At 56.1% G+C, this 280,853-nt stretch overlaps 2 protein-coding genes and 6 long non-coding RNA genes across 19 annotated transcripts; 5 read left to right on the top strand and 3 right to left on the bottom strand.

The window, feature by feature from the left end:
- Nucleotides 1–4,506: 4,506 nt before the first annotated feature.
- On the bottom strand, nucleotides 4,507–150,327 carry SEPTIN9 (septin 9). Of its 11 annotated transcripts, XM_038546489.1 has the most exons (12): nucleotides 150,190–150,327; nucleotides 135,166–135,222; nucleotides 70,217–70,858; nucleotides 15,391–15,582; nucleotides 14,328–14,456; nucleotides 13,937–14,018; nucleotides 13,510–13,647; nucleotides 12,704–12,821; nucleotides 11,734–11,829; nucleotides 11,498–11,594; nucleotides 7,723–7,774; nucleotides 4,507–6,685 (listed from the first exon to the last, which is right to left on the bottom strand). In XM_038546489.1, exons 1-12 carry the CDS (start codon nucleotides 150,206–150,208, stop codon nucleotides 6,550–6,552), a joined length of 1,758 nt encoding a protein of 585 aa, XP_038402417.1. In that variant the 5' UTR covers nucleotides 150,209–150,327; the 3' UTR covers nucleotides 4,507–6,549. The 11 variants fall into 11 exon arrangements, with proteins under 11 accessions (XP_038402417.1, XP_038402419.1, XP_038402420.1 ...); XM_038546491.1 differs by lacking the exons at nucleotides 135,166–135,222; nucleotides 150,190–150,327 and adding an exon at nucleotides 129,546–129,585; XM_038546492.1 differs by lacking the exons at nucleotides 135,166–135,222; nucleotides 150,190–150,327 and adding an exon at nucleotides 125,386–126,180.
- LOC119873215 lies at nucleotides 13,606–17,430 on the top strand. The gene is made up of 3 exons (XR_005364164.1): nucleotides 13,606–13,753; nucleotides 16,180–16,244; nucleotides 16,914–17,430. It is a non-coding gene; the product is annotated as an uncharacterized LOC119873215 (long non-coding RNA).
- LOC119873218 lies at nucleotides 31,732–33,589 on the top strand. The gene is made up of 2 exons (XR_005364167.1): nucleotides 31,732–32,359; nucleotides 32,983–33,589. It is a non-coding gene; the product is annotated as an uncharacterized LOC119873218 (long non-coding RNA).
- Nucleotides 35,803–39,097, top strand: LOC119873217. The gene is made up of 2 exons (XR_005364166.1): nucleotides 35,803–35,990; nucleotides 37,489–39,097. It is a non-coding gene; the product is annotated as an uncharacterized LOC119873217 (long non-coding RNA).
- On the top strand, nucleotides 138,098–141,119 carry LOC119873216. Its single transcript, XR_005364165.1, has 3 exons — nucleotides 138,098–138,525; nucleotides 140,431–140,694; nucleotides 140,821–141,119. It is a non-coding gene; the product is annotated as an uncharacterized LOC119873216 (long non-coding RNA).
- A 27,327-nt stretch (nucleotides 150,328–177,654) lies between the features above and the next one.
- On the bottom strand, nucleotides 177,655–182,439 carry LOC119873403. The gene is made up of 2 exons (XR_005363969.1): nucleotides 180,764–182,439; nucleotides 177,655–180,663 (listed from the first exon to the last, which is right to left on the bottom strand). It is a non-coding gene; the product is annotated as an uncharacterized LOC119873403 (long non-coding RNA).
- Nucleotides 182,440–191,644: 9,205 nt separating this feature from the next.
- On the bottom strand, nucleotides 191,645–248,564 carry SEC14L1 (SEC14 like lipid binding 1). 2 transcript variants are annotated; one of them, XM_038546501.1, is made up of 18 exons: nucleotides 248,461–248,564; nucleotides 247,405–247,509; nucleotides 245,950–246,042; nucleotides 212,191–212,340; nucleotides 211,940–212,071; nucleotides 210,062–210,190; nucleotides 208,765–208,999; nucleotides 207,401–207,510; nucleotides 204,996–205,185; nucleotides 203,178–203,266; nucleotides 201,843–201,913; nucleotides 200,755–200,926; nucleotides 200,288–200,422; nucleotides 198,364–198,498; nucleotides 195,815–196,066; nucleotides 194,519–194,697; nucleotides 194,137–194,238; nucleotides 191,645–192,181 (listed from the first exon to the last, which is right to left on the bottom strand). In XM_038546501.1, the coding sequence occupies exons 3-18, from the start codon at nucleotides 246,010–246,012 to the stop codon at nucleotides 192,166–192,168; spliced, it is 2,160 nt and encodes a 719-aa protein (XP_038402429.1). In that variant the 5' UTR covers nucleotides 246,013–246,042; nucleotides 247,405–247,509; nucleotides 248,461–248,564; the 3' UTR covers nucleotides 191,645–192,165. The 2 variants fall into 2 exon arrangements, with proteins under 2 accessions (XP_038402429.1, XP_038402430.1); XM_038546502.1 differs by lacking the exon at nucleotides 247,405–247,509 and having other exon boundaries at nucleotides 248,461–248,533.
- A 25,231-nt stretch (nucleotides 248,565–273,795) lies between these two features.
- LOC111097287 lies at nucleotides 273,796–279,401 on the top strand. The gene is made up of 3 exons (XR_005364169.1): nucleotides 273,796–273,968; nucleotides 274,064–274,099; nucleotides 278,640–279,401. It is a non-coding gene; the product is annotated as an uncharacterized LOC111097287 (long non-coding RNA).
- The last annotated feature ends 1,452 nt before the right edge of the window (nucleotides 279,402–280,853 follow it).

The raw sequence follows: 280,853 nt of genomic DNA on the forward strand, positions 1-280,853 counted from the left end.
GGGGGAGGGGTGAGAGGGAAGAGGGTTGAGGGGGAAGAGGGAGGGGAGAGGGAGGAGAGGGGAGAGGGAGAAGGAGGAGGGGGAAAAGGGAGGGGAGGTGGGAGAGGGAGGAAGGAGGGGAGAGGGAGTGGGCGGGGGAGGGGAGGGGGCAGGAGAGGAGAGGGAGGAGGGGGAGGAGGGCGTTGAGGGAAGGTGCAGCAGCTCCCTGGCAGGGACTCTCTCCGAGGAATTAGTCTATGAATCAGGCGACACGCAAGGTCCTTGTGGTTACCCGCACTCCCTCTTCGTCCTCATTACCGCCGCCGCCGCCCTCCCTGACGGAAGGAAGATGCCCTCCCGGCCAGGGCACTCCTCGGGCCCCACTCTCCCCGGGCCCCACTCCTCTATGGGGACCGCGGTCTGCCCGCAGGTCAGCGGCTGAGCGGCGGCCCCAGGACCCTGCCCGGCACGTGGAAGGCTGGCGGGGTGCTCGCGTGGAGGACTTGGGGCGTCGGGTGTTCCCGGAGCCACCCTGCTGTCCTCTGGGAGCGCCGGGCAGGGGCGCGGCGGGAGGGCTGGGGCTCACACAGGCGGGAGGAAGGAGGGTGGCCAGGCCAGCTTTGTAGGGGTGCAGGGAGGGGCTTGGCTTGGCTGGAATCAGCCCCCTGTCCTCCCCAACGCTTCCAGCCTCCCAGCCTCGGAGTCCCTTCCAGCTCTGCGCCCCCCCCCCCCCACTCAGGCCTTTGCACAAAGGGAGCCCGTCTGACACCGACCCCATCATGGGTGGGTCCCCCATCACACCACCTTCCCGGCCTGGAACTTCAATATGTGCTTTCCGAGGGGGCACCTGCTGGGGTCCTCCTGGGGCCCCACTCGAGAGCCGCCCGCTGCCCACTGGAGTCTGGGTGGGGAAGGGGCTCAGAAGTGAGCGTTTCAGGAACAGAGTCGACCCGGGTTCTGTGCCGTGGCCCCGAGCTCCGCAGGCCGTAGCGGATGGTGGCTCGCAGGACTTCCCCAGGACGCTCTGCCCACCTGCCTGCAGCGACGACGAGCGCCCCGGTGGAGCCGGGCAGAGCGGGGAGGCCGAGGGAACAGCAGTCCTGGGGCCCCTCCTGCGTCTGGGTCTACACAGACCCTTCCAGCGGGGCTTCGAACGGTTTCCAGCAGCTCCGGCAACCAGGCGCCTCTCTCATCTGAGGACAGGGATGGCCTGTGCACCTCCAGCCCCCGGGGCGCGGCCCACTTGTAAAAACGTAGCTATTCTCACTTATTAAGGTCGATGTACAGGATGCTCTAATGTACCGCTATTAAAATCCTGTTTTCAAAACAAACAAACAAAAAAACACAAAACAAAACATACCGAAGTGGGGAAATCCTCACGGGTAAGTGAAAGCACAGGTTACAAAAGGAACCTGCTCCCTCTGAGCTCAGTTTTAGAAAAACAAATAACAAAGTTTGCAGAAGCATTTAAAAGCACCTCTCCAAATAAATAGATAGATAGATGATAGATAGATAAATAAATAAATAAATAAATAAAATAAAAGCACCTCTCCCCTCTGGTGCGTGGGCCGGTGGTTCCCGCGTTCACTGTTACAGTGGTTGTTTCTCTGCTTTTCTCTACTTTTCAAACTTTCTACAGAAAACAGGTATTGCTCATATTATCGGAGGAAAACCAGAACATCTGACTTTCTGGAAAGGCCAGCGCCCTGGGGGTGGGGGCAGGGCTGGGTGTGCAGCCAGCTGGGGTCAGGGGTCAGCAGCTGGACCGCAGCCCCCAGGGGGGAGGAGGGGGTGGGGGAGTTGGGGGGGACAGGCTCTCAGGCTCAGCTCCTCATCGCGACATTTCTCTCCATCAGCGCCGGACCCATGTGCTGGCGTCAGGCCAGCGTCCCTGACACAGCTGGTTCTGGTTGCCCGGGTCCTTCCTGATTGTGCCTTGGGCGGCACACACATCTGGAAAGCGTTCTAGGCGCCAAGGCAGGAAATGCATCTGGTCTGCGCAGTGAGTCCCAATTTCCAGCATCCGGGACACCCGAGCTGGGCCCAACCTACTTGGAAGCCTGTCTCCCCTCTCCTCCCTCAGGGGGAGCGATGGGGGAGCAGGGAGCTGGAGGGGAGGGGAAGGGGAAGGCCGGGGACAGAGGGCTCCTGCCTGGCCGAGGCAGCCTCACCTGAGCTCCGAGTCAGCAGCGCCACCTGCTTGGGCTCAGTGGGGGCGGGGGACCCCGCAGGGTGGAACCTGGCACAGGATGCCTCCGAACCGTCAGCATTGTGGGAAGGTACAGCAGTTCCCTGGCGGTGAGCACATGGGGGTCTGGCCCAGGAGTCTGCATGGCTCTCACCCTCCCTCCTGCACCTCCTGCCCCCCTACATCCTCTCCCCAGCACCCCTAACACCCATTCAAGTGGGATACAAGCACGCTCAGGAAGCATTATGGTAATTATGCCTCCCCTCCCCTCCCCTCCCCCCAGCCAGAGTTGGCGCTGGGGAAAAGGACGGTGGGCTTTGTATTTCCTTGTGGTGTTTTTGTTTTGTTTTGTTTTTCTGGCATTTCCGCATTCCACATTGTCTACTGTGTTCACGTTACTTTCGTTACTTTCGTAGTCAGAAAGTAATGCTTAAAGACGAGAGGAGGCACGGCCATGAATACAGATCCAAAAGGAGACCCCTTAGCTGATTTCCATCTGGTTTCTCCCCCAGGTGGAGGCCACCTGCCATGGATCCTCGCTGGATGCCAACGCGCACACACAAGCAGGGTCTGGAAACCCCGTCCCCCCCCCCCCCAAAAAAAAGCCCCTGTTGATTGAATCACTTTTCTGGCTTGTTCACAGCCCAGAGCAGGGAAGGAGTGAGCACTGGACACCTGGTCACCACAGCCCCCTCGGGACATCCCACCCCCACACAGGTGCTCAGAGTCCTAATGACGCTATGGCTGGTCCCTGGGGCCTCCCGAGCACCCCCAGGATGTCTGGCAAGCTCAGCCCAGATCGTGCAGCTCCTTAAGGAGCCCCGTGGGCCAAAGGAGACCAAGACCAGGACCGTGGGTGGTGGGAGAAGGGTCGGGGTGGTATGGGGTCTACAGAGGGTGAGCAACTTGTCCAGCTCACCCAGGACCTTCCTGGTTTTAGCACTAAAAGTGGCACATCCCTGGAAACCCCACATGTGCAGGCAAACTGGGACAGTTGGTCACCTGGATCAACAATAGGGGAAGAGTCCCTGTCACTGCAGGGAGTCTCGGGCTGCCCTGGGATGGGAAAGGCAGGTGGGCTGGGCGGAGAGCCGGCCTGGTCCAGTGGGGCTGGCGAGTGAGGGACCAGCAGCACAGGGCCAGGCAGCCGGCGAGGCACGGGAAGTGAGCCCCCGGGAGGAAGGGGCCAGATTCCTGAGCTGAGGTCAAGGCCTGGAGAGGGTCCGGCCCAGAGAGAGCAGCTGCCGGACAGGGATGTCCAGCAGGGGTGAAAATGGGGACCGTTTTAGTCTGGAGGCGGAACAGGGCTTCGGGGTCAAGGAACTGCCCCCCTCCCAGGTGGACCCTGTCCTCCTGTGCTCCCGGCAGATGTCAGCTGTGGGTGACACACCCCAGAAGCCTGGAAGCCGAGGCTCTACGTGGCCACTGTCCATCTCCATTGATTCATTCGGGCAGGAAACCCAGTTACCTCCTGCAAAAGGAGTCAACCTGCCCCACAGAGAGGGCAGGGGGTGGGCGGGGGGAGCCGAGGGGCTGCGGTAATCCTGACGCCACCCAGCCTGTCGGCGGCAGAGCAAACCTTGAACCCACATCATCTGAGTCCCAGTGCGGGGACTTCTGCTTTCCACCTCGGCCACCCCTGCCGCCACCTCGTCCCTGAGGCCCAGAGATGGAGGGGGAAGGGGACACCTGGGCTGGAACAGCACCCACCTTCCCCCGAATTCATGTCCTTGCAGAACCTCAGAACGTGGCCTTATTTGCAAACAGCGTCTTTCCAGATACAAGGTAAGGACGGGATGAAGCCACCCTGGATTAAGGTGGGCCCCAAACCCAATGGGAGTGCCAGGCAAGAAATCGGGCAAGAAATCGGTTTCTTGTCTGCAAGGACAAAAGCACAGAGCAGGAGGCCAGAGCCAGGCATAGCCTGCCGACACCCCAATCTTGGGCTCTCGGCCTCCAGAACAGTCACAGAATAGGGCACCTGGTCGGCTCAGGGCGTGATCCCGGGGTCCTGGGGTCAAGTCCAGCACCGGGCTCCCCGCAGGGAACCTGCTTCTCCCTCTGCCTCTCTTAAATAAATAAAATTTTAAAAAAGAAAAAAAAAAGCACTGGGAGAGTATTTTTGTCGTTTTAGGCAGCCCCAGAGATCCCCTGGACACCCAGAGGCACCCTGGGGGTCGCGGTGGTTTCAAGCCAAAGGGCTTGGGTCCAGAACGCTCGAGCTCACGCCCCCTGCCCACGGCACCCTCCGGAACCTGTCTCCTCCCCGTTCTCTAGGCACAAACTCGCCAGTGTGGAAATACTGTCAAATACTGACCAGTTCATAGGGTCCAATCTGATAGGGCGGATTTTAAGAAGAAAAACTTTATTTCCAACAATATAGGAACAGAAGCAGCTGGCAGCGCCTCCCCGTGGGAAACCCTCCCAAGCCTCCTTCAGTGAATAAATTAGGAAAGCTCTGCCCTTGGCTTTCCAGAGAAACGAGTGCTTCTGGATTCCCCGAAACCGGCGTCCCCGCCACCATTAAACAGCCCCCCACACCCAGCAAGCACCCCGGTGCCGGCTTCCTCTGCAAGGAAGGCCGCGCCTCCGGGGCCAGGAAGAGGAACACATCCCCCCTTCCAGGTTTGCTTTCGGACATTTATTTCAGGAAATACATTTTCAACTTTGTTATTTATACAAAAAGACGAATTTCTCAGGAGGCACATAGCAAAAGGCCACTGCGGAACAGATCCCAGTGAAAGTCACAATTTTTTCAAGGTCTGGCTACAGAGAAGGAAAGCGAGTCCACCCGGCCGGGGAGGCCGCCCCTCGCCCCCCGCCCCGCCGCTGGAGGTGGAGGTGTCCTTCGCAATCTTGGTTTTGGCAAAAACACGGCAAGTCGGCAAGTCAACGGTTTCACTGAGGGGTCCTTCCTGTCTTGGGTGGGGAGAGAACACGTGATGCACGCATATCGTAGGTGTGCGTACACACACACCTCTGCACAGGCCTCTCTGCACCCCCTTCCTCCACTGCTGTTCTCACGGGTTGCAGTGAGCCGGCCCGGGGGGTGCAGACAGACGTGCACCTCACCTGGGTCTCATCTCACCTGCCCTCTGCTGTGCGAGGGTCCCTGCTGGTCTCTCGGGGGAGACAGAGGGTGAAGGAGCAGGACCAGGAGCGACTGGCACAGCCCTGCTTGGAAAATCCCGTCTGCAGCCTGACGATGGGCCAAGTGCACCTGACTCCTGACCTTTCCTTCTCTGCGGGGTGGGGGTGTCTTTACGATGGGCTCTGGGGCACAGGAGCCCAGGCACATTTAGGGCCATGAAAAGCTCCTGGGGTCATGGTGTCAGCAAGGCCTGGCCCGGGAGGGCTGCATGTGTACCTGGGGTGGCCGCCTGGGCATAATTTAACCAGAGCATCTTGGGCCAAAGAGGTGTCTAAACAGACAGACGGACACACACACTCTCTCCCAGTTCCCAGTTCTGTGGGGCGATGCAGGGCAGACACCGGGGCCACTAGGGCCGCTCTGACAGGCCCAGGCTCGGCCCACAGCCCCCTCCTTCCGGCAGTCACCTCCTCCTCATCTCCTCCACCAGATTCACTTGCTTGGACCTTCCCCAGAATCATGGGGGTGGGCTGGAGTGGGGTGCATCCTTTTCCTTCCCTTGAAGGCTCAATCAAATCCTGGGGGGAGGGGGGACGACGGAGAGATGGAGGCACACCTCTCTCTGTCTGACTTGTCCCCAGTTCCAGCGGAGGGGACGGCGGGGGAAAGGACGCTGGCTCGTGGACGGCTGAGATAAAGGCACTTTCTGCTCCAGGACGGGCTCGTGGGGGCTCGTGGGGGCTCGTGGGGGGGTGGGGGGCGGGCAGCAGGCAGCCAGTGGGCCTTGCTGGGTCTAAGCAATCGGCAACTTGCATCTCATGGAATCAACTCTTCTCCCGATGGGTGGGGCAAGGGCGGGGGCTCTCTGAGTTCCGGGTCTGAGTTAGGGCCCTTAGGGCCTGGGGCCGTGCAGGGAGGGGGCGGGAGGGGGCTCCGGGTCTCCCCCCACACCACCCTGTCCTGATCGGAGGCTGTGGCGACCGGGAGCTGCGCCTGGGGATGGGGACTGACGCGGAATGGGGGGGCCCCTCCTGCCCCCCCCAGACCTCGGGGACAGCCAGAGGGGCGCGGCCTCTCCGAAGCCCAGGCCGGTCCAGGCCCCGGAGTCAGCGGCTAATAACACGCATACTCAGGAGGGCACACGGCGTGTCGTTACTCGGCAGCGTGTCAGGGGGCGGAGGACGATGACGAACGGAGGAAATGATATAAAATAAGACGGGGCACGTGGGCAGGCCTGGGGGTGGTGCTGGAGAGGACTGGGGGGCAGGGTCCCGGGGGCAGGGCGGGTGGGTTACATCTCCTGGGCTTCGGGCCCCTTCTCGTCGACGCCGTTGGACACGGCGCTGCTGCCTTCGTGCAGGCGCTTCACCCGGTAGGCCTCGAAGTGGATGGTGCTGGTAATGTCCTTAATGTTTTGCATGTGTGTCCTGGAAGGAGGGCCACGATACAGGGAGGTCACAAGATGGGGCCGACCCCAGTCCCCACCCCCTGGCTTTCAGGGGGCCCCCCCAGGAGGGGCCAGTAGGTGGGCCAGGGCCCAGGCCTGGCGGGGTTGTGGGTGCCGTCTCCGAGGCACAAGAACACAAACGTCCCACTGCTTGTGCCCCCGTCCCCCCGTGTCAAGTCTAAGGGCAGGGGCTGGGTGCGAACTCAGAGGGGACAACACTGGAATGTCCTTGCTGCCACCTAGAAGCCCCAGGCCATTGGCCAGGTGGGGGGGGCGGGGCAAGGACCAGTGGTCCTGGGGCCAGGGCCTGAGCTGGAGTGCTGGTCGACCCCACTGGTCCTATGCTCGGGTTTTCCCTCCCCTGCAGCCCAGGCCCTCAGGACAGACTGGAAAGTGGCGGGGCGGGGGGGGGGGGGACGGTGTCTTCTGCTGCCAGGCTTTCCAGCATGGTGGGGTCACCCCCCGAAGCCACAGCCCATCCCCCCAACTTAGAGGCCCCAAGAGATAGCCTTGTCCCTCCCCTTGACTTCATTCCTAGATTCCTAGAATGCATCCACCTGCTGAGAAGCGGGGAGCCCCTGGTGCCACAGCGGGAGCCCCCCACCCCCACCCCCACCCCCGCTCTATAGGCTTAGGGGTGGCCGCCCAGGGGACACCAAGGAGCCTCAGCTAGGTCAAAGCAGTGCGGTCAGAGGACACTGGGATGGGAGTGGGGGACGCCGCCCCCATGCCTGGCACCAAAGGCCCCTGAGGCCCTGAATCTAATGGACCCAGGCTGCAGAGAGGAGAACCTGGCCCCCTTCCCACCCAGGTGACATCATCTAGAGGAAGAATTTCTACTTTCTGCTTCATTTCCATGGCAGTGTTTTAGGCCAACGGACTTCGGAGGTCCTCCTGGGGGGGGGGGGGTCAGGCCAGCTGCTGTCCAGGCCTGCTCCCCCACTGCCTACACTCCTCATTCAGGGGCCTCTCGGGGCCTTCAGGGGGCCAAGCCGACAGCCCACAGCCCTGACTCACCTGATAAGGAGGTCCCGAAGGTAGGCAAACTCACAGTGGGTGGTGTTCTCAACTGAGAAGAGACAGAGGAGCTTTAATGTCACCCAAAGGCCCTCCCCAGCCCTGCCGCTCCCCTCCCTGAGAGGTTCTGGTGCCAAGAGGAGCCTGGGCAGGTGGGCATGGGAGTCACCACCCCACAGGGGAGTACTGGGCCCCTCACGGGCACCCGGCTCTGCGGATACGACCTTGGCAGGCCCGACGGGGCTCCTGCTCTCCAGAGGGTTCTGGTTGAGTGGTGACAGGACACAGGAACCCTCCACCCAGCAGCGGGCTACGGGCAGGAGGGCCGGTGTTAGGGGCTCCTGGGGGGGCTCAGTGGGCGAAGCATCTGCCTTCAGCTCAGGTCATGATCCTGGGGTCCTGGGATCGAGCCCCACATCGGGCTCCCTGCTCAGCGGGGAGCCTGCTTCTCCCTCTGCCTGTGTCTCTGCCGCTCCCCCTGCTTGTGCTCTCTCTCTCTCTCTCTCTCCTCAGTAAATATATAACACCTTGGCCAGAGCAGTGGGGCCACGGCTCCTCACTGGGAACCAGGGAGGCTTCTGGGAAGAGCAGGATGTCCCAGGGGATCCCTGAAGCCGGGACAGGGTCAGGAGTCGAAGGTGGCGTCCTAAAGACCCTGTGCCCCAGCGGGCGCTCTCCCACACGCGTTAGCATTCACATCGCGCTCTGGCTGCAGGGGACAGTTCTGGGGACGTGGGAAGACGGGGCAGGGAGGGGGCCCTCAGGTCCCCCATGAGGATCCGAGCGGCACCCCCGTGGTGGCTGGGGGCACAGCTGGTGACAGTCTCATTGCTGGCCTCATCACTAAGCCGCACCACCGGGGTGTGTGATTGTCGCGCACCCGCAGGCCGCTAACCGTCTACGCCGCAGGAGGCGGGCACAGAGCACGCACGGAGAGGCGTCAGGTGCGGGGCGCCTGCACGTTTAATCCAATCTCCTCACACCCCACAAGCCAGCACCACGGCCCCTCCTCTGCGGTCTCAGGAACTGGGGCTCAGAGGGCAGGGAATGAGTCTGTCTCCCCGCCGCCCTGTAAGCTGCCAGGCAGGGCTGCGGAGAAAAAGCCCCAGTGCCTCTGCCTTGCCGAGCCCTTGAGTTCTAGATCTTATTCCATTTGCTGCTTGCCTGGCTTCCGCCCTCCATGCGCCTCTGACACCCCCACCCGCACGGGGCTGTGCCTGCACTAGAACCTTCCACCGACCGGCTCCCACATGGCGTTGCTACAAGCAGGGAGAGCGGGCGGGAAGAGCAGAGCCCCAAGCTGGGAATGTGAGCATGAGTGTGGCTGCTTCCCCTGGCCTCAGCTTGAGTCCTCCTGGCCTCTCTGACCCTCGGTTTCCTCCTCTGTAAAGTGGGGGCTCAAAGGTCACCCACATCTCAGGGACTCGAGAGCATTGGATGAGCCGACTGTGTGCGGTATCACACCCCACCCAGCTCCCGAAGACACCCGGCCGTTTCCCAGGATGAGCGGAACATCTCAGGATGGTGCACCCCAAGTGGCAGGGAAGATCAAGGAAACAGGACCAGGAACGGGAAGGGACGGGGAGGGGCGGGGTGGGGTGGGCAAGAACGAGGCAACAGCTCCTGCTGCCAGGGGCGAGCACAGAGCATCCCTCAGGTCCGCTATCAGCACACACGGTCCCGGAGATAAAGAGCCAGCCCTGTTCTGGGGAAGCTGAGCTACGCTGACGTAGCTCCTCCAGGGCCCTCCAGGGTCCTCATACAGGCTGCGGGAGTGGGAGACCCACCACCTCGCCACTGTCCTTACAGGTGCCACCGCACACGAGTCACAGGATCTAGGGCCCAACACAGCAGGCCGGAGCAGGCCGCCAGGGGGCAGCAGACGCGTGTCCATCCCTGGGCTGCCCCCAAGCCTCTGTGGCCTCTGGCCTTTTTTTTTTTTTTTTTTAAGATTTTATTTATTTATTGGAGAGAGATCAAGCAGGACAGGGAGCGAGCACCACGAGCACAGGGAGCGGCAGAGGGAGAAGCAGCCTCCCTCTGAGCAGGAAGCCCAATGAGGGGCTTGATCCCAGGACCCTGGAATCATGACCTGAGCTGAAGGCAGAGGCTTCACCCACTGAGCCCCCCAGGCGCCCCCCACGGGCCCTTCCTATCCCACACTTCACCCTCCAGAGCGCGTGTCCGTGAACCAGTTCCTAAACAGCAACATTTCAAGACGAGGCGGAGCCAAGGCAGTTGTCGACAAGCCCAGGGAAAGGCTGGTTGTGAGCCGAGCAGCGCCCCCAGAGACCCCCCAGGGGTCACAACCCTTGGAGGAGGGGAGATCTGCAGCAGGCGGAGCCAGCAAACACCCAGGGAGAGGTGGGTTCGTAAAACACCATCCTGCACCCGATCGGCACCCGTGGGCACCCGAGGCAGGTCCGCGGGCCTCTCCAGGCCTCGCCCAGGCTTCAGCAGAGCAGGGCTGGGCCCTGGGGCTCCGCAGCGCAGCCTCCTGCAGGAGGGGCAGGCAGGCAGCAGGATAATGCCTGTGAAGCGGGCACGGATGGAGCCCCCTGACCAGCGGTTTTCACGGCCCTCACTTTCTCAGCGTGTTTGTTTGCCCTAAAAGCTCCAGAAGTCCTTGGGACGTTCTGCATTTTACTAAAATCTTGGCCCATGGTACCCATTTTAAGGATGGTGAGCATGGAGGCCCTGGGGGATTAAGGGACTTGCCCAGTTCCACAGAGGGGTGAGGGTGGCGGCGGGGGGGCAGCGCCTTCTGGACCTTCTCTATATTGGGCCCTCGGCCGGGGATCGGCCCCGGGATCGGCCCCAGGATCGAAGAACAAAGCAGCCCATTTCAATCTGTCCTTCCTCCCTCCTCTGTCCCAAAGAGGGAGGATGAAACAGAGCGGGTGGTGAAGAAACACCCGGGGTGGGGCCCACCTAGGGCGCCAGCACCTGACGGGGGTGAACTGTGCTGCCCACACCACGCCCAACACCCAGCTCCTCGCTACTCGTGACCCAGAACTTATTTGGAAAGTGTTTTTGAAAATGTGATTGAGGTAAAGACCATAACAGGGGGTCATCCTGGATCTTAGGGGGACGCTAAGCCAACGACAAATGTCCTTCTGAGAAGACAGACACAGAAAGCTGAAGGTGGAGCGGAGACGGGGGGCAGGGTGGGGGGGTGCAGGCAGGGAAGCCAAGGGACATTGAGGATGGCTGGCAGCCCCCAGGAGACAGGCCTGGTGGGACATGTCCCCCCTCCGGGCCTCCGCAAGGAACCACCCTGCTGACGCCTTGACGTCGGGCCTCTAGAACCAGGAGAATCATTTTCGGTTTCAAGCCACCGGGTCTGCGCTAACTTGTTCGAGCAGCCCCCAGGGCACTAAGATGTGGGGGTCCTGGGAACTGCTGCAGGGGGCGGACGTCTGGTTCTCAGGGCTGGACGGAGCCACAGGGCCCAGCCCTGTCCTAGGCCCAGGGAGGTGAAGCAAGGTGTCCAGGGTCACACCGCGTGGCTATGAAACACCAGCACCAGAACTTGGCAGGACCCCGCCTAGCTCCTTTCTCTCTGGCTATTTCCCTGCCCCCTGGGGGATTGGGGTAGAGCTCCAACAGCTAAGGGCTGTGGGCCCCGGGGAAGCCACCTGTCCCCCTCCCTGTGGCCGAGAGGGGCCACGTGACCCATGAGCACCCAGCTGGGGCTCTGGTGCATAGGCTTCAGGTCAGCAGAAGCAGCTTTAGCTTTCTGATCTGCCGGGGGCCTCAGCGGCTTGGTGATTACCTTCTATGGTGCCCCATTTGGTTTTCCTTCCGAGGATCCTCTTCCCATTCACTTGGTACTCATGGTCACTGCCCACCACGGCGAACGGGATCATCTCCTGGGAGGGGACAGGGGCTCTGGTCAGGTGTGTGTGCAAAGGCCGGTGTGCCCCTGGGCCCCTGGGAGGAGCCGCCCCGCCGTGCCCTCTAGCAGGAATCGAGGGGCCCCTGGGCACCGCATCCGGCCCACCCACTCACTCGGAACTTCTCGTTCACCAGCCGGTCCTCCGAGTCCTCGTCAAACTCCTTCTGAGGGTACACATCGATGCCATTGGACAGCAGGTCCGCGGTGATCTGGGGATCCAGAGGGGGGAGGTGTGGGCACCGTCCACACAGCCAGCTGGACCGCTGCCCCCGCCCCGGATCCGCCCCCACTGTGACCTCCAGAAAGTGAGGGGGCCCAGCTTGGGGTGAAGGGCGGGCTCTGCGGGGCTGGTGACCCTGATACTCCAGTTCTGGAGCCTCCTGGGCGGAGGAGGGGCAGCTGGCCCAAGTCCTACGCGGCTCCCCGTCCTGCCTATCCAGCCACATCGCACCCCAAAGATGGCAGCTTGGGGTTGTCGAGTCACCCTCGAGCTCTACCCGGAAGCCCTCTGTCCTGGCGGGCCCCGGATGCTGCACAGGCCCTCTGCAGCCCAGCACGCACCTGCCCGTGTCAGGACTGTCACTACCCTTTGTGGCACCAGCTCCTGCAGACACAGGGACACTCCCGTGCACAGCCATCATCTCTGCCCTAAGCACAGACCCACCGCCGTGCGCAGGCTCCTCCGCCAGCCAACACGGCCATGGCAAGGGCAGTCCCCTCTCAGCATGCTGGGAGAAGCCCCACACCTGAGGCCATGGGCTGAGGCCCGGTGCGGGGGGCATGCGGTGGGGGGGCATGCAGAGCTTCGGGGATTAGACAGAAGGGCCTCCTGGTTCACGCCCACTGAGTAGAGGGTCTATAGGGCCAGGTGTGGTTCTGACATGTGGCCTGCGAGGAGGCAGCAGCCCCGGGCGCGCCCGCCTGCGTGGACGGCAGCCTGACGTAGGGAAGGGAGATGCGGCCCCCTGTCCCCACGGTGGAGACCACCCCCTTTGCGCTTTCTCTTCCATCTAAGAAAAGCCCGGCATGCCGTGTCTGACGGCCTCGCTCCGTCGAGGGCCGTATGGAGGCGGGGAGCCCTACCCGCTGCTTGAAGTAGACCCTCTCCTCCAGGGTCAGCGTGTCGGCCTTGGCGATGACGGGAACGATGTTCACTACTTTGCTTAGGCGCTTCATGAACTCGATGTCCAGGGGCCTGAGGCTGGAAGGGAACGGCGTGGATGAGTAGGGGCGGCGGGGACGGGGACAGAACGAGAGGCGCCGGCTGGAGCTGAGACAGGGCCCTCAGGGTGCCCGTGCGGGCTCCCGGGGCGGGGACGTGCCAGCCCGGCCAAGGCCGTGACTCGAGTGCCACCCAAGCCCTGATAAGGGACAGGAAAGAGGCAGAGGGCATTCCCTAGACACGAGCCGGGCCGGGCCGGGCAGGCTGGGGACAGGCCCGCTCTGAGCACCGTCCTGGCTGGGGTGTCCTCTCAGAGACGGCAGCTGGGGCTGCTCTTGCTCCGAAGGCTGCGGGGCTTCCCTTGGGAGGGACAGGCAGGAGGAAGCACCCGGCCAAGCTTCTGGAACAGGCTGCTGTCCACGGTGCCCCCAGACCCAGGCCCACTGGCTCCAGCGTGCCGCAGTCTGACGTCGGTTAAGGCCCTGGCCCTCAACGGCCCCCCGCCACCCGGAAACGCGCCCTGAGCGGGTGTGGGGCAGCATCGCGGGGGCCCTCGAGGGGCCGGCACCCTCCTCCCACCCTGGGGCAGAGCTGTGCCCGCTCTTCCCCCCGCCCTGGCGAGAGCAGCAGTCACAGACACAGCCCGGGGTCCTGAACCAGGCTGCACAGAGCCGCCCTGACCACGCGGGACCGGGGACCCGGGGAGGTGACCCCGCGCAGGACTCACGAGTGGCCGGTGGCGGGGATGAAGTACAGGCAGCAGTGCACGCGCGTGTCCGGGATGCGCTTCTTCCGATTGATGTTGACCTCTTCCTGCAGGTACTTCTCGTACTGGTCGTTGATGAACTTCATGATGGGCTGCCAGCTGCGCGGAGAGGCCCCGTCAGGCCGCACCAGGCGACGGCTCCCGCCCCGTCCCCTCCCGCAGGCCGCCAGTCCCCTGATTCCCCACCCGGTACCCAGTCTTCCAGGTACAAGGGCCGGGGGTGTTGGGCTTTCTGAGCAGAGGCCGCAGCCTTCCCTGAGCTCCCAAACCAGCCTCCCATGGTGACCTTTGACCCCAGGGGGAGGGCGAGGGCAAGATTCCCAGGGTAACTGCGTTGGTCGGGGATTTGGGGGCCTCTGAGGCCAGGAGCAGCCCAATGGGCTCTTACCAGTTCTCGTTGTTGATATGGTCCCCGAACCCCGGGGTGTCGATGACGGTCAGCTTCATGCGGACGCCTTTCTCCTCAATATCTGCACAGAATCACAGCACCCACCAGGCTCAGGGGGAGACTCCGGACCCTTACAGCCCCACCCCGAGGCCCCGGGGTCACATGGGTGACCAGCGATGACCCCCCTCCCCAGGTGACGCCAGGGAGACGACCGCAGCCAGCAGCGAAGCCCAGCAGGGGCTGGTGACGGTCATCTTGGGCAGCTGCTGCCCATGGGTTTTGGTGGCAAACTCAGTCATCTGGGGCGGGGGGGGCTCCTTCTGACCAGGGCCTGCAGGGGTCCTGGAGAGCATCCCCGACTCGGCACCCCCAGCCCCACCCCAGCGCTCACCGTGCGTGATGGACTTGATCTCAATGGTCTTGGGGATGCGCTCCTCCGAGGTGGGCTGTACCGACTTCCGGCTGATTTTGGATTTGAAGAGGGTGTTGATCAAGGTGGACTTCCCCAGGCCGCTCTGCCCTGCGGAGAGGATGGGAGCCAGTCAGCGGGCCCTGCGATTCAGCAGCACCTCGGCACTGCCCCCCAGCACCCCTCCCGTGGGGGCCCCGGGGCAGGGGGAGCTCCGGAGGCAGGAAGGGCTGGGATGCCCAGGCAGTGGCCCAGCTCTCGTGGTGCCCTGTAGCAGGGCAGGACCCAGAGGGCCCAAGAGGAGCCGAGATGCAGAGCAGCCCGGAGGAGGCCATGTGGGGGGGCCGGGGCCCCGTGCAGCTCTCCTCTCCAGAGCTCGACATACCAGGAGGCTCTGCAAACCTGCCACGGTCTAACCACGGCCGGGCCACCTCGTTTCTGGGGGTCATCTGGGTGGGAAGTGCAGGCACGTTCAGCATAAAGCCTGCAGCTGGGCAACCCCTGGGCTTGGTGAAAAGCCCCTAGTCGGTTCCTTCTGGGGCAGGACAGTGGCCCCTGGACGGTGGGCAGCTGGGGCCTCACTGACAGGGACGGGACACCCACTGGCTGGTCCCCTAACCGCAGACCCTGCCACTGAGAGGCTGACTGGCCAGGGAGCCCCCAGGACATCAGACCATCTCCTGCGTGCCTCCCAGGTGCCTGGGCCCCAGAAGCGCTCCTGGCCTTGCCGTGTGCCCCAACCTCACTCACCGAGTCCCCTCCCACAACTGGAGGACAGAGGGTGGAGGGCACGGGGGTGGGGGGGAGCTGGACTAGGCTGTGACTGGAAGGCCCCTCCTGCTCACGAGGGTCATGGGCATAGAGCCCAGCGTGGGGATAGGGGGACCCAGCTGCCTGGCTCCGGGGGCCCGCCCTGACCTGCCACCTCGGGATTCAGACAGGGCGATCCGCCCCGCAGACTGCATGCAGCCACCCTGGTTTTCAGAAGAGGAGACTGAGCCCCAAAGCCCCCGGTGCAGGGTCCCGGCGTGGGGCGCAGACTCACCGACCACCATGATGTTGAACTCGAAGCCCTGCTTCATGGCCTTCCTGCGCATCTGCTCCAGGATGGAGTCGATCCCCACGTAGCCGAAGTCCGCGGGGGCCTTCTCGTTCCGGGGCGCGGGCGCCTGCTTCAGCCCAGCATCTCTGGGGGTGTCGGCCATGTCGCCAATGCAGCCGGGAGCTGCCTCAGGGGCTGTGGGGGGACAGTAGGGGTGTCGGGGGTCAGACACAGGCATCTGCAAAGCACCTACACCACTCCCACTTCTCAAACAGGGAAACTGAGGCTCCGCTGTCCAAGAGACCCCTGTGGAACACCCTAGACCTAAAGGCCGCCCTGCACGGTGCCCTTCCCTCGGCTCCAATACAGCGCTGACCCCAGCCCTCCTCTTCCCAGCCTCCACCCTGCCCCAGGGCACCCAGGTGGGCCCTCTCCGCCTCCAGCACCTGGCTGCAATAGGCCCCAGCACCTGCTGCAGCCTGGGGGCCTCGAGACCCTTGGGGCCAAACAGCTGAGTGTCTGGGGCCAGCCTGTGAACCAGGACAAAGGAGAGGACAGCCTTCTTGGGATTGAAAGGAGGACCCGAGTCCTCACCATCCTGCCCCTCCTGGGCAAGGCGTGTTCAATCCCCGAGCAATGCTCCTCCAGGGGGGCCCAGCTGTTCCCCGGGCGAGGAGGGCAGGCGGAGAGGGCCCCGGGGCAGCTCCCTGCCCCCCACCCTGGACTGGGCCCAGTGGGCTCTCCTCTCAGCCCAGCACCTGTGTTCCCCACAACCACAGCTTTTGCTTTCAGGTCTGTGGACGGGCAGATGGGACGGAGCTGCTTCTAGAAGCAACTCAAGCTTCTGCAGCTTGCAGGTCAGAACCTTCCTCCCCTGGCCGCCCTTGGGAGTCTGCACGTCCAGGTCAGAGGCCTAAGGGAGGGACGACCAGGAGGCACCCAGTGGGGACGTGAGAGGTGCTCACCGCAATGCGGGTCCCCCCGAGGGCCTGGCAGGAGCACCCCGTCCCGGTGCGCCCCTAGACACACCACACACGCCTGGCCGCACCTTTCCTCGGGCAGCCTCTCAGTTCCCCTGGCAGCCTCCCTTGCCCTGGTGCATCCAGGCCCTTCCCACCCCTCGACCACTCAGGAGGAATGTCAGCTCCACCCCACTTCCCGGGGGCGCTCACGGGCCTGTCCGGTGCACACCAAGCTCACGGGAAGAAAGCACACGGTGCACCTCGACGTCTCCCGGGTCCCCGCAGGGTGGGGCTGGTTGGCTCCCTGGGCATCAGCCCTGGAACCCCCATTTTCCTACTCCCGGGTGTGTGCTGGGCAGGGGAGGGGGGGGAACAGGGTCGTGTCCTCCCGGCCCCGCCCCGAGGAAGCAGCAGGCACGGGCTGCCCGGCCAGAAGGCCACCGCGGGGGCCTCAGACACACTGTGCCTCCACTTCCTGGGGAAGTGACCAGATGCTCCTGCAACCACCAAACCCCAGTGGGCCCGGCCGGCTCGCACCTCGGCAGCCACACCTCTGTCTTCTAGGTGTCAGAGGGCGTGGACAGCGGGGGCAGGCACCCTTCCCACCCACGACAAGGAGGGACCATCTGCTGACCAGTTCCAGAATCGGAGCGTGGGCGGCTTATCCACACAAAGTCACTCAACTTCTCCATTTTCTCAGCCCCACAAAGCGTGGGTAATTCCTACTTCACCGGATGGGGGATGGAGCAAATAACAGAGCACATGTGAAAGCGCCGGGGACCCCCGCTGCCCCCCGCCCAGGCCAGCGATGACAGCCTCGGGCCTCCTCCCAGCAGCGCCCAGAAGGCATCTGCCTCTGCTCCCTCTTCAGAAACACTGTCCCCGAGCTCGAGCTCCAGCATCTTTAAATAAACAAAGACAAGCGCTGCATCTGGCCTTGAACATGTGGCTGTGGGGCTGCTTCCTGGAGGCAGCCGTGGGGCCTCCTCTTGCAGGCCAGCAGTTCAGCCCAGCCCCACGTGACCCCAAATTGCTTCCATCTGCCTGTGGGTCTGGGAGCCATTCTGTCCGGGCCTGGGCGCCCCCCTCCCCTCTCTCCCCCTCCCTCCCCCCTGCACCCCCTCCGCTCCAGCTCCCTCCTCCCCTCCGGCCTCTGCTCCAGCTGGCCCCCTCCGTGGGCGCCAACATCCACTGCAGAAACTCAAACCACAAAGCAAACATCCTGCCCCCCAGGGCCCTGCTCAAGAAATAATAATAATAAAGCGACAAGCCCCATCCTTCCCTCGGCGCAGGTGAGGGTCCATCCTGCCAGCCTCTCCTCTCCGGGGGCAGCCACCCCAGTTTGTCCTGCCCTGCCGGGAGGTGGCAGGCTGTGGGGTCTGCCTCCAGGGCCTCCACGTGGAAAAAGCAGAGGCCCCATCAGACAAACCGGCCCAGGGACACTTTCTCTGAACACTTGCTTCCCACGGAGAGTCACCAGGGACCTGCTCCTGCCGGCCCGGAGCGACAACAGGGGCCGTCTCCTCCGTCTCTCCACCACCCTCCGAGAGGCCCCCATTCTGTGCCCCCGCGCGGTCGGACGCTGTAGCCACTGTGACTGTCTCCTTAATCGTGGTAAGAGATACACAAAACCTGACATTTGCCACCAACCATTTTAAGTGTCCGGTGCGGTGGCGTTAAATACGTTCACCTTGTCGTACAGTCGATCTCCAGAAGCTTTCCACCTCGCGGAACTGCGATTCTCTCCCCGTGACACCCGAACCGCCCTCCTTCTCCCCCCCCCCCGGGGGGGTCCCATCCTACTGTCTGTGCAACTGGCTGCTCCAGGGACCCCTCAATAAAGGGGAATCTTAACAGCGCTCGCCCACTGGGGGCTGGCTTACTGCATGTGACATAATGTCCTCAAGGTCTGCACATGTCGCAGCAGGTGTCAGGACACCCTTCGTTCTCGAGGCTGAGCACAAGTGCCCGGCGTGGCTAGAGCACGTCCTGCGTATCTGTTCATCCCTCCACGGACGCCTGAGCTGCTCTCGCACACGGCTCCGCATACAGGTGTGCAAGTAGCCAGGGACCCTGCTTCTCGCCTCGTTTGGGGACATCCCCACAGGTGGGATCGCCAGGTCGCACGGCATCAGCATCTTTGATTTTTTTGAGCAACTGCCAGCTGTTTTCACGTGGGGGCCACTGAGCCCTTGAAATGCAGCCCAGCCGAGCGAGGAACTAGATTTATTTATTTGATCTGATTTTAATTAGTTTATATTTAAAAAGTGACACATGGCAAATGACAAAAATGCTGGACAGCACACAGTTCTAGGTCAACCTACTCCTTTCACAAATGGGGAAACTGAGGTCCTCGGAGCGTTTTTTTTCTCTTCGTGAGACGCCATCAAAAGAGGTCAGGCCTATGACCTGCGACCTTCACTCCATCTGTTCGACCCTGAAGCTTCCCCTGCACCGCCCCGGGTCTCCAGACCTGCGCAGGGAGGGGACACAATCAATACTCATGGAGTGACGCGGGTCTTGGGAGTGTCCCCTTGGTGTGGGGTGGGTGGAGGGCTGTGCTGCCCCAGGCTGGCCCGCAGCCCCTCCACCACGATGGTCAGACCTGCATCCAGGCCACGTCCCCCAGTGACCTCTCCCTGCGGCTGGGGCCTCATTCTCTTTCCATGGCGCTGGCACCTGAAGGTTTTGTTTCACACCCCAACTTCTTGAGATGCTATTAATAGGAAAGGGATGTTCTTCACGTAAAAAAAAGGTTTTGCATTCACCTCCCAGATACTTCTGTCTGCACCCTCATCAGCTTAAGAGAACAAGAGGGAGCCCCATTTTTTAAAAAGATTTATTTATTTGAGAGAGAGAGAGAGAATGAGTGCATGAGCGGGAGGGGCAGAGGGAGAGAGAGAATCCCAAGCAGACTCCACGCTGGGTGTGGAGCCCAATGCGGGGCCTGATCCCACGACCCCGAGATCATGGCCTGAGCAGAAGCCAAGAGTCGGATGCCCAACCAACTACACCACCCAGCAGCCCCGAGCTGGTTTTTAAAAAAGATCCTGTTTTTAAGTAACCTCTACACTCAACTGGGGCTTGAACTCACAACGGTTGAGTCACATGCTCTACGGACCGAGCCAGCCAGGAGCCCCAGCGGAGGCCCATTTCTGAAAGAGGAAAACTCAGGTTCAGATCACAGAGGTTAAGTAACATCCTTGTGGTCACACAGCACTGCCTGCCTTCTCTCCCTGCTCCCGCCTGGCTCTCGGGCAGGGCAATGCGGCGTGAGGGCAAGCTGCAGGCCCTTGCTTCCCCACCTCAGAGGAGGGGACCCCGGGTGTGCCCTGGGCGCGGGGGCCCCGGTGTGGCCTCCCTCCCTGCCCAGCAGCCGCAGGCCAGCAGCTCTCCCCTCAAGGCTCTCAGGCCCAGGGTGACGTCACTGCCCCCCAGGCCACCGACCTCCCCGTGGAAGGCAGGCCCGGGACCACCCAGGCTGGGGTGACCCTACACACGGGCTCATACCTTCCTCCAGCCTAATTCTTTCCTTTGTTGTGGTAAACATACACACACAGAAAGTTTCGACCATTTAAACCGTGTTTCAGCGTCTGCTCCCGCGGCATGCACACGACGGCGTGCAGCCATTGCCACTGTCCACCTCCAGACTGTTTCCATCACCCCAGACAGAAACTGCCCCCACGAAAGTCCAACCTGTCCTCCCGCTCCCCCAGGGGCCTCTCTGGCCCACCTGCTGACTCAGTGAACTTGACCCGTCTACAGACCTCAGCAGCACGGTCGCAGCACGGTCGCAGCACAGTCCCGTGTCTGGCTTCTTTCACTGAGCCCAACATCCTCACGGCCCCTGCATGTTGCAGCAGGTGCCACGACGTCCTTCCTCTTCACGTCTGCGTAACATTCCACTGTGTATCCATTCACCCGTCAGTGGGTGAATTCTTCTGGGGATCCAGCCTAACTATGAATAGAACCCAGGTGACCCCCAGCAAGACACAGCAACAGACATGGTCATCCTACCGTGAAAACGAGGCGGCATGGCAGGTGCCAGGGGCCTTGGGTTCTGGCCCTGGCTCCATGTGGCCCTTTGCAAGCCCCCACTCCCCGCCCTGCTACACTGGCACTGCTCATGGGGGCAGAAGATGGGCCACCTGCTTCCTGACCACCGCCCCCTCCTCTGCAAGCCCCTTGAACCTGCGGACACTGTGGCCTGCTCAGTGGTATCCCCAATTCCTGAGCCCAGACGGCAGCACTCGAGAAATATCTAAAATCCAGCAATGGATGAAGGGATAAACATCACAATGGGAGTATCAGCCATAAAATGCAGTGACGACCCGGCACCTGCTACCATGTGGACAAACCTTGCAAACGTCACGCTCAGTGTTTTAATAAGCTGGTCGCAGAAAGTCACCCGTGTACGATCCCACTGATGCAAAACATTCAGAATCAGCAAATCCACAGAGACACCAAGTAGATGAGTGATGCCAGGGGCTGGGGGAGAGAGAGTGCTTGCTCCATGCGTAAGGGGTTTCCTTTTGGGGTGATGAAAATGTTCTGGAAGCAGACAGAGGGGACGCTCAAACAACTCGGGATAAATGCCACCGAACTGCATGCTCTAAATGGGTCAATTGTCTGGTGTGGGAACTGTCATCTCAATAAAGCTGTCATAATTAAGAAAGAAAAGCAGAGGCTGCCAGTGGCGCCGGACTGAAAAGAACCCAACTGTGCCCATGAGTGCCCACCAGCCGGCTCTACAGCTCAGAGGACAGCTGGGCCCCAGATGCTACGCTCAGGCCTGAGGTCTGGAGCCCCGCAGCTGCCAGGTGCCCCCCCCCCCCGTGGGACCCACTTACTGCTCCCACCCCCTCCTCCAGCAGGCACACCTGCTGGGCGGGACTTTTCTCAGGAGGTGGGTGGCAGGGTCCAAAAGCAGGAAGGAAGTGCGGGCAGGGCTCTGCCCAGCCCCTACCGGGGACCTCCCTCTCCCAAGTGCCCGCAGCCCAGTGGGGGCTGTGATTCCCAGCCGGAGCCAGCCACATCTGGGCACCTCTGCCCAGACCCAGGGCCTGCGAAGGATGGTGGGATCACACACCCGGGGAGCTCGCAGGGCCTGGGGCTGTGGGTTGCCCATCTGGCTGTGAGGCCGACCCTGGAAAGAAGCCCGTTCTTGGGGTGGGGGATGCCTCCAGTGCCACTCACAGTCCACCCCAGCTCAGGGCAGCTGCAGAGAGAGCTCACCACGGAAGGCTTGCAAGGGCTGACCCAGAAACCGACACCCAGAGGACCCCCCCAGCCTGCCGCCTCCCTGTTTGTCCTGATGCCTTGTTCTGCATCCCGGCAGTGTCCCAAGTTCCATCCTCCCCAAACATCAGCCTCGTCTGCCAAACACAGAAGCAGCTCTGTCGGGGCCATGGCAGCCACGTGGTACCACGTGGGGCAGTCAGGTGGCTCCAGCGTCACAGCCAGGCCCCAGACGAAGTTCTTGGGGGTAAAGCCAATGCCGTTGGCCGAGCTTACCCAGATCGTCTCCCACGGCGGGGGCGCCAAAGCACGCAAACCCTAGTACAGTTGGAGGCCCCACGGCAGAGGCCTGGCACACCTGCTGCCCCACCAAAGCTCCCAGACGGACCCATCTGAGCAGACGTCAAAGTGCCCATTCTCATCCTTTAGGACCCTCCACCTCTTGGAGGTCACCCCAGGTTGAGCTGACAAATTCACAGAGGCCTCAGAGAGGACTCCTCACTTCTGGTGTAAGTGGTAGGGGAGGGAGATGCTCTTGTAGCCAACCTGGGATTGGGGAATGCAGGTGAAGGACCAGACACACACACACAAGCACACACAGGCTACAGAACTGCCCTGGAACAAGATGTGCAAGAAACGGCACAAACAATAATCCTGGAAGAAGATCCCAGGGTCCTGGGGGACCAGGACCACAATACAGATTCATTTCAGCGAATACTCCTCGGCCAGGGGGCCTCCCTCCCTGAGCTGCAGCAGGCAGGACCAGTGAGAACCAGCAATGGGCATCAGCAGCCGTGGGCGCGGAGGGTGCGGGCCTCGCTCCCCGCAGGGCTTGGGAAACGGGACCTCTTCCCATTTACTCCGTTCCTTGCTCCTAGTCCCCACCCCGACCCACCCCGTTCACCTACCCAGGCCTCTGCACACTCCCCAGAAATGTCCCAGGGGAACTTCCTGCTCCCTTCTAAAGACGGAAACACTGAATATAAACGACCAAATTTTGCAAATTTGTGCAGGCGGGGATCAGAGGGACTGGATTTCAAAAAGCACACAAGCCTCATCTAATTCGATAAGTAATTCCAAATCACATTACACTTCACACTTTGTCCGAGGCAGGAAGCGTCTAGTCAGAGTCTGGTCAGGAACTGGGGATGCCAGAAATCTGAGACTTTGCCCTCTGTCCTGAAACTCCGCCTGGAAATGGAGCACAAAGGCTCGCGCCTCTCCGCAGAAAGGAGGGATTTGCACATGCAAAGGGCTGCATTTTCTCCAGCTAAGAGCTCCTCCTTCCGTTTTCCCCCTAGTAGGAGGAGGAGGAGGTGGGGGGGGAGGAGGAACAACAACCAGGCCCGAGGTTGCAGCAAGAGAAGACCTGGTGGGGGTGTGCCCGAATCAAGATCTCCCAGGACCCCCGTGCCCTCCGCAGACCCGGGAGGGGACAGAGCAGGGACAGTGCCATGCCCGTCCGGCTCAGGCTCATTCATTCTTTCAGGGGCCGGAGGCGCCCCTGAGGCGGGGAGGCGGGGTCCCCCACTCCTACTGCCTGCCAAGGCTCCTGGGCTCGGCTCCCGCCAAACGCGTGAAAGCAAGCTTCTCCTCCATTGTGCAGGGAGGAATCTCAAGAAGCTCTTGGTTTCAATTGGCCCGAGTCGGCAAGAGTCAGATTTGGACAGCAGCCACCTCTCACCAGGCCACCCCACCCCCTTCGGGAAGAGGCCCTCTTCTGTTCTCTCTTTGCGGCCCGGCCTCCTCCTCCTCCTCCTCCTCCTCCTCCTCCTCCTCCTCCTCCTCCAGTGCCTCTGGGCCAGCCGGGCTCCATCAGGCTTCGCCCAGAGCAAGCTCCGACCTGCAGGCCGCCTATGTTCTCTTCCTAAAAAGCAGCCTGCAGCACGGACCCACAGCCGGAGCCCAGGGATGAGCCCTCCGACTTCCTGTGTCAAGGATTTATTATTTAATTTTCCACCCACCCCGCTGTCCTCGCAGGATCAGGGACCGTGCCTCCCCTTGCACCCCGCCCCGGAGCATCCTCCCACCCCAGAGAATCTTCGGGCATGAAGAGCCCCCAACCCCAAAGCAAACCCAGAATCCAGCCCCGGGCCGCCCGCCCACCAAGTCCGAAGGGGCGCCGGCTGACCGCAGAGATTCCGTTAGTTCTTGGCAAATATTTGCCAAGTTAAAAAGAGAAAGAAAAGATCCTCCCCCGTGGATGGGTGGAAACTGGCCATTTGTCACCGGGTGGAATTTCCTCTTATCAGGGACGTCCCCCTAAGGAGGGGGCTGAGGCCTCTCCTCCACCCCCACCCCCTCTCCTATCAGCAGGACTGTCAGCAGATCCTCACCAGAGCTGGGGGCGCTGGGGTTCCGCCTCCCCCCACTGATGAAATCATCTGAGAAAACAAAAAGTAGACAGGCCTCCCGGGGTGCAACAGCCCAGCCCCCCCACCCAGGGGCTATGTAGAGGAAGATATCAAACATTCACCCCCCTCCCCGGCCAAAGTTATGAAACGATTTGCGTCTGTGCAGTCCTGGTCAGGCCCAGGGTGGGGTGGGGTGGGGTGGGGTGGGGTGGGGTGGTGGGGGGTGCTACCTAAGGCGACCTTGTGCCCAGAGCACTTGAGGCAGGCGGAGCACAGCCTGGGAGGGGGCCGAGCAGGGAGCGGCACATTCTTGGGCTAGGAGAGAAGCCTGGCCCGATGACCCCGGAGCAGTGAGCTGGCCATCTCGTGCCACCAGCCGAGGGTCTGAGGTCTAGGAAGCAAGTGCGGGGTCAGCCGCTCCGGACCGCCTCGACTCAGGTCACCCATCCATTTGCGGCTCCAGCTCTGGGCTGCAGGGAGAGAGCCGGAGTCATCTGCTCTCCTGCCTCTGGGTCCTCCCTGCTCAGGAGGGAAGTGGAGCTGGAAGCAGTGGGCTCAGGGCCCAGGGGGTGGCAGGGACCCTCCTACGGCTCCCGCAGCCCACCCGGACTGTGCCCACCTGCCAGCGGGGCTACTTAGATCCTCCGTGTCCCCACGTAAGACCCCACTGCTCATCCGGTGAATAAACCACAGAAAGACCCCATGAAACCCAAGGGCACATCCTAGGGCGCACCAGGCCCACCACCTACGGCTGCAGCTCTCTGAAGGGACTGCGGGACGGACTGCCTGCCCATCCGCGGGGTCTCAGACACACAGCCACCCCCGTACCCCAGGCCCGCCCCAAGAAAAAGCCATAACTGGGACAGCAGCCCAGTCAGCCCTCGGGACAGACACGTCCATCACCCCCCGAAACCCTGCCTGGCAGGGGGTGGGCGGGGTGCAGACACCTGAGCCCAGCGCTGGGTCACACGGCAGAGGAAGGAGAGGCGAGGTCCATCTTCCCATCTGGGCTGTGGCGTGATGCACCCTGGGGCTTGGGGTTTTGAGGAGACACAGCGGCCAGGCCTCTGCAGGGCAAAGTACTTAGGGGTCACCCCTCACCCCAAGTTGCAGCGCATGCGCCCGGACCACCCCAGCCTTTCCCTTCCTGAAATCTCTCGGCTTCCGCGCCAGCCCCTCCTCCACACGCAGAATCAGCCCTGGTCCCTGGCTGGACACTGTCCCCAGGCGACTCTGCCCATCTTCCGTGCATTAAATGCCAGCCTCTGTCCTTCACACACCGGAGCCGACTGACCGTTCCCTTACGTCCATCATGGCTCGGCAGAGATGCCCGGAGCCCCACGTCGGCCAGGCCCCGAGCCCAGCACGGGGATCTGCGGCCTCGGCCCCAGCGCAGCCTGGCTGTCTCACACTGAACACGCCCCGAGCCAAACTCCGACTCTCCAGCCTGCCCCGCACGTCCCCCTTGGAGTAAGTGGCCCCTCCGTGCGTGTGGTCATTACAGCTACAAACCTGGGGGGCCGGTCTTCGACCTTCCCCTTCCATCTCCCAGACCCACCACCCACCCCAAGTTCCTACCACTTCTAACCCAACATTCCTGCAAGCGGGTCTCCTTGCTCCCCACCCCATGGTCGTCCCGCCCCCCTTCCCCGCCACAGTCCAAGCCATCACTGTCAACTGCCTTCACCCTCACCCACCCCACCACCGCACTCGCTGTGTGACCCTGAGCAAGTCCCTTAACCTCTCTGTGCCTCCATTTTCCTACGTGTATGATGGAAAAGTAATATTTGCCTCCCAAGAGCACTAGGAGAATCGATCATTTACGAAACACACAGAATCACGCGGGGCACACTCCACGCTCTATAGTGGTTAGCAAGACTCAGGCCCGGGCCCAGCTCTCCAGCCTGGGTGCACGGACGGTCTCCCTGGCTCCCATCAGCTCTGCAAAAGGCTCCTCAGAACCGCCTCCCCCGCCCCTGCTCCTGGAGAAACCCTCCTTGTTTCCCCAGGTTGCTGAATGAAGGAATGAATGAATAGGGAGCTCGCTGCCCTGCTGCCCTTCCTCCTGCCCTCGGCTCTTCTCAGAACGTCGTGGGGGGCCGGCCACGCTCCCCGCCCTGGCCCCCAAAGTGCTGGCCTGCATCCTTTCCCACGGGCTTCCCCGCGGCCTGCAATGTGTGGCAGCCCATGACCAAGACGTTAACCATTTCCAGCTTCCATCGTCCTCTGGAGCCACAAAGCACCAAACAGGAAGGAGGGATGGAAGGATGGACTTCCGGGGACAGCTCCTGCCCGGTCAGGAAACTTTGCTCAGGAAATGGTGGGGGGTGAGGAGGAAGGGGGCCCGTCTAGGAGGAGAGGAGGGGGGACACGGGGAGGCCCGGTGGCCTGTGGTAGGGCCCAGTCTCGAGCCCCATCCTCACCCCAGGGGCAGGCGGCAGGCTCCCTAGGGGCACAGCAGATGCAGAGCCTGGGCAGGCGGCCGGTGGGCAGGACTCAGGAGCAGAACACCGGAGGCCACCCCGGCACTGCCCCAAGCCGCTCCCCACGCTGCAGCTGGCCCAGCCAGCGCTACAGTGACAAGTGGATCCCCTGTGTGGAGGGACCAGGCCATCGGTCATTGAGCTGCCCCAGAAGGAAGACGTGCCCCCAGCACTGGGGCCCACCAGTTAGTTTCACAGCACGAGGGTGACTTTTCCTGCGGCCGCTTAATCCGCGGCCCAGCTGTTCATGTGACACATGTCCAGCCCACACTTAAGAGTGGCTGGGACTGGCAAAGAGGACTTAATTACGGAGACACGGGCCGCCGGAGCAGCGCGGACCGCCAGCCCTGGGCCGTGCACGGACACTTCACAGTCTACATCGCGCTCGAATTTGCTTTATGGCACAGGGTCCTGGCTTCCGGTCCCTCCTTAGGGTCCACGTTTCCTGCAGTAATTTGCTGCGACTCTTGAAATGGGACCAAGAGGATGACAGTACGGGGTTCTTACACAAGTTTGGCGGGAATGAAGTTGAGCCAGGAAGCGTGACTGTCTGCGGGGTCCCACTCTCATGGGACCCTGCCCATCAGCCTGCCAGCACCCCCCACACCCTCACACCCCGGGGTACCTGCCAGTGGATCAGAAGTGTCGTCGGAGTCCTCCACCCGATGGAGGCCACTGGTGCAGAAGCAGGAGGCCCCAGGGGTAGGAGCCTGTCTCCTCCCAGGTCCCTCAGCCAGAGGCTCCGGCTCGGCTCCGGGAAGGAGCCAATTCATATGGTAATTTCTGCCTGCGAACTGGCCACAGGCAGAGGCTCCTCCAGCTGCGGCCAGAGGGGGAGGAGGGGAGCCTGGCCCCCCAGCCCGACCACCCCTGACCGCGTCCCAGCCCCACCAACAACAGGCCCTTCCCTCCCTGAACTTGGGCTGCAGTGGGGGCGGTGCTGGGGGGGGGGGGCGCCCCAGTGCAGGCGGGGCAAAGGGCCTTCGCCGTTTGCACTCACGTGGTGGTTTCCGATGACAATGGACACACATTTGTTTGAGCCTAACGTTTCTGTGTGACACGCTCTGTAGTCCCTCCGCCCGCACACCCTCCCGGGATCCCAGGGGCAGCCCTCGGCACGTCCACCCTCCCAGGAAGGACGAGTGTCCCTGGGGCCGCGGCTGGTGGGGGCAGGGGGAGTGCGTTCCCTAGGGAAGAAAAAGCAAGGCCGCTCCCACACCCCAGTCCATTCCCCCAGCTTCCTAGAAGGGGAAGGGGGGGCCCACAACGAAACCCAGCCACTCCCTCCACCCACTTCCTCTCTCACTGCAGCAGGAGCTGGGGCTGCAGCTCCCCTATCGCCCCAGGAGGACATGCAAACCTTCTGCCCAGCTCAGGCCAAGCGGAGGAAGGGGACCCGGATGGCCACTCCGTGCCCCCACGCCTACCCCCGATCCACCCATGGGCTCCTTCACCCACAGAGCTGGCCCTGGGCTCAAGAGGAAACAAAAGGACCCCTGGCGAAATGCCCGGACAGATTCAGGACCTGTCATGGGGGAAAGCGCAAGAAACGCACAAAGGATGGCACACAGGGCTCCCCCACCCCCACCCCGGGGGGCAGGCCAACCTCCTCCCACACCACAGGAGCTTCCCGAGAGAAATGATAACACACGTCCTCACCAAGACGTGGGCACATATGTTCAGGGCCGCGTGGCTCCCTCACAACAGCGAGAACGCGGGCACATCCCTGATGCCCATCTACTGGTGAACAGGGAAACGCGCCATGGCCAGCCCGCGGGGTTCTATTCGGCCACGGAAAGGAATGAAGCGTGGGCACCTGCCATGATGCAAACCTTGAAGCCATCGTGTTGCGTGAAAAGAGCCAGACAGAAAAGGCCACCTGTTAGGCTCCCACTGGTGTAAAATGTCCAGGACAGGTGAACCCACAGAGACAGGACGAAGATTAGTGGTGCCGGGGGCTGTGGGCAGCGAGCTGCAGATGGGTACAGAGTCTCTTTGCAAGTGATGAGAATGTTCTGGAATCAGCGATGACCGCGTAACTTTGTGAATGCATTTGAAACACCGCGGAGTTTTCTCTTCCATGTGTCAGAAGAGCGAACTTGGCGGCGTGAGTGATCATCTCAACAAAGCTATTAACGACGATGGCACCGGTGACCAGTGCTCCCCAATAACCAAGGCGGGCACTGTGTCGGTGGCCAGCCCCCAGCCCTGTGACTTCTTGCTCGCCCTCCCTGCTCCTCGTGCCACCAGTGCTCATAAGATCTCACCATTAATCAAAGAAAAAAGGGCCCTCGGTGCCACGGGCTGGAACCCATAAGTCAGAGTGAACTAGGAGCAGGCCCCGTTAATAGAGGGAAGCCCCAAGCCTCAACCCAAAAGGAGGGGAGGCTGGGAAGAAACATGCAGCCAATCAGCAACCACAGAGGATGAACTGGCTCGTCCCAGGCCTCCGGGCAGGCAGGAGGGACCAGGGAAAACCCACTCAAGCATCCCCTCCCGATGTGGGGACCCTGGCGACCCCTTCCAGGCACCAGAACCAGCTGTGAGCAGCAGCAGGACCCAGCACTACGCCCCCACCCCACACACACACTGGGCAGGTGCTCAGCCTTCTGCGCAGGCCCCATCCACCTGACGAAGTGACTGCAGGAGGCTGCAGCTGCTGAGGGGCGGCCCCCGGATTTCCTGAGCCATCTCTGCAGGATCCACCCCGAATCTGCTAGAGGCCCGAGGCTTCTCCCTCCCCACAACCCCGACTCTAAGGATGCTGCTAGAAGAGGCTCCACGAAGACAAGTCACAGAGAGACTTCACTGAAGCCCCACGTTTACGGGGCGGCACAGGCCCCAGAGGGAGAGGGGTCTCCGGTGGCTCAAGGTTTAATTATAACTTCATCAGCACCGAGTCTCTCCCAGGGCCCTGTGGTGTTAATTAGCTTTTTAGTCCCCAACCGCCCTTGGAGAGCCCCACGGGGAGGAGCCAGCCCAGAGCAGCACACGCACAGGGGCGTCCCCTCACCCCCGGGACCCTCAAAGAACCAGCCTCCCATCCCTGACTCACAACCCGGCAAATTGCTGCTGAGCCGGAGGCAGAAAGTGAGGTGCAGACAGAGGCCACTGGCTCACCCTCCCACGGCCCACGATGGGCTGGGCCCCGGCTGCACGCCAGAAGCCGGCAGCACGATGCTCTCTGCAGACCAGGCCTGGGTCTCAGGCCCAGACGTATCTGTGCACCTTACTGCTGAGTGGTGTCCAAGGCGCACGGCTGGGTGAACGTAGGAGGAAGTAGCAAAGACAGAGGTGGCTGCTGGCACACAGGCAAGGTCCCAGGAGCCTCGGGGAGACAGACCAGGCGCTCCGGTTCCACTGCGAGCCCTGGAGGAGGCTGGGGAGGCCGCCAAGACCTTTGGAAGGATGGCAAAGGTCAGCCGAGGAATCTGTGCCAGGCGAGCAGGAAGCAGGAAGCAGGCAGCTGCGGAGGGTGCTGTGCGGAGGGCTCGGCGACGCAGGCGGTCTGCGGAGCAGCTCGGAGGACTGGCCTACCCTGGAGGCCACCGGCTGTCCCAGGACAGGCGGGCACCGCACCCTGGGGGCCCTCCTGCTTGCTGACCTCGGAGCCGCTCTCCTCTGTGTCTCGGGTGAAATCCCAGACAGCCCGGGGACAGCACCTCCACGCTCCGGGAGCATCTCATCTTGGAGCTGGCATGTACCTACCACCTAACTGGATTGGAAACTTCTGGAAGGCTCACCTCATGTGTTCCCCTATGCCACTCGGCCCAGGGCTGCCATGTGGGGTGGAACTCATGATAGCAGTTGCCCCGGGGTGCCATACACGCAGCACGTCCCAGACCCCTCTTCTGTCTCACGTCCGTCCTACGCCAACCCTGCAAACTGGTAACTGGACCCCGGGCTGTGGCTCAGAAGGGGGGAGTCCCGTGTGGAAGGCCACAGGGTCATCGAGGTGCACAGGGGGCCCCTGGGCAGGTCACTGGCCCCACCTGTGAAACTGCCTCCAGGAACAGCTATCACTGAATTTGGGGAGCGGATAGCCAGGAGCCTCAGCAAAGGCTGACCCGGTCCTCAGGGGGCCGGCCTGCGCCCCAGCCACGTTAGTGGAGGCGGAGCTGGCACGTGGGCCCCAGGCTGCATCAGAGACAGGGGTCTTCGGGCCACCTGCCCCCATCCTCCTCTCCCCTCGTCTGCAGGAACTCCGGTCGGAGCCAAATCGGGCCCCTCACTGTTCCCCAACTTCCCGGCTTCCACCCGGCTTGTCCCCCACCACCCTTGCTGGAGAGCAGGCCTCACCCAGGGGGCTGTGTTCCCTTGGATACGAAGGGCCCCTGCTTCCGGCCTCCCAGGGTCCTTAGCCCGGGTGGGGGGGCCCAGCTCCCCTGCCCCATGGGGGGCCGTGTGACCTGCTTCCCCAGCCTGCGCCCTGGCCTCCAAGGTGAGGAACACAGGAGGGCATGAGCCCTAATAGCTGCCATGAGCCATAACATCCCCAGCGCACACCTGGGCGATGCCGGCACAGCCGTCCCCCAGGCACCATTTGGCCACCCAGGCCCTTCCACAGGGAAGGTGGCCTGACGCAGCCCTTCCTCCCCGTCCTTGCAGGAGCGCCCGGGGGAGGCACGTGTATCTCTGCTGTGGGGTGAGGTGGCCCAAGGGATCAGCTTAAAGCTCATTCCCATCTGTAATAAATAAACTTATTTCTACTAGGTGACCTGACTTTTGGTCTCAGAAGAGACTTTCTCACCCACCTACAACACTTTGGGGATGACCTCACTGTATTGCCTGTTTCCATGGAGGGAACCAGGCAGCCTCCTAAACGCCCAAGATGAAGACGGAGGGCTCCGGGCCCCAGGCCCAGAGATGACCCTGGTCATCATGACGGTGCCCGTCGTAGGGCCCGGCCCCAGCAGACCGACAGCCAAGCCTCCCGGCGACGGGAGTCAGCGCCTCAGTAGCAGTAGCAGAGCACGTGGTTTGCAAAGTGACCACAGCCTCCCTCCGCTCCAGGGACGCTCTGTGCAGGGCAGGGCTGGTGCAGCTGAGCGAGGCCGAGAGGTAGAGAATTCCTGGCAGGACACGTGGCCTCGCCACACATGTGACACTCCCTCCACCGCTGTCTGCGCTGGACTGCCCACCTGTGCCCCCCGCCCCCCACTACCTCCACCAACGGCGGTTCTCCCTCTGACTCGTGGGGCCACTGTCCCCGTCATCAGCCTTTGGAGCCCACAAGCGACACCCAACAATGGGTGGCAACACGGATCCTTTCCTTAGGCCTCTCCTTCCCGGAAAGCAGGGCACAGAGGGGGGCCAGGGTCACCTGGTCGGTCCAGTCCCCTGCCCCGAGGAGAATGTATTCAGATCCGGGAAACGCTCCAAGAAGAGCGTGTATAAAGACAGCAGGCCCAATGGCTGTTCTCGCAAGGCCCCCTCGAGCCAGCTGTCCAGAAACCAGAGGACTTGGACAGAAGATGAAAAGCTGCAGTCACATCGTGCTGACCGAGTACATTCATTCAAATATTAACTGAGCAAGCTCCTGGGAGGTCCAGCACCCGGAGCCCGAGATCGATAAACCACAATCTCTGCCCCAGTCTCCACGGTCTGACCAAAGACAGACAGGAACAAATGTCCCCACCTGATGGGGGTGGGGGGGGCGGTGTCCTCCGGGCAGGAGGGTGAATTCACAGTCCTGCTCCGGGCTGGGAAAACCTTATCTGCGGTCAGAGGCCTGCCTGTGACAGGCACCCAGAACCAGGCCTGGGGACACCAGCAAGGACACCGTTCCGATGACTGTCCAGAGGACGGGGCGCTTGGTGCCTGGCACTCGCAGGGCAGGGCAGAGGCTGGCAGGCCTCTGGGGGCACAGGTCCGGCAAGGGGAGGCCCTCGCCAGGCACAATGGAACAGAGGGAGGAGCACCATAGTGGCGCCAGGTGAGCCCCCTCCCCAAGGCCAAATGGGGGGTCAGTGTTGGTGACTCACCCCCAAACCAGAGCTGGGGTTCCACGTGCAGCCGCAGGTGCTCAGGGGCTGTGCCCCACCCCCAGCTCCAGAGTGGAGGCAGGAAACCTGGGGGTACATCTGCCACGGTCCAGCTACTGAATTCAAACCAAAATTGTTTATAATTCGAGGGCCGCCTGGGCGGCTCAGTGGTTGAGCATCTGCCTTCGGCTCAGGGTGTGACCCCAGGGTTCTGGGATCGAGTCCTGCATCGGGCTCCCTGCATGGAGCCTGCTTCTCCCTCTGCCTGTGTCTCTGCCTCTCTCTCTGTGTGTCTCTCATGAATAGATAAATAAATAAAATCGGGATCCCTGGGTGGCGCAGTGGTTTGGCGCCTGCCTTTAGCCCAGGGCGCGACCCTGGAGACCCGGGATCGAATCCCACGTCAGGCTCCCGGTGCATGGAGCCTGCTTCTCCCTCTGCCTGTGTCTCTGCCTCTCTCTCTCTGTGACTATCATAAATAAATAAAAATTAAAATAAATAAATAAATAAATAAATAAATAAATAAAATCTTTAAAACGAACAAAAAAAATGAAACATTTATAATTCAATTTAGGTTGGAACAGCCCGGAAGAGGGGAGTGAGCTGACAGGCTGGCCTTCACCTTGCAGAGCCTTCCTTCGCACGAAGCTGCCGCCCCCAAACCCAGGCCCTCCTCCCGGAAACCGGCTCCCACGGGCTGAGCACTAACTGCTCTTACGGTGGGAACGGCCAGCCCAGAGGGCAAGTGGCAGCTCAGGGCCCTGCACAAAGTCAGAATCAGAACTCAGAATTCCCGGTCCTGGCAGCCCGTGCTTCCCAGGGGTGGCACAAAGAGAGAGGAGAGGGGTGTCTGGACCCCATTCACCCACCCACAGCCCAGGGACGAGCCAAAGGTGGGCAAGATGTTGCCACCTGCCCCTCCAGCGACCCTGGAAATGGAACAAGGCTCCCGATGAGCCCGCTGACAGGCTAGAGGGCCTGTAATCGGACATCAGACGTGAGCCTCCCCTGGCTTCCCAGCCTGCTCCTCTCGCCTGCACAGCCCACTGCGCGGCCTGCCACCCCCGGGAGCGGTCCTGGGGAGGCCTCCTAAGGCTCCACTGAGCTCCCGAGAACAGGTCCCTACCTGTCCAAGGAACCAGGTTGGCGCTCAATAAACAAATCAAAGCTTGCCGCTGGAAGGCAGAAGTCTGGGCATGGAGTCTTGGCCAAGGGCTGTGATTTGTGCTGGAAGCACCTTCCCCAAGAGCCCAGCTGCGGATACGGGGCTCTCCGGAGATCATCGGCCCTGGAATAAACTCATCCTTCCTGTGCACTTGGCCGTGGAGAGCAGGAGGGAGCCCAGAACCTCTGGGTGGCACGGGGGAGCCGGCCCAAGACTTAAATGTGCAGGGGGCATGGGATGAGGGAAGCTCAGCCAGTCAACCAATGGCTCCCTAAGAACAGCCTTGAGATCTTGGACGACACAGGAAGCCAGGCAGGGCTGGCTGGGGGTGCTGGGGGCGCTCTCTCAAGGATGGGGTCTTCTTCCCCTGCAGGGAGGGCCCCTGGGGACCGTGCCCCGCGTCCTATCTGACAACAGCAGCTCAGGCAGTGACACAACAGGAAGGGGGGGAGGGTATGTGGCCGGGAAGTGGGGAGGGGTGGGGAGGTACGTGGGCCTAGAGAGTCTAGTCACCCAAACGGGGATGGGGCTCCTGGGGTGAAAGTCCCTGTGAATGAACCCTGTGCTGTAGGTTTGGGGCACGGACCAGGCTCCCAGGGAATGACCCCTCCCCCACCCTGGGCCCCAACCTGGGCTGTCCTTGGCTTCCGGGGGACAGGGGACGGGGTGGAGGGCCGAGGGGGGTCTTGAAACTGCCCCCTTCCCATCAAAAACAGTCTACTGGGTCCCCCGCACAGTGTCGGCCCTCCCCGCGCCCCAACTCACCTGGCCGCGGTCCCCGACGCGGTGCCGGGCACCCGGAGCAGGCTGGCGGAAATACACACACGGGCCTGCAGACACAATAGCGCTGCAAGTGCCACAACACGGAAGCGATTGGGGTGGCAGGGGGAGGCCTGTGAGCGGTCAGCGACAACGCGGGTCCCCAGACACCGCTGTTAAAAGGGGTCCATCACAGAAGAGAGGTCTCCGCCTGCGGTCTCACCCTGGCCCCGAGGAGACCCAAAGGGAGAGGAAGAGGCCTCAGGCAGACAGACACTGGGCCTCCAGCCCCAAATGCTTAAACTCATTCTCCTTTCTATTTCCTGAAGGGGGGCCCCCCGTGGGTTGCCACGAGGAGCCACCAAAGAGAAATGACATTTATGTAGACACCCGCGGAGGCGAACCAACGATGAATCTAGTGGGAAACCCACATGTAATTCCAAGGAATTCTAAGGGAATGCAAGGGAGCCTAAGGGAACGGGGGATCCAAACCAAATTCCTACTGGGGTGCCGTCCCTACAGCCAGAAACCCGCTGACTGGAAGACACATTTCTTTTTTTCCTCCCAGAACGGAATTTCAAACTTCTCTTGGTGAGCAGAGATGCACCCCCAAAGCTCTGACAAAAGCCCGGCAGATTTCCCGGCAGAGAGGACGGGGATGGAACCCGGAGGCCGAGCGATCCCCAGGGGACGTGTGGGATGAAGTTTCAGGAGCAGATGGCATCGGCTCTCCGGCACCTCGGCCCTCCCTCCGGTGGGCGGCGGGCGGCGGGCCGGGCCCGGGGCGGCCGTGGGGCTGGGGGCTGGGGGTCTTCCCAGCGTCTCAGCTGGAAGGGCCTGGCGACGGCGGGTCCCCGCGGAGCAGCCTGGCCCAGCACAGCACACGCACCCCGGCCCCCGCCCGCTCCCGCTCCTGGACCGGCCGCCCGTCCCACGCCTCCCCGGAGCCCGGAGCCCGGAGCCCGGAGCCCGGAGCCGAGCCCAGCGCGTCGGACCCCGCATTTGGAGCGGCTGCTGCAGCTCGCGCCGCCCGGCCCCCAGCCGCCCGCCCCAACGGCTGACAGTCTGTGCCGAATGACTTTAAGAGGCGGCGGCGGCCAATCCGATCCCCAGCCCCCCAGCTCCGCCAGCCCCCCCCAGCCCGGGCCTCGCTAGAAGTCAGGGCAGCCCCTTGCGAACGGGAATCGGGCTCCTGAGAAAGCCCCGCCGCCGGGAGGGCCTGGGCACTCAGCGGGCGGGCCAAGTATTTACAGCCGTAGCGGTGGCCGCACAAAGCCCCGCACAAAGCCCCGGTCCTCTGCCCCGCGGCCCAAAATCTGGGCCCCGCGTGGAGACCGCGCTCCCGCCGCCCCTCGCTCGCTCCCGGGGACCCGGAGCCGGTCCCGCCGGCGGGGGGCGCGGGGTGGGCCCCGGGGAAGTGCCGCTCCCGCCCCGCCGCCGGGCCTCCGGGGGGCCGCCGGGCACCTGAGGGCCCCCCGCCGCCGGTGCGCGGCTGCGAGGAACAAAGGGAGCGGAGGACTCACCCAGCAGCGGAGTCGGGCTGCGCTGGCCGCCGGAGAGCGCGGCCCGCCCACCGGGTCACATGGCTCCGAGCCGAGCAGAGGATCAAAGGGGCTTTGTGGCCGCGGAACAAGGAGCCTCCCAGAGCGCGGGCAGAGGTAGGAGGGACGGGCTGGGAGCCGAGGCTCGGGGGCAGGGCGAGGGGAGCGGAGTTGGGGGGACGGGTGGGGGCGCGGCTGCAGGCCTGAAACCAAGCCGGGGCGGGGGGCGCATTCTGTGCAAGCAAACCGAGGAGCCGAGCACCCAGCCGCCGCCAGAGTCACCCCCAAAAGGAAAGTGACACGGTGCCCGCCCGGGAAGGAGGCTCACCTGGACGTCCAGCCCCGCTGCCCGGGCCAGAGCCACCAGTCCCCTCCTCCCAGGCTGTCCTCCCGCCGGGTGAGGCCGGCCGGAGCGCGGGGCGGTGCTGGGAATCTGACACTGCCCAGGGGCGCCCTCTCTCCCCGTTTGCCAGGTGAACCCCAGATGGGTCCTGACCCCCGGCCGGCTCAGAGGACACGCCCAGGCTAACGGGCAGGCCTCTCCCGGCTCACAGACCCCCCCGAAAAGCAGTCCTAAGCGGTCTTGGGGTGCGGAGCACAGCCAGCCCCGTTGGCCATCGACTGCCTAAGGGTTCTAGGGTGAAAACACCCGCAGGGGAGAAGCCACGGAAGGGGAACTGGGGCAGGGCCGGCTCACCCAGTGCTCACTCTTCTTCCTGGAGCCTGAGAACTCGGCTTCGGGGCTGCGGCTTCTACAGCCCTAAGGGCCTGGGCAGTGAGTCACCCTCCCTGCAGACCCCAGTCATATGCCGAGACCCTGAGGAGGGTGGGCTAGGTGGTCCCCAGAGGGAGGAGCTTGGGAGCCACCCTGTTTGGGGCTGGGCCTGGACGCTGGGATCCCTGGGATCCGCCAGCCAGATCCATCCTGTGCCCCGACCCCTGACCCCGAGTGAGTCCCGCCCAAGCACAGGCGTGGCCAGGGCAGCCCCAGGCCTACTCCCCACCAGGAGAGGGCTCCCACAGGTTTTGGGAATTTGCAGGGGCAAGGAGTGAGGAAGTTCAAGTGCAAAGGAGCCCTGAGTGACCCCTGAGCAGGTTGTCCTAGGGAGGTCCATCCTCCCGTCCCCTGGAGGGCCAACTCTGGCCCAGTGCCCGTTCCCAAGGCATGCTCTCCTTTCCCCCTCCACATGGCCGGTGGGTGAGGCCCCCAAGCACCCACCCCACGGGCCACACGGGCAGGCTGACCGCGTCCAGCTGGTCCACCCTCCAGTCCCTCAGAAGCAAGCTCGCCCTAGCAGCAGCCACTGGCTGCCCACCCCGGCTGGCCAACGTCCTCCCCGGGGCTTCCCAAGTCTTCGGGTTTGCCCTAAAGGCTTCAGGGGCTGCTGCCTGGGGTTCCTGCTCCCCCATCAGACCAGAGATGTGGGCCCCAGAGGCAGACACCAGACTCCAGGCCCCCTTCACTCAACATAGCTTAGGTTCACCACTCAACCCTGTGGGACAGGACCCGTGAAATGGGCACGATCAATTCTAGGTGCAATAACTAAGGTGAGACATGATGTCCAGGACGAGGAAAAGCAGCTGCTCAAAATCTATACTTCTTTTTCCCCGGAAGGTGGTTTCCTAGGACAGGGAATAAGGCAGGCCCGGCCCCAAGAACCATTGCCAGATGCCCGCCAGGAGGGACTCCGGTCACACCGGGTGTCACGGTTCACCTGGAGCCTTGCAGATGACACCTCCACTCCACACCTGTCCTGTGGGCAAGGGCCTGCCTTCCCCGCACTCCCCTTGGAACCTCCTTCCCCGCCGCTCACCTGGCTGTGTCCCCCAGGGCCCATCACCCCTTCCTGGGTGCCAGGTGGGCAAACCGCCAGCTCGCCAAGGCCACTCCTTGCCCTGCCTCCTCCTCTCCCTCCTCCCCCCTGCAGAGCCCTGGCCCAGGAGGTGGCCTGGGTGCTTTCTACACGTTCCCTCACTCATGGCCCACGGGATGGAGGGGGGTCTCCAGAGCACAGGAGAGGGAATCCCTGCACCTGACAAGACCCTGCAGCCCAGAGGTGCTTTTCCAACCCAGAAGCCCCGCCCTCCGGACCCGCTCAGGGTCTCTGGGCTCAGCACACACAGCAGAGAGAACAGCCTGAGGCCTGCCCAGCCGCCCACCGCATCTCCTGGCAGAAACAGAAGGCAAGGCACGCGTACACACACCACATCTGTCACTGGCTGCTGTGGCCAGTGGCTACTGTACTGGGTGGCAACTCTCTCAATAGTCTCGGTTCTACCCTGGAGTTAAGCCAGATCCTTGGAGAGCTGTTTAGACCGTATTATTTTCGCCCTACACTTCATTTTCAGCAGTGGAAATGCAACTTCACTTGGGGGTGCTACAGGATACAGCTTGATGGAACCCACAGCAGGTGATCACAGCGTCCCCCTCCTGGGGATATTTCTCCCATATTCTACTATCAGAAAGAGCAGAACTTCTCCCAAGAAGTTACTTCACTAGATTTGTGCTAAGCACCAGTCAGAAGACGTTCCAAAGACGTCCATTAGGGCTACCACCCATTTCTGGGGCTCTCGGTCCCCTATGTGGTGCACCGCTGCTCAGGCCAGGGTGAACTTCCTGGCTCGAAGGCAGCCAGCCCCAGGCTGACCTGCAACCTGACCTGAGGCCTGGCTCACACAAGTGATGAGCTGGGCCACTCAGAGGGTCCAAGAGCTTGAGGTCATGTAGACTTCAGGGCTGGGAGCTATCCGGGGCCATCTGCAAAGGGAAAGAGGAGAGAATGGGAGGGGGGGCGGGGAGCAGAGGAGGAGACTCCAGGAGAGAGAAAGGGAGTGGAGAGGGGGGCCCCACTGGGCTCCTGCAAACCCTGCCCCTTCTGAGCCGGGCCTTCCACACTCCGACTTCCTCGCACGTTATGTCCTTCCAATAACCGACCCGTCCTGTTTACTGACTTCAAAGTCACACACAGCCACACTGATTAGGGAAAAATCTATAGAAACAGAAAGCGGATTGGTGGTTGCGAAGACAGGGGTGGAAGGGTCAAGGGGGGAGGGTGTGGGAACTGACCACTTAATAGACACGGGGCTTCCTTTTGAGGGGACGAGAATGTTCTGGAGCTTGATCTTGGTGATGCTGCACAACGCAATGAATGTGCTCAGTGTTATTAAGGGCAAATTTCATGTTCTGGTATCTGATACCATAAAACATATATTTAAAGGAAAAAGAGTTTAATGCATCCTTTTTTTCTTCTCGAGCCGGTTTATCGTGTTGTTTTCTACCTGGAGACCACAAGGGCCCCAAGACAAAGTGTAGGTGCAGGGGGGAGACTGAGCTGTGTCCCCTGCTTGGAGCTGAGGCAGGTCACCCGATACGGCAGGAGGGATGTGGAGACCACAGAAGCTAGAGAAGACTCAAGAAAGGATTCCCCACGGGGGCCTCTGGGAGGAGCCAGCCCTGCCCACGCCTCGCCGTAGCCTGGTGGCCCTGACCCCTGATCTGGGGCCTCCAGAAGTGCAGGACAGTGGGGTGCTGTTGCGCAGGGCCACGGTAACCTGTGGCCCCAGGACACTGACACAGCCCCCCAGTCCTGACCTGACCCGCGGTACGTACAGCAGGAGCTTCCTCCCACGAATGCGGAAACCCACGCTCAGACCTGAAACTTGCTCTGGCCAAGGCAGTCCAGAAGCAGGAACAGGATCCTCCCCGCCAGGCCCCTTTGAGGGGGTGTCCAGGTCAGATTTTCCCAGGCTGTCACTTTCGGGATACTGTGAGCTCCACCTGTGCCCACAAAGCCAAGGGAGCCCCTTGGCTGGACACCAGGCTGCCGTGGAGTGGAGGGGAGTGGGGTCCACTGCCTACCTGGGGGACGCCCCAACAGAATGGTCGTCAGGGAGCTGGCTGTCCCGGCTTCCACCTCCAAATAGGCCAACTGAGGGAAATGCAGTGTCTGGGGCTGTCACCTGTGTGCAGTGGGGGGGCACCCACGTGATGGCTACGACCCACCCACCCTCTTGCCCACAGCGGCAGCACAACAAGGAAGGGAAGTGGTCACAGAGCACCCCTCCCTGTCTCAGGCACATGTACACACATGCACAGTTGTGCATGCACTCCCCAGTGCCCTAGTCCCCCCCACACTTTCTCCAGCCAAGCCCAAAGCCTGGGTGTAAACACAACACTCAGCCCTCCCACAGCCTCTTCTCCAGCCCACCCTGGGCCAACCCCCATGGGATGCAGCAGATACTTGCCGTCAGAGGCCCAGAGAAAACACCCTTCCCTCTGCCCCGCAGGCTGGGGGCTGGGCTGCCCGGGAGGGGCTGCTGGCAGCAGGTGCAGCCACATACCCCTGGGTGGAGAGGGGAGCCTGCCCCGGCCCTGCTGTCCCCAGGGGGCCTCCCGAGGGCCCCAGAGTAGGGGCTCAGGCGAGCCTGGGGGGGAGGGCACCTACAAAGCCTCTCCTGCCCCCGAGTGGTGGCTGTGCCACCTAAACGAGTCCCCTCTGGGGCCCAGCCTCATCCTCTGCCGCTGCCACTGCCACCTCTTCACAGTGGTCAGCACCGTGGCTGCCACCACCCCCCCACCTACCCTCTGCTGTCTGCTTCCACCCACCTCAAGAAAGCCATCCTCTTGAGAGAACGCACCCCGCCAACATGCAGGTGCACCGCCAACATGCAGGTGCACCCATCGACCTGGGCCAGCCCACGCCGCGGATTAACAGCCCCTCCTCCTGGAAAGGCGCCGCTTGGAGCACCATCCTCTCCTGCCACCCCCCCAGGCAGGGGTTCACGGGGCCCGTCCCCAAGAGGCCCTCCCAGCTCGGCTGCGACTTAGGGCACACTGTTTTCTCCAGGCCCTGCAGTTGCCCAAACCCCTCCTAGAATCCCCTCCCCTGGTAAAAGTCACTGCCTCCAAGGAGCCCTCCCGGCGAGCACCCTGCCCTGGAGCACCTGCCAGGCGGCTCACTCACCCCAGAGCGGAGCGTGGAGGCAGGAAGGCCCCCCCTTCCTCCTTCCTAAGAAGTGTGCGCCTCCCCACCGTCACACGTCGCCTCTTCCCTCCGGGGCACCTTGATACACATTTCTTTCCCCGCTTGCAAAGCTACCGTGTCAACAGTGTCTTAGAAATTACGTGATGATATCTTAACTTCAGAAAACTGTGCTCCTGCCCGGCAGCCAGCTCCGTTCTTGGGTGGGGGGGCACTCGGGGGGATCAGAGGAGCCCCGGGCGCGCTGCCAACCGCACCCACCCCGCCCCCCGCACCCCCTCGGCCGCCCACGTGTCCCGGCTGACACAAAGCCAGGATCCTAGACACCCAGCAACAGAACGAGCCCCGACCCTGCATCGATTTCAAAGACAAAACCAAGGTGTCAACAGCACGTTCTCTCGGGGTGTCAGCAGGGAGGACTGCCAGGTGGGGGCGCTCCAGGTTGGCTTTAGGTGCAGCACGCGGCCTCCTCGCCCTCCCATCGCCCTCCCTTCGCCCTCCCTTCGCCCTCCCTTCGCCCTCCTTTCACCCTCCCTTCCACCGAAACGAGGGCCCGAAACCAGCTGCTAAGATGGTGGGATCCTGAGTCAGACAACACACAGCTTAGTAGTTAGTAGGGGGGCCGAGGCTCTGACACCCCAGGGTGCTTAGATTCTGGAATCAGGTTCTCAATCCTCACAATGCATCCTATTCTAAAGGGGAGCTTCCAAGAAATACAGAGGCCTGCGCCCCGCCCCTGCCATTCTGATTTCACGAATCCAGGGTTTGGTATTTCTTTGAAAACTTCTCAGGGGGTTCCAGCGTGCAGGCCGGGTTGAAAAGCAACGCATGGGACTAATAGATACCATCTGGGACCTGGTGAGATCTGGGATCTCTGAGATCCTGGGACATGGTGAGGTCCTGGAACCTCTGGGATCCTGGGACCTAGCGAGATCCTGGGATCTCCAGTGAGAGCATTCTGAACCCAATGTACCTAAGAGGCGTGCACGGGACGAGTGGGGTACTCGGGTCAACAGCTCCTTCAACTGTCCAAAGAACCGTGTGTCCTCCAGAGGTTCCATCCTGCCTCAGGACCAAAGGAACCCCGCACAGAATCAACCCTCAGCTCAGAGAACTTGGTTTAAACCCAGAAGGTCCGCGCAGCTCTTTCTGCCCGAATAGCAGCAAGGGGCCCGGGCTGGAGGGGCCCTGGCCATTCACTGGGCAAGGCTCGGGCTTTTGATCAAGTGTCTCCACGCTGCCGGCTGCCTGGCTGGGACTTGGAAAAGACGAAGAAGAAAGGAGATCTAGGAACGGGTCCAGAGTACATCCCAGTGGCATAAAAGGGACTTTGAGAAGACAATTGAGCTCCTGAAATCTCTTATCTGTCTAAAGGCAGAACTTCCCAAAAGAAGTCCGTTGTCATCAATCCCCTCCTCTGGGCAACCAAGGAAGACGGACTATCACAGAAGATGAGAAGTCTTCACACCACACCTAAACATTCACAAAACTATCTACCTCCCATCTACTCTCCTAAGGGGCCATTTATCTTTCCAAAAAGTCATTTGTTTTCCAGGAAGGGCTCCTCTCCCCGCCCTTTCCCCTACTAGGAGAACATATAAGCTTCAAATCCTAACTGCCCCTTTGAGTCACATTTTTCTGTGAAGTCCCATGTGTGTATGTGATTAAAGCTCTTTTCTCTTGCTAATATGGCTCCTGGCAGCTTAATTCTGGGGGGGGGGGAGGGGAGGCCCCTTGCAGTTTAATTTGCAGATCCCCAAGAACTGGACCTAAGAGGATAGACAAAAGTTTTTTTCCTCGACAGCACCTACCAAAACCAAACCAAACCCTTGCCTCACTGCAGATCCACACTTTCCCCACCCCCCACCAGCAATTTAGACCTCTGTTTCTCAAATTCTGTTAAAGCAGGACAATTTGTCCTGCAGGGCACTCCCATCCTAAAAGGTTTCCACAAATAAATGTATGAACTGCTACCCTCCACTCTCCCTCTTTTGATGTTTACAAGTATTTACCAGCATAATACATATATACAACAAATATCCTATAGAATATAAAAATATTCTATGATGCAAGTTGGTTTTTTTTTTTAAGTTTATTTTAAACTATTTCCTAAACTTGTTGGACCGTGGAACCAACCACTCTGCCTCTATAACACCTACGAATGGTCCCAGGTAGAAGGCCGTCTGGAAACACTGGTTTGGACTTAGCCCGTCAGCAGCTCTCTGTTCTTTTTTTTTTGTTTTGTTTTGTAATTTTTATTTATTTATGATAGTCACACAGAGAGAGAGAGAGAGAGGCAGAGACACAGGCAGAGGGAGAAGCAGGCTTCATGCTGGGAGCCCGACGTGGGATTCGATCCGGGGTCTCCAGGATCGCGCCCTGGGCCAAAGGCAAGCGCCAAACCGCTGCGCCACCCAGGGATCCCAGCAGCTCTCTGTTCTTGTTCCAGGCCAGACCTCATCACAGATCGGTCCAGACCATCTGGACACAGGTTGGGGGGGGAGCAGAGACCATGAGCCCCACAGGTAGGATGGCTTACCCAAGGCAGCTAGAGAGCTTGGAATACTATGTTTAAACCCAAATTCCTAAGTTATCAGAGAACACAAGAATGTGTCGTGGTGGCATTGTTTATAAGGGCAAAACCTGAAAACAACCCAATGCCCATCAAGGAGGGAACAGAGGGGATGCTCGAGTGGTTCAGTCGGTGAAGCATCTGCCTTCAGCTTGGGTCATGATCTCAGGGTCTTGGGATGGGGAGTCTGTTTCTTCCTCTCCCTCTGTGCTCTCTCTCAAATAAACAAAATCTTTATTTATTTATTTTTTTTTAAAGGGGAGAACAGAAAGCTCTGGTACATCTACCCACCAATGATCATGCAGCAGTGAAAACGCACGGACCAGAACTACAGACACGACGGTAGATGACCTCGATTCCCAAACATAAAAAGCTGCAAAAAGGGTGCTTATACCTTATATGCCCCAGTTATGCAAGGTGCAAAACAATGCTATGTCTGAGAAACACAGCTACACAGCAAAAGTTCTAAGGCATACGTGGGAAGGAGGAACCTGAGTGCAGGATGCGGGCACATCTGGAGGGAGGAAGGAAACGGGCCTGGTTATTGCCTGCCGCTCAGGCTGGACAGGGGCACGCAGGTGTCCGCTGCCTGGGATGGTGCACGTTGGTTAAAAACTAAAGAAATCTCTGGAGGCCCCAGGAATAACAAGGCATAGCCTCCCTGAGCCGCAGCTTACTCCCCTGTAAACCGAGGGCCGCAAACCCACCTGCTATTTGGCTGCTTGCAAGGAGGCTGCTCAAACTTCCTGCCCTCCCTTATGGGGTTCTGGGTAGGATGATAACGAGCTAACAGCCTCGAAGGGCTTTGAAAACCACACCAAGCTTCTAACCCGGAGCAGGGAGCCCGCGACTCCAGGCCTGTTTCCATGACCTGGCATAAAACACCCCAGCCAAAGGAACCTTGTTTTTTCCTCCAGGGCAGAGGCCTTGGTCTCTGCCAGCTGCTCAGGATATCTGACAGGACATTTTTCTTTTTTTTTTTTTTTAAAGATTTTATTTATTTATTCATGAGAGACACACAGAGAGAGAGGCAGAGACACTGGCAGAGGGAGAAGCAGGATCCCTGCAAGGAGCCCAATGCAGGACTCGATCCCAGAACCCCGGGATCACAACCTGAGCTGAAGGCAGATGCTCAACCGCTGAGCCACCCAGAGACCCCTGACATGAGGTTTCTGTCAGCCCAGACCCGCTCGTAGTGAGGAGCTCCTGACCCCCCCGCCCCCATCCCTTTAGCATAGGACACAGACTGGTGCAGGTGCAACCACTGCTCACGTCAAGGAAGAAGCCCAAGCCAGCCCTGCTCTTTCCTCTCTGCCCCCAGAACCAGGAGCTCCGGAAATTCGGAGGCTGTGAAGCTGCTGGCACATCATCTCCGGCTGTTTATTCACAGAGGGGTCGCTGACCCTCCCGGGTTCCCGACACAAACCGGAGCACCACTAGTGCCAGACCCTCTCTGCCTGGGGGTAGGGGGCGCTGGCGATCCCACTGAGGAGCTTGTGGGCTCAACAGCCACCCCACTTTGCTTTCCATCCTCCACCACCCACAGCTCGGGGACTTCGGGCAAATTTCTAAACCTTTTGGAAGCAGCTTTCCTACCCACCAAGAGGGGAAAGGGGTCCTTCCTCCTGCCGGAACTGGGGAAGAAGGAAAGAGGTGCTACGTGCACAGACCGGCGTGGGGCCTGCACTCAAGCAGGGGCTCCAGCACGATGCCCACCCATCTTCCACCGACACTGACGTGGGCACGGGGCCAGGAACAGTCAGGAGGAAGCAGAGGAAGCAAGCATCTGCCAGCCTCAAGACTCACGATGCTCGGAGCTGGAAGTGAAAGCAGGAAGGAGCAGAAACTGTTGGACAGGGAAGTGTGATCACCGTGAGCATCCGTGCTTTGCAACCCTAACAGTGCACCTGCAGGGCCTTCTGGGGAATGTCTCTCTTAAACATGTATTTAAAAAAGGAAAATGAACGGGGACGCCTGGTTGACTCAGTGGCTGAGCATCTGCCTTTGGCTCAGGGTGTGATCCCGGGGTCCTGGGATCCAGTCCCGCATTGAGGCTTCTCCCTCTGCCTGTGTCTCTGCCTCTCTCTGTGTGTGTCCCATGAATAAATAAATAAAATCTCTTAAAAAAAATAAGTAATAAAATAAAAAAGGAATAAATATGCAATACTCAATGAAAGAAGTCAAGATAAAATAAATAAATAAAATATATAAAAGCATCCTGTATAAGGACAATTAGGGAAGTTCAAAAGCGGGCAAAATTCTGTGTGGAGACGGCGCACTTCTGTCTCCCGACTACAGCAGTGGGCACGTGAGTCCGTGTCCAGGACAAAAGCTCACAGAACCACACACACAAGCAACTGAGCGCCCAGGAAAGCGGGTGAAAGCCGAACGAGGTCCACAGCTGAGTTCATACTGCAGCACCGTCGTTTCCTGGCTTTGCTAACGAACCGAGCCCTGTAACACGTCAGGGGGGAGGCTGCTGGGGGAAAGGCCACAGGAACTCTCTACGGGGACTTGTGCAATGTCTTAGGAGTCTAAGACTATTTCAAAATAAGGCTTTTAAACACATCAAAAATGGGAAAGGCCAGGAGTATCGATCACAAGGCACAAGTTAGAAACGGGGACTGGACGCCTTTCTCCCTTCGTCTCTTTGTGCAGAGTGTCTGGACGGTGTCCCGAGCGCAGGCTCTGTTCCAGGCGTGGTGGGGACCCTGCAGGCTCAGGTCTCGGGGTCAGGGAGAAAGACGCAGAGATAAAACGCGGCGTTAGGCAGAAGCCAGGTGGAGGCACCTGAGACGAGTCCGCCGAAGCTCTTCTCAAAGAATCCTCACAGAGGCCCGACACCCCGAGAAAGCAGGTGTTCCAGGCAGGGGCACCTGCACACAAGCCCTGGGGAAGCAGCTCTGACGTCAGGAGAGGCTGAGGAGCAAAAGCAAGGTGGCCGGAAGCCCTCACTTGTCCTAACGTGTCATTCCCAGCTGTTTTTTCCAGACCCCAGGATAGGGCCATCATGGCAATTTGCTCACCGGGTCCCCAACTCAGCTCAGGAAGTAACGGTTTCATGGCCACAAGGAAGAGCCTAATTCTCGCAAGCTGCTGGCCATGGGGTGCCGATGGGGAAAGACAGAGGTTGCAAACCCACTCGCCAAGGTCTCCAGGAGCCCCTTGGGCAGCAGCAGTCTGCAGAGGGGGCCCCCATGCCCATGCAGGGCACCTGACCCCTCCCCACCCTCAGCCAGGCCCCAGCCCTCAGGCCAGGGCAGCCTCTGGTGCCGAGGCAAGCCGTCCATGCAGGCCTTGGGTCACCTCCTCCCTCAGCTTCCCTGGCGCATCCAGTTTGCTCCATGAGGTCCGCTAACCATCCACCGCTGGGGAAAGTGCTTGAAGAGATGAGCTGAAAATCTGGCCTGAACTTCCTGCGTGCCCTTGAACCTGGCACGGAAGCTCCCTGGGCCTGCCTCCCTTTCCTCACTTGCAAATCACGCAGATGAACCCTAGAGTCTCTTGCAGCTACAGAATTCTCAGGGGAAAAAAAAAAAAAAGGATCCCTGGGTGGCTCGGGGTGAGCACCTGCCTTGGGCCCAGGGCGTGATCCCGGAGTCCCAGAATCGAGTCCCGAATCGGGGTCCCTGCATGGAGCCTGCTTCTCCCTCTGCCTGTGTCTCCGCCTCTCTCTTGCTCTGGCCTGAATAAATAAATAAAATCTTAAAAAAAGAAAAAAGAAAAAAAAAGCCACAAAAATGAGGCGGGTGTGGGGTTCACACCCTAGCCTTCACTTGTGAAAAAGGGAATCGTTTTCTCGACTGGTTTCTTGCCTGCCCTGCCTGGGGGAGCCTTCCTGCGGACTCTGGATCGGGGACAGCGCGTCATCCAAGGAGGACCTGGGGCATATGGAGAATTCCCCCGGAATTTTTCCAGAAGATTACTGCTTCCGGACTGTATGTATCAGCTTCCTGTTGCTGCTGTAACAAACTGCCACAACCTGAACGACGTACAGCACAAACCTGTCACCTTACGGTTCTGGGGTCAGAATCCCACATGCGCCTCTCCGGGCCTCTCCCTTCCTCCTCCTTAAACTGAGGGAGTGGGGCCACGGGATTCCACGAATCGCACCCACAAGGGACGGCTCTGGAACCCTCTCGAAGGCCGGACGGGCAGCTCACCCCTGCAGGGGCGTCAGCAGATCTCAGCTGCTTCCAGGACCAGGGCGGCTGCCGGGAAGCGGCTTTTGCCCACGCCCGCCCCGGGCCTCCGTGAGAGAGGCCAGGGCAGCAAAACAGGAGGCCGTAGGTGGCAGGGGCCAAAGAGGCCAGGCCATTCTCTCCAGCAGAGGCCGGGGCAGCGGAGGAAAGCCGGGCACGTGACTCCAGCCTGCAGTTCTCAGGGGAAGGGCGAGCCCAGGCCCAGGGAAGCAGGCCCCCCCCCCAGGCCCCCCCACCGCCAGCCCAGCTCAGCTGTGGGGGGATGGGCAGGGGCCCTTGCCTGACAGCCCCCCCCATGGCTCCAGCCCAGCCTCCCCGCCCCCATCCCATCTCGGGGGAGAAAGTGAGGCTCCTTGCATTGCCAAATTCCAGTAATGAATCCCACATTCATTCCATCCTCTTTGCTTATTGGAAGCTCTCTCTCCACCTTCTGGGCTCGCTCTGAACAGCTGGCCTGCAGAAGTCGCTGGAATTCAATATGCAGGGTGGCTTCGTGGTGCCTGCACAGAGAAGCCCGGCTCACTGCATCCCCCACCCACCCCTTCCTCTGCGGAGGCCGCGTTCCTGCCCTTTCCCTGGGAAAAGAAGGAGCAGCCAGGATCCCTCGTTAACTCTTTCAGGCCCGCCAGCTTCCTGCGGGCAGGCCGCCCCTCGAGGTGGTGGGGCATGCGCCTTGGCTCCCTCCCACCACGCCGGGGACCGGACAGGGACCACAGAGGACAGCAGCGACCGGCCGGCCATATAGGAGCCCACGGTCACGGCTGAGAGACGAGAACACCGCCTGGGTCTGTCCAGCAGCCAGGCTCCTGGGCTCTCGGCCCTGCTGGAGGGAAGGTGTGCAGATTCCGCAGGAAGACTGGGGCGGGGGGGGGGGGCATGCTAAGAGGTTCAGGCCTTGCCCACCACGCAGGGGCAGGGCTCCGACCCCGAGGTGTTCAGTCACCCACGGCGACGCTCCAGCAAACTCCTGCTGCGCATCACACACCAACACACCTGTACGGAAGGCAACCCGCCAACCCACTGCCGGCCAGGTGAGCGGCGACGGGGACGTGAGGCCCAAAGCCACCCCCACTGCCCTAACGGAGCCAATGACGAACAACCGTGGTCATGAGTGCAAAGGGTGTCTGTGTCCCTCAGAAGCCCCATCCTGTACGGACATCCTTCTGGGCTGCAGTGACCGGGGGCACCTCCAGCCCCACCCCAGGGACGGGCACCAAGGGAAGGCCACAGAACAGGGCCTGAGACACACGATTCCAGCTCTGCCACGAAGCTGTGTGACCCTGGCCAGGCCATTGCCTCTCTCGTGGCCTCAGGGTCTCCACTACAACCAGAGAACGGAGTCGGTCGGTGGTTAGGGACAGGGGCTCTGGGGTCAGGCTTTCTGAACCCAAACCTTGTCTCTGTCACATGCACCAGCTGTGTGGCCTCGGGCAAGTTACATAACCTCTCTCCGTGCCTTGAGTTCCTCACCTGTGAAATGGGAATTAACAGAACTGACTTCACGCTGTGGTCGACCACATTACAGGAGATACACCAGGTAAACCCCCCCAAGGCCACGCAGAGCCCACGGGAAGCCCTAGTTACCATGAATGGACGGCAATGCCACTGTCACGATCTCGGGGGGCCCAGTCCGGCCTTGGCAGCTCGGGGCCCCAGGTGACAGAAGGTGCTACCCCTCCAGTGACAGGAGCTGAGATGCCGGAGCCCAGGGCCTGAGCAGGTCTGGCCACCCCACAGTGGGGCCCGCGTTCCAGGGAACCTTCCCTAGAGAGGCCCGGAGAGGCGGAAGGGGCCCTGCCTGTCCCAGCGAGGGCTGGGGATGTGACCTGTGAACCCTAAGCACAAAAGTGAGAAGCTCAGACGCACAGAACGGCTTCGATGTGGCTGCTCCACGGCACCTCCACCTCCACCTCCATGCACCGGCAACAACGTCTGGTTTTTGAAGGCCAGGGGACGAGGGGACCCCCCCAGGGGGCGGGGAGGCCCCACACAAGCTCTGCTCTCCTCCACTGAGCAGCGAGCAGGCAGGAGGACTTAATCAGTACCATACGCCGCCGAGCGGAGCGGAGCCGCAGGGAGGGGGCAGGAGAGGAAACCAACGCGGAACACGCTGCGCGGGTGGGGGGACCAGGAAGGATCAGGGTGCGCTCCCAGCCAAACCTGCAGAGGTGCGGCCAGGCCTCCCCCCTCCCCCGTCCCCCCAGCGTGTGTGTCCACAGCCCGTCCCAGGGACACCTGGATCCGGCCCCGAGGTCAGGCTCCAGCTGAGCCCACCCTCTCCGGCCCCCAGAAAGCCAGCCCGGTTTGCCTCAGGCCGCAGCTGCTGTTTTTCCAGCAAGGACAGGGCTGGGGCTGGAGTGGGGGGGCCGCCGCAGTGTCCGCAGCCCCCCAGGGTTGGCAGAACCAGGTCCCGCCTCGATGGCTCACCCCGACAGCCTCTTCCCTGCCCCCTCTGCTGAAGGAGGGTCTCCCATCCAACCCCACCTTTCCCGGCCCACCCTCATCTGGGTCAGGTGCTCACCCTCCTCTCTACTCAGCCCCGAAACACCTCGTGCAGTGGGGCAGGAGCCGCCAGGACTCAGCCATGGGGCCGAGGGGCAGAGCTGTGGGATGAAGGGGAAACGTGGGAACACGCAGAGGGGCTCGAGGACCAGTCCCCAGCTGGGAGCAGGGCTCACAGGACAGGGCTCCCCCTCCTCCGAATGCCGCAGCATCTGCGGCCACGGGGGACCCGCCGAGAGCAAAGCCACACCCAAGGGCGGCCGATGCGAGCATCCCGCGGAGCATCCCTGAGCCGCCCGGGTCTCCAGACTCCCCGCTCTGTGCGAAGCATGCTCTCGGGCCACTGAGAGCTGGGGTTGCTGTTGCACGGCCCCTACTAGTGGGGGGCAGCCCACGAGGCAGGGCAGGGAGGCCCCTCCACACCAGAGCAGGGACCATCCAAACCTTGGGGAATCAGATCCCCACAAAGGGCCACCTCTCCCCGCCGCCCCCTCTCAGAGCCAGGACACAAGCTTCCGGGAGAGGGGGGACCCAGGGCGGGCCACCTCCCCCGAGAACAGGCAGCGGCTCCCAGGCAGGCCCTCCTCGATGGCTCCCATTCCATCTACGGTCGTCAGTGTCCCGATTTCCAAGAATATTCTCAGAACGGCAACAAGACGAGCTGAGTAAGAGCTTATGGATTGCAGGCACCGTTCCCAGGGCTTCACACGCATCCCCCTCAGGTCCTCACGGCGCCCCGACCGGAGCCTGCCCGTGGCTCTCCTCCCCCCTCCGGCAGATGAGGACACGGGGCACAGAGGGGCTCGGCAACCTGCCCCGGGCCACACAGCGAGGGGGCACAGGAGCCGGCCCCCGTGTCCTGCTAGTCGTGCAGGGACCCGCGGAGGAGCAGGCGGCAGGGCAGGTCCCCGAGACCCTCATGTTCTCCTCAGAAACCCCAGCTTCTACCCCCCACGCCCCAGATGGTGAAGGAACGAATGCATGAGAGCCGAGAGCGCACAACGGCGGTGGGCAGCGGGGACGAGGACCGAACACAGCCAGACACCACCGACCGTGATGGCAGGGCTGCTCTGGGCCTCCGCTCGGATGGACGCATCTGCTCCTCACTGAGGCCTCCTGAGGGTGTTTCTCTAAGCCCATTTCACAGAGGGGCACACCGAGTCCTGCAGCCAAGGTCGTGCTGCCAGGGAGGTCGCGCGGGCCAGCGCTGTGGCCGCAGTCTTGCCCACGCCACTCATAGACAACCCCACAGAACACAAAGAGGAAGCATCCATGGAGGAGGGGGGGCCAGGCCTGGTCCGCCGCCCCCAGCCAGGGGCCAGGGGCCACCCTCTGCTGGGAGCTCCCAGCCCGCTTCCAAGTCCCGCTGACCCCACGATGGTCCTCTGACTTGCCGTGCCCTCCCGGAGCCAGGGGGCCTGGCCTTTTACGAGGCCGGATGCGGGACAGGATGAGGAAAATCCCTGGGGAGGGAACACCCTCGTATGTGACAAAAAGAAGCATCAGATCCAGATCCTGTTTGTCCTTTTTTTTTTTTAAAGCCCTTCGTGTTTAGCATACGCATGGAGAAACAGCTTGGAAAAAACGCCAACAGTGATTTCTGCAGGATGCAATTATCAGCGATCGTATTCTCTGCAGTTTTCTAATCTGGTTTTCTTTGCTGTGAGTCGGCATAATTTTCAAATCACAAAAAATAAGGCTTGGTTTCAATCAGGAAGACAGATGCTTCTTAGCTTCTCAGCAGCCCCGTGACGGCACGCGGGCATCGCCAGCCAAGCAGAGAGAACGTTCCAGAGCTGTCAGCCAGGCCCTGGGCCGGGTCTTCCCGGGATGGCTGGGAGGGGCCGGGTCCCCTCGCCCCCGCGCAGAGCCGGGTCCAGGACCCACTGGTGGAAAGTGCGGTGGGCGCTGCACAGGCCCTGCCATGAGGTCACTTCCTGCCGGGCTGCAGGGAGGATGTGGGTTCAACTGGAGTTTGTATCAACACAGCTCGGCTTCACCCCCGGCCTGGTGGGGACCCCCTGCCCCGGCCAGCATGACAACCCCAGGAAAGATGTGAGCAGGGAGGGAAGCCACTGCGGGCGTGACCCGGAGAGACTTTCCAGGGAGAGATTTAGAGAAACTGCTGCGTCCACTCCTCTCCAAGGACTCGAGACCTCCGCTGCCACCTACTGCCCGCTGCGGCTCAGGGAGGAAGACAGGGTGGGGAGGGCACCCAGGGAGGCTGGGGGTACAGCCAGGCAGGGAGTGGGGCTGCGGGCACAGGGCCCCGGAGGGTAGCCTCTCCCCACAGGCAGCTCCCGTCTCCGCAAACATCACTGTCCCCGTTCCTCTGCAACGAAACCAGGCCGCCCAGGGGGCTGGACGCCCATTCCCAGGGGAGCAAGCGGCCCTGCCTGCACAGGACACCCCGCAGAGCCAGCAGCAGGTCCGCTCCCCGCAGGAGGCGGCGGGCCCCCCCAACAGAACCCAGGAACACCCGCCGGCCAGCCCGTTCCTGGGACCGAGTGTGAGGGGATGGGGTGGAGGGTCTCAGCCCACAGGAGGAGAGCCCCCCTCCCCTGTGCGTGCCCCTCCTGCTCCAGGCACCACCTCTGATGGGCTAGGACTCCGAAAGGCACAGCTGCAGTCTGAGGGGCGAGCCTGGGGAAGCAAGCGACGAGGCATGCTGGGAGGAGGGCATCACATTCACACCTGCTTTGGGCCCTGGCCAGGTGCCGGGGCATCTGGGGCTCACTTGGACCGCCCCCCAGGGGAGCGTTTGCTCCATAGCCAGGCCCACCCACGACTCGGGAGGCAAACCCCAACGCAGAGTGGGTGCCCAAAGCCTGCGCGGCCCTGAGCATGCCCCACCCCTCTCCGCACCCAGGTCCCACCAGGCGCCAGCACAAAGTAGGTGCCTGAGTGAGTGACTCCCCCCCACGCAAAGGCCCTGGGATCAGAGGTCTAGCTGAGTCCCCGGTACCTGCTGTGTGACTACAGATCAATGACTCGGCCTCTCTGTGCCTCTTGGGTTGCTGAGAAGGCTACAGGACATGCACGGAGAGCTCCGAGTGCAGTGGCTGGCATGCAGAGGGGCTGGATATCGGGCAGCCAGCCGTGGGGTAGTGAGGACCGCGGTGACAATGAAGAGATCAAATCAAAATGGCAAACGAGCCCAGGGACGGGCGCTGGTCAGACAAACTCACATGGGTCAGGACTCGCTCCGGTGACAACCGAGGCAGGGCCTGGGGACTGTCAAGGTGCCCTGTCCACCCAGCGCCCCTGGCTTCCCTGTGCTCTCACTGACTGGCCCGTGGGGTATGATGGCCCCAGTGGGGCTCCCGCCTCCACTCAGCCTTCCTGGGACACCTACGTGCTTGCGGGGCTTAGGGTTGCCTATCCTGACCCAGTTCCAGCCGTCTGGCCAGACAGGCGCCCCCATCGACGCTGAGCTGCACCCACAGGTGCCATTCGCACCTAGGGCCTCCGCTCAGGCCGGGAGCTTGGCCTCCCCGGGGACCCCAGCACACAGCAATCTCCGACTCCCCCTCGGCCCCAGCCAGTGGCACAGTCTTCGCTGCTCGTGGCTGTCCGCTGAGGCCTGACAATGCCCCTCTGCCTTCTACCCTCATCTCTGCGCCAGACAAACCCGTCACTCTGCAGGGCCCAGCACACATCAATCACTTCCTCCAGGAAGTCTTCCACAACTGCTCCAGCTGGATGGATGCTCCAGGACGCTCTCCTGGGCTGCCCTCTACAGCTCAGTGCTCAACAGGCATTAACTGAACCGGGTGACATGCTGTTCTGGGACACAAGCCGTTTCTCTTGCCGTCGTGGAGCTTGCACTCCGCGTGAACAATAGGTGATAGGATGCACATGTCACCTATTCACGTTTGCTTGCAGAAAGCCACCCACTGAGAGCGCCCATGAGAGAGCCGCATTAGCTGGCGTGACAGGGGAGGTACCTCTCTGATGAGGGTGGCACTTAGGGACCCAAATGAGGCAGCCAGGAAAAGATGGCTCAGGAAGGAACAGGCAAGGTGAAGGCTCTCAGTGGGGACAACCCTTTGTGTGCTGGGGCAGCCAGGGGGCGGACGCCAATGATGGGGGGTGGGGGTGAGTGTCCCCAGGACAAGAGGTGCCCACAGGGAGGTTTGAGATGCAAAGCGACCTGAACTGTTCAGAAAAATCACTCAGGACCGCCAGCATCGTGGTGTCAAGCTTCACGCCCGTTACACGTAGGAAGGCGTAGGAGCCTCGTAGGCCGCGTTGGGGTGGACAGACTGCAGGGCCGGCGTGGGGCGGACACGCACTCCCAGCCGGGGCCCTGCCCGGGATCTGTCTCGGAGACGGCTGTGTGCGGCAGATGATGCCCGAATTCTCAGGCCCAGGCACACCTCAGTGGGCGAGCAGGACGCTGTTTCCTGCCCGGGAGGCCTGGGGCGGGGGCTCAGGAGGAGACGGCGGGTTGTGCTGGAAGCGCTGGGCTGGGAGCTGTGCCCTCCCACCCCCAAGCCGCTGCGCATCCGAATTCACTGCTCTGTGTCACCGGTGTGAACACAGACCTTCACTTCTCCCGGAGGCCGACACCCGGGCCATGGCACATCCCCGGCACGTCACACCTCCTCCGACGACAGACCAGGGCCCTCGTGCGGGGAGGCCCGGATCCGTCCAGGGTCATGTGGCCAGTGGCCAGCAGAGCTGGGTTAACCCCGCAACTTCTAGCTCCGAGCCTCACAGACCACAAGCGCTCGGACGCCTACCGGATGGGTGCGGGTCGGCGGGCGGCCGGATGGACAGGTGGACGGGTGGGTAACTAAGAGGGCCTGTGCAGAGCTGGGTGACACTGAGTGACCCCAGCTGGGAGTCCAGCCCGCCCCCGTGCAGAGTGGGCACTCGGCCAAAGTGAGCTCTCACTCTGTTCCCGGAGATGCGGCCCCCTCCCTGCAGGCTGTTCCTGGCACCCTGCCCTCCCCGCGGAGCAGCGCTGACCCGCGCACCACGTGACCCAGCCCGAGAAGCCGGTCCCAGATGTGGGAGGTCGTGAGGCCGGGGGCCGAGTGTGCGGGAGAACCAGCTGCACAGGAAGCTCCTCCGGAAGCCTCCAGGCTTCGCAGGCCGGACTCCCAGGGCCTGCTGCTGTGGGGCCCGCTCCTGCCTGGCGCAGGCGGCCCCGTCCTGGACCGGAGGGCTCCAGAGGGCCAGGGGGGAGATGTGGCCTTGTCCGCAGGGCGGCTGCCCACCGGGAGTGAGACTGTGGCTGCGGCCCCTTCCTGTCCCAGCCCTAGTTGAGCCGTGGGGTCACTGCCCCGGGGCTGCCCATACATGGAAGGGACCTCGGCACAGCTGGGTCCCAACCAGAAGCTGTCTGAGGGGCAGAGACACCGGGCACCTCGTTACAAACCCGCTGGGGCTCTGGACTCAAACAGCCCCCCATTCAAATTCAAAGCCAGGACCTGGGACGCCTGGGTGGCTTCGTGGTTGGGCGCATCTGCCTTGGGCCCAGGGCGTGATCCTGGAGTCCCGGGATCCAGTCCCATATCCAGTTCCCTGCATGGGGCCTGCTTCTCCCTCTGCCTGTGTCTCTGCCTCTCTCTCTTTTTCTATGTCTCTCATGAATAAATAAATAAAATCTTTACAACAAAACAAAATAAAACAAAAAACCAAAAAAACTAGGACCTGCCACTTCCAGCCTGAGTAAGTTTTTCACCCTCTCTGCGCTTGGCACCTTCTCTGCAACAGGTAACGCTAAGTGTTTGCTAAGATTGCTGTGCAGATACATCCCCCAGAGCAGCTGAAACCCGGAGTCTAGCACTTGGAACAGTCACCATGATTAATGGGATCTTAATAAAGCCTAGGAGAATGACAGCCTCTCCGCTGTGTCCCTAAAATGGAAACAACTCTGCTTGCTGAGCAGCAAAGAGCCAGCCAAGGGCAGGCTCCCAGGTCTGGCTTCCAGCCACCGTCCCCCTGCAGAACATCCCCCGCTCCCACCCCTGCCCCCACCCCCGCCGGGTCTCAGGCAGGCCCCACCCTCCAGAGAAGCTCAGGGCTGGCACCTGCTTCCAAAGCACATGTCGGGACTTTCCAGATCTTTCCTCCCCTCTCTCTGACCTTCCCCTACTCAGTTCCCCCCCACACTTTCTTACTCACTCTCTCCTTTCAGTCCTGTTCAAAAACAAATGATCCAGGCCAAGTGTGTCAGCTGGCTCCCTGGAAAAGTTTCTCTGCAGCAGGAACATGTGGCTGCTCACTGCAGGGGGAGTGGCGCTGGGCAGGATTACTCACCGCACGATCTCTCGGGGCGCTGGGTCACTGGGCAATGACTCAGGCCAGCCTCGCCCCCCCCCCTCAACTCCCCAATCGGGAGGTAGCCGGGGGCTGCATCTCTACAGTCTCCTGGGCAGAGACTTTGCCCATACACGTACACAAACACTGCATCAAGTCTGCCACTCGCCGGGGTCCCCACGGTGGGCTCCCGAGCACGGTGTGGAGGACTCGCTCAGAGGAGCTACAGCTCCTCACATACGCCCGCGGCCTGGGCCAGAGGCAGGCACGATCTCAGAGCCCTCGGCTGTCACCTGGGGCCCTGGAGCCGAGTCCTGACCCAGACCCCAGAGGCACGGAGGAAGAACTGGACAGTGCGAGGGACGCCTGGGTGGCTCAGCGGTTGAGCATCTGCCTTCAGCTCAGGGATCGAGTCCCGCATCGGGCTCCCCACAGGGAGCCTGCTTCTCTCTCTGCCTCTCTCTGTGTCTCTCATGAATAAATAAATAAATCTTAAAAAAAAAAAAAGCTGGACAGTGCAGGGAGTCGGTTCACAGTGGGGTTCAGTAAGCTCCCCTCCCCAGGGGCCCTGGTTCCAAAGGGCTGAGTGTGGGCCCAGAAAGCTGCATTTCAGATTCAGAACTATCTAGAGCCTGAAAGGGAATACTCAGGCCCAGGAGGTGAGGGGACAGCATTCGGACAACCATCAGCTTTCTGCCACCAAGACTCCTCATGCGCATCACCTTCCCATGATCATGTGGGGCCAGCAGCCTGCTCCCCGGCACGAGCCCTCAGCACCCCCAGGGGAAGGAAGGGCCCTGAGGGGTGAGGACAGACGGTTTTCCATGGGTCCTTGGCACCCTCAGCCCCCTGCTCTCACCCTAGACTCCCTCTACCTCGCGTCCCCAAGTAGAACTCTGGGGGCCTGCTCCCGAGGCCCAGAGACGGGAATGGGCAACCCAAGGATGGAAGCTCCCCTCCCCAACCCCATCCCCGGAGCCATGCTGACAGCCTGGCCTCCCAGGAAGCCATGTGGCCACGCGAGGGTCCTGGCCACCCTGCCCGGTCCCGAGGAGCAGAGATGTGCATGAGGAGCTGGCCTCCCCACCTGACACTGTCTCTGATGTCCCGAGGGGCTGAGCCACGTGTGCAGGGAACACCTGTCAAGAGCTGGGCCTGGTGCCCGCATGCTGGAAGCACTCTGGGGACTCAGCGGGGCCTCTGAAATAACTATGGAAGCCACCAATCCCCGAAGAGGGGGACCCATCACTCCCAACCTTCACCCTGGCAGCATGTGTTTGTGAGCCTGTGTGTGTGTGTGTGTGTGTGTGTGTGTGAGAGAGAGAGAGAGAGAGAAGAAAGCTCCGCCCTCGCCCATCTCCGCACTTTGCGCAGCCCAATCAGGACAGCGGAGAACTACTCCAAGCTCCAGGAAAATCGGTAACCCAGGCGAGCCTGTGGAAGCCATCTCTGCACAGGACGGCGTGCCCTGGGACCTGCAGGGAGCAAAGCTGGCAGGCAGGAGGCTGGCGTGCCTGCCCACTGTTCCGTTCCAGGCCAGCCGGGGCCAGCGGGCTTTTAATGCAGCCGCTCCCCAACCAAGAAGGCACACCCCCACCTGAGCCCAGCCCAAACCTCTCCCTGAGCTCTGCAGCAGCACTGGCTGGGCTTGGAAGGGGGGCGGGGAGGATGGGCAGGGGCAGGGCCGCGGTGGGGCTGCTGCGCAGGGGGCGGGGTGGGGCCGCACTGAGCTTGGGGGGCCCAGCCAGAGCGGTGGTGAGCAGCCACGCGGGGCTCCCTGCAGCTGTGATCCAAGGCAGAGAAACGGGACTCCCAATCTGTTCCCACTCAAGCCCCTGACAAGCAGTATCTTATTTCAAAACCCAGGGCAGCTAAGGGGCTGTAGGCAGAGGGGGAATACCAGAGTCTCTCCTTCCTAAATGGGGTTTTCTTTCATCATCTCCTGGCGCCTTGCGAAAGAAAGAAGCAAAAGGAGGGTCCGGCTTGGGCTCCCTGCATCTTGGCCAAAGCTTGGGGCAGGGACCCAGCTTCACGCACTGGCAGGGGCCCCAAGCAGCTCCACCCCCGCCGCCGCGGCCGTCCCCTGCCAGGCCAGCGCCAGCGGGGCAGCCAGGCCCTCCCCAGGACTCAAGTCCAGACTGTCAGCAGCTGCCGGGCCTTCGGCACGCAGCTGGAGTCTCTCTCGGACTTGACTTCCTAACCTAGAAAATGGGATGCTGAGGGTGACTGGCCAGAAGCTAGCCTCAAGGTGCGCAAATTGTTAGGTCCCTATGGATGCCTCCCCGCTGAGATAAGGGTTTCTGGAATTGCTGTGACAGGGATCTAGACCTGGAAGGACCAGGAAAGTCTTCCAATCCCCGAATCTATCCAGTCCCATCCGGAAAGGGAGGTGCTTATGCCAAATGAAGTGCCTCCAGGGAGGGGAAGAGGGAAGGAAAATCCGGGGAGGAGGGGCAGGGATGTGCAGGAGGCGAGGGAAGGGGAGGACCCTTCCAGGACCCCACGTGTGACCATGTGACAGGAAGACTGCGCGGAGTGCCCCCAGCCCCTAAAGGCTCCTCTGGATACTGAAGCTGCACATTCCCAGACCTTCTGGGCCCAAACAGAATCACCCACACCGGAGCCAAGTGTCTCGCAGGCTCGCAGGCACTGGGGTTGGGGCAGACACCAAGGCCAGGGCGGCTGGGGGCCCCCACCACCCACAGAGAGCAGGGCCAATACCTGCCAAGAACAGGCACGCGTAATAAGCAAGGATCTGGGCAGAGGCAAACTTGCTGCTGAATTAATCCCAGGGAATTCGGCTTCTAACTCGCTGAGCTGGGCTGCCTCCCCAGAACAGAACGTGCACTCACAGAGCAGCCCTGGTAAACCACAGGCAGCGCTGGGGTCTGGGTTCGAGGTGTGCCCCGTGCATGCACCCGCAACCAGACTGCTTAGTCCTCCCCGGGGACAAAGGAGTGGCCAAGGCCCCGTGGGCGGCCACAGGAAGAAGGGAGGGCCAGGTGCCAGGCTAGTCCCTTTCCCCCGGGGGGGGGAGGGGGGGCAGACGGGGATCTGCCCTCCTCATCCACCCCAGCCTCCCTAACCACACCCCACCCCAGCCCAGAAACCCACCGCACCTCATCCTGCCACACCCAGCCGGAACTCACCTGGTGCGGGTGTCGGGCCGGGGGCCTGAAGTCCAGGCCGTGGTGGAGGGTCGGTGGCTTTGGGGCCTTGTTTTAGGAAATGCCTCCACCCTCGGTAACCTGAGCCTGCACCCTCACAGGGGCCTGCTGCCTCCCTGTGCCGCCCTTCCTATCAGGCACCAGATCCGCATTAGTCAGCAGGCAGGCGGGCAGGGAGCCACAGACCTAAGGAAGGCCCAACGTTAGACCAGAATTAAGGCGGGGGTGGGGATCACCATGACGATGAAAACAGCCCCCTCTCCTCTCTCTTGGGCTGGGCTACCATGGTGCAGAGAAGCAGATGCTGTCCCCCGGGAGTTGGGGGGGCCGGGATCACACCATGACTCAGGCATGCTCTGGGGTCACCAGCCACTAGCAGTACTGTGGGTGTCACCTCCCTCTGGCTCAGCTGATAACAGCTCCCCCATCCCCGTGCACAAGACAGAGCCGACACCCCAAATTCTCCTGGACCAGGAGGCTATGCGTGTAAGTATGACCCACCTTAAGGGGAGGAACAGAGAGAAAAACTGCTGCAGCCCAAGCCCTTCTGTTCAAACAGCAGCCTCCTCACGCCCCTCTGGGAGCCCCATGGGGTCTCCTGTTTCTGCCTGAGCAGAAGGGAGGCAGGGCCTGAAGCCCCAGTGCGGACCCAGGATGTGGTTCTGGAGACTGTGAATGAGGACAGCGGCTTCCAGGCTGGACCCCAGGGCTCAGGGAATAGGGGACCGAGGGGCTCAGAAGTAGGGACTGGACAGCCTGGCCTGCCCACCTCCTAGCAGTGGTCTCCAGGGGAAACTGTTAGCTCTTGGGGGGGTCGCCTCGGACCACACACGCCCCAGCAGCCGGATGGGTGGTCCAGCAGGCACACGGGGCCCAAGGGCCCACACGATGGCAGGACTGTGCTTCTGCTAAAGCCCGGCTGAGCCAGGGCTGCCTGGAAAGCGAATGTGCTGTTTTCCCAGCTCAAGATACTCCCGAAGGAGGTGCTTCTGGCAGAGCAACTGGAGACTTCGCTGGGGCAGTGAGGCAAGCAGAGCCAAGGCCAGCGGGCAAAGGAAGCCAGGTCGGGAGGCCCTAGTGGGCAGCAGCCTCCCACCGTCAGCAGGAGAGGGGCCAGCCCCGGCTCTGCCCCTGCAACAGAACTCCCAGAGGAGGCACAGCTACTCCATCAGCTCCGCTGGCTACCCCTGGGGCGGGCCACCCTCTCCAGAAACTCGGCCTGGCCCAGAAGCCGACCAAAAGGCCTCTGCAGTGTCATGGGGGCAGCCCGACCTGTGAGTCGGGGGCTCCAACACTGTGATCTCACCGGCGCAGCACACGTTATCTTCCTCAACTTTCACAGCCAACGCTGGAAGTCCTGGGCAGCAGGTGCTCTCACTGGGAAGTCTGGGCTCCTGGGACCCAGGGATCGGAGATTTGAGACTGAGGATGAGATATTTGGGAGAAGGGAATAAAGCCTGGGGGCATACCTAAGAGAGCCCCCAGATGAAAATGAATATAGACACACATTTTAATGCAGTACATTCACAACAGACAAAGGGGGGAAACAGCCCAAGTGGCCATCAGCTGATGAGTGGACGGACACACTGCTCTAGCCACACGGTGGAGCGGCACTCGGCTGTCAAAAGTGATGATGCGCTGATGGGCACCGCGCCATGGATCTCACAGAGTGAAAAAGCCAGTCAGCGAAGACCACCTACCACAGCGCCTATTTCTCTTCTGTTGTTGTTGGTTTTTTTTTGTTTTTTTTTGTTTTTTTTTTTTTTTTAAGGAGACGCTGTGTTGGGCGTGGAGCCCAATGCAGGACTTGAAATCAGGACCCTACAATCAAGACCTGAGCTGAGATTGAGAGGTGGATGCTTGGGGCACCTGGGTGGCTCAGTGGTTAAGCGTCTGCCTTTGGCTCACGGCATGACCCTGCGGTCCTGGGATCGAGTCCCACATTGGGGAGCCTGCTTCTCCCTCTGCCTGTGTCTCTGCCTCTCTCTCTGTCTCTTTCATGAATAAATAACATCTTTTTAAAAAAGTCAGATGCTTAACTGAGCCACCCAGGTGCCCCTGGTCCTATTTCTAAGCAAGGTTCAGAATAAGCAGATCTAGACAGGAAGGCCTGTCACCGCTTAGGGCTGAAGGAAGCGGTGGGGGGAAGAGTAGGTGACTGCTAAAGGGTACGGGGAGTGTGTCTGAGGGGATGGAAATAATCTAAAACTGGATGCAGTGATGCCTGCCCCACTCATGGGAGCTGTGTCCTTCCGAGGAGCGTGCTGCGAGGTATGGAAAGTGTATCTCAATATCTCAATAAAGCTGCTTTGGAAGGAATAAGCAAAGCTCCTCCCACCCAAAAAGAGAAAAGGACAGAGACCACCAGAGTGTAGCAGGTAAGGATCACTTCCAGGAAATGTTGCATGTGGATGCACCCCACACACGCGTGCATCGATCTACACATACATGTGTCCTGGTTTGTGGTACAAAATATGTTTCTTACCAGAAGCTGCAGCCCAGCAAAGCTTGAAAGGCGCTCTCTGGGCAACATCAAATCCACAATTCCTGGAACGTGGGCCCTTCACCTGCCTGGACCACTCTGCCCATCTCCACCCCTGTTCCCGAGACCCAAGGTCTCCCCCATCACCGCCACCAAGAGGGATCCACCAGCAGAGAAGGGGGCTCTCTCCTTGGGGTGCTATGACCCTCTGGACTGGTCTCTCTCCAAACGCTCATCACGCTGCCCTGCTCGCATGTCAGAAGGAGCATCCCCAGGACAGCGGCCACATCCACTGCATCTGTGGACATGGTCCAGGATAGTGGCCGAGGTGCCCGGAGCAACGGTGCCACACTACCACCTCTCTAAGGGATTTTAAATGGCTTAAAGGATGATCTTCTAGGGAAAGAAGGTATAAAATACGAGAAAAACAACAAAGAATTCAAACAAACTAATGGAAAAGACCTGGTTACGGTTTTTGAAGTACGAGGGTCCCTATGAAAGGATCAGGCTCCGATGGTTTCACGAGTGAATTCTCTAAAAGTTGTTATGTGGAGACGACTGTGTTGCTGTTTAAAATGTTCCAGGACACAGAGGAAGAAAGAAACACATCCAAATTATTTTTGTGAAGCTGGCGGGACACTGACACCAAAACTGACAAAAATAGCGCGCAGGAGCGCACCCCACCCACGGCAGAGCCAGCTCACGTGCACATATCCGTGCAAAACCGTATGTCCCTACCTCGCTGTTTACACCCCAATAAATTCCAATAGATTAATGACGGCAATATGTTAAAAAAAAAAAAAAAGCGAACCATAAAAGTGCTAGAAGAAAACCTGGAGGCATGGTTTCTATAATCTTGGAATGCAGGAGGCTTCCAAGCAGGGTGTGGATCCCAACAGAAGACGGGGAAAAAAAAAAAAAAAAAAAAGAATGCACTTGACAACCTACAGGTTAAAAACCTCTGTTTGGAAGAACATGCTATAAATAGAATCGAGAGTCAACAACTGGGGAAAAGCACTTGTAGCAGCTACAACAAAGGTGTGGATAAGAAAATGTCACGGCCACCAGGATGGGCAGCCCACCCCGTGCACACGAGGGCAGGGAGGAGCCTCTCACAGACAACCCAGGGCCCTCGGCCTGGAATAAGGAGAAGACACTCCCCTTCACACCTGAAATAAAGCCCCAGCCCGACAGCGACAGCGTTGCAGCCCCGCAGGTCGCAGGCCGGGGCGAGGGCACAGGGCCACTGTGCTGCTAGCGCTGAAATCGGGTGTGACCGCTCGGAGGCCAGTCTGACAACGCGGATCAACGTTTTATTTTATTTTAAATATTTTATTTATTTATTTGAGGTGGAGCAAGAGGGAGGGCGGGGGGGTGGGGAGAGAGAACCAGCAGGGAGAGGGGACAGAGAGAGAAGAAGCAGGCTCCCCCCACCCCTGCGCCTGAAGCCTGACAACCAGGGCTTGATCCCAGGACCCAGGGATCATGACCCGAGCGGAAGGCAGACACTTTCACCGACCGAACCCCGCAGGTGCCTCCAGGGTGGATCAACATTTTAAATGCACACGTCCCATGGTGCAGAAATCCCACTCCTGAAGTCGGGGCAGCCCCCTCCCAAACACACACACACACACACACACACACACACACACACACACGGATGTAAATGCGAGCACGTTCACGGACGCCTCCAGCATCACGGTGAAAGGGGGGGCAGGGACGGTAGGACCAGAGGGACCCGCTGGGTGCAAAGGCAGCATCAGAGAAGGAATAAAAAGCTAGCTGCAGGAGTCCGGTTTCACTTGTGTTCTCACAAAGTCTCTAAGATATTTACACACAGACTTCTCTCCACATGGGCCCAAGGACGGTGCCCACGTGCCAGTCCCAGAAGGACACACGATGTGCCCCGCAGGTAACACGGGCTACCCCGGGAAGGACGGGATGGGGGGTTGGTCAGAAAGACAGACTTCCTTTTCAAAGTCCCCATGATCATTATTTCTTCTTCTTTTTTTTTTTTTTTTTTTTAAGATTTTGTTTATTCACGAGAGACACAGAGAGAGGCCGAGACACAGGCAGAGGGAGAAGCAGGCCCCCTGCGGGGAGCCCGGTGCAGAACTCGATCCCAGGACCCTGGGATCACGCCCCGAGCCGAAGGCAGACGCTCAACCACTGAGCCCCCCCAGGAGCCCCTATTTCTTCTCTTCGAACACCGGCCACACCGCTCTGGAAGGAGACAGGGTAAGTGGGGGTGCGGAGCGGACACGCCCGCGGAAGGAGGGCAGCAGGCGATGGGCAGCCACGCCCGTCCGCTAAGTAGGTTTTACCTTTGGTTTTCGTCCACCTGCTTGTTTCCCCAAAGCCTTCCGGATGCGGGGCTCCACACTGGCCATCGTCGCCCTGCACCGCTTCCACCCTAACGATGCCGTGTGGGAGGAATCGTGCCACCGCACTGAGGGGGAAGCGGACGCCAGAGCAGAAGTGGCACAGCGTGCAGCGGGCAGCAGCGGGGGCCCAGGCGGCCCGGGGAGGACGCCCATGCCCATCAGCCCTGCCCCCACACACTGGGCAAGGCCCCCCAGGTGACCCCCGTCACCTAACCTGCTATGCTTCGACGTTGAAACCTCTGGGGGTCATTCTGGAAGGAGGGAGTTGGCGGCGGAGGGCATGGGGAGGAGAGGCCGAGCGTGGGAGCTCCACGCCCCTCCACCCTTAAAAAAAAAAAAAAAAAAAACACATCCACTTTTATCCCCGTCCACTGCTCCGGGAACGGGAGGCTCAGTCCCGGGCACAAGCTGCCTTTGCTCATCAGCCACATCTCAGAGCTCCGGTGCCCCTGGGGTTCCGGACAGGGGGCACCCGTGACGGCCACAGAAAGCCCCAGGTCAGAGCCCAGGGAGACATGGGGACAGGAAGGCCTGTCCTGCCCAGAGAAGAGCCTCCGTGGCTCCCAAGATCCGAGCTCTCAGACACGCCACCGCAGGTCCACATCGGGCCTCATCAGGCCGGTGTGAACCTAGTGACGTCCTGCAGGCCAACTGTCGGAACCTGGAGTCTGGCCAGGGCTGCCCACACTTCAGGGCACCAGGTGGGGGCCTGGGCGTGCTCCCCCAGCGCTGACGTGTCCTGTCCACGCCGCACAGGGCCGGGCTGTCTGGCTCGGGCACATTCCCCACACAGCGGCCCCATTGTGCCGACCCCGGCTCCCGGCAGCTGTCCCGGGCCCCACAGGCTGTGGATGCAGACCCGGCTCCTCTGCTGGCAGCTGCGCAGGCTTCCCGGAACAAGCGCCCGGGAGGCCTCACCCAGCGCCATGTGTCTGGGAGCCCGGGTTCCATCCTGGGGCCAGGCTGGGTGGCCAGGGCCACAGCCCCCGAAGCAGGGAAGGGCTGAGGCCGCCTCCTCCAGCGCCTGCCTCCCTGCCCTGCCCTCCCCGCAGCTGTGCCTGGCCCCGCGGAAGGCATTCCGCAGCTGCTGGGGTTGCATTCCCTGGACTGGGCCCTCGTTCCTCCTCAGCCCTGGGCTGGGCCGGGCAGACAGCCGGGCGGGCTGGCGAGGGGAGGCGGCTGCTTTTGCCTGGGCCCCGGAGCCCAGCTCTGTCCTTGCTGCCCCTATCTGCCTCACCTTGGACACACACCTGCCCTGGCCGCTGTCCACCTGCCCCCCCCGTGCACGGGGACTTCCTGCACAGACACAGGTGGTTCTTACCAGGGGGAAGGACTGGAGGAGACCCAATCCCCAAAAGTAAGCGGGTGCCTGGATGCTCCCCTGGGGCCGGGTCAGGAACATGCTGGAGGCATGGCCCAGTCCTGCCACAACAGAAACACTGAGGGGCACCTGGGGGGCTCATCGGTTAAACGGCTGGCTCTTGATTTAGGCTCAGGTCATGATCTCAGGGTCCTGGGATCCAGCCCCAAGTCGGGCCCCCCGCTCAGCCAGGAGCCTGTTTTTCCCTCTGCCTCTGCCCCCTACCTACCACGTGCACGTGCACACACACTCTCTCTCAAATAAATAAACTTTAAGAAGAAAGAAAGAAAGAAAAGAAAGAAAAGGAAGAAAGGAAGAAAGGAAAAAATGAAGAAAGGAAGAAAGAAACATTTAGCCCCCCCGCACAGAAGGAAATTCTGCAGGTGAAGGGCCAGGGCCTGGTGAGGTGCGAGCCCACTGCTCTGCTTGCTTCAGCACACTTATCATGCTCCTGCTGTATGCCGGGTGCTGGGATGGGACTTCCCCAGGGAGTTTACTGCCCAGCATCAGGCCCAGAGTGGACCCCAATTAGTGGGGCATCTTGCAAACACAGGAGGAGTCTAGGGAGGCTCTGCAGAGCCTGGGCCTCCCCCCGAATCGCACAGTGGTCCCCCTCACCCCACCTCCCTGCCCCAGGTTGGCACATTCCCGCCCACTTCCCTGGCTGACCCATCCCCCCCTTCACGCTCAGTACACACCTGTCCTTCCCTGAAGCCTCCTCGGCCCAACCTCCTTCTCCTCCCGTGTCCCCGCTGGGGGTCCCAGGAGCCCTGTGCTTCTAGCCCCCACTGTCCCCTGCAGAGCTGAGACTAACTTCATTCTGTCCCAGCCCCTAATGCAGACTCAGTGCAGCAGGCACCCGGGTCCTCCTGCAAGGCAGGCAGGCGTGCAAAGACCAGGTGTGCAAAGACACTGCGCCCAGCACCAGAAGCTTAGGGACCCACCGTCACCTTCCTCCAAGCTCCACCCACAGCCAAGAACATCTCTAGATGTTTCTAGTGAGAGGGACACCCTCCTGAGACACGCGGTGAGTCTGCCCCACCCCAGGCTCACATCCATCATCACCAGCCATGCCTGGCACCACCGTGGAATGTGTTTTGAGTGCACCGCCTTGGGACAGGGGCCCCAACCACTCCCTCAGTGGACAGATCAAGAAACTGAGACTGGGGGTGGGGGGCGGCAAAGTGACGGCTCAGAACGAGCTGGCCCATGGGATGGGACCGGGACCCAGACAAGAACTCAGCGGGAGCCGGTCCAGGGTGCTTCGGTCCCCACCCTGCCCCGTCAGCCCCAGCCTCCCCCGTGGCTTCTAGTTAGCATCCGGAGACGTCAAAGCAGCAGACCCAGGAGTGAGCAGCCAATGCCCGCCTTATAAGGCAGCCTCGGGGAAACTTGGCCGGTGTCAGCCATGGGCCAGAGGCGGGTGGTTCCCGGGCGGAGGCAGAGCCAGGCGCTCCCCACACGGGCATGGTTGTGGTCCTGCCCCACCCGGAGCCACCCATGCAGGGGCCGGGGAAAGCAGGGACGTGGGACAGGGGACAGGCCGCACTCACCCAGAGCCTGAAGAGAGAAGCAGCGATGACCAAAGGGTGACAGGGAGGGTCAGGGGTCAGGGCCCGGGGCCGGCAGCCTCAGAAACAAAGAACCCAATGCACCAGAGCAGAGCAGGTCACAACCTGTGGGTTCTGGCTTGACCAGGAAAGCATCTGCTTGGTCCCCACAAGGTCCCATGGGGCCCTCGGGGTCCCTGTGTCTGCCCCCAGGGGCCACAAAAAACCATCTCACTCCTCCAACATCGTTTCACTGAGCACCTATTGCATCCATGTCACTCAGTTAAAAAATAAATAAAAAAAAGAAACTTGAAAAAAACTAGCACCAGCCTCACCCTCAACCTAGAACCCAGTAGGGCGCATGGAGGGAATTCTGAAAAGTACAGGATGAATGCTGAACATGGATAGCGCTGGGTTACAGGTCAACTTTAGGTTCTAACTTCTACGTTTTCTGAATTCGAAAGCAACGGTATGTTGAGGAACTATTTTTACGTGAGGAGTCTAGCAGAGAAAAGTTTCATGCAACACAGGTAATTAATATTCCAAGCCAAACACGAGATATCATACATCAAAAAAAAAAAAAAAAAAAAAAAAGGCAAAAAGGCACAGAAGTCAAAGGAAGTAAGGCCATTTCCGGCTAGCGGGAGGGCTTCATGGAAGAGTGCTGTTTGGGCTTTGAAGAATGCATAGGAGTTCAAAAAAGAGGAAGAAGGTCAGGGGCCAGGAGTCAGGAGGTCAGGGCAGGAGGGGGGAAGGGTGGATGGGAAGCAAGGCTGAGGGACAGCCGGTCTGTGTCCGCATGGACTGGGCAGGCAGTGACCAGAGGAGCGGACGGAGCCCCGGAGCAGGGGACCTCACCGCCAGAAGCTGCTACAGCAGATTCCAGGACTGCAGCCTCACAGGGACGGCCCTGCCCCGCACTGGGCTTGCTTTAGGGACTTTAAGACTGGACATCCATGGCCAAGCGGGTCAGGGCCAATCTCCCACCCACAGGGGGCTCTGCTTCCTCCTCTTCCTCCTCCTCCTCCTCCCCCACCCCCTCACCCAAGGCCCAAGGACCATCTGCGCCCCCACCTCCTCCAGCCCCCACCCCCGAGCATCCCTCCTAACTGCATCTGTCCAGCCCAAAGGCCCTCAACCTGTGAGCACTGGTCCCGGAGAGCCCCCTCCCCAGCCAGCCGATGAGACACGGGGGGTCGGGGCACAGGCATGTACTCATGTGATGGGTACACAGCCCCCCACCCCTCAGAGTATGCTCCACGGCAGGAGGCCACTGGGCGCAGGAGCTGGGCCCATCTGCCCTCTGAGGGGCCCCGGGGTCTGGGCAGCTGACCGCAGAGCTCTCGTGCCGGGCTTGGAGATTTAAACTCTTTTCTACGGCGAGATTCTGCGGTTCCCTCTGAGTTCCAGGCTCCCGGGCACCTCGGGGCTGCTGCCTGGGCTCCCCTTCCCCGCCTGCTTAAATTCTACTTCCTCCAAGGCCGGCTCAAGACCCCCCACGGCCCCCTCGGCTGCTCCTGAGCAAAGCCAGGACTGGGCCCAGCGGCCCCGGCTCCCAGCACAGCCTAGAAGCTAAGCGGGGCTAAGCGGGGCCTGAGCCACGTCTACATGCTGGAGGAAGACATCCTCGCAACCCCGAGGCCGTGCCCTGCCTGCCCTGATGACCCAGGGCGGGTCCACCCTGAGCAGACACCCTCCTGCCTGTCGCCCAGAGCCAGGACCCCGTCCTCACGCATCCTGCACCAGCTGCCATCACGATCTGGACGTGGATGGGCTCTGGGATGACCGCATCCCCAACCACATCCCGCTTGACTCAGCCGGGCATGAACACCTCCCCCACAGGAGGGACACCTCACCCATGGGAGGGACATCTCACCCACGGGCAGGACATCTCACCCACAGGCAGGACATCTCACCCACGGGCGGGACATCTCACCCACAGGAGGGAGCCCTATCTGGTGGCAAGGACCCTGGACCAACAGAAGCCCACTCCCCGTGCACGGGGCCCGCCGTCCTTCCAACTCGGCGGTGTCTGAGTGGGTGGGCGTGGCTCTGCAGAGTTTAGGGAGTTTAGGGAGATGGGGGAGTGGGCTGAGGCCCAGCATGGCCACAAACGGGCGTCTTGGCCCCCACCCCCATCTGCCACCTGCTCAGTCAAACCAAGGGAGCTGCTCCCACTGAATTGAGAGGAGCACTGGTCCCATCCAGCGCCCCACCCCGTCTGGAGCCCAAGGACCCCTTCCCAGCGGCCCCGAGAACCTGGGCACACAGAGAGGAGGCGTTCTCGTTTCCCTTGCCTCTGGCCACGACCCTCCATCTCCGAGGAGCTAGAGGAGGATCCCCCAGGACAGAACCTTAGGAGGGCCACGAGGCCCCCCACCTGAGGCTCCTGCCCCGGCCGGGTACTTATGGGGCAGCCCGCAATCCCTCTTGAGCAGAAGCCTGCCCGCCCCCACCCCGCCCCCATGGCCTGGTGACCAGAGGCACGTGGGAGCCTGTCCTTGGACCCCAAACCCATCATACCCCCGTGTCCCACATGAGCCTGCCCCCTCTTCATTTATCAGACTTGCAGACACTGCCTTTCAGGGCAGACAGCGCACGCTCTACACCACGGCACATTCTGACCCACAGAGGGGTCCCTCGAAACCCAAAGATTCTGTCCAAAGCCCGACGCAAGCATCCTGGTCCATCCCCAATGCAGAGTCCCCCCACCACCAGCCTTGGGCCCCCTGCCCCGGTGTATTCTTGGCCGCCACGGAATCCTGCCCCCATCCACCTGCTACACGCCCCCCCCCCACGTTGGGACTCCAGGGCAGAGCCAGCTCCCCATCCCCAAGCACCGTAGCTCGGCCGACCCGCTCCTGCTACTCACCCTCCTGGCTCTTGGGTGGGGCCTCGGCCACGGTGGGCTGGGGCTTGGGCTCCAGCCTGCTCTGCAGCTGAGACATCGGGGTGTGTTCTGAATTCTCCAGGGTCTGGGGTGGGATGGGGGAGGCGGGCACCTCGGCCGGCTTGGGCACCTGGATCTCGACCCTCTTGGGGGCTACGTCCGCAGTGGGGGCTGCGGGCACCTCGGGGATCTTGGAGGCGGGCGTCTCCATCCTCCGGTGGGCCGACTCCTGGGGCTTGACTATGGTGATCTCCGTCCTCCGGGGGGCGGGCTCCGGCGTCTTGTGGCCCAGCGCCTCGGCCCGCTTGAGGCCGAAGCGGGACGGCCCGGCGGCGCTGGCGTTCTCCACCTGCTTGGACGAGATGTCGATGGAGATCTCCGTGCGCCGGGACACGGGCTCGGCCTTGGGGCCCGAGAGCTCGACCCTCCGCAGGGCAGCCTTGGGGGATCGCTGGCTGAGGGAGTCTACATGGCGGGCTGCGGGCTCAGAGTTCTTCACGCCCAGGTCCTGGAACTTCTGGGTGGAGCTGGCCACAGTGGCCCGGAGCAGGGGGGTCTGGATCCTCCGGGGCGGGGTGGAGTTGGGCGTCTCAGCCTCCTCGACCTCAAAAGATCTTTTCAAGGCTGGAAAACAGAGAGAGGGGGACGTGAGGAGTGGATGGTCCGGGAACTCGCTTACACCAAGGGAGCTGGCGGGGGTGCTGCGGCGGGGGGCCCAAAGGACTCAGGCTCCCTCCACCTCGGGGGAACAAAGGGGACAGCCCCACCGTCCCAGGGGCCGTGGGCACCAGCAATCTCGTGCACTGGGACACAGAGCGAAAAGGCTGGAGCTCGGAGGACACAGCAGCCTCTCTGTCCTCCAGGGCCACGGCGTGGACGTGCCAGCCACGTTTTCTATAAAGATGTCCTGGCTCAAGGGGAGCTTTGGCTTCTTTCCCGTCGTGGCCTTCCTTCGTCCCTCCTCACCTCCACCCCACGCAGACACGGCCAGACACAAGCCACACCACCAGCAGCAGCAACGGGGGCGGGAGGGGGGCGTCCCCAGTAACAACCGTCACCTGCCAGAATCACGACGGCAATGACGTCACCCTAACAACACAGCACGAACGGCCGGCGGCACAACATCAAAGACAGGCACCGGGTTCACTGCATCCGTTTACTCTTCCCGTGACCCTACCCTGTGAATACTGTGGTTAACCCCTGGTACGGATAGGGAAACTGAGGCCCTGGTGCTTAAGCCATGTGCCCAATGACGTGGAGACAGAGTGGCCAGAAGATGCCATCTGTCCAGATGCAGGGCCCAGCGTTCTGACCACGTGGCTGCCCTGTTGCAGGTGGGATGACAGAGTCCTGGCGCGTCCACACCCTCCAAGCCTCTCGGGTCCTCGCCCCGGCTGCCTCCGTGCTCTGCGACCTGCCCCAGCCCGACCTGGGCCCCCGTGTGACGCCGGGCATCTGACTCCCACCCCAGCCGCCCACTACCTCTGCCGGGAACTGCTCCCTCCAAGGCCAGGGGACAGTGCCTGGGAAGCTGCCGGCCATCCCCACGGTCCCTGCAGCCGGGCTCCCAACAAGAACCAACTGCTCCCGTTATAAAGACCAGAGCATGCAGGGCCCTCATGGCAGGAACACTCACCAGCTCCTTCCCGGCCGGCCCACAGGGTCTCTCCCACCCAGCGCCCCACCTCGCCTGACCAGCCCCCATCACCGCCACCCACGAGCCCAGGATTTCCTGGGACCTCGTCAGGTCGTCCCCAACCCCAGCAACAGCAACGTGGGCCTGTTCTCAGCGCCACTGCCCCCAACCCCGAGTCTTCCATCCTCCAAATTCCAGCACGGCCTTGTCTGATCCCCGTGGACAGGGCTTCCTCCCAGGGCCTGCTGGGCGGCTGGGCCGCTGCGTGGCTGGGTGGCTGGGTGGGGGTGGCCAGGGGAGCCTGTGCTCCTACGTCCTGGGAGACAGGAAGCAGAGGAGGCCCCGGCCCCGACATCTGGCTGCGGGAACGACCAGTTCCCCAAACGTGGCACCCAGGCGGGACCTCTCTCAGCCCCGGGCACACGGCCTGCTCGGTGCACAGACGGCACGACATCCTGAGTTGCAAAGCTCAGCCCTGCCAGAGGCCCTGCGGGACAGAAACGTCCCTGGTCAGAGGGAAGCGGCCTGCCTCAGGGGCCCACCTGCTGCCCCGCAGGCCTGTGAGCCCATTGTGGCCAGAGCGACGCACTTGTCGGGAGAGCCTGGGAATCTGCGTTCTCTGTGTGCTAACTCCTGATCCGCACGCGCTGGCACTGAGGAAACCACCCCTCTCAGAACAGGTGTGGTCAAACCAAATCACATCCACGGGCTGCAGGTGGCCCGTGGGCCCGGCCTGTGACCTCTGCTTGATATCGCGGCCAAGAGCAGTGGGGTTCCGTGCCGAGCAGCAGGGATGTGCCAAAGTGGGGATGCCAGCACCCCTCCCGGGGCCCTCTCCCCTCAGGTGACCACAGAGTACAGACCACTTGTTCCAGGGCAGCCTGAGGTGACAAAGGACAGGGCAGGGGTGTATCCAGAAACCGTGACCTCATGTGGGTCCCGGGGGGGCCTCTGGTCTACCCCCAGCCCCCAGAGCACCGTCCAAACCGCCCCCCGCACGGTGGCTCCGTCTGTCTGGGGGCTCTCTAGAGGAGGGGTCTGCACCCCACCCACCTCCAGGTGAACTCGTGCAGCCGCATCAGAGAACAGACATCAGGTGGGTGGGATGTTTCCCGGGTTTCACCCTGAATGAGATGACCTCCTCCCTGGGGGTCCAGGGAGGTCTGTGACCCCCTCTGGAGGGTCCCCTCTCTGGGAAGCCCACTTGGAGGGGCCCTCAACCACTGACTTACAAGTGAAGACCCTGAACCGAAGCAAAGACCCCGCTGACTCGGGCACGGAAGGTCCTGGGGGGCGATGCATTCGAACCCGGCCCACACGCAGATCACTGCCCAGCCGGGTGGGCTGCTGCCCCCGCAGGTCACTGCCATGGCCATCTCTGCAGACGCACACGCCCGGCCCCACCCACCATCCTCTTCTCTCTCGCTGCTTTGTGCTTCTTCGAGCCACACGTCACCCCCTGGCCCCCCATTAACCTGTGTGCTCATCGTCTGGCTACATGATCGACCTAGGTGTTCACCCCCAGACATCCGCCCATCCCATCCCATTCCTAGTCCTAGGCTCCGAGAGAACCAGAGCCATCCCCACCCCCAGGGCAGTGACTGGCAGCAGAATGTACAAGCTGTTAGGGTTACTCTTGACAATCTATGCCAACCCCCCCAAAGCAGCAGACCCCCGCGCCGCCACCTCCTCTGATTTCAAGTACACCCCAGAGCCAGGCTCGCTGTTGCCTCCTGCCCTGGCTCCACGCAGTTCACATCTGTCCCTCCCGTGTCATCCAGGCCATGTCGTGGCTACGGGGCAGGGACGGGGTGTGTTTTGGGTCCCTGGAAACATCCTCTCCTTCTTAACTCCACGAGTCACCTCTCCGTCCCTTCATGGGCCTCAGGGGCTGCTTCTACACGACCGGAAGGGGGGACCAGGTTACAGGTGTGTAGCTGTGGGCACAGGGCCCAGGGAAGCCCCAGACAAGCTCCACTTCTAAGGTTCCATAGTGAGTTGAGCCGTGTACCCCAAAAAGGTATGTCCTGGGTCACAACTCTCAGAACCTATGAGGAGGACCTTACCTGGGAAAATAAGGTAAGGATTCGAGATGACATCATCCTGAATCTAGGATGGGCTCTAACTCCTATAGATGTCCTTACACAAGAGAGAAGGGGGGGATTTGAGGCCCAGACACAGAGACGCCCTGTGAGACCAGCAGAGACCGGGGAGGTGCAGCCCCAAACCACCAGAAGCCGGGAGGAGCAGAAAGGAAAGAGCCTGACCCTGCCGACACCTTGACCTTGGACTTCAGGCCTCCAGAACCGTGAGACTACATTTCTGTGGTTTGAGCCTCGTGGTCTGTGGTCATGTCTTAGGGTGGCCCCATGACGTTACCGTGGGACGGCTGGAAGGGTGAGACCCCTGCGCTCCAAGACAGTCCGGGCTCACCCAAGGGCGCTGCCACCCTGCCCAGCACCCCAGCCCCTCTCCAGGGGCCCAGGAGAAAAAGCCACCTCCCTTTCCCTCTCCTGGGATCACGCAAGACCCCAGACAGTAGGAGACGTCGTGGGGAGTGACGCTGCTCTGGATCTACACGCGGGCTATTTGGTGATGAAACAAGATCACTGTGTAACGCAGGCCTGCAAGGGACGCCCCGTACGAAGCTGCCTCCCCACGGAGGGTGTCGTGACATGAGCAGCACCCAGCTGGGAAAAATTAGCAGACTGTCATGAAGCCTCCCCCATCGGAGTCCTAAAAACAGCCCGGGCCCTAGGCGCACACGTCCAGCCACTGTCCTTGGGAACACCCTCCACCAGCTCCGAGGGGGCTTGGGGGTGGCCTACCACGGCGGCAGGGGCCTCTCTCCTTCCCCACCTCCCTTTCCCTGCAAGGTGTAGAGACAGCTGAAGGGTGTCCACGGGCAGCCACAGGGGCCAGCAAGAGTGCTCAGGAGCTGGCCATTTGGCATTTCTGAGACCCTGTGTGACCGTAGGGCAGAAAAGTGGCCTTCACTGGACCAGTGGGGAGCAGTGGGCCGCGCACTGGGCCGCCTCCCCTTTGTCCGCCAGATGTCACTGCCGTCAGGGGCCACGACAGATGTCCCCAGCTGGATGTGACAAGCCAGACTGCCTCTGAGCAGTGGAAGGGTATGGGGCCAGCGACTGGGGTGGGGGGAAATACTGCCACCTCCATAGGGCAGGAGGTGCCCCGCTCTGCGTACACCGTGTCCAAAACAAGATCGCCCCCCCTTCCTTCTCCTTTGCATTCACCCCCCCTGCAAAGCCAGGCTCAAACCTCACTTGCTCCCCAAGGCCCTCCTCGCCCCCCACCCCCTACCCCAGCCCAGCGGGCTCCAGGAGCCCAAAAACAGTTGCGTGCACCCTGGCCTGCCACTGGGAATGTACCCCAAGGAAATAAATAGAAGCGCAGAGGATTTACGGATGGGGACATCTGCATCCGCGTTCAAAGAGCAAATGCTGGAAACAACTGGGGTTCACATCGATTTCCTAAACCCATGTGCCCAAGTCCTGAGCAGTCATCAAAACCACGGTTCTGAAAATGAGAAATGTTGAGAATATGATATAAAAATAGCAAGATGCAAGCTGTGTGCAAGGGCGTGACCGCATCTCACACGCACATGTGCGGCGCACACGCGCACCCGCGGGGGGGCGCGGGCTCTGGGTGTTCGGGTGGGTGCTTCGCTCCCTGGGACGCTCCTGCCTTTTGCCAACGTCCTGCGCCCAGCGCGGCTGGCTGACGACTTCCAGGGCATAAACCCGTCAGCAGGGTTTTCAGAAAGAGCCCTGGCTGCGGCGGCGGGGGAGGCCCGGCCCAGGCGTCCAGATGCGCGTCCGGGCCCACGGGGGGCGAGGCAGCCGCGGCAGGGTCTGGGCCTGGTTAGGGAGGAATGCGCGGCGCACAAGGGGCCATTGTGAAGGGCCTGCCCCGACCACAGGCTGCGGCCCACCTCTCCCCGCTTCCGGCGCGCGGCGCTGGCCCCGGCTGGGAGGGGGCACCCAGGCGGCCACTGGGCGGCCACTAAGCCCGGCTCCGGGGGGGACAAATGTCACGCAAAGAACGTTAGAGCCCAACGTCAAAGCGAACCCCTGCACAACTCGCGTGGGAGGGGCCGCCCAGGACGCTGCCGACCGTGGGGACCGATCTGGGCTCGGGCCCCAGGAGCGCCGGCCCCGGCCCAACGGGGAGCCCCGTCCAGGTTCCATCCCCGAACAGCGAGGCCAGCCAGCAGCGGGGCCCAGGGCACCGGGCAGAGGGTACCGCCCTGCTCCCCATCCCGAGCCTGCAGGCTGGGATGCCAGGCCCCAGGAAGACGCCACCCCGAACGTAAGTGCTCGGCCGTGAGGATGCACAGAGTGAGCCTGGGAGCCCCCGGTTCTCCTCCCGAGCGGGCCCGGCCCTGGCACAGCCCCGGCTCCGGGTCAAGGGCTCCGGCGGGGCAGTGGGGGGGACAGCACGGTCTCACCACAGCAGACAGGAGCTGGGGGCTGCGGCGGAGGCCTCGAGAAGCCCCCACCGAGTAGGGCAGGGAAGGCAGAGCAGACGGGACAAGGCCCAGTCATTTAAGCAACAAATCCTCCCAAGGAAAAGAACCCGGGATCACAAAACCAGGTCCCGTCCCCCTAAAGGATGAGCCACCTAGGGAAAGAGGGGCAGGGCAGGGTCCCAGGCAAGTCTGGGCAAGAGGGTGCAGGGTGAAGGGCCTGGGTGCCCAGGGGTGGAGTGGGGGGCGGTGCTCACACAGACCGTGCTCCTCACATCCGCCCCCCAGGTAGGAGCTCCAACAGGGGGTGACACGACCCCGTCATCACAGAGTCTCTGCTTCCTCGGCTGTCCTACTATGGCACTGCCAGGATGACACGGTGGTTGGTGCCCACGCCCCAATTAGGTGGTTCACCAGCGCACCTGCGGGTGGGTGTGCACCCAGGGGTGTGTGTGCTCACCCCACAGGAGGCCAAGGTTGCACGGGCCTTACCAATGTCCCTGATACCCGCAGCCAGCATCTGCCCCTCAGCCGGAGGGCCTGTCCTGGTGGCCACCTGGTGCCACTCAGCGCTGAAGGCAGGAGGCAGTTAACAGTGCTCCCCAGGCCAGCAGGCTTTAGGCAGTAAATGGAATAACTCTGGGGTGCAGGGTCCCCCAGGACCCCCAGTCGGGCTGAGCCCCAGCATAACATGGTGGGTGCTGCACCCTCCAGGCCATGCCCTGCCCTCCTCTGCAGGGGGGTGGGGCGGGGAGGGTGTCCCTGGGATCACATCCACTTGGATCCCAGTCTCAGGAGCAGCCTCTAGGGGCTTGCTCAGTGGTGGGGAGACGGCTGAGGGGGCAGGTGGGGAAGGGCGCTGCTTAGGAAGTAAAAGAGCCCAAAAGGAAAAGCTTACAAACAGGCGCTGGCTGAGCGGGGCCAGCCCTGGGAAGCCAACAGGCCCTGGATTTCATACAGAGAAGCACGCGTGGTCAACAGCCAGGACACAACACGCAAGAGGCAAAGTCCAAACAAAGGAAGAGCAATGGAGAGCTCGGCACCTGCAGGCCCAAACCCTCCGCCCGGCCCCCTCCCTCTCCCTCTGCCTCCCCAGGCGAGGCCTGGCCGGGCTGCGGGGCCACGCGAAGCCTGAGAGCCACGTCCAATGCCAGCCCTGCGCTGCCCGGCTCTGGCTCACGTCTGGGGGCCAGTGGGCGGCGAAGGGCTAGTGGCTGCCCCAGGCTCACGGGCACGCGTGGCCAGCTGAAGGCGGCCTGGGGAGCACAGGGATCACGCGCTCGGCCCCTCTCCCTGGCCCCGGGGCCACCAGCGGGCCTGCATTTCCACACCAGGCACGGTTTTCCCAAGGATCCGGCCTGGGGCCCCTGGACAAGGAGGAAGCGGCTGACCCCCAGGAACCCTGGGGCGGGGTGGGGGGGTGAAAAGGGAGGGACAGCCAACAGTATCACTGAGAGCTGGGGACCCAGGGGAGGCCACGCAGCTCCAGGCAAAGACTGTGAGGTACCCCCATGTTCTCTTGGCCGCCTGGATTTATTTTGATGTCTGTCTTTTGCTTTGGGTGTTAGGAGGCACTGTCCTCTCTCCCCCCTGGTGCCCTAGGCCTGGGGGACACGGGCACTCGGGGGTCCTTCCTGTTCCGCGCAGCCTCCGCCCATGAGGCCTGGCCCCTGCTCTGCAATGGCAACGTGAGAAAGAGCAGGCTGGGTTTCCCCAATGGGGCCAAGAGCAACAGACGAGCCCCCTCCCTCCCTTCCCAGGGTCCCCCATCGCTGCTCACTGCAGGGCCCCCCACACACAGCCTAGGTGGCCCCACAGCCTTTCCCAGGCCATGATCTTTTCAGCCACAAGAAGAATACAAAAGCCAGAAGGGGAGTGTCAATGACCCCCCAACATACACACAGACCCCCTCGGCTCCAAGCAGGGAGCCCAATGGCAGCTAGGCCCCCAGACTCCAGCCCCCAAACCCCAGACCTTCTCTTAATCCCCAAATTCACTGCGTTAAGTTCTCCGTGGAAAAAGCTCTCGGCAATGTGGCAAGCAAGCCAGCACGCAGGTGGAACCAGCCCTCCCAGCCTCGCTACACAGCCCTATCCACCCAGGAAGGGACCAGGGTCCTATCGGATTCCTTTACAACGGCTTCCAGCTTCCGCTGTGCCGTCTACAGAAGACGCTGGTCGAACGGTGGCCCCCAAAATGCTACGTCTGGGTCCTCTAATTCCCCAAACCGCTGAAAGCTACCTTCCTTGAGAAAAGGGTCTTTGCAGCAGTACTGTAGGATCTCGAGCTGAGATCATCCCGTATAAGGGTGGGCCCCACATCCAGCGGCAGGCGTCCTTGGAAGGCAACAGGAAAGGAGAAGACACACAGAGCTGGAGGCCCTGTGACGGTGGTGGGGACGGGGCGGGGACGGGAGGGACGGGTCGACAAGCCAGGGGTGGTCCCCGAGGCTGGAACACATAGAAGCCTGCAACAGACCCTCCGTGCGGGCACCCAGCGGGAACCGACGCCTGCCCACGGCCTGGCCTGGGACTGTGGCCTCCAGAAGGGGACACACTAAACGTCTGCTGTGCTAAGCCGTCCAACAGCCCCAGGAAATGAACAGCCCAAGAGAACACGGAAGACAGGAGAGGGGAGGTCTCGCAACCACCGCGGCCACCTTCTGTGGATGCTGAAGCCACTTCCCGCCATGACTCACCAGCTCTGAGAAGGGGAACACAGGTACCCCGGGATCGGTCTGGCCTGGTGGGACGGAGCCTCTGCCCCATGGCTCCCAGGGGGCAGCCCCCTCCTGCCACTTGCTCTCTCTCTCCCCAGCCCCACAGCTCCCCCACGTCCACCTGGACCAGGGCCCACGCCTCCCGCCCACCTAGGATGTCCCAGCTCATGCCTGTCGTCTAAGACAGGGCACCCTGCTTGCTCCCAACATCATCCCACTTGGGGCAGAAAGTTCTCCGGCCGGCCTACCTTCAGAGGGCTCATCACTGGGGTTTAATTACTGGGGTTTATCTCTCCCGGACTAAAGATGAGCCTTGGGGTGAAAGCCGTCCAGCCCGGGAGACCCCAGTAGGCAGCAGGGGACACTGGCGGAGGGCCTCCTGCTGTAAGAAGTCCTCCTACAGAGAGCAGAACCACAACACATGGGCACGGGCCTCTTCTCCTGGCTGTTGCCATCTGCCCGGTCCCCCTGGGTCTGGAGACACCAGGGTCATTCCAGGAGGGCTTAAAAGTCCCCTAAGACGCTGGACCACCCTTTTTTTCCTTGACTAAATTAAAGCTACGGGAGCACGTGCACACGTAGCACAACGTGATGCAGAGGGAAGGGTGTCGTCCTCCCCACCCGGAGAGAGCAGAGTGGGGGCACCTGGCCTTACTGTGGCGGTGGCGGTGGCTGCGACCAGCAGAGATGGGGATGAGATAGGGCAAGAATGTCCTGCCCCAGGCTGGGGACGCCAGGCTGCCTGTGGAGCTCTCCCTGGACAGTGGGGAGGAGGAGGGGAGGGACAGGAGAAGGGCCAAGGCGCGGCCCAGCCTGGAGGGAGAGGAGGGGACACATGACCTCTTGGCCTCCTCGGGTCAAAGGTTTTCAGATAAATGGCAGCCAGGGAGGGCAGAGGGGAGCCCCCGGGAGGGGACTGACATCAAAACCTGAAACCACAGGCCATAGCTTCAAGGGCCTCCGAGGTCACAGAGCCCAGAGCCCTTTGGCCTGTAACCGCCTCCCGGGCACCCCAGACACCCTGAGGGGGTCTCCAGGAGGCCCCGTCCCAGAAGAAGGAGAGTTGAGCTGCTGGTTCCAGGTCGGAGCACCACCACCCTGCCCCACCAGAGGGTCCCCAACCACCTCCTCAGCCTTCTCCTCCGGCACCCTTTTACCTGCACCCTCCAACCACCCACCGCTCCCCCAAACACACCTTCCCCAAATCCACAGGCCCGTAAGTGCTGCTCCTCGGGATGCTGCCCCAGCCCTGTCCCTGACCTCGGAGCAAGTAGATAGGTGGTGAAGACCATTCCGCACCAGGCCCTCCTGCACACCGGCCCTCCTGCACACGGCCCTCCTGCACACCGGCCCTCCTGCACACCGGCCCTCCTGCACACCGGCCCTCCTGCACCAGGCCCTCCTGCACACCGGCCCTCCTGCACCAGGCCCTCCTGCACACTGACCCTCCTGCACACGGCCCTCCTGCACACTGACCCTCCTGCACACGGCCCTCCTGCACACGGCCCTCCTGCACACTGACCCTCCTGCACCAGGCCTTCCTGCACACGGCCCTCCTGCACACGGCCCTCCTGTACACCGGCCCTCCTGCACCAGGCCTTCCTGCACACGGCCCTCCTGCACACGGCCCTCCTGCACACCGGCCCTCCTGCACCAGGCCCTCCTGCACACTGGCCCTCCTGCACCAGGCCCTCCTGCACACTGACCCTCCTGCACACGGCCCTCCTGCACACGGCCCTCCTGCACACGGCCCTCCTGCACCAGGCCCTCCTGCACACTGACCCTCCTGCACACGGCCCTCCTGTACACCGGCCCTCCTGCACCAGGCCTTCCTACACACGGCCCTCCTGCACACGGCCCTCCTGCACCAGGCCCTCCTGCACACGGCCCTCCTGCACACCGGCCCTCCTGCACACCGGCCCTCCTGCACCAGGCCCTCCTGCACACTGACCCTCCTGCACACGGCCCTCCTGCACACGGCCCTCCTGCACACGGCCCTCCTGCACCAGGCCCTCCTGCACACTGACCCTCCTGCACACGGCCCTCCTGTACACCGGCCCTCCTGCACCAGGCCTTCCTGCACACGGCCCTCCTGCACACTGGCCCTCCTGCACACGGCCCTCCTGCACACTGACCCTCCTGCACACGGCCCTCCTGTACACCGGCCCTCCTGCACCAGGCCTTCCTGCACACGGCCCTCCTGCACACTGGCCCTCCTGCACCAGGCCCTCCTGCACACTGACCCTCCTGCACACAGCCCTCCTGCACACAGACCTCCTGCACACCGACCCTCCTGCACACCGGCCCTCCTGCACACGGCCCTCCTGCACCAGGCCCTCCTGCACACCGGCCTCCTGCACACGGCCCTCCTGCACACTGACCCTCCTGCACACGGCCCTCCTGCACACTGACCCTCCTGCACACTGACCCTCCTCCACACGGCCCTCCTGTACACCGGCCCTCCTGCACACTGGCCCTCCTGTACACCGGCCCTCCTGCACCAGGCCTTCCTGCACACGGCCCTCCTGCACACTGGCCCTCCTGTACACCGGCCCTCCTGCACACCGGCCCTCCTGTACACCGGCCCTCCTGTACACCGGCCCTCCTGCACCAGGCCCTCCTGCACACCGGCCCTCCTGTACACCGGCCCTCCTGCACCAGGCCCTCCTGCACACGGCCCTCCTACACACCGGCCGTCCTGTACACCGGCCCTCCTGCACCAGGCCCTCCTGCACACGGCCCTCCTGCACACAGACCTCCTGCACACTGACCCTCCTGCACACGGCCCTCCTGCACACTGACCCTCCTGCACACCGGCCTCCTGCACACGGCCCTCCTGCACACGGCCCTCCTGCACACTGACCCTCCTGCACACCGGCCCTCCTGCACCAGGCCCTCTTGCACACGGGCTTTCCTGCACACCAGCCCTCCTGCACCAGGCCCTCCTGTACCAGGCCCTCCTGCATACCAGTCCCTCCTGCACACCGGCCTTCCCACATACCAGCCCCCCTGCACCAGGCCCTCCTGCACACAGGCCGAGCTGCCAGGCCATGGTCAGGGGAGGGGGCCAGTCGCCTCGGGGGGCTACTCCTCCGTTCTCTGCTCCTAGCCCAGCAACCTCGAAGCCGGGTACTGGCTGTTCCTGATCCGCCAGAGGAACCCCCCCTCTCCTTCCTCACCTCACTGACCACTGGGAGAGATGATAAAAGCACTTAAAAAAAAATGAAGGAAAAAAAAGGCCTAATACCGGGGGGGCCACTGGGCCCAGGTGGTGCCCTCCATTAATCACGCCGCCTGCCGAGGACGCCAGAGGAACAGATGGCTCTGCCTGTGTCGTGGCCTAGGGGCGGGCAGCAAGCGGGCGCTGCCCAAGCCAACGGGAACTGTGGCCTAATTACAGGGGATGGTGACCCCAGGGAGCAGGGGTCAGGCGCCGGTCAGAGCGGCACCCAGGCCTCCCGAGGAGTGGTGGGGGTGGGGAGTCTCGGTGACCACAAAGCCCTGCATGCACCCACGTGGACTTGCGGGCTCAGGCTCTACCGACCTAGGGGGGGAGTGGACTTGGGCTTTATCCTCAAGGATACGAGGGGTGTGGCAGGGGAGAGGGGCCCAGAAAACTAAGAGGAGGAGGTGAGTTTGTTGTGTGGAAGAGACAAGATCTGGACACCGGGAGGATTCTGGAAGGGGCTCCCAGGGGGCAGCAGCACCTGCACGGGAGGCCGCCTGGCTGTTCCACAGAGCCCGGGGCGAGGCTGAGTGAGGCGGCCTCCGGGGCCCTGCTCGGGGCCTTCCTGGGCTCCCACCAGGGACGGCCAACCATCTAGAACTTGAGGAGATCCCTGGAAACGTCCAGCAGATGGGCCGAGGGCAGCGGCTCAGAGGATTGCAGACGGGACACAACCACACTCCTGGTGCCCAGATGCGGGGGCCGAGGCCCGGGCAGGCCAACCTCCCTCCAAGCCTGGTCTCCCATCCCAAGCCTGGGACACTCTGCTGCCCTCGGATGGGCCGCCAGAGCGAGTGGACCCCAAAAGACGTGTTGGTGTCCTAGCCCCGAGACCCGTGGATGGGACCTGATTTGGAAATAAGGTCCTTGCAGACATGATTAAAAATCTCAAGATCTGATCATCCTGGATTTAGGGTGGATCCTCACCTTAATACTGAGTGACCTCCAAGAGACAGGAAAGACACGGGCACGCAGAGGAGGGGGCCGCGAGGCTGAGGCAGGTGATGCGTCCACAAGCCAGGAATGCCAAGGACCTGGGGCAGCCCCAGAGCCAGGACAGGGGTCTGGGACACACTGTCCCTCGGGGCCTCCAGAAGGAACCAGCCTGGCCGACACCCAGATTTGGGACTTTGGGCTTCCTGACCCGGGCTTTCCGCCCCCCACCGGCTGGGCAAACTCACCTCCTCAGGCTGCCTCCCGGCCTACTCAGACTCCTCTCTCACCAAAAGCCCCTGCCCCACCCCTGCCCCAAGGCCCCGCAGGCTGACCGCGGCTCACACTTGTCCCGTGCATGCCTCACCTTCCAGGCAGTGGTGAACTTACTCTTTTCACCTTCTGTGTTCACCCACCATGCAGGGCCCAGGCTGCCCGCTGCTGCTCCTGATTCCCGCCTCTGCAGGAGCCACCACCCCGCAGGGTCCGCCCACCCCGCCTGGGCACCCCCACCAGGGGCAGGAGACAAAGCTGCCTGCGGGAATCAGACATTTCTCAACCAAACATGGAGAATTAGGGGCGCCTGGGTGGGCTCAGTGGTTGAGCATCTGCCTTTGGCTCAGGGCATGATCCCTGGGTGGGGTCCTGGGATCGAGTCCCGCATCGGGCTCCCCGCAGGGAGCCTGCTTCTCCTTCTGCCTGTGTCTGCTTTTCATGAATAAATAAATAAAATCTTAAAAAACAAAAATAGAAATGGAGAATTTTAGCTCAGTTGTCAATATAACTGCTCAGTACGAGAGGATCAGGGCAGCTCGGCTGCGTCCAGAGCTGGGGAGGCTTCCCGGGCCACAGAGATGACCCCTCTGGTAGGCCAGAAAGAAGGGCAGGGCCCTAAAGCCCCGTCCAGCCCTGGCACCCGACGACCCCGGAGCCGCGGTGCAGTCTGCCGGCAGCTCTGGCGACGCTTGCTGCTCCCGAACCAACCAGCAATTCCCAACGCTCAGCAGAGCCGGAGGGGCCTGGCCAGGGACGGCCCAGGACGGCCACCCCACCTGGTGAGGTCGAGGACCACAGCTCTGGCCACACTCCTCTGTGGCCCAAAACACAGCTGGCGGCAGCGCCTGGGAGGGGGACTCCTGGAGCGCTCGCCTTTGGGCCAAGCTGCCTTCTTCACTCAACCCAGCGGCCCAACCTGGAGCCGGAGAGGCCCACGGGGACCCATCTCTTTAACCGGGGTGCGCGGCGGGGTGGAATGAGTGATTCCTCTCTGACAATCAACTTCCGAAGATAACATCTATTGCTCTTTTACCCTGGCTGCAAAAGCGACTTACAGACAACGCAGAGAATCGGCTAGACCCAAAGAAAATAGGAAAAAAAAAAAACAAAAAACCTCTAAGCCCATGACCCACTATCAAGATCACCATCCCGATCTTTCTGACGTGCATGCGTGTGTTTCCTCAGCAGCCTCGTGCAGTGACGCGCTCTGAGCATCACACGGGTCCGATCTCTGCACATTCTGGCACCGGTTCTCTGAATTCCTTTGCAGTTCTAAGCTGCTGGCTCCCGGTCGTTCTCAGCTCTGACCGCTGGTCAGAATCATTTCTGGAGTCTGTTACAAACAGATTGCTGGTCCCACCTCTTGGAGGTTCCGATTCAGGAGGGCTGGGTGGGCCCGGCACCCCAAGGTGTGTCAGAGGGGAAGGTGGGGAGGCCCCTCCAAGCCTCCTCTCCACTGCCACCCCTTGCCGAGGATCCTACAAGAAGGAAATCCTAAGCACCGGCCATCACAGGGGCCGCCCTGGTCACAGACCTCAGAGATACCAGCTCAGCAGCCCCACTGCCCCCACCTGCCCCAAAAGTCACCCAAGGTCAGCAGCGGCCAGCCTTAGCTCCTGGATCCGTCATGACCCAAAGGACACACTGGGCCCTGCTGGGGGCAGATGCACATGTGACAAGGGGGCGTGTCAGTCACGAGGCCTCCAAACCTGCCCCAGGCCCACGCCGTGTCGACCTTTGAGACAGAGAAGGTCCAGGCAGCCCGGGGTCCACACAACAAAACATGGCATAAGTCACCTGCTACAGGAAACACAGGACAGAGCTGAAGGCCAGCGCCCCGGGCCCCTGCCCACCTCCTGCCTCCCCTGAAGGTGCCCACTCCTCCCCAGGACGGGGATCACAGTCCTCCCTGCAGACTGTCACCCTCCTGGGGACGGAAGCAAAGCTCGGTAGTGTCTGTCCTTGATGTACCCTGAGCGCTTGTCGGGTCCCACTACCAAATTCACACGTTGAATCCCATCCTCAGTGTGACAGGATGCGGGGTGGGGCCTTTGCAGGTGCTGGGGACATGGGAGTAGAGCCCTCGGGACCAGACCAGGGTCCCCATAGAAGCACCCCTCTGCCCCGTGAAGACCCAGGGAGAAGACGGCCGTCTGGGAGCCAGGACCGGGCAGCAGCGTGATCGGGGACTGCGAGGGATGAATGCATCAGTTAAAGCCCGGCTCTTGGGTTTTCGTGACAGCGGCCACGCAGGGGGGCCTCCACCAGGGCCAAGGACACCACCTGGCCAGTCCTACAGGCTCAAAAAGTACCACTGCCTTGAATTTCTAATCGCCGATGTTGCTTGGTGCTTCCGACACGCCGGGCGCCGCTCTGCAGTCCATTCAGTCCCCGCAGGCACCCCAAGACACAGCGACTTTCTTCCCTCCCCATTTCACGGATGGGAAGGCGAGGCACCGAGAGGCCCAGCATCAGAGCCGGGTGCGGGTGCAGCCAGGTCCCGGCCAGCATGCTAACCCCAGCCCCACCCCAGAGTCACACCCCAAAGTGGGGAGCTACCCCCCCAACAGCACTGCGCTAAGCCCTGAGCCCGCGCCACCTGCCACCCTGCAAGGTGGGCGCCGTCATTCCCAGCTCACAGGGAGTGGCCACAGAGCTGGAGGGCAGCGAGGCTGGGACTGGGGGGGCAGCCCCCCTAGACCGCAGGCCCTGGACGCCCGCTGTCCCCACCCACCGCCTGAGTAGCTTGAGATGGCAGGCTCAGCCCGTGTCGGGAGGCACCAGGAGGGCCAGAGGGCAGGACTCAGGAGGAGGGAGGGATGCGCAGGTACAGGGGGCTGGGTCTGCCTTCCATGTGGCCCCGGGCCAGGCTTGAGGCCAGGCCTGACCTGGAGCCTCGGCGGCCGTCCACCTTGCTGGCCTCCGGGAGGACTGAAAGGCTGAGCATCTGACGTGGCAGCCCCAGCGCCCGGCACATAGTAGGTGCTCAGGAAAGGAGATGGTGATGGACACTAGCAAGAGCCAGTGCGGTCAGAGGAAGTGCCTGTGAGCAAAGGGGCAACAGCTGGAAAGGCCGGGACTTGGGTCGGAAACAAAGAATGCAGGAGGAGGGGGGAGGGAGGGCGGGAGGGAGGCAGGGAGGCCAGAGCCTGACAGCTGGCTCCAGGGCAGCTGTTTGCAGGAGCCTGGCTTCATCACTTAAATATTAGGAGAGATGTAAATATTCGAGTGCGAGTGCACAGGGCAGGGGGAAGATTTCGTCCCTCTCAGTGCCCCCATCCCCCCAGCTGCCCCAAGACCCGGCGACCCCCAGGGCCCCAAGTTGGGGTGGGGACAGCAACTCAGGAGGGAGAGGGCGTTACCCCTCCTCCCTCCTCTCCCAGCCTGGGCCTACCAAGGTGTGAATGGATGACAGCCTTCCCCGTCTCAGCCCCAAGGGGCCCCAGGCCTGCCAAGGCTTTCTTTTGTAGCTTAGCAAAAAAGCCAAGCAGCCCTTCCTGAGGTTTTGTGGTGAAGGCCCAGGACGCAAAGCTGACCCCTCCCACCTGCAACATGCTCCCCGCACCCCCCCACCCCACCCCACCCCGCCCCGCGAGAAGTTAACACCTGGATCATTCATCACCCAAGTCCCTCCCAGCTCACCCAGCCTCCTGACCAGGAGCAGGGACAGAGCCTGGGTCCCCCTGGCAAGCACAGCCCCAAGGGCACCTCCACCAGGTGCAGGCACCCCTGCCAGGCACGGGCACCGCACGATCTCCCAAAGAAACTACAAGCTGGGAGAAATCACGAGAGAAGCCAGCCTGCCTGGTAAACTCCCACCCAGGACTCTGGGTAGGTACTCCTGCCTCCAGGAAGCCCTCCTGAACCTACCCCTCTCTTGGGCTCATGCCTGCCCGCCCGCCCCCCCAGAAGCTACAGCAGAGCTGGCACAGAGCTGGCACCCACAGATAGCTGTTGAATAAGGGGAATGAGCCCATTGCTTCCCTCACCCCAGGATCCTCCTCCTGGCCCGCCAGAGAACAGAGGGATCCCAGCACTTCATCTTGCGCCGAACGAAAACCCAAAACCCAGGCACTTTCCAGAGCGCGCCTTCCCCTGACTTTTTACGGGGGACAGGAGCCAGGGGACAGCAGAGAAGACCGCCCCTCCAGGCCTGGTTCGGAGCCAGGAAAACTTGTATGCTTTTACTGTAGATAAAATCGGTCTCCGGGGGACACGGGGCAGGGGCCTGGCCTACCACTCACGGGGAGACTGCCCACCCACATGGAAAGGAGGACCAAATATCCCCGCTCCGAGCCGGCTGCCGGCGCCCGAGGAGGGGGCCAGCCCGGATACGGAGCGAGATCCAGCCTGGGACGGTACAGAAATCCTCCGGACTGTGGCCACGACAGTTAGAACCAGCAGTGTCTCCACCTTCCAGGTCAGTGTCTGGGGGAGGGGAGATGCCAAGGTGGCCCACACTGGGGACATCTCTCTCCTCCCACCAGAAGGAAAGATGCTGCTGCCCGTGGCCCCGGTGGCTCCCTGCCTCAATTCCTGGGGACCCGCATAGGGAGGTGCCCAGGACCCCCAGGCCCAGCCCCAGGGGACAGCCAGAAGCCCATCAGCACAGACAGCCAGTCACCGGTCAGTGCTCCTCGAACGGTCAGGGAATCATCCAGAAAGACCTGACAAGGGCTGCAGAAGAGCTCAGAGTTTCAGCTCCTCCTTGGAAGACCAAGGAAGCAGGGCAGAGAAGGGAAGCAGCCCTGGAATTCCCCCACTTGATCCAAATGAGCCCCAGGCCACATGACCCCCCCACCTCCCCACAGCCCCTCACTTGTACCCAGGGAATAACCATGGAACCCCCCAGCTAGAGAGATGGACCCTCAGAGACTGGACGAAGGGTGGAATGGACAGGAGGTGGAGGGGGCACCTCTACGCTCCCCCCCCCATCTCCCCCCTGGCTTTCCCAGGAAGCTACTTCAAGTGTTGGAAGGCAAAGGGTCCCGGCCTTGGGGACAAGGACAACACAGGAAGCTCGGAGCCATGGGTGGGGAGGACACACTTATGCATGGGCCCTGGATTTTCTGGATTTTGCAACTCAGCCCAGTGGAGGGAGAAGGCCCCAGTGGCAGAGGCTCCCCTTCCCAGGAGGAGCTGTTAAAGACTCGAGAACACAGGAAAGAGGGCAAACCCCAAGCAAGAAAGAGGTGGGCCGGAGCTTCATTCTGGGCTCCCCACCTGGGCACCCCCGGCTCTTCACCGAGCCCCGGGCTGGGCGTTGGGACTCCACGGACATCGGCGCTGTCCTCTTGATCCCCTGCCTGAATTTCTGGGCACTGGCAGCACTTTTAAAAATGACAACAAACGTGGGAGCTTCTAGAATGTCTCTTGGTCCAGGCTGAACAGAGCCTCCAGGCTCTGCCCCCACCAAATTAAACAGCCGAGCCCAGAATTGCCCCAGGCGCCAGGGGCATCTCAGGCCGGCCGCTGGGTCTGTTTGGCTGGAGATTACAAATCCTCAGGCTTCTGGGACCATGTTCCAGAGAGTTCCGGACCGTTCGGTCTCATAAGCAAAACTCAGAGAGCCTCCAAATTTGGGAAAAACCGAGAGGGCCTTGGAAAGAAAGCCACTGTTTGACCATTTTTCCTCAGTGGCTTTGTCAAAAGAAAGTGCAAGAACTCATTTCCCGGCCGAGTTTCTGGGATGTATCCAAAAAAATGAAATCTCCTGGGGCTTCCACCCTCTGATGAACCTCTCACCGGGGCCCCTGGCCACCCATGCCCCTCCACCCTCCCCCACCCCACCCTCCGATGCACACCACCAGGTCTTTGAGGGCGTACACCATGTAAGCAGTTGCTCCAGCCACAAAACAGTGAGCAAAGACGCACGACGTGGCCTTGGGGGGCTCTGAGCCCGGCGGGAAGCACCTGGTCTGGCCAGGCAGGGCAGGTGGGACTCCTTCCTGGGTCTGGGGCCAACATGCAACCCTTGAGTCTGGCCCCCAGGTCCTCGCTGCCAAACCAGGGTACGCCCCCCTCACTGTACCCCGACAAAACTCTTCTGAGCAGCAAACTGGCCCGAGCCCAGGGCTGCTTGGCCAGTAAACCAAGGAGGGTGGCAGCTATAGTGCCGGCCGGGCTGATCTCTGAGCGTGACCTCCCCTGACCTCTGGGCACGCAGGGAGAAAGAGGAGGAGGGAGCCCTGTTCTGCTCAGCCGGCGCCAGGGTAGCAGGGCCACAGCACCAAGGGGCAGGCTGAGAGGTCCCCGGCTCCTGCAGGGCAGGTGCAGCACCTGCACACCTCCGCTTCCTCGGGGGCCACCGCGTCATGAGTGGGCTCCTCCAGTCCGGCCAAGTGACCTCATCGCCACACGGCTCCCACCTCCTGCCACAAAGCAAGAGCTGCAGGGAGGCCTACCCACTACTGGAGGCCCTGCGTCTGGCTGAAGAGCGGGAGGCATCGCTCCAGAGGCCCACGGGCATTAATTAGGGACAGGTCTGCACCCATCGCCAAGCAACAGGCCTTGTCCCTCTGGGAGGAAAGGGGCTCCTGCATCCAGCAGTCGAGGGAGCCCCCGTCCCAGAGGCTCCTGGGCTCCCAGATGAGCTGGCTTGTCAGGCCAGCTGGCGAGGTCCCCTCGCCCCTCCCCCAGCACCCGCACTCCCCCTACCCCCACCCCGGCCTGCTCTCCTGGGCCAGAGCCTCCAGGACCATCTGGGAGGGTCCTCCCAGGAGCCAGCCGAGGGTCTGGGTGGCCACAACCTGTCCTGTCCGCAGTAGGGCACAGCTGGGGGACCTGAGCGCCCGAGGCCCTGGGCCAGACTGTGTTTCAACAAACATTAAGGACTTTTGGGATTCTTTCACCGCGTGCAAATACGGTTACGGCAACCAGGGCCGAGGAAAGCAGGCCGGCAGCTGGCACTTGGAAGGGCTTTGTTACACAAAGACCAGAGTTGTAACGGCCTCGGCGGTAACAGATCTGTCCAACACTCCGGGCCTCCACCAGCCCGAGCGATGGGGGAAGGAGTCGCCCCTCCTGCCGCCCCGTCCCAGGCCCATCTGCGTGGCGGAGGGAGGGGGGGGGGATCAAAAAAATCTAAAAACAATCACAGGAGCAAAACGCAAACCCTCTTCTTGCCCTCACATGGGGGTTCCCCACAGAGCCCTGAGTTCACCCTCAAAGGGAAGGCAAAGGCCAGTGTGGGACATTCGTGCCCATGAAGGACACAAAGCCAACAGACACATCCACAGTAGAGTATGGGCTGAATCCCCACGTCACCTCGACAACGCGACAGAGCCAAAACGAGAAGGGTGCCGCTCCCCAGGGCCGGGGGCAGATGTGCCGGGATGTGTGGCATCAGGTGACCCACACACCCCACACACACCCACCTGCAGGGGCGTGCTGCTCTGGCTGGACACCCACCCTGCACCCCACCCCCTTCCCCCCCCACCCTAGGGGGCACACTACCCGGGCCGGACACTACCACCAGCTCCAAACCTCCCCAAGACCAGTGCCCAAAGATTGACAATCACCCGCAACAATGCCCTGGCTCAGAACCTGCCGGGCTTTGGGGGTGGCCCCTGGGGCTTCTGTTCTCCAGCAATGAGCACGCGCCTGGTGACAGGCCGAGTCCGCCGGCCCCAGACTGTGGGGGCGCAAAAGCTGCTGAGGGGCTGGCGGTCTCCTCCCCGACCCCTTCCATCCTACCTCACAGAAACCCCGAGACACCGGTGGGCAGCCCCACGGACACGGACCAGCGCTCCTGCAGCGCTGCTCTGGCCTCCCCAGGACAGTCGGAACTCCAGGAGGGGACGCCTGGCCTGGCCCTCTGATCCGCTCCGACTGGCCCCTCCTTGGGCCCCATTCTCCAATGGACCAGCTCATTCCAGCCTCCCCCGCTTCTGCTGGCTCCCGGGGACCTGAAGGCTCCCCTCCCTTCCTCCCTCCCGCAACAGAATTCCGCCTTTCGCCCAAGGTCGGCCTCCTCCACGCGACCTTTCTGTGCCGGGGCCGTGCCACACTGTATCGGGCGCTGTTGCCCCGGTCCCGCACTGTCCTCCTCCTCTCCGGGCTCCTTCCCCAAGTCCGGCTCTCCCAGGCTCAGCCCCCAGCAAGCAACCCCACCCCAAGCTCCTGGGGTCCTTTGGGCCACTCCGGGCCCTGGAGCTGGCCAGCTGGCCATTTAGGGCCCTTACACACGCTTCCACTCAGAAGCCCCGAGGGCTCTAACGCCCGACCCCTCTGCCTTCAGTGCACACAGCAGGGTGATGGATGCAGACAGGGAACCAGGGGCTCCCCAAGAGTGAGACATCTCCCCCTGCAGTCACAGGGCTGCCAACTGTTGCACCAGGATGGTCTCAATGAGGCCATTGTCTCCGACCAAATGGGAGGGTCAAGCTGCCGCCTGGAGGCAGCGCAGAGGCTGCCAGCGTCTCCAGATGGGGTGCACCTCGGGGTCAGGCTGGAGTTATACACCGGGACCCCGAGGCAGAGACGCTAACAGCCTGCATGGCCCCGATCTAACAGCTGTAAAACCACAACACCCCCTCCCTCCCCGCCTCCCCGTCCTGCCTCGGGGCTACTGTGGAGTCCCGCTGCTCTTCCCCACAGACCCTGCTGCCAACGCCAGGCTTTCCGCTTTCCGGCCTGGCCCGGACTGCAAGCCAACCTAACTCCACAGGCGACACAGCGCGCCACCTGAAGGGGGCAGCCGTCTCTAGATCGGCTGGTTCCCGCACTTGGACATTTAGGACATAAAAGGCCCTTGAGGACGGCTGCAGGAGAGCCTGGCTCTGGGCATCAGAAGGCCAAAGAGGATGAAGCAGACACGGGGAGACCCCAGGAGGAGCACGCTACCCAAGATGTCCAAACAGCAGGGGATAAGCCATCACCGCCCTGCGGCCCCAGAACTCCCCTCGTCCAGGGCTCAGTGCCAGAATCGTGAAAGTGCTCCCTCTACGGAGCCAACAGCAGGCCGGTCCCTCTGCGTGGGCAGGCCCGCCACCGGACCCCAGCCCTCTGGGCTCTTCACACTCCTCCCTGCTCAAACCACTCCAGGCCCGGCCCCAAATCGCAGCCGCAGCATCTCCGCTTGGGATCCGGCCAGACTCTGGTCCCCAGAAGTGTCCCCACAGCTGCGGCTGACCCCCAGGTGGACCATGTGCACTGCAGAGCTCTCTGCCCGGGCGGGGAGAGGACCTCCTGGGGCCGCGGGGCACCAGGACCTCTCCAGCTCCTTGCAGCGCAGCCTCCCCCAGGCCGGGCCCACCAGAGGGCTCTGCCCAAGGCGGCCTGGAAGCCCCTGGAGGGGCGGGGGCTGGGGCCCAGCAGAGGCAGGCCCGCCCCCCACGATTCCGGCCCCAGAAGTGCTGCAGACTATTGTGTGCGCTTCCCTCCCGGCCGCTTTATTTACTCCCCAGGACGCAGGACGCAGAGCCACAGGCGGTCACGAGGACTCACGGAGGCGCGCACACGCGAACACACACACACACACACACTCACACACACTCGGCCGGGAAGCCCGGCGGCTCGGAGGAAGGAGCCCCCCCAAGTCCCCGCAGGCTCCTAAACCCCAAGGGGGGAGGGGCCGAGCGCGCTCCCTCCCGGCCCGCAGGCCCCCTCCGCCGCCGCCCGACTCCAGGGGGTGGCTGGGGCCCCGGGGCGACCCCGCTCGGCGGCCCCCGCCCCCGCCCCCACCCCCACCCCGGCCGGAACTCGGCTGCGTCCGGCCCCGAGACTGGGGCGCGCGCAGGGCCGCGGGGCCGAGGGCCAAGGGGCGGACAGCGCCGCAGCCACGGAGCCCGCGCCCGGCGCTTCCCCGGTGCCCCGCGAGCCCTCGGGGCCGTCGCCGCGCAGATGCGACCGAAGGGAGGACGCCGGGGGCAGCGCCGCCCCGAGCCCCGAAGCCCCCAACCGCGTCCTCCCGGCCCGAGGGCGCCCCCTCCGCGGCCCCGGGGCGCGCCCGGCACCCACCTTCGAAGTCGGAGATGATCCCGTCCAGCTGCGCGTTGACCGCGGGGTCGGACATGGTGGCCGCGGAGGGCGGCGGCGAGGAGGCCGGGCCCTGCGCCCCGCGCCCCGGACCCCGCGCCCCGGACCCCGCGCCCGGACCCCGCGCCCCGCCCCCGCCGAGCAGAGCTGGCCTCGGCCGCCGCGCCTCGGCCCGGGCTGCGCTGAATGAATGGGGGAGGCGGGCGGGCGCCGGCCTGGGCTCCGGGCTCCGGGCTCCGGCCCCCGCCCCGCCCCGCCCCGCCGCCCGGGGATCGGGTTCGCGCACCGCCCGGCCTCCCGCTCGCACTGGCTGCTCCGCCCGCCCGTCAAGGCCGGCCCGGGGCGGGGGCGGGGCGGGGCGGGGCGGGGGCCGGCGCGGGCGGCCGCGGGGACAGGCCGAGTCCTGGGCGCCCCGGGACGGCGACCGAAGGCCGGCCCCTCCCCCGGCGCCCCGCGGCGGCCAGATGTGGGCGGATGTGGGCCGGGCGGGGAGGGGCGGGGCGGCGCGGGGAGAGGCCTCCCCTTCCCTGCGGCGCGGGCTCCTCCCGCGGGAGGCCCGACTTACGCAGCCAAACAAAGTTCTTCGCCGCCGCCGCCGCCGCCGCCGCCGCCGCCTTCCCGCGCCCGCGCCCGCGCCCGCGCCCGCAAGGGTTAAGCGCCCGCCCGGCCCGGCGCGCTGGCGGCCGCGGGGACCCCGCCCGTGCACCCGGAGCCGCGGGGCGAGGGGCGCGCAGGACTCGCGGGGCCCCGGCTGGGGGGCGCCCCCTCCAGGGACTCCCCACCCCCACCGCCCACCCCAGCCCAGTGGCCGAGAAGGTGCCAACCTGGAGCGGGCGCGTGGGGGTCGGGAAGGAGCAGCCCGGGGCGTGCGCCCCCCCAGCTTCCACCATGACGGGGGCTGCTCCGTGGCCGCCCGCATGAACGCGGGTCCTCGCCCTGGAAAGGCGAAGATGCTGCCTAGCATCCGAAGGAAGGAGCTCCGGGGTGGGGAGGGGGCTCCTGTCTGCGCCCCACCTCAGGCCTGGTCCTGCCCTCCTGGACAGCAACTTCTACACTGGCCCTTCCATTCGCAAACACGGATTAAAGTGGGTCACCTACAAGGGAGGCAGGCTGGGGACCAACAGGACCAGTTGGGACTTGAGAAGCAAAAGGATGGAGCCCCCCACCCCCTACCCTAGGAAGGGCCCTCCAGGGCTGGCACCTACAGCCGAGAGGGCCTCCCTCCCTCTCCTGGCTAGGCAGGTAGGCTCTCCGGCCTACTCTCTGCCCCCTCATTACCCGACACCCAGAACCTCTGCCCCAAGCCCGCCGGTGTGAGAATCTCCGGCACGAAATATACCCTCCCTGCTGGCGGCAGGTCCTCTCAGGAGTGGCCTGTGAGCCCCCGAGAGCTGGTCCCGGGTCTCAGGTCAGTCCCCACCACTTCCAGCCCAGCCCCCACAACCGGTCTGGAAAGATCCCAGATGTGCTGCGGACGGATGCCGAGGCCCGACTGCCATCCCACTCATTCCCCACCTCTTTCTGGGAATGCACTGGGCTTGGTGGGCTCTATCAAGGAGACGAGATCGCGTCCTCTTTCTTTTTAAGAGAAGTGGTCACTCCCTCCCTCATGCTTTGGATATTTTGAACTATTTTCAACCGAGTGAGTTTGTGGACATGGAACTGCAAAACCACAGACATTTCAGATGCGCACACACCCTCATCTGCCCGGGAGCCCGGGGTTTCAAAAACGGAGTCACCACTGGCATGAATAGTGCCCCACTGGCTTTCACAGCAGCCCTGGCATTCGGTGTTTGAAAGCCAGCACCTGGGCCTCCGGCCTGACACCCCAACCCTCTGGGCCACCTGTCCACCCAGCATTTGGGAGGTTGGTGGTCCACCACCCCTAAAAAGCAGCCTAACTGCACAGGCCCCTGGGAGGATGCTGGGCCACAGCATTATTGTCCCATGTTTTTATAAAAAGCACCTGGGGAGTGTAGACACACCCATGTGATTGTTCTCCCAGGGTGCTGGCATGGAGCTCCAGCAGATTAGCATAGGCTCAGCTTATTGTGCACTATTCACGTCCATTCATGGTGGAGCTGGACAGACCTATGCTTATCTCCTCGGGAAGCCCAGCCAGGGTGCACGCCTCCCCCAAATGCCCCACTGTGGGAACCCAAAAGACAATGGCAGGAGGGGACCGGCCTCTCCGGCCAGAAAGCACCCCATGTTGGCATGACTGCGCTCCAGAGTCCATCCCGTTCCACACCCCTCGCCTTCGGTTTAACCACTGGGGCCACCACTGCCAGGCCTCGACACCTCCAGGTAAGGAGATTCCCCATATTCCCTCCGGAAACCCAACCCTGTGCTTGGCCACACTCCCAGCCAGGAAGTTCACCCTTGTATCTAACCAACTGCTCTAATTGTACATCATTTATTTCCTCTTTTTTTTTTTTTTTTCTGTCCTCAGAGGAGATGGGAAACAGCTGGGCACCACCCTCCACATAATCACCTTCTCCAAACTCGAAGACAATCCGGCAGCTTCTCGGGCATCTCTTTCTCAGCTGGCATCATCCACCTGGCCCTGTCTAGTTCCCGCCTTTGATCACTTCTGATGGCTGCACAGCTCCAGGACTTGAGGAGGCCCTGATCCTCATGGGGATGTGAGGGGTCCCTAACCCCCTTCTCAGGGCAGAACAGTCAGGATCGGGGCAGGGACGGGCAATCCTGGCGGGGGCGCTGGGCAGATAAAGTCAGCAGCAGCAGCAGAGAGGAAAGCAAGCTGAAACTTGGCAAGAAAAATAGAACTCGAAGGCATCCGCATTCTGCAACAGTGCACTCTTCCAACGCCATGGAGAAGGCCGGACTGTAGGCCTGGCCCAAGGGGAAAGTATGATTATAGGGGACACCGGTGGGCCACCCACCTCCCCGGGTCCCCCATGAGACCTGTGGTGGGTGCTCCAAAAACACACGTCCACCCGAACCTCAGAATGGGACCCGATTTGGCACGAGGATCTCTGCAGGTGTAATGAAGGTGAGGGTCTCGAGAAAAGATCACCCTGGATGGCCGCTAAATCCAATGACAAGTGTCCCTCTAAGAGCCCAAGAAGGAGGAGACAGAGTGAAGCCCTGTGAAGGCAGAGATTGGAGAGATGTGGCCACGAGCCAGGGGCACTTGGGACCAAAGAGGCTGGAAATGGTGAAGAATGATCCTTCCCCCGAGCCTTCAGAGGGAGAGGGAGCAAGGCCCTCCTGATACCTTGTTTGGGGCTTTTGGCCTCTAGAACCGTGAGAGATGACATTGCTGCTGCGTCAAGCCCCCCGCGTGTGTCCTTTGAAACAGTGGCTTCTGGACGCTCTACAGACTTTCACCCCAAAGAGGTCCGTGAGCCGCAAAACTGGCTGGAGATAAGGGACGCTGTCCAGCAGGTGGCCGTCCTGAAGGGATTGGGGGGGTCTGAGGACACTCGGGCAACCAGTGGCACGTTTTAATAAGAATGGCTGAGGGCCAGGGGTGGGTAAGAAGGGTGTAATGTGAAGTCCAGTTCTAAGCTTTTCTGGAAATGGGAAGGAGAGAATGGCGTGGAGAGAAACCCCACGGGTCAGGCCCCGGTGGAACGAGCCTTGGGAAAGAGGGAAGGAGGAAGTCGATGGGCGGAAACAGCCGTTTGGCTCAACCTCGGTATCCATGACCTGGGGTTCCCTGTGGGGATTGGGGAGTAGAGGGAGGTCGGTGGCTCGCTGCCCAGCCACCCTGGGCCTTTGGACAGGACACCCTGTTAAGCGGACCATCTGTTTCCTCAAAGTCCAGGGCAGGCGCCCATGGTCTCGGCCTTGCCCAGGCCTGGCACACAGTAGGGCTTCCCTGAGCTCCATCACCCCCCTCCCCACATGCTCCCCAAGTCCATCATCTTTGTAAATGGTCCCACCATCCACCTGGTGACTCAGGCCAGGTGTCTAGGCCTGTTTCCCTCAGCCCCACATCCAGGCCATCACTGAGTTTCCACTTCCCAAATATCTGTGGGTCATCGGGCTGCTTCGGACCTCAAGTGCCCCCAGTGCAGGTCCACGCCCCCCCTTCCAGTGGTATATGCTACCTCACGTTTAACAACGAGTCTGGGGGGTAAAAAAAGTAAATTAAAAATTTTTTAAATTAAAAAAAATCCCACCTGATAATTACGTAGCACTTGCCTATTTCTGTGGTGTAAATACTCCCACCCTGGCCAATTCTGAGCTGCCAGCGTGACACCATCCAAGGCACAGCTGAGAAGCTCTGGCAAGTAACCGTCACGGTGCAGCAGGTCTACGACGCATCTTTTTTTTTTTTTTTTTTTATCGCACTAACCTCTACGTAACAGCGTCCGCACTGTCCTGCGCCCGTCCATATGCCCATTCCCAGGACGGCGGGCATCCGCCCAAACTGAAACCCCTCTTTCCATCGAGCCGGAATCCCTGTGTCCCCCTCGGCTCCCCCGGGCCCACGGCAACCACCCCTCCACCTTCTGTCTCTGTGAATTTGGCTGCTCCGGGGAACGTCGTACAAGTGACGCCGTACAGTGTTTCCCTTGTGTGTCTGGCGTAGTTCACTTAGCATGACGTCCTCGGGGTTCATCCACGTGGCCGAGTGCGTCAGGATTTCCTTCCTTCTCACGGCTGATACCCCGTTGCCCGGACACAACACATTTTGTTTATCCATCCATTCGCCCCTCGACGGACACTTGGGCTGCTCCCACTTTTTTGGCTGTTGTGAATAACGCTGTTGTGAATAGCCTGGGTGCGCGCGTCTCTCTGAGCCCCGCTTTAAGGCTTTTGGGGCATTCACCCAGAAGGGAAACTGCTGGATCCCATGGTAATGCCATGTCACTTAATTTCAAGCCATGACTTCAACATAACTTATTTTTTTAATTTTATATATCCCATAAAATATTAACTATATTTTTCACAGAATACACGAATAAATCGCTGACAGAGGTTGCGCCGAACCACCGGCTCGCAAAACACCTCAAAATTTGACAATGTGGCCGTGGTCCCACTGGGACCCTCTCCCTCCCGCAGAGCCTCCTAAGTGATGCGTTTGCTGCTTCTACTCCTGCTTCCCTCCATCCAGATCTCAGTGAGGCTGTGGGATCAGAGTCCCCGCCCACGGCCTGGTGCCCGCTGAGACTCTCTAAGCGCACACTCCGTACCGTGGTCGCCGAGGCCCCGCGGCCCTGGCCCCTGTCCAGCTGGCCTACGCACTGGCCGCCTTCTTCACACCGCCTCTGCCTCAGGACATTTGCATCAGCTGTTCCGTCTGCCTGGGCGGCATCCCCATGGTGTCCCCCCGCCCCGCCCACCCACAACCCGCCCCACCGACTCCCTGTCTCCCTGTCTGTCGTTTCCATCTTAAACATCAGAGCGACCATCGCAGGGTCCTCCGGTGGCTTCCTCGCCTCCTGATTCCCCAAGAACCTGTCAAGCCCCTGTGGAAAGACGATGTTCAGTCTCCCCTGCAGGGTGACTCCTGATGGGGAATCAGCCCACGGTGGGCAGCAGAGGGGGGACATTCAGAGCTCACGCGGACTCCCTGCCAGCCACCGTGCGGACCTGCCCCAGCCCCGGCATTCGGGATGACAGGTAGGGCACCGTCTACACCCGGACCCCGGCTCCAGGACCCCCACGTCTCCCTTTACATGGCCCTCAGACCACCGCGTCTCCCAGGTTGCCGGATTTTGAGTCTCCCCCGTGACGCCCGTCTGTGGGTACAGCTGACATTTCACCAGCGTGTAGGCTACACAACACCCTCACACCATCTGCCCGGCTGCTTAAATGCAACCATAAGGTTTCACTTCAAAGGGGAATGCCGGTTTCTTAGGCGCGTGATTAATCTGTTCCCCAGGCTCCCCAGCTCATGCCCCAGCTCTCGCCCCAGCTCTCGCCCCAGCCCGCTTTGTTCAGAGAATTTACAGCAAACCCTGACCACAGCAGCCCGGGCCTTATCTCGGAGGCAAGGGAGCTTTTGAAACAAAGTGCGACTCTTCTAAATGCAGGCTTTCGAGTCCCAGAAGGAAGCTGCAGGCCGGCAGGACCCAGGCCAGCTCTCTGCTCTGGGGCCGCTGCCCTGCCCAGGCCCCCCCATCCCCGGCCGGGTGACAGATGCTCGGGACCCCGGCAGCTCCGGGGGTGCGGGGGGGGGTGCCTGCAGCCCTGCCGGGCCCTCCCATTTTCAGTTTCACTTGCAACTTTTGACTGCGGGGATGTGAAAGCCAGGGGGACCACGGGAGCCACCGCAGGGCAGCGGCTGCTGACACAGAGGGACAGGAGCCCCGGTGCTCCAAGACTATCACACTGCGAGATGGTTCCTTGCCAGCTGGACTCTGTCTGTGGCTCCAGCGCATCTTTTGTTTATTGGCACGTCCAACGGGCTCTGGGTTGGCAAATGCGGGTGTCTGGGCCCCCCCGCCCACCATGGGCTGGGTGAGCTATGGCCCAGATAGGATGGAAGAGGAGGAAGATGTGACTCATCCTTTATTCTGCTCTGTTCCCTCTACACACGGTCCATTCCTACTCCAGCCCCCAAGAAGGGGCTTTGGGAGGGACTAGAGTCCCCCACCCGCCAGGAGCCCATCTGAGAGGCTACAGGTACAGGGATGGGCTGGGGGGCACGCAGTATCCCCTGCACCCCAGCTGATGGGGAAGAAAACAAAACCACTCTTGCCCTTCCAGGAGCTCCAGAGTCACACAAGGGGTCTCAAAGGAGTGGCCGGCCTGGCACCCACCCGGCCCCAAAGCAGCAAGTGGCTGTGCCACCTGCAGACGCCTCAGCCCTGGGGCTGCCAGGACACCTGGCCAGGCCACACAGGCCAGAGGACAGGCTGTGCCCACGGTGTCCCGACCTCCTCGCCGCGTCTCCCCAGCAGACACCCGGCTCCGAGAGCTCAGAGGCTGGAGGCAGCTCGCCACCGCTGCAGCGTGGGGACGAGGGCTGAGTCACCGGCCTCCCCCCAGCTCCACGTCAGCAGGCACAACAGGATCTGAGCAGGATCCAAGCAGAGAAGAAAGGGCAACAGGCCCTCTGTGGCCAAACTTATTTTTAAAGTCGCCGCAGTGACCGAGGGGACGTTGTCCTCAGGGAGCTGTCTGTCCGCCTGCCCCCTTGGACTCGGGCCACGTGTCCGACAGCCAGCAGGCAGGTGGGAAGAGAGGGGGCCGCGGCTCGGGGTGGCAGCCGTCCACGCAGGGAGGGCAGGGAAGGGGGAGCCTCCCCACCACCCCACGCCGCACACTCTCACAAGGGTCCTCAGAATTCAGGGCACGCACAGCCCTTGCCTGGAGTCTGGGGCCCCTGCTGCTCCATTCTGGGGTGGGGACTGAGACACTGGCCCCCCGGGAGTGCTACAGGAGCGGACCCTCAGGGGACACCAGCTCCCATGTGGCCATCCGTCCGTGGCCAAGGTGGAAACCTGACTGTGGAAGCTTGCAAGGGAAAGACCAGGGTTGGCTCTGGGGCCTGGAAAGGAACTGGTTTTCCATCAGGTGGCGGCTGTGGGGAAGCGTCCCCAGAAGCCAGTCCGTGAGCCCGGGGCTGCAGAGCTGGCGCCCATCCCTAGAAGCAGGAGACGGAGGAGGGGCACATGTCTAGGCACACCCAGGCTCTGCCCCACCCCCCACCCCCATCAGCCAGTGACCTCGGGGCCCCTGGGTGCTCCAGAAGTCCACCCAGAGGGCAGGCCCAGGGTCGGGCTGTGGGGGCAGAGCGAAGGCGAAGGCTGGGTGCATCATCAGCCCAGGCCTCTCTGGGCTCAGCCGGAAGAAGCCACACATATTTTGAGACGGAATCTTGAGCCAGGGGATGCCTGGGTGGCTCAGTGGTGAGTGCCCCCTTCCACCCAAGGAGTGATCCTAGGGTCCTGGGATCAAATCCCGCATCAGGCTTCTTGCTTCTCCCTCTGCTTGTGTCTGCCTCTCTCTGCATTTCTCATGAATAAATAAATAAAATCATAAAAAAAAAAAAAAAGGATCTTGAGCAGGCAGGTCCTCAGCCCCCAGCCCCTCCTCTTCTTCCTCCTCCTCCTCACTTCCCCCGAGCATCTTAGACCACACGTCGCCCTCTGTACACCTCCACGGAAGGATGGAGAAGAAAGAAGAGGGGCCGGCCCCCTCACTCAGCGGACGCTGCTGAGCACCGCGTCTGGGGACAAGGGGCCCGACGTCAGTAACCAAAGTGCGTGTGGGGCTCCCCGGGGGCTGGACTCTGCTTGCCGCTCCCGCCCACCACGAGCTGACACGAGGTTTCATACCACCAGATGCGCCCCTTGGCCCGCCAGGACCCCCAGGGGAGGGTGGCCCTGGTGCCACACTGTACCTGCGTGGTCACCTCTCGGTCTTGGCCCGGAGCCTTGGGAACAGAGTGCCCTGCGTGGGAGGGAGGCTGGCCGGGTCCCCTCGAGACAATCTGGTACCACTTTCCTGGATAATGCAACCTCCCCACCGCCAGGGCCACCGGGGCCAGCCGGCAGCGGAGCAACCTCAATGAACCATTTGTCCCTCGTGTGAAGTGACCTCAGGGACGAGGACGTAATGGGTTTGCTATTATCGCCCCCCCCCAACGCCCCCCTGGTGCTCTGCTCCCCCCGCCCCCAGCGTGAGTCACTCCCTGGGATGACAAGACTGGGCTGAGGGCCCCTCCCAGGGGGGTGACGGACCAGGCCCAAGGGCAAAAGCTGCCCAGTGCAGAGGCTTCCCTAGACTGTCTATATCGGGGCCCCTGGCACAAACGGGAGTCCCCCCTGTGTCTCTTTGGTTCCCTGGGTGCCTGCCCATCTGGGGATGGACAGTGTTCCGGGAGACTCCTGCAGATGGGGAGCGGAGGGGGCAAACCGGCCAGAGAGAACCAGCACGAGACAGCCCCAAGGCCTCTGCGGGCCACCCGGGCACCCCTGCGACGGCAGCAGGTTGGAGACAGGTTCGGGGTGTCTTCCGTTACCGCTGAACGCTCAGCCCTCTCACACGCTTGGCCACAGCTCTAGGGAGGAAACGTGCAGGCCGCAAGCTGATGTCCCTGCCCAGGGTGCCCTCTACTCCCAGCCTCACTCGGAGCTGCTGGTGGGACACCCCTCCTGGAATGCACCTGCGACCCGTCACCTGCTCCCTATAGCGAGCGAGAGCCCAGCAGAGCCCACGCGGCTGTGCCGGGAGCTCCGACTCCGCCAGCCACTCCTGCCTCCTCTCGCTGTGCTCCTCCACGGCCTCTGCTCCCACCCAGCTGCTCCTGGTTCCCGACACCCAGCGTCACACCTCTGTACCTGTCCCCTGCTGTTCCCTCTGCCTGTAGGCCCTCCCACCCTCCTTGGCTGGCTCATTCATTTTTTTAATTTTTTTTTTTTAAAGTAGGCTCCATGCCCTGCTTAAACTCATGACCCCGAGACCAGGACCTGAGCAGACATCAAGAGTCGGACGCTTCACCGCCTAAGCCACTCAGGCATCCCTTGGCCAGCTCATTCTCAACACCTTTGTGTTCTCAGCTCAGATGCCACTTCTAAGAAGCCTCCCTGGAACCCCCTGGGTGGAGGGACTCTCTCCCGGGCCCTCCCGTGGGTTTTCCCAACCACCGGGGCAGCCCCTGACCTGAACCATTCACTCGCAGGAGGGGGAATCCAGGCAGTGGGCATCGGGAGGCGGGGTTTGTGGAGCAGAGAACCAGCCTGGGGGAGTGACAGTCCTTTCCTGCCACAGGGAAGACACAGCCGGCGGAAGAAGGAAGCAATGGGCATCCCCTGCCTGTGCCCCCGCCGTCCTGCCGGCCAGATGGGCTACCTTGTCTTGACAGCTGTTCTCCAGCAGAGAGAAATCTCTCCCCTCAGGGGTGGGGGCGGGGATATTCCAGAGGCGGCCACGTCTACACGGGTCCCAGAGACTGGAGTCTGGATCCTGGGGCTTGTTCCATCCACATGGCCACAGGCCCAGCCCAAGCCCGCCGCTCCTGCCCAAGCACGAGCACACATCTGGAGCTGCTGGGCCCCGAGGGCAGGGCGGGGCAGGGGAATCCGAAGCGGCAGCACCCTCGGCAGAGAGCAGACCCTCACACAAACCCCCGGGGCCTTTGGTACCAGGGGCATCGTCTCCAAGGAGGTAAACGTGGACATTCCAGGCCCGCGAATCACCAGGAGTCAGCACATCTCGACAGGCCCCTGGCCCACCCCGAGGTTGGAGAGAAGGCAACTGGCGGAGCCCACGTGGCGCATGCGGTCCTCTGGGCCAGCAGGGTGTGCAAGCCCAGGGCCTGAGAGGTTCCCGCTCGATTGCAAGTGATCTAGATCACCCCCATCCAGAAGGAGGCCAGCGTTGTCCCGTTGGGGACCTGTGACCTCAGATGAACACGCAGAGCGCCCATCCCATCCGGCCAAGCTGCCATTGTCCGTGGCCCCCAGCACAGCACCACGGCTGTGGAGCCTGCGTCCTCCCGCATCTCCCCACTCGGTTCTGAGCAGGAGGGCCTGTCGTGCGGAGCGGTGACCCCCGAGGCAAAGCAAGATCGTCGAAAGGAGGGAAGTACTGCACAATAGGAACCCCCTATTAAAACAGAGACCAGGACCAAACCCTTCAGGAAGACCTTGGTGAAGGAAGGATGAAAGACAGGGCTGATGCAGGGCGTGCTGGGAGACGTTGAATGACCTGCCCCAGCATCGGCGGCGGGGAAACGCCTGATTTATAACATTTGCCCATTGCCGTGACAGACGTGGCCCCAGCCATGGCCGAGGTCAAGCAACCGACACGACGTAACTAGACGCAGAGTGGGCAAGGGGCACGCGCACCGCCAGCTGACACGATCGGACAGCCGCAGTGGGCTCATTTTGGGGGCAAGTGAGTTGGCCCACGGTGCCCCCTCGCCTCCCCAAACAGCTAGGGCCAATGGGGGGCCCTCCTGCCCCTTCCCCCAGTTAGAGTGCAGATGTGATGGCAGGAACCACAGCAGCCGTCTTCTCTCACAAGACAGACGCTGCATGGGGAGGATGCCAGAGCAGCAACGGAGCACACTGTGTGTCCCCCCGCGCTGCGCCATCACGATTGCTTATACGTGGACAGGGAAGCAGAAGGGAAATTAATCTCTCTGTTGCATAAGCCTCTGCTGTTTCAGCCTTTGTTACGCAGCCAGCCAGCTCCCTGACTGGTAGCGTGTGTGCCCCTCATCCTGCCAGTCTGGGGCAAGGCAGTCGGTCTAAGCTTTATGCACTACGCCTCTGGCAGAGTCTGATACAATAAACATAGTCGCAGCAGAATGAACAGTGCAGTTCACCCAAGGTGTGTCCCGTTTGCTTGTTTGGGTATCGGGAATCGGAAAACAAAGGTCTGAGCTTAACAGAGGACAAATGCTCGCATAAGGCAGAGGGGACGCCTAAACAATACATGCCCAGAGTAGGCCCGGAGTGCTCTGGAAAGTTCTGCGTCGAGATGGACCTTGAGAGGTCACCAACGCGAACAGCTTGTGCTGCACAGAACAGATGTGGCCATGTCAGAGACAAAGCATGTGCCTCAGAACATCTGTAGGAGCTGAGGCCCGGGCTCCAGGTGCGACTGCTGCGTGCAGACCCGGGCTGGCCATTCACCCGGCAGCAGGATCGCGGGCGCGTTACTTCACCCCTCTGAGCTGTCCCCGATTCCCCCATGTACGAGGGACAGCAATCCCCTAGAGTGAAGGGATCGGTGGCAGTGAGTGTCTGGCATAAAAATAGGAACTTGGGGAACACCCGGGTGGCTCAGTGGTTGAGCGTCTGCTTTGGGATCAGGTCATGATTCCGGGGTCCTGGGATCAAGTCCTGCACTGGGCTCCCCATAGGGAGCCTGCTTCTCCCTCTGCCTGTGTCTCTGCCTCTCTATATCTCTGTGTCTCTCATGAATAAATAAATAAAATCTTAAAGAAATGCACCAGCAGTAACACCAAGGGGGACCTACGGAGGGATGGAAGGAGGGACAGGTGGACAGAGGGGCATAACTGGGTGCCGATGGTGGAATCTGAGGGATGGGCATGCGGGTGTGCACCGTAGAATGCTTCCAACGCTGCTGCATGTCTGGCCATTTTCACAATCCACGGAGGGAGGAGAGAGGTACGGGGAGCCACACCAGCGGTCGGGGCAGGCCAGACCCCCACGCGTCGGAATGCAGCCCTGCAAGTGCAGATGCGCCTTCTCCCTCCCCCTGAAGACTGTCAGATGGAGGCTTACTGAGCGCATGCCTTAAAGGTTCAAGGCCCTGGCTTCTCAGTCCTGACTATGCCCTCCCCACTTGCACCTGGAAGGTTCTGCAGGGGAGCGTGGGCCGGCCCCGATGCCAGCGCTCCCTCCCGCGCACAGTGCCTGGCGAGTGACAGATGCCAAGCGCACGTCAGCCCCTGCCCCATGCCTTGTCTGCCTGCCCAGGGAGCACCCCCACCCAGCAGCCCTGTCCAGCCACCCAGCGGACACTTCTGGACGTGGGGCCAATGACTTCTTCACTATGCTCTGCTCACCCCGCAAACATCCGAAGTCATAAATAAAGCACTAGCGAGCGTCTCGATAGCTTCCCCTCCAGTGGCGCCTGCCCTCTCCCCGCAGGGCTCTGTCCTGCCAGACGGCCCTCGGTCCAAGAGCCCCCTTCCGGGCCTGTGTCCCGAGGCTGCCCCCTAGCCCCCAGCAGGCCCCAGGCGGACTGAGAAGCAGGCTGAGGGCTGCGGCCAGTCGGAACCCCCTGGCTGGGGCAGCCCACTTAGAGCCCCCACTTAGAGACCCAGAGAGAAGGTAGGACTGACGGGGCCACTGGGGCCAGGGAACTGTAGTGCTAGTGCTAGTGCATGGGGGAGGCGGTAAGGGGGAGGGGGAACAGATGGAGGAAAGCAGGAGGAGGAGCCCCACTTCCTTCCCGAGGGCGAGGGCGGGCGTTGCCTGCAGCCCACTGCATTTATTACATTTAAGATTACTATTACATTGTTTCCTGCGCTATCACCTCCTTGAATCCTTGAGAAGCCACAGGGAGGCAAGCCTCTCCATCCCCGAATTTCCCCATGGGGGGCACAGGTGCAAGAAAGGCAAGAGCCTGCCAAGGCCCCAGGGATCCATCCGTGGAGTTGCCGGGACAACCTCACGTCCATCTGTGTAGCCCGACGCAGAATCATGGGCAGCAGGGGCTGTGGCTTTGAGTCCTCGCAGAAGGCTCCAGAGGCCCAGGAGACTGGGCTGGAGGCCAGGCCAGGTGCACGGGACGTGGGCTGTGCGGGCGAAGCTGAGGGGCACGCGGTGTGCATTGAGGGGACGGGACGGGGCCGGGATGCTGCACCCGTCTGCTGAGTGAACCTTCGCAGGAGTCTAAGCCCCAGGTCCCTGGTTGGCCTGGCGTCCTCTCTGGAATGCCTTCACCCACAAGGCGTCCTCTCTGGAACGCCTTCACCCACCCTGCACCACTCAGAGATCCGGATGTTGGTTTTCTCCTAAGGATGGATACTCAGAACCCTGGCACGGAGGAGGAGTCCGTGTGGGCCCCACGGGAGCCCTTCACCGCGCAAGGGCCTTCCGATGTCGCAGCCACTGTGCGTGAGATTGGAGGCGGGTGTCTCTGCCACCCCCCCGTGATGCCCCAATGGGAAGGGGCGTAGGATGCACGCATGACCCACAATCCACGCTCAGGCTCCTGTGCACAGCCCCGTGACATGAATGAACAACCACAACAGCCAGGACACAAGGCAAGACCCCCCGGTGGCCAACGTTCCAGAGCAGACTCTTGGCAGCCACCCAGGGGGCTGGTGCGGGAGGGCGGGGGACGAGGGACGGGGGACGGGGCGGGGGGGAGGATGCGTTTGCACCAAGCCCTACTTGTGCACACACATGTGGCTGACAATCACCCACACAGCCGTGCCAGGAATCTGGCGCACGGCCTGCCAGCCACAGGGCGCTGGTAATCCCCAGCTGCTCTCCTGACGCCACTCAAGAGACGCTGTCCTGTCCCAGGCAGGACGGAGGGGGTCACTGTTTTCAAGGTCACATACCCCAAGGGGAGACGCTGGGCCAGGGAACGGAGACAGGCGTTTGGGCCCAAGCCATCAGCCCTCGGTCCTGCCGGCCAACGGGGGAGCACCCACCCATTCATTCAGCGTTTTATTGAGCAACTACAATGAGCCGAGCGGCCAAGTGCCACAGACCATGGAATAATCAGCTCGTGGAAAACCATCCTGATCCTCTTCTGGGCCTGAGGCAATATGAAGAATGTGGACTTGGGGGTCGCACGGCCCTCAGAAGTCCTGCCTCTGCTAAGTTATTGGCTGGTGGAGACGGAACAGGTTTCTCGACATCTCTGGGCCTCAGTCTCCCCGTGAAATAGCGGGTCTTGGCGCAATGAGGAGCCGGTGTCTGCAGGCGGCGCCGGCCTGGGCTGGTGTGTGGCCAGCACACAGGACACGAGGGCAGCTCCTCGCTGGCCCCGTGTGACCAGCAGGCACCACGCTGGGAACGCTCAAGCGCTTCTTTATCCGTGCCCGTCCTCGGGGGCAGGGAGGTGGCAGCAGGAGGTGGCACGGCCCCGCAGCTGCTTCTCCCAAAGCTTCCCGGAGGCTCAAGTGTCACTTCCTTCCCTGACAGCTGCTGGGTGCCCAGGTCCGCCGGCAGCAGAGCGGTGGTGGGAGGGGCTGGCGGGGCACCCACCGTCCGGGCCGGGCAGGGGCTCTGGGGGAAATCCAGGTCCCGGGAGACGGGCCTGGCCACAGGCTGAGGCTACGGGAATGCCCCTCGGTGTCCGCAGCGAGATGCTGACCCCAACCAGGGCCCCGGCCGCTCAGAGACCCACTTCACGTCCGGGGACAACAGCCGCCGTCGAGCACACGTGTGAGAGTGAATCCGAATGGCTGTGTGCATGTGTGCGTGTGCGCTGGGAGACGTGGGGGGCAGGTCTGGGGCAAGTCCCTGTACCCCATATGCCTCACTCTCTTCATCTATAAAATGGGGGATAAACATTGTCTACTTCAAAAAGTTACGGTGGATCGAAAACGAGTTACCCTTTGTAAAGCGCTTAGAACAGTGCCCGGCACAGAGCAAGTGTGACAGGTTTGCTAAGCAAGTAAAAAAAACACATCAGACCCGTGTTATTAGGTGCTTAAAGCAGAGCTTGGCAGGTGGCAGGCATCAATAGTTGGCGTTCTCGAAGCTGCCTGAGACCCAGGAGAGCAGATCGGGGCGGCGGGGGGGCGGCGGCCCTGTGCCAGGCAGCCTCGGCGGGGGCAGGTGCCCACACGTGCCACACACAGCCAGGTGTTCATCCACGCGTGTCACTGCCTGCACACGTTTCCCCAGACCCGTCTGACGCTTGATTACGATGTCGGGGCCTGGGCAGGTGGGCCACGGGGCTGAGGCTTCCCTAGGAACCAGAGGCAAAGGGCCCAGGAGACAGCGCTGCAGGATCAAGCCCAGCCTGACCCCCAGTCGAAAAGACAAAGCAGAATGCGTAGGGCCTGAGCAGAAGGCCCCCCACCCCCATCCCTCTTAGGCATGTTCCCCACATCGTTACACTTTGAGATTTAAGTTCTCTTAAAATAACAGACACCCGGTCCCGGCAGGCACCTCAGAGGTCCCTTCTACAGCTCTCCTGAACAATCTCCATACAGTCCGCGTTTGAATACTTGCAGGCATGGGGAACTCACTACTCTGTGAACCAGCCTATTCCATTGTCAGAAAATCCAACCTGTGGGCAAAATGCCTTTTTTTTGTTTTTAAGATTGTATTTATTCATGAGAGACACAGAGAGAGAGAGAGGCAGAGACACAGGTAGAGGAAGAAGCAGGCTCCATGCAGGGCCTGACGTGGGACTCCAGGATCACGACCTGAGCCAAAGGCAGACGCTCAACCACTGAGCCCCCCAGGTGCCCCCAAAATGCCTCTTTATGTAATGAGTCAAGCTGCACTTCCTGGGACCTGGCACTGGCTGTGCATTTTGGAGCAACTCAAACGAAGTCCCTTTCTCCTTCCATGTGACGACCATCCAGCTATTCAGACACAGGTCCCCTCCCAACCCCTGCCCTGATTCTCTCCGAGCGCCCCCTCCCCATGGCATCTGAGTCCCCCTGACCCAAGGCCCTCTCTTGTCCACCCACATCCTCCTTCACACCTGAGTCTTGGAGAGGCCCCTCGGCAGATGGATTCTGCTGCAGGTCGAGCTGTGTCCCCCACAAAGGCATGTTGAAGCCCTAACACCCAGACCTGTGCACACGACCTTATTTGTAAATTGGGACTTTGCAGATGTGATGGAGTTAAGATGAGAGCATCCGGGTGAGGGCGGGCCCCAAACCCAGTGACTTGTGTCTCTGTAAGAGAAGGGAATGCGTGTGAACACAGAGACTCCCAGAGGCAGCCCCGTAGTGAGGTTTCTAGAAGCTGCGGAAGGCCAGCAGCCACTGGACACGAGGTAGAAGCACGGAGACGACTCCCCCTGGATCCTCAGAGGGAACCAGCCCTGACCGTGGACTCCTGGCCCTGGAACCATGAGAGAACCGGGGTCTGCCCTCACCTGTTATGACAGGACACCCGTCCAGGGACTGAGCGAGGGTGGCCCCGTGGCCACGTCCCCCCTCCTGCAGCCTGAGTCTGCATCCGCTATTTTATGTCATCGGTGGGGCCCGGCGGCGGCCCACCCCGGCTTCGGTCAGCAAGCACCCACAGGCCTTCCCACCGTGCCCCCGGAGCACCTGCCCAGGGCCCCTTCTCGCTCCCACCGCCACCTCGTTGGATGCAGGGGTCTGGGGGGTCGGCCTGGACCTGGTGTTTTCCTAGGCTGCCCACCTGCCCTGAGCTGACGTGGGGAGCCACTGGGCGGGGTTCTGGCTGAGGGTCCTTCCCGGGGCGATCCCAGGATCCTGGCCCAGAACTGCAGGAGCCCCAGCCTGGAGCGGGCCCACTCCCGGCCTGCGAGTCTCCTTGGGCTCAGATGGGAATCCCGAGCCCCACCGCCTCTGCCCCCCGAGCTTGGGACATGAACCTCCCAAACCGGCCCCCAACTGCACGGGATACTGGTGAGAAGTGCTCTTCTGCACATAAACCGTCCCTGCCCCACCCCCGCTTTCTGTTCCCTTGAATGCACAGCAACAAAAAGCACAGTTTTGTGCCAAAGGTGGGGCCTGAAGTTTCCCAGAGTCCGGTTTCCTGCCAGGCCTAGGTACAATCTGCAGGAGTGCTCGCCCCTGACTGTGTGCGTATGTGTGTGCGTGTGTGTGTGTGTGTGTGTGCGCCCACTCACGCCTGCATGCCCGTGTGCACACGTCCCACCACGCGCAACACCGGGCAGGGGGGAGAGGTTCGCAGAAGTTCTTCGTGGTGGTCAGGAGGATGGTAAAATGTGAAAGGAGAGCTGTGCACACATGCACGCACGCACACACGCACACACACGTGCACACGCACACGCCCTGCAGGGGAAGTCCTGTTCCTTCCTTTCCTTTCACCTCGAAGGATCCCGGGCCTCATGACACAAGAGTGAACTTCAGAAATGAGACTGAAGCCCCATCCTGGGCGTTGCGGAAATCTCCACCGGGCCTTCTAGGTGTGCAGGGAGCCTCTCCCATATCTGTCACATCTCCTGCCCCCTCCCCCCCCCCCGTTTCCTCCAGGGGCTCCTGCTCTGACCCCCACCTTTGCACTTGGGTGTGAATCATTTCCTCTGCACGCACACAGACACACACACGGCGCAGGAGGAGAGACAGGGAGAGGCTCCCTCGGGCACCGCAGAGGAAGGGGCTTCTCTTCCTGGGCAGCCTGGGGCCCGCCCTTCCCTGGGTGTCTCCGGCACCAGCTCTAACCCCTCGGCCCCCAGCCCCCCAACACTTCCCCTGGACCAGCGCCAACCTGCCCACGCCCTCTCTGCCACCCCGTAAGCTGCTCCTACAGACCAGCCCCACCAACACCCTCTGGGAAGAACGTTTTGCCACCAGGAGACCACGGGTTTCCGTGGCAACCACACACTCTCTCCAGCAAGGCCTGGGGCCCCGACCCAGGGAGGCAGGGCTGCCGGGGCTCCGAGTCCTTCGCTTCCTCCCGTGCTCTGTCCCCGCAGCCCCGCAGGTACCTCTGCTCCTCGCGTGGGTGTCGTGAAACATCCACAACACAAGAATTCACCGTCTGACAATACTGAGGCCTACATTTCCGTGGCATCACGGACAGCCACGTGGTTGTGCAACTATCAACATTACCCATCTCTAGAACTCTTCATCTTATCAAACTGAAACTCTGTGCCCCTCAGACACTAACTTCCCATTCCCCTCACGCCAGCCCCGCCGGCCACGGCCTCCTGTGAACATGCACACACACCTGCGAGAGCCCCTGCTTTCAGGTCTTCGGGGAATACAACTAGAAGTGGACCTGCTGGATCGCGTGAGGATCCTAGGTTTAAGTTTTTGAGGACCTTCCATACTGCTTCCCACAGTGGCTGCACCACCTTACGGTCCCAACAACAGAGCACGAGGGCTCCAATTTCTCCACATCCTGACCCACACGTGGTATCCTCTGTTTTTTGGATAATAGCCATCCTCGCGAGCATAAAGTGCTATCTCATTGCCGTTTTGATCTGTGTTGCTCTAATGATCGGGGACACCGAGCATCTTTTCCTGGACTTGTTGGGATCTGTGTGTCCTCTTTGGAGAAAGGGCTATTTGAGTTCCTTTGCCAGTTTTTTAATGGGTTTTTTGTTGTTGTTGTTGTTGTTGGGTTGTAGGAGTTCTTTATATATTCTAAATATTAATCCCTTATGGATATATGGTTTGCAAATATTTCCTCCACTCCCCCACCACCACCATTCTGCGGACTGCCTTTGCCCTCTGTTCAGGGCGCCTCTGAGGCACAAAAGTTTTAAATTTTGATGAAATGTAATTTATCTGGTTGTTGTTTTATTTTTTTCTCTTGTTGCCTGTGTTTTTGATGTCCTGGCCAAGAAACTGTTGCCAAATCTAAAGCGACAAAGCTTCCCCTGTGTTTCCTTCTGAAGTAGCTGCTTCTTTACTCAGTGCCCTATGTTCCTCACAGTCTTGTTTTACCCTTTTCATAGCAAACTAGCTTTTACCTGTTAATGATTATTTGTATTACAGTTTGCTCTTCAAACTACTGTGTGCTGTGGTTTCTGTTTCCTGCCTAGGACCTGACTGATACATCAAAGTAAGCAGAAGGAAGGAAGTCATGAAGATAAGGATAGAAATAAAGGAAACAAAAAAAAAAAAATAAAGCCAAGAGTTCGTTCTTTAAAAAAGATCTACAGATCAATAAACTCATAGCTAGAGTGATGAGAGAGAAAAAGAAAAGAGAGATGGAGAACATAAATCACCGGTGTTAGGAATGAAGGGTTATCCCTAAGCTTCTATAGATGTTAAAATGATAATAAAGGAAAATTATGAACAACCATTTTTTTTTTAAAAAAAGATTGTATTTGACAGAGAGAGAGCAAGAGAGCACAAGCAGGGGGAGCAGCAGAGGGAGAAGAAGAAGCAGGCCCCCTGCTGAGCAGGGAGCCTGATGATGCAACGTGGGGCTCAATCCCAGGACCCCAGGATCATGACCCGAAGCTGAAGGCAGACACTCAACTGACTGAGCCACCCAGGCACCCCTATGAACAACTTTACATGAATAAATTCAACAGCTTGCATGAAATGGACAGATTTCTTCAAAACACAACTTATGCAAGTTGACACAAGAGGAAGTAAAAACCTTGACTAACTCTCTAGATGTATCAAATACATTTAATGTATTCAATTAAATACTAAACTCATTTAACATATTTGATACAAGAACTTATTTAAAAAAACAGCTTTCCGGGAAGAAAACTCTAGAGACAGATGGCATCCTTATTGACTTCTACCAAACACTTAAGAAAGAAAGAACACCAATTTTATGCAAACTTTTACAAAAAATGGAGAGGAGGGGATCTCTGGGTGGCTCAGTGGTTTAGCGCCTGCCTTTGGCCCAGGGTGAGATCCTGGAGCCCCGGGATCGAGTCCCACGTCGGGCTCCCGGCATGGAGCCTGCTTCTCCCTCCTCCTGTGTCTCTGCCTCTCTCTCTCTCTCTCTATGTCTATCATCAATCAATCAATCAATCAAACTTTAAAAAAAAAATGGAGAGGAGGGAACACTTCTGAGCTCATTTAATGAGGCCAAAAGACCACTCGCAAAGGCCTTACCAAAACAAACTAACCAAGAAATACCACACCGATAATATCCCTCATGGGTCTACATAAAAAATCCATTACAAAAAAACTAGGCGAATCAAATCTGGCAATATATAAAAAGGATTACATATCATCACCATATGGGAGTTATTCCAGGAATCCAAGCTTGGTTTAATACTCAAATATCAATCATTGTAACTCACCTTATTAGTAGAACAAAGGAGAAAATAATGATCATTTCAATAGAAACAGAAAAAGTATTTGTCAAAGTCAATATCCATTCATGTTAAAAACTCCAGCAGATTAGGGCGAGAGAAAGGAATCTCCTCAATCTGACGAAGAGCATATTTAGAAAATCTATAGTTAACATCCTACGTTCCAGCACAAGACAAGGATGTCTACTGACTTCTATTCAATATTGTACTGGCAGTTCCAGCTCATGTAATAAGGCAAGAAAAAATAATTAAAAGAATCAAGATCAGAAATAAATAAATAAAACAAGTACTAGGATAAAAAAATGACTCTGACAAGTTCACAGAATATAAGGTTTATATATAAAAACCAATTGCATTTTATATACCAGCAACGAACAATTGGAAATGAAATTTTTAAAATATATACTCAAATTACAACGGCACCAAAAAATAAAATGGTTGACTCTCTACTTCTAAAATTTATAAGGAAATTTAAAAGGCCAAGAGTGTCTAGGGGCATCTTGTGGACTCAGTCTGGTAGAGCACGCGACTCTTGATCTTTGGGTTGTGAGTTCAAGCCCCACACTGGGTGTAGAGATCACTCAAAAATAAAATTTTATATACTGTATGTTGGCAAATTGACTCCAATAAAAAAAATATACAAAAATAAAAAAATATATTAAAAAATATATTTAAAAATGTTAAATAAATAAAAAATATATTTAAAAAATAAAATCTTAAAAAATAAATAAATAAAAAGAACATGTAAAGCAATGTTTTAGATATATTGGGAGAGCTTATGTCAAAGCTTATTATGAAGCCACATTAACCAAAACAGTGTGGTACTGGCCAGAGAATAGACAAAATATCAGTACAATGTGATAGACTCTGAAAATAGAACCACATATACAAATTCAATGGATTTCCAACAAAGGTGCCAAGGTTCTGCGATGTCTTTTCAACAAATGGTGCTAGAACGACTGGATATCCATACGGAAAAAACAAAGCAGCAAGCAAAACCCAACATACTGAACCTTAACCCCCTACCTCATTACACAAAAGATGATTTGTAAAACCTAACATAAAAGCTATAATCATAAAGCTTCTAGAAAAAAACCACTGAGACACTCTGTGCCACGTGGGAGCAGGCAAAGGTTCTTATAAAGCACGCAGAAAGCGGTAACCACAGAGGAAAAGCAGTCTGTTAAATCAGATTTCATCAAAATTAAAATGACAAACTTTTGCTCATCCAAAGATAATCACACTAAGAAATGAATATGTGAGCCACAGGGCAGGAAAAGAATATTTCCAGTATATGCATCTGACAAAAGACCAGCATCCAGAAAGAATAAAAGTCAAGCAGCCTACTTTGAAAATGGGCAACGGATCTGAAAAGACCCTTCACAAAGGAAAAGTAGACGAGTCCCCAGTAAGCAAATGAGAATGTGCTCGCCAGCATTAGTCATCAGGAAAATGCAAATGGAAGCCCTAAATGAAATACCGCTACACACTCACCAGAAGGAGGGAATCATAAGGAGAGACAGCACCAAATGCCAGCGAGGACATGGTACGTGTAAGATGGTATGGCCACTTTAGGAAAAGATCTGGCCGTTTCTTGTCAAAGTAAACCCATACCCACCTACCCTCTGGTCCAATAATTCTACTTGGTATTTACACAAGACAGATGGAAGCGTATGTCCATACATGCACCACTGTATAAGAATGCTCATAGCAGGGGATCCCTGGGTGGCTCAGCGGTTTAGCGCCTACCTTTGGCCCAGGGCGCGATCCTAGAGTCCCGGGATCGAGTCCCACATTGGGCTCCCGACATGGAGCCTGCTTCTCCCTCCTCCTGTGTCTCTGCACCTCTCTCTCTCTCTCTCTCTCTATGTCTATCATAAATAAATAAATAAATCTTAAAAAAAAAAAAAAAAAGAATGCTCATAGGAGGGATGGCCGGCTGGCTCAGTTGGCGGAGCGTGCGACTCTTGATCTCAGGGTTGTGCATTCGAGCCCCACGTTGAGTATGGAGATTACTTAAAATTAAAAAAAATATATATATCCTTTGGGGCGCCTGTGCTTGAGCATCTGCCTTTGGCTCAGGGCGTGATCCTGGGGTCCTGGGATCGAGTTCTGCATCAGGCTCCCCACAGGGAGCCTGTTCTCCCTCTGCTGTGTCTCTGCATCTCTCTCTCTCTCTGTGTCTCTCGTGAATAAACAAAATCTTTTTAAAAAAATCTTTAAAGAAAAGAATACTCACAGCAGCATCTTATTCATAAGAGTCTCCACTGGAAACATGAAATGAAGACCACTCAGCAATCATGGGACAAACTACTGGTGCTGGCGGAAACACAGATACATCTAAAAAAAAAAAAAAAACCCACGCAAACTGGCAAAATTAATTTATAGAGGGAAAAACCCGAGTTTTGGCTGCCCCTAGGAAGGTGGAGGCAGAAACCGCCTGGCAAGGAGCAGGGATGGGGATGATGCTCTGTACCCCAATAGGGATTGGGAGGCACAGTGTAAGTCTGTGTCCAGACTCAGAGGGGCAATGCTCAAGATCTGGGGAGTTTCGTGGCACGTACATGTTTTACCTCAAAGAAAAAGAACCATAAACAAATACTGGACTCTAGCTAATGAGAAGCAAGCTGAAGTGTTTGCAGGATAATCCACACAGATAGCAGCAGCTTATTCTGAAAAGGGGTCCCCAAAATCACACAGACTGTGGGCAGATGGAGGGACGGACGTGAGTTGGAGCCAAGAGAGCGAAAGGTGCATCAATGGGGGTGATGGAGGTATGGGGGGGTTGGCACTAGAATTCTCTCCTCTTTGCTGTGTCTTGGAGATTTTTCACAGTAACAAGCTGGGAAAATTTAAGAGACTGAGACACATCCACCAAAAATAGGGAAGGAGAAGGATGTAGCAGGAGAGACCCCTCCGCTGAAGCCCCCAAAGCTCGGAGGCCACAGCCAGTGTAGGAGGGAGTCCTCGCTCCCGCGCTGGGGCCTCGGGGGCCTCGAGGTGACTCCCACTCTGCCACCCGCCACCGGGTGGCCGGGCCTGCAGGAGCCCAAGGGGAAGGGGAAGTAACACCCTGCAGCCTCTTCCCCAAGATACCGGGAGGATGGAACCCGGCAGGGCCCGGCTCTCGGCGGCCTGTGCTGCCACCTTCTGGGCGAAAAGCTTCCTGCAGCCCAGTCCTTCCCCCCTCCTGCTGTGCGGCCCCCTCCCTCCCCAGGCCCCACCCCACCCCTCACTGAGCCATGAGGGCACCCATGCACCCACCAGGCAGGTCTCCAGAACCCAGGCCCCTCTGTGTCCCCTCCTCCCCAGAGAGCTGCAAGCTGGGGCGGGGGCGGGGGCGGGAGGGGGGCCGCAGGGCGTTCCTGGAGTACACCCCCCCAGCCACCCTTAAACACACAGCACAGAGGGGCAGCCCAAGCCCCCAGCCCACCGCCCCCTCCAGCCCCCACATCTTTGCTTGTTATCAGGTAACAGCATCCTCTGTTGTCTCACACAGCACCATGGCCGAGAGCCCTGCATCCTTGAAAGGAAACGCCACCTGGCCAGGGCACCGGGACCCTGGTGGGCTGGCTGGCGCATGGTCGGGGGGCCAGAGAGGGGGCGCGGGCCTGAAGCGAGGCCACAGGATGGTGAGGTCTCCGGCCTGGGTGAGCCTTCTGCACCCCAGGATCACACCTGTGCGCCCCCACCAGGTGTCCCATAGGTGCTCAGGGAGCACAATCAGTAGCAAGCAAGGCCCGGCCCAAAACGTCCCCTGCATGGGCCGGGGGCACAAGGGCACCTGCCATCCGCCATCCTGCGAAAGAGGCCCTTGAATCTTCATGCCCCTTGCCAACGCTTGCCAGGTGAGCGGACGCACGGGAGCTAGGTCCACACCAGCAGGAGGGGGTGTCAGTCCCTTGATGGGCACGTGGGGTCACATCAGCGCTCAAAGTGACTCTGCCGGAGACTCAGGACCTTGCGGGACATGAAGTTGTGAGCTGCGTCCCCCACACCGCATTTGCTCCGGAGGCTCCCTGCTCGGGGTCCCCCTCCCAGGCCTCCCCTCCCTGCTGGTTGGCCAAGCAGACGCCCAGCTGGCATCCTCTCAGTTCAGGCGGGGCAGGCCTCCCTCCTAAAGTCAGGGGCCGCTAGGGCAGGGCTGGGCGCCAGGGCAGCGCACCTGCGGCCTCGCCGACCCCCCGGGTCCACCCAGCAACCAGAGGCCTTCCGTCTCGCGCTGCAAAAAAGTGACTACGGCATCCCCCTCCCCTCCAGGCCTCCCTGCTTCCCCTCCGGGCCTCCCACAGTGACTCAGCAGCCACTGGGCACCCCGGGCCTGAGGCCCCCTCCACGGGGCACCCAGCAGGCCTCCCCAGCACGACCAGACCCAGCCCCACCCCCACCTGTCACCTTGATGATCCGACCTCAGGGCCTTTGCATATTGTTTTCTTTGCCTGGAAGCTCTTCCTTTGGACATTGGCCTGGTCCGGTAGGGTCCTTCTGGTCATGCAAGTTGCAGCTCAGTGTCGCCTCCTCGGGAAGGGCATCCATTAATTCCCCAACACATACCCACGGGCATGCGCACGTGGCAATGATCACATCACCTGTTCTAAGCCGCGTCTAGAATCATCTACCCACGTGCTTATCGGCTAGCTGCTTGACATCTAGTTCAGACAGAGTCCCGAGGGAGCAAGGGCTGCATCCTCCTCGCTCCTCCAGGCCGAGAACCAAGGCGAGCGCCTGCACCTTGCGGGACCTCAATAAATACTTGAAATGCGCACGGGACCAACCTGAGTGGGACGGTCCCGCCATCGGCAGCCCCGCTATGGCCTGGCGGGAGGTGAACTCAAAGCAGAATACAGACTGCTGCCGGTCTGGTGGGAGGTGGCGGGAAGGCAGGAGAGGAGCACAGGGGGTGCGGGGTCCTGCCCACCGAACCCCAAGGCCCTGACACACCCACGGGCTCCCGCAGATCCACCCAGATGCAAAGCAGATCTTTTTTTTTTTTTTTTAAGATTTATTTATTTATTTATTCATGATAGACAGAGAGAGGCAGAGACACAGGAGGAGGGAGAAGCAGGCTCCATGCCGGGAGCCCGATGCAGGACTCGATCCTGGGACTCCAGGATCGCGCCCTGGACCAAAGGCAGGCACCAGACCGCAGAGCCACCCAGGGATCCCCAGCAGGCCATTTTTCTAGCAAAATTTTAGAGCTGGTGCCACTTCGCTCATTTCCCAGGGGTGTGTTGCTTTGTTTACTCAGCTTTGCTCGTCAGTTTCCTCATTTGTTTGAAAAAAAAAAAAAAAAAAGAAGAAGAAAAGGAAGGAGGACCTAAAGGTCTAAAGGCAGAAGTGTTCACCAGGAGCTGAAATCCGCACTATCTGCCTGGACTTCAGGCTGTGGCCGAGACGGCCGTCCCAGTGCAGGTCACTTGCTGGGACAAAATCTCCCCAGTTGCTCTTTCAGGCCCTACGCTGCCCTTTGCTCGGTCACATGCCCAGCCCAAAAGGGGTTGTGAGTCCACAACCGACCCTGTCAGCGGAATCCGCGACAGAAGTATCTGTCGGAGTGGAAGGGAAGACGAGAGGGATGACAACTCTGAGCAGGGGCAGAAGCAGAGCAGGAGAGTATGGGTGGAGGAGGCTTCCTGGGAAGAGCACAGGGACAGGCACCTGGGTGGCTCAGTGGTTGAGCATCTGCCTTCAGCTCAGGGCATGACCTTGGGGTCCTGGGATCGAGTCCCGCTTCGGGGTTCCTGGGGGGAGCCTGCTTCTCTGTGTCTCTGCCTGTGTCTCTGCCTCTCTCTCCGTGTGTCTCTCATGAATAAATAAAAATTTAAAAAAAAGAAAAGAAGAACATGGGGACAGACCACTGGATGCGGAGCCCCACACTCTGACACACAGACAGCCAGGGTGACATCCCAGGCCGGCCTCCACTGTCAGCCCAGAAGGGCCCGGTCTGGGCTTCCCCGGGCACAACACATGTCCAGCTATGTTCCAGGCCAGAGCTGAGGCATTCAAGGCCTGGGCCAGCCCAGGGTTTCCCCACTCCCTGCCACCCAGAGGAGCCAGCCTGGGCGTGAGAGCAGAAGACTGAATCGGGATCCCTACCTCACACCATATACAGAAATTAACTCAAAATGGATCCAAGGCCTAAATGCCAGAGTCAAAACTCTACAACACTTAAGAAAAAAATCTCAGGGGAAAAGCTCTGTGGCAAGGGGTATGACACCAAAAGCAGAGGAACAAAAGAAAAAATAGTAAAATGGGAGAAGATGCTTGCCAATCACGTATCAGATAAAGGACTGATATGCGGAGTATGTAAAGAACTCCTACCACCAACGACGAAACACAAACGACCCAATTAAAAACTTGGCAGAGAAAAAAAATAAAAAATAAAAATAAAATAAAAACTTGGCAGAGGGGTTGAAGAAACGTTTCCCCCAAAGACACACAGATGCCAACAAGCCCAGGAAAAGGCGTTCACCATCTCCAGCCGTTTAGAGAAGTACGCGGCAAAACCACAACGTGACCCCACTTCGCCCTCGCTAGGATGGCTGGTATCCATGAAAACGAAATAAGCAAATAAAACGGCAAGTGTCGGTGAGGGTGCGGGAGACCGGAACCCTCGTGCCCTGCTGGCGGGAATGGGAGATGCTGCAGCCACTGGGCAGGCGGCACGGAGCTTCCCACCAAAACTAAAACTGCACCTGATCCAGTAACGCCGCTTCTGGGCATGTAGCCGGCACGTCTGGGAGCAGGGTCTCGGGCAGATACCCGCACGCCCGTGTTCATAGCAGGAGTTGTCACAAAAGCCAAAAGGCAGAAGAACCACCCAAATGTCTCTCCAGAGACAAAAGAAGAAACACAACGTGATCTATCCAGATGATGGACTATCCTTCTGCCTCAAAGTAGGAAGGAAACTCTGACACCTGGGGCGCCTGGGTGGCTCAGCTCAAGGCGTGATCCTGGGGTCCTGGGATCGAGTCCCGCATCGGGCTCCCTGCAAGGAGCCTGCTTCTCCCTCTGCCTGTGTCTCTGCCTCGCTCTCTGGGTCTCTTACGAATAAATATATAAAATCTTTGAAAAAAAAAAAAAAGAAAAGAAAAGAAACCCTGACACCTGCTATGACACGGATGAACCAATAAGCCAGGAAGGACAAATAGTGCAGGGCTGCACTTCTGTGAGGTACCTGGAACAGTCCAACCCCAGAGACACGGAAAGTAGGATGCCGGCGGCCAAGGGCAGAGAGGGAGAACGGAAAGTTGATGTTTCATGGGGACAGAGTTTCACTCTGGAAGGTGAAGAAGTTCTGCAGATACATGGCTGGCGGCACAACTATGTGAGTGTGCTTTTTTTTTAAAATACTTTACTTATTTATTTGAGAGAGAGAGGGAGAGAGCACAAGCAGAAGGAGAAGCAGACGCCCCGCTGAGCAGGGAGCCCGATGTGGGACTCGATCCCAGGACCGCAGGATCATGACCTGAGACGAAGGCAGCTGCTTAACTGACTGAGCCCCCCAGGCACCCCCATGAGTGTAGTTATTCATGCCACTGAACCATATACCCCAAAATTGTTAAAACGGCAATTTTTTATGGTGTGCCTATTTTACCACAGTTTTTAAAAAGAGTTCAGGATCTCGGGGATCCCAGGACCCTGCAGCACGGCTTGGCTGTGGCAAACGGCCCGGGACAGCTGCACGCGGGCAGGGGAGCTCCAGGGAGGAAGCCGCGTGGAAGGGAAGCAGGGCAGTCTCCCGGCCGGCTCTTGGATTCCGCACGAGGCTGAGCTCCCCACATGCCACCAGGCACACAAGACCCAGGGAAAAAGGCTAGTGGCCCCCACACCCCAAGGTCCAGAGTAGGACAAGGAGGAACCTGGGGCATGGAATCATCCTGTGCATGTAGGACACATTGGGCCTGGGCCGGGGTGGGGTGGGGGGAGGATTTGAATGGTGCTCCCCCACCCCAACCTCCCAAAAAACACCTGCTCACCTAGAACCCTTGATCATGGTCCTATTTGGAAATAGGGTCTTGCAGGCATGATTCAGTTAAGGGTCTTGAGAGGCAGTCATCCTGGATTCTCCAGGGGGCCCCAAGTCCAGTGATGAGTGTCCACATAAGAGAGAAGCAGCAGAGATTGGGGACACGGAAGGTTCCATGACGGCAGGCGGAGACTGGGTGACGCTCCTACAGGCCGCGGATCACCGGGGATGGGGGCAGCCCCCAGAAGCCGAGAGAGAGGTACAGGGCAACAACGCCCCCCTCAGGCCTCCAGGAACCAGCCCTGCCGACACCTGGAATTTGTACTTCCAGCCTCCAGAACTTTAAGAGTCAAGCACTGTTGCTAAGCCGCCCAGTCCGTGGCCCTTGGTCTCAGCAGCCCTAAGAAACTACTCCAGGGACCAGGTCAGAGCCCTAAGAAACTAAGCCAGGAAGGCTCCTGGCCACTCCTCTCGTCTTGGCGATGAGGGAAATAAAGTGAGAGAGGACAAGGCAGGTCCAGGCAGCTTGTGACCTGCCCGTCCAGGACCGGGGTGAGACGTGCCCGGGGGACTCAGAGACAAGCAGGGACAGGTGAGGGGTGTCCAGCTCCCTGCCCTCCCCACGACTGTGGACGCCCCGAGAAGAGCAGACCACCGGCTGTCTCCCCGCCGGGTGAGCGCTCCGTGCCTCACTGGGTCGGGCAGACGCCGGCCAGCCAGGGGCAGCGGCCCTCCTAGGACCCCACAGCAACGTCCCCGGCACAGCAGAGAGCTGCCACATTCCCTGCCTGCAAGTCACCCGAGAGAGGCCCGTTCCCACCCCCACCCCCCTCCCCCGAGGCCCAGCTGAGCTAAGTAACAGCTCCCCAGTCGAAAGTTCCCTTCTTGGAGATTCTCTCCCTGCTGAAATACAAGCACTTGGAACAAGATAAAACTGCTTAATTTGTAAAAGCCACAAAGCCAGTCCAGAACAAGGGAAAAAACCCGACCCTTGGCTGGAAGGCGCGGCCTTCTGTGTCTCCGCGGCCAGTCCCTGCTCCATGACTCATCCCTGCCCTGCTGACAAGCCCTCGGGCATCTTCCCCGGGCCATGGGGGCAGGGGGGTGCCTCTGAGAGGACCGGGGCCACCCCACCGTCAAAGGGGACCCCAGGCCCCAGACCCACGGACGGGGCAGGAGCCCAGTGCTGCCAAGAGAAGGAGCGAGCAGATGGAAGGGTCCTGTGGCTGCCTGCACCTGCCCCAAGCCCCCGTCCCCTCCCCAGCAACTGCTCCGGGACAGGACCGGACAGACACACCGCAGACGCCAGCCCAGCGGGGACACCGGCAGCGGCAGCCCCGTCTGGCAGGTCGGGCGGGGCACCCTGGCCCCCAGCCCCAGCTCTGCGCCAGCACGGGCGGGGCCCGAGGCAGCGGTCACAGCCGCCTTAGGGCGACACAAGGGGACGTGCCTGTGAGAAGGAAGGAGCTTCCGGGGACACCCCCCCCCCCCAGGACAGGCTCAGAAGCCCACTGGCTTGGGCCACGCCGGTCCAACCCCTTCACGCTCCAGGCTAGGACACCGAGGCCCGGGGCCACGGGGTGGGCGGACGGAACTCGCTTCCCTGGGGAGCGGGGGTGCTGATTAGGAGCCCAGCCATAATTAAGGACCAAGGTCAAGATCTGAGCAGGGCTGGGGAGCGTGTCGGGAAAGGGCCCGAGGATTCCCACTGCCCTTCCCATCTGTAACCACTTTCTAACTGAGCTTTGAAATAAGTAAGTAATTTTTAGTGACAACGCATCCTTATGGGAATTTCATCTCAGGCACATCCTGAGAGAAAGTCCCCTTTCTGTCCCTCGCGGGCAGTCCCAGCCCAGGGCGGGGGCGCCTGGCGTGGCCAGAAAGGTGCCCAGCTGACCGTCTCCAAAGGCAGTTTAGTTCAGTTCATGGAAAGCTCCTGGGGCCTGGCTGGCCCAGAAGGTTCCGAAGGGGCTGTCACTTCCCAAGGGTCTCCTCCCCGGCTCTCTCCTCCCCTGGGGTCACCCACCCGGGCCGTGGCGCAGTCATCTGTAAAACGAAGGCTGGACCCACGGCCCCACGGGGCCCTGCAAGCCAGGCTGGCGAAGTGACCTGTCAGGCCCTGTCCCTGCCCCGGCCCCACAGCCCCTGCCGGCCCCGGTCCCTGAGCCGCAACCGGACTCCACGGCTGCCCCTCCTCCCGTGGCCGTCCAGCGGCGCACGCGTGCACACACGCACACTCATGCACACACACGTGTGCGCACAGCCGGCCAGCAGCTCTCCTCCCAGCGGCTGCCCCATCGGCCCTGATAGCACATCACGATCTGATCGGCCCCTGGAACAGCAGACAAGGAGGAGCTCCGGGACGGGCCACCCATTCCTGGGGAGCCCCCGACACGCACAGTGGAGGCAACACACGCGGGGCTGTGGCCCTTGTGGGGTGACATTGTGAGCCTCACCAGGGCGCAGGGGTCAGCCCAGAGCAGCCGAAGCCCTGGGGTGCCCCAGGCCTGCCCTGCGTACCTGGTCCCCCTGGGGGCACACCGTGAGCAGGAGGCACTGTGACAACGGGGACTTGAGATGTCAGACACGACGCAGCCACAGCCAGCGGAGGGACAGAGGGCCTCTGACCTGGATGACTCAAGGCAGGACTGCCTCCTTGGGGTTGGCTCTCGCGCCACCCCGATGGTTCTGTGCCCGCTCCGTGGGGGCTGCCGGTGACAGCGGCCCATCTACGAAGGGCTGGACCCCCAGGGGGAGCAGGGATCCCTGGTTCAGACCCCGAGGGCCCAAGGACAGGCCATCTGCCCTCACTCCGTGGCCTGACGTGACACTGAGACACTGAGACGTTTTAAACCACGATTCTGCTCCGGGTTCTGAGCGGAGTCCACGTCTGCTCATCTTTCCGGCCCATGGGGTCCCTCGGTGACCCTAGAAGATCGTCACTCCCCCTCCCCACTGTCGGGTTCCCAGGTGAGCAAGGACCCCAGTGACACGGCCGGCCCCAAGGGGCATTCGCCTTGGTTAATGGCCCCAACAGGCCAAGCTCTGAAGGCCATGCATGGGCACACGCACACACACACAACACGCGCGCGCGCACACGTTTGCACGTCTCCTCTGAGCACCGGGAGAGCTCCACCCCTGCAATCAACTCCTGGGAAGGCACCAAAATGCTATTTCAGGGAGGAGACCGAGGCGGCCTTGAAGACTGGACTTTGGCTGGCAGCAGAAACACTAACCACACGATGGACAAACAAACCAAGTAGCGGCCCAAATGCCGCCACCCCAGACGAGGGCGCCAGCCGCGGGTCCCCCCCACCCCACCCCTTCCCGGAGCCCGGGCGCCAACGGTCGCAGCCTACAGATGCAGAAGTGGCCGGCTGGGGAAGGAGAGAGAGGAGTCCCGGAGAGAGAGCAGGGTTTCAATAAAAGCCAGACTTGGTGAAGCTCAGCTCTGGGAACGCGGCGTCCCATGACCTCAGCACAGTCGCGAGGGAAAGAAATATGTGCACAGGAATGAATAAGAGTGACCCCCGGGCACTGATTTCCCGAAGCAGGGCCGGGACTCTGGGTTAGGGGAGGGGGCAGCGAGTGGCCTACCTGTGATCCGGTCTCTCTCCATTACTACGGATATATTTAGCAGCAGGCGGTCCCGGCGTCCCCCTTTCCAGAGGCGTCCTCCCCTTCTCACCCCCGACGCCCTCCCTCTTTCTGCCTCCTCCTCCTCCTCCTCCTCCTCCTCCTCCTCCAAAAACACTCTTTGTCTGGTCTAATTTCTTCAATCTGTTGCAATCACGAATGCATCCAAATTACCACATTTCCATGTGCTGATCATATGTTTGTGCCCCAAACTGAAGTAGCATTGTCTCTTGGAACCCGGAGGGAGAAGGGACCCGAGGCAGAGCCGAGAGGCGCGGAGGCGGGGCGGGGGCCGGACGTGGGACGTGGGCCGCGAGCCTCCCGCAGCAGCTCCTCCCGCGGCCCCGGTCCCGGCCGGACCGCCGTCTGGGCTTTGTGCGCGGGGCTCCAGAGGTGCGGCGTGCGGCTTCCGGAGGCCTTCTCTCCACCCCCTCCAGCCCCGCCGCCAGGCCTGCTGCTCCTTTTTAATATCCACTTGGAGAAGCTTAACTTAGCCTCTTGGAAACCAGCTCACAGTCAAATTCCTGGCGACTTCCAAAGTCTTTCATTTTCCCCCGTCCCGAGATGCTACGTTTCCTCTGGTGGAAGCCTTAGAAAAGCCTAGTTTCCTCCTGCGTGCCCGCCTCGCCTTCCCTGCGCTGGGGGAGCAGGGGGGTGCACCCCACCCTGACCCCGGACTTGGCCCCAAGGAGGCAGGCGGCCAGGGAGGGCTCCGGAGCACCTGCCCCGACGACAATGACTACGCAAAGGTGCCCCTGTGGCCGTCCTGTCGGAGGCGGTGACAAGGCCACTGGCCGTCCCACGGGGGGAGGGGGGGGGGGGGGCCTGCGGCGGGCGCGAGGGAGACTTCCTGGAAGGTCCCACTGACTCATGAGTCAGTGCGTCCCCAGCTGTCCCCGGGGAGGGAGCCTGGCTGCTCAGCACAGTTCCCCACACTCAGCACTTCTCTGGGAGGGGCCCCCCCAAGGCCTGGCGGTGGGGGGGGGCCCTCAGCGGCTTCCTGCACTTCCCCTGGGGTCCTCTGGGGCCCCCGTGGGGCTCCTCCCCGGCAACCTCGGGACCCCACCAGCACCTGACCAGAGTCCATCAGAGCTGGGGGGCCGGGGGTGGAGCACCCCCTCTGCTCTTCAGGCTTCTTTCCTTCGGGAGCTCAAAAGTGGCGGCCCTTGGCCCGAGACACAGAAGCAGGTTTTGTCTGCCAGACCCCATTAAAAGAAAACGCATACTGGTGCCCACGTGTCAAGGGAAGCTCATGCGATTTTGCTGGGAACTCCAGATGTCCCAGTTCTCCTGCAAAAGGGGGCATGTGGCCACAGGGGCTGGTTTGAAGAGCACTGCCCCGCCTTGAATGAAACCGCATTAGCCAGTTTGCTCTGATTTATCCTGAGTTTGCATCCCAGTCCCATAGGGTCCCACATGGCCACATAAGCATGTGTTACGGGGGATGGGGGGGGTGGCAAAGGGCAGGGGGGCTCCGTGCACACCTGCTGGATGGTGCCAGCAAAATTCCCATCCCCTCCTGCCTGGGACAGGACCCCAAATGTGGTCTCCCTTGTAGCCAGGGTGTCTCCTTGGGGGTGGGGGACACCAAGTAGCAACCATCTCCCCACCCCCACCCCCAAGGCGAGCCAGGGGCTGGAAGCCCCAGAAGTGGCCTGTATGCTGAGGGAAGGTGGGGGGCGGTTTCTCAGCCAAGGGAGGTCCCAGACAGGCTGAATGACAAGATATCACATCCTAATCCCTGTAAATGGGACCTTTTATTTAGAGAGTCTTTGCAGACTGGATTACATGAAGGATCTTGAGACAGGGAGATTAGCCGGGATTATCAGGCTGGGCCCTAAATGCCATCCTGTGCCTCCTGCCTCCTATAGGAGGGAAGCGTCAACGTACAGACACAGGGGAAGGGATGAGATGGAGTGGAGACAAACTTGAAGGCCCCTGCTTTGAAGGCTGGATGCAGCCACAAACCGAGGACCCCACAGTCCCCCAGAAGCAGGAAGAGGCCAGGAAAAGATCCTCTCCGGGAGCCTTCGGAGGAGCCGCGCGCAGCCCTGCCCACACCTCGATCTCAGACCTCCAGCTCCAGAACCTCAAGAGGATGCACTTGTGTGGTGGCAAGCCACCACGTCCCTGGCCATCCATTCCAGCTCCCCCGGGGACCCACCCAGACACCACAGACCAAAGGCCAACGTCCCCGTAAAACGTCTTCTGGTCATTCTATTCCGTTCTGTTTGTTTGTGTTTTAAATACTTTATTATTTATTCATGAGAGACACAGAGAGAGGCAGAGACACGGGCAGAGGGAGAAGCAGGCTCCCTGCGGGGAGCTTGATGTGGGGCTCGATCCCAGGCCTCAGGATCACAACCTGAGCCAAAGGCAGACGCTCAACTGCTGAGCCACCCAGGTACCCCCATTCTATTCCCTTCTAAAAACATCACGTTCAACCAACCACTAACAATCCTTGCATTAAAACAATGGGAATCATGAAGATGTTTTTGTTGTTGTTTACTCATTAAATCTCTTTCCTGACTTTGAAAAAGTACTCTTTACTGGTTTTTCTGATTGTAAACATAATATCTGTTCATTGTATTGAATTTAGAAACGACAGAAAACACATAAAGAAGCAGCCCCTATGGGGCAGCCTCAGCGGTTTAGCGCCGCCTCCGGGGTGTGACCCCGGGGTCCGGGCTCCCTGTGTGGCTCCCTCTGCCTGTGTCTCTGCCTCTCTGTCTCTGTGTCTCTGATAAATAAATAAGTAAAATCTTAAAAAAAAAAAAAGAAGCAGCAGCCCCTTTGGTACCACGTGGGACTCTCTCCGGCACCAATCCCCACCGGGGCAAGCAGGTCCTGGAAGGCCCCACAGACAGGCCCGCCGGTGGAAATTCTGGGGAGGCCGGGCCCTGGCTGGTGGTGGGCCCTCCCGCAGGCACCGAGCGCGCAGGCTGTGATTTCCCTGCTGTAGCTGGTACAGCTGCCGAGCACAGCTTTGACCCTGGGTTCTCCCCCGGCATAGTTTGGCTCAACGTCCATTCCCCCAGCCATGCCTAAAAATCCAAGCATTCTGGCCCAAGCAGGGGATAATTTGAAACCAGAAACCTGGCAGCGCCGATTGGCTCCAGTGAGGCCGGGGTTAGTCATGAGCCAGCTCAGAGCCCAGGCGCAGAAGTGGGGTGAGGCCAGGCCATGGGAGAAGGGGGCAGCCAACCCCCACCCCACCCCCGCCGCTCACCGAGGGCCAGTCTAGGCACCAGCACTCTCCACTCAGGGAGGGGGGAGGCGACTGGCCAGGCCAGGCCGGACCTGCATCCCCAAAGTGGGTTCCCCACGTGGCTGTATCCTCCACTGACAGGGCTCTGCGGTTACATAAAACTAGATGCCTGCCTTAGATTCCTCCGGCACATTAGCATAGTAAATGTGGTGAGTTGTCCCTGTGAGGGGGCTGGGGCTTCCTTCAACCCAGCACTTCCCAAATTGGACCGACACCTGCCATCTGGGGGAGGCAGGACCCCCCCACCAACCGGCAGGCCCCGGCTCCCGGCCACCCGCCCACGTCCCCGGGGTGGGCACCGAGGCCCACCAGCCTCTTCCAGACAGTCCCCAAGCTGGTATCTGTCCTTCACCCCACAACAGCTCTGCACCTGCCATCTGCACACTGCTGACCGCCACCGACGTCACCATCACCAGCGAGGGGCATGGTACAAGGTAAGGAGGAGGAGTTCGAGGAGGGCTTTATCTTTATTTTTTTTAAGATTATTTATGATAGATACAGAGAAAGAGAGAGAGAGAGAGAGAGAGAGAGGCAGAGACACACACAGGAGGAGGGAGAAGCAGGCTCCATGCCTGGAGCCCAATGCGGGACTTGATCCCGGGACTCCAGGATCGCGCTCTGGGCCAAAGGCAGACACCAAACCGCTGAGCCACCCAGGGATCCCCAGGGCTTTATCTTTAAAGACGCGGCTCGGCCCCGTGAAGCACACCTGCACGTCCCCCACACCCAGGAGGGAGGGGACACCCAGGTAAGGGGTGTCCCTAGGGTGCCCTGAACTCCCGCCACCAGGCCAGGAGGATGCTTCCGAGGATGTGGGCAGCGTGGGCCCCAGGAAGGGGTCGGCAGGACCAACCTGTGGACTTGTCCCCAGTGCGCATTCTGAGGAGGGGCCATGAGGAGGTGGGCGAAGGGGAGCCAGGCCGAAAGGAGACTTCCTGAGGCTCTGGGCTTAGCCTCTCGGCCCCCTCTCACTCCCCAGCGCCAAGTCCTCCATAATCAGCTCCAAGCTACGGGGAACTCGCTCTAAAAAAGAAAAAAAAATGACTTTTCCGTTCATTTCCTGCTCATCCCCAGACTCAACGGCTGACGTCTGCTTCCCTGAGTTAAAAATAAAAGAGCTGCACCCGGACCCCCACGCGCCAACCCCTGGCGCCGACCCTCCGCAGCCGCTGCTACGGTACCCGCCAGCGGGATCCTGGGCCGGGCCGCCTGCGCTCCTCTCACGAAGCCTCTCTCTGCTTCTTACTGTGCAGCAAGTTTCGGCTGCTCCTAAATAAACACAACGGGGCTACCGTCTGCCCTGGGGACGGCGGCGGGGGTGCCGGTGCCGGTGCCGCCTGGGCCGGCCTGCGCCAGAGAAGGGGCCCAGACGGGCCGGTTCCCCCCGCACGGCCCCCGCACTCAGCCACCCATCCCGGGCTGCAGCCAGGCCCGAGCTGGCACCGTGCGGCGCAAGTGGACCCACGGGGTACGCGGGGCAGGGTCCCCAGGAGAGCCTGCCCCGGGGCCCCCCAGGTTGGACCCCCACCCCCAGGAGCAGGTGTCTCTCACTCGCCGGGGGCCCAACGTCCTGCCTGCACACGAGGCGCCCTACAAACGCTCACTGGGTGAACAGCGGACTTGAGGACCGCGCCGTGGACCGTCCCGACCAGCACTGCCCGGCGGAACTTTCCGCGACGACACCAACGTTCTCCATCTACCGCCTCCAATAGGGCAGCCACGTGTGCCCGCCGCGGAACGGGTGTGCTGCCCCCCCTGCTCCCTGGGGCCACCGCATGCTCCACGAGTTTCTTCACCAGAAGACAAACAAGGAGAAAAGCTACTTTTCAGCCAAGGCAAAACAAACAAAAAAAAGGCAGATACTTCTATTTTAAGCTTGTCCTCTGGCCGGTGGTCCCAAGCTTGTCCTACACCAAGCTCAGTCCAACAATATTTACAGCCTGCCAGCTGGCTGTTGGAAGAACATCCAGCCCTATGTGGGGGGGGCCCAAGGCCAACCTGCTAACGGAGATGGGACAGGTGGGGTCAAAGTCACCCCAGAGAGACGATGCCTTCGGAGGTGACAAGGTGCAGGGCTGATCCCGGAGCTGTGGCCATGGGAAGGAGGGAGGAGGCGGGAGCGAGAGCTCGGGAGGGGGGACGGGAATTGCAGTTTATCCTGCAGGGACAAGGGGACCGAGGGTTCTCTAAGTAAGAGGCCCAAGACAGGTCTGTTTGGAATCATCACGTGGATGGAGCCTACGGCCCAGTCCTGGGCACACAGGCGGGTCTCGGTAAACGCCACTGCACGCTGACGGGAGCAGAGCAGCCTCCCTGGGGAGAAGGGGTGCGGGTGAGGAGGGACACTGAGGCCTGACCAGGCCCAGGCCACAAGGCTGCCCATCCAAGGGTCATGTGGGGGGACGAAGAGGAGTTGATAAGATCTCGGTGACCTGCTGACCTGAGGGTGCCGGGCACGGGACAGAGGTCAAGGACGACGCTGAGGTTTCTTGCTTGAGGACCGGGGTGGAGAACTGGGCTGACACACAAGACATGAGAGAAACAACGGAGGAGCAGGTGTCAGTGGGTGGGCACAGAGGCACCAGCGAGGGGTGCCTGTGGGGGCCCAGGGCGAGCCCCAGGGGCAGCCGGGCCCCGGCAGTGTCTTCCTCGACCACCCCCGTCACAGAGGCACACTCTCCCCCTTTAGCCCACGCGGCCGTGACGATGGCAGCTGGGCCCTGCGGACAGCGGGGTGTCCTGGCGGGAGGCTGAGGTTCACGGGGCCTGGAGCAAGGATGGAGGTGGGGGGACCCGGGGAGCAGCGGGAGCATCCGCTAGGGGATCCCGTGGGGCCCCTGCTCGTGAGCAGAAAGGGAAGACACGCAGCCCAGACAGCAGCGTTTCCGGGAGATCCTTCGGTGGGTAGAGGGTCGTCCACCCGCAGGAGCCCGCGGGGCGGTGCAGGCGCTTCCTGGGGCTGCCCTGACAAACCACCACCAACCGAGAGGCTTTAAAACAACAGAAACTGATCCCTTCCCGGCTCCGGAGGCAGAAGTCCAAACTGAAGGTATCGGCAGGGCCACGCTTCCTCCGGCGGCTGCGGGGAAAACCCCTCCTGTGTCCTCCAGCTCCGGGCCCCGGCGTCCCCGGGCTCGTGGCCACCTCACTCCATCTCTGCCTGCTCCCCTGCGTGCCTGTATCTGTCCCCTTCTTGTAAGGACCCCAGCCATCAGGTTCAGGGGCCACCCTAATTCCAGCAGCATCTCACCTCAAGATCCTTAACTAACTAACTTGAGTTAACTAACTCAAGACCTATTTCCAAGTCAGGCCACTTTCTGAGGTTCTGGGTGAACATGAATTCTGGGGGGGACGTTATTCAGGACCCTACAGAAGGGATGAGATGGGATGCCCGGGGGGCTCAGTGGTTGAGCATCTATCTGCCTTTGGCTCAGGGCATGATCCCGGGGTCCTGGGATCGAGTCCTGCAGGGAGCCTGCTTCTCGCTCTGCCTGTGTCTCTGCCTCGCTCTCTGTGTCTGATGAATAAATAAAATCTTAAAAAAAAAAAAAGAAGAAGAAGAAGAAGGAGAAGAAGAAGAAGGGATGAGGCCACCAACCCCAGAGCACACCGGATGTCAGGGCAGAAGGAGAAGGCTCTGAGGGATCCCAGCGGGGACGGTGGGGCAGGCTGGCTGGGCCGGGCTGCGGGAGGTGAGGACGCTGACCGAGGCAAGTGCTGTGGGAACCAGGACAAAGGTTGGCCGGGGACCGTGGCCTGGAGGCATCCGCCCAGAGAGGCTGTGGGAGGCCCAAAAAGTCGGTGAGCGTGGGAGACCAGACTGGAAGGCCACTCCGGCGGCCTGAGTGTGGGCATCATCTGCCTGAGGACACACACGTGTGCACGGGGTACATGAGAACGTTTCCGGCAGCGTCTGTCACAGAGGAAAGCTTCCGTGGGCCTCCAGCAACCGTGGGTACATAGCTCTGCCTGCCTTCGCCTGGGGTCAAAATAGATGAACTAAAGCTACGTGGGCCCCGCGTGGATAGGCCTCAAAGTCAACCCGTCGCGTGAAAAAGCAAAGAGTAACCAGCAGCCGACTCCCCTTGGACACTCGATGTGATGCTGCCGGTCTGCAGGACGAGACGCATGCCGTCCACAGGCAGCAGCACAGACATGCCCGGCGGTGCCCAGTTCTGAATGCAAACGGGGGGTCACGGGGCGCCTGGGTGGCTCAGTGGGTGAGCGTCTGCCTTCGGCTCAGGTCGTGATCCAGGGTCCTGGGATCGAGTCCCGCATGGGGCTCCCTGCTCCGTGGAGAACCTGCTTCTCCCTCTGCCCCTGCTCGTGTGCTCTCTCTCACTGTCTGCCTGTCTCTCAAATAAATGAATGAAATCTTAAAATCTGTTTTGTTTTGTTTTTCTAAAACAAGCAGGTGGTCATCTTGGTGGGAAGAGGCATGGGGAGGGTGACTCGGGGGCTCAGACCACACTCGCAACCCCTTATTTCTCAAGGGGAATATGGTGGGTTCATGGCTGGTTGGTTACTTTATTCTTTATAGTGTTTTTTATATGTCTACCAATTCCATTAAAAAAAAAAGAAAAAGGACAGAAAATGAGTGAGTTCGTCGAAGGCTTGACCATGGATGTGGCTTGAGCTGATGGGCTGCGGCTTGTGCCAGAATCAGCCATCTGCGGCCTGGGCCCAAACACAGCCTCGCAAAGACCCTGAGCTCACAGGGGCGGCGGCGGGGACACTGTCATACGGCCCTTTGCCCTCTGGGAGGACTGGGGGTCTGGGGTCCTGGACGCAGGAGACCAGTCAGAGCGTGGGCGAGAGGTCAGGCTGCGGGTCAGGAGCGGGACGGCAGCAGCTCTGAAGGGGGATCCTGCAAGGGCCAGAGGGACTGCGGGGAGCTGAGAAGCTGGGGGTCCAGGGAACAACCCCACCTGGCCCCCAGTCGTAGCCCCCGGATGGCAGGGATCAGAGAAGGAGCCAGGAAGACAAGGAAAGGGTGTCCCGGGCCAGAGCCTGCACAGCCCCCCCCAGAGAGGATTTCGTGTGTCAGCAGGCGGTCCCAAGCGAAACCCAGATCACCGGCTTGCAGCTCTGGGCTTTGGCAAATTATGCCTTAGGCTTCCAAGCGGAGCCATGGAAGCGGCTGCCAAGTGCTGACGGCACAGAACCGGCCGGGCTGAGCACAGGGCAGCGATGGCCAGAGGAGACGGTGTCCACACAGCCCGGGCGCCAGTCTCCCGAGACCTCAACCCCAGACTCAGGAGCCTGCTCGCGGCCCATCACGGGGCAAGGCCCCGGGACCCAGCCCGGCTGCTGGAAGGGAGGGAGGCAGAGAAGCACTCCGGCTGCAGGGGCAAGGAGCCCCAGATAAAAGCTGCCCCAGAAAGACGACGGGGCCAGGCAGTCCAGTGGTTGGTGTCCCGCCGCGGCTCCGGGGGGGTCGGGAGGGGGGAGCTCTTGCTTAACCACGGATGTGAATCATGCAGCCGCCCCGGAGACCTCCAGCCGGGCGTCACCCTTCCCTCCCCACACCCGGCCCCATCCCACACCACAAGGGGCCTCCGACACAGCCCTGTGGACATCCTGGCCTGTACACCCACACGCCCCGACACTACCACCCCAGTCCTGGGTGAGGAGCTGCCCCTCGGCCGCCCCACCAGCCAGGGGTGCCCAGCCCACGAGCAGGTGCCACCTCCGATGGCTAGCCCTCGGGGCGGTTTGCAACGGCCCCGGAAATGGGCTCAAGACCATTGGGTAAGGAATTCTGGGGTGGCCAGAATGATCCAGAGCTGTCGAACTTCACAGCTGCCGGCTACGTGTGGGTATTAAGTGGAAATTCAGTTAATTGAGTAATTGTACACAAGTGACTGAATGAGTAAAAAACTCAGTGCGGCGCGTGGCCACTGTACTGGACAGTGTGGATGTGGAACCACCACGGGAAGCTCTGCTGGGCAGGGCTGGTCTGGGAGGTAGGATGTGGGCTCTAGGGGAGGCGGGGCCCTTCACCTCTGGGCCCCAGTGTCCTCTTCCACAAGAGGCCACCAGCATGACACACACCGAAGCAGCAGAGAGAAGAGCTCGGCCAGCACCACCGGGAGCCCATTTACATGACACGGGTCAAGGCTGCGTGTCCGCTCTGTCGCGGGAGCACCCTCCATTCTGCAGGGTCACAGGGAACAGGCGCCATGGTCCATGGCCCCACCGGCCCAGAGCCGCTCGGAGTCAGAGCCACCCTCCCTCAGGCCGCCCGTCCCTGGGCACCTCGGCGAGCGCGCCCTATGGCATCCACGTCCACCTCTCCCCTCTGCCCTCTGTCCTGCACCCCCAGGCCTCTGCTGTGGTCAACGGGCCTGAAAGCCACCTGCAGCAGAGCCACCAAAGACAGTGCCTCCCTGGGCAGCAGGGAAGGGGCCCCACTCACCCGGGAAGGCAGGCGGGACGGAGCGCTGGGGATCACGGATGAACAAGCCACTTACCTGGGCCAGTGGGGTCACCAAGCTTCCGGAGACGGTTGCTGGAGGTCCGCGTGACTCCTAAAGACAGGGGCAGAGGGCAAAGGTCACACAAGGCCGCTGGGGGGTGGGGTGGTTACCACTGGGCATCTCCTCACCTGTCCTCCTGCCATGGGCTCCCTCGTCCTCCCAGGTGACACCCAGACCCGGTGGCCACCCGCAAGGACAGCCACTGCCGTCTGGATGCCGGCCGCTGGTGGGCACCAGGCCAAACCCTTTGCACACATTTCCCACCTGACAGCTGAATGTCAGTGGGGTTGAGGCCCCACGGCTACTAGGACATGAGCCCAGAATGAATCCAATGTCCATCAAACTCCAAAATCGGGGCTTGGCCAAGGGTGCCGCACCACCCTGCCTGTCTGCAGGCTGGCGAGTGGTGCTGGCACCCAGTCAGGCACCAGCCACCCCCTGGGACCATGCACGTCTACCCGTATCGTGAACTGAGATTTCCCTGCACCAGGGTCCCGGACGCAGCCCCCTCTGCTCTGGGGCTGGGCAGAGCCAGGCTGGATGTGGGAGGGTGGAGGAGGAGCTGCTCTCTCCCACACCCCCAGGAGGGAGCAAGAACAGAGCCCAGATTAACACAGCCTCGTGCTGCACGTGCTCCGTCCCTGCACACACCCCTGGCGGCAGCGCGTGCTCCCCGCAGAGGCTTAGGGCAGGCAAGTCCCAACTCGAGGAGGTTTGCTGAGGTGCTAAGCCAAGCAAGCCTGAGGCTGCCAGGAAGGGTATCCGTGGGAGCGGTGCCCCGGAAAGGGCCTGCCTGGGCAACCAGGCCGTGCTTTGGGGCTGCAGGGACACCCCAAGTTGGCCAACAGAGGCCCTCCCCACAGACAGCAGGAGGAGTGCAGAAGGGGCCCAGGGCTAAGCCAGAAACCTGCCCGCAGCCTCCACCATCTGATCCCCACCCAGAACGCTGGGGTCCCGGGTGCCTCCACAGAGGCTCTTGTGACATTCATTCATTCCCTCATTTGTCCCATAAACCCGCTGCTGAACTATGGGCAACGGCGAGTGGATGCAGCCAGCACTGTTCCTGAAGGTTCCAGAGCCCCAGGCAGGGCGGCCTGCAGACCTGGCTTCATGTCCAGCTCCCCGGGGGACACGCACGCTCTCCACATCGACAGAACGGGGTGCAGTCCGTCCTTCGGGGTCTGGTAGTGAGATACCTACCACTAAGCCTGGGCAGCTTTCCAGGGCTGGGGAGGACCCCAAGATGTGCGATATTGGGGTCCTCCAATATTTGGGGTTCAGATATTGAACACACCCTGAAACAACACCAAGAGGTGCACGTGGCACGGGACTCAAGGGCCCAAAGTGACCAGCGAGACTTCCAGGAGACGGGGAGGCCCAAGTTGTCCCTTGCGGGAGGCCGGGGGGATGCTGAGCCATGTCCACTCGCCGAGGCTCTAGGACAGTCACCAGCTTGTGTCCCCTCCCCACTCAGCCCCCCAGGCAGGTGCCACCACTGCCATTTCAGGGAAGAGAGGCTCGGAAGTCCCCAGATGCCAAGTTCCCCTGCAGAGCCCCTGCCCCGCCCCAGCCACGTCGTGTCAACTTGACTGCATGCCCAGGCGCCCAGATATTTGGCCACACAGTATTTCTGGGAGCGTGAGGGTGCCAGGGTGTTTCTGGACGAGGTTGGCGTGTGAATCGGTGGACTGAGTGCAGCAGGCCGTGCCCCCGGTGCTGTGGGCTTCAGCAAAGGAGGGAGGATGCTCGTGGCCTGGCAGGGACACTGGGCTTCTGCTGCCCGTGGACGGGGATGGCCACCCTCGGGTCCCCTGGTTCTCAGGCCTGCGGACTCGGGCTGCACGACAGCACCGGCATCCCGGGTGTCTGGCTCACAGACGGCAGCCTGCGGTGTCCTGCGGCCTCCGCCACCACAGGAGCCCGTCCCCCGCGGGTCTGCTCCTCCGGCAAACCCTGACATACGGTGACCTCACTCGGCAGACACGCAAGCATCCTTCCAGGTGCCACCTGCCCTGACCGACATCGGCTCCCGGCTGAGCCATGGAAACCGTCCGTCCTTGGGCGTCCAACCAGAACACGGGGTTCCAGGCCGGCCTGCCGGACGCGAGTGGGGACGACGGCCTCGGGCCGTGCCGGCGGGTCCTGCATCGGGCTTCCGTAAGACAGGAGAGGGTGGCCCGAAGTGGCTTCGGTGGGGGCCCGGGGCCGGGGGGGCGCAGAGGGCGCGGGCCCCGCTCCCAGGGCTGCCCAGGCGTGAGCGTGGCATCCCCAGCCTCCGCAGGCCTCTGCCCACGACGGCTGTGACCTGAGTGGGAGCGACACTGCGTGTAACCGGCCCTGAGCATCACCCTCAGCCCCGACACGCACACGCGGGCGACGAGCCGCACAGAGGTCCCGCTGTGGCCCCCGTGGGCCACGGCTGTGCCTCTGAAGCCAGTCAGTCCCCAGTATGGAAACCGTCGGGGGTGAGACACAGGGAAGGAATGGGCCCAGCATTCCTGTGGATTGACTCACTTCCGGCTGCGACATCCCCTGGGCCGGCGGGACGCCCACCCGCGCCCCTGCCCCTGCTTCTGGCGAAGGGAAAAGGGGAGAGGTCCCATTCAGGTCCCCGAGCCCCCACCCCACACCCGGGGCATCTGGTCCCCCAGCCCCTCCTGGGCTCGCCGCCCCCCAAGCCCCGGGGTGGGGCTGCAGCGGCCGCTGCCACCAAAACAGCATCTGTCTCAGATTTCTTGGGTGGAGCTTTTGTTTTATTGATGCTGTTTATTTTTCCGATTTCCCAAAACACGCAGCCGGTGCCAGGCAGCCCCTGGCACGGAGGAGGCGCCGGGCACGCGGGAGGTGGCGGCCTCGGCCCCCGCCCCCGCACAGGCTCCCGCCCGCTGCCCGGCCTCCCGGGGCCACACCCCGGCCAAGAGCTACTGAAATCCGGCTCCTTGGACGGCGCTCCCGGCCGCGGCGGAGCCCAGCAGAGAGGGAGCCGGAAAGGCCTCCGAGCCATCCAAGGGCTCAGTTGTTCCAGTTGAGAATTGAGTTATTTTTATGTGATTTTAAAATAAAACATATTCCGGGGGAGAGGAGGAGATCTGGAATCTGGCTGGCTGGAGTCATCCCCGACCGAGCCGCGTGAGTTCCCCGAGGCCCGGCAGGCGGGACGGCCGGAGGGCAGAGGAGCAAGGGTTCAAACCCAGGCTTTGCCAGGTGCTAGCGTGCGCCTCCCCCCACCCCGGGGTGGGGAATGACCTCCCGATCCGCGTGCAGCACGCCGACGGAGCGTGGCGGCCGCACCCGTGTGACCGAGATTAGATGAGGTCCCACGCTCCAGGCACTCGGCAGGGCGCCTCGCACGAGGTAAGTGCTCAATGGATTACATAATATTTATCATTAGTAGCATATTAATCATAATCATCATCATTTTCAAATTATTATTATGCTCATTATTCACCAGCCCCACATCCAGCCCAAACCCAGGGATCTATAATTAGGAATTAACAAAGCTCGGCTGCCCCTGTGCTCATGCACGGGAACCGAGTGTGGGTTAGCGTGAGATCGAGAGGAAATGGTCACGCTCGGTGGGGGGGAGGCTCAGCATCTGGACGCTCTCCCCTCTCAGACCCCGGCCACCCCAGAAACTCCGAGGCCAGGGCAAAGGCCATTTCATACAAAGTCACAAACTCCAGAGCAGTGACAAATGCCAGGAAGGCGTGACGTGTCGGGCTTCAAACCCCCGAGACCGAAACACCCTTCAGAGGAGACAAGGAATCTAACTAGACTCTCGAGTTCACGTATTATCACTAGTTACAGTTTTGATGAGCCCACGGCCACGCACAGCCTCGGAGCCACCATCTCCGCCCAGGGTCGTGCACAGCCTGGACGCCCTGACCCGGGCGGAGGGTGACGCCCCCCGAAACACACACACGTGCACCCGGTTCTGCTCCGAGCCAACAATGAATGAGGTCTGGACAGGACCTTCCCCCAATCAAGAAGTCACCGTTTTGCAGGAGGAGGCTCTGTGAAAACTCGCACCAATGTTTATTTTTAATAAAGAAAAGAAAAGCATCTGGGGCACCCGGGTGGGCTCGGATCATGATCCTGGATCAAGTCTTGCGTTGAGCTCCCCGCAGGGAGCCCGCTTCTCCCTCCTCCTGTGTCTCTGCTTCTCTCTGTGTCTCTCATGAATAAATTAATAAAATCTTAAAAAAAAAAAAAAGAATCCATTTTCAATTTTTTTTCTTCCAACTCCTGAGTTCAAGTCTCTCAGGAAAGGACAGGGAGGTCACAGCGACCTTGGCCCGCAGCCGCCTGCCCCTCAGCCTCTGAGCCCGGGGTGGGGGCCCCGGGACGCACCGTCTTCACCCCTTTCCCCAGGGCCCACAGAAGCTGGGAGAGGCTCCAGCAAAGTCAAAGGTCACAGGTGGGAGTGAAGAGTCAAATTCTAGGCTTATCCTGAGAGGAACCTGAGATCAGGCGATAAGCGCTCCTCCCTCTCCTCCCAGCCTCCGCCCTTGGTGTGCTGGACAGGTGCGAGGGAGGAGGGGGTGCCCTCCCGGGGACGCCCCGAGCTCTGACTGCATCTTCGGGCGGGTGTTCCATCTCTCTGAGCCCGTGTGGGCGCATCTCCGAGATGAAAACATTCATGAGCATCGACTGCACTGGGCGCTGTTCAAGGAGCGGGGGGACAAGGGACCAGGAGTGGCCTGTCCTCTGGTGGCGGCGCTCGCAGCCTGGGCGCACAGGCCGGGAACATGCCAGTGGCTTCTGCACGCGGGGGCTCTGACCACCCTCACCAGGCAGCAAGGTCACCCGAGAGCCAAGTCTGCCCACGACATCGGTGCTGAGCAAGGTCCCGCAGAGCCCTTCCCCCCAGGGCCCACCAGCTGGCCATCTCTGGGTCCCACCCACATAACGACATTCGTCATATAAAATACACACTCAGTGAAGTCTGAATTTCAGGCAAACGACAGATCATCTTTAAGCGTAAGCAGATCCCTCGGCTCCTCGCCGCCCCTCCAGGCGCTCGTCTGAGCAGCAGGAGGGCTGTCGGCCACAGCGACAGGGTCCCCAGGTCTGCCGACCAGTGTGGGGCTGGGGGGACGGGGGGGCTTGGGAGAAGCCTAGAAGGTGGGAGCACGGGAGAAACGGGGTAGATCCTACCCCCTCAATCCATCCTGGAAGTTTCTCCGGCAACAGGTCCCATCTCTGCTGAAAGCTGCAGCTCGGGCCTGGCAAGCTCACCTTTATCCCCACTACCTGCAGGTGCCCCTGGACTGGAGACGCGACCTCCTCCCTCTGACCCTCTGACCTGAGGGCAGGGAGCTTCCTGCTGCTCACCTGTAGCTTGTCTCCACGAAGCCAAGGAACCATAAGCTCCAGGGCCCTCGACTAGCACGAGAAGGACCCTAACAACATACCCACATTTTTGCAGAATTTGCACAACAGAAAATATCTTCAATCCGATCAGTTAAAATCACGGTCTACGTGGACTCTGAGGCCCTGCCCATCACACGGCTCCTGTGTAAGGTACCAGGGGCGGCACCGCTGGCATCTGGGGGCTCCCACCACGGAGAGGCTGGACGGGGAGATGTGTAGTTTGGACTCGGCTGGGTTATATTTACATAGTTTATAGTTACTTCTGTGTTTACTTAGGTGACGGCTGCCATCCCGAGGTGCAAGTCCAGCAACACTCCTTCCAATCACTGCTCCAATCTGTCTGCTGTGCAGGATCACCAGGGATAAGACACCAACACGACCCGAGTGCCTGCCGGAAACATGTGGGCAGCGGGGGTGGCGGTGGGGTGGAACGTATGGAAGCAGAAGCCAGCCCACGGAAAATCACTCCGACCCCCAGACACAAGGCGGAAGCAGAGAACTTGATTCCCTTCCACGTTGAGTCAAAACAAAAAGTATCCCCAGTCGGAAATAAATATACAGTTCTAGATGCCCCATACTTTCCTTTTTTTCTTTTTAAGATGTTATTTATTTATTCATGATAGAGAGAGAGAGAGAGAGGGGGGGGGGGGGGGGGCAGAGACACAGGCAGAGGGAGAAGCAGGCTCCATGCAGGGAGCCCGATGTGGGACTCATCCCGGGTCTCCAGGATCACGCCCTGGGCCGAAGGCGGCGCTAAACCGCTGAGCCACCCAGGCTGCCCTCTTTCCTATTTCTTTCCTAAAAATCGAAATAGTCTTAATAGAATATATCAGAATTCTTGCGTTGGTAGGGCAAAAATTGTGGCAGTACTACAAACTCTGGGTGAAGTCACTTTTTTTTAAAGGGCAGCAAGTATTCTTTTAAAGATTTTTTTTTTCCTTTTTTATCTTAGAGAGTGCACGTGCACATGAGCTGGGGTTTTGGGGGAGGGCGTGGGGGGAGAGGGACAAGCTCCGAATAGCTTGATCCCACCACCCTGAGATCAAGACCTGAGCTGAAACCAAGAGTCTGATGCTCAACTGACTGAGCCGCCCAGGCGCCCCTGAAGTCACACTTTTTAATGCATCTCAATTAACCAAAAGTAAAAAAAAAAAAAACAAAACTTTGATTAACCATAAGATGAATGAACTTTCTAGTCTCTCACGAGAAAATGATGTTACCAAGTCATCATGTAAAGAAGCAATCAGAGTATGTGGCCAAGCCATTGCTTTTGGGGAAAAGACAAGTAGTTGATTGATAAGAGTATTGTTATTTTTCTGGATTTTCTGGGGCTTATGGTATTTGCTAGCTGTTTAAAATTTATAATTTGGGGGCACCTGGCTGGCTCAGTCGGTGGAGCATGTGACTCTTGATCTCGAGATTATGAGTTCGTGCCCCACGTTGGGGGTAGAGATTACTTCAAAAATAAAATCTTGAAAATAAATTAATTAATTAATTAATTAATTAATAATAAAAAAATAAAAAAATAAAATCTTGGGGCACTTGGGTGGCTCGGTGGTTGAGCATCTGCCTTTGGCTCAGGGCGTGATCCGGGGGTCCTGGGATCGAGTCCCACATTGGGCTCCCCACAGGGAGCCTGCTTCTCCCTCTGCCTGTGTCTCTGCCTCTCTCTGTCTCTCATGAGTAAATAAATAAAATCTTTAAAAAAAATAATACGATAAAATTTACAATGTGGTGTTCTTTCTTCCCTCATTCTAAACAGGGAATCATGTCATACAGACCTCATGCAAGCTGGATCTGCTGCTTCTTTCCATCATCCCCCGAACAAAATGCCTACATTGAAGCCCTTCTGTTCCAAGTCCTCGAGTGATTTCTGTGTCCTGGTCAGACACCCAAATACAAGCCATGAACAAACTGTACCCGTAAGAAAGATGAGCAGATGAACAAAGGGCCCAGGGACCCTAGGGGAAATTGAGGAAAACCATCAGAAACTGCTGACTGCGGCCAAAAAGAGCTGTAGGAAGGCGTCCCCAGATTACGGGAAGGTGCATCGGTCTTCTTGGGGTCCCACTGTTACTATCCCCCCGAGTCACCAAAGAGGTAGACGTGCTTCGCTCGAGCTTGGGATGCTGGGGAGAGCATGACAGGAGGGCACGCCCCAGACAAAGGTGAGGTCAGGGGTGCAAGGGCCTTGGGAAGCCTGGCTAGGCAGGCGGCTGTGCAGGCAGCGCTGTCGACTGGCCTGTGGGGCCCGGCGTCCAGTAGAAGTCGCTGCACAGGTAACGAGGCAGCATAAGGAATGGTCGCCAGGAGAGCGATCGGTCACCGGGGGTGGCCAGGGCATTTAGGCTGGTTCAAAGAAGCCAAAGGACACCTCCTAGGGTACACGTGCATCCATCCATAGGGGCCAAAGAAGGGAAGCAGGGCCCCAGGGTGGCCGCCCTGGCATCGCACACCAGCCAGAGACAGGAATCAAGCCCTGGAGGCAAGTGGACTAATCTTTTATTGATTTCTAATTAAAAAAATTTTTTTTTATCCTCACATGGCAGGTAGGGGGAGCACTGCAGTCTCCTCCTCTTATAGGGACACCAACCCCACCATGAGGGCCGCACCCTCAAGACTGTCTCAAGGGAAATTGCCTCCCAAAGGCCCGGCTTCCAAATGCCATCTCACGGGGGCCTGGGGCTGACCTTCTAGACAAGTCAATCCTCGACGTGGGTTGATAAGCAGAGCGAACGGCATTTGCTGTTCATCGAGCCTCCTTACAAAACGCTGCAGTCAGAACACTTGTCTGGTTTTGGATGCAATCCCAGGAATGATGGAAAAAAGGAGTCATCGTGCACAATGTTTTATTAAGCTAATTACCTGGAGAAAGGTTCAGTATCCAACCAGGCCGTGTCCCCCAGCTAGGAGCGCGGCTACTGTGACAAGGTCGGCTTGGCACAGAAGCCTCGATTCGAGCCTCGGGGCCCCCACCATCCCATGGGGAGGGGCAGGGTCAGCGGCTAGCAAGAGGAGGGGTCAGCAAACCAGGGACGTCCACTCTGGGAAGCCATCAAGTCAGAATCCTGCAATCCATGCATGAGATCCCATCTCAGGTGGAAAGGACAGAATTAGAGTGGTTTCCCTAGGGAACACGTACATCTGGGAAAATACGTTTTACACCTTTGAGAATCAAATCAAACGCTTCACCTGTGCCTGTGGCGGAGGGGGCTCAACAAGCAGTGGTGACTGACGGGACGGGACGATTTGTTCTTTCAATTTCCTATTCTCGTTGGTGATGAGTAATGAGCAAAGTGAACAACCGAGAGGGGGAAAAATTTTAAGAAGACCAAAGAGAAAGACGAGATGCACAGTGTGTATTTTAGAAAAAGCTTTTCTTTAAGAAAACAAACCCCCCAAAATGTATGCAAAGGTCTGGCTGCTGAAGCGCCAGCCCCCCGGCTGCCAGGAAGGCGCTGCCATCCAGAATGACTCGCCCGCGCGGCGGAGGGTCCACCTCGGCCAGACGCCCGCCCCCTCCCCCTCTCCGGCCTCACAGCGCCCCCGCTGTGAGCACCACCACCTGTGTCCCCTGCAGCGTCTACACTGGCTCACCTCTGTACAACAGTCCAACACCTGCCCCTCGACACCCACAGGTTTGAACCTGTGGCTACAGAACCCAAGTCATGGTTCTATTACAGCGTTTTGCAAACTAACCCCCAAATCCCTCCGGGTTGATTAGTCAGGTCCTTAACAGGTTAGAAGACAACAGGGGTTGGATTTAACCCACTTCCAAGTGGCTTCGGTTACAGGAGCATTATTCTCCCACCGGGATCTGATCCTGGGTGGAAACAGGAGGCCCGGTCCATGGGAATTCTGTGAAAGCCCCAGGATGCGGGTCAGGTAGGGGTGCAGGCCAAGCCCCAGGCGGCCTGCCAGCCTGCCCCTGCCCGGCCCCTCCCGGTAACCACACTCCCCAGGAGCCGTCTCCAGCCCGGGCACACAGCTGCTGCCCCGACACGCCTGGCGCGGCCGGGACGAGGGGCCCTGGCACAGCTCGCGGGGACTTCCATGGGACCAGCACCCCCGTTCCCAGGCCCAGCCACAGCCTCGGTGGCACTGCCCGCCCCTTAAGCCACCCATGGGGATGACCACAGCCCGTCCGGCAGCCAGAGAGAGGACAGTGGACAAGCTCCCGCCCCATCCTCCTATCTCGGCCCCACTCTGAAGCCCTAGGCCAACAGAAGACACGACTCTCCAGGGGGAGTCCGCCAGCAGGACAGAGGCCCTCCTCTCCCCACCCAGCACTTTGAGGGGCCCACACATGGGGGCTGGGGCCTGCAGCCCGCATTGCTTGGAGGAGGACCAGAGGACATGTGACATGCGCTCCTGCTGCAGCAGACAGGGAGCTGGGGCTCGAGGGCCACCCTGCGACCCGGATCATCTTCCTCTCCCTGCCGCTGCCCCTTTTCCTGTCCTGGAGGCTCGCAGGCTGCCAGCAGTCACGCTTCAGAGAACCAGGTCAGATTAGGCCGGGAACAAAGCGCAGTTGTCGCAGAGCTTCCAAAAGGCCACTGACAGCAAGACGCCCGGGAGCCGCCACCCCCTCCGCCGGCCGCAGCTCAATGCCCCCCTTCACGCAGCCTGCAATAGACCCGGGCCCCGGCGGGGACACGGAGATAAGGCAGAGAGAAACCGGGCCGCGCGGAGTGCCACACTCAACCTTGGAGACCCAAGGGCAGGCCACCTTTCCGCGGAGCCACCAGCGTGTAGGAAGGACGCTCAGAGCCTGGCATCAGCAACGCCCGCAGACGCTCTGGGGATAAGCGGCTGAACCCACAGGGACAGTCAAAACTGGCCAGGAATCTGGGGAGACAGGCACCCCGCTGCTCAGCCCACGTCCCTCTGGGAGACCCGGGCCCTCAGCACAGTGGGCGCTGCGGCCCGTGGGCTCTGCAGGTCCCCAGGGGGCCCCACTGCAGCCAGCACCCGTGGATCCCCCCAAGTCCCCAGGCCACGATAATAGCCCCAACAGAGAGAGCCAGGAGCCCAGCAGCCACTTCCCTCCCCACACAGAGGCTCGGGCCCTGGGGCCTGGGGCCTCCCTCCCCCAAGGCCACCAGCTGGATCCGCCCAGGAACTGGCGCTCCTCGCCCCTGGCTGGGCCCTGTGCCACCGTGTGCTGAACCTTCCTTATCGAGCACATCTTAGGCAAACTGCACGGCCCACGCAACGCTGCGCAGGGACAAACAGAGTGCAGAAACGAGGTCCCACCCACAGGTACCAGCCGCGTGGGGCGGCCTGGGATGGGCAGGAGAGTCTCAGGGCTGCCCAAGGCGTTGAGGCGTGGGGTGTGGGGAGCCCCTTTTCCCTGCTAGTGGGGTCGCAGGGTCCTCAGGTGAGATGCCCTCTGCTGACACCCTTCTGGGAGCTCTGAGCACACAGTCCGCCCTCAGGTCCACCTAGGTCATGGGCTCTAGGCCTCTGCTCTGGAGGGGCAATCTCATGCCGCCTCTGCACCTGTCCAGCCTCCAACTGGTTACTTGGAGGGGGAGCAGATTTCCAGGAAAAAGGTGGGCGGCCTCAAACTCAGGTGTCTTGCAGGACTCTCAGAACCCCTCGGGGCTGGCTGGGGAGATGCCGCCAGCAGGTGACTCTGAGCAGCCACACAGTCACATAGAAGCGCGAGCAGGCCCAGGCCCGAGCCTGCCTCCCCACTCCTGCAACAGGCCAGCCAGGGGGATGGCTCCGGGTCTCAGGCTCAGCCTGCCTGCTCGTGACTGGGGGGCTTCGGGGGTCCATGAGTCCCAGGGTCCTGGGCACAAGTCCACGGGGCTAGACTCGGTGCACGAGGTAGCTCTGTCTCTCTGCCCAGGTCCCGAGCTGAGCCAGAGCACATTGGCTTGGATCGGGGGGGGGGGGGGGGGGGGGGGGGGGGGGGGGGGGGGGGGGAGTGGCGGTGGACAGAGAAGAGGAAGAGCCCTGCCTCAGCACACTGGGGAAGTGTTCTCGGAGGTTCCTCTCTCTTCCCATAAGTCAGCTCCCAGGGCACTGGGTGAGAGGAAGGCCACACTTTCCAGGGGCCAGCCATGGACATAATCTCTGTGAGGCCGTTCCTCTGGGGTCCAGCCTCCTACCCAGGCCTCTAGAGAGGTCACCTGGGTGCAGAGCTTTTTAACCCCTGGTAGGCCAGGGGTGCCCTTTGCCAATGTCCTGAGAGCCACAGAGAATCTCAGAATAGCTCCCAAGTGCACACACAGACCAATCCCCACCCCTCTTGCTCCCGATTTCTGTGGTTTGGGGGCCTCAGGTGAGGCCCCACGGGAGGATTCCCAGCGAGGATTGCCAGAGGAGCCAGGTCCATGTGACCTCATTCCAAACTCAGAACACCAGAAAACCAGAGGGGGTTCAGATCTCAGCCGGCTCCGGCACCGAGGGGCCGAGGGAGAAGCCTGGGCCTCGCTCCGGGCCTCCAAAGCAGCAGAGCTGCAGGGAGGACCAGGAAGCCTCCAGGCTTCTCGGGAAAGTCAGGGACATTTGGCCTTCTCGGCCTTCCTACTGCCCGTAAGAACGATGAAGATGGTAGCAGCCACCAGCCTTTCTAGGCCTTTTTGTGCGCGAGATTATGCAATCATCACAACAAATCAGCATCAACCCTGTTTAACAAATGAAGCGAGATGGAGTCGAGGAGGCGCCATACTCGGGTTTAATTCCAGGAGCCCGGCACTTAGCCCCTGGGCCTCCCTGCTGCCCCGGAGCCGGAGCCGGAGCCGGAGCCGGAGCCAGAGACAGAGCCAGAGCCGCCGGTGAGGTGCATCCGGGGAAAGCCAAGAGCCACACTGGAGCTGCTGCCCTGCAGCCCCCATCTGGGCCTTTGCTTTGCTCCCCACTCGGAAAGCCTTTTTTTTCATCCTCCACCCCCCCCCCCCCACCTCTCATTTCTCAAGGCCCAGTTCAATCTTGCCTCCTACTCATCTAGCCTGGGGTCCCTCCTTCCAGAGCATTCGGTAGCATTTGCAACCTATGGTTCAGGTTGGGAGGGTGTCATCAAGCTAGTGTCTCGTCTGCTTCTTGCCTCCCCAGGGAGAATGCAGCAGCGAGGACCCCCGCATCTTTTAATCATCTTTGTACCTGCGAGGCCCCGGTAGTACGTGCCCAACGCACAGTGTGTGCTCAGCAAACGCAAACGGACCTGAGACACTTGGGATCTGCCCCAAAGCATAGCTTAAAAATCTCCCCCTTTTGATCCCTGGGTGGCGCAGCGGTTTGGCGCCTGCCTTTGACCCAGGGCGCGATCCTGGAGACCCGGGATCGAATCCCACGTCAGGCTCCCGGTGCATGGAGCCTGCTTCTCTCTCTGCCTGTGTCTCTGCCTCTCTCTCTCTGTGTCTATCATGAATAAGTAAATAAAATCTTTAAAAAAAAAAAAAAAAAAAAAATCTCCCCCTTTTCAGAGACTCATGAGTGCTCCAAACCAGCTCTGCAGAGGACACCATTACCATCATTCGATTTATTTCCAAGCCCATAAATAGGTTCAGAAGCAATGATCCCACTCAATCTAGGCAGAGAATAAAAGCCCTCCAAGGATTTTCAACCCTGGGGGATTTTTCACACAAATTTTCCTTAATTTCGTGGCATTGACGCTGCGCAGGGATCAGTGACTTCCACAAAGCATCCCTACAGAATTGGGGGTGGGGGGTGAGGCGAACTGCGGCATGCCCAGAGGAGGCCGGAGGCCAGCCGCCCCTGGGCCAGGCCCCTCCAGCCCAATCCCACACAACTCTAAGAGTGACCCAACCCGCCCTGGACCACTGCCAGCCAGGGAACAAACTGGAAGTGGTCCAAGCTTCTCCTGCTCCCATCCTCCAGGGCCCCACCCCGTTAGGTAAACACAGGAGCCACGGAGGCTGCCTTTACAAGAGCTGGTTCCTACTCACCCCATAAACTCTACTTCCACTTATTACACAAAGCTTCATCCCTCTTTTTTAAATTTACCTGGGGCGGGGGGAGGGGGAGAAGGCGTGGAAGAGAGGAGACCCTCTGGCACCCATGTGGGATGGTCTCAAAGTCTCCCAGGAAGAGGCCAAGGACCTATGACCTAGCAGGACCCATATCATCCCTACTGTCCAGACCCACCAGCAGGATGTGACGTGCAAGGAGCCTAGGGCAAGAGCGGGGCTAGTGATCCCAGGGAGGGAGCCGCACACGGCAATGCCCACAATCATCTCAAGTATTTGGAGCATGCTGGGGAGGAAGGGAGGCCACGTGCCAAACCCCAGCATGTGCCACCTGGAAGCCCCCTCCTCCTCCACCATCACATCAACGCGCCCACGCTTCCAAGATAGAGCGGAGAGCGCTCACGGGGTGTCTGAAGGGCCGCGCTGTCTGCAACAAGGGGGTAAGAGCTGGCATTCTAAGCTCCTGACCCAGGAGGGCATTTTGAAGGAAATTCTGAGTAACTCTCTTTGAGACAAGTTATTCTTTATTACTCATTTCAGTTCCTGAATGTGGAAAGCAGGAGACTGAGAAATGGCCCAAAGACAGGGGGGGGGGGGTGGCGGGAATGGCCTCTTCAGCTCCGACTAAGTCCCATGATGTTGTCCTCTTATCAGCAAAAATCAGTTCATGAGTCCTTGGCAGAAAACTTCATGTCCAAATAGATTAAGGGAAAGAGCACAGTTTGCAAGGTGAGCAAAAGAGAAGAAGCCAGTTATTATTTGAGAACTGAGGAGGACCCTGGATCCTGCCTGGAGCCTTGGGGGGTGGGGGTGGGGGTACCCACAAAGGGAAAAGAAGAAAAAAAAAGAAAGGACAGAGGTCTGGATGACCCTTGCTTGCCCCTCCATGCTTGTGGCTTGTTTGCCCATCTGTGAAGTGGGACCTCAGAGCAACCCGAACCAGGGAGCCTCCCCCACCTGCGTGAGGGCACACCTGCCGCGGAGTCAGGCTGCCAGCACACGGGGCGGGGGCTCTGAGACCCGCGGGGTGGACCCGTGGTACCAAGCCCGGGCCTTGCTGGATGGTCCCATTTGCTCCACGGCGTAGAGGAGTAACTAACAGTGCATCCGGAGAGGATGCTGCGGCCCCGACCACCAGCCCGGAGGCTGACCCCAGGGCGCCCCCCGCCCCCGCCAACACGCACACGCGCGCGCACCGCGGACGGCGGCACCCGGCGAGGCACCCGGCGAGGCACCCGGCGAGGCACCCGGCGAGGCACCCGGCGAGGCGGCGCGGGCGCCGGGGTGAGGAGGGCGCGCAGGAAGGGCGGCCAGCCCGGGCCCCCCGCGGCCCCTGCAGACACCCGAGCGCCCCTGCCCGGGGCCGGCAGCCGGGCCAGCCGGGCCGGAGCCAGAGGCCTCGCGCGCCAGGACGGCCCCGACCCCGACCCCGGCCCCGACCCCGACCCCGACCCCGGCCCCGCACGCCGGTCCCCGGGCCTCGGAGCGAAGGGCAGCGCCACCCGTCGAGGGGCTCACGGCCTGGAGGACCCTGGATCCCGGGGCGGGGCGGGGGCTGCGCACACGGGCGGGGGACGCCCCCGCACGAGCCCGCCCGCCCGCCAGCGCCTCTGCCCAGGGAGGGGAGCTCGTCCCGGGGCCCCGACCCGACCCCGGCCCGGCCCGGCCCCTCCCCTCCCCTCCCCGCTCCGGCCGTGGCGCCCACCTGAGGACGACTTTTTCATGGTGCCGCCGCGGCCGCCGCTCCCAGGAAAGTGTGGCGGCGACGCCGCGGGGCGCGGGCTCCTGGGTCGCTAATCCCGGGCTCCGAGTGCGCGGGGTGGGGCGGGAGGAGGGGCGGCCCCGGCCCGGCCCCGCCCCCGGAGGTGCGCGCCCGGCCCCGCCCCGCCCCGCCGGTGGAGGTGCGCGCCGGCCCCGCCCACGGCCCCGCCCGCGGCCCCGCCCACGGCCCCGCCCACGGCCCCGCCCCCGCCGGTGGAGGTGCGCGCCGGCCACGCCCCCGCCCGCGGAGGTGCTCCTGGCCACGGCCCCCAGGCCCCGCCCCCGCCGGTGGAGGTGCGCGCCGGCCACGCCCCCGCCCGCGGACGTGCTCCTGGCCACGCCCCCCAGGCCCGGCCACGCCCCCCGCCGGTGGAGGTGCGCGTCCGACCCCGCCCACGGCCACGCCCCTGCCTCGCCCCCGCCCGCGGAGGTGCTCCTGGCCACGCCCCCCAGGCCCCGCCCCGCCCGCGGAGGTGCGCGCCCGGCCCCAGCCCCGCCCCGCGCTGCACCTGCGCGACCCCGCGGCCCCCGCTCTGCATCCCCGCGCGGTGCGTCCTTGGGGAGGGGGCGCCCTCGTAGCCCGCGGCAGCCCCGGCCCCCGTAAAGGGCTGGTCCCGGGTCCAGGAGCGGGGGACTGGGGGCCCAGGTGACCGCTGGCGGGGGGAGGAGGAGGAGGTGGAAGCGCGAGGAGCGGGCGCGCGCGCTGGTGGGGGGGAGGCAGGCGGTGGCACAGGGACCAACCCCGGGGGAGGGAGCGCGACGCTGGCTTAGTCGCCCAGGGCAGGGGGGGCCGGGTACCTGTCTCTCTACCTGTCTAGTAGTCAAAAGAGTAGGCTGCATTGACTCTGATGAGCTGGGGGCCTCGGTTTCCGCATCTGTAAAATGGGCGCATTGTAGCGGCTCATTTCTGTTCCATCTGAGACCCATTTATCCGCTATGTGCCAGGTGCCGTGCGTGGCTCTGAAGAGCAGGCGCAGGGACGGGCGTCTTGCCGGCCCGTGTAACACAGGCGGTGACGACAGCGTGCATCCCCTGGCAAAAGTTGTACAGAGGAATTCTGCTTTTGTATCCTCAAGGAAATTTTCCGTAATAAAACTGTTTTTTTTAATGTACAGGGGAGAAAGTGATGCATTTTGTCCGGAGGGTGATGCCAGAGTTTTATGAAGGTGGTGCCAAAGCAAGGTTTTTTGGTTTTTTTTTTTCAAAGCAAGGTTTTAAAGAATGAGAAGGAATCTGCCAGGTGGCCAGGGTTTGGGGAGGCGGGCAGTTCCAGGCAGGGGGAAGGGCGCGACGGAGCCGGAGGCACGTGGAGACACACCGGGCCAGCCCTTCCAGATTTGCCAGCCCAGGCCCCCGGGTGTAGACAGTTGAGGGGGAGGAGATCCAGGCAAATTCTTGGTAAGGGCGCAACCCTGCCTGCTCCTGCCCGAGCCCCAGAACCGCACACAGGAGGAAGTATGCTCAGCTTCACCAGAACACTGTCCCCCTCTCCTTTACTCCCCACCGCGCCCAGGAAGCATTTTTATTTCCTGCCAGAGAGCGGGAAGCTCGTATGTATCAAGGAGAACTGAAGTACATGTGGCTCAGTGGGTGGGTCCTTCCCACCTGCTCCCCTTTTAAAGAAATCTGTGGGGAACCCTGGGTGGTGCAGAGGTTTAGTGCCTGCCTTTGGCCCAGGGCGCAATCCTGGAGACCCGGGATCGAGTCCGACGTCGGGCTCCCGGTGCATGGAGCCTGCTTCTCCCTCTGCCTGTGTCTCTGCCTCTCTCTCTCTCTGTGTGACTATCATGAATAAATAAAAATTTTAAGAAATCTGTGCAGTCAGGTGACCTTCCCTATGTCCAGGTCCCAATCAAGGGGCCGAGTGGACACTGGAGTCTGTCTGGGCCCACCTCCAGCTCCTTATCCAGGGAGTGGAGGCTGAGGCCGGGCAGGGTGGGTGAAGATGGGAGGGGGGCAGCCTCAGGCCTGGGGAGTATAGACGAATTACCGTCCCTAGAGTCCCTAGATTCTGGGATGGCCGCACAGCCCGCACACCCCCGCAGTCGCCACTTGCACTAGCACAACACCCCTCATTGCCACCTGTGCAAATTTCACTCTGGTCAAGCTTTGTTCTGATTCTGGCTCATACGCAGGACACTCCCCCGACACTGAGGCCTGAGGTTCCCAGAGCCCAGATGCCTCTCGGGAAGCTAATCGTTGGCTTTGTTCATTTTATTTAGCTCAAGTCAGAGATGCCCCTGTGCCTGGAGTCAGGGAGGACGGTTGGGTATTCTCTGGTTGGTTGGCCCCGCCCTCAGTGCCCACCGTTTCTGCCTGTGGGTCATAATTCACACGTACCTGGGCACCCAGGAACCAGGAATACCTGTGTTGTAGTGATATTGGACGGGGAACATTCCCAGAACTCAGAAGGAAGGAGGAGGGAGGGAGGGAGGGAGGGAAGGGCAGCGAGTGTTCCATTCCACTGTATGGCTAAGTGTGTGACTTTCAAGATGCATGAGGGTTAATTGTTCAAGCACAAAAATTTTATTTTCATTCTCTTTATGGATGACTCTCTAAAACATATAACCACCCGCCTTAATAGAATGTATCAACCTTTCTCTTGGCTCAAGATCATCTTAAATGACACCTTTAACGGTGACCGACTCATACACCGCTATGTTGCTTCTTCGTGAAACATCCCCAGGCCACATGCTAGCCAACTTTTAAAGATTCTTCTTCAACACTCGGCTCCCTTGTCACAAGCCACACGACTTCTCTGAGTCTCGGTTTCTGCTCCTATAAATGTGGATCACAGTATCTTACTTGGCTTGCGAGGCGGATGTACTGATTAGAAAAGCAATGTTACAGGAGCGCCTGGGTGGTGGCCAAGTTGATTAAGGGGCTGACTCTTGATTTCTGCTCACCCTTTTTTTTTTTTTAAAAGATTTTATTTATTTATCCATGAGAGACACACAGAGAGAGGAGAGAGAGAGGTAGACACAGGCAGAGGGAGAAGCAGGCTCCATGCAGGGAGCCCGACGTGGGACTCGATCCTGGGTCTCCAGGATCAGGCCCTGGGCTGAAGGCGGCGCTAAACCGCTGAGCCACCCGATTTCTGCTCACTCTTGAGATCAAGCCCCGCGTTGGGCTCTGCGCTGAGCGTGGGAGCTGCTTAAGATTCTCTCTCCCCCTCTCCCTCTGCCCCTCCCCCCATAAAAAAAAGAAAAGTATATTAAGTGCCTAACTGTGCTGCTGTCACTAAATCCTGAAAGGTGTGGGACTGGCAGGGAGTGGGCAGTGGGCAGAAGAAGCCTGAGAGCCTTGCAGAAGGTCGAGGAGACCCTGAGGGGAGTAGAGAAAGCGCCGTTGCCCTCTCGGGACCGAGGTGGTGGCAGAAAGCTTGGCAAAGCTGGTGCCTGCAGTGGCGTGGGAAACAGACCGCAAGCGTGCTCGCGAGCGTGACAACACAGCTAAGGCGTTTTCGAGGCCGAGGGGGGAGGCCCTGCTTATAATAAAATGGAAAAAGTTGCGACAGGAGCCAAGAGCAGACTCTCTGAGTTTCAAGTGGAATTGGGAGGAAATGGGAAAAGCCGGAACAGTCTCTGCAGCCAGCCAAGCTTTCTCCAAGTGACAAAGGGCCTGGAAGGAAGCAGCCCAGGTGCGACTGCAGGATCTCCGGGAAGACCCCAGGGGAAAATCGCAAGGTGCCTCCTCACCCCACAGACCAAGACACTGTCACAGCCTCTGTCACAGCGCCGGCCTCGGGGCTTCTCCCGCCTCCCGTGGGCGCGGGGAGGGCTCATCTCACGGAGCCCATGCTGCTCGGTGAAGGCGGCCTCTGCTAAGGCCACACGCCGGGATCCCAGGCGAGCCACGTCCCCGTGAGGCAGAGCCATGGGGACCGTAAGCCGCGGCCGCCAGGGGGAGACAGGACAGAGGGAGGAACAGGGGGGCACGGGGTTCTTGGGGCAGCGAAACCATCGTGTAGGATGCTGTCAGGCCGATCCGATCCGTGTCACTACGCGTTTGTCCAAACCCAGGGAGTGTGCAACAGTAAGAGTGAACCCAGGTGCGAACTACAGACTTGGGTTAATGATCATGTATCGATATTGGCTCATCAGCGGGCGCCTGGGTGGCTCAGTCGGTGAGGTGTCTGCCTGCAGCTCGGGTCATGGTCCCAGGACCCTGAGATCAATCCCCACGTCCTGCTCAGCGGTGGGGAGTCTGTTTATCCGTCTCCCTCTGCTGCCCCCCTCCGCTCGTGCTCGTTCTCTCTCCCTCTCTCAAATAAATAAAAATCTTAAAAAAAAAAAAATTGGCTCCTGGGTTGTAACAAATGTACTACTCTAATGCAAGATGTTAGGAAGAGGGGATACTGGGAGTGGTGGGGGGCGATGCACAGCTCTGTACCTTCTGCTCCACTTTTCTGTAATCCCAAAACTACTCTTTAAACACAAAGCCTATTAATTTTCTTTTAAGATTTTATTTTTTTGACAGAGAGAGACAGAACAGGAGCGGGGGAGGGGTGGAGGGAAAGGGAAAGGAAGTCTGTCTGCTGAGTGGGGAGCCTCATATGGGGACCCCTGGGATCGTGACTGGAGCCGAAGGCAGACACTTAACCGACCGAGTCACCCAGGCACCCCAGTCTATTCATGTTTTTTAAAAGTTTTGTGGGTGGGGGTTTTTTTGCAAGGAGTGGATTTTAAATTAATACATAGGCAGCCCCTGAGCTTTTAAAGGAATTAGGTTTGGACTAACTGGGATCAAGAGGAGGCAAAATGAAAAAGAGGCTTTTGGACTCTCAGCCTTTTAGAGGAAGAGGTGGGCTGAGAAAGCTATTCAGTTGCAAACTCTGTTTTCTTATGAAAGAGGAAGCGTGACTCAGAGAACAGCCTTAGGCAGGACAGAGGACTGAGGAGCACCCCCCTCCCCCAGACCCATCTGCAGCAGGTGGCCTCAAGGACTAGACGAGATCCTGCACCTGGAGTCTGGGCCCAAAGCATGCAGACCAGACACGTTCGGGGTTCGGGGCGGGTGAGTGTATTTTGCACGCGGGAGGCCTGTGAGTTGCTGCGGCCCAAGGAAAGGCTGTGTCAGAGCGTATTTTCCAAAAACAACCGCGGCGCCCTGTGCATCCCCTTCCACCGGGTGACCTTGGTGTTCCTCCCTGTGTCCCCCTCCCACTTTGAATGTGGGAGGGCTTGCGGTTTAACTGTAACCCTTAAACTTGAGCCTCTCCAGAGTTCTGTGTGTGAGGACGCCGAGGCACACGGGAGCGTATCGGCTACCTGTCTACTGCCGCATAACAAATGGTCACAAACTTAGTGGCTTAAAATGATACGTGTACAACATCTCGCAGCTTCTGTGGGTCAGGAACACGTGTGTGGCTTGGCCTGGGCTCTGGGCCGCAGAGGGGCTCACAGATGGCGCTCGAGGGGCTGGCTGGGGCGGGTCTCATCTGAAGGCTCAACGAGGGAAGAGTCCACATCCAGGTCCGAGTGGCTGTGGGCTGAACCAGCTCCTGGGAGCCTCTTAGACTGAAGGCCTCAGTTTTGCGCTGGCCAGAACCGAGCTCCCTGACACGGTGGGGGGGGGGGGGGGGGGACTCCCAACACAGCAACTCGCCCGCCACAGGAGGACAGTCTGCTGGGAAGCTGGCATCCGTGATCGCATGACCTGATCGGACGTGGCCGCCCTGAGTTCTGGGAGGGAGACGTCTTTGGGACCATCTTAGAAGCAGCCTGCCCGCAGGAAGCCGCAGGCGGAGATCTGGCTGGCAGTCCTGGGCTCTGGGTCTTCCCAGCCTTCACATGGTCCCTGTGCTGCGCCTCCACGTCGTCTGCAGACCTGAGACCTCCCGCTCCAGCCACCGCGCGTGCCAGCTGCCTCCATTTCCCAGCTCTGCTGCTCTGCCCACCGTGTCTTCCCTGTCTTCTGTCAACGTCTTGCTGGTCCCCCCGCCCCGGTCATCCCACCCCGGTTTCCAGGCCCGAGTGGTCAGCCTCGGATCTGACAAGTCATCCAGGATATGGATCGCTCCTGCCCTCCGTCCTGGGAGGGGCACGGTCACGCCAGCCGTGTGGCTAACTTCGTTTCTTTGGCTCAGCTCAGCACGTCTGCTGCTGACTGTTCTCCGACTCACACCGTCCCTGAGCTCCAACTTGTCTGATGACTGAGGCCTGGCTGCGTGTGCAGAATTTACGGTAAAGGTGTGGCCACTCTACACCTGCATGTGCAATGTGGGAGTGTATGCTGCTCCCACCTGTCCAGAAAGCACTTCGGCAAAATGTGTCAAGGGCTTAAAACGCTCGTGTGCTTTGTCCTCTTTAATTATGTTGTTTTTTTTTTTCACTGGCTGACTCAACATATATTTCTTGGTTACTCATTATGGCCCCCTTCCCCCTAATGCTTATAGTCGGGTGAGGAAAACAGACATTAACCAAGCCAACATAGAAGAAGGTACGATGAGAGTGTACACTACAAGCGTCACCTCTGGTCTGGGGTCAGGGAGGGCTTCTTGTCGGAGGGGAGATGGGACTGAGGTCAGGAAGATGAGCAAGGATTAACCAGGAGAAATGAGGGGAAGGAGACCACAGGCAGAGAATAGCTTGTACAGAGGCCCTGTGGTGGGAGGCCTTGTGGTCCCTGCAAGGAACTGGAGGAGGACGCAGGAGGCTTGAACCCAGAGAAGCTGGAGAGATGGTGGAGGAGGCAGGCCTTACAGGCACATTGAAGACTTGGACTTTTGTCCTAAGAATGGGAGGTCATGGAAAGGTTCCAGGAGGGAGGAGTGGGTTGGCATGAGCAGACTGGCACTCTGAAATGGCAGCTCTGGGTGGACTGCAAGTGGCAAGAGGGGGCCAGAGTCCAGCAGGAGCCTAAGTCAGTGCTCTGGGTGGGGATGAGGATGGGTGGCCAGCGGGGGGGACGGAGAGACGCAGAGAGAGAAATTGCAGAGCCCTGGAGGTAAAGTCACTGGGCCTGGGGATGGGCTGCCTCAGGGATGGCTGGGAGAGAGGACAGAGGACAGAGGACACGCTGGGCTTGGGGCGCGTGGCGTGGGGGGCTTCCAAGCATCCAAGGGGAGCCATCAGCTGGGCCGTGGCCTCCGTGCTTGAGCGTCAGAGGCGGGTCTTGGCTGTCCATCCCTCCCTCTGGGCGGACAGACCCACCGACAACGGGTGCAGGGCACTAAAGCAAGTGCCCAGTGACAGCTTTAGAGTTCAAGAAGTACCAGCCCCCTTGTTTGGTGGAAGAGTTCACATAGCTCTGGCAAGTGCCAAAGGAAGAGTCCAGAAAAGTTTCAGAACGAGACACGGTACACGCCGTGAATGTGCTACATGCCACTGATGTGCTCGCCGTAAATGGTTATTTTTATTTTATGTGATTTTCACCACAAGAGGTTATTTTTAAAGAATGAAGGTGGCAGGCTGGCTCTGTCGGCGGAGCGTGCGACTCTGGATCTCAGGGTCGTGAGTTCGAGCCCCCTTATAGAATTTACTTAAAAACAGAAAGAAGGCTGCAAGGTCCGTATGTGCACGGAGATCTTGTCTAGAAAACAGACACATGATGCATGTAGTAAAAGAAACACGTTAAAATACAGGGCAGGTGGCACCAGAGGCCACAGGCTGTGCCCGCCCGTCGTGGGATTGCGGGTGACATGCTTTCTTTGTACTTTTCTGTGTTTTCCATGGTCAACATGTATCGCTCTCATGATCTGAAAAAAACAGCGATCCATGCTGCGTATACACATATGGACTCATATCAATGGATTATTTGTGTGCATAGACACTTTTTTGAGGTCGACATTGGTATACTTTGACCTTCAGATCGTTTACAATCAAACTCCTTGTTATTAGGACCTAAAGCGAGGTTTTTCCCCCACCTTGGGGCAGCGTGGCCTGCCGACTTTCAAAGGGTGGTTAAGCATCATTTCAGTGGGTGGCTTTCCCGTGAGACCATTATCCAGAATACGGGCCATGGGGCCCAAGGTTTCAGGGGCTCACCTGCTAGGATTCTCCTCCGCACCCCGACAAGCAGGGCTGGGCCCCCAGATCCTGAGAATCTGCATCTTAAAATTTGCATTTAATTGATTTTATTGGATTTCTTCCAGGTCAGGCCTCAAATGGTAGCGGGGCCTCCGTTGGGGGGAGATCCGTCCTGGACTCATGCTGAGTGCTTCCTCCCAGACAGCGCTTCCCTCCCTCCGCAGCAGCCTGAGGAAGTGGTGGCCCTTCTGGAAGATTCTCCTGGACACCACGGATCCAAGCGATCCACATCCCCCACCTCCTTAGGGAACCGTTTTCAACGCGCCCAGGAGTGGCCACTGCCTGTCTCCGGGACGCATTCCCAGATGATCATAGGTTTCCTCATCATACAGAGAAGGGCTCTGAGGTCACAAAGTGTCCCCACTTACATCAAACCATACTAACTGGGCAGCATCTTGCTGTAGGACTTCTCGGAGCCTTTAACATGCTTGTGGATGCTGTGAGTCTCCAACAAGAGTTAGAGTACACAGCCTTCCCCAAACCCACGACACCAGAACTCTTCGTTACAGGTCCCTGCGGTTCCATGGGACACTCTCTGGGAAAGGGCGCTTGTAGGAGGCGGGAGGTCGTGGTGGCGGGAAGTGGGCTCGGCTCCAACATCAGCTGCAAATGAAGGCTCCTCGGACCCTGGGCCGGCTCTCCTTTGCCCTTGCCTCTTCCCAGCCGGCCTTGCCCACTCTTCCTCTCCCCTCCGCTGCCCTCCTGCAGGAGCTTTCTGATGGGAAAACCCGGGGCTGGCATCCTCACTGACGCTGCACCCGTGCTTTTCGCTCAGGGGTAGCTGGGAATCCCCAGCCACACGGATCGGAAAGCCCAAGGCAAGGCCCCTACTACAGCTCAGCCCTCTGACTCCCCGGGAGTCCATCCCACCTCCCCGCCTCTGCTCAGGCCACCCTGTGCTCCCAGCAGACCCTCCAGCCTGGGAACCATGGGAGCTCCCCCCCTCCTCCTCCCTTCCTCCTCCCCTCCTCCTCCCCTTCCTCCCCTCCCCTTCCTCCCTCCTCCTCCTCCCCCCTCCTCTCCCTCCTCCTCCTCCTCCCCCACCCCCTCCTCCTGGGGCTTCTCTTCCCACGGGGAGCTTCCTCTGACTTTCTTTGTGGGGAGAAGCCAGATTCGTCTCTGTCCACTGGCACCTCCAAAGGAGCTTTCAGAGCTCCCCAACAGCCCCCCCCCCCCAGTCACATTCCATCAGGAGGTCTGGCTGTGGAGGTTTCCAGAGCACTCCCTGGGCCTGAACCATTGGTCTGGTGGAGGGAGACCGGAGGTCTGGGTTAACACCCCAGAGCCGTTAGGTATCAGCCCAATGGAGCTTCTGCATGATCCTAAATATCTGTGCCTCAGTTTCCTCAGCTGCCCTGGGCTGTTGTGCGGTTGGGGGACTGTATGCAGTGCTCCCACATCACCAGGCGGAGGGTGAGTGAGAGTGGAGGTGGCCCCCCCACCCCGCCACAGTGCCCGGTGCAGAGGCGCTCCGTACACTTCCGCCACCGGAGTGCAAGGCGGCCTGTGGGGTCGGCCGGCTGGAACCGGAGCCCCACGCCGGACGCGCCAGGCTGAGAAAAACCAGGTGTCTCCACTTCCCCTAAGGGCCATCATGTTACAGTTCTCCAGAGAAAGTGAATCTTAAAATTTGCTTTCATTAAAAGCATAAATAAATACGGGGCCTGCCAGGGGCTGGGGCTGCAGGTGCCGTGGGTCACAGGGTGGGGAGGCACCCTCTCGCTCTCTGGGCACACTCCGCTCAGCCCTCGGCGAAGTTGCAGGACCAAACACAGAATGCCCAGTTAGACTTGAACTTCAGGTAAGCAGCAAATAATTTTTGCAGTATGAGATGTCCCACATAGTATTTAAGACATAAACATATACTTTAAAAAATTATTGTTTATCTGAAATTAGCATGTAACTGGGCATTCTGTATTTTTACTTGCTAAATCTGGAAACTCTGGCCTCGGTCCCCGGACCCAGGCTGGTAGTCCTGGAGAGGAGCTGTGACCGTCCCCCAGTTGGGGTTCCCAGACACCAGGCTGGGGCCTGGGGCTGGCCCATGACAAGTCCACCAGTTAGAAGCAAAATGAGACAAAAGAGAACAATGCCAAGAGGTGAGTTTCTTGGTTTTGTTTGTGTTTGCTTTTCTTCTTTTATAAGAGCCTAAGATGTTCAAAGACTGGTCTTTCTTCTGAAATTTTCCTTTCCTGTGTAAATGCCACCACCCACCCACCGTCCCCTCCCCGCCGGCCACCGGCAATGGCATGGGCCTCTCAGAGCTATTCCCTGGACGTGGGACCGTGAGGCCTGGCTGAGTCGTCCCCGTCATGTCTCTTCCTAGCTGGGAACCTTGGAAAAAGCACTTAACCTCTCTGCTCTTTCACTTCCTTACCCATGGAATGGGGATCATGACCTCCCCAAGGCCACAGGCTTGCTCAGGACTGGATGGAGGCCACCCTGGTACGTCCATGTGCAGAAGCTCGTCACGTGGCCCACTGAGGATGTGTGCCCTTTGCCGTGTCATACAGTAATTCAATAAAATAGTTTATAAAAAAAATTAAGTTCAATGAGCAAAGAGGCTTCTAATAGAAACTTACACCATCTATCTTTCAAGGAGATATTATTCCCTCCAATTTTTAAATGGGATTGCTAATTTATTACCCATTGCCTGCATGCAGCTGGCAGAGGCTTGCCACTATGGAGGAGAAAAAAAAAAGTGTAGCTGAGCTCACATTTGGGTCAGCTTGATGAGGTTTCATTTTTAAAAGTTAACCTTCAAACCTATTACATTCCAGGAAACTGAAAATTTATACTGGTTTTCTATTTTTAATGGATTTATAATAAAAGGAAATATTTCAAGCTTAAAAAAATAGATGGCACTTTAAGTTCATTTTCCAAGTCGTCTCATATAGCAAAGGCAGATAAACTATAAAAAGAGAAACTTAAAAGACATAATCTGGAAGAAAAATTCAGATCCCTGTCTCCATGTAACAGGCACCGAAAGGAGGTGCGGGCTGGAGTTGTGCTGTGCGAGGGCCAGGGCAGGGCTCCCAGCCACGTGCCTGGAGAAGGGGAAGAGACCAACCATAGTTTCTGAGCCATGGGACCCAGGGGGCTCAGCAGATGGGTGCCCAACATCCCCCCAGGAGATGGACACTCCGAGCCAGCAACAAATGGCTTCGTTGTTCCACATTGGGTCCCCCAGGAAGCCAGGTGGAGGCAGCTGGACAATCAGGGTAGACGGACAGGGGGAGAGACTGGGGAGACAGAAACATCAACTCAAGACGAACCTACAAACCTGATCCCCAAAACCTGGGCAAAGCTAATGCCGATAAAGACAATCAAGATCAACCATGGAGGGCAGCCCCGGTGGCGCAGCGGTTTGGCGCCTCCTGCAGCCTGGGGTGTGATCCTGGAGACCCGGGATCGAGTCCCACATCAGGCTTCTGCATGGAGCCTGCTTCTCCCTCTGCCTGTGTCTCTGCCTTTCTCTCTCTCTGAATAAATAAATAAATCTTTAAAAAAAAAAATCAACCATGGAGATCCGAAATAGTTCCTGGTGATGTGGAAATAATAGAGAAATCTGAAAATGATTTTCACACATTTTATTGATTGGTTGATTGAGAAGGTGAGGGCATGTGAGTGGGGGGGGAGCACAGGGAGAGGGAGAGAATCACATGCAGACTCTACGCTCAGCAAGGAGCCCAGTGACCCCGAGATCATGACCTAAGTGGAAATCAAATCAGATGCTTAACCGACTGAGCCAGCTAGGCACCCCTGAAAATTATTTTCAAATAAAAGTGTTTAGGAACATCATAGAAAATTTTAAAATGATGAAAGCAAAACCAACTTGAATGAAACAAAACTGAACGGCCATGATAAAGAATCAACTGGCAAAAAAAATAAAAATAAAAATAAAAATAAAATAAATAAAAAAAAAAGAATCAACTGGCAAAACTGAAAGTGAGAAGCATGATTGTTGAACGTTAATGCTCGACAGATAGAATAGGTGTTGTTGGACACACTGAGGAATGAGGGAGTTGGCAGGTATCACTGAGGATGTGGCCCAGAAATAAACAAATGAAGCAGATAAGGACAAGAAGTTACAGGTAAGAAATGCAGAGAGTGGATCAAGAAGTTCCAGAATATGTCTCACAGCGGCTTCAGAAGAAAATAGAAGGAATGATCCAAAAAATAATGTTCTAACACAGAATTGCTGAAAGCTTTCAAAAACTAAAAAGGAAATGTGCGGTGCCAGAGAAATAAACACCAGTTCATAATTAGAGACTTCATAGCAAACCTGCAGCACATCTGAGGACACAGAGAAAAGTCTGAAATGCGATCAGAAACAAAAAGATTATCCACAGAGAGGGGCACCTGGGTGGCTCAGGGGTCCCTGGATCGAGTCCCATGTCGGGCTCCCCGCATGGAGCCTACTTCTCCCTCGGCCGGCGTCTCTGCCTCTCTCTCTGTGTCTCTCATGAATAAATAAATAAAATCTAAAAAAAGATTATCTACAGAGAAATGAGAATTCAGCGGGTTTCTTGTCATCTGGAGCAATCCGCCCAAGGGCTGAAGGAACCCAGCTGCCATCCGAGGACTCTAGAGCCAGCTAAGCTATTACTCAACAGTGAGAACAAAGCACATTTCCAACATGCAAAGTCTAAGAAAGAGTTCTCTTCCCACAAACCATCCCTGAAAATTTACCAAAGGGTGAATTTGAGCAAGAGGGAAAGTCAAGCCAGGAGGGAAGAGAAGGCTGCAAGAAACAAGGGTGAACACGGAACTATGTTGGTTAATTTAGTTATTATTGATAATAAACGTCAAGTAACTGATGCCACGTGTTGCAAAGAGTGACACTGAGATTCTGGAAGTAAGAACAAAGCCTGGGCAGGGGCGGGGATGGGGGTGCGGATTATGTTCAGTGGGAAGTTCAAGCTCCCAAAGGAGGAGAGACATACAGAGTAACTTTCAACTGTTATAAAAATGTATAGCTGAATACTTATATTTAAATATATAGATAAATATCTCAATTTAAAATATTTAAATTTAAGTGTTAAATATCCAAAGAGTGCCTCCTGCAGCTTCTAAACCAACAGAGAAAGATAAACAGAATGGTGATGGGGCGCTTGGATGGGTCAGTCCGAGGAGCCTGAGACTTTTTTTTTTAATTTATTTTTATTTATTTATGATAGACATAGAGAGAGAGAGGCAGAGACACAGGCAGAGGAGAGGGAGAAGCAGGAGCCTGAGACTCTTGATCTCAGTCAGGGTTGTGAGTTCGAGCCTTATGTTGGGTGTAGAGTTGATTTAAAAATAAAATCCCAGAGGCCTCTGGGTGGCTCAGTGGTGGAGCATCGGCCTTCGGCTCAGGTCATGATCTCTGGGTCCTGGGACTGAGCCCCAAATTGGGCTCCCTGCTCAGCGGGGAGTCTGCTTCTCCCTCTCCCTCTGCTGCTCCCCCTGCTTGTGCTCTCTCTCTCTGTCAAAGAATACATAAAATCTTTTTTAAAAAATAAAAATTAATTAAAAAATAAAATCTTAAAAAAAAGGAATTCGAAAACCCTTCAGAAAAAAGGAAGGGGAGACAGGGAGACATGGTAAATAAAACCATAAAATTGACAGAGGAAAGTCCAACTAAGCCAGTTATGTAGAATGATGTGAACAGGAAGGTCAGCACACACAATGCTAGGTACTGCTTACTGATATTTATACAGGTAAAAAAAGCATAAAATGCAAAGACGTTAAGAAATCAGGTTTGGAGAAGGAGGAAGAATGGGGTTCCATGGGGGTACAAAGTGACCTTCAATTTTATGTGTGACATTGTGTTGTTAACATTTATTGGGAGGGCATTTATATGTGATTCAGGAATCATAAATCACATATGGCAGACGCTCACCTTTGCTAGCACCAGGCAATATCAACAGGTGTTTGTTGTATGGGTTCTCCATTTTTCTGATGCTTGAGACATTTTTTTTAAGAGTTATTTATTTAAAGAGAGAGAGAGAGAGTGAGTAGGAGGGGCAGAGTGAGAGGGAGAGAAATCCTCAAGCCGACTCCTTGCTGAGCACAGAGCCCCATGCAGGGCTCCATCCCATGACCCTGGGATCATGACCTGAGCTGAAATCAAGAGTCGGATGCTTAATCGACTGAGCCACCCAGGTGCCCTGAAATATTTCATCATTTCAGCGTGCATTCAGGGGTCCCAAAATACACCCTTTTCCCGGAGTCCTACCTGTGCAGTTCAGTGACCCCGACCCGACAGGCTCCATCCAGTCTGGGGCCCGAGGGCCAGTGTCCTTCCTGTCCTCCCAGCAGGTGAGCAAGAGCCGGGAAGATGGACTTGGGAACATACACAGGAAGCCCACCTTTAAAAGGACCACAGAGACAGACCCCGCAGGACACCCCTTCTCTGAGGTCCCTAGAGCAGCGGGATTCCTTGATGGGGCAGGGGCTGGGGAGTTAGTGGTTCAGGGGCTCAGCGATTCAGTTCTGCAAGATGGAAGAGCTCTGGAGATGGATGGTGGTGAGGGCTGCACAACAGTGACAGTGGACCTAAGGCCCCTGAACAGCACACTGGAAAGCGGCTAAGGTGGCAAACTTGGTGTGTATTTTACCACAATTAAAAAAAAAAAAAAAAGGACAATTCATTGCCCACCCCTCTGAGCACTGGGAGCTGCCAAGCACCGTCCTCATCCTCACACCTGCAGCCCCCAGGACGCCCTGCAAACTCGCCTTCTGGACAGAAAGGTGGTCGTGGCAGCTGTCCTCGGGTCGCTTTCGTAAACGCAACATTACGTGAGCTGAGATCAGCTCTCCGGGCCCCTGGCTTTCCGTGCGCTCCCAGGTTACTCCATGTGGCCCCTTCCAGCGCCCGGACAAACATGGGACCCCCCCAGAGGGACCGACCCAGGCAGTCCTGTCACTGCTACATCGCCTTATGATCCCCCACGGCGGACCGGTCCTTAGCTCACGGCAACGCCCACAGCCCCAGGGACCAGCGGGCTGCCCAAGGGCCCCTGCGTGGGGAGGATTTTCCAAGACTTTAATTTACACATGTTCTCCCTCTAGTTCCCCAAACCCCGATCCTAAGGTGTCAGGATTTCGGGGCAGGGCGTGAAGCAGACATTGATGGAAAACAGTGTTCCCTCCTGCCTTTCAGGAAGAGTTCTGCTGGCTGCGTGGGGGTGCGGGGCGCAGGAGGGAGGGGTGCCTTGAGAGAGAGCGAGAGGGGTTCTCTGTGTGCAGACAAGAGGACAGAGGTCGGTGGGAGGTTAGCAGGGGCTGGCCCCACGCACTGGAGGGAACAGCTCTAGGGCACCCTGGGGGGTGGCCTGGGGTGCATGGGGATCCCCGTGCTCCGATGAGGGCATCTCAGCGGGACCCAGGCAGAGCAGTGACCAGGGGCCTACGAGGGAGGCCTGGAGCCTTGGCCCAACCCACAGTGGCCGTGACAGTAAGGGGAGGGTGTGGGAAGAGCAGGAATCCCGAATCACAGTCTCCTGTCGAAGCTGGGGGCTTGGGGGCAGCTCTGCGGGCACTGAGGCCATGGGCTTGCTCTGGGCCTCCTGCCTTTGCGGACTGAGGTTCACTCGCTCCCCCACCCCCAGAGGCAACGTCCACATGAGCTAAATACTCCCCCAAACCCAGGATGCCCATCTTCTTGCTGTGGCCTGGCCGCCGGCCTGGGGGAGCTGATCACTGGGCTGGGGTTGCTCCGGAGCAGAGCTGAGTGTGGCAAGTGAAGGAGAGCCCCCCCACCCAGGCCCCTGCAAGGTGCCCAGGCAGCCCGGGGGCTCCTGGGAAGGCAGCTCCTCGCTGACCCCTGAGCTCAGAGGGGCTGCCGAACCTCTGCATCTCAGCTCTTCATCTGTCGGGTGGGATGACAATACCTGCCTGGCAAGGTGGTGCCGAGGACTGAGAAAGGACCCAGCACCAGGCCTGCTGCCTTCTGGGGACACCTTCCCACCTGGCAGCACAACTGTACACCGCCCGCCTCGGGTCAGGAGCCCCCAGCAGGGCAGAGGGGAGCTGAGGGCTCTTTCCCGGGGTGTCGGGTGTGGCAGGGGCAGGCCCCGGACTTTTCCAAGTAGGAGATGGTTTGGACGGGTGCCTTTCAGGGAGGACCACGCCAAGGTCAGGAAACAGCTGCGGGTGGGCAAAGGGGGCTGTTCCAGGAAATGAAACTGGGAAGAAGTGGTAATGGGATGTAGAGGTAGAGATAGAGGAGGGGATGGAGATGGAGGGGATGGGGACAGGAGTGAGGGAGGTGATGCCAAGGGAGGCAATAGGGACAGTGGGGAGAAGGGTGGAGGTGGTGGGGATGGCGGGGAAGGGGATGGGAGGCGGACAGAGAGGAGATGGGGAAGGGAAGGGATGGGGTGGAGGGGTGGGGATGGGAGGTAGGAGAGGTAGGGTAGTGGAGGGAAGGCAGCTGGGCTGCCTCCTCCACAGGCCGAAGTTCAGGGTGAGCAGTGAGCGTGACCAGCCTCCTGCAGGGCCCAGCTCAGCGGGTCATTTCTCGATTTCTCTGCGGCTCAGGCACCCCCACCGCCTTGGAACACCCCGGGCAGGCCCCCAACGCCAGGTGTCCTCAGCACTAAGAACCACCTCACCTTGTTCAGCTCCACTCACCGTCACAGATTAAAAGAGCCAGACTGGTCTAAACCAACACGTCATGTCACGCCCATTCCAGGCTGTGGGGCCCTCATTCCTGTCCACGCCGCGTCCCCCCACCTCGCCTCCAGATTCTAGCTCCGTCTCCAGCCTGCCCTGTGTGCTTTCCATGCACTGATTCATTGCAGCCCCATCACGGTCCCGTTCACAGAGACGTGAAGTCGCTGGTTGAGGGTCACACGGCGGCGTGGAGGTCCAGCCTGCACGGGCCTCGGGCTCTCCACAGTGCTCTGTGGGGCTGCTCGGCCACTTGTGGCAAGTCCTGCATGGGTACGTCCAGCGCCTTCTCTGAAATGTGGAGGCTTCACCCCAAAGCCCAGAGCATCAGGAGAGCCCTTTGCACAGGCTGGAACCCAGTGAGGGGAGCCCGGCGGCTCCTGACGCGGGGGGCGGGGGGTGAGGGAACTCAGGCGTGGGAGCCCACCGGGTGCCCCGTGCGGGCGGCGTGCTGACCGGTCTAGCCAGCCAGCGGTGACTCAGCCTCGGAAATGACAGGCTTCCGGGGAACGGGGGGGTGCCTGTCGGGGGAGGCGGCCCACGCTCAGGGAAGCGGAGCAGGGCAGAGCTGGCCACAGGGCCGGAGGCCTGGGGAGCCACAGGTGGGCCCAGCGGGGGAGACACGGAGGGGGTGGGGGTGCCTCCCCTCGGGGCACCACAGGGACCAGCCCTCCCGGCCCAGCTGGGCGCCGACTGACGGTGAGACGGGCCGTGTCCAAACCCCCCGGGTCCATGACCTGCTGTCGCGCCGGGGTCCGGGGCCCGCAGACTCACCTGCGCGCCCCATCCTACTCCCGCCTTCCTCGCGGCACAGAGCTGGGCACAGAGAGGCACTTTCTAGGGAAAGAAATGGAATAGAAAGGAAGAGAATTGGCCTCTTGCAGACGGTCTCCCTCTCTTCTTGCTCCCATCCCGGGAACGTCACCCTGGGAGCCGCCCGGGGGCCCCGTCCAGGTGCTTAACACGCAGGTCGGGGGTGGGGCGAGGAGCGGGGGCCTGCCGGGTTCTGGAAGACAGCAGCCATCTCCTCCGGAGCCGGGACCAGAGCTCCGAATGTCCGGGCCTCAAGCTTACGGCCCAGGGGACACCGGCCCAGGACGTCCAGAGCCCTCCGGAGGTGCGCGGCCCCCAGGTCACCAGGCTGGGCCCCGGGGCAGCAGGGAGTGGCCGTCTGGGCGGGAGGAAGGAGCTTCCGTCGAGAGGCTGGCACACCCACCCCTACACACCCCTCCATCCCATGGCGACCGTCAGCTGGGGGCGGCCGTGGCCCCGCCGCGGGGCCTGTTTTCCAGGCGTGCCTGCTGGGGCCTCTCCCGGTCCGTCTAGGCCCCGTAGCTGGGCCGCGGGTGGCCGTCTGTCCCCAGGCCAGCAGCTCTCAGCGGAGGGCAGATGCGCAGCGCTCCCTCGGACGCCGTGGCGGGGCCGGTGTAGCCGCTCCTGGCAGCCCGGCTGGGGGCTGTGACAGAGGCTGGCCCTGCCGTCCAGCCCGGAGCTCAGGGCTCCAGCACCAGGCGCTTACTCTGCTTTTCACAGAGCAAGGTCTTCCCTGGCCCAGGGTCCTGCGTCCACCGCCTTCCTTCAAACAGACACTCCGTCACATATGCAGGGACTTCCAGTCTGGACAAGACTGTGTAGACTCGTCTCCTCCCGGCCCTCTCTGCTAAGTACGGCTACACACCCCGGAATGATGCAAGAGACAACCCAAAGGGGATCCTGAAGAGCAGAGGGAGGAGGCGAACCGGTTGGGACCCCAAGAGTCAGGAACAATTCACCGCAAGGTATTGTGGCCCCCCTGCACCCCCCATCCCATGCCCCAGACCAGGGCACATACTTCCCAAGCCTCCACCCCGCACAGAAGGCAGCCAAGTTGGCTCGTTCTCTCCTGGACCGAGCGAGAGGCTCCCAGAACACCAGGCCTGCCAGGCAGAACCAGCAAGGGGATGGACTGGGGGCCCCGACTGTGAGTGGCCAGGCAAGTGCTCCCCTTACTCACCCACAGACACCGCCGGCCGAGGGACAGCCCACTGCAAGAGGCGCAGGTCAGGGAGGGCTCTCTGCCCCAGCCAGCCAGCTGGGGTCCCCTCCCACCTAAGGGCCCGGGCGCCCCACCCTCTGCACCACCCTCCTGGCCACCCCCCGACTGGGCCCCGGGTGCCCTGCCCTCTGCACCCCTTCCCGGCTGCCCCAGAATGGACCACGGGTGCCCTGCCCTCTGCATCCCCCCCTGGCCACCCCCCAACTGGGCCCTGGGCACCCTGCCCTCTGCACCCCCCACCAACTGCCCCCCAACTGGGTGCCCTGCCCTCTGCCCCCTGGCCGCCCCTTGACTGGGCCCCAGGTGCCCTGCCCTGTGCCCTTCACCCTCTGACCAGGCCCGGGGGCCCCAGGCGATGGGGTGTCAGAGGCTCACAATCAAGCCAGACTGGGCCGCGGCCCACAAAGGCGCTGAGGGAATCAGCCGTCTGCTGCAGGCCTTGCACCTTCCAGCAATCTCCTTCAGGGACGAAGAGAAATAAAGACGTCCTCTGACGGAGGGAAACGAAAGGCACTCGTGCCAGCAGACCTATCCTTCTAGAATGGCCACAGGAAGTCTTCAAGCAGAAGGGAAATGATCAAAGAAGCACCTGGAGCATCAGGAGGAGTGGGGGTGACGGGAGCACGACCGTGCTGCCCACAGCAGACCTTCCTCCGCGTGGGTGTCCTGAATCCTATGCGGCGAGGCCAAGGTGACAGCCGTCTGATCCTGCTGACACTTAACGGGGGGACCACAGGGGCCCGTGGGTGAAGGTGTGCGAGCTCCCCACATCCGCCGGAACGGCGACACTCAGGCCAGCATGTCGTGATGCGCTGCGTGTGGCAGTAGCCAGGTGTGTGTGCGGAAGTTCTCAGAAACCCCAGAGAGAAATCAAGACGGGGCCCTAAAATACTGCGACGGTGGGCAAGGGGAGAAGCAGGGCAAGGAGAAGCCGGCACGAACGTCCCTCGCTCGCTAGGAAGGCGGCCTTAAGCCTTCGGTGTCCACGCGGTCCCGATAGGCCCACGGAAGGCGACACGGCCCCGGTAGGAGAACGCAGGCCCCAGCCGGAGGCTGCTCACAAACCTCACCTCATCTTTTAAAAAATTGTATTTCAATTCACTGAACTAACATAGAGCGTCGTACTGGTTTCAGAGATAGAGGTCGGGGTGCCCCAGTCGCATCGAACACCCAGCGCCCCTTTCGTCACGGGGCCTCCTTGACGCCCGTCGCCCAGTGACCCCGTCCCCCCACCCGCCCCCGCCCCCACCCCCAGCGACCCTCCAGAAAACTTACTTCAAACCCAGCCACACCAGTGAACTGGAAACAGAACGAATGGAAAAAAGACACGCCACGCCATGCCAACTTGTCGTGGCCACACGACTATGAAATTAAGTGGGCTTCAGAGCAGAGGAAATGACTAGGGACAAAGGGGGACGTTTACATGATGATAAAGAGATAAATTTGCAAATTTGCCAGAGACATGGAAATCCCAAATCCGAGTGTGCACGCCGAGCATCAGAGCCTCAAAGTGCACGAAGCAGCGGAGCTGAAGGGACAATTGGACCCACAGATACATCTGGGCTCCCCGCACAGCTGGAGAGGGGGACGGACAACCCCCGGGGATATGAGGTTCTGACTACCCGATCCACCCCCAGGATCCCCCCCGGGATCCACCCCCCGGGATACCCCTCAATCCCACCCCTGGGACCCCCCCTTGATCTCACCCCTGAGGTCCCCCTGGGGTCCCCCCTGGGATCCACCTCCGGAATCCCCCCAGAATCCCCCACCCCCGGGGATCCCACCTCAGGATCCCATCCCCAGGATTTCCCCCAGGAACCCCCTCCCGGGAATCCCACCCCCAGATACAGAAGACTCCACCCGCCGGGAGAAGACTCATGTTTATCAAGTGCCCAGGGAACACCGACCAAGACCCGCAGGTCCTGAGGCTCCAGATAAACCTCCGCACGCCCCTGACGCCTGACGCCACGCAGAACCCGTCCTCTGACCGTAACAGGGTCAAAGGACAAACCAACCACAGAGAGACAACGGGAAAGTCTCTAAACACCTGGAAACTAAACAACCCACTTCTAAGTGACCCCCGGGTCAAAGAGGAAGACTCGAAGGAAATGTAAATGCTGAGCCGAGTGAAAATAAATATACAACGTGCGGGAGTACGTGGGGCACGGCTGGAGCGGCGTCCAGCGGGAACCGGGCGGCACCCCGGGCAGCACCCCACGCGCACATGAAGGAGGCGTCATGTCAGGTAGAGACGCAGGCGGACGTGGCACGGGGTGCAGAGGTGACAGCGGTGACAGCCTCGCTGCCCCGGGGACTTACAGCCCAGGCGGACAGAGGCAGGGACGGAGAGACCACACGTGCGGTGCGGTCAGGGGCTTCCGTCAGGGGGTAACGGGGTGCCAGGAGAGCAGAGGCAGCACTGAATCCAGGCTGGGGGAACCAAGGAAGGCTTCTCGGAAGAGGTGATACTGAGCTGAGTCCTGGCAGCCGAGGTAAGAGCCTCACCTGCGCTCAGGGAGGGCCACCCGGTGTGCTGAGGGGGAGAACGCGGCCCAGGAGGGCACGGTCGGTGGGGCCAGGGCCAGAGGGGTCTTCTGAGACCCAGGGAGGTGTTTGGGCTCGACCCTAAGGCGACTGTGTTTGCAAATATTTCCTCCCTTTCACTTTGCGGTGGAGACCCAGGTGGGAGCGGGATTGGGGCTTAGGTGTGGCTCCCCGGAGAATCTCCCTATTTTAAGGTGAGCTGCCTGGGGACCCCGAGGACATCCGTGACCCTGTCAGAGCAGTGTCTAGACCGGCATTTGGGTGAACAACTGGGAGTAGGTGACAGCACACGGGCTGGGCGTCGGGACGCGATTCTGGCCACGCACTGCATTGAGGAGGCCAATGTCACGCAGCCAAGGGCTAAGACGTCCGCAGCAAGGAGGCCGTTTCTCAGGACGGTAGGGTCTGGGCCCCGGGACGGGCCAGTCCCAAAGCCCTGGAGGGGGCGCTGGAGACTGAGTCAGGTGGGGAGCCCTGGGCTCTGAGGGCGGAGGGGAGCGTGAGGCTCCGAAGCCGGGTGGGAGCCCAGGCCTGCGGTCCTGCCCCCACGCTGCTCAGAGCCCAGCCCAGCATCTTCCTGAGAGGAGCACTTCTGGGGGAGTCCAAGCAAACGCAGCAAGAGATGGGCTTCTGGGACACCCTCTGACCTTGCTCCTTCAGCGCCTCTGACCCTCATAATTAAATTAAAAATATGCGGTTAAAGGTTTGGGTCACTACAGAGGGCAGGTGAACAAGACGCAAGTGACTCCTTTGGGAGTTCACAGTGGGTGGGGGAGGTAAACCTGGGCCAGGTAAGCAACCTGGTGAGAACTAAAATGGGGAATACAGGCTGCCAGCTGAGCACAGAGCGGGAGCAGCCACCCTAATGTGGAGGGGTCACGGAAGGCTTCCTGGGGGAGGTGACCGGAGCCAACCAGCCTGGGCCTGAATCCCAGGCCCTCCACCTACTGGCTCCACCTCTCCGGGCCTCAGTTCCCATCTTTGAGCTGGAGAAGGAACAGCCCTTCCTTGGGGGGTTCCGAGGACGTCCCAGGACCAGCGGGGAGGGCGAGGGGTTGCCGGTCCCCCTCAGGCCAGGTCTGGGCCGGCCCACGGCCTGCGTCCCAGCAGGTGGCGCTGTGGCCCACGGGACCGCGGCCGGGCAGCTCCTGGAGGGTGGAGCTGGAGCCCTCAGAGGAGGCGGGGACAGGGGACAGGGGTGGGGACACACATGCACACACAGCCGTGCACAGGCATGCACACGCCCGCACACGTACAAACACATGCCACACCCCTGACCGAAGGCTGCGGGTGGCAGCAGGGAAGCCGGGGGGGGGGGGGGGGCGGGAAGCGAGGTGACCGCGTGGGCAGGTGCACTGCGGCTGGTCCCACACCGGGCACACAGGGAGGCGAGGACAGCACAGGGGGGGCGGGATAAGGGAGCCTGGGACAGTCAGCGGCCCCGGAGGTCCCTTCCACCCCCGATCTGCTTGGGGGCTGCAACCTTGGTCTCTGCTGACGGGGAGCACTAGGCGCATCCCCCCCTCCCCGGCCTCCCTGGGGTCCTGCCTGGGCCGTGGGCCATCCGTGGCGCCCTTCGGGCCAGAGCCTCGCTCGCGGTGCGGTCCCCGGGCTCCCGGGGCCACGGGCGCCCTCACCACCGCCCCCCCTTCCCGCCCCGACCACGACGTCTAAGTGCCTGCAGGATCTCCCTGGACCCCGAAGGCATCGTGCACCAGCTGCGCCCAGATGCAGTAGGTGCCCAGCGTGTGCCCGCACTCGGGGCCCCCGGGCCGCCTCACACCGGAGCTCCACCCGCACCGGCCGCCGCAGCCCACAGCTCATGGCTCGCGTGGGCACGGAGAAGCTGCCCCTGGGGCTCCAGGCCGTCCCCCCCTTGCACACCGTCCCATGCACCCTGAGAACAGCCCTCAGGGACGGGGCGCGGGTCTCACCCCCCAGGCGCTGGCCTGGGAGGAAAGCGGCCTTTCTGTGGCACCCGACCCGCTGCTTCTGTGCTTTTCATCTCTACGTCCTGCCGCGACCAGTCCTGCGGCTCTCCTGGGCTCTCCTGTCACCCTCCCAACGGGCACTCCCCACCTCGAGTGTCCTCCGGCTGGCGGAGACTGCGCTTTGCTTCAGCTTGTTGACAGCTGGTGCAGGAGCGCGGCCTGGGGGTCCCCGGGCCTCCTCTCCTCTTTGTGGCCTGCGTGGCCCTCGGTCAGGGGTCCCAGCGGGAGCTGACGCATCAACGCTACGAGAAACGCGCTGGATCTGTGGCGATCCCCGGGCGGCGGCAGACAAGGCGAGGACACAGGGGCCACCACGCCTCGCCCTCTCTGTGTGCACCTGTGGGCCAAAGGGCCTTCCGGGGTTTCACGCAGGTCCTCACGGGCAGGTGAGAGGCTCACTCGGGGCCCACGGGGGGACTCCGATCCCCAGCCCCTGCCGGCGCTCAGGACCACACGGTCTGCAGCCCCAAGACCCCTGCAGGGCCTGAAGACCCAGGCCCCCGCCCCCACAGCCTTCGCACGCATCTAAGGACCTGGACCATCCACCTTCAGCCACTGCCCCATAAACTGCTCCCACCTGTCAGAGGTTATTCTGGACTCTGGAGCCATAGCACTGAACACAGCATTCGAGGCTCCTGCCCTCGGGGGTCGGGAGTCTGCTGGGGAAAGACACTTGGGTCACAGGAGGACAGTGCCAGAGCGCCTGGATGGACGGTGCCATTTAGATCAGGCAGTCAGAGAAGGGACGATCTGGGAGAGAATACCACAGTTGGGGAGGTGGCGGGTGCAAAGGCCCTGGGGCAGGGGCCAGCCCGACTAGCTCTGGGAGGGTGGGGAGGCAGGAGAGAGGCTCTCCAAGGACAGGGCTGGTGTGTTAGCTGCTCACAAAGCACATTTATACCAGAGACTGAGCATTGGCCCAGGTGACCTTCCACCCCGTACTGGGCAGTGGGCGCTGTTCGTTCCATTTTGCAGATAAGGGGCATGAGCTTCTGAGAACTTCACCACTAGACAATCATGGCCTGGGACAGGCGGACTGGAAAACCTTGCTCTCACCATGCGCTGTCTCAGCCCCCACCTCCCCACTTGCCCTGAACTTCACGGACCTTAGCTGCCCGTCCCTCCCTTGCACGGATCCCTCCGGCCTCCACATTCCCTCCCGAGCACTGCCTCCCCCTCGCCCCCAGCACTCTGCCCTGGGTCTTGACACTCTGCCCCCAGCCCTGGCTGGGTCCCCTGCCCCACGCCGCCACCGTCCCTTCTCACTGCTCTGATTCAGTCGAACCCCCAGCAGCTCAGAGGCCTGAGGTGGACTCTTAAGGGGCCAAGTTGATAGAACATCATAAACAGGTTGGTCTGAGGTCTGGAATCGAAGCTGCAGACACTCTCCTGGCACTGAGAGCCCAGGGACCAGCCTGGGGTCCCCAGGTGTGGAGGCACCAGTGGCAGCGCGCGACATGTCCGCCGTAAGACATTCCCGCCAGAGGTCTTCCACTCACACCTCGTTCCGATCTAACGTCCTGTTCATGGCAACATGTGGCGACAAAGCAACGACGGCGAGTGGAAACGATCAAACCCCCAAGGGGGACACTCCGTCAGTCACCCAGCCCAGTCTCTTCCAAGGTCGAGGTTATAAAAACCAAAGTGGGCTGGTCTTGCTCCAGATGACAAGTGACACGAGACGCTGGTCGGCGCACGGCACTGTCCTCCATCGGGTCCTGGTGCGAACAGCCAGCGGTGAGTATGCACCGGCCGTTAAACGGCATCAGGGCATTATGGTCCATGTTGTTGGTTGTCACTTTGTGAAGATATGTGTCCTCGAATACTTTAGGTGGAAATGTCACAAAGACAGTCATTTACTTTAAAATGATTTAGATTTTTCCAAACAAACCAAGTACGTCAGAGTGTCAGCAACTGTTAAATATAGGTGATGGATATGGAGGCCTTCGTGATGTGGCTCTGTACTCTTCCATGTGTTTGAAATTTTGCATGATAGTTTTAATACATAATATAAATCAAGTACAGATCTCACGGAGGATGTGGGATCCAGAATAAAGGTACAGTGGCAACAGTAAAGAGCAATTTATGGCTCTTACCAAGGGGGCCAGGGAGTGGCTGTGTTGGAAACCCCACATGGATGCTCGTCAGAGGACAGAGCCCCTGGGGCTCCCGGGGGGCACCTTCTCAGATACACACGACCCACCACAGAAGCCACCCGGGGTGACCTGGGACAGCCCAGGCGGTGCCCAGGCCTTGGACCGGCCCAGAGGATTCTGGAACTGCGAGGAGGCCGCTGTCCTTGGCGATCGGCTCCCCACCCCGAGACCTCAGCTCTCTTCATCGGTTTACTGCCCCTGCCGCGAGGCCGGGCCACCGTGCACCTGCCGAGGCTCCCAGCCGAGTTCAGGGGGTTCCTGGACTCACGTGCCTCTGCAGACCAGGCCTGTGCCCTGACTCACCTCCAGTCTCCTGGGCTCTGTTGGCTGGAAAGAAGCTGTCATTTGAGGCTGGTGGAACCTTCTGGGGCACGGGGCCACACACCCTGGGCTCCCCTGAGCCATTTCTGTTGAACAGCCTCTCAGTGGGTTCCCAAGGGTCTGGGGGTGTGGGAGCCTTGCCAGGAAGTGTTGACGAGCTGCAGCCTCTGACAGAGGTCACTGGATTGGGAGTTTCCTGGTGACGGTGGCAGACGCAGCAGCCTGGCTGGTCCGTGGGTCCTCCCAGGCCACGGCACTGCAGCTGCTTGGCTGTCCTTGTCCACAAAAGGACGCACAGTGAGCTGTCCCCACGACCACCATCCCAGAAACCAAGCGTAAGGACAGAAGTCTCGTGGGTGCGTCTGCTGGCATGGGCTCAACACGGGGGCTGTGTGTCTACCCTGAAGGCCCAGAAGTGCTGGATGGTGAACAAGCCTGGAGCTGGCCCTTTGGGAACTCCAGGGCGTGAGGCGAAACCCCCCCATCAAGGGTAGCGTCTCCAGCAGGGAGTGCCAGTCTGTGGGACCAGGTTCACTGATTTTTAATGATCTAATGCAATTCAGCAATAGGCCTTGGAGGGTGCTCACCTCTGTATCGTCGTGTTCAGTAGCTCGCAAGTCTCAGGGACCCTGGAGGTAGCCTGAGCGCCTTGCCGGGGGAGCCCCCCTGTGCTGGGCTGTGAGGGGCCGGGTGGCCACACTCAGCGGGCTTTGGGCCGCCTTCCCATCCTGTGGCCCCGTCCAGGACCGCAGCTGCAGGACCAGCTGCCAGCGCTCTCTGGGTGCACGCGCAGGCCGAGTTTTACTCCCTCACCCCTCTCTCTTCCCTCGGACACCATCAGCTGTGAAAGACCACCAGAGGACAGCAAGGTCCAGCAGAGAGCCTGTGACTGCCCCCAGCGGGGCTGGGGCTGCGCGACGGGAGCGGCTCCAGGGTCCCAGCTGCAGCCCAGAGCCCTGGGAGTTTCGGGTCGGATGTGATCACCTCCAAGCGTGCGCCACGGCAAGGGCCTGGCGTCAGCCTGGCATCATTGTCATTATCTGCCTCCCCACGGCGGCTAATAGTTCTAGAACTCTTCCTGCGTGTGTGCCAGGCCTGATGCACGCGAGCTCACTGCATCCAGAGAATAACCCTCCTGAGATTTAGGGGTCCGAGAGCTTCCCCAGTGTCATATCGTCAGTGGCAAAGCTGAGGACTGGATCCCCCCACATTCGCTGGCTCCTGGCAAGAAAATCAGCCACGCCGGGGCTGCCTGCCTCTTGGCCAGCAGACGTCCAGCCGGGCTTGCAGGAATGCTGCCGTCAAGAGGCAGGACGTGCAGCGCGGACCCCGGGGCCCTCGGAGGTGCTGGGACAGAGGTAAGAAGCCCCCACATGGCGCTGTCAGATGGCATCCCCAGGGAGGCAGGAAACCGGGCTGAAAATAGAACCGATGTTTGCTCATTTGATTGTAATATCCCTCTGACTCGCATATCGGGTGCCAGAGCCGCTAACTCTGGGATTGCAAAATCAACCACGTGACTGAATCTATGTATCCTGTTCCAGTATAGACAAACTCAGCCCTTAGGGTACGTCTGACCCCCCAACTCCCCGCACCACGCACACACACACCCCACACACACCTTCTAGCCCCACCTCCACATAAATGTGTTGGTGCTTTAAGAAAACTCCATACGATGCTGAATTTCATTTATTGAACCAAAAATCAGGAAGTAATCACAAGGGAAATCTGGCATCATGAAAGCCTTCCTACTGGGGGTTCCTTTCAACGGCCTTTCCCAGAACACATTTCAACACACGATCTGATATCCCGGGAAGGTGTTTATTGAGCAGACTGCAGGCCACTTGTTTCACAAGAGCAACAACACGTCATGCACTTGGAGTTTGCAGTATTTATCGATGATGATGATGATGATGAAGTCACCATCGTGAAGCTTAAGCAAAAGAAAATCCTTGAGGACGAACGCTGGCACCACTGGGAGGGGAGCTCTTCATTATTTTGTCCAAATGTCCAGGTTCCCTAACTGGGTGGCTGTGTTCTCTGTGCAGGGTCGGGTGGGAGAGGGTCCACGTTGGGGCCTGGAAGTCAAACGCTCTTGGCTCTCCGCACAGCTGACGAGGTCAGCCTTCTGCCCCGCCCGAGTGCTCCCGACCTCAGTGATTTCTAGGGGAGAATGGGACCCTGGATGAATTCCAGTTACGCCTTTTGTTAAAACCAGGCTCGTCACAACTGCTGCTTTGTTTGCAGTGGACCGAGCACCCATCTGGGAGCCCAGCGCAAGAGGCCAAGCCCCAGCTGCACCACTATGGACTCGCTGTGTTACTTTGAGCACACGTCTTAGCCCCTCTGGGCCTCAGTTTCTTCCTCCCAGTCATAAGAGAGCTGGATTAGAACAGTGATTCTCACCAGGGACAGTTTTACCCTCGCAGAGGATAGTGAGAAATGTCTGGAGACACAGTTGGTTGTCACCACTAGGGGATGCCACTGGCATCTTGAGGGTAGAGGTAGGGATACCCCTGGACATCCTACGATGCACCAGAGAGCTCCCACACCAAGAGACTACGCCACCGGGAATGTCAACAGTGCCGAGGTCGAGAGACTCTGGAGAAGACAAGTCAAGACCAGGCTATTGGGACGACAGGATGGGATGTAAGCTGGGGAAGTCGTCGAGGCTCACTGCCTGTTCTCATGGTCCTTGAGGCCTTCCAGAGAGTCTGGTGACACCTCCCAGAAGCCTCCTCCCGCTCTGGGAACAGCAGAGAATAGGTAAGAGCTGATGGCTAAGAGCGCAGAATGTCCCATTCAGGGATCCTGCGAGTGTCGGCGACCGAGGCCCTGTCCATCCTGCCTTGGTTTGTCGCCCCCAGGTAGGTGCCCCTTCAGGCGAACACCACGACGCCCCCTGAACCTGATCCACGTGAATGCCCTGTTTCCAGAGGCAGAGAGACCCACACTCTTTATTTCCTTTTCACAACAACCCATGTGCTGTTTCAGACCTTCACTGGGGAGTCAGAGCCCAAGCAGGATGGTCCGCCAAGTCCAGCGGCCCCGACGGCCGCTCCCCCACCCTTCCCGCAGAGCAGGCTGGCGTCCCCGGCAAGTGCAGAGAAGTGCTCCCCACTTCAGTTTGCATCTTCTCTTGTGACTTTCCAAACCAAACAGCTTCTTGGGAGGCACGCTGAAGTGTTTAAAAATGAGGCAATAAAATAAATCACTTGTTCTCGGAAGACAGCCTGTTGGTTATTAGGCTGCATGTTTCTGCTGAATAAATGCTGACCTGGGAATGCTGACGGGAGGGCCTGCGAGCTGCACAACCTGCGCAGGCAGCAGCAGGCCCGGGGACACGGTCCCACGGGGAAGAGCCCTCTTCGGGTCCACGCGAGGCCCCTCTTGGCTGCAGTGGGCCACCATGGAAGGTGTCCAGGGGGACGCCGGGCCTGCCTGGCATTAGTGCTGCAATTTATTCCTGCGCTATTTCAACACTTAGGACTGTCTCACTGTCCACAGGCAGCTGCCCGGCTGGTTCCGGACCTCCCCGCTGCCGGCGGCCATCCAGCTCTGCCTTCTTGCCCCGACCAGCCACAGTCCCTAAACATTTCTCAAGAGGCTTCTTTTAGGATTTTATCTTGAAGTCATCTCCACACCCAGTGTGGCTCTCAAACTCATGACCCCCAAGATCAAGAGTCGCACGCTCCACCGACGGAGCCGACCAGGCGTCCCCAAGAGGGTTCTAAAGAGCTGGAAGTGAGTTCTGTCCTAGAGCCACCAAATCTGGAGACCCATTAGGATTAATGAAGTCATCGTGTCACAAAAACCAACATCAGATGCGCCAGAGATTTAAATGTAAAGAATAAAACCACAAAAGAAGCCAAAGAAAATGTAGGAGAATTTCACCTGGGGACGTCCTTTCTGAATAAGATGTAAAAGCCAGAGGCAATTAAGGAAAGGAAAATATGTTTCATGTCATAAAAAATTTTCTGCTCAAAAACAAACAAAAAGCCTAAGCCACGTGACAGACAGAAGACAGCTGCTCCCATCTCGTGCAGAGTCGAAGTTGCAAGCTGGTGGCCCCGAAGGACCCCTGGTGCCTTTTGGGGCCTGGCCGCCCTGCCCCCACTTCTGGCCTCACTTCTCCATTTGTCAGGATGAGCTCCTTTCTGCAAGGGTGACAGACAAACCCCGACGTCATGGCACAACACAGCACAGATTCACTTCCCACTCACAGGAGCCCCTGAAGCTCGGGCGGCTCTCCAGGGCAGCGGCCACACCACGGGGGGACACCGACCCAGGCCGTCCGGGGTGAGTGCCTCCCCACCCCCAGAGGTGGCATCATCACTCCGTGGCAGATGGCTGGAGCAGAGCACGTGGGCCACGGGCCGCTGGGGGCTGGGAGGCACGGGCGGTCACGGTGCCCGGCGAGCCGAGGTCTCTCTGCCACAGCCCTCCAGCTCCTCTGTTCTCGGGCACTCACCCAGTGGCACTGACTTGATGCTATGTCTTGAACACTGAACCTACACCTGGCCCGTGGCCTCTGCATTAGCACTTCCCTTTTTCTAGAATGTTCTCCTGGAAATCCTTCGAGTGAGGCTTTGCCTGCTCACCCTGTTGAAGACTGCGACCCCTCATGTGCGCCCCCTCCTCCTGCACCATTTGGGACAACAGTCAGGAAGAAGATCATCTCAGCTGTTTCAAACAAAAGGATCTAATTTAGGAAAAGGGCTATTTGGCATTTGAAGTGGAAAGGACACAATGGGGCTCCCACGTGTAGGCAGGAGCTACTCACCCAGAGGCGGAGGGTCTTCTGGAAGCTGGGGCTGCAGGGTGGGCTGGCTCAGGGCATCAAGGGTCACTCGAGAGGTCGTGGGGCCCAAGGGGGGCGGCACGGTCTGGGGGGACTCAGATCTCTGGGTGGCGCACTTGGCCGGGCATCGTCCGGCCCCCGAGTTAGGACGCGCGCTCCGTCAAAACGTGTGGCTCCACCCACCCTCCTAGAACAGCCAGGGCCCACGGGGAGCATCAGCCGGTGTGACTTGAACAAAGGAATAGAGGGTAATGGGAAAAACATGTGCGGCCCAGGGAGATGGAAGGACATGGTCCTGCAGACAGAAGGGTGCTCTTCAGTGGGAGAGAAAAGGGTTAAGAGCAGAATCAAGAAATGCAGCAAGGAGGTGGGCCGGCAGTGGAGACGGCAGGCAGCGTGGCTCTGTCTGGTGGCCCGGCTAGAGCATGAGGCATGAGGGACAGAGTGAAGCAGCGTGTGGTCTGCACACTCAGAGAAACACGTCATTACACACGTGTGTGCTTCCCCATGACCACAAAAGGTCCGGAGGCATCACCCAGCAGGTCAGAGTAGCTGTCTCCGGGGAGCTGGGGGCGCTGGGAGGGAGGGGCGCAGGGTCCGGGAGACGCCTGACTCCCCTCTCTTCTGTTTGGATTTTCACCACGACAATGACGAAGTATTTTCTTATGATAAAAACCATGAACCTTATGATAAAAACCACGTACTGAGGGGCGCCTGGGTGACTCAGATGGTGAAGCATCTGCCTTCGGCTCAGGTCATGATCCCAGCCCCGTGTCGGGCTCCCCGCTCAGCAGCGAGTCCCTTCTCCGTCTCCCTCTAACCCTCATCCTGCTCGTTCGCTCTCTCTCTCAAATGAATAAATAAAATCTAAGAAGAAAAAAAAAAAAAAAACCAACCACACACATACTGAAAAAAGGACAGTGACTCAGGTTAAGGGAGATACACCAGAGGGGACAGCCCCTCAAACACAGCCTTGTGTTCACACGTCAGGCCGGCGGCCGCACCGTGACTTGTCAGGGACCCCGGACAGCACAGGGGCTCCCTCGAAACCAAAAAGGCCTCTGGAGACCGGCCACTGCCATGGTCTGAGAGCAGCCACCCGCAGTTTTAGAAGAAAAGGGGGTGATGTGAAGGTGCCGACGTCTTCACGGCCCTTCGGGTGATTCACAGCGGCCTACGGTCCCGTGTCCAAAGCAGACACGCTGCAGACCCCACGTCCCACAAGGACTAGTACCTACAGAACAAGGGACTCGCGGCTCGGCAGTGAGGCGCCCGAAGACTCCAGTTAGAAGTCACGAAGGGACGTTTCGCCAGGAAGGCCGCACAGGGGGCAGACAGGCCGTGAAAAGGCGCGCATCCCTCGGGGAGGCCAACACAGACGGGAGCCCAGACCCGGTGCCCGGGGACGCGGACGGGCCCCCTCGCCGGGGCTGGCGGGGACCGCGCGGAAGGCAGTCTGGCCGCTGCTTGGAAAAGCGAACGTGCGACGAACCGACCCGGCAACTGCACTCTCGGGCTCTCAGCCCCGAGACACGGAGTTTCTGTTCACATAAAACCCGTATGTGCACAAGCCAGCGGTACTCACCGCAGGCAGAACCAGGCACGGGCGCCACGCGGCACTCGCTGCGCTGCCACAGGCCGTGAACCGCGGGTCCGCAGCGCACATCTCCGAAAGGTCACAGACTGAGGGATTCGGTTCCGGGAGCATTCTCGAAATGACAAAACTCTCGAAATGACAAAACTCTCGAAATGACAAAACTCCCAAAGTGGAGAAGAGTGCTGAGGGGTGGGGACAGCAGGAGGGGAGTGTAGCCTCAAAGGCAACGAGGAGGGGCCGGAGGTGGAAACGCTGTGCCTTGGCCGTGGGGGTGGATGCATGACCCTGCGTGGGGGGAACCACACGGAGAAAAATACCCGGCCACAGGAATGAGTGCAAGGAAACAGGGGCGGGGGATCAGATGGGTGGGCTGGTGCTGACTGATCCAGGGCCTTATGGTTTGGCAGGTGTTTTGGGGGGGGATAGGCAGACCGGGTAAAGGGTGCAAGGATTTCTCAGTGTTGTTTCTGACAACTGCATGTGACTGCATCACAATTATTTCTTTTTTTTTTTTAAGATTTTATTTATTTATTCATGAAAGACACACACACACACAGAGAGAGAGAGAGAGAGAGAGAGAGGCAGAGGCATAGGCAGAGGGAGAAGCAGGTTCCATGCAGGGAGCCTGATGTGGGACTCGATCCCAGGACTCCGGGATCACGACCTGAGCTGAAGGCAGATGCTTAACCAGTGAGCCACCCCAGCGTCCCCACAATTATTTCAATACAAAAACACAGACACAGGCTTCTCCTGCTTTACCGTGAAACCTAATTCAAAAGGTTCATATGGATTTGCAATTAAAAAAAAAAAGAAAAAGTAACATTATTAGCAAAAAATAATAATAATAATTGCCCTCTTAAAGAATCCATGTTGAGTGGAAAAGCTGGCTTCTGTGCAGACCTGAGACCCTGTTTAATTTGCGTCTAGGCCTTGGTGGCAGGAGAAGCCACTCAATGGCACTGCCGCTTGGGCACATCCACCGGCCACCCGTAAGCTCATCGGCCGAGGGGTGGGGCCCCATCCCTCTCTAGCTCATTCCTTCGGTCACAGATCAGCTCACACAGGAAGGGAGAAAGGATCAAGGGGCACCTGCCACAGAATGACAACAGACTCCTGGCTCAGGTTCCCATGCACAACCCAGACCTGCTCTCTCTGGCTTCCAAACACGAGTGTTTCCCACTTGTCTGTCTGTGGGGATCGGCAGAGAGCAGTGGTTCTGAAAGCAGGTGCATCTCCCCACACGCCCGAGACTGTCTTGGAAATGTCCCAAGCAGGAAGTCCCCCACTTCCCTGCCTGAGGCCTGAGCGTGTCACAGCCGGCCCCAGGGGTGGAGCGGGGGCAGGGGGCTCCCTCCCCACTGTGGGAGCCCAGGGGCCAGCACTGGACACAGGGACACACCAACGGCAGCCCCTTGCCAGGTGTCCAGCCTGGACAGAGGCTCCCAGGGGCAGGGCACAAGGCGGGGCTGGCGCAGAACAGGAAGCAGGACACCAGCTTGTCGCAAGGCCAGACACAGCAGGGAGGATGCTCTCTGTACAGAGACGACACCTGTTCATGCTCACATTCTGTGCCCTTCCTCTGCCCTTGGTAAAATGACAGTAATTAACAGTCCACGCCAGGGCTGCGTGTGTGTGGTCGGTGTACACGTGTGTGCATGTGCACATGGGTGGGTGTGCACACACACTCCCATATGTCACTATTCACTATTTCTTTGGAAATGCTCTGGTCCATAACATCCTTAGCCTGAGGACCTGGACAAGCAGCAGCCTGACTCCACTCCCAAGTCACAGGGGTCCCACCCACTGCTTGGCAGGACCTGCCTTCTCACTGAGGGGCCTGCCTCCACAACACACCAGCACCTTCATTGTGCCGGATCCTTGCCACACCACCAAGCCACCCCCCGGCCTGACCCCACGAAGAGGTTTCCGGGCTAGAATGGGCCAACAAGTCAGTTCCACAGAGGTCTTGGGGTTGCACAGAGTCCATGCAGGGTTCATAGGAACACAAAGGGCTTTGTGGGGTCTCCTTCCCGGGGCATGGGGTCAGGGTTCCAGGTGCAGGAGCAACAGAGGCAAGGGCCTGGAGGCCGGGCAGGTATGGGGCCAATTCTACTGCCAGCCTAGGCTCAACTCATGAGAGCTTCTAGGAAAAGGGATTCGCACAGATTCCACTAGGGAGCTTTAGACATGACTCTGAGTCAACAAAGAATAATTTATCCACCTGCTCCTTTGGAGAATACTCAGACACCCGGGCCCAGTCGGAGGCCGTGAGTAAAGGGAGCAAGTGGGGGTCTGGCCCGTAGGTCTGCCCTCAGCACCAGGCTGGGAGAGGCACCTGCCACCCTCAGGAGCCTGCTCTCCCTGGGCCAGTCCCTAGGCACTCCCTCTGAGCCCTCCTCAGGCTGGGGTCCATGGGGAGGGGTGAAGCCAGAGACTCTGTGGCATATGCTGAGTGTTACTGAGGCTGAAAAGGAAAGATAAGGGGAGATGCACTGGAGGTAGTGGGTAGGGAGGAGGACCCCCAGAGGGCAATGGGGCAGCTCAGAAACAATGTGGCCTGAGCACAATCACTGGGCACCTCCCTAGCACCAGCACAGGGACCCCTTTGCCAGATGCTTCTCCAGGGCAGAGGGTGTGGGCTATCCAAGCAGGGGCTGTCACAGTGCCCAACTGCAAGCTAAGCCAAGCCAGCATGTTCAAGGGTTGGGAACAGACTCTGACTCCCTGAAGACCTCCAGGGGCCTCTTGCCACGTAGCCATGGAACATTCTAGAAGCAGAGAGTAGGGGGATCCCTGGGTGGCTCAGCAGTTTAGCGTCTGTCTTCGGCCCAGGGTGTGATCCTGGAGACCCGGGATCGAGTCCCACGTCGGGCTCCCTGCATGGAGCCTGCTTCTCCCTCTGCCTGTGTCTCTGTCTCTTTCTCTGTGTCTCTCAGAAATAAAAATCTTAAAAAAAAAAAAAAAAAGAAAAAAAAAAAGCAGAGAGTAGTGTGCTCCTCCAAAGCTCAGGCTGATGTGAGGGCTGGTACCTCCTACCTGGGAGCAATCAGTGAGTGTGGGCTGATGGGTAAGCGCCCCACAGACTGGCCAGAGTCGCCAGGCCCAAGGAAGCAGCAGCTCCCAGGACCTGAGCACACCGACAGGGACGTCCCTTCCACACACTTCCTCAGGGTGCTGAGTTCTGTACCTGTCCCGGGGTGCAGAGGGTCAGCACAGACCCAGCACACCGCTCACACCAATGCCAACAGTGGGGCCCAAGAGGGTAGCAACATCCCTGCAGGAAGAGCTTGCAGCGACAGCTCCCAGCGCAGCCCCAGTGGGGACCATGGATTAGCAGTGGGGAGGGTCCCTTCCCCTTCCCCCTTCTGGAGTGGGGCAGGGCGGGTCCGCAGAGCCTTTCCAGGAGCAGGGCCCACGGCCCGTGATTCATTCTTTTTCCCTTTCCTTCTCTCTTTTTTCCTTCTTTCCTTTATTTCAAATATTTTATCCATTTATTCACAAGAGACAGAGAGAGACAGAGAGAGAGAGAGAGAGGCAGAGACACAGGCAGAGGGAGAAGCAGGCTCATGCAGGGACCCCGACGTGGGACTCGATCCCAGGTCTCCAGGATCACGCCCTGGGCCAAAGGCAGGCACCCAACTGCTGAGCCACCCAGGCGTCCCCCATGATTCTTTTAGAGGGTCCACCACAATGTTTTAGCCTTAATTGCTTTTTCAAATAAGAAGGAAAAAATGAATTCCTTAATGCTGAGTATATAATGAATCCAGGCGGGATCACATCCATCTCTATACCAACCCCGCACTGAAGTTAACTCATTAACATTTTTGTGAAGTGAGGCAAAGTGTAAGGCCCCATGGGGTCAGAGTACAGTGTCTGCAGGACCAGAACCTATGAGGCCTCGTCCCACATTTACTCCACAGATGCTCTGGAGGTATATGCCCTGGCCAGGCACTGTCCTAGGCTCTGATGGAGCAAACACTCCACCTCATGACCCCGCAGAGCTGTGCCCCCTGCCTTCCGGCTGGTCAAGCCCCCCACAGAGGGTGATGCATGGAGAAGAGAGAAGGTGCTAGAAGGGCTGGGTACAGCCCTCCAGGGCTGGCTGTCCCCCACAGCCCCTGGCTCCAACAGGTGTTCAATCCAACAAGCTGTCTGTCCTTCCATTCCATGGGCGCCAGGGCGGAGGGGCAATTGGGGGACATATTAGCCCCAGGACCCGCTGCCACCCCGTGGCCATCTCATTCCCTCTCGGGAAGAGGGAGGTGAGTGTGCCGTCAAGCTGTTCTGGCCTGTCCTTTAGTGGCATGTCCTCCATCAGATGCCTAGTGTGATCTCTTCCCAGAGGACCCCAGAGACACGTCACGCTCTGGTGTGTCCTCGGCCCCTGGCACAGTACTCTGCTCCTGTGCCCTAGGCACAACCAGAACTGTATAGAACTTGTCACGTTTGTAGAGTACCTGGAAGTGAACAGTCCGGTCTAATCGTCATTTGCGTGTTGTCTTGACAATGGCCCTGGTAAGGTGGCCTGCCTCCTCACATTTCGTGGTCATGACAGTGACAAGATGGAAGGGACTTTGGAGGTCTCTGGACGTGGCCTTCACAGTGCGAAGTGGGGCCCAGGGAGGCTAAGTGGCTTGCCCAACATCTGCCCGCCTCCCCTGGGGCTGCTGGACTCACAGTCACCTGCTTAGGTACAGCCCCCTCCCTTCTCCAGGCTTTGCCATCCTCAAGCTGTAAGATCTGGAACTAGACCATCCTAGACTTTCCCAACTCGGCTTTAACGGTCCATAATTTTATTCTACATTCAGAAAAATAAGCCTATTGATGGAAAAACTGAAACCAAAACACACACCTACACAAACCAGAGAAAGATGATTGCAGATTAACCAGGTTCTTTGTAAAAGTCAAAGGCTTTGCAATTCCAGGGTTTGGGAGCACACTTCCCATATGAGGATCCCCCAGAGAGTCGGAATCAATAGAAAGCATATATAGAAGGAAATCTGATATAGGCAATAGGCTCACATGATTATGGAGGCTAACAAATCCCAAGATCTGCAGTCAGCAAGCTGGAGACTCTGGAGGGCTTGATGGTATTATTCTAGTCCAGCAGGTTTGAGACCCAGGAAGAGACTTTTTAGTCTGAAGGCAAGAGAAAGTGGATATCCCAGTTTGAAGACTATCAGGCAGGAGGAATCCTCTTTTCCTTTGGGGAGGGCAGCCTTTTGTTCCATTCAGGCCTTCAACTGATTGGATAAGGCCCACCTCATTAGGGAGCGATCTGCTTCACTCAAGTCTACCCATCTAACTGCTAATTTCATCCAAAAAACACCTCCACAGAAACCTGGAATGTTTGACCAAACATCTGGGTACCGTGTGGCCCAGCCAAACTGACACATTAACTGTCGCACCTCCCCTGAGATATTTTAGGAGACACAAGGGCTGGAGAATCTCCACCCATGGCTCTGACTTGCAGGGTAGAGCTGGAGAAAGGACGTCATCGTCATCACCGCCCCAGCGGGGGACGGGGGATGCGTGTCTGCAATGTGGCCACAAGGTGGCATCGGGGGAGGACATTCCCGGCCAGGGCGGTGACCACTGTCAGCGGCAGGGGGCCGGACAGAGAGGCTCCCCTGGGGGCTGAGCTCGGGTTTCACTGGGGCTGGAGCACCAGGGCTGACAGATCAGGGGTGCAGACTGGGTCAAGCCCACAGAGACCTATGCTCTACAGACGGAGCTGGGAGCGTCCTCCTATCTGCCGCCGGGCCTGTCGCCCCTCGCTGGTTCACAGGAATAGCCCAGAGACAGCAGGCAGCACCCTGGTCTCTCCTTGGTGTCACATGCACCCGAGCCGTTGGGATTTGAATATCCGAGGGCTCAGGGTTGTTTCTCAGAGGGTGTCAGCACGGGTCCTGGGGACCCATTCTCACCCCCAAAGACAAGGTCAGAGCGGATCCGGTCCCGGGGCAGGATGGGTGGCGGGCAGCACATGCAGGGGCACAGCCCCCGGGACCGGCCTCGGAGTTCCTCGCTGTGCCCGCCGCTGGCGCGCTCCCCGGCTTTGCTGTCCCGCTCGCGGCCACAAGCAGCACGGACGGACAGGCGCTACAGGTCGCAGCAGCTGCAACCCCTGATTTAGTGATGAGGACCAAGGAAAGGAAGCCTGAGTCCCAGTGAGAGAGCCGGTGTTCCTCTCCTTCGAGGCAAATTACCTGCCTAAGCCCTGGCTGAAAACACCTCCGCCCGCAAACCTCTGGGTTCTAAAATAAAACACAGATCCAGGAAAGCGCACGAGTCCCCCGAGGACTCAGAGCCCTAGAGCTGCCGACGCCCCGCGCCTCTCCTGACCGAAGGGCATGTCCCGGCCACGGGGGGCGGGGGGGTCACTGTTTCCAGGCAGACACACAGACGCATCCGCATCACGGACGGAGACTCTCAGATTAACCACGCTGATACCACCACTAACGTCATTACTAAAAACAGAACCTTTTGCGTGTGCTGTTCCTGTTTCCTGCCCCAAAGTTGTCCGTCACAGACACAGGGCGGCAGCCAGGACGCACGCAGCGCGCTCTCCCTGTCTGCGGCCCGCCGGCCAAGGCCCACAGGCCACACAGCCCTGAGCTCCCCCCCTCCGTGTCCCCCTCTACCCTGGGGCCCCCAGCTCGGCGGGAGAGCGAGCGGCCACCCGACGCCAACTTGCTGCGCAGACACCTGCCCGCCGTGTTGCTGGGCATAAATTCCTTTCTTTCCTTAAAAATCTCAATTATTCCCTTTCTTTCCACACAAAGCTCAGCCTTTGGAAAGCCTGACAGTCCCACACACCACCCCCTCGGCCCCCCAGACACCCGACGCTCCCCAAAGTACCTCTTGGCGCTGGGCTTGCCCGTCCCACGCTTGTGTGTCACCCTCACACTTCGGCTGCTTCACTCACCTTCGAGACACGTCCCCTTCTAGGTCTCTTCACCTTTGTCCTTTCTGATTTGTATGATTTTCCCTTTATGCTTTTCTCTTAGAGCCTTATCAGTTGTATTTTCCACTTTGTATCCTTCTAATTCAGTCTTAATTTTTTAAAGATTTTATTTGAGAGCGAGAGAGAGACATAGCAAGAGAGCACGAGAAGGGCAGGAGGGGCAGGCTCCCCGCTGAGCAGGGAGCCTGACGTGGGGCTCGATCCCAGGACCCCAGGGTCATGACCTGAGCCGAAGGCAGATGCTTCACCGACTGGGCCACGCTGGCGCCCCCGTAGTCTTAATTTCTTAAGTGATTTCATTCATTTCTAATTCTTGTCACTGTTTCTGAACTTTTCTAATGCATTCTTTCCCTGTCATGTCTATCCTCCTAATGTCTTTTTGTTCATTAAAAAACAATAACCACCACCAGGCTCTTACACACAGGACACAAAGTGGCGGCTGCCAGAGGGACGAGGGTGACGGGGCACCAACCTCCAGTCCCGACGTCCGTCACAGAGACGACAGGCCCAGCACCGGGAACAGCCGCGGATACCGTGATGACGTGGTACCGGGACAGGCGGTGGCCACACCGGAGCCACGTACAGAACAAGGAATCCATGTGCCGCACTCCCAGAACTAATACAACACTGTGTGTTAACTGTTCTTCAATTAAAAAGAGAAACCGCGAACGTTTGCCTGTTTTGTAGGCGCATCGTTCTGGCTCCCTTCCCTTGTCTGTAGGATGCTCTTCTCTCACAGCTTTGTATGGGCTGGACTTTGATGCTTTTCTGATCCTTATTTTCATGTGACAGTATGTCCTAAACTTAGAATTTCTAATTCTACAGGGCTTGCTCCCTCTTCTGCTGTCTGTGGGAAGTTTAAAACCTGCGTCCCTCGGCTTCCAGAGCTTTCCTGGCTCCTGTCCTGCTTCAGCCTCCTCTTTCCCTCCTGAGGCCCCGTCCTGCTCCGTTCTCACCCCCTCCTGGGTGTGGGAGCCTTCCTAGCAGACAGCCCGTCAGGTGTGTGCTGGCAGGTGGACGCAGAGAGTCCTCCCCGGGCTGCTGAGGCTCCTGGTTTGTCCCTCTATTTAGGGTTTGTGCAGATATCTTGTTTTCCTGTGAATGATCTCCACAGGGGTTTTTTCATTGTGGTAGAAAACAGCAAATGTTGCCATTTTAACCTTATTTAAGCACACAATTCAGATGTCCATAGGTCCCAGGTTTTTTGGTCTAGCTGCTTTTACACGGGATGCCCACTACCCTGCTCCCAGAACCCCTGCTTTCCAAAGCCCTGACTTTCAAATGAAAAGGTTTCATTGGTTTGTCATGACAACATTTTACTGAGGACCCCTCTGCCATGACCGGAGAACTGAGAGGCGCCAGTATTACATGAAGTGATGTGTTTCAGGAGAAATGCATATTGGAGGCTTGGTGGCCCAACAGATTAGGACGTCCCACTTTGTCGCCATGCTCTGAGACAGCCCAGAGACAGCAGCAGGTACGGATGCTCACCTGTTTCTCATGCCATCACCGTGAGAATCCGATGCTAAACCAAAGGCTTGGTAAAAGCAGGCCTGACTTGAGGACAGGGAGAGAGCTCGGGGCACGGAAGGAACTGCTGGAAGCCCTGCCCTCCCGCAGCGGCTGACTGAGGCATCGGTGAGGCACTTAGGGGCCGCCGAGCAGGGAAAGGAGCACCTTACCTCTCTCGACTGCTGACAAACTAGAAACCCAGACTAAGCTATGGGTGTGTGGACATTCATGCCCCTGCTCCCCACCCCACATCCGGTCAGTCCCCCCTGCCAGCTCCCCCAGACCCTGCCTAGAAAAGCAAATGACCCACAGGTACCAACCAAGGCAGCAAGCAGGCGGTGAGTGTTCTGGCCTGCTTGGGCCCTACCACCCTGGCGCACCAAATGGCAAACAGCCGGGGACAAGGCGGCCCAAGTTCCTAAGGTCTACACGTGCCCTCTTTTTTTTTCTGAAGCCATAGGATTCAAGGATCTGTTTTGTTACTGAAGAAACAGTGCCTCGGGCACCAATGCCACAAGTCGTGTCTGACCTCAGAGTCCAAGGCACCTGAGCAGGTCTTCTTGTGGCTGTGAGGGAACCTGTGGGCACCGGGTCTCTGCTGCATGTCAGCCGCTTGCAGCTGCGATGTGTCTGCAGGACAGCCCGTTCCTGCACAGTGGCTCCCAAACTTCTAGAATCCCGGCGCTCGGGCTCCAGATGTGTCTGGCTCCAACTTCTAAAATCTCCTAAGGATGTCAAACTCTCCAAGGGAGGCTGCTGCTCCACATTTCACAGGAAGAAAGAGACGTTTTCTTTTTTAAACAGTTCACATTTATTATTGGTAACAGTAAAAAAATCTTTTAAAGACTATCAGTATTGTATTACCAAGAGTGAGGTAATATGTTTACAAAACATTTACAGAATTTGATATGCAAATAATGAATTTAGGAAGAAAAGTGAGTTAAGACACTAGTAATAGAGGGGAGACCAAAAGAACCCTTAGTGCAGAAGAAAGGCGGAGTGTGAGAAGTCAGGGCATGGACAGTAGGGGCAGAGTCCAGGTCCGTGTGCCCGCGGCCCCTCAAGGAGAACCAGAGAACCAGGCGCCGTGTCACTCAGGAGGAACCCTGCAGGCGTCTGCGCAGTGATGTGCTTTGAACTCTTAGAGACGCGTTCGACTCTCTGGGAACAAGACAGTGCCACTTCTGAGGCAACTTAAAACGAACACGTCTTCAGACTGGGGGAGGGGGGAGTGGCTGCAACTCAAAGAGTTCTACAAACACCCTGGGCTGAGGTGGACTGTGGAGGGAAGCGTTTTCTTGGCAGCTGTCAGCAAAATCGCCATCTGAGACACAGAGAAAGAGAGAAGAAAGAGAAGAAAGGGACCATTTTCAGGTCCTTATAATTTAGAAGCAGGAAGCACTGATCGGAAGCAGCCCAGATGCACTAACCAACCCTACTGAGCTTTCTGGAAACAAGGCTTTAGGGGCCAGTGGTGAGTGTTTCTTTTCAAAGGAGACACAGGGCTGTGCCCCAGGAAGGCGGCAAGCACGGAGAGGCCCAGTCTCCGGTGTGCAGGCAGCCTGGGGGCCTCACTGACCGGGCGTTCCTCCCGAGCCCTCCAGGGCTCGCCCGCGGAGCACACACGCCCTCCACACATTGTCCACTCGGCGGCCACCCACCTCCGGCCTGGAGAGCAGATGGGAAGCCACGTAGCCCCGGGCTTCCGTGCCTCTCTCACATGCCAATAACAGCCACGTGGGTTTTGGCACATATCTGTAAAAACACAGCCTCTTCCAACACACGACATCACACATCACACCCTTATCACAAACGCGAACCCAATGCAACATCCAGACAGATCTGCAAATAACTTGCTTTTCCCATAAAAAGCAGAAAAAACGCGAGCCAATCCAAGAATGCCATGCTTTGTAATTGGGAATCAAAAACAAAAGACAAAAGGCAAACCAAGCTCACATTCTGATTTGCTTCTAAGAAGAATCTCTGACAACTTCATCTCACTTTCTATTTGCCCTGTTTCTCACCAACACCCCACAACCCCCGCAGTGCCTCACTCACCTGCATGTGCCCCCACTGCCACTCACGTATGTGCCCTATGTACTGCCACACACACACTCCCATTTGCTCCCACTGCCACACTCACACACTGCCATACTCACACACTGTGACACACACACGCACCCCCCCCCAACTGCCACATTCACATCCACTGCCACAGCCACCCCACATGCCTGCACAGGCAAACACACCCCCACAATCTGCAATTTCCTTCTATGAAGGAGCGGGACTCCCGTAAGCCTCATGCTCTCCTGGAGTGACCACACGGCAAGAACACTGGTCAGCTCAAATGAACACTGGACAATTTCAAAATGGCAAGTGTGACTGAGTCTTCAAAAGAACCTTCTAGTGACCTCAAGGACCACGTGGGTTCTGATGCTATCAAGCTATGAGGAGGCACCGGGAATATAAGTCTACATTGAGTTTAGAGCTAGCATGTGCAGGTAAGAACATACTAGAAGAAAAAGGGAAAGAATCCTTTCCGCGCAAGTTCACATACAGAAAAATCCTGCTCTGAAAGTATCAAAAAGATATGGAAAGGAGGAAAGAGAAGCTGTTTAATGGTGGCGGTACTCTCCTGGCGCTGTGGGGGATCCTCGAGAGCCCCCGGGCCCACCCGCACCCACTGCAGAACACCCGGTCCACCTGCCAGCAGGGCCCGAGCCGGGTGCCGCAGGCTGCCTCCAAGTCCTCCCCACAGAAGCAGTGCTGCTCAGAGGACACATGCCTAGCAGGTAGCCCCTCAATCCACGGGCCGTGCCGGCTACCAGCAGAGGGTGACACTGTGACGTGGTGTGGGGACGAGCTGGCAGTTCCTGCTCCGTGTAGGAAGGCTGGGTCACCTCTGAAGGATGATGTAGGAATTCATCCGCTAATGGACAGAGTGTGAAGGTTGCTGGAAACATTTTTTGCATCAACGTTTGAGACAAAGTCAACCTCTTGATTGTATATAAACTACTTTTCTTTCAAGAGAGCCCTTGTGCTCTGGTTTGATTTTGTGCACACTGTATACAAAATCTATGGCTATGGAGTTGGAGTTAAAACTACCTGCTGAGATAGTCTGGGATCAAGGACTACGTCTGCCGTCTGGAGAGCTATCTGCTACCTAGAGGGTGAGGAGTCTGCACAGTGTGGCCGCCGAGCGGGTGGTGGAGCGCGGCGGGCTGTCCGAGGAGGCGCGCCGTCCCCTCCACGGCCCAGGCACGGGCGCTGCAGCACTACCTGGAGATCATAGAGCTGGCCTGAGACTGGCTGGAGGAGGTGGTGGCGGCGCTCAGCTGGGAGAACCCGCTGTGGCTGGACTCCAGGCTGGTCATAGAGCCTCTGCGGACAGCACAGGGAGCAAGGAGGTGAGGTGTGAGGACCCCGCTGCGGGCCACCCCCCAGCCCGCATCACCCGCCAGACTTCCTGGCAGCCTCTGCTCCCTGTTGCCCACTCGGCCCACCTGGCACTCACAGAGCAGGCTCTCCCAGAACTGCGGTCCACTACGGCCCTGGCCCATGATGACAGCTGGCAGCAACGAACGGCCCAGAGGCCACCCCCGCCCATACCCAAGCCCACAGCAGTGGTGCTGTGATGGCCCCAGTGGGAGGGGAGCCATACCGGAAATCCTCGGAGCCGATCACTTCGGTGTAGTACATCACTTTGCACTTGTGAGACGACACTTGCAGGGAGGCCAGCACATCGTCCACCCGGGGCAGGTTGGTGGCGGCGCACGCTGGCATGCTGTGGAATCTCCACTGCAGGATGTAGAAGCCCGGCCATCTCGTCACGTGTGAGCCCTAGAATGAGTCAGGCAGTGCCAGCTAAGAACTGACTTCCAAGTCCCTACCCTCCACTGGCCCAGGAGGATGTACCGGCAACCTTCCCCGAGTCCACTCGGATTGGGTGGTGACAGCCAACCGACCATTCCAGTGCGTGGAGGACCTACTACTCGCTACCAGAGCCAGTCCCACACGGGCTCTGCCTGCCTGCCTGCCGGCCCTCACCCAGGGGCTGGGCAGGCCTTGGGGAGGGGCTCTCCCCCTCTGCCCGTCCCTAGGACTTGCAGCCTCAGGAGGAGGCCACAAGAGAAGCAGGTGCCTGGTGGGGTGGGAAGAGCTTGGGGGCCCTTCATTCAGCCTTAGGGGGTCAAAACAGATCCTCTGACCAGGTGGCACCCTCTTGGACACGCTCCCAATGATCTTACTAGAGTACTCTGGTTAAAAGCCTGACAATCTAAAGGAGAATGTCAACCTATGAAAATTACTTTCTCCATTAATTCTGGAGCTTACACTATCCGTTATTTATAAAATTGAATTAAATACTCTCTTTTATTCTGTTTCTCGGATCACCGAACACTGAGAGGCTTATCCCCGAACACTGTAAAGGCAGCAAAACCATACATCTATGATGCCAGCCAGAAGCACCTAAGAACTTCTGTTCTGGGAACAAGCACTCAAAGTAGCTGGCCAGATTTTTAAAAACTGAACCAACAGAGCATTTGTAAATGAATGAGAACGCTCTGTGATGAGAGTCAATGGTTTCCTCAGCACACTTGCTCATCTCCCTGCTATTGAGGGTGACTGTCCTCTCCGTGGAAGTCTGGATCCCAGCTGGTCACGCACACAGAATGCCTTCCCCTTCCTTCCACGTTGCTTTTGTGAAGCTAACTTCTGAAGAAAACTCATGCACTTAGATAAAAGTCATGGATTCAGTCCAAAACCACTGCTCAGGTCTGAGTTCCTTGCCTTCAGAGTCTCACTCGGCTCCCTGGGTCCTTCTGACAGTAACTAAAACTGCACACACCCGCCGACTCTCCTGCAGACAGTGCCAGCCACATAGGACAGCAATGAACCACAGGACCCTTCCTTTTGAAGACAAAATACCCAAGCTGTAGAGGATCAGAGATGGCTCTACCTGCACGCTTTCTCCTTCTTTGCAGATCAGAGGTGACTCCACCATGCTATAGTCACGGCCCAGCTGCCATACTCTGTCTATAAGCTGCACGTTGTTCCCTCCCGGGGAAGTAATGCTGTGCGCCCCCAATGAGTCCTTTTTGGGAGGCTGGGGCGACCTCTTGGAGTGGTAGATGTTGAAGACGATGTCCCCTTTGCACACGTCAAAATCCCAAGTGATCACTGAAGAGGCATCCACAATCTGAATGAGGATCTGGAAAAAGAGATTACACTAAGCAATCATGGTAAGCATGAGTACCCCATCCCTGTGCCAACACTGTGGCAGCTTCGTCCCTGGAAGAGCTTCTGGGCCCAGTCATGCGTGTTTTGGAGGGAGGGAGACATGTCATGTCAGCCGTCTCTTGACCTGCATCCACTGTTCAGCTGCCCAGCTTTTCCTGTCTTCCCTCCTCCCAACCAATGGCTCCTGCTCCGTGTCACGTGCCAAGCTCCGTGCTCTCCCTTAGCTATACCTACAGCCGAGATTCCCCACCGCACCATCCTTAGCATTCTGGCACACTGGGTACTGGCTGTAAAAACGCGTTAACAACACAGAACAGAAGTGACTCAAGGTATAGAAGTGGTTCCGTGGATCACTCTAGGCTGGCAAGCACAAGGAAGGTCCCAGAGAAGGTGTGAGCTAAATAAAGAGCATATGGAGGAATGGAAGGAAGCGTTCCAGGCAAGGGAGGGGACATAGACTCACAAGAACGGTGGCAGCCAACACAAGGTGGGGAGAAAAGAACCAGGGGCTGGGCAGGGCAGGGGCCCCGGGGACTGAGTGCCAACCTCAAACCCAAACTTCCTAACGGCGCCCATATAAAGTTTCCCAGCAGGGAATGATCAAAGTCATATAGTTTAAAACATTACTGTGGGAGGGATGTGAGAATTGAAACCAGCTGTAAAAGGCTGTGTACTCGCTCAGAAATTTCAGCCGAAGCCAGGGCCGGTGCCCCCCTCTTCTCGTAAGACCCATCTGTTTGCTCTTCAGCACTCTGCTTGTCGTCAGGCAGACTCGTTTCAATTCCACCACTGCTGCTTCTCACCACAGAAATACCACTCTGGAATTTCCCTAAAGAGCAGATTCCATGGAGCACAAGAGTCCTGTCTGGGAACAGCAACTATCCCGCAGCAAAATGGCTCCCCAGGGGCTGAGCTGTCCCCAGACGCAGCCCCCCTGTGCTGCGTGACAGGCACCCTGCTTCCTGCACTCACAACAGGGACTCCGACTTCAGCCTTCGTTTCAGGGGCATCATGTCCTTGATTTGTGTTTTACTTAACCCCCAAAGCAAGTTTTAGTGTTCTGACGTAGAAAACTTTCATAAACACCCTGTGACTCACAAAAAACGTCATACACCATGCGGTTCTCTACCAGACAAGAGCGAGTTACCTGAGAGAAATAAGAACTGCATCTCCTCAAGCCTGGTCTCCAAGAAAGGAATTCATACAAATAATCCCCAAGACACAGTCATGAAAATCTGAGCTTTCCCCTACAGAATCTATGAATGAGGCAAAGCAAATCTGTCTCTACTTATTCAAACCCAGCAACAGTACCCACCTGCCCCACAAGCGATGGGCTGGCCATGGGGGGACACACACCAGTAAGGACAAAGGCTATGGCAGTAAGGGGCGGGCTCCAGCCACCACCATCGGCCTGAGCCCCCAGCCCCTAGTGCATTGAACACTGGCTCAGAGCCCAGTGCCACCACCACCCTCAGCGACAGCCCGAGGCACAAACAAGCTGCCCAGAGCTCAGGAAGGGAGACATGGCTGTGAGCCCTCACAGCTCAGACCACTCATGATGTCACAGGACACACAGCGTTTGCAAAACACAGGAATACTCTAGCCTCCACACCAATTGTGACAGAAAGAAGGGAAAACAGAGATGTGCTACTTTTTCCTCACTCCATTTGACTTACAAAAATGGGCAAATTCCTTAAAAATATAATCGAAGCCCACTCATGAAAAAAACCAGAAAATGAACCCAGCCCTATATGATCATTAAATAAACTAAATTTAAAGTCAACACTCAGGCAGCCCCAGGGGCTCAGCGGTTTAGCGTCGCCTTCAGCCCGGAGCAGGATCCTGGAGATCCAGGATCAAGTTCCACGTCAGGTTCCCTGCATGGAGCCTGCTTCTCCCTCTGCCTGTGTCTCTGCCTCTCTCTCTATGTCTCTCATGAATAAATGAATAAAAATCTTAAAAAAAAAAAAAGAATTAAAAAAAAAATAAAGTCAACAGTCTTCCACAGGAAAGACCTTCCACATGCCACTCATCCCTGTGCTCGGGGCTCTCTGGTAAAGCCCAGGGCAGGAGGCCTTATCTCCTTCAATGAAGAATTTTACCTCAACTAAAGATTAAAAAAAAAAAAAAAATCAACAAAAATCTAAATACAGAGACCAGAAAAAGCATTTGATTCTTCTAACGTAAATCCTACTGGGGAGCCCCGTGGGGAGGAGGGTCCCCACCCGCCACCCCGCCGGGCCCTGAGTGCAGACGGCGCAGGCGCACCTCGTGCGGGGCTCCTTTGAAGACGCTGGCCGACTGGTAGATGGTCTCGGTCCAGAGCCTGAGGTCTTCGTTCTCCAGCTCCTCCGCAGTCCTGTACAGAGACTTGGGCACCAGCCCGCCCTCGGGCACTTCACACTGGGAACACAAACACGGCAGTGAAAGCCATGCACACAAGAGGGGCCCTCTGAAAACCAACACCCCGGCAGGCACCGCGCCCCCGGCCACTCGGGGAATGGCACCCACTGGCAATGTCGTCACAGCTTCTGCAGGACTTGGCAATGTACATTTTTAAAACTTCTGAAATATCCATGTCTTTCTTTAACTAAATGACAAAGCTGATTTCCCACAGAATTTACACTACTACGTATGAGGTATGAGGTACTGGACTCCCTCACTACTGCTGCTTCGTGGAAAAACCACAAGCAGTTACTGTGCTGTAGAGAGAAAACATGTTAGGAAAAGTCTGATTCTCAGGCGACTACAGGCATGCGTTTATTGTAAGCAATTACAGTTAATCTATATATAACCAACAAAGAAAGCTTTGTGTCTATGCCGAGTCAGAAGGTCAGTCCACTACACCAGACAAAAAATAACAACGGAGAGCCTCTTCTGAATCGTGAAATGGGCTAGGTCGAATTAGAATCTGAACACTTCATAAATTTCTGAATTGACCCTGACCTAGTGACTCAATCCTGAAGTCCAAAGAATCCCAGCACCCCGTGCACCGTGGGCTCTGGGAGACGGTGGACAGAGCACACATGCACTACCACAGTCTCCAGCTAGCAGTGCAGCACGACGTCCCACTAGAAGACCCCACACTCACACGGTGCATGAACACAGGAGCAAGGAGGGCGGGGAGGAGCCTCAGCGCCGGAGCCTGGACCCGTGTGGACAAGTGAGGAGGACTCTCCCCACGGGGAGCACATAATGGGGGTCAGTGCCTGATAAACGCGGTCCGGTTTGCCACAACTCAGGTCTCCCTCTGCTCCAGCTCACTACTGGGAGGACCAACCACTTGGGACCATTTGTAACATGAGTTTGTGGGTCGCTGCACAGCTGACCTCACAGTTTAACCTCATGGCCTTCGGTAAGGGAGGGTCCCGTGACCCTCACACTGCGTCATGATGACGCCTGCAACAGCAGGATCAAGGCCCTGGAAGCTGAATCCAAATGCCATTCAAAGTCCTCTAACCAACCCAAGAGACCTGAAAGCCCAGTCCGTTAGCTAAATACATGCATTGAATCCAGTGTGGACACATCTCAAAGGACTTTATTACGAGGATGACAGAAGTCCTCTAAGGAGAACCAGACTCCTCTCTGCATTCAGCTGTCACTACAGGAAGCCAGCTGGGCCGCTAGCAGTGTCTGTCTCCTTCACCCTCATGTCAGCCCATCATGTCCCGGGGCCCGTAAGGACCTCAAGGACCCTTCATCACAGCTCAGGGCCCTGATGTGGAGGTGGCTGCCTGATAACCTAGCAACGCCATGGATACAAACCCCAAATTATAGAAGGGAAGTAATTCCCTTAATGTGCCCCTTTCAAGATGTTATCCTTATTTATTGTCAAGGGGGAGATCTTGCAGAATCATTTTAAGTCTTTTAAGTGTTTTCATAAAATGCACAGCTCCTCCAAACAGTTACAAGAACGTGATCCGCACAACACTGAGTGAATAAAGCAAGCTGCAATCCTATCAGGTTCTAAAACAAATTCTCATTAGTATTTAACATCGAAGAAATATGCACATTGTCAACAATTTACCTAACTGGCTCTATGTAGCTTAACTCTGGGTCAGAGAAATGTCAGCCAAATAAAGAAAAACAACAATCCAAACTAAAAGTTCTGAAAATCATTTGTACCAACCATCACCCACCTCTCCTACCCTATAAAGCAGCCAAATGTATAGCTGCTTGCCTAAATACATACCATGCACTCCCCACTCAGGAAATCTGGAATGATCTCTTTATCAATGTAGTCCAGCAGGCCTCCAGGGCCCTGGTAGTCATTTCCTGCATAAATCAGGAATTTCCTTCTGGTGTTGTCATCAATGAATGGACTAACCTGTAAGTAATGAGAAAAGACCACAGAGTCATTTTGCTTTGCTGTCTGATTTCCAAAGATTAAAATTACAATGCGATGGTAAGAGTGGGTGGGGGCAGGGGCAGGGAGTCTGATTCCCTTTTTCCGTGAAGTCTATTTGTGTGACAAAAGGAATCTTGGGAATTCTTTCTGCCCTTAAAGGACCTGAAAAAGTGTATATCTTTCCAGGGTTGTTACTTCCTGACTAGTTAAGACGAATAGTCACAGACTCGTCATAGACTCGTGGATATGAATGCATGTGTACCTGCCTTCTAAATGGCTAATTGTTTCTTCAAAACAGCATCCACACCTACCAGCGTCCAGAGCACAGGGAACACCCGGGGAGCACGAAGAATAAGGAGGCGGCCGAGTGTCTCTGGGTAGTTGGCCTCCACCACCTCTATGATGCGCAGCAGGGCCTTCACGCCAGGTCTCCACAGGTGGCGCATGTTCAGCCCCTCCAGGTCCACCAGGCAGGTCCATGAACTGCAGGGGATGCACACGTGTGAGCTACTCACTAGACAGCACACTTGCAAACCATGTCCTAAGCTATTTTCTCTCTGATATTATGACACAGTCATTTATATCCATTTCCAAAAATATACTAGTTTCTAAAAATTAAAGTGTCACGAATTATATTTCTATCTACTTGTGTGAAGCACACGGGATCAGTGTGGTAGGACCAATCCCTGAGACATCAAAGCCTCAATGGCTGACAATTAATAACAACCTCATTCAGACAGGCTCATGACCCAGCAAACAAGGTGACATGCTGTGCCTGACATGCTGAGCCACCTCTACTGACCCAACAAGACAAGAATCTGGATTTTTAATGCACAGTGTGACTGAACTGCAAGCAGCTTTTCTTCAACAAATACCTACTGAACCCAGCAGTGTCTCAGGAGCTGAGAAACAGCAGGAAACGGAAAACCCTCGAAACTCTCTCCTGTCGCAGTGGAACTTCTGCTCTAGTTAACCTGCTATGTGTCAACCTCTGAACCACTGCACATTTTCCAAATAGTTTACCATAACTCCAGTGTGGTTTAGAAATACAGGATAATTTTCTTGTGCCCCTGCAACTAAAATCAAAACCAAAAACCAAACCAAAATCAACCTGCAGCCCTGTGCTCCCCAGGACGGTGCAGACTAACCACACAGGCCGACCCCCTCAGACTGAGGTGACAGCAATGACTCGCTCAGGATTAGAAATACCCAAATCCAGCACCTCTCCCTACCAACCGACATGGTTATCTATCTTCTACCTTCTGGAACACTGCAGAAAATGGGAAGCTAAAAATCTAAAAGCCTAAAAATCAAACCAGATTTTGATCCTGAAAGTCGATGGGAAATATTTACCTCACGTTCTCAAGAAACTGGAAGGAAAAACAAAATCATCATCTACCTGATAGGTCGACCGAAGACTTTTGTATTTTCTTCACATCGTCTCAGCCCTTCTTCGTTTATGGAGAGAACCTATGTGCAAAAGAGCCATAAAAAGCCCAGGATTAGTCTAAGTAACCCCACTGTGTCAAGTTATGCAACAAAATGACAATCATACAACCCATTTTAGGCAAGCGTCTCAACCAGAGGAGTCATCTGTTTAGATTTTCTGACACATTCATACACACAAAACATATCCCAAAGACTCTTTCTCTGCAGAGAGTGAGCTCTGTCCTTAGGACAAAGGTGACAGCTACATCATGAGAGATCAGAGCTAGGCCCCACCAGATGGGCAGAGAGGGCGTGACCTGCTGACCTGTCTTCAGAAGAAGCATTTGGAACAGCTGGAGGTCACTGGCTGTGATGGGGGAACATTCTAATACTACACGTACTATCCACGAGAAAAGGCAGTTTAAGAGCTGACTTGAAGTACGGCTAAGGGGAACCCTTTGATTTGGATTAACAAGTGCTTCCCCTGGAGACACGGTCCATGCACATCTTTATGTGCTTACAGGTGTACATGGGGTTCTGCGTGTGTAAGCACTCACATGATGGCAGGGGCCAAGAGAATATATAGATGCCAATGGCAGATATTTGAAGATAATGGGATTATAGGAGTTTCTTTTAAAGTTTTTATTTGGGGGACGCCTGGGTGGCTCAGTAGTTGAGAACCTGCCTTTGGCTCAGGTTGTGATCCCATATCCGGGGATTGAGTCCCTCATCGGGTTCCCTGGGAAAAACCTGCTTCTCCCTCTGCCTATGTCTTTGCCTCTCTCTGTCTCTCTTATGAATAAATAAAATCTTAAAAACTAAAAAAAAATTTTTTTAAATAAAGTTTTTGTTTGGTTTTTAATTTAAGAACATTCTTCTCTTCATAACTAGCCTGTGGAGGCTGAAGTGGGAGGGGAACCTAGAGTTCAGCAGGCAGGAAGTATTTATAATTGCCCAGATAAGAGATGTTAGAACCCTCACGTAAGGAAATACTGGGCAAGAATACTATGAATAGGTCTGATCTGAGCTCAAAAGGAGAGAAGAGGTAAGGGGCCAATCCAATGGAACAAGGGGACTCAAAATTGGACCCACGAAGTCACCTTGAGTGGCTACACAGATTTTTGTTGATGCTTCCCTGTGAAAACATTTTTATAACTTCCATGCCCTCTTTTGGAATTTTAAAAATATATTAATAGATCTTCCTTTCTAATTACAAAAGCACTCTATGCTTGCTGTAACGTTAAGTGTAAGACCGCAATCCTGCTGGTAGAGGAAGGGGTGGTGACCTCCCCAAGAAGGCACTTACATAACGCAGCAGAGCCTCCTCCCCGAGGGCTCTCACCAAGCCCTTGGTATCCATCTGCCCCAGCCTGAGCACGTACAGTGGCCGCCCGTCTGCAGGAGGGGAAGGAAAGGTATGATCACCATTCCTGACGAGAAGCTGACAGTACAACCCTAGGAACCTTCCCAGTCAGAAGCTGCTGTTGGCTGTGTGTGCGCACAGGAGATTCCCCCGACTGCCGTCCCCCTGCCCAGGATGAGCAGCATGAAGCGGAACCCAGCCTCTCATCTGGGCCTAACCACCAGGAGTGACCGGGGCCGTCGCTAGGCTCAGCCTCCTCACTGAGACAATCAGGGCCTTGGGCAAAGCCGGCTCTCAACAGCAGGGAGACCTCAGGAGACCTACAGACTTTTTTTTGTGAATGTGGAGTATTTTAAAATTTTATTTTTTAGGGAAAACAAAAAATTTTCCCCCATTTCATGGGTTATCAAAAAGTTAATGTCTACTAGATTTTTTTTTTAAAGGCAGCTTCCCTTGATTCCCACCGGAGCAATCGGGCTACATGAGGGTTTTCAGGAAATGTTTTAATCCGTACCAGCCAGCACATGTTGGCTCTACATGTTTATAGCCTGGAGGTCCAATGGATGGAAACTGAGAGAAACCTCACTCATTACACAAATAATGCACTGTCATCACGAGCCAGCTACATAGAGGGGAAGATGATCTTGGGGGCCACGGTGTCCCCTGCAGTCAGCAGATCCTCTAGAATCTGGATTCCTAATATTTGGTGCCACAGGAGCAGCAGGAAGGACAGCAAGTAAGACTTGTCTCCTGTTGTTAATGGAGGGCTCGTTCTGTATATCTTGAGATATACAGAGGCTGAGATATAAAGAGGCTGAAAGTTCCCTTGTATTCATCACTCGGTGACCTTCACCTCCTAGGGGAATCTGGGTCTATATCTTGTCTTTGCACTCCCAAATCTTGTTGAAAGGAGTATTGATTGATTGATTTTTTGAAAGGAAGATTTATAAAAAGCATCTCCCAACATTTACAAAATACATTTGTTAATGTTTTACTACTTCTGAAGGGCGGAAAAGTAGAATAAGTAGATGTTTATAGTAAGAACTGACAGAGCTACAATTAATCTGGAAGAGTACGAGAGATGCAGTCCAGAACACAGACAAGTCAGAGCTGTTCCGTTCTAGAAGAGTCTGCCTGGAAGGGGCAGGGGTTCCAGGGTCCTCCCTGTCTGCAATTCTGCTCTGTCTACTGTCCAGCACTGAATCAGGAAACAGAGCGCACCTCTGGCAACGCCAGCATTCCCACCCAGCGTGGTACGTAAAGTGACCCAAGCGGACTGTGCTCCCCCACACCGCCCTTCGTCTGAGGACCATCGCTTCCTTGGCTTCTGTGTTGCTTCCTGTCCAAAATGGAACGGAAATTCTTCACTGTTGTGAGGGAGAAAACCTGGCTACATATTTTTACAGATATTGTAGGGGTTGAAGTTATAAAAGTTCTTTTACTAACACTGTGTTCCTGAAAACACTGCCCTCAAAGTTGCAGGCTTTTTAAATCAATCAAAACAAAGTCCTCGGGACTAAGAAAGGAGGTGAAGAAACCTGGCAGCCAAGAGACCATGCACGGAGAGAAAGAGCACACAGCCGTGCTGCTCCATGGGGGACACCGGGGACTCCCTGAGTGTTGGAGGGCCGGGTGGGGTTGGCCATGATGAATGGGAGCCACTTTGTTCAGGTGGGGGTGGGGTGTGTGCCCGATGCCTTCACGGGCCCCTCAGACTCCATGTAACAAGGCCTGGAAGCACGTCCGCAATGCCCAGCTCACCTTTATCATGATGGTGCCAGCCTCCTGCATAGTAGTCCTGGAGGACCTGGGGAGGGCTCCAGGTGTCAAGAATGTAGTCCACCTGGTGTTGCTTTCGCCAAGTCAAGGACTGACACATGATCTCTCTGGCTTTGTCTATATTGAAGTCGCGGGCACGTAAAAACCGAAGAATATGCTCATCTTTCGGGATCTAGTAAGAGAAAAAAAGGTTTCTAAGCAATGTTAAAAGTTGCTAAGGGAAAAAAACCCAAGTTACTAAGGGAATAAAACTCCTAAAACTGTCACTTCTCATCCAGAGTGAGCTGCATTATTGCACTATTTAAAATTAGCGATTACTAAAAAAAAAACCTTCCTCAATGCTTTAGCAAATTGGTATCATTAATCTGAATAATCTTTATAGTACCCCATTTTAGTTTCAGCCAAGTAGAGCGAAGGCATAAATCTGTTAAACATCAGACGCTTCAATTCACTGAACTGATTTACGATTATGATCTGTGTGCACTTTTTTTTTTTAAGATTTTATTTATTTATTCTTGAGAGACACAGAGAGAGAGAGGCAGAGACACAGGCAGAGGGAGAAGCAGGCTCCATGCAGGGAGCCTGAAGTGGAACTCGATCTCGGGACTCCAGGATCACGCCCTGGGCCGAAAGCAGGTGCTAAACCGCTGAGCCACCCAGGGATCCCCGTGTGCACTTTTCCACACTTAACAGTACACTAGTGCAAAACTTAGAATACAGAAGTGTTGTTGATTTTGGCAGCGGTGGTGGCATTCCTAACACACACCTTTTCTAAAGTCTGTTATTGGATAAGCTGACTTCTCTGAGTGAAAAACATGCCCAAAACTGCGTCCGTGTGTCATCCGGCCTGGCCATCTTCCTCTGCAGCCACAAGATCACTGACGCACGCAGCTGGTCCACAGGGGACGGGAAGGTGGTACGAGGGGAGCCTGCCAACTAACCCCTCACTGAGAGAGCAACTCATGGCACAGAGATGGGGTCGAAAGGACCACCATCAAACGTGGTGAAGAATGTGGTTCTGGAACCAAAGGGCCTGGCTTGCTGGAAGGCCTCGGGCAAGGTACTTGTGCTCTGTGCCTGTTTCCTCACAGGATAAAAATATCACCACCTCAGAGAGCTGCTGGGAGGACTTCTCTTTTTTTAAACATTTTATTTATTTATTCGTGATAGACACACAGAGAGAGTCAGAGACACAGGCAGAGGGAGAAGCAGACTCCATGCAGGGAGCCTGATGTGGGACTCGATCCCAGAACTCCAGAATCACGCCCTGGGCCAAAGGCAGGCATGGTACTGCTGAGCCACCCTGATGTCCCTGGGAGGACTTCTTAAAGATCGCAAGTGTCTAGGACACAGTGAGTGCCCAACAAATGACCACCATCATTACCATGGTTGTGCTCTTGACAAGCAACACTTAACAGTCCTCAGGATGTGGCTCCAGTGACCCAGGCGGACAGAACAGAGAGTGGGCCGACTCCATACAATCCCAGCTTTCCTTTACTAAATGATGCCAGTACCAAGTGGACATGCCAGTCTGCCTGCACTACTAGCCCCCATTAGCATGAGGATTATTAGAAAAACCTGATTCCTTAACGAGGCTAAAGTTCTACCAAAAACCTCAAAATGAAAGTTCAAACATTTCTGGTCTTGGAATAACCTATGAACTCCTTCCAAAGCTTCTGAAAATTAAAATATCTGAATACTTGGGGTCGCCCAGGTGGCTTGGTTGGTTGAGCATCTGACTCTTGGTTTTGGCTCAGGTCATGACGTTGGACACATGAGATGGAGCCACACATCCGTCTCCAAACTCAGCGGGGAGCATGCTGGATATTCTCTTTTTTTCTCTCTCTACCCCTCCCCCTGCTCTTTCTAAATAAAAAAATCTCTGAAAAAATGTCTGAATACTTGGAATATAATATTGCTTTGTAATTTGGCATGTAACTGGTTTTTTGTTTGTTTGTTTGTTTTTTTATTTTTATGATAGTCACAGAGAGAGAGAGAGGCAGAGACACAGGCAGAGGGAGAAGCAGGCTCCATGCACCGGGAGCCCGATGTGGGATTCGATCCCGGGTCTCCAGGATCGCGCCCTGGGCCAAAGGCAGGCGCCAAACCGCTGCACCACCCAGGGATCCCCACATGTAACTGTTTTTAAGTGAGACCCTCCTCTGGTAAACCTAGAACAACACAGCTAATTATATGTGGAAGGGCATCCCAACTTGCCATGAGGGACTCAGATGCCACACACACAAATACAGATGCAGTGACTCTGGGACTGGGAGGGACGTCCCCAGCTATGACAACTGGGGACATTTACTCTGAGTAACTACGAACGGGACCAGGGTCCAGAGTTCCACAGACAACACCAATGCACACGGGGTGCCGGTCCTCACTTTGCCCTTGTGGGTTTCCTGGAGCCACTGGCGAAGCCGGATCAAGCAGCTCTCCTGTAGTGGGGTCAAGTCGCCCAGGTACCTCTTGATGTAGTCCGCATCTAGTTTGTCTGGAATACAAGTTACACGACGACATTTACAACAAAGAACACTAGAACATGAGGGCTTCCAAAGTCATCCCGCTCAGTGAAGTGAAGTATGGTCCCTGAGTTGCAGAACTCAACAATACCACAGGGATGGCAGAGCTAAGCCAGCCCCCTCGAGACCCTCCCTCAGTGATAGTTTGTGAGATCAAATCACTGAGCAAACCCCAGGTCAAGCTACTGATTCAAGTATATTCACTGACCACCCTGTGGTCAACTCTATTTGCAAAATCTCAACACTATTCATGTAGAAAAAAATCTGTAACAGCTATTTTAGTGGCTATTTTAATTCAATCTTATATAAAGAGGACCTACGTGACATAAAACTAGGAAATAAAACAAGCATGTGGATTTAAACCTACTCTGAATAGAGCTACTGTGCTCCAGAACACAAGAAATCTTCATGATAGGTACCATAAATACAGCAACATCCATAAGGTGGAAAAATAAAATGTGTCCCCAAACCAATTAAAATATCTGCCACCTGCTATCTACTGGATGGCTAACAAATGGCACAGTTTAGCTACAGAGAGGAAAGCATGGAAGAAGTAGCAGCAATACTTTAACAAAACTTATGGGTGATAGAATTTTCTTGTGCGGTTTACAACAGGCATCGCTCAGAGAAATAAGAGGTGTGTGTGTGTGTTTAACACACATGAAAGGCAGCACAGCACAAGCTAAAAGCAGACCCTGGAGCCAATTGCCTCAGCTCAATCCCAGCACCACGACTTGCCAGCTGTGAGACTCTGCAAGTTAACTCAGTTCCTCTGGGCCCCAGTTAACTCACATATAGAATGAGGGCAATAAGCACTTCGTACCTAAAAGGAACCACTGTTAAGTGAATAAATATTCATAAAGTGCTTACAACAGGGCCTAGCACATACTAAGCATAAAGTGATGGCGATACAATTGTGTTAAGAGGGTTAGTTGCCACCTTTCATTCACTAAAGATGTCTCAATTAAAATAAATGAAACACATCTCCTGGTTTCAAGAATAGAATAACTTGATGTAACCCTTGCTGCCCATTAAAATAATTAAACGTTTCTTCATTTTAAGAAAAAAATAAAATATGTTCTATAAGGCAGAGGAAAAGAGACCGTAACAAAATGATCTCTATATGTCCTCAGGAAACAAGAATGGGCAGAGGAGGCAGGGGAGAAAGGACTCCATGTAATGCCCCAGCCTTGCTCACAGGACAGACAAGTCACTTTCCGACCCACCATCAGGGGTCCCTGCCACAGGCTCGGGCGGCCCGGTGGGGGTGCCAAGGGCCTCACTGGCCAGCCCCTCTGCCTGGGCAGTGTCTGGAACCACAACAGCCAAGGACGCGGCTTGTTTCTTGCATGATGAGGAGGTCTCTGAGGAGGGAGCAATGGAAGGTGGAGTCCAGCGGGGCACGAATGTTATGCCTTCTTCTTCCAACTGACGAAGGTAGTATTCAATTATTTCTTTTCCCTTTAAAACAAAACCGATTTTAAAGTCAGTATATATTCAACATTCAAATTATTCATCACTCACAGGTTTTAAAACACTAATAAAAACTTAATTGCTATAGCATAAATCTACAAAAAGAAAACTGAATTGCCTTTGTCTTTTTGTTTTTCATATTTTACTTCGTCTTCTCCAAACATTTAGCAAATATCTAAAAAGACAAATTTTTATGACTAATTAAAAGCACCAATTTATCACACTTGTACTTAATATGTGTTTTGTGTCTCAATCCAAATTCTTTACAACATCCTGAAAATAAAACAAGCCTTCAAAAAGCACTCAAAAATCCCACATGGATACATTTCACAACCAAATTCCACACCAACACTGAGCAGCAGTATAAAAACGAGAAGGAAAGTGGGGTGGGTGCCTGGGTGGCTCTGTCAGTTGAGCAGCTGACTCTTGATTTCAGCTCAGGTCATGATCTCAGGGTCATGAGATCGAGTCCCTCATCAGGCCCCACACTCAACAGAGAGTCTGCTTGAGATTTTCTCTCTTCTCCTTCTGTACGTCCCCCACATACTCACACATGCTCTCTCTCTCCCTTCTCCTCTCCCCACCTCCCAAATAAATAATAAATCTTTTTTTAAAAAATGAGAAGGAAAGTTTTTCCATGGAAGGTGAACTTAATAATCCAAGGCCTGGGGAACCCCAAAGAGATCCCCAGCAATTGCCTCCTCATGAAGTACCTCCTGCCCACAGACCCTGAGGTGGCAGCAGGGGGTGCTATCAACTGGCTGTTCCCGCCTAAGCCACCCCACCCCAATTTCCCAGCGATTTTAAGCAGAGAGTACCACGGCCAGTGGCTACATGCTCCTCCTTACCTCCACTGGCCACCAGCATCATCTGAACACCCATCCACCCCTACAACTCCCTGGAACACGAGGCCTGGGGAAAAACCAAAGCATTTCCTTGTCTTGAAATGGCCGGTATCCCTGACTAGTCCATTTCTGAGAACACTGCCAGCTCGGAGCATCTCAGAGGCTACTGCCTCCCCTTCTCCATAAAATCCCAAGCTGGACTCACTTTTTTAATGTTGCTGGTATATTGTTTCATTGCAATTTTTTCAACTGTACTTTCAAAACCAAAGAAAGATTTAATATCTAAACTTGCAGACTGTTCAAAACAGGTCCAATCTTCATTTTCAGGGTGAACCTGCAGATAAATCAGAAATCATTCCCATTAACTATGCTGACAACTGATAAGGTCATTTGTTTGCTCCTCAATCAACTCGTAACTGAAGAAAACATGTTATTTTACTAACAATGTTATTATCGTGAAAGCACCAGATGGAAAAATTATACAGAGAGGTATTATCATAAAAAGACCTAAATAATATTTCTAAGATACTCTAAAAAAAATTCTAAAAATGACTGTTAAAAGGAGAGCTTCTTTTTCATTCTTGATTCGTTTGTTTACCGCATTTATTGAGCAGTGTTCTCTATCATAAACGCAACGAAGATCCCTGCCCTATGAAGCTTACAGTCTGCAGGGGGAGAATGGCAGTTAGCCATAAACATAAGCGGTATAAATTCTGCCATTGTTGGAAGACAAGCACCGCGGGAAAAGGAAAGATGGAGCAGCTTCAAAGGACTGGGATGGGGGTGGGGGGCAGCGGAATTAAATAGGGTGTTCAGGCTGGCTTCATCCAGAAGGGCAGATGTGAGCACAGACTGGAGGAGGGGAGGGCGGGAGTCAAGCAGAGATCCGGAGGCACAGCGTTCCCGGCAGAGGGCACACTTGGAGCGGAGGTCCTTCGGGGAAGCGCGCCTCCGCACCCAATCAGGAAAAGCAAGATGGTGTGCAGGCTTGTGCACGAGGAAGCCAGGACAGCAGATGTGTGATTAAGAGAAAACACAGGGCCTTGTAAACCACTGGAAGGCCTCTGGGCTCCTCCTCTGAGTGAAATGCAGTAGTGCTGTAGAAAGTAGGACATGATCTGATACCTTTAAGAGGACCACTTTGGATTCAGTGCTGAGGACAGGTCGTAGGAAGCTAAAGGAGAAGCAGAGAGACCCTACGAGATTCTTCTAATAATCTGGTAATAGAAGTTATTGAAGATGGTGTGGCACATAAGCAGCCTGATCTTAGAGGTACACATTACAGGCATTACCCCTTCCCAACGTCTGCATTCCACAACTTTGCTTTTACAAAAGATCTATATTTGTACCTGGCTTTGCTAGCCAAAAGAAATCCAAAGAGGATTTCTGCTTTTAGGAAAAAGGGCAAAAGGGAAAACAGCATTCACTATTTGCTTGCAAAAGCCGTTACAGAGGCAGCTCGTAAGCTCCACAAGCCTTGAGAGTAGCACCAGCGCCCTCTGGCAGAGCCACACTCAGCATCTCAACATCAGGACTTCGGAGTTTAGAACTGTGTCTGTGCATCTGAGCTTTATCTCATTTTGTTCATCTGTTAGCAAGATGTGTCCTAAGGTCTCAGAAAAGCCTAAAGAGATTATTTTTTTGAGGCTACAAATGCTTAAAAAAATTCCACATAAATTCATGGTAATTTGCTGCTTTGCTTTGTCCCATTTCAGTGTATGCCAAGGGTTCAGAGGAACGCTCTACTTTCAGACAGTGGAGGAAAACGGTATCTTGGGTCCTTCCATAAATACTTCTCAAGTGTTAGAGTGGCACCAGAGAGGAAAGGACATATTAAGGTAACATTTAATGACAAATCAAAGCATCACTAGGCTCCCTTAACTGCTATGACAACGTAATCCATTCTGCAGTAAACCACACCTGCCACACTGCTAATCCCACCAACAAGAAATGAGTGACAATATATGATGGAGAGTTGCCATCTGAGACAAGGCAGTGCACTGGGTAAAGTGGTGGCCAAGCAACTCCCTGGAGCACATGCTGGCCCACGCCTGCATCTCTCCCACAAATGCCAGTTACTCACAGTGTAGCAGCAGTGCTCATTGATGATGACGCGATTAGAAAAGGTCTCATTATGGGCCTCAATGTGCAAGGTACGTTCCCGAGAATTCAATGAGTTCTTCTGGACAAAATAAACATAATCAACTCCTGCAATCTTTAAAAAACAAAATAAAGAGGAAAAAAAGGGCTTGTTATTAACAAGTACAAGAGAGGCTATGAACGTTAAGTTTGTCTAGTTTGGGGATGGTCTTTCTAAGGTGTCCCTGCAGGTACCTTTTTCAGCAGCCGTGGTGCATCTATGTCCAGCTTACAGCGCCTTTCTATAACGTGAATAGCCCCATCTTCACTCTTGAACTCATTCACAGTGTCACTGTCCACAAACATTGGAATCAAAGGACATGTAGGAAACCTCCTTTCATAGGCCTACGAATAAATTTTTTTATAAAGAAATTGAACAAAGATGCAATCTGACAGTTTGCATTTGATATTCTCCCTGGAATGAAAGCATCTCTTAATATATGTCAACATGTTACATCAGAGCCATCTCTGTCTTTACATTGCAAGCTTTCAAAAGAAAGAAAAAAGACATTCTATGCTCATGGATTGGAAGACTCAATGCAGTAAAGATGTCAACTCTCTCCATATGGATATAGAGGTTTAACATAATTCCTGCAAAATCCCAGCAATGCTTATTTTTTTTAAGCTACACAAAAGATTATTTTAAAATTGGTATGGAAAGGTGGAAGAACTAAAATAGCTACAACAATTTTGAAAAAGAGACACCTGGGTGGCTCAGTGGTTGAGTGTCTACCTTTGGCTCAGGGCGTGACCCCGGTCCAGGGATCGAGTCCCACATCGGGCTCCCTGCAGGGAGTGTGCTTCTCCCTCTGAGTCTCTGCCTCTCTCTCTCTAGGTCTCTCATGAATAAATAAATACAATCTTCAAAAAAAATCTTTTTGAAAAAGACTAAATTGGGAAGAATTACTCTATGTGGTATGGTGGTGATCCAGGCTACTGGTACTGGCAGAGAGAGATACACAGAGATCAATAGGACAGAGTAGAGAGCCATAAATGGACTCTAACAAATATGCCCAACTGATTTTTGACAGAAGGTGCAAAAGTAATTCAATGGAAGATGTACAGCCATTTTTTCCAACAAATATTACTGGAGAAATTGCACAATGACAGGGGGAAAAAAAGGACCTCAACCTGAGCCACACACCTTATACACAAATTAACTCAAAATGGACCAAGGACTTAACCATTTTTGTAACATTCTTGAAATGACACCACTACAGGGGCACCTGGGTGGCTGTTGGTTGAGCATCCAGCTCTTGGTTTCCATTCAGGTCATCTCAGGGTCATGGAATTGAGCCCTCTGTTGGGCTCCAAGCTCAGCACTGAGTCTGCTTGAGATTCATTCTCATTTTCTTTCTTTCTCTCTCTCTCTCTCTCTCACCCCCCACCCCCACTGCCCCTCTGCTCAAATAAATGAATAAAATCTTTCTTTAAAAAAAGATTTTATTTATTTATTCATGAGAGAGACAGAGAGAGAGAGAGAGACGCAGAGACACAGGCAGAGGGAGAAGCAGGCTCCATGCAGGGAACCCGACGTGGGAGTCAATCCTGGGTCTCCAGGATCACGCCCTGGGCTGAAGGTGGCACTAAACCGCTGAGTCACCCAGGCTGCCCTAAATGAATAAAATCTTAAAAAAAAAAAAAAAAAAAAAAAGACACCACTATAGAAATGCAGAATAGGTCAGTGGCTGCTGGGGGGAAAGACAAGGCAGGGATGTAAGAGTGTAAAGAAAGATACTTGGGAAATGTTCTGTATCTTCACTGTATCAACATCAGTATCCTGGTTCCAAATATGTACTACAGTTTCCCAAAATGCTGCCACTGGGGGAAAATGGTTAAAGAGCACATGGCATCTCTCCATATGATTCCTTGTGAATAATGTATTATTAATATATTGTCAATCTTCAATTATCTCAAAATAAAAAAAACAATTAAAAAAAGAAAGTTTCACTTGCTATATAATTCATCCAAACTTTTAGAAAAATGCACTCAGGCACTTGACTGAGTCACTGTATAGTGTGTGGTGTGATCTGGGAAGACAACTTCGCTAAAGACCCTATTAAATTCACACTAAAACCTAAGCCACCCAGCAGCTCACAGGAATGTGTGAGCAGGAAAACATGGAACCCAGAATGACAAGTCCTGGGCTATAAGAAAGAGCATAAAAAAGAAGCTTGGGGCTGGGCTCAGCAGTTCATGGAGCTGATGCTCCTATTAAAGTGACAGACAGGGGATCCCTGGGTGGCGCAGCGGTTTGGCGCCTGCCTTTGGCCCAGGGCGCCATCCTGGAGACCCGGGATCGAATCCCACGTCGGGCTCCCTGTGCATGGGAGCCTGCTTCTCCCTCTGCCTGTGTCTCTGCCTCTCTCTCTCTCTCTTTATGACTATCATAAATAAATAAAAAAATTTAAAAAAATATAAAATAAAGTGACAGACATCACTCCTCCATCAAATCCTAAAAATGGGGGGAAGGGGCTGACTTTCCATCTTAATCACAACCAAGCACAGATTTAAGAAGAAATGTATGCTGTTAAAAAGATTAATGAAAATCTGAAAGCAACACAGATTGCTCTGCTTTTACCTCTAACAAGGAGCCAGGAGTTCTGGGGCACCACCATACTAGAAAATACTGCCTATCATGGAGAAGTTTCCTGATGTTCCCTGTGAACAGGCTTGAAGTCTCAACAGAATACTCAGATCACAAGAGCTGCACTGAAGATCCCATAAAGCACCAGAGCAACCTATTAATCCCTCCACCTGGTTTTCACTAATCCCACTCCAAGTGATCGTAGATTCTCTGGTCCATAGCTCATCTCCCCTCCATAACATTGCAGGGTTATACCACTCTGAAAACCGTGGGCTGTGCTCTGGCTATCTATACATCTATACAAGATATCACACTAGGTAACACGGCAGGGAGGGGGAAATGAAGCAGACAGTTCAGGAAAGGGAGTCAGGGGAATACAAAAGCATGCCCTAAGAATAAGCAAGTGCATAAAGGCTTGAGGAGAAAGAGAACACCCTCAGCTTTGAAGAGTTGGTTTGGGAAGGCTTCATGGAAGAGGAAGCATTTACACCGGGCCTCAAAGCATGGGAAGGTCTGTTTATAGTCAGCAAGGAGGGGAGGGATTTCCAGGAAAGAGAACCAGGGCGCACAGCCTCACGGGAATGTCGGGGTGTGAACAGGGACCCAAAGCTGGTGGAAGAGAGAATGGTGGCCTGCAGTGGCACTGTGACATGGCATGTCCCTACTGAGCAGTGACCACATGGCCATGCGCTGAGGGTACAGTGCTGGCAGTCCTGGAGCTGACCTCCTCCACAGGGGATGGAGAAGGAGGAAACTCTACCATGGGACTAGGGTCGCCTTTTCAGGAAACTAATGACAGTCACACATAGGGCAGGCTGGAAGGGAGGCAAAATTTACGTGGTCACCAGGTGTATTTGATTTTTTTTTTTTTTTTTGTATTTGATTTTTTAAATGTTTTTGCTTTGGGAATTGAAAATATATTCTTCGTATTTATCTACTCCCCTCTTCCCCTCAAATGTATTCTGAATCCCATTACTGCTATAATCTTGATAAATCACACAGTATCTGTCTCTCAATGCATTTTAAATAAACAACATTTAAGAAGTTTATCCAACCACTCAGACGTTTAATACCACAGATAAGTCTCAAGGAGGACCTGAAATTTGTATTAAGCACTGTGCACATGAACAGTTCTAGAAAAAAATTTGCTATAATTTGTTCTACAGACACTGAAAACCATCTAAACTGATTTTTAAATTGTAATACATTAAAAAAATAAAGATAAAAAAATTGTAACACATTAAAAAACAAACAAACCTGGCTTTGTACATTCCAGCACTATGACATACCAAAAAACTGAGAACACTGCGGCTTCAAACAAAACAATTCTTTTTAGGTTACGTAAAGGGTAAAGCAAGCACTCACCAAGAAACAACCTAAGCTAGGGTCTCTCCTATTGAAGGACCTATTGAAACGGGGAAGCTGTTTCTCCCTCTGCCTGTGTCTCTGCCTCTTTCTGTCTCTCATGAATAAATAAATAAATAAAACCTTTACAAAAATAAAAATAAACCAACAAATTCAACTTTTTGTTTCTGTGCTCACTTCCCTGGGCCAATCTTTCAGAGATACATAAAGTCAATTAATTCTGCATACTGTTGGCATAGAAAACTCTTACTTTCCAGGGGTTTGGGGAAAAGGAAGACTGCAGAAAGCTGACATAATTTTAGTCTCTGAAACTGCTTACAGATACCAGACCCCAGGTTTTCAACACAAACTACAACCAATACAGTATTGCTACAGCCTCTGAAAAATAGAGACATTCCAATTGTATTAAAAACATTAATATATGTTCTAGTTTTATCCTTAGGAAAGGCCTAGAAGCAATGACCTCTCACAAGAAACCTGACATCTAGACCCTGGTTTCCTTTTAAGATTTTATTTATTTATTTGATAGACAGCTCACAAGCAGGGGGAACCGCAGGCAGAGGGAGAAGCAGGCTCCTCCCTCAGCCAGGAGCCCCACGCAGGACTCAATCCCAGGACCTTGAGATCATGACCTGAGCTAATGGCAGACACTTGACCGACTGAACCACCCAGGCGCCATGACCCTGGTTTCTAAATACCACTCCCTATCACAAACGAACATATGCATTGTGAAGAAGTGGCTGATTACAGGTCTAAAGGAAGAAGAGGTCGAGATAAATCTGAAGTACTTATCAAAAATTGAGGATGTGCTCAGTGACTGATGGGGACATGTCAAAAAGACACAGAAACCTGTCCAGAGAGGTTCCCTCCCCAACCCTGGGGTCATTTGAGAAAAAAAAGAGAAAGAGAAAAGATAGTAAAGCTTTCTAAACCACAGAGTGATACTCAAAAATGGGCAGGGGAGGAAATCTTACAGGCAAATGTCACTTAACCACAAGAGCAAATGACACAATTAGGAGAATCACAACTGTGCTAGTACCAATCCAGTCACCGGTTCAGACAAGGACCACCAAAGGGCACTGCAGGGCGTGGCTGTTGGAGGAGGTTATCACAGTCTCACATATCATCCTGCAGGTTACTAGTTACAAAGGGACAAAAGTGCCTTTACAATGGAAAGATCTAGTAGACATCACCTTGATCAAACAATTCAACTCAGGACGAACAATGGGACAGCCTGACAAGCTGATGTGACACAGTGGAAGCACACACAACCTATGCAGTCCTCACAACAAAATGGTGAACCCGAAGCTCATGAGGAAGCAATCTGACTAATCCAAGTTACAGAATATTATACAGAACCACCAGCCTGGACTCTTAAAAATAATTGAAAAATGCTGGTGCTTTGAAAGATGAACAGAGAACTATCTAGAATAAAGGCAATTAAAGAGACGGAGCCATCAACTGCTGCACTGGCTCTCTGATTGGAATAAGAATAGCTATACAGAATATTTAAGGAAATGTGACCATGCCTCACACATTAAATAATATCATTCTGTCAGTGTTAAGTTTCTCGGGTGTGATAATGATGACCGTTAAGGAGAATTTCTCTTAGACAATATACACATTATACTTAGGGCAGAAGTGTTTTGATAGACACAGCTTATTTTCAAATGGTTCTGCAAAATATATGTCGCATATGTGTATGTTTAGAAATAAAGCAAATGTGCTAATCTATCTAAGTGGAAATGTATACAGGTATTTACTATACTTCCTTGATTTTTTTAAAAATGGGATTTTCTCAAAAAAGAAGTTGCGGAAAGTATTTTTTTTGGGAGGGGGAGTATTAATAGGAGATGGTAACTTTAGGGGGAAGGGCCATATGGAAGCTAGCAGTGCTTTTGCATGTAACTGATTGAATATGACACTATCACATTTTATACATGAAAAGGTAGAAACCTGAGGTTTCCCCAGGCCTCAGCCCAAGGTGGAAGGCCGGATGTGGAGTCTACCAGAAACCTGGGCCTCTGCAGGTACAGGGGCCCCCTGCCCAGGCCTGACGCCGCAACTCTGAGGACATGTAGGCCCAGAGAGCGCTAGCTCCTGGCTGTTTAACAGAAGACAGCAATCTGGATTTCTATGTGAAGCTTCCCTATTTTTAAAACTTTGTTTGGGCCAATGAGCCCACATAAGCAGAACTTTGAGCCTTCCCTCTAAGAAGTCTCTCCAAGAGAAGTGAGCAAGAATCCAGGCTTCAGCTCACATGGAGTTCAAATGACCGCCTCAGGAGAACCGCAGGAATTTCTAAATGTCTTCTTTTTCGTGAACTATTGGCAATATTATCAAATCACTTCCTAATCACGTTCAGCATTTATCAAACACAAAAATCAAGAAAAGCTGAACAAAATTAACTGTTCTAGAAGGAAATCTCCAGAGAGGGAGAAGCATTCTTCTAGGTCTCTTCTTAAAAGTTTTATTTTAGCAAGAGAAAATAACTTTATAATCATTTGCTCACTCTTTTTGTTTAACATAGCAATTGTTTCAATAATAAAAACAAAACCAGGCCCTTATCCATTTGCCCCTGGGAGGAAAGCTGCCTTCTGGGTAACTTAGCTTCCTCCTACCTTCCTACACCCACTCTTCCTCTTTCAAAAAGGAGTTCTGAGCCTGTAATTTGGGAGCCTGGCAACAGTACTTTCAGTTTTTAACCAACCTTTAAGATGTCAGAAGCCTGTACTGTGCTAAAGAAAAACCATATTTTAGTGAAGACATTTCAACTTGAGAATTAATGAGCTTAACATTCTGCCAGGAAAACCCATTTAAAAGAAATTCCATTTAAAGAATCTACCTTTAAATTGAACTATGTTCATACACAATTTAGCCAACAAACCAAGCCAGCAGCTTTCCATACAACCACCTGGGTATCCTGTGGCACTGAACGTGACCATCAGACTCACTTAGAAACAGATCTGGTTTCACCCCAGAGAGAATCCATAAGTGAAAAAACTAAACATGACTTAAGTGTGTCTCAGAAGTTGCCAGTGCTCAAGGAAGTAAGTATAAAACTGATCAAGACCATATGGCAAACTGACCAACGTCCTTCAGAGTCAGGATTCCGTAATTTGGGGACTGCACAGTGACAGGTACATACAGAGGGCCTGCCACATACGGCAGTCCATTAAGATCCCAGAGAATGCAACAGTGCAAGGCACAGGGATGTGGCTTCAGAGGCAAGACATAAAAACATGTACTGTATTCAACAACAGAGGAGAGGACAGGGAGGAGGTGACAAGCGTCAAGGAACTGTACTGACCCTAAAACTGCCTGAGAGAGTCAGGGGGAAAGGGCTTCAGGATGGACAGTGAACGGCTTTACCCAGAAGTGCATCTGCCGAAGGGAACGTTCCTGGCGGGAGGAACAGCAGCGAGACGGAGAGGGAGCACAGCACGGACACACTGCAGGCCTGTTTACACCAGGCAGTGCTCTCAGAAGCTGGCCCAACGCAGGCGGGGGCTGCAGGCGGGGGCTCCATGCGGAGCTTCGGGCGCCTGGTCTGTGGCTGAAACTCAACAGCATGTGAACAGCTCAGCTGACCGTAGAGGTTAACAGTGTCACCCACCAGGGAACCCGAGGGCCCGGACACTGCACGTACTCACTAGTCGGCCCTTTGTGGGCTTCTGGAGTCTACCTCCACTACTACTTCCGTCTAGTCCACTAGCAAAGCGAGGTTCCAAATTACACACTGCTTGTGAATGCAAGTGTTCAGACTTCACGTATTTATAAAAACGTCCATTTTTTTAAAAAAATGTGAGCCCTTCTAAAGAAAAGTTATAAATCAGTTATTTCATTCATCCAAACACTTAATGACAACCCGACCAGATGAGCAATTTTCTTTTTTTTTTTTTTTTTTTCTTTTTTTTTTTTTTTTTTTTTTTTTTTTTTCAGATGAGCAATTTTCAAATGAGCACGAGACCAGGAGCAAGTGAGCGAGGGTAGCACAGTGCACACGACCGTGGGAGGAAGTGGTGCCTTGTCCTCAACCACCATCCTCAGTGAGACCCACGAGTCAAGCCACAGCAGACTGGAACACTCGCTGGGAAGATCAAACAGGAACATACAATGGCTCTACTAAAGCGGAAAAGAAATCTGTAAAAATCTGATGGATCCCAAGCCATCTCCCTCTGAGATCAAACACACTTGAAGTTTAAATTATGAATTTCATCTTAGAAAACCTCAAATCCCATGGTTCTGATCACACATTCTTTCCAGGTGCTACTTAGTGTGGAGAAGGCAGTTCAGCCCATGGTGCCCTGAGCTCCAAGGACAAGGAGGGCATCGTGATCAATGCCACAGTGATCTGGCAAAAGAGCTTGGATTCTCTCCTAGGACCTCCTCGTTCGAGTAGGAGTGCGCTGCGCTGCTGAAGGCACAGCTATAGCGGAAGAACAGATGGCAGACATGCTGCTCACACCACGCACCGACACGTTCCCATCTGCAAACATTGGAGACAGTTCTCACCAGGATTACCTTCTTTTTGCCATCCATCTCTCCAGCACCCGCCCTCACAGCCACCCCACCATGACGGAAACCAGCCGTATTTATTGTGATAAGGCAGGCGCCACTTGGCGCTCCAGAGAGGGAGCGGACAAATACTGGGAGGGAATGCGTATTGGTGTCATCGCTGCCCTCGCTCTCATGTCCCTGGCCCCAGCTCACACTGGACTCCAACTGCCTGCCCTTTCACTGGCCGTCAGACAACTGGTAGCTGGCAACAGTGGCACAGTTCTACACGGCCTGGTAAAAATTATCCAGGATATTAAAAAACTTCACACATAAGAAGTTATCATCTCAGAGAGGTTGTTAATCTTGTTTACCCATACTATGATCATTTTAAATAGTGTCCCCAAAACACATAATAATAGGGTTTTTTCTGACCTCTTAAAATAATTCAGGTCAGTGAGACCCAAACTGTGCTTGGCTCTACTCCAAAAGACAGGACAAGAAGGCCCTTAACCCAAGTGCCTGGCAAAGGTCTCTCCTGAAGAGGAACACAAATTAGCACTAAATGAAGTTCTATCCATTTTAAGATTTTCTAGCACAAATTTTCCTAACCCTTCAGGTCCTAGAAATAAATGCTAGTCTATGACCCCCTCCCCAAATAGTGAGCAAAGGAGTAAGGAGCAGGAGCAAGGAGCAGCAGACAAATCCCAGCAAAAGAGCAGGGCACCCCTACCAAGTGCCCCTGCCCTGCACCTCCCTCTCCCACAAAAGCCAGTGAGCCTGAGGCTCGATTTTATCCTGCACATATGGCAGCATGGGGCCAGCTAACAAACTGTTCCTGGTTCACAGCAGAGAAATGACTGGAAGTCACTATTACACAACACGCAGCAGAGTCCCAGGACTTCTCAGCATTTGAACCATTACTATAAGAACAAAACAAGCAGGAAAACGAAGAACTGTCCTCAGAAGATAAATAATCATCTAAATCTTTTTTTTTTTTTTTTTGGTAAGATTTTATTCATTCACTTGACAGAGCGAACGAGCACAAGCAGGGGGAGCAGCAGGCAGAGGGAGAAGAAGAAGCGGGACTCCCCGCAGAGTAGGGAGCCGGATGCGGGGCTTGATCCCAGGATTCTGGGATCATGACCAGAGCCAAAGGCAGACACTTTACTGACAGAGCCACTCAGGTGCCCCCATAATCATCTAATAAAAATTTTACTGAGCATGTTTGGGACATCTGGCTGGCTCAGAAGGTATAGTGGATGACTCTTGATCTCAAGGTTGGGCGTTCAAGCTCTACATTCAATGTAGAACTTAATTAAAAATAAAATAATAAAAATAAATAAATAAAATAAAATAATAAATCAGGCAGACACTGGCTTGCTCAGTTGGTTAAACGTCTGCCTTCAGCTCAGGTCATGATCCCGTGGTCCTGGGATGGAGCCCCACAGGCTCCCTGCTCGGTGAGGAGTCGGCTTCTCCCTCTCTCTCTGCTGCTCCCGCTAGTGCTCTCTCACACACGCGCACTCTCTCACTCTCTCAAATAAATAAATAAAATCTTAAAATAAAAAATAGCATGTTTACATTTGGCTAAAGCAAAGCTACCAACTCATAACAGCAGCGTAGTTTCAGTTGTTAAAGACAAACATCAAACAAACCATTCCTTCTCTCTTGGCAGTGTGCAACCAACTGTATAGCTAAAGCCTTGATTTAGAAAGGTCTTCTAGAGTACTCTTACAGTACTTGTAATGTATTCCTTTCCAAGAATCTCCAGGCAAGACTACCTAGAAACTTCTGTTAACACAATTTAATCGATTGACACAGAGCTCTTGAGCTTTCAAATAAAATTCCAAGTACGATCTAGCATGCCTGATTAACGGCATCTTCTCCTTTTTAGCCTAGATTAGAAAGCTGGGGCCTGCACTGCTTCAATTGTGTCCCATTTCTGAAAAGAGCTCAAAACTGACATCTCACACAACAGCCTGAGGGTGGTTTCACAGTGTGTTTACTGTCTTAAAGATAATCACTGATGACATTTCTGACTATTCGTCCTTAGGCACAGTCACGTGGAGCTCTACGTCAAAGGTTTTTCCAAATTTCCTTTCAAAATACCCTTGATATCTCAGTAACTTTACTATGGTGCCCCAAAGCCAAAAGAAATGCCATTTGTTATTAGGTCTAAACAACTTAAAAAGCGTCAGTAACCATCTAAAACAATAACACATTTAAGTTGAGAGAAAACATGTTTTCGTTTCCTTCCTAAACACCCAGTATTACTTGTGAACGTGTATATGTGGGTACACGTGTGGGGGCTTGGAATCACACTGGACACTCCTACTCTGGTTTCCTGTTGCTCACTGATTCTCATGCGGCACTCGCTTTTTAGCATAGCAACCAGTGAAAACCCAGCTCCACAAAGATGTGACACCATTAAAAGAAACGCAAGTGTGATCTAATCTTAAAATGTGAGCTACCGTGGGCTGGGAGTTTGCACAGTGTCCAAGAAATGTTGACTATCACTGTGTTTCCTTGAAAATTAAAAATACCCTACAGCACTGTGGTGCCTCAGAACAGTGAGGGAACTGTGGCTCCAAGTGCTTTAAATCGTATTCATTTGTTCACAAATTCTGCCTATATAAAGAGGCAGTATTCAAAATCTAAACAAAGGACGCCTGGGTGGTTCAGCATTTGGGCGTCTGCCTTTGGCTCAGGGCGTGATCTCAGGGTCCCAGGATCAAGTCCCACATCGGGCTTCCTGCAGGGAGCCTGCTTCTCCCTCTGCCTATGTCTCTGCCCGTCTCTGTGTGTCTCTCATGAATAAATAAAATCTTAAAAAAAAAAATTTAAACAAATGAATTTCAACACAATCAATCATCCTCTACCATCAAACTTTGTATCAAAAACAAAGAGTCCAGTGTTCTAGTAAGTTTCCAAAGTCTACATAGAGACCTTTAGAAATGGAAGAGCTGGGCGAGCAAATTCCTCCTGTAAGTAAAGGGCCAGATATCAAATGCTTTCAGCTTTACGGGCCAGACATCCTCTGTCACAAATAGTCAGCGCTGCCACCGACAGCATGTGAACAAACGAGTACAGCTGTGCTCCGATAAAACTATTTACAGACACCGAGAAATGAATTTCATACACTTTTCACGTCATGAAATATTATTCCTTGGGATTTTTCCTAACCATTAAAAAATTTAAAACTGTTTTTAGCTTGCATATGAAAACAGGCTGCAGAACATCGTTTGCCCACTCCTGATCTAAGAGATTAACTGTGACAGGTTCCATTTAATTACTTTCTCACAAAAATTCAAGAGTTATTTAAAATGCCAACCAGTCAAAACTGTGATGGACAAAAAACTTTAAATAAAATAGAAAGAACTGCAAAGCCAATGGATTGCCACTTCCTGTATCTGTATTTACATTCACCTAAACTGTTCGCCATTAGAACGGCAGAGTTCCAACAAATACACATCTAACTTACGCACGCAAATTTGACTACATACATTTTACCCAAAAAAGGAGTGGAGAGCAGGGGAGAAGAGGGAATGAATTTGAATAGTGAGGAAAACACCCACCATTCCACTCACTGAACAGATGACTCCGGAATGGTTCCATAAACCAGCAGCCACCGACCACACGACCACACGTGGCGATTCACAAAATCAAGTAACATTAAAATTCAGTTCCTCACTCTCACAAGCCACATTTCAAGTTCAAGAAGTTGCTCTGATATTCCTGACTTAACAATCAATAACTAAATCTTGTAACAAACGTATTGACCTGACAACTCCACACCTTTGTCCTAAAGTCCCTAATTAGAACGTCTGCGAGGCTGTGCTGGCGGACAGACGCTGGAAATCATAAGTCCTCTGATAAATTTCTTCTCCCCATGAAACCCAGAGAGTCATTCATACTTATTGATAAGCTAATTATGTTAGTCTGAGTTTCAAATCTGTTTTATTAATTAGGCTTTGTTATTTAAAGTCTTTTGTCCAGGAGCAGAAGACTATATTCTCCATCTAAAAACTTCTGGCATCAGATGGAATTTTTTTTTTAGAAAACTGGTGACCTCTGAACTCACACACCAATCACTAAGCTAACTTAAGGGTAAACATCAATTCATTCCTTCAAGGACAGCTTACTGAAGCAGCTCAAAGCTCTCTTCAGCTCCTCTGGAGGCTGCACCTCCCCACCCCCGCCCGTGGACCCCCTTCCTGCCTCACCCTCCCCCAACCTGATCCCTGCTATTCCTTCTCTGTCTCTCCTTGCCAAGAATCTTAGATCAGGTTTTGTTTTCTGCCTAGAATATAACTTGAGTAACTGCTTTTCTTCTTTTTGCTGACAGCCTGAAAAGCATCTCTTTTCTAGTTTACAAACATTAACCCAGCATTTTTTTTTATTTTTATTTTTTAAGATTTATTTATTTATTTATTCAGAGAGAGCGAGAGAGGCAGAGACACAGGCAGAGGGAGAAGCAGGCTCCATGCAGGGAGCCCAACGCGGAACTCGATCCCGGGACTCCAGGATCACACCCCGGGCTTCAGGCGGCGCTAAACCGCTGCGCCACCGGGGCTGCCCTTAACCCACCATTTTAAAATAAATTATAGGAAAAATAAAAAATAAAATAATATAAAAAATAAAATAAGTAGGGGCGCCTGAGTGGCTCAGTCTGCCTTCAGCTCAGGTCATGATCTCAGGGTCCTGGTCAGGCTCCTTGCTCAGCAGAGAGCCTGCTTCTCCCCTCTGCCTCTGCCTGCCCTTCTGCCCACTTGTACACGCACACGCGCTCTCTCTCTCTCTATCAAATAAATAAATAAAATCTTTAAATAAAATAAATTACAGGTTTTACTCTTGAGTCTAACAAATTCAAAATTTTAGAAAAGCACTATAGAGGGATGCTGGGTGGCTCAGCGGTTAAAGCATCTGCCTTTGGCTCAAGTCATGATCCTGGAGACCTGGGATCGAGTCCCACGTCGGGCTCCCTGCATGGAGCCCGCTTCTCCCTCTGCCTGTGTCTCTGTCTGTCTCTCTCTGTGTGTCTCTCATGAATAAATAAATAAAATCTTAAAAAAAAAAAAACACTATAGAATCAAAAGGTATTCTCTTTTTTTAATGCCAATGTTTCCTGCTGCAATATATATTAATAAATTGTGGTATACCCACCCAATGAAACACTCTTCAGCAATACAAAGTAACGAATTATTTATTTATGCAGACATGAATAAACCCAAAATAATTATGCTGGATCAAAGTAAACAGGTAAAAAAAAAAGTACATGTGATTCTATTTCTGTCAAATTCTAGGAAATACAAACCAATTTATACTAAGAGAAAGCAAATCAATGGTGGCCTGGTCATGGGAAAGAGGAGAAACTACAAGGGGCATAAAGAACTTCTAGGGTGAAGGATATGTTCATTATCTTAATTACAGTGATGGTTTCAAAGGTATATACACATGACAAAACTTATCCATCTATACATCCTTAAAATGCAGTTTATTTTTCATCATTTAGATCTCAGTAAAGCTAAAAAAAAGTAAAAATACAAGTACATATAGTTTTAATTAACAAGCCAACTCAGGGAAGCATTTCTAGCAGTGACCAGGATTTCCTGACAAAGGAACCCGATTCTCCATCATCCAGCATGGAGCAGGCAAGGGTCAAGGGCATTTGAAAAGGAACATAGCAAAAAAAGAAAAAGAAAAGGAACACAGCAATCGTCAAACACTGGAAGCAGCCAAGATGTCCCACAAAAGATGAATAAACAGGCTGAGGCACATCCATACAACGGAATATTATTCAGCAAAAAAGAAAAATCAGCTATCAACCCACAAAAATACCTAGAAGAAACTTCAAAGACTATTGTTTAATGAAAGGAGGCTGCGTGAAAAGACCGTGTCCCATATGATTCTAACCACATAAAGCTCTGGTAAAGGACAACTACGGATGCAGCCACTCAGTGGCTCCTGGAGGAGAGGGAGGGAGGGACAGGTAGACACGGTTTTGAGGGCAGTGAAACTACCCTGTATGACACTGTAATGTGGACACATGATATTCCACACGTGTCCACACCCAGAGAATGTACAACACAAAGAGTGAATCCTAATGTAAAACACAGACTTCAGTGAATAATATATTAATATTGGTTCATCAATCAAAACAAACACACCACACAGGATGTCAGTAACAGAGGAAGGGGCGCCTGGGAGGCTCTGGCTATTCAGTGTCCGACTCTTAATTTCAGCTCAGGTCCTGATCTCAGGGTCATGAGGTCAAGCCTAGCATGGGGTTCCAGGCTCAGTGGGGAGTTGGCCTGCAATTCTCTCTCTCTCTCTCTCTCTCTCTCTCTCACTCCCACTCTCTCTCCCTCCCTCCCTCCCCAGCTCCCGTGAGGGTGCGCACTGGCCCTTTCTCTCAAATAAATAAGTGGAGAAATTATAAAGGGGTATTTAGAAATTCTCTGTACTATCTGCTTAATTTTCTATAAACCTCAATCTATTCTAAATATATATATATATATATCCATTAAATACCAAAAAAAGGCAAAAACCTAACCTATTAACTATGCTATAAGAAAGCAAAGTTCTTTTCCAAAGAACTTAGAAAATTCAGAGCATCACATACTCCATAATCACTCCCTCCCTTCTCCCATGACAGGCACTGCAGGGCATGTGTGGAGGGGCACCAACAGAAGGCAAGGAGCATGTGCGAAGACCGGAGGAAGCAGGCCCCAGAACAGACTCCCAAACCACCGCCTACTTACTGAATCCTACGTGTGTAGCCTCATGGCTTTCACAGAGATTAATGCAATTACCATGCAAGTTCTTTCTATGAAATGAGTTTTTCTATGAAACGAATTTCTCTCTACTTTGAAATGAGGAAATGGAGGCTGAGGGAGCAAATGTCCCAGATGTGACCCCAGGTCTGCCCCACTCCTGATGCAGATGGCCTTGGATCTCAGAGCCGAGCCTGGGAGAAAGAGACAGGCTTCAGATCCCAGCTCTGCCCTCAGCCAGAAGACAGCTTGAGGGGTTACCGAATTTCCTCTTTTTTTACTGTACAGAATTGTAGAAGATTACAGAAGAAAACGTTTAGCAGATCCTGACTCAGAATAAATAGTCAAAACACATGGCTACCGTTCCCCACTTGTATGTGAACTTCCCAAAGAGGAAGGGACTGACGAACCCTGGGTAAGGCCGCAGCCACCCAACAGTCCCAAGGAGCCAACTAGACCACGCAAAAAGAGGAAGGACGCCTTTCTAATGCAAACAGCTTTAAAAACTAAACTAAACTAAACATTTTTTTACATTTATCTTCTCTACTATACTTCAAAAATGCACCCCTCAAAAAAATCTATGTGTTCACTAGACTAAAATGATAATTATGTCCCCAATGGCCCTAGAAACACAAAGATGCAAATCTCATGAGGCTCTAGTGGAAACCAACTGTTAAGTTTATAAAATAGCCAGTGGTGGAAAAAAAATTTGGTATAAATAACATCATACAGGTCTCCTTTCTATAAGAAAAAAGAAAAGCCAAACAAGATAAAAACAGGCATCATCTTTATTTCAATTTAGGCATTGTGGATAAAATATTCCCTCCGTAATATAAAATAAATACAAGAAATAGATGGCTTTAGCAGGTTAAATAACTGATTAATTAGCTGAATATACTATACCCAGTTACTGGAAGGAGAAAATAGGGCCCTGAAGATACGCGTAACTGGAGCTGGGAAGAGAACTTTCATAAAATACAGGAGGGCAGCCGGGAGGGTGCCGGCTCCCAAGATGTTCTCTGAAAAGATTCCAGTTACAGGCAGCCCTGAATCAGGCCTGATGTTAATGGTATTAACATTTTCCACAGAATGAGGAAATACAATATACCTGGAAGGGAAAGAACTCACGTCAGGAAACTAATCGCTCAGCTCCCGCTGTGGCCTGAATAAATGTAAACATTAGCCTGCTGTTCCCACAGTCTCAGGAGAGCCATCCGCTGTTCTGCAGACAGAGCCCTGCCCGGGTCACCTCGTACAACTCTTGACCAAAGACATGATGCTGCACCAGCACTTACAGCCTCACATGGATTCTTTATTTAGTTTTTCAGATGGACTATTTTTTTAAAGATTTTATTTATTTATTTGAGAGAACTAACGATAAAGAGAGCAAAGGCAGGGGGAGGGCAGAAGGAGAGGGAGAAGCAGACTCCCCAATGAGCAGGGAGCCTGAAGCGACTGGGGCTCCATCCCAGGACCCCAGGATCAGGACCTGAGCCGAAGGCTGATGCTTAACCGACTGAGCGCCCCAGGTGCCCTCAAATGGACTAGTTTAAACTCAGAGCACCAGCAGCGTTCCTTCCACCCCACAGCCTCACCTCACCAAGTATCAGGAATCTGACTCGGCGGCGCAGCAGTGTCCCTTCCCTCCACTCCTGTGGCACTGTCACCTTAGGACCAAGACACAAACCAGAGAGGCACACCAGAGCTTTAGTTCTGGAGTTAATAAGCCCTGATCAGAAAGCCAGCAGCACCCACCTATGAGCAAGAGCCTGCTGTTAAAGAGAAAAGACTGAGAGACCGGGCACTAGAGAAGTCTGACTGCCCAGCAGGGAACCAGGTCAGAGACACAGACTGATGGGAGGCAGAACAAGGAGAAAGGGAGAGGAATTTTAAAGCAAAGACCACAAAGCAGCCCTGGGCAGAATCAGGAGAGGCAAGGGTGGAGTGTTACCTGCTAGCTGGTAAGATCTGGGTCTGTCTGGAGGCAAGCCAGCTGCAGGAGGCCACCCTCACCTGCTGGCTGGCTGGCTCAGGACTACGGTCTGTGCCATGGTCACTGGGTGAGGTGGCCAGTTCAGAACTGCCATGGGGTGAGCAATTTCAACCTCAGTTTTCCCACCTGCATAGTAGAGTAAGAAAAGACCTACTCCCCAAAGTACACACTTTCAGTTATAAGTCAGTAAGCCCAGGGGCACCTGGCTGGCTCTGTCAGTGGAGCATGCAACTCCTGACCTCGGGTCCTAAGTTAAAGTCCCATACTGGACTATAAAAAAGGTAAGGGAGGGCATCTGGGTGGCTCAGTCAGCCAGTCGGTGAAGTGTCCAGCTCTTGATTTCGGCTCAGGTCATGATCTCAGGGTCATGAGATCAAGCCCCAAGTTAGGCTCTGCACTCAGTGGGAAGTCTCCTGGGGGATTCTCTCTCTTCCCACCTGCTCACAGGTGCACACACAAACACACTCTCTAAAGCAAACCTTAAAAAAAAAAAAAAAAGTCCTGGGGATGTAATCACAGCAGAGTGATTATAATTAATAATACAGTACTGCATATTTGAAAGCTACTAAAAGAGTACATCTTGGAGGTGCCTGAGTTGCTCAGTAGGTTAAGCGTCTGCCCAGGTCACGATCTGCTTCTCCCTCTCCCCCTGTGTTCGTGCTCTCACTCTCTCGCTCTCTCAAATAAATAAAATCTTTTTTAAAAAAGGGGGCACCTGGGTGACTCAGTGGTTGAGTGTCTGCCTTTAGCTCAGGTCATGATCCCAGGGTCCTGGGATTGAGTCCTGCATCAGGGCTCCCTGCAGGAAGCCTACTCCCTCTGCCTATGCCTCTGCCTCTGTGTCCCTAAATGAATAAATAAATAAAAATAAAATCTTTAGGGACGCCTGGGTGGCTTAGTGGTTAAGCATCTGCCTTTGCCTTAGGAAATGATCCCAATTTAGGGATCAAGTCCCACATATCAGGCTCCCCGTGGGGAGCTTCTCCCTCTGCCTATGTCTCTGCCTGTCTCTCTGCGTCTCTTCTAATAAAATCTTAAAAAAAATAAACTAAAATCTTGAAAAATATAAAGAGTACATCTTAAAAATTATCACAAGAAAAAAAATGTGTAACTAGGTGAGGTGATGAACGTTCAATAAACTTATTGTGATGATCATATCACAAATATGTACATATATCAAAGCACTATTATGCACCTTAAACTAATACAATGTTAAATGTCAATGACACCCAAATAAAGCTGGTAAGGACCTTACCCACAAAGGAAGTGTAAGCAATAGAAGAGATACTAGCAATATCCTTAACTTCTGGGTCTAACTTAGGTCAGTGGAAATGAACACAGTGTACACATTTTTTAAGATTTTATTTTTAAGTAATCTCTACTCCTACCGTGCGGCTTGAATTTACAACCCTGGGACCAAGAGTCACGTGCCCTTCCAACCAAGCTGATCAGATGCCCCAAAAGTTTTAAACTTTCTGAGACAGGATATAGTTGTAATTGAGGACCATTTACAAGAGACTCTAAAATTCCTTTCATGAAAAAGAAACATGACTTTAAGAATCATAAACATAAAAGGACCCCCACACACACCTTTCCACTTTAAGGTGACAGAATCAAAATGTGGATGTATCACAAAATGTGATTTTCTGCAGCTCTAAGTCAGACCGAGAAGCAGAGGACATTACCACTGGTCTTCACCATTCTTGATTTCACCAATCAATGCTCAAAGGACAGTCAAACAAACAACCTACTACTATGTTTTCATTGTATAGGAAGGTCCCCCATTGTTAGTTAGACCAGTTGGGCCAGGACACCTGGGTGATTCGGCAGTTGAGCTTCTGCCTTCTACTCAAGGCTTGATCCCAGGATCCGGAATCGAATCCTACATCGGGCTCCCTGTGAGGAGCCTGCTTCTCCCTCTGCCTGTGTCTCTGCCTCTCTCTCTGTGTGTGTCTTTCATGAATAAATAAATAAATCTTTAAAAATAAATAAATAAAAATAAAAAAAAAACAGTTGGGCCAACAAGCCATCAAGTGAAGCACCCTATCCCCACAACCTCCGGTTGTTTTCAACCTCAGGTTGAGTTGCAAACAAACGTGGTTCATAGGGATTTATGCAAGTACAGAAAAATCTAATGCCAAGTTACTGGGTACCAAGCTTGAATAATGTACAAACCTCTTTTAAAAGAGAAAAGTTTCTTTGGACCTTTGACGTTGACCAGTTATTTTTATTATTATGTTACTTAAATACGTACAAGGTACATAAAAACTCATAGAATTAAAAAACCCATGACATACATTTACTAGGAAGGGTGACAACTTGTTGGAGCCGATTTCTCCTTCAGCACAGGCACAAACCGGTGGCCAGGGCACAGGTTTCAGACCTGAAGGCCTGTGGGGAGACACTGAGGGTGACCCGCCATCCCCACTGCTGTCTTTAGTTAGGCCTATATTTGTAAGTTCCCTGTCTGTGAGGTACCTTAGCCTATCTTGGCTCAAACACATCATCCATGTATTAATTTCACCTCAATTTTTTTTGTATTTGCTTTCAATCATTAAAATAGTATACTGGCACCCCCAAATAAACCTAACAGCAAACTGCGTACCATCTGATAACACTTAGCTATAAATATGTCCGGCATCCAGATGACCTCAATGTGTTCATACATATTTTTGGACTGTCAAAATAAAAAGCATATTAACCAATCCCTACTAGAGAATTAAAGGACACTACAGTTGACCCTGAACATGAGTTTGAACTGTACAGGTCCACATGTATGCAGATTTTTTTTTTATAAATACAGTATGGTAAATGTATTTTTCTTATGATCTTAACATTTTTCTTTACCTTATTTGATTATAGGAATACAGTATATGATACATATACAAAATATGTGTTAACTGCTTATGTGATCAATAAGGCTTTGATCAACAGTGGGCTACTTACTAGTAGTTAAGTTTTTGGACAATCAAAAGTTATAGATTTTTTTTTTAAGATTTCATTATTTATTCATGAGAGACATTGAGAACAGGCAGAGACAGAGGCAGAGGGAGAAGCAGGCTCCCTGGGATCAAACCCTGAGCCAAAGGCAGATGCTCAACCAGAGCCATGGAGGCGTCCCTATATGCAGATTTTTAACGGCATGCGGGGGGAGGAGCATCTGTGCCGCTAAACCCTGTGTTAGAGGGTCAACTGTGGTTAGAAAAAAAGAGGTATATAAATCTTTCAAGTAGGTCTTTACACTATATCTCTGTCAATAAATCTTGAAGGTCAAATATTTCACAAGCCACAATTACTTAAGCTCCAGGCAAACAAGAGTGTCTAGAGTGCTATGAAAGGTTTCTCTTCTCTCTGGTTTTCATGTGCAATCATATGACTGACCCATGCATGATCTAATGGCATCCAAAACACACCATAATTTGCCAAAACCATTCCTAATCCATAAATTGTTTTGTCTAATAAATAGCAAACAGAGTATAGGTAGCAACAAAAATAGCAGTTTTGCATATTCCTGTTCAAATCAAGTTAGATTTGGCAGAGTACTATTTTACTTTCCAGAGTGTAAAAAATAAATCCATGGACTTCAGAAAAGCATCTGGTGTTCCAGGGAATCGCAGCTGTCAGCTTTGAAAGATGCCATGTGTTTGCCCACATAAAAGAATGTAATGAGCTATGGAAATATTATCCGGTTTCACAAACCAGAATAAAAACTTCATCATCAGTAGGCTGAAAGCAGGAGCTGTTTCAATCCATCAGGAACATATCTGTTGTGCACTATTTATTACCTCCCTAGACCTTCCAGCACCTGCTCCCCTATATTCTCTGCCACTTCTCTTCCCCTAAGCAGGACCCCACTGCTGTATTTCCGTGGCACTACACCTGCTGTAGATGCTGCTCTTTCTTCAGAAACCAACAATAGCAACCATGAGATGTAAATTACAGATATACTTTGAATAGACGGAACCAAATTCAGTGATGGAATTTTTCAAGGAACCTGTCTTTTGGATCTAGAATCTATTAACATAAAGGACACACACACACAAAAATAAACCGAGAGAGATATGCAATTTTGGGGGCTGATGCTATAGTAAAAAACTAGATCTTAAAAACATACAGTAAACACAATAGCTGAAAAGTGGAAGCAACCCAACTGTCCACTGATGGATGAATGGACAAACAAAATGTGGTATAAATTATTATTCAGCCTTAAAAAGGAAAGAAATTCTTTTCTTTTTTTTAAGATTTTATTTACTTATTCATGAGAGACAGAGAGAGAGAGAGAGGCAGAGACACAGGTAGAGGGAGAAGCAGGCTCCATGCAGGGAGCCTGATACGGGATCTGATCCTGGGACTCCAGGATCATGCCCTGTGCTGAAGGCAGACGCTCAACCGCTGAGCCACCCAGGCATCCCAAAAGGAAAGAAACTCTGACACTTGCTACAACATGGATGACCCATGAAGACATGATGCTGAGTAAAATACTCAAATCATGAAAGGACAAATGTTTTATGATTCCATTTATGTCAAGGAACAGTCATAGTTCTATTCAGAAACAGAAAGTGAAAAGGGGGCAGGGTGTTTGCCAGTGGAGTTGGTGCTTAATGGGTACAAAGTTTCTGTTTGGAAAGGTGAACAATTCTGAGGATGAAAGCCAGTGGCTGCCCAACAACATGAATACCCTTAAGCCCACCGAATTATACACTTAGAAATAGTTAAAATGGTAGATCTTGTATTACTGTATATTTACCACAATAATACAGTACAAATCTACTCTACCTGAAAATTAGTAAACAAAGCCATACAAATAATTAAATTAAGGCAAGTTCAGAGAAACATACACTTGTAACTTTGGTATTATTAAATAACAAGAACAACCTTCTGGAGGAGCATATAAAGCAGACAAATAGTCTCCCTCTTGGCATGTTAAATCCTTCAAAAGAAAATATAATGTAAGAAGAGTCTCTGACATAGCCTATTAAAGAATCTATTCCTTTAAAAAAATTTAAAAGTTACAATTAAAATCAACTTCCCTTTCTCCAATCTCATCTCCTGTAAATTCTAATGAAGGAGATCTACCCCAGTGGTTCTCAAACCTGGGCAGGTGTCAGAATCACCTGCAGAGCTGTGAAGCCACACTGCTGAGCCCACTCTCAGAACTTCTGATTCCATAAAGAATCAGAACTTAGAATTGCTAGAATTTGCATTCCAAACCAACTTTGTGTTAAACATAAAATGAAGATAAGAGGTATTTGGGGAAGAGTTCTGATTATTAACAGCATAAATCCTGCAATAAATCAATGATCTCTTAAATGAATTTACTTCTTAAAATCTGTACCTTGCAGCTTTTAGGTCTGGACTTGGTTTTTAAGACATACACAAAGATAAAACTAGGAAAAAGAAAACACACACATTTATGACTAGGACTACCTGATGGTACAGAATAACTTATTCACTAAGGAGAAAAGAGTCATATAATAACCAATCTTTCAGATTTAAACCTAAAGGTATCTCAAAAAAAGGGGAGGGGGGACACCTGGGTGGCTCAGTGGTTGAGGGTCTGTCTACCTTTGGCTCAGGCTGTGATCCCGGGGTCCTGATATCAAGTCCCACATCGGGCTCCTGCTTCTTTTTTTTTTTTTTTTTTTTTTTTTAAAGATTTTATTTATTTATTCATGATAGACACAGAGAGAGAGAGGCAGAGACACAGGCAGAGAGAGAAGCAGGCTCCGTGCACCGGGAGCCTGACGTGGGATTCGATCCCGGGTCTCCAGGATCGCGCCCTGGGTCAAAGGCAGGCGCTAAACCGCTGCGCCACCCAGGGATCCCAGGGAGCCTGCTTCTTCCTCTGCCTGTGTCTCTGCCCCTCTCTTTGTGTCATAAATAAATAAATATATATACATATATATTTTTTAATAACCAGTTTATTTTTATTTATTTATTTTTTTAATTTATGATAGTCACACACAGAGAGAGAGAGAGAGACAGAGACGTAGGCAGAGGGAGAAGCAGGCTCCATGCACCAGGAGCCCCACGTGGGATTCGACCCCAGGTCTCCAGGATCGCACCCTGAGCCAAAGGCAGGCGCTAAACCGTTGCGCCACCCAGGGATCCCATAAATAAATATCTTAAAAAAAAAAAAAAAAAAGAATACCATACTATTGGTCAACAATTTTTAAATGAATTTTATGTTCTATAAGGGAACTACAGAAATGAAATTCTTTTATATTCCATATTCATCACTATGGGAGACAAGCCACTCAAAACACCAAATGATACATAAAACCAGGACACATTTTTTTAGTCAACTATAGTGATTATAAGCTTCAGTTTACTGAATATAGACTTTATTTTACTCACAAAACATGATTTGAGTCAGTTCCTTCAAAACATGATTTAAGTAGTAAATACCTCCAACCAAAAGAATATGATCTGATGTGACCTTTTGTCAAAATTTTCATTACCAGAAGCAGAAGTATCAAGGAACACAAGCATATATTCCAAGATTCACTTATTCTTTAGACAAATCTATTTCTGAGAGCTTACTATATGCTCAGGTTACAAGCCCGAAGGCAGAGAGCACAGAGAGGGAATTTCACCTAGGAAAAGTGAGTCTGACCAGTTAAGAGTCAGCCAGGTGAGAAAGAGGGAGGAAGGTATTTGAAGCAGTCTGCAGAAAGGCAGAGGCCATTGGAAATAACAGCATACTGAGGAAACTCCAACTAGTCCAATATAACTGGATGCGCAGCAAACATGGGGGCTCATGCGGGGAGATGAGGCTGGAGGTGCAGGAGCAGATGGGGAAGGGCTCCAGGTACCAAGCTGGGTACCAATTTGAGCCTCACTCTGAGGTGCGGGAAGACACTTAAGAACTCTAAACTAACACGGAGCATGTTCAGCTTTACCGTCAAGAGCTCCTGGGAGCAGCCCTGAGCAAGAGCAGGTTGGGTGAGGTGGGGTCAGGAGTCCGAGTCCAGAGGCCCCGAACAGGACACCAGGAACTCTCATCAGAGAGAAGCCAACATGATCAGAGACTGGCAGATTCAGAAGCGGTCTGGGTGGGGCGCCTGGCTGGCTCGGTCAAAAGACCACATACGTGACTCTTGATCCCACATCAGGTCTAGAGGTGACTTAAACAAAAGTTTAAAAAAAGATACAAACAAGCGGTTCAGGAGACATCCTGGACATCCAGGAGGGTCTGGTCATCCCTGAGCCTGGGGGGTGAACAGGGAAGGCAACGAGGGATGCCGAGGCGCCTGGTCTGAGGGCAGGGCACATGGTGGTGGCACGCGTCAGATGCAGGAGTTCACAGGAAAAGGCAGAGCTTCTGAGTGGCATTTTATTGAGGGCTTTTTTGGTTTGTTTTTTGTGTATTTGTTTTGTTAGGCTATGTTCTTTGTGCAGGCAGGAGGAGGGAGTAGATTCTGTTTCAGACACACTAAATTTGTATATAGTCAAATGGAGATGTTCTAGCAGGCAGCTGGCTAGGACTCTGGAAGCTGAGTGGGAGTCTAAGCAGAAGATAAACTTTGAGATCTTCTGTTTATAAAGTTAACAGTTGAAGCCATGAGTTTAAATGAGGCTGCCCAGGAAGAGATGTCAAGTGAGAGGGAACCAGATAGTTCTCAAATACCATTAACTACCAATTAAAACACCATGATGTTTATGAGGGCCAGAAAAAACAAAATATACAACTGGGCCCCCAAAATAGCAAAACAAGTATCATCAGAGGAGGAGCCCATCTGTCCCTGGAAAGGCATGGAAGTGGAGAGAGGCCAGATCAGTCAAAAGGGCAGGCCAGAGAGTTCCACATGCAGCCTCTAATCAAATATGCAAGACACTTACACACTGGATGCTTATCAATAACTCAAAGTGCGCTCTGAATACTCTAGTGCGAAAACACGCAGGAGAGCCATGGAACAGATGGCAAGATTTCTGAATGGAAAAGCACTCAGCCCATATCAAGATGCATAAAGCAGTTACCTTATATAGAGTGATAATGGTATATACATACATTTTTCATTAAAAAAAAAAAAGGCTAGTTCTCCTAACATCAAATTGTATCTTGCAAAAGAATTTGAATGCAGTTATGTGCTCTCCGTTTCAACACGTAAAATCATTCCCCTAGAAATACACAAAACTGTTTCCCGCTTGTACAGGTTAAAATCAAGAAAGAAGAATCAGTTATGACACCAGGCAATCCAAGTCCTCTCTTGAGTTGAAAGTCTCTGTGTTTGCTTCTCCAACCAGCCTGATATCCCTACCCAGGGCTGAAATGGAAGAAGCACCCATAGCCAGACCCTCAGACCACTGCCCCCGACCTCACTGGCCCCAGCCAGACCTCCACCAGCACCTGCTGCTCGTGCTACTCACAAACCCTCTCAATCAGACTCGCCAACAGATTAACTCCTTTCTATCGCTTTCTATGTGACACAGTAGGACCAACGAAGTGGGTTAAAAAGTAACCATAAATAGAAAGACCCAGTTTAATTTGGGAAAGAATATTTTGCATCTTATTTGTAATTCAACATTCCTGAGGAGGGTCTCAGGGACCAAAGGGGAAGACAGGGTTTTCACCACTGGCTCCAATCTCTACCATCAAGCGTTTCAAGAGAGCTGCTACGAGTCACTGAACCGATTTGAGGCTGCATCTGCTCCTATCTGCTACCATGAACAATTAAGTCAGCCAAAGGTTAGGGGGACGGGACTGGATGATGACCCAGTTTCTCTAACAAAGGGAGGGAATGAAAGGAAACAAAGGAAAGGGAGAATGTGGGAGAAGTACAGAGACTGAAGATACAAAAACCGAGAGCAACGGCTGATCTGGAGCAGGAACCAAACAATTTCCAAAAAGACATTGTTCCTGATAGTCGAGAAAAGTCTAAACATGGGCTCAATGTTTTTGTTAAATGGGATAATGACATGGCGACCGTGTTTCAAAAGGAAAAGGTCCTCACTGGTTAGAGATGCATCCTGAAGGAGTTATGGATGAATTCACAAGATGCTGAAATCTGCTCTAAATACACCAGGAAGGGACGCCTGGGTGGCTCAGTGGTTGAGCATCTGACTTTGGCTCAGGGCATGATCCCGGAGTCCTGGGATCGAGTCCGGCATCGGGTTCCCCACAGGGAGCCTGCTTCTCCCTCTGCCTATGTCTCTGCCTCTCTCTGTCTCTCATGAATAAATAAAATCTTTAAAATAAACAAATACACCAGGAAAAGAAAAGGGGGGGGTGGCAGATGACACAATAGTTAGTGGCACAGCGCTGCTCCTAACTTAAGGGGGGGTGGCCGGGTGATGGGCCTGTGCATTTACTTCGTTCTCTCTACTCGGATATGGTTGAAAATGTCCCTAATACAAGGTCGGGGGTCTTGTCTTGTATTTTGTGTTTTCACAAAAACAGGTAAGTCAAAAAAGCAAGGGGCTGAGTCAGATCCTGCTTTATTTCGCCTTCAGATAGTTCCTACTGAACCACAACTGTCCTCACCCTAGCACATTAAAAATAATTCAGGATGCATAACATGTTGGTGAGTGGGTGTAAGAGAAGGGAAAATGCCTGGTTCCATCCCAAGCAGCGTGTAATCAAAGTGTACTATAATTGTCCATTTCCAAAACTAAGTCTGACTAATCACACCCCACTTGTATTAAATGCAGTAGGACTCACACTATGGCACTCAAACACCCTATAAACGAGAAGACTACAACGTCCCCCTACTGAAAATTGACCAGCATCTTATTAATATACCATCAGAGAAACTGGATCATTTCCCTCCACTCCTACACTTAAACAAGTTGTTTAAAGTCAGCTACCCAAAACACATGAACACTGCCCATTTACTTCTGAGTAAAATCAAATCCTACTGCCTGTCAGGCTACCTGAAGACCTAATGCCACCTCAATCAACTAGAAAGATGTATTTCCATTCACCATGAGGAGCTGGGAAGCCAAAGTCAGGGATGCCAAAGGCCCTAGGATGAGATCTAGGATGAGAGGAAGATGTGCTTCGAGAAGAGCAACGAGAGACACTAGCTAGCCCCCAGCAATGACAACACTTCAAACTAAAATGCTGCTCAATGGGACGCCTGGGCAGCTCAGTGGTTGAGCGTCTGCCTTTGGCTCAGGGCGTGATCCTGGAGTCCCGGGATCGAGTCTGCACCAGGCTCCCTGCATGGAGCCTGCTTCTCCCTCTGCCTCTGCCTATGTCTCTGCCTCTCTGTGTCTCTCATGAATAAATAAATAAAATATTTTTAAAAATAAATAAATAAAATGCTGCTCAAAACCCATCATACACATGACTCAGGCCAGAGGGGAAAAAAAGCAAAAGCGGGACAGGTGGCTCAATATTTTTTCAGGAGAATGAACAGGGCTTCAGGAGGCAGCTGGCTGCCAGACAGAGTGAGCAAGGGCAAAGCAAGAATGTGTTCCAGGGATCCCTGGGTGGCGCAGCGGTTTGGCGCCTGCCTTTGGCCCAGGGCGCGATCCTGGAGACCCGGGATCGAATCCCACGTCGGGCTCCCGGTGCATGGAGCCTGCTTCTCCCTCTGCCTATGTCTCTGCCTCTCTCTCTCTCTGTGACTATCATAAATAAATAAGAATTAAAAAATAAAATCTTTAAAAAAAAAAGAATGTGTTCCAGCAGGACTTGTGCCCCACTGCCCCAATCAACCCAAGGAACAATCTGGAAGCAGGGTGACTTGTGTGCCAGGCCATCTCGTGAAGAAGCACTCTACTTCTCAGATTTCTACTACACACCTCGCTCTCACCCCAAAAAGACCAGATTCGGTTTAACTCAACATGGAGCTCTTCTCACACTACAGTTACACATACAAATTTACCTGGGGTCCCTACAGGTGTCCCCAGTTGTTTTGATACAGGAAATTTGAATGGATGGAATAAAGCCTAATAAATGTAAGTACAAATGCCTGTTTAATCTAAAAGAAATCTTAAAAATAAAAGAAATACACCCAATCAGAGAAGTCATTTACTTACTGATTCATTTCACCTCATATTTGGAGGTAGGCAAAGGCTGGATGAAACAAAGAGGGGAGGGCGTAGGTATCGCCAGGCCCTGTCCTCCCCGCCCTCCTATCTGCAGGCTAATTCTAGCACCTCTCACCACAGCCTTCCACTAGGTACTGGCCTAGTCACTGGGTCACCCAGCTGGTTTGTGGCAGGGACCAGATGTGTACCCAGGTCACAGCAAAGCTCTCCCTCTTGCCTTCATCATCTGGTCTTAGCGGGAACCCAAGAGACCCCCAAGGAAAGGAAAAGGGGGCTAAAAACAGAGAACAAAATAAGCAAAAACAAAACAGAGAAAGAGCAAAAGCAAATTTGGTGGTGGTGGGCCATTTAATCAACAACTGTACACTGGCAAATAGCTTTTCTGTTCGTTCCACCTATAAAAGCCATCACTTAAACAATTAGTAAGGTGCTTGTCAACACAGCTTTATATAATTTATGAAGATGTTAAAAAAAAAAAAGCCAAATTCATCACAAAGGGCTCTGGTCCTAAAGGAGGTATCGGTTAACTGAAGGATATAGTGCGTTACTTCTTTTCCATAGAGAAAACTGTCTGAAAACAGACCACAACTACATTTTAGATCTGAGCTTGCATCAAACCCACTTCCAAGTCCTCACACTCCAAGTTCCTGTGCACAGACAACAGCTGACCAAGTGCAATCCAAGAGCCTACTACGTGCTCAGTGCCAACACTTGAGAGAATAAGGGAAATAATACGCCAAGTCACTGCCCCTGAGGAACATACAAAACAGCTGTACAGAACCCTGAGAATAAAAGAACCTCAATTAGCAGGGGAAGCAGCTAACACCAACCACCCTGATAAAAAGGAATCAGAGGAAAGGGAGAGACACAGGCGATCCCCCAGAGGCCCAGGGGAGTGGGCCAGGTCGGCAGGAGCGAGATTCAAAGAAACCGATGGGAAAGCAAGCAGCTAAGGCAAGGAAGGAAGTGTCAAAAGGGTGTAAGGGCCGGAAAAACACTGTGTGGCAACCCAGGACAGCACAGAATAGATTTAAAAGTTCATGTTTGTGAAGTAAGGGTAAACAGATGGGGGAGGACAGGAAGGGCCTCGAGGGAGGGCACAGGAGTCTAGAGTGGGAGAGACAGATAGGCAGAGGTCACTCACACGGGACGGCCGAGTGGGCACAGTGTCTGGCAACAGAACATGGGGTGACCTGAAGGCATAAAAGATGGGATGAGAAAACAACTAACTCGGGTGGTGCCAGGAGAGAAAGGGACAAAAACGTGAGACCAGAGGGCACCATCAGGCTGTCTGCTGGGACACAGATGGTCGGGGGCTCTGGAAGAAGGCCGGTGCTCCCGAGCAAGGGAAAGCAGCCAGAGCAGAGCCCCGGGCCCAGCGTGTGGGTGGCGGGCGGCAGGGCAGGGGCAGGCACGGTGGTGGCCTGCATGCAGCACGGCACACACCACGTGTGTCAACGGCTCAGGGGGCAGCTGTCCTGGGGCCAGGAGGACACAGGCCAGTCGTCGCTCCCCGTGCCTACAGAGGACAGCCGTTGCACCCGCTCCTTAGTTCCACCATCCCTCGTCACCCCTCCTCGGGTCGGTGGTAAGGGGCCCATGATGTCAAGGAGGCAGAAAGCTGTGCTTGAAAAATGTTTCTTTTTAAAATTGTGTTTTCCCCCAGAAATGTCAACATGAAACACTCCCCCACAAGCACATCAAAGTCCTCCCGCCCATACCAAGCTCCTGCTTTGTGGGATCCCCTCACTCCACCCAGGCAAGACCCCAAACCTTTTAAATGTCCTTCAGGGATTCAATCTGCCTCCCCGCAGCCCGGCGGAGGAGCCCCAGGAAACGTGCTTGGATGACACTGGACAGGTCAGAGGCATCCTGCGGACCAAGAACACTGGGAAGCCCCTGCAGGTGCCCACGGGGCAGAAGGCCACGCGGGACGCAGAGAACAGTCAGGAAGCAGATTTCTGCCACTAAGTGTCCCTCGGGCTCCTCACCCTCCAAGGTGAGGTAGGTGCTCTCAGGCCATTTCTCAGCTGAGGCTCTAACCTGCTGTTCTTGGGCAAACATCTCAAAAGCAGGCCCTCAATGCCACAAGGGCCTGCTGGAAGACTCCACTGCCATCTTGCTCGTTTGCCATTTAATTCAAATGAGTCAATGAGAGCACTAACACATGATTTCTTCATGCTACGGGTATACTGATTCCAACACAAATGATAATTCTCATTAAATCAATCAAATGCAATTAACATGTTTGATGCCCACCGTGTCACTACTTACACTAGGCAATTTCCACCTGAGCCATTTTCTGGCACTACTAAGCTCAGTCACACCCATGGTTGGCAGACAAGGGCATGTGTTCCCTGCATGGCATTTCCCCCAACAGTCTCCTCCCAGCAGGGACCCCTCTTGAAGTAGGACTTGGAGCCCCCCCTTTGATTCCCCAGGCCCACCACCTGCTCAGTGCTCTCACCACTACTAGGCACTTGCTGTGGTGCTCTCTCAAAACCCTTTCCCTTGAGGAGTGCCTGGCTGGCTCAGAAGGTAGAGTGTAGGACTCTTGGTTTCCAGGTTGTGGGTTCAAGGCCCACACTGCGTGTGGAGCATACTTAAAAATAAAATCTTTAAAAATAAAAAAAGACGGAGGGGAACTCCTTGGGTGGCTCAGCAGTTGAGCATCTGCCTTCGGCTCAGGGTGTGATCCCAGAGTCTCAGGATCGAGTCCTGCATCGGGCTCCCTGCATGGAGCCTGCTTCTCCCTCTGCTTATGGCTCTGCCTCTCTATGTTTCTCATAAATAAATAAATAAAATCTTAAAAAAAAAATTTTTCCCTTGAAGCTACAGTTCTGTTCTTGCTTTAATTCCTTGCTGTCCTCAAAACTCTCTCTTTCTCCTTGCTCTAAAGAACTGCAAAGAATAGTTCCAGACTAAGTCTATTATACTACTGTTTCTCAATGAAAAATAATAATAATAAAGAAGATAATAATGAGGATTTTATGACGTACCAAATTTCAGTCTGCAAAGTGGCCAATGGCACTGCACAAAAGTCACTAACGACTTAAAACATTCTAGTTTCTATCTAATTCTGGAAGGAGAGCATATTTCATTTTTTCGTTTTCAGATTAAAAAATATTTTCTACAACTCAAAAGAAAAGACGCCTTGCCTCAAAACAAAGCAATTTAAAAATGAGTTAATTTTGGGACGCCTGGGTGGCTGAATGGTGGAGCGTCTGCCTTCAGCTCAGGGCGTGATCCTGGGGTCCTCAGATCGAGTCCCGCATCGGGCTCCTTGCAGGGATCCTGCTTCTCCCTCTGCCTGTGTCTCTGCCTCTCTCTCTGTGTGTCCCTCATGAATAAATAAAAAATCTTAAAAAAAAAAAAGAGTTAATTTTAAAAGCCTAGGGGAGATGGTTGAGAACTTGAATTTCAAATTCTCCTGTAAATCCACACATAAAATGGGCAGAACAAACTTCACCATTTTGAAAATTGTCAAGTAAGGAAAATAAAGTTGACCATTAGATGTCAAAACTTCTCTTTATTAATCTAGTGTCTGCAGAACACATCAAAAAACCTTTGCCTCACACAATCAGTTTTGCACTGCGCTTTTAAAACCGTACTTAACGTTTTAAAAAACAGAACATACCACTCCTGTCTCCCATGCCCCCCGCACCTACCTGGCCTGACCCAGCCCCTAGAGCAGTTCTCTGTTTCAAACGGGGCCACTGAGCTCCACGGCTCCCCACACCTCTCCCCCAACCCCACCAGCCTCTGCCAACTGGAAAGGGTTGGACAAATAAGCTGGAGGCTGGCCAATAACCTACATACTTGCTCCAGGAGAAAGATGACCAGATCGAGTCTCTCTAGAATCTGAACTGGGAAACATGACAAGACTGGGTCACTTAGAAACTGAAAGAATGCAACAAGAAATGCCACAAAGCTGAACTGGGGCCTGACAGGCTTTGAATAGCTAAAACAGCCAGAGGGCTGAAGCCACAGGGGAGGGAAGACCAGGAGTGAGCAAAGCAGCCGGCCAGCAGGAGAAGGGGAAGAGATGCTCCCCCATATGGAGCAAGGCAGAGTCCCACAGGGTGAAGTTCCAGGGACAACTGCAGCCGAGGTTCCCCGGAGCTGCCGGGAACCACCTTCCAATGCCAGGTTCTTGGAACTCAGCCCAGCCAGCTCTCATTCCTGCATTCACATCACCACATCACGCCACATGTGTTCCCATGAACAATACCCCTTCTCCAGCTCTCTGGAGTGGGTCTTTGCTGCAAACAACCAAAAGCCAAAGCAGCACACATAACATGCAAACAGGAAACAAGCCTTTCTGATAAACCATCAACATAAAATACTGAACAGTCCTTGTACTTAAGGGAAACACCGGGGCGCCTGGCTGGCTCCACCGATCAAGCACGGGACTCTTGATCTCGGGGTTGTGGTTCAAGCCCCACACTGGGCGTAAAGATTACTTAAAAATAAAATCTTAAAAAAAAAAAAAAAAAAAAGGAAATACAGAACTAAAACCACCACCCCCGTGCCAAAAGAAAAACCCCCAAAACCTCACATTGACCAAGAAGAGGCACAAGGGAACTTTCTGCGGTAATAGATGGAAAGGCTGAAATCCTGACAGCATCTTGATAGAGGTGTGGGTCCCTTTCATCAAAAATGATCAAACTGTACACCTAACGTGGCCATTTCACTCTATATAAATTATGTCTCAATTTTTAAAAACTCCCTATATCTAAATTTTTTCCTTGAGAGGACTTGTGTTTGGGGGGTTATTTTTCAAAACTCTACTGCTCTGAATAAATCTCACAAACAAGGTTGAGCAGAAGCAGCCAGATGTGAAAACACCTGAGTTTCTAGTTAAATATAGAACAGAAACAGCCAACACTCATCAATGGTGTTGGAAGTCAGAGCACTGGCTAACTTTGAGGTGGGAGGGAGGGGGCAAGTGGGACTTCTTGCTGGGCTGGTGTGTCCTGGGTCTTGCTCTTGGTCCAGCTTTGCATTTTCACCAGGTTATGTTCATGACAAAAGCATTTCCGGGATGTATGTTATATACACCTTATATACACCTTAACAGTAACACAAACGAGAAAGGAGATGGAATACCCAAGAATATTCTATAAGTGATTGGGAAAGATTTGTTTCCTTTTGCATCTAGTGAAATGCTTATTTTCAGGCAAACTCTTCAGATAAATAACAAAGAAAATTAAGACTTTAGTCACCCCATTTGTGAAATTCTACTATGCCTCACGAATTTGATGTTGGGGAGAAACTCATTCAGTAGTCGTTAGAATAATCTAAACTCCATCCCATAGTGCTCAGTGCTACGTTAAGTGCATTCACTGACAACCAGAGCATGCTTCCGAACAAGCAGCAGAGGGGAAAAAAACCACTCTCCATATTCCTTTTCTACTTTAAACCAAAACAGCAAAATCCAGAAGTATTTCGTCAGAATTCCACTTCTGTGTTTTCAAAGAGAGAATTAACTCAAATTCACCTATTAGCCTGAGTTGTATTTTTAAAAAACAAATATGCAGGTTTGGATTTTCAGAGATTTACGGTTTAAAAACATTTCACGAACTCTAGATCTGGATCATAAGCATAGAAACAGAGTAAGTAAAGGTGAAGCAATGGAGACAAATTATGAAATAAATATCCATTTACAAGTCATCAAATCTGAATACTTAAAAAAAAAAAAAAAAGCCAAACACTAAATTAAAATGTAAAGTACTTACAGCCATAATTAATTCAAAGGGGTGTTTATACACCCTCACCGGTGACTGGTATTTCTGCACCATGATTGTAACACAATAGCAATCCTCTCACACCTGCAAAACACAAATATAGGATTTTTTTTTAACATGATTAAGTCTGGAAAAAATTAAGTCTGCATTTACTCATCACACCACAGTCTAAGTGTAGAAAGGGACCTCAGTAGGTCACATACTTCTCTACGCACAAAAACCCAAAGATGACACTTGGACTATATAAGGAGAAGGAGAAGGTAAGAAGGCAGCAAGAAAAGGTGAAGAAAGTCCCAGCGTCATGAGGGAAGCAGCTCTGGTCTGCCTCCCAGGGCCTGTGCTGGGGTCTTTCCAGCACTGAAATGTTATGATCTGATTATTCTCGAATCATTTTCTCTTCTACAGCTTCTACAAGAGGCCAAATAAAAAGGATGGCACTTCAAGGTATTAAGTCTGGAGACACACAAAAATAAAAATGGAAAAAAATGCCATTGTATCTCAAATTGTGGTACACTCCTCAAAAGCTGGCTCCAAAGTAAACTTGTCAATCCGTGTTTTCTAACTGCGTAGACTACTATGTCAGAGGCCTGTCTTCAAATGACAGCAACACCAAGCACTCTGGCTACAGGGAACCTCCAGCCTCAAACAGCTGTGATACTTGTCAATAATCCATTAAATGCTGGAGCCTACTTCCTAGAGGAAGGAATCTTCCTTATACCTGTACCTCTAGGTACATATTCCCACTCCAGCACCAGCCTACATGCATTTTTCTGGAAAACACACTTTATCTGGAGTCCTCTGAGTGACTTAACTTCCCTATTTAAAAGTGAGGAAGAGGGATCCCTGGGTGGCTCAGGGCGTGATCCTGGAGACCTAGGATCCAGTCCCACATTGAGCTCCCTGCATGGAGCCTGCTTCTCTCTTTGCCTGCGTCTCTGCCTCTCTGCTTCTCGTGAATAAATAAATAGAATCTTTTTTCTTTTTAAGATTTTATTTATTTATTCACAAGAGACACAGAGAGAGAGAGGAAGATGGAGACACAGGCAGAGGGAGAAGCAGGCTCCATGCAGGGAGCCCCGCGTGGGACTCGATCCTGGGTCTCCAGGATCAGGCCCCGGGCTGAAGGCAGTGCTAAACCGCTGAGCCACCTGGGCTGCCCCAATAAATAGAATCTTTAAAAAAAAAAAAAAAGTGAGGAAGAGGGGCACCTGAGTGGCTCAATTAATTAAGCGTCTGCCTTGGGCCCAGGTCATGGTCTCAGGGTCCTGGGGCTGAGCCCGACGTAGGGCTCCCTGCTCAGTCGGGAGTCTGCCTCTCCCTGCACCCCCCCCCAACACCACCCCCACCTCCCTGCTTGTGCTCTCACACTCACAAAGGATTAAATAAAAATCTTTAAAAAAAAAAAAAAAAAAAGAAGTAGAAGAGAAATAAACCCAAAGAGCCTACCTGTCCTGCTGAGAATAATCATTAAAAATGTTACTTCATGCTGAATATGGTCAGAGGATATTCAAAAGCACAAAATGGAATATCCTCAAGGAGCCCAAAGGCTAGCTGTAACCAAAAAAAAAAAAAAAAAAAAAGATTAGGGAGATATATTTTATTTCAGAAGATTCTTATCTACGTTATTACACTTAAGTCTAGGACTCTCTCTGGTATGTTTGTTTAGCATATCTCTCCCAAGGAACAGGTTCTGTCGGACAGCAGCAGCACCAGCAGCCTGAACCCTGCTACAGAACTACTCCCCTGTGACCTCGACCCAGTCGTTTGGCTTCCCTCGGACTCAGTTTCCCCTCTGCAAAAAAGAAAAATTAGAGGGGTTTTTTTTTGGGGGGGCGGAGGGAGGTGGAGGGGTGAGAGATAATCTTGAAGGGCTTCCAGCTCTAAAGTCATGCCACTGGGAGCCCAACTCCGCGGGAGGGACCGCGCGAGCCTCCATCCCGGGCCGGCAGGTCCCGATGCGCCGGCACCACGTTGGTCTCTTGCAAACCTGACGACGCCGGTGCGCGACTTGAAAACTGGGAAAATGAACTCCGGAGTTAATCTCCCAGCGGAGGGGAGAGGGCTGGTTACAGGGTCTTAAAAAAAAAAAAAAAAAGGGATGCGGGGGTTGGGGGTGGGGTGGGGTGGGGGTGGAGGGGAGACTTAAAGAGCAGCAGGAGGCTCGGCGAAGCTCCTCCAGCACCCAGCGGGATTCCGCCGCCCGCGCAGCCCCAGGGACCGGGCTGGGGGACCTGCCGGCTCCCGAGCTTCGGGTGCTCCGGTCCAGGAGGCGTCCTCCGTGGGCACCCGGGGCCACACCGGCCGGGGCGCAGCCTGGACCCGGGCAGCCTCTATTGCATGACAATTGGGCGCTTAGAAGTCAGCCACAGGCCAGACCCCGGGAGGCCGCGCGCGCCGCGGAGGGGCGGCCGGGCCCGCGGGCCCCAAGCGCTGGCTCCCGGGGTCGCGGGGGTCGCGGCGGGGACGCGGAGGAAGCCGCGGGGCCGGGCCGGGGGCGCCTACCTCTTGTCAGAAAGGCCGGGCCCGGGCCGCGGGGCGGCGCGGGGCGCTCATGCCGGCGGCTCCGTGGGGCCGCCGCCGTTCCACTGCCGCCGGCCGCAGGTCCGCCGCCGGTTCCGGGGAGGGGACGGGGGGGCGGGCGCGGGAGGGGCGCGGCGCGGCTCGAGTGGTTGTTACGGGTGACGGGGGGCGGGGCCGGGCGGCCGGAAGCAGCGCGCGTGCGCGAGCGCGGCCGAAGGACGGAGGCGGGCGCGACGACGGTTGCTAGGCGAGGGGGCGGGGCCCAAGCCGGCCGGAGCGGCTCTGCGCAGGCGCCACCTCGGGGGCCGGCGGGCGTGGGCGGAGCTCGGAGCTGGCGCCGGCCCTGTCGTCCGGGCGGGGCTCACTGGAGGCCGCTGGCCCCGCCCTGCTTGCGTCACGGGGCGGGGCGGGGGCGGGGCGAGGGGCGGGGCTCTAGGGGCTGCGCGGCCAGCGGGGAGCTCCGCTGAGCTGGAGCAGGCGGGTCCTCGCGGGCCTTCGGGTGTCGCGGCTGCCTGGGGCCGGAGCAGGCCGCTGCCCCGGGAGGTCCGGTGCCTCCTCATTTTTTGTGCACTGCTCCGGAGCAGCCGGAGCAGCCGGAGCAGCCGGAGCAGCAGGCCTCCCCTGCAGCGCCCTGACCACACCCTCGCCGAGTAGTGCAGCCGAGGCGAGCGCCAGGGCCCGCGAGGGGCTGGGTGGAACCGAGCATCGAGCATCGTCCTGTCGACACGTCCGGGCCCCGCGATGGAGCTGACGCGGGGCCGGGGGCCGGGAGCGCCGTGTTGCAGCGGGACCGCGCAGCTCCAGCGCCAGCCCCGAAGCACGAGTGTGATGCGCGCTGAGACGTGGGGCCTTCAAGGCCCGGAGGGGGCCACCCATACGGCGTCACGACCCACGCGCGCGATGTCTCTGGCGGTGTCCCAGCCGTGCCCTGTGCATTAGTCACCCCGGGTGGCTGCACTCTGGATGCTGCCGCCGCACAGCGCATTTCCGGAGCTGCTGTGGAATTTCCTTCAGGACCAGTTTAGCAGCCACACGACAGCATCATTTATAGCTTGATCACACTTTGTTTTTCTCAAACCATCATTTTCGCACTTGAGCACCCACGTTGCTCACTAGACTCGGCTCCGACAGGCTTTGGCCTGTTTGTAAAAAGCACGTCGACCTCCAAAAGATGCTTTCAAGAAGAGACATCCCAGGAATGATGAGCCTCCCACTAGGAGTAAACAAGCAACACCTATGAAATGGTCTTGGCAAAAGCTGACCTGATCTGATAAGCCTGTAGGTGTAACCACCAATTTACAGGAAACGGAGAACAGAGGAACATGCCAAATGATACCATGGGGAAACAATTGCCCAAGCATCAACTATGGGAAACCCTGCATGACAGTCTTTATCAGATAAATTCCAAAGGGAAAAAGGGGGAAGGGGCTAAAAGAGATTGGGTGATCACTGAGTCATAACAGTTAAGATTCAGGCACTTTTGTCTGTATATAGTACACTTCAATTAAAACTTTTCAAGAGAAAAAGACCTGAGACATCGACCAATTGCAGCATATGTACTTGATTTCCATCTTCATTTTCACAAATTGTTATGAAACCAAGGAGCTTAAACTCTTCAAACATGCAATGATACTAAAAAAATGACTGATTTTTTAGGCAGGATAATGGTATCACAGCTAACATTTTTCAAAGAAGCCCTGTCTTTTGGATTAAGGGGAAGGTCATTGCAGGAGAGACACTGGGAGGCAAGTGACAGCCTTACCTCAAACTTCATTAAGGGCTTAGATGAAATAAGATTGGTCCTAAGTTGATAATTGTTCATTGTATGATTGTGTCCACTTTTGTATAGGTTTGAAATTGCCAATAATAAAATGTTTTTCATTTAAAAAAAAAAAGATGGTCTATGACCACTGAGGCTGGCAAATCAAGACATAATTACAAAAGAGGGATCCCTGGGTGGCTCAGCGGTTTAGCACCTGCCTTCAGCCCAGTGTGTGATCCTGGAGACCCGGGATCAAGTCCCACATCAGGCGCCCTGCATGGAGCCTGCTTCTCCCTCTGCCTATGTCTCTGCCTCTCTCTCTCTCTCTCTGTCTCTCATGAATAAATAAATAAAATCTTCAAAAAAAAAAAGAGGTATTTGAAAATGTCTCAAGCAATAGTAGTATCATTGAAATACAAGAAGAGACTCACAAGGAATCTAATTTGGAGGAAACAACACTTGTTTAAAGTATAAATTATGGTATGTTTGACTGGGTTTTTAAAAGATTTTATTTATTTATTCATGAGAGACACACAGAGACATAGGCAGAAGCAGTCTCCTCCGAGGAGCCCAATGTGGGACTCGACCCTAGAACCCCAGGATCACGATCTGAGCCAAAGGCAGACAGTCAACCACTGAGCCACCCAGGTGCCCCTTGAAGATTCTAGTCTTGAGGAGTAAACAGTTGTCTAATAAATAAGCTGTTTGCCCAGGTGAGCAATCTATCCTCCTGAGAGGGGGTTGTTTGCCAAGATGAGCCAGCTTTTGTTAGAAGACATTATTTTTCATGAGTTTCCTGAAGCAAACAGTAATGCTATTTATTGGTTTACAGTCTTATCTTCCGGGGGGAAGAATTCTCTAGATAAACAGTAAGCCATATTGACACAGGAGTCCTGACAGTTAAATGATTTGGATATGGGTGGTCTCATTTTTCATCAGGGCCATGGGTTCGTTCTGTCTTGCTGCCTTGCCCTTATCTCAATGTCACCTCGACCCCTAGCCAGCAAGGAGAAGGAGAGGGCAAAGAGGATCACTCTTCCTTGAACGACACGTCGGGAATGCAACGTGTGTGTGCACGCAGTAGTGTGTGCATAACAGGCAGAGCAAAGGGCAGGGCTGGTGAGACAGCTGAGCACTAGTGGAGATGACATGGTGTGGCCTCCCTCGTCTGCAACAGCATCCCTGCTCTCTTCCTCAGACTCTTGAGAGTACTCCAAGACATCCTGAGTGAGGCCTCAGCTTGATGAACATTTTTATCAGTAAGCTCCTCACTTGTCTGTGGTCACCTCTCATTTGGTGGATGGAAGGCTTGATGGGTGCCCTGGGATGGTGATGAAGATTCCCAAGTTCTGGCATCCATAGAGAGATCCTCTGGCTCCTTAGGATTGCTCAGCTGAGTTACCACTAGGAGCCGGAATCTGAAGCTGCTGTTTCCCTGTGGCTACCTCTGGCTGACTTGGTCAGGATATGGGATCAGTGGCCTGCTCACACCTGCCTGGGCCCCGACGCTGTGGCTGTTCCATCTTCCCCAACAGGATTAACCTGAGCTGGGGACACTGTCCCTGGTCCCTACAGCCACATCTTCTCCATTGTTCTTAGTACACTATCAGGACTCATCCCCAAGAAAGCATCGGGAAGTTGGTGACACCACTAGGATTGGGGGTATGGATTAAAGGGAGGGCCGTGGCTGGAGAGACACTGGGAGGCAAGTGACAGCCTTAGCTCAAATTTCAGCCTGCAGTGCCCAACGTCTTCCCCATAACAGCCAAAGAAACAGGAAGTAAGGTCTGAATGATCCCTTTGAATGTAACTAAGGGAGTCAAGTAAGTGTTTAGGCTGTGTGGGAAGCCCAGTGGCATTTATTCGTAGTCTCCGGTGGCCCAACCCACCCTGGCATCTGCCCCTTACACATTTGGTCACAGGGACATGTCCACTCTCTTCCATGTCTGGAAGAGATTACTTTCTCATTTGATGGTAAAAGACAGCCTCGCAAAACACGGCAGATTCTCCTGACTTGGGCCATCTGGCAAAGTTTCCAGCCTAGAAAAGTATGGAAAATGTAGCTTACTCCACAGGCACAATTTCCTAATTGAGCTCTGGCGGCTGTCCAGTGGCCTTGAGCTAATACCATTGCATCATTTCCAACCTGGGAAAACTCGAGGCCAAGAAGCCAGATCTGCAAAAGTTATCATCTGACCTTACACATTTCTAAAATACCTCATTTCCATCTGGAGAGGCAAAGCTCCCCTTTCCCTAATTAGTTCCGCTGCCAAAAAGTCTGCCCTCTTCCAGGGCCTTCTTCTTAATGCTGTTGGCAGAACTCGCTTGCAAAAACACAAAAGCAAACTCACACCTTGGCTCTGAGTCTACATCGACGACAGAAATAAATGTAAGCATCAAGGCCTGCCATCTGAGATCTTCTATAAATCTTGTCCCCAGCTTTCCTTTGTCCAGAATGATTCTATTTCCACCTCCACTCTGTCTGTTCATTTATTCATCCCTTTGTTAACTCGGCAAACATTTATTCAGCTCCTTAATTTATTCAGACACCATATTAAGCACAGCAGTGTGGGAAGATACATGATATAAAAGCAGATTTTCCTCCCAGGTGCTCAGCCTACCGCATAGGGCTGACATGCAAACAGTCAAGATGTAGCTTCTAAGTTCTGCAGCCCCCCCGAAAGCCTTCCCTGTCTCCTGTTCTTTCTTGAGATGCCTATGAACGGGGCACTTCCAAGTAAGGCATGCCGCCTTCAATGGGATTGTAAAAGAATCAGGTCTAGGAAAAAAAAAAAGAAGAACTGGGTCTGTATCTCATCAAATTGCAAGTTGCTTGGGTCCTAGGACCATATCCACTCATTATCTTCTACCTGTCGTGGCACCTGCCATTTTCCAGAACCCTATTAAATAATGGATGGGTTGAAGTCGTGACCCTTACCCTAGGCCTTTATTCTGAGTGCATTGAACACATCTCTCCATCCCATGGACCGAGTGGGAGCATCCTTGGGGGTGGTGCTCTCCCACCCTGTCCTGTCCTCTGTGTCACCGAGTAGGACAGCAGGCCTGGCATAAGAGAATTGCTTTCCTGTGCCCTGGGAAACACAGCCCTCATCCGATGAGATTTAGGACAACAAAGGATGACCTGAGGCCTTTCAGCTTCCGGCTCAGAGGAATAAAAATAGCCAACCCAATCATACTTCTTTTTGGTTTGTTTGTTTCACAAAATATAGTCCTCGCTTCTCCGACCCTGATGCAGCTGTGTGGCACTTCTCTCCGAGGCTACATCGGGACTTCGCAAGTCAGCAATTGCTCCCAGGCTGCTCCTCTGCGGGTCACACCAGCCGGAGGTGGGGTTGGCCTGGCAGGAGCAATGAGGTGCCAAGAAGGCACAGACCAAAGGTCACACAACAGGGGGACACCGAGTGAGGGATAAGAAGCAGAGCATCCTAAATAGGATCAATGAAGCATTTTCCCCAAAGCTAAGGAAGGAAGAGAAAGGCCTGCTCCACTTTCAGTCCTGTGGGCAGAGAGGGGAAGAGACAGAGGGCCCAGACCTCCCCCTCTCTCTGCCATATATAAAAGACAGGGCCACCTCAGACCCCGAAATATCCCGTCCCTCCAAAGGCTTTTGACCACGGCAGTTGGGGAGGGTGTTTCTGCTCAATTCCACAGCCAGGCATCTTGCTGCTGTGCCTCCAGAATGTTCTGTTACCTCCCGCTGAGACCCACACATCTGCTCATTTCACACCTCGCTGAAAATCCCATCTCTCAGCCCTTCCCACCTTGGCAGTGCCTGATTGAACCATCTCCATAGCCCAGAGCAGCTTTTAAGATCTTTCTCTTCCAAAGGATAAAAAAAAATTTTTTTAATTGGATGTTGATGGGATTTGCTGTCCGAAAACGTTATCTCCTAGGGTTGTAAAAGCTTAGATAAGAAAATGTTTGTAAAAACTTTGTAAATGGGGGATCCCTGGGTGGCGCAGCGGTTTGGCGCCTGCCTTTGGCCCAGGGCGTGATCCTGGAGACCCGGGATCGAATCCCACATCGGGCTCCCGGTGCATGGAGCCTGCTTTTCCCTCTGCCTGTGTCTCTGCCTCTCTCTCTCTCTCTCTGTGACTATCATAAATAAAAAAAAAAAAAAAAAAAAACTTTGTAAATGGTTAGGCTCTATGTAAATGCTTCCCGTAGCCAGGCATCTCACAGCTCTGCCTCCGGAATGTTCTGGAACCATAGATTATTATTACCCTGCTCACTCCTTTGGTTGTTACTAGGATCATCCTGTTTATTTAGAGGATGGATGAACTTCCCCGTCTGGAATTTCCCCTGCTGAGCCTCCCAGGCATCCCCAAAAGACCAGTCCTCGCGTGAACAGCTGCTAGCACAGACCTTACCTCTTTTCTTGGTAAACCAAGAAACCAAAATCTTAAAAAATAATAATAATAAAATAAAATAAACCGCTACTGTGTGAACTCGCAATCATCCCTCAAAGGGACCCTGCCTCCCAGCCCTGCCTTGCATGGTGGCCTCTGTCAGCTACTGTGCTCTTGCAGAGGCAGGCCTGTCGCTGCCTCCAGGACACTGGGGGGTGTCTAGCGCTCCCCAGAAACCATGCAGGTGACACAAGTCCAAGAGCCCGTGTACCTTCCTCCAGAGCCCCAGGGACGCAGGGTAGACCTTTGACCTTTACACAGCAGGGACAGGGGACTTACCACCAGGCTCAGGAAGCCCCTGCAGCCTGAGGACAAAGACATCAGTGTCCTTGGTGACGGAGGCTGGCCTCTGGGTCTCGGCTGGCCTCGTCTGAAGGTTAGGCATGTGCACCTTGATCACAGGCAGGCACACAAAGGATCCTCTGGGGACCAGCCTCTTGGCAGCTCGGGAGAGTCTTCCAGGAGTCGCTGTGATGCCGGCAACCTGAGTTTATTCCACACTCAGGGAAGCCAAGGCACAAGGAGGCCAGGTTGTTTGATCCCTACAGAGAATTCGGGAGCCAGCTGACCGTGCCTCTCCCCCCATATGACATCTTTTTTTTTTTTTTTTTCAAAGATTTTATTTATTTATTCATGAGAAATGCAGAGAGAGAGAGGCAGAGACACAGGCAGAGGGAGAAGCAGGCTCCCTGCGGGGAGTCCGATGCGGAACTTGATCCCAGGACCCCGGGATCACGCCCTGAGCCGAAGGCAGATGCTCAACCACCGAGCCAGCCAGGTGCCCCCTGCATCTTCCTCCTTCTTCTGGTCTACCAGTTTCGAGATTGGTAAGGCCAGGTGTCATGATGAAAAGCGGATCAGCCATAAGCACAGAGGCGTGGGGTCCACCTGGAGGTGCGTGAGCCCCTGATGGATGTAGGGGCCTGTACATCCTCAGACATTCTGCTGAGCAAGCTAACCAAAGAACATCTCCAGCCTTCAAGTATTTCCATTTGGGCCGCAAGTAGCACTTCAAATTGTCTTGACCTATAAATTCTTTAAATAACAAGTGGCGAGATCCCGTATGACTTTTTAATGTTCCATTTATCCTTCCATCTGTTTTTCTGAGATTTACAATCAGGAAGCTCCTGAGTGCCTAGCCCATGACACGGAGGAAAGAAAACTTCACTGCTTTGCACACGAGGGATTATGTTCACGCTCTAGAAGGCTCTGTGAAGTTAAAGGTACCCTTGACTTGGTAAAAATAAGTAAGTTTCTTTCTTTCCTTTTTTTTTTTTTTAGTGATCTCTACCCCAAGAATAAGTAGATTTAAAGAAAAGGAAAAGTAGGGTGCCTGGCTGGCTCAGTCAGAAGAGCATGCGATTCTTGATCTCGGGGTTGTGAGTTTAAGCCCCATATTGGGTGTAGAGATTACTTTTAAAAAAACTTTTTTTTTAACTTAAATAGAAAAATTTTAAAAATAAATCCACTTACGTCCTGGCAGCAATTTGAATCTCAATACAAAGTAATGCTTATTCTCTGTTAGAAGACTTTGAACCGGGATCCCTGGGTGGCGCAGCGGTTTAGCACTTGCCTTTGGCCCAGGGCGCGATCCTGGAGACCCGGGATCGAATCCCACGTCGGGCTCCCGGTGCATGGAGCCTGCTTCTCCCTCTGCCTGTGTCTCTGCCTCTCTCTCTCACTGTGTGCCTATCATAAATAAATAAAAATTAAAAAAAAAAAAAAGAAGACTTTGAACCTATTCTCTTAACTTCTGCATCTCTGGCTTTAAACATCGGGCAACTATGCAAGTTGAAAGGAAACAATGATTCTCCTGCAGCTGTTTCAGACTCAGTTGGAAAAAAAAAAAAAGAGGCCCTGAGGAAGTCTGTGGACTCCAGAAAACCCAAAGGGCCTCTGAGTGGTTTCTCTTACCCCCGCCCTCAGATCTGCAGCACTGGGATCCGGGGAACTTTCAAGACCACTTAATTCATCTTGGCCCAGCATTTGACATTTAAGAAGGCCGCGTCAAATAATGTCTGCAGAATGCTTAGCACACTTCACGGCTAACAACAAAACTTGATTTTGAGCCTTGACAGCCTGAGTAAGGGACCTTCCTAGCCGAGATGGGATCCCTGGTCAGTGGTCTGGGTCACGTGACCCAAGTGATGGACACACCTACAGAACTTTGGGCCTCATGACGTCCAGGTGGGTCCTGCTCAGTTCCTGATGTCCCCAGAGATAAAACAATATCGTGCAGCAGAAACAGCACAGGGTTTTTGTTGCTGCTTAGGCCATGATTATCATCCGTTAGGAGCAGCAAGGTTTCATGCACAGAGTGGACACAGCAACACGGTTCCCACCAAAGCCCTCAGCGGTGGGGCCAGCCACATGAGGGTAGTTTTAAATTTTTAAACATGTATGTAGGGGGGCCTGGGTGGCTCAGGGCGTGATCCCGGATTCCTGGGATTGAGTCCCACATCAGGCTCCCCGCAGGGAGCCTGCTGCTCCTTCTGCCTGTGTCTCTGCCTCTCTCTGTGTGTCTCTCATGAATAAATAAAATAAACAAAGATAAAATAAAAAGTTATGTAATTTTTTAAAATATTTATTTATTTGAGAGAGAGAAAGAGAGAGAGAGAGAGCACACAAGCAGAGGGAGCAGCAGGCAGCAGGAGAGGGAGAAGCAGCTTCTCTGCTGAGCAGGGAGCCAAATGCGGGGCTTCAACCCAGGACCCTGGGATCATGACCTAAGCTGAAAGCAGACACTTAAGCAATTGAGCCACCCAGGCACCCTGTAATTTTTTATTTTTATTTTTTATTTTTTTAAAGACTTTATTTATTCATGAGAGACAGAGGGAGAGAGGCAGAGGGAGAAGCAGGCTCTACACAGGGAACCTGATGTGGGACTTGATCCCAGGACTCCAGGATCATGTCCTGGGCCAAAGGCAGGCACTAAACCGCTGAGCCACCCAAGCTTCCCTGTAATTTTTTAAATTATAAAATAATATCTGCCATAGTAGACTGTCTACATGGCATCCATGTTCCCATGTCTTCACTCCTAAAGCCTGACTTTTTCAGGCATTTGCCCTTGTCCATATTACAGGGTCCCAGGGGAAGCTGAGTGCTGCCCAAGGCCCAGCAGGTAGATCAGTGAGGCTAAGGCATCCCTCCCCCCAGGGACTGATTCAGAAATGAGCGTTTCACCCAGTTCTGACCAATGAGACCTGCAGGGGAGTCAGCCAGGGGGTCCTGGAGAGGTCCCTGCACTCTGAAAAAGGAGACACCTAAACAGAAGTCCCCTATTTCTGTGTGTGGACACTGTCGTGCCTGGTCTCATTCCTGGGATGGCTGCAGCTGTTGCTGGGTCCACGAAGGGAGCCAGCATTTGCTGGGGAGGATGCTGAGGCCCCAGAGAGGAGAGGAGGAGGAAGCAGAGGGAGGCTTTCGTGACTTGCCCTTGCCGTGTGCAGGGCCCTCCTGCTGGACACCCAGTCCTGAGAATCCATCCGCCTCCTCATGGGGCAATCCAGTTTGATGAAAGGTTTTCTGTTCCCTGTGGCTAAAAGCAACCTGAGCACATGCTCATTTTAGAAACAGGTTTAAATGCAGAAACACATAATGAAGAAAATAAAAATCACCTATCATCCCACCATGCCAATAATAACCACAATTCATGTCTTGGTGCCTTCCCACCACTCTTTGGCAGTGCTCATTTTGCTGTATAATTACATAAGCAATACACTTGCTTCCTGTAGAAAATTCAAATGGTGTAATTGCCTTATGGGGAAAGGAAAAAGCTGCTAGAAACCCTTCCCTCCCCACTGGCCCCGGTGGTCGGCCCTTGGCAGTGTTTTCTGACGCATGCTCTGCTCCCAACTGATCAACACCGGCCCAGCCCGTGAAGCCCATGCACACGTAAACTGTAGTGTGCCTCTGACAGAGAAGGGGAAGCCAAGAGGAGGAAACAGAAGGGGACGGGAGCTTCCACTCCCTTCTGCAAGCAGGCCTGGCCTGGGCACAGTAGCAGAGGGAAGAGATCCTGGGCTTTGAGCAAAAGGATCTGGGTTCAAGTTCCCAAGTCGCAGTCAAAGGCAGTGTGGCCTTGGGCAGGCCCCTTAACCATCCCGAGACTGTGTGCTCCTCTGTCGAACAGGAATAATAATGCCAACAGATCTGTTGCAAGGGTTGGAGATAATGCACATGGTATGGCCATTATTCAAAATATTTGTCAATTTCCTTTATCTCTTTCTCGACTCTTCTATCATATGCTGAACATCCTCCTCCCCGCCCTCTGCTGTCCTTGCTCCGTCTGTGGCAGCCAGGGCTTCTTGGGTGCAGACAGCAGAATCCACTGCAGCTGGTTCAAGCCGAAGGGGTTCCCCAAGGGGCAGGGAGCTCACAGAACTGTTGAGACGGTGGGGGATGCAGGCACTGGGCAGACTTCCAGAAACAACCGACTCCCCTGAGAAGAACCGAAGGACCAGCTCACCCGGCGGCACCTCCCCAGGAGGAGGAAGCTACCAAGTCAGGATGTTGCTGCCTCGGCCTCCGTCTCCAGAACCGGGCTCGCCCTGCCAACAATCCGCGCCAGCAAGGCGATGCCCTGTCCCCCGCCTCCACTAAGTCAGTCTGGATCAGTCTCCCGCAGGAGCACGCAATTAGGTGAATCTAAATCACCCAGCTCAGCCCCGGCAGGTGTTACCTTTCTCCATTGGAAAGGGGATACCTACAATCTGGAAATCCGAGTACAATCAGAGTGTGGAGAGAAGGTTCAAAACCTTTGGGGCAGCCTCAGATTACAGTGGGGAGTAGATCAAGGGTACACGCTTGGAAGTCATGCACCTATGTCCCCGTCCATCGGAGACGGCACTGCGCCACGCTCCAGTTAGGCCCTAGCTGGGCTCGGATGCGAGAGGCAAGGCAAGGAGATCCATCAGGCACGTGTTTGATGGGTCCTTCACACTTCATGCTTTTAAGAACATGTTTGGGACAGGGTTCAGGACCTACTACCCCCAAATACGGCACCTTGGCACATTAAATGTTGCAGACTGGAGGAATTTGAGAAAATAGCGGGAGCAGGAAGTCCACTCCGACCTTCCCTCTGACACAGGTCATAAAATCCTGCCATGAGAGGTGCCCTCCACCCGGAGCAAAGGAGCATCCTTATCTCCGATGACAGGGGGGATGCTGGGAAGAATCCCAACCAACAGGCCTCGCTGAGCTTACCCCAGTTTACCACCGCTTACCTCAGATTCCTTGACCTATCGCATTCGACCATGACTGTCCATTCAGCATCAAACTCTGCACAAAAATGCTCAGGTCTGGGGGGCCCCAGCTGGTTGGGTCAGTGGAGCCTGTGACTCTCAATCTTGGGGTCGTGGGGTTCGGGGGGTAGAGATTACTTAAAAATAAAATCTTAAGAAATGGCCACTCACATCTGTTTCTTCAAGTCTTTGTTTCCTTATGACAGCTCTCACGAAACAGAAGACTTCTATTAAATAGGGACGCCTGGGTGGCTCAGTAGTTGAGCATCTGTCTGCCTTTGGCTCAGGGCGTGATCCCGGGGTCCTGGGATCGAGTCCTGCATCAGACTCCCTGCAGGGAGCCTGCTTCTCCCTCTGCCTGTGTCTCTGCCCGCCCCCTCTCTGTCTCTCATGAATAAATAAATAAAATCTTTTTTTAAAAAATAAGAGACTTCCATTAAATCATCATGTATGTTTTTCTCCTTTCATGTCTTTGCAGTTTAATTTTCAGACCTCACCAGGAACCCTAAGGGAGGCTGGGAAAACTTCCTCCTCCCTTGGCTTGTCCACCCTAATCTCCAGTCGATGAACTCCCGGGCAGTGTAACAAATGAGCCAAAATTGCTTGCAGTGAGATAAAAGGAAATGCTGTCAGTAAGGGGCAAACGTAGCCCGAGGGTCACCGAGGCCTGGGACAGGTCCCCACAGTCGCATTCCTGAAACTGTTCCTGTTTTCCTAAGCTGTTGTCTCTTCTCCGGCACGGGATCAGAACGCGTCTGTACAGGCTCGAGTGTGTCTGATAACCCAGCCCTCGCATAGGAGCGAGGTGGCCCCGCAGGTGTGACCTTAGGCTGGCTTAAGTCACCCAGGGGTCACACACCCAACAGCAGTATCAACTGTTACTGCGGAAGGACCCTTCAGGACAAGCCACACTGGCCTTCTTCTTATGGATGAAGATGTTATTAATCACCTACACTCACAGATGGTATTTTGCACTCACTCAGGATGAATGATTTCATCAAATACTCCTTCATTCTCCAGGTGGATAAAAGAAAGGTTGCTTCTTGTCCTGCCAGAGGGCTGGCATCCCTGGTAACAACCCAGTCCGCCCTCCCACAGGGTGTACAGGCTGTGCCGTGAGCTTTTCCTCCAGCTGATGCAATGATGTGAGCCTCATCGTTTCGACCCTTGAAAGAAGCAGCTGTTCAGGGCACCTGTGTGGCTCAGTCGGTTGAGCATCCGACTCTTGATTTTGGCTCAAGTCATGATCCCGGGGTCCTGGGATCGAGCCCCGCATCAGGCTCCCTACCCGGCAGGGAGTCTACTTCTCCCTCTGCCCTTCCCCCAGTCTTACACACACACACACACACACACACACACACACACACACACTGTCTCTCTCTCTCAAAATAAATAAATAAATAATCTAAAAAAAAAAAAAAAAGGAAGAAGCTGTTTGTTCCAGGGTAGAACAGAAGCCTGCAATTCACCCGTGACCCCTAAGGAGAAGTGACCAAGTGATCTAGACTCTACTCTCCTTCCCCTATGGCTGCAGGCAGAGGCTCATTTTCCTGGGTGTTAATCCAGCTGGTGGGACTCTGTTTAGGAAGACAGCACAGCCAGCGCTGCCTGCAGCTTTCGTTGAAGGGGGTGGGATGGTTACTGGAAGGTACTAGTTATTTCTTTCCTGTCCTCAACCCCCTGGGATTACCTTGCCAGTCAAAGCCTGTGCTTCGCTGCGTGCTGTGACAGAGGCAATGCTGATGGCAGGAAGCGGGGACCGCAGCTTCTGGGCCCACTGCCTGCACGCATGCCTGCACACACATCAGAACAATCGGGTGAAAGGGCTTCCGGCGCTGCGCAATTATAACCTTGACTCGGGATAGATGACCTTCTCTGGCTGGGGCCAGGTTTCTCCTAAGGTTAAATGCCATTCCTGGAATAGCAGCTGGAAATGCCCTGTCCTCTGTTACCTTTGGACTTAGTGGCGCCTGGGACTGTCTTACATAACAGAAAAATGACCATTGTCACTTGGAATGTGCAGGGATTAAAGGACAGCCTGACATGGGTGGAGATGAATGAGCCTCATTCACAGTCCTTCTCTTCTTTATCCCTTTTAATTAGGGTGACGGACGTCCCAGTTGGCGTGAGACAGTCTCAGTGTGTGCCTGTTGACTCAAGGTGATTATTCACAACACCCCCCATTACTGAGAAGTGACCTGGTTGGACAGCAAATTTTAAGATCATCGATTTGTAATTGTTGAGGAAAAAGAGGGAGACAAGGCCTCCTGGTAGGGATGGACGCCCTTGAGAGCCTGCCTGGGTAAGAGGTGTTAGGTTGAAGAAAGAAGCAGCTTTTCCAAACCTTTCATGGCTCTGAGCAGCCAAATACCCCCAGCTCCTGAGATCTTGGGGAGACCTACCCAAGCCAGGTAGACCTGTTGGCCTTCTCAGTATGCCCAGATTGGAAAAAGAAAATCACATTATTCCCGCCATCCAGTTGACCTTGTGTCTGACCAAGACGAAATGCTGGTCTTGCTCCCTGGCCTCCAAGCCTCGGGCCTTCTGGTCGTAGATTCTAGAGGACATCAGTGCCAAGCTGAGGCAGCAGCTGCTCCTCTGACCACGCTGGTCCTGTCGAGGCCCATTCCACCATTCTATGCAGACTGTCACCTAGAGAGATGGGAATAAGAGGGAGGGCCCTGGCAGGGGTCTTCCAGGAGTCTCAAAGATCTCACACCTCCAACCTTAAGCATTTGCCTCCAGCTCCACGATAATGAAGGCCCGTCTAACCCCTCAGCCCTAGGATGTTTCTTCCAGCAGGAGATGGCCAAGGCCAACAGGGGGATGGGTTTTCCTGAGCAGTCACTGGGGACAGGCCAACTCTATGGAGAAAATTCTCATCCAGGGCTTGATCTGTGAAGTTACTCTATAATTCAGCAGCTCCGTCTAAAAGCTGTAGAACACATCCATCACCATTAGGCTGTCAAAACATTCATTCAGCCGATGAGAATAGCTTATTAGCACTTTTAAAAATACCAATCTTTTGCAAAGATGGTTGGGTTTCTGCATGTACCCAAAAAGAGTCTTGGTGCACAGATTAGTTCACTAGCATTTACTGCAAAGAAGAGAGAGGGAGGCTGGGAACAGTGGGGTAGGTGGCACTCAACAGACCCAGAGATCGCCAGTTATGGCATGAAGAGGATGCTTACCGTTTAATTTCATAAAGATGGGGTGTTGGCCCGAAATCACAGTCCCAAAACTCCCCCTTCCTGCCGCCTGGCCCCAACCCACACCCACACCGGCCATGAAGAAGGGTGAATTCTACAGCCGAGGACCAGGTATCTTGCCCGGTAGCCCCTTGGAGGACTGGGAGGAGCTTGTGGAAAGTCCATGGAGTTCCACGGTCATTCAAACATGCTGGCACTGATAAAAATGTCTCCTTGAATTCCAAACGAAAGCCCTTAACATAGCAAATTGATGCTTGTGTCAGTTCTCAGACTTGTAAAGCCCAACACAAAAACAGCGACAGAGGGCACCAGGGTGGCTCAGCGGCTGAGCATCTGCCTTCGGCTCAGGTCGTGATCCTGGGGCCCTGGGATCGAGTCCCGCATCGGGCTCCCTGCATGGAGCCAGCTTCTCCCTCTTCCTGTGTCTCTGCCTCTCTCTCTCTGTGTCCCTCATGAATAAATAAATAAAACCTGTTTAAAACAAACAAACAAACAAACAAACAGGGGATCCCTGGATGGTCCAGAGGTTTAGCGCCACCTTTGGCCCGGGGTGTGATCCTGGAGCCCCGGGATCGAGTCCCACTTTGGGCTCCCTGCATGGAGCCTGCTTTTCCCTCTGCCTGTGTCTCTGCCTCTGTGTGTGTGTGTGTCTCTCATGAATAAATAAGTAAAATCTTTAAAAAAAAAAAAAAACAGCGATAGAAATGCCTGATTTCGGTGTCACTGTGCCCCACGAGCCACGTCCATCATGCCGCTGCTGGGGCACATGCACACCTTTCTCCTTGTCACCTGCTCTGGAACTTGGAGCCTCTCCGGCCTGGAAGGGCTGTGGTCCGGGCATCTGCTCTGCGAAATCCCACCCCATCCCTCACGCTTCGGTTCCCCCACAAAACACCCAGATGCAAAGGTCAGAATCAATTCCTCCTTCCTCTGGATTCTGGGTTGGGGTTTCGCTCCTACTGTTAGTCAAGCTCACAGCCCCAAATGGGCTCTTTGGCATCTTTACAGCCACGTCCATTTCTGTACGATTTCTAAAGACCTAAGAGTCAAACTCTTTGCTTTCTTTCTTTTAGTTTTCCCTGCTGCACAAACTGACTTCAAAGCAGGCCTTGGTGGAGAGGAGTTTTACATAGAAGCGTTCCTGCTCTACTCTGCCAAGGACTCTCAGATACTTGGAAAGCATCTCCCACGACCTCTCCCAGTGCTAATTTTGTTCCTTTTCATTTAGGAAACAGTGACTTGTTTTCTGGGTTCTGAAAAGCTAGGAGAACACGCTGCTTTGGTTGCAACAATTTGCAGCGTGGTCAGAGCTCACGGCTCCCTCCCGGGGAGGTGGGCAGCATCACCGAGAGGCTGGGGCCACCGCGTGAAGTCCCGGGGGGCCATTCCCACCCATACACCGTGCACAGAGCCAGGGACAAGGGCCTGGTTCCAAGAAGGGTCTGCAGCAGGCGGGGTCCTTGGTGAAAACCCCCTAGCCCAAACTCAGCTGCCAGGCAGACCCAGAGGACTCGGGGCTTTAGGCAGATGCTACAACCACCTTAACGCTCTGCCTGACGTTCCCCAGGCGAAAAACCCACACTTGCATTTAGCAGTTTATTGGTCACTGGTGGACCTCAGGCCCAGGAAAGAGGTGGAAGGGGACAGTTTCCTGGAATGGATGATTTGAGACAAAACAAGACAGCTCTGAAGTTAGGAACCGAGAAGAGCTTTGATCCCGCGGTTTGTGGCTGTGGGCCTCCAGAAAGTGGGAGCCCACTGGGACTTAATGGTTGAAGTTTGAGCCCGACTCCCGAGATAGGAGGGGTGGCTGGAGGGGACGCAGTGGCTCCCGGGACCTCTACGATAAGGTCTTCTCACAGATATCCAGGTGGGTCACACAGTATTGTAAAAAAAAAAAAAAAGGTCCCAAATTTAAAAATCTTTTAAAAGGGGGGGAGGGGGCAGCCCGGGTGGCTCAGTGGTTTAGCTGCTCCTTCGGCCCAGGGCGTGATCCTAGAGTCTCAGGATCAAGTCCCACGTTGGGCTCCCTGCATGGGGCCTGCTCCCCCCTCTGCCTGTGTCTCTGCCTCTCTCTCCCTCTGTGTGTGTGTCTCTCATGAATAAATAAACAAAATCTTAAAGAAAAAAAAAGGTCCCACTTGGGGTGCCTGAGGGCTTCGCCGATGAGGCATCTGCCTTCAGTTCAGGTCATGATCTTGGGGTCCTGGGATTGAATCCCGAGTCAGCTCCCTGCTTAGCGGGGAGCCTGCTTCTCCCTCTCCCTCTGCCCCTAAACCCTGCTTGGGTCTCTCTCTCTCTCTCTCTTTTTCAAGCACTATCTCTCTCTCTCAAATAAACAAAATCTTTAAAAAAAAATGGAGATCAGCTTGGACTATCCAGGTGAATCAATGTATTCATGAGGGTACTGTCTACAAGGTCCTTGACTTCAGCTCAGTGAGACCCGAGTCACACTTCTGACTTTAGGAACTGTGAGAAAATACATTTGTGTTGTTTCAGGCCACGGAGCTTATGATAAGTTGTTACAGCAGCCACAGGAAATGAATACAAGGCCCTTCTAGGTCTTCTTTGCACATACTTTTTTTTAAAAGATTTTATTTATTTATTCACGAGACACACAGAGAGAAAGGCAGAGACACGGGCAGAGGGAGAAGCAGGCTCCATGCAGGGAGCCCGACGTGGGACTCGATCCCAGGACCCCCAGGAACATGCCTTGTGCCAAAGGCAGACGCTCAACCACTGAGCCACCCAGGCGTCCTGTACATAATATTTTTACATAATCTTTTATTGAAGCATACCGTTCAAACAAAGTCACAGATCCTCAGCCAACAGGTGCGTATCACGAAGAGATGCACCCACGTGGCCACAGCCCCAGTGGAAAGCTCCTCCATGACCATGACCTGGAAGCCCCTCACCCTCTTCCCGGTCACACGTGTCCCCGTGGGAACCTCTTCTACACCACCGCCTCGTGTTCCTGTCTGTGACCTTCACAGATGAAATCACACCACCGGTACACAGTATGCTTTCTTCTTTTATGGAGCTATAATTCACACCTAGCAAAGAACACAAATTCTAGGCGTGTTTTCACATTTGCACACACTGATTAACTGCCCTGAGAAGGGAAGGATAAGGACCAGGTCCCCCAAGCTCCCTCCCTCCCCAGAATAACCGGTTTTCTGACCTCCGGCAGCGCAGAATGACTTTTGCTGGATTTGGGACTCTTTGTAGGCGGAATCACACAGTACACTGAAACCTTTTTCCTCACTCATCAAAACACCAGGAGCCCGGGCAGCCCGGGTGGCCCAGCAGTTTAGCGCCGCCTTCAGCCCAGGGCATGATCCTGGAGTCCTGGGATCAAGTCCTGCGTCGAGCTCCCTGCATGGAGCCTGCCTCTCCCTCTGCCTGTGTCTGCCTCTCTCTGTCTCTGTCTCTCTCTCTGTATCTCTCATGAATAAATAAATAAAATCTTTAAAAAATTTAAAAACCTTTTAAAAAAATACCAGGAGCCCCTTTCCACTGTACAGCCCTGCCACAATTGGTGTACTCGACTGCCCCTTTCTGTCTCTGGTTGCTTCCAATTTCTGGTTAATTTGAAGAATGAAGTATCTGCGACGCATCAGGCTTCTGTGACTCGGCCTCCCAGGGGTCAAAATCTAGCCATGCACAAGGCCAGGTCCTCACACTTGGTTATCACACACACCAACACCCACCCACCCCCCGCCCAGGCAAGTCGCTGTTGCAGCCACTTCCAGAACTGTTGGAAAGGAGACTGTCCCCTCAGCTGAAGCAATTGTTTTCTTAGTCCCACAACACAGGCCACTGCCTCTCCCTGCAGCCCGGCAACCGAGGAGGCATTTCCCCTCCGAGCTCAGGCAGCCAGTCCCATGACTCGAGGGGGAAGTCACCGTCCAGGGCTTCGTGTTCTAAGACAGGAACTTTTCTCATGTGTCCCTTGGAAGACAAAGACTGTTCCTGAATGCAAACCAAGTAAACAAGACCGCACCTCTATTCTGGGCCCTGGGACGACAGTGAGAACCTAAGCAGTTCGCCTGCGGTGGGTCCCAACTATTGTGTTTGCACGGAAAGTACGGAATTGGGAAGCGCAGGGGAGCCCGGCGGCGTCCAAGGAAAATGTTTGCACGCTGGCACATCGTGCTGAAGTATGACGCCACTTTCAACAAATGTGCCTCTTAGGAGATGAGCATGTTATGCCTTCGGTGACTGTAGCAGACGATCGTCCGCGACACCTTAGTGAAACCGAGGGCTGGAAGTGAGTAGATGCTGAGCATGTGCTGGTTTTATTCCCCGTAGTACAGGTGCAGCAGTAGACGCTTCCAGCACCAGACTCCGAACGCCGCAGAGAGGAAATGGAGAGAAAGTACAGAACAACCAGTCTCAGCTCACTGTCCTCACTTTTGAGGAAACCATCAAAACTTGGTCAAACAGGGATCCCTGGGTGGCGCAGCGGTTTAGCGCCTGCCTTTGGCCCAGGGCGCGATCCTGGAGACCCGGGATCCAATCCCACGTCGGGCTCCCGGTGCATGGAGCCTGCTTCTCCCTCTGCCTGTGTCTCTGCCTCTCTCTCTCACTGTGTGCCTATCATAAAAAATTAAAAAAAAAAAAAGAAAATTAAAAAAAAAATTGGTCAAACACCCTTTGCTATCGTGTCACACAATTTTTTTCTTGGGATGACCGCAATTCTAACGGAACTGAGATGAAAATTCATTTGGGATAGGAGATGCCACGCACGCACACGAAAATCTCCAACACTGGGGGCCCCGCTTCATGTCCCGAGGGGAAGAGCAAGGGCCACCTGGCTACCGGGCCACCCTCCCCATCTGTCCCTGAGACACACAGGGGACCCAGCTGCGGGCCTCAGGGTCGTGCTGACACCTCAGCTGGGCAGCTGGGGACTCAGGCCGAGGGTGCCGAGTGGCTGGGCCGTGGCGGGCTGCATCACCACCAGGTCCCTCCACCCGCTTCCCCGCTGGCCTGGAGGGCTGCAGAAGTGGGAGCACGTATGGAAGGGCGTGGGGAGGGGGGGCTGAAAACAATGACATAAGTCCCAACCCCAAATTGCCTCCGTCAGAAGCTGCGGGATGGAAGCCATCAGCACAGGCCCTCTGCCACAGGGTGATCCGGGTTGCTGGCAGAGCTCCCGCACTCCGATAGGGCAAAGCTCCAAAACCACCGGACCATTCGCTCCTGTAGAACCCTTAAACTTCTAGAACCTCGGGGCACCTGGAGGGCTCACTTGGTTCAGCGTCTGACACTTGGCTGTCCCTCAGGTCATGATCTCAGGGTCACAGGCCAGAGCCCTGTGTTGGGCTCTGCACTCAGTGGAGAGCCTGCTTGGGATTCTCTCTCTCTCCCTCTGCCCCTCCCCACTTTCTCACTCTCTCTGAAATAAACGAATCTTAAAAAAAAAAAAGAAAAAAAAAAACTTCTAGAACCTCAGTAAAATAAGTCCGTGTGGTGGTGTTGCCAGAAGGTGAAAAAGAGCCCCTCTCAGGGCCCTCGGTGTTGCGGGGCCCCCAAGCCGCGGAGCCCACTGTGTGTGTCACAGGAGAGCTCCTGGTCTGCTCCACAGGGTCCCCAGGTTCTCACCCCGTTTGTGTGCTCTGACTGCCGGTGTCACCCTCTCTCTCCTCCCACGTCTTCGTTAACAGAGAACGGGACACATAACAGGTATGTTGTATTTATAATACTCGTAATGACTTCTATCTTGTTAGTGTAGGAGCGGATGAATGAGCCTCATGACCGCACGTCACCGTGGGGGCCAGGCCGGGCCGCGTCCACACCCCTGCTCACGCCAGCTGCGGGGCTCCGGCAGGGACGGCCCCTCTGCCCCCGTCGCCCCATCTCTAAGGTGGAAACAAGAACCACTCGGCCTCAGGAACCTGTTGGGAGGTGTAGTGAATGAGATGAAGGTGAAGCACCAGGCCCGGGACCCGGGTGGTAAGTGATCCTGGGGTGGAGGCTACTTTGGGCCCGACCTGTCCCCCGGAGTCTACGGCGGGGTTGGCTGTGTGAATACGACTCGTCCTCACCGCCCCAGAACCTGAAGGTGCAAGAGCCCCACCGGGAGCGCTGGTTTTCCCCTATATAGCAGGGACTCCTGGGAAATCATAGCCCACGGGGCATAGGTGAGCGCTTGTGGGTGACGCCCCAGCTCCTGCAGGGCCGTGGGCCGTGTAGACGCGAGCCGGCACTTACAGGAAGCTAGCTGCGGGGTGAGGCGAGGGCACGACAGGGGGAAGCTGGCGACTGGGGGCCGGGCGGCTTCTTGCCTGACTCTGGAGCGGACAGGACTAATTTCAACTTCCCCTGACTTGGGAGGAGGAAGTGGAGGATATCCTTGACTCCTCGCAAACTTAGATAAGAAGAAAGCCAGGGACTGGGTCCAGAATAAGAAGGGGGGGGGGGTGTTTGTCTGAACTTCCTTTATCTGCCTAAACGCAGAGCCTCCCCAAAGAATTCAAGTGTCATAAATGCCTGAGAAGCCCGACTCCTGCCCGCAGAGAACAGTCCAGACCCAGGCGAGAAGTCAGCCTTGTCACAGAACTATCACACCTGCCACCTATTCTAAAGGGTCACTCACCTTTTCTAAGTCTTGCCTTCCTGCAAGTGTCCTCCCCGCCCCTCCCCTCCTCTCCTTGACATAGTAGATGAGCCCTCAATTGTAAGCTTCCTCGAGGCACCGGTTTCTGTGAACTACGCACCACCGCAGGAATACACATCTGCCTTTCTCGTACTAGTTTGTCGGTTTAATTTGCAGGCCTCCCGGAAAGCACCTAAGAGGGTAGAGGAGTTCACATCTCTTTCTACTGGTAAAGAAAAACACGTGGGACGCCTGGGTGGCTCAGTGGTTGAGCATCTGCCTTTGGCTTGGGCCATGATCCCGGGGTCCTGGGATGGGGTCCCACGTCCAGCTCCCCACATGGAGCCTGCTTCTCCCTCTGCCTGTGTCTCCACCTCTCTCTGTCTCTCATGAATAAAATCTTTTTTAAAAAAAAGAAAAGAAAAAGCTTGCAGGGACACTGATTAAGGATGGCAAGGCAGGCTCCATCCAGGACCGTCACGATGGGCTGAGAGGCGTAGGGACCATTTACAGGGCCGAGCAGAGAGACTGAGCTGGACTCTGAGGGCAGCGGGGACAGGTGGGGATTTGTAGCCACGGGGAGGGGGGGGGGAGGAGATGGAAAATCACTAAGAGGAAATGTCAGGGGTAGGGGGGCTTCTGGCTAAATTGAAAGAGCAGGACCCTGGCTGAAGGCAGGCCAGGGTGTCAGTCATCACCCTGGGGCAGGGGGAGGATGAGGAACTTGATCAGATATCAGAGAAGCGGGGAGGGTGTGTTCTGATGAAGCTGACTTAGCAGGGTTCTTGTTAAAACTGGATTTTACAAGGAAGTGCACAGATGGGCCTAGGAGACGGTCCAGGAGCCTGACGTTTGCTCAACCGTCCTGGACAACAAAGCTCTCCACGAAGGGAGGACACAGTGTTATTGAATAAGCATTCAACCACAAGGTGAGGAGCACCCCAGGCAACCCACTAGAAAACCGCGATCTGTGACAGCGCCAGGCGGCCGCAGCAAGGCAATGGGTCCTCAGGGAGGTTTGCAACTGGTCAGGTGACAGCGGAGGAGCCGGGCTCTCCCCTCCCAGGGCACCGAGAACACCGTCCTCCTCATATTTCAAAGAGGAGGCTCTCTGGTCCTAGGGAAGACATTCCCGGAGTTTTGAGATGCGCCAGAGCCTAATTTAGCCTCGAAGCAGAGAAGGGTCTAGAAAGGCTGAGAGCAAAGGGAGAGAGGGCGGGGAGGCTCTTCCCTTGTTTCTGTACTTTTAAACAATGGCTTCGGGCACCCAGTGGCTCAGCGGTTAAGCGTCTGCCTTCGGCTCAGGGCATGTTCCTGGGGTCCTGGGATCGAGTCCCGTATCGGGCTCCCTGCATGGAGCTGCTTCTCCCTCCACATATGTCTCTGCCTCTCTCTCTGTGTCTCTCATGAATAAATAAATAAAATCTTAAAAAAAAATAAAATAAACAATGGCTTATTTTCACAAGGTTTCAGATCCTTTTTTTTCCCATTGAGATATCATTGGCATATAATATTATATGAATGTCAGGTGTCCATGATTCAGTATTTGCATATATTACAAAATGATCACCACACCCGTCACTCCTCCCTGGTTTTCAACAGGGAGGAAAAAACCTCCAACTTTTCATTTGTGTTTTGCCCTTTCACGCAGTACAGGATTCCTGAAGCTGGACTCCGGAACACCAGGAATGTCCTGGAATTCTTTTTTTCCAGCTGCTTTTAATCACCCGTGTTCTCTGAGACCAGGGAACAAGGACCACCGACACGCACTGGGTGTGCGGCCGCCGCTGTTGGCCTGAGATTCCCAGACCTCGCTGGTGTGCCCGGCCTGCTGGAGGTGACAGAGTGACCCGGGAAGGAGAGTCTTTCTACCTCCTGTGGAAAGGAGAGTTCCCAAATGGGACACTTCTGGCGTCGGCTCTGGATTAGACATATCTAATCATATGCTGGCAGGAAGGAGGATGACTCACTGACTATGCACCTAGTTCCTTAGCCTGGAAGAGCGGGGGGCCTTTGAGGCATCACGGCCCGTTTGATCACCGCCAGGGGGAGGTTGTGGACAAGGCCCATCTACATATGTCAAATTTTTTGCAAATTGTGATAGGCTTTGCCAGCTTTTTTTTTTTTTTTTTTTTTAAGATTTTAATATTTATTTCAGGGATCCCTGGGTGGCGCAGCGGTTTGGCGCCTGCCTTTGGCCCAGGGCGCGATCCTGGAGACCCGGGATCGAATCCCACATCAGGCTCCCGGTGCATGGAGCCTGCTTCTCCCTCTGTGTCTCTGCCTCTCTCTCTCTCTCTCTCTCTCTATCATAAATAAATAAAAAAAAAAAAATTAAAAAAAAATATTTATTTCAGAGAGAGAGCGAGAGAGCACGCACACACATGTGCAGGGTGAGGGGCAGAGGATAAGCAGACTCCCCACTGAGCAGAGAGATCGACATGAGGGCTCGATCCCAGGGCCCTGAGATCATGACCTGAGCCAAAGGCAAACGCTTAACCGACTGAGCCACCCAGGTGCTCAAACTCTGCAAACTTACAAAGGTCAAATCTTGGTTTTTGCTTCAGAACCAGGTGGAAGACCTTGAACAAGTGGCTGAAGCTGAGCATCCGAGGGCCTTTGCATCTACCTCCTGCCGATACCAAAAGCTAAGTGATGCCCACCAAAAGGCGTGGGGTGCTCGTGAAAGCATTTGGCTGTGTTCACTCCCTGAGCGGCAACTTGAAGCGCTTCCACTGGGAGGAAACGCCAACCCACAGGCCTCTGTCTGCTTTCTGTGTCCTGTGGGTCCAGCCTCTGCTCAGAGGATGTATTGACACGAGTCAAACAGCTATGAAGGGGAGCGAAATGGACCTCCAGATATGCTTCTGTGGCATATTATTTTAAACAGGTTATTTTTAAGAAACTGCAGTCATAGGAGGTGGTCTTACCCTTTAGTAGACATTTCGTTCTGAGGAAATCTCCATGTGTGCGGGCGTCTCCAGAGAGCTCTAGAAACTCATCAGGGGAGAAGGTGTGGACTTAAACCCTCACGACACCCTCACCTCATTCGTGGTGCTTCTCTTGATCACATCCCACCCCAACATCTCCATGTCTTTAACTGGAGGTGGTATTTAAAAGGTGATGGCTTTGGCCATTTGAGGGGAGAAACTCGGTTTTTCTGGCCCTGTATATAGGAGGTATGCATGTTATTAAGCTTGTTTTTCTCCCATTAATCTGTCTTGTGTCAATTTAATTATCAGCCCAGCTAAAGAAGCTCAAAGGGCAGAACGAAACCTCTTCCACCGCTGCAGCCTCACAGGGTGACCTCAGCTAACACCTTCTCTGGCCTACTCGTTCCTGGAGCCATCCCTCCGCCTTCACCCCCACGCCACACCTCCCATGAAGGAGTTTTCCTTTTTGCCAAACTCTTCTGGGGCAGATCCCTCGTCAGAGTATCCTCCCTGGTGGGGTGCTCCCATCCCTACAATCATCCTTCACAAGATGGTCTGTTTCCTAAATCTAGATTTATTATTTGACACCGGGCAGCAAAATGGCAGAGGCCTCAGTGGGGAGACCACTGACTTCGGAGTCAGGCAGCACCAGGTTCAGGTTCCTGGCCCACTGCTAGTTGGCGTCCTGCCGTGTGGCCTTTGCACCTGCTGCTCCTACCACCTGGAATGCCCTTTCCTCTTCATTCCTGGCCTGCTGCTTCTTGTGATTCGGCTTTCAGTGCAGACACCACCAGTGAGCCTTCCCTCTCCTCCAAGCGACAGCAGGGGCCCCGACAGCACTCAGAGCAGGAACCTTACCCCAAGGCCTCTTCTGTGTTCTATGAGATGGTTCATTTTGGTTTTTGTGGGACGGGTCTTTCCTCAACTAAAAAGCCCGCTCCAGGGCTGTGGTGGTGGTCTGGTTTCTCCTGTACCCCAGTGCCTCACACGATGCCCAAGTGTGTGACCCACACTTTTTTTTTTTTTTTTAATTTTTATTTATTTATGATAGTTACACAGAGAGAGAGAGAGAGGCGCAGAGACACAGGCAGAGGGAGAAGCAGGCTCCATGCACCGGGAGCCCGACGTGGGATTCGATCCCGGGTCTCCAGGATCGTGCCCTGGGCCAAAGGCAGGCGCCAAACTGCTGCGCCACCCAGGGATCCCTGACCCACACTTTTGAATGAGAAAGTGGACACTAGCCTGTGACCCCAGGCAGTCACCGGCCCTCAATGAACCCATGCCCCCCACATAAAATGAGAGGTTCAAGGAGGTAACATTTGCAAATTACTTGGCACCTACTGGATGGGTCATACATTTTGCTTACTATTCTCTCAATTATATATTTCCTTTTCTCTCACATTTTAGAGAATGTTCAAGTAAACTTCCAAAGGATCAATGAAGGTAAGGATAGGACAAAGATTCTTTGTCGGACTCCTGGCCCATCTCCTAGGCCCGTCTGTGCACTTCCTTGTAAAACCCAGTTTTAGCAAGAACCCTGCTAAGTCAGTTTCATCAGAACTTCTCTCCCCCGCCACCCTCCCCACTCTGATGTCTGATCGGGTTCCTCATCCTCCCCCTGCCACAGAGTGATGCCTGACACCCTGGCCTGCCTTCAGCCAGGATCCTGCTAGGTCAGTTTAGCCAGAAACCCCCCTACCTGTAACATTTCCTCTTAGTGACTTTCCATCTGCTGCCCTGCTCCTCTTCCCTGTTCCTGCTCCATTTAGAACTAAACCCCATTCTATACCGAGGTCTCTTTTCCTTTATTACAATTGTTCTGAATAAAATCTTTTTTTTTTTTTTAAGATGTATTTGAGAGAGCATGAGCGGGGAGAGGGCAGAGGGAGAGGGAGAAGCAGACTCTCCACTGAGCAGTGAGCCCGATGTGGGGCTCAAGCCCAGAACCCTGAGATCATGACACGAGCTGAGGGCAGATGCTTAACTGACTGAGCCACCCGGGCGCTGCTACAATCTGTTTTTACCACTGTAATCCACCTCTGGTTTTTGACAGCTGGGAGGTTTTTAAATGATCTTTCGTGTGACTTTAGTTTCATTAGGCAAACTGTAAGGAGATGGTTATCATCGCCTCTTGCTGTACCTATCTAGGGAATAGGCCTGACTGAATCCAGTTTATATACTAGAGCGGCCTCGGTGCAAAGACTGTAAGAAATCCTCACCACTACGTGCTGTGCTGGGAAATTCTTCTGAAAGAGAGGAAACTGGCTCATGAACATGTATAGACACTGTGAGTAATCATAATTGGGCATGTGTCAGATAAATTAAACCTACACCCAGATCTACCATCAACGGGAGACGTGCCAAGCAACCCAAACTGCCCTCCTTCACTCCTCAAAGTGTGGTCCCTGAACCAGCAGCACGAGGGAACTGGTGAGAAATGCAGAGTCGCAGGCCCTGCTGCACCATAATCTGCATTTGATGCCCACCCCCCCCCCCGGGGGTTTGGGCACAATTTGTTTGGGAAAGGTTGAACTAGGCAACACTTCCGTTTATGTTCTTAGAACCAAAATGCAACAAGATGCATTTTTTGAGCAAGTCACATATGATGTCTAGGTCAAAGATAGGGTTTAAAATACTGGTCTAAGGGTGCCTGGCTGGCTCAGTTGGTGGAGAGTGCGACTCTTGATCTTGGGGTGTGTAAGCCCTATGCTGGCTATAGAGATAACCTAAAATAAAATCTAAAAAGAAAAATCAGTCTAAACCCGTCTTGGGAAAGAGCCTTGTTTTGCCTAATTTAAATTCATAGCCTCCTTCTGGGAAGATTGGCATCCCTGACATAATTTCAAAAGAATTTCCTAGGAAACCAGTTACCTACCCACCCAGCTGTCAGACCGTTAGCCAGCATTCTTTTAGCATTTGCCCTGACAATAGTCCAACCTTCATATTTTCCTGTAAAATATAAAATTCCTAACTAGAAATGAACTTCTGAATCAGCCTTCTGGGGCCTCTCCCCTTGCACATGTGATTGTAACAAAACCATCACATTCTACTGAATTGTCTGAAAAGTCTTCTCACACACACCTAAGAAACAAACGGAATGGCTATGTCATGTGGTTGACCTTGTGTAACGTTAGGCCAGGAAGCGATGCGACAGGTGGGAACAAGTTAGAGACCGTAGAAAGTTCAGCCAAAGAAACAACAAGACAGGAATGCCTGGGTGGCTCAGGTCATGATCCCGGGTCTAGGGATCAAGTTCCACATCAGGCTCCCTGCGAGGAGCCTGCTTCTCCCTCTAAGTCTTTGCTTCTCTGTGTCTCTCACAAATAAATAAATAAATACAATCTTAAAAAAAAAAAAAAAAGAAAAAAAAAAAAACCAGCAAGACAACTAGGAGAGAACAAGAAGGAAACAAAGAGGGTCTTGCAAGACTAGGTCAGGAGGCGGGGAAGCAGTTATCTGCAGGACAACACCAAATGCTGATCTGAACAGAACTCACACAGGATGATTGTACTGGATGATGGGAAGGGGAAGCAGATGGGGTCCTTGGGTGCTCAGCTCGAATCCACCAGAAAGAAGTTGACAGGCAAGGCCTAAGATGAGGAGTCAGAAGGAGTAGCACATACATGTTACTCGCAAATGGGGAGATGCAACGTGAAATGGTTGCCGAGGGCAGGCCCCTGGCAGGTGGGGTTCACTGCCAGCCTTTTAATCTTCTGAGCTTTAGAACTTGTGCATGGCTGGGGCACCTGGGTGGTGCAGTTGGTTAAGTACCTGGCCCTCAATTTCAGCTCAGGTCAGGTCACGATCTCAGGGTCGTGAGGTCAAGCCCCACGTTGGGCTCCACACTGGGCATGGAGTCTGCTTATCTGCTTAGGATTCTCTCGGTTTCCTTCTCCTTCTGCCCCTCCCCCACCTCTCGAAAAACAAAGAACTTGTGCACTGTCATTCAGGAAAAAACTAAAAATGAAAACAAACCCCAAGCAGTGCTTACAACACATCTGGAGCGACCAGATGAAGTAACACTTTTATTTCACTTAGACTTCTCAAGATCTTCTATCTCCTCCATTAACTTTCAAAGGGGTGCAGCAATTTGGAACAAAGATGGCACAGGGGTGAAGGGGATTTACGGGAGCTGTGCCCGGAACTCACAGTGATGGATGACAACCAGCTAAAAGTTTCAAACGGGGGCAGCCCCGGTGGCTCAGCGGTTTAGCGCCGCCCTCAGCCCGGGATGTGATACTGGAGACCCGGAATCGAGTCCCACGTTGGGCTTCCTGCATGGAGCCTGCTTCTCCCTCTGCCTGTGTGTCTGCCTCTCTCTCTCTCTCATGAATAAATAAATAAAATCTTTAAAAATAAAAAAAGTTTCAAACACAAAAGTTGGGAGTTTGACTTTAAGAACTGTGTTCCACGGAGACAGCCACAGAGACGGGAGGGATATGGTTTATGGAGCCTCTAGTGGGAGTCAGGATTAACAACCCAAGTCTGGTTTTAACAAAGAACTTGCTGTTCAAAGAGAGTCTAAGTCTTATTTTAATCCCATGCAATAATCTGAAGGTTTTGCTGATGGTGGCCACAGGTCTAAGGCAGGGTTGCGTAACCATGACACAACTGCACAGCTGCCAGGCCCAAGCCACGTGACTTTCCTGTGACTCACTTGGCTCCATGTTTAATTACGTTTGCAAGAAAAGAACTAGTTTTCTGCTGTAGCTGCATAATTGATCTGGATAAAATATCACAACGAATAATCATTTTAAACACATTATGTGCAACCACAGAACATCAAAACAGGCCTCTACCCCCTAAAGGTTATAGGAGAATGTACTTTTTGCAGTTTTCTTGGCAGTAATTTAAATGACACAGATCGACCCTTTGTTGAAAAAGACAAGTACACGGTTCCTACGAGGTGGTGACAGTCTAGGAAACGATGGGTTTCCACAAATTCCACGATGGAGCCCTGTACCTGTGCCCAGGGCCTTGCCAAGCTGAGACAGGACGTTTGGGCCGTCTCTGGCTTCATCTACAAGGTGAACGGCACGAGGGTATCCCAGGAACTTATATCCAAATGTCTCTTCCCAAGTCGGTCCCCCAGGGAACATCACGGTTACAGTTCAACAGAGCCCAGAGAGGCCTCCCGCAGTGGCCAAGGAAGGAACACACTCCCTCCTCTGCACACATCAGGGATCCTCTCAACTGGCAAATTTGTTAGCACAAGAATAGGAAATTTTTCTAATGCCAACTACTCTTTTTTTCAGGGGGGGGGGGTTCTCCTAAAACAAGAGAGAAAAATGTGAGCTACTTAACCCTACTTGGTAGGAAAAGTCAGACTTTCCTACAAGGCCCTGCAAGACCCAAGGCCCAGACCCCTCCAACTGTCTTCGGAAAGCCGCCTTGTCCACTCACCACAGGTGCTCCCTCTGCCTCGGATGGGCTTCCAGACTGTTGCGTGACTTCCTCTTACCTAGGATGAGGATCCTCTCCCTGACTACCCTATCTCAAACTGCAACTCCACCCCCCACTCCATCCTGGCCCTTTGCTCCACAGCACACACCACACTTCACTTTTCTCCCAACTTCTGGTCCCTGGTACACCAGAAGGGAAGCTCTCCGAGGGCAGTGACTGGCTCCCCATCCTGGCCTAACACAGCCTGCCCGCAGTAAGCGCTCAATTCAGCATGTTTATTTTTTTTTTTTAATTTATTTATGATAGTCACAGAGAGAGAGAGAGAGAGAGAGAGGCAGAGACACAGGCAGAGGGAGAAGCAGGCTCCATGCACCGGGAGCCCGACGTGGGACTCGATCCCAGGTCTCCAGGATCGCGCCCTGGGCCAAAAGCAGGCGCCAAACCACTGCGCCACCCAGGGATCCCAATTCAGCATGTTTAATCCATCAGAAAGCAGCCAACCAGGTTCACAAACCAGAGAACATTTAGTGTTAAAGGGATACTTCAAGATTGTAACTCTTTTTTTTTTTCAATTCAATAGTGCTTTTCAAATGGACAACGATGGATCAGCAATCTAAACCACACTGGCTCTGAACAGATCTTGTTCAGTGTTGGGAGTGTACCTCTCAACTGCAAGTATGAGCAACATACTCCGGAGAGACGCTTCTAAACCCTTAACACACCATCTGGGACCTCAAGTACTGCCGTGTGTTGCACAGGAGTCCTTACCAAAGAAAATCTTTCATGCTGACCAGAATACCTTGTCGCCCCTGGGAGTCATCCTGGATGGGAAGTTCCATTAGAACATGCACTTCTGGGCAGCCCCAGTGGCTCAGCAGTTTAGCGCCGCCTTCAGCCCAGGGCCTGATCCTGGAGACCCAGGATCGAGTCCCACATCAGGCTCCCTGCATGGAGCCTGCTTCTCCCTCTGTGTCTCTGCCTCTCTCTCTCTCTCTCCCTCATGAGTAAATAAATAAAATCTTAAAAAAAAAAAAAAAAAGAAAAAAAAGAAAAAGAAAAAGAACATGCACTTCTCCCCCAAGTGCCATGTCCCACGCCTGGGTCTGGTTCAGCTCATCCATCATGAACCCTTCCCAGGAACCACAGGCAACAGGGACCTCCTGCCTGAGTCCTAACGAAGAGCCCAACCCTGCAGATTAGCCTTCTGCATAACTTTCTGGTGAAATAAAGGCTAGGCTAAATTTTAAAAAAAACCTGAAACTGGGGACGCCTGGGTGGCTCAGTCGGTTAAGTGGTTACCCTCAGCTCAGGTCATGATCCTGGGGTCGGGGGATCGAGCCCCACGTCGGGCTCCCTGCTCAGCAGGGAGTCTGCTTCTGCTTCTCCCTCTGCCTCTCTCCTCGCTCGTGCTCTCTAATAAGTAAATAAATAAAATCTTCAAAACAAAACAAAACCGTACTGAGTTATAAAAGAGAACGGGGTGGCTCAGGACTGCGTCCTCTAGTGGACAAAGATAGAAGTTCAAAACCGTGATGTGCTGTTCCTTGTAGTTCAATTTTCATTCCGTTTTCTGCTTACAGGCCTTTTGTGTTCCACAGCAATTTTTAACATTAAAAAAATTACTTCTTACAGACTGTGCATTCCATTATCCACTGCTATTATTAACAGGCCCAGCTCTTTGAAAAGACTGGACTCCTGCCTACCTCAATTCTCTCTTACATAATCCAATCCAGAAATGCTGAAGCCCATCCATGTCACGCTGCAGCCTCTCATAAATATGTGTTCTTTGGGGAAAACAAGTACACCACTGCCACGCCTCGGCCAGCTGGAATGACACCACGAAGGAACTGGGACTGAATGACAGCTGGGGAATATTCTCAAGCCAAACGAAACATCCTCCCGAGTCTCCTCGTGGGTTCCAGGCTTCCCTTCTATCACCGACAGAGCCCAGGGCACTGCATCAGCGTGCAGGATGGATGGAGGCTGTTGTCTTGGGGTGCAGCCACAGAGAAAAGGGGCACCCACATGTGGTAGCACTTCAGCGGACTGAAAGGACAGCAGGCATCTGGAGAGGTGCAAGGCTGCCAGGGAAGACGGTGGGGTCTCAGCCCACACCACTCTGCATCAGAGCATCTCTCTTCTCATCCGTTTGTCTCTCGTTCTCGGCGGGCTCAGGCCAAGCCATGTGGACCCACGGGGGACAGCTAAGCACCCTCCTCTGTCGACACCAACGCCAAACGAGAGAGAAAGAGGCACCTGCACATCACAAATGACTGTCAACATGAAGCACATTCGTTTTGTCATTTTCCGTGCTAGAAACACGGTGTTCCTGCTCAGAGGGGCCCAGGATCTAATGCTTGTGATTCATCTACCAAACCAAAGGCTGAAGCAAACTCACTGAGCCGCAGAGTTGCTCCAGCAGACACACACTGAGGCCAGACAAGGCCCGGCCACCACCACCGTGTGCAAGTGCACATTTACACTCAAGGAAAGCACCACAAAGAACAAAGCGGGGAGTAGGCTCAAAACGGTTTATTTCAGAAACACCAACATGTCCAGTCTCCCCCAGTATACGTATCCTAACACAAGATGTTAATATGGGCAATTACTACCCTTTCTCTAAAGACAAGCATGGATAGCAGGGCAGGTGCCCACTCCAGGAGTTATGTGCTCTTGCGAGCAGCCCAAAGGGGTGAAAACACCAAGAGCCTGTAGCAAACCTGCCCCAGCTCCCACTCTGGAAGCAGGGGTGACCTTCCAGTGGCAGACGGCACTCTGGACCCCACTCTGGAAT

This window comes from Canis lupus, chromosome 9, assembly GCF_011100685.1.
Source record: "Canis lupus familiaris isolate Mischka breed German Shepherd chromosome 9, alternate assembly UU_Cfam_GSD_1.0, whole genome shotgun sequence".
NCBI classification, from domain to species: domain Eukaryota; kingdom Metazoa; phylum Chordata; class Mammalia; order Carnivora; family Canidae; genus Canis; species Canis lupus.

Bases quoted from the DNA above. Each gene is read 5' to 3' on its own strand.
- SEPTIN9 (XM_038546489.1), bottom strand. The intron at 70,859-135,165 runs GTAAGTGGCTTG...TCTGTTTTCCAG, and splicing joins TGGTGACCCCACTGGCCCAG to CCTTGAAAAGATCTTTTGAG. The intron at 12,822-13,509 runs GTGAGTCCTGCG...GTTCCCTTCCAG, and splicing joins ATCCCCGCCACCGGCCACTC to CCTCAGGCCCCTGGACATCG.
- SEC14L1 (XM_038546501.1), bottom strand. From the start codon at position 246,012: ATGGTGCAGAAATACCAGTCACCGGTGAGGGTGTATAAACACCCCTTT. The intron at 205,186-207,400 runs GTGAGGACCGGC...TTCTCTTACTAG, and splicing joins AGGAAACCCACAAGGGCAAA to ATCCCGAAAGATGAGCATAT. The intron at 200,423-200,754 runs GTAGGTGTGGAT...CATTACTTACAG, and splicing joins TCCCTGTGCTCTGGACGCTG to GTTAGTCCATTCATTGATGA.